The sequence below is a fragment of the Cyprinus carpio genome, chromosome B3 (genome assembly GCF_018340385.1).
Source record: "Cyprinus carpio isolate SPL01 chromosome B3, ASM1834038v1, whole genome shotgun sequence".
Taxonomy (NCBI): Eukaryota; Metazoa; Chordata; class Actinopteri; order Cypriniformes; family Cyprinidae; genus Cyprinus; species Cyprinus carpio.
This window is the reverse complement of record NC_056599.1, coordinates 36,301,455-36,589,812: the sequence shown is the minus strand read 5'-3', so window position 1 is coordinate 36,589,812 and position 288,358 is coordinate 36,301,455. Positions and strand designations below refer to the sequence as shown.

At 37.1% G+C, this 288,358-nt stretch overlaps 11 protein-coding genes across 21 annotated transcripts; 2 read left to right on the top strand and 9 right to left on the bottom strand.

Moving 5' to 3' along the window:
• Window positions 1–17,290: 17,290 nt before the first annotated feature.
• socs3a (suppressor of cytokine signaling 3a) lies at window positions 17,291–19,384 on the bottom strand. Its single transcript, XM_019077235.2, has 2 exons — window positions 19,232–19,384; window positions 17,291–18,820 (listed from the first exon to the last, which is right to left on the bottom strand). Exon 2 carries the CDS (start codon window positions 18,738–18,740, stop codon window positions 18,111–18,113), a length of 630 nt encoding a protein of 209 aa, XP_018932780.2. The 5' UTR covers window positions 18,741–18,820; window positions 19,232–19,384; the 3' UTR covers window positions 17,291–18,110.
• Window positions 19,385–41,167: 21,783 nt separating this feature from the next.
• LOC109067519 (cytohesin-1-like) lies at window positions 41,168–89,650 on the bottom strand. 4 transcript variants are annotated; one of them, XM_042720915.1, is made up of 13 exons: window positions 89,513–89,650; window positions 56,370–56,452; window positions 54,553–54,617; window positions 54,112–54,178; window positions 53,895–54,013; window positions 52,608–52,688; window positions 52,071–52,183; window positions 50,831–50,979; window positions 50,540–50,651; window positions 44,236–44,312; window positions 44,004–44,072; window positions 43,718–43,872; window positions 41,168–42,241 (listed from the first exon to the last, which is right to left on the bottom strand). In XM_042720915.1, exons 1-13 carry the CDS (start codon window positions 89,634–89,636, stop codon window positions 42,163–42,165), a joined length of 1,293 nt encoding a protein of 430 aa, XP_042576849.1. In that variant the 5' UTR covers window positions 89,637–89,650; the 3' UTR covers window positions 41,168–42,162. The 4 variants fall into 4 exon arrangements, with proteins under 4 accessions (XP_042576849.1, XP_042576851.1, XP_042576850.1 ...); XM_042720917.1 differs by lacking the exon at window positions 89,513–89,650 and adding an exon at window positions 82,023–82,113; XM_042720916.1 differs by lacking the exon at window positions 89,513–89,650 and adding an exon at window positions 68,432–68,624 and having other exon boundaries at window positions 44,236–44,314; window positions 50,539–50,651.
• A 16,257-nt stretch (window positions 89,651–105,907) lies between these two features.
• On the bottom strand, window positions 105,908–132,215 carry LOC109083721 (NACHT, LRR and PYD domains-containing protein 3-like). Of its 6 annotated transcripts, none has more exons than XM_042721297.1 (11): window positions 132,109–132,215; window positions 125,003–125,115; window positions 124,761–124,912; window positions 124,555–124,580; window positions 122,190–122,300; window positions 118,663–120,600; window positions 116,969–117,142; window positions 116,409–116,582; window positions 109,610–109,756; window positions 106,855–106,901; window positions 105,908–106,770 (listed from the first exon to the last, which is right to left on the bottom strand). In XM_042721297.1, the coding sequence occupies exons 1-11, from the start codon at window positions 132,114–132,116 to the stop codon at window positions 106,226–106,228; spliced, it is 3,435 nt and encodes a 1,144-aa protein (XP_042577231.1). In that variant the 5' UTR covers window positions 132,117–132,215; the 3' UTR covers window positions 105,908–106,225. The 6 variants fall into 6 exon arrangements, with proteins under 6 accessions (XP_042577231.1, XP_042577228.1, XP_042577226.1 ...); XM_042721294.1 differs by adding an exon at window positions 129,730–129,846 and having other exon boundaries at window positions 124,555–124,912; window positions 132,109–132,191; XM_042721292.1 differs by having other exon boundaries at window positions 124,555–124,912.
• Window positions 132,216–143,018: 10,803 nt separating this feature from the next.
• On the bottom strand, window positions 143,019–168,011 carry usp36 (ubiquitin specific peptidase 36). Its single transcript, XM_042721347.1, has 21 exons — window positions 167,860–168,011; window positions 163,457–163,718; window positions 161,602–161,823; window positions 161,118–161,228; window positions 160,742–160,844; window positions 160,587–160,654; window positions 157,688–157,758; window positions 157,513–157,595; window positions 157,235–157,346; window positions 157,008–157,154; window positions 155,971–156,071; window positions 155,750–155,885; window positions 154,788–155,141; window positions 150,249–150,455; window positions 149,655–149,773; window positions 146,533–147,150; window positions 146,095–146,303; window positions 145,274–145,459; window positions 144,742–144,857; window positions 144,508–144,642; window positions 143,019–143,841 (listed from the first exon to the last, which is right to left on the bottom strand). The coding sequence occupies exons 2-20, from the start codon at window positions 163,707–163,709 to the stop codon at window positions 144,511–144,513; spliced, it is 3,348 nt and encodes a 1,115-aa protein (XP_042577281.1). The 5' UTR covers window positions 163,710–163,718; window positions 167,860–168,011; the 3' UTR covers window positions 143,019–143,841; window positions 144,508–144,510.
• A 652-nt stretch (window positions 168,012–168,663) lies between these two features.
• timp2b (TIMP metallopeptidase inhibitor 2b) lies at window positions 168,664–176,436 on the bottom strand. Its single transcript, XM_019089516.2, has 5 exons — window positions 176,143–176,436; window positions 172,054–172,154; window positions 170,835–170,943; window positions 170,598–170,722; window positions 168,664–170,387 (listed from the first exon to the last, which is right to left on the bottom strand). The coding sequence occupies exons 1-5, from the start codon at window positions 176,261–176,263 to the stop codon at window positions 170,190–170,192; spliced, it is 654 nt and encodes a 217-aa protein (XP_018945061.1). The 5' UTR covers window positions 176,264–176,436; the 3' UTR covers window positions 168,664–170,189.
• A 21,944-nt stretch (window positions 176,437–198,380) lies between these two features.
• Window positions 198,381–204,331, bottom strand: LOC109109046 (galectin-3-binding protein A-like). The gene is made up of 5 exons (XM_042721306.1): window positions 204,108–204,331; window positions 203,453–203,656; window positions 203,230–203,361; window positions 200,300–200,561; window positions 198,381–199,646 (listed from the first exon to the last, which is right to left on the bottom strand). The coding sequence occupies exons 1-5, from the start codon at window positions 204,172–204,174 to the stop codon at window positions 198,611–198,613; spliced, it is 1,701 nt and encodes a 566-aa protein (XP_042577240.1). The 5' UTR covers window positions 204,175–204,331; the 3' UTR covers window positions 198,381–198,610.
• Window positions 204,332–212,180: 7,849 nt separating this feature from the next.
• Window positions 212,181–214,514, bottom strand: LOC109109045 (galectin-3-binding protein A-like). The gene is made up of 5 exons (XM_042721307.1): window positions 214,353–214,514; window positions 214,020–214,226; window positions 213,789–213,920; window positions 213,441–213,702; window positions 212,181–213,314 (listed from the first exon to the last, which is right to left on the bottom strand). The coding sequence occupies exons 1-5, from the start codon at window positions 214,411–214,413 to the stop codon at window positions 212,279–212,281; spliced, it is 1,698 nt and encodes a 565-aa protein (XP_042577241.1). The 5' UTR covers window positions 214,414–214,514; the 3' UTR covers window positions 212,181–212,278.
• A 6,731-nt stretch (window positions 214,515–221,245) lies between these two features.
• Window positions 221,246–228,102, bottom strand: LOC109109047 (soluble calcium-activated nucleotidase 1-like). The gene is made up of 4 exons (XM_019122160.2): window positions 227,836–228,102; window positions 225,912–226,573; window positions 224,007–224,210; window positions 221,246–223,827 (listed from the first exon to the last, which is right to left on the bottom strand). Exons 2-4 carry the CDS (start codon window positions 226,549–226,551, stop codon window positions 223,484–223,486), a joined length of 1,188 nt encoding a protein of 395 aa, XP_018977705.2. The 5' UTR covers window positions 226,552–226,573; window positions 227,836–228,102; the 3' UTR covers window positions 221,246–223,483.
• Window positions 228,103–233,466: 5,364 nt separating this feature from the next.
• On the bottom strand, window positions 233,467–237,841 carry syngr2a (synaptogyrin 2a). The gene is made up of 4 exons (XM_042721320.1): window positions 237,616–237,841; window positions 236,657–236,894; window positions 234,954–235,087; window positions 233,467–234,860 (listed from the first exon to the last, which is right to left on the bottom strand). The coding sequence occupies exons 1-4, from the start codon at window positions 237,712–237,714 to the stop codon at window positions 234,663–234,665; spliced, it is 669 nt and encodes a 222-aa protein (XP_042577254.1). The 5' UTR covers window positions 237,715–237,841; the 3' UTR covers window positions 233,467–234,662.
• Window positions 237,842–239,378: 1,537 nt separating this feature from the next.
• On the top strand, window positions 239,379–257,911 carry LOC109054831 (transmembrane channel-like protein 6). Of its 3 annotated transcripts, none has more exons than XM_042721304.1 (20): window positions 239,379–239,536; window positions 240,430–240,538; window positions 242,060–242,197; window positions 243,565–243,696; window positions 244,049–244,157; window positions 244,287–244,374; window positions 245,020–245,277; window positions 245,401–245,567; window positions 245,658–245,802; window positions 250,984–251,157; window positions 252,644–252,777; window positions 253,503–253,596; window positions 253,889–253,986; window positions 254,059–254,154; window positions 254,241–254,316; window positions 255,244–255,377; window positions 255,759–255,935; window positions 256,016–256,094; window positions 257,215–257,284; window positions 257,426–257,911. In XM_042721304.1, the coding sequence occupies exons 2-19, from the start codon at window positions 240,439–240,441 to the stop codon at window positions 257,281–257,283; spliced, it is 2,268 nt and encodes a 755-aa protein (XP_042577238.1). In that variant the 5' UTR covers window positions 239,379–239,536; window positions 240,430–240,438; the 3' UTR covers window position 257,284; window positions 257,426–257,911. The 3 variants fall into 3 exon arrangements, with proteins under 3 accessions (XP_042577238.1, XP_042577237.1, XP_042577236.1); XM_042721303.1 differs by having other exon boundaries at window positions 257,419–257,911; XM_042721302.1 differs by having other exon boundaries at window positions 257,401–257,911.
• A 4,151-nt stretch (window positions 257,912–262,062) lies between these two features.
• LOC109054832 (centromere protein X-like) lies at window positions 262,063–265,572 on the top strand. The gene is made up of 5 exons (XM_019072079.2): window positions 262,063–262,211; window positions 262,374–262,425; window positions 263,363–263,416; window positions 263,520–263,608; window positions 263,953–265,572. Exons 1-5 carry the CDS (start codon window positions 262,176–262,178, stop codon window positions 263,965–263,967), a joined length of 246 nt encoding a protein of 81 aa, XP_018927624.1. The 5' UTR covers window positions 262,063–262,175; the 3' UTR covers window positions 263,968–265,572.
• Window positions 265,573–288,358: the final 22,786 nt, after the last annotated feature.

Genomic DNA, 288,358 nt, shown 5'->3' with positions numbered 1-288,358 from the left:
AGCATGGCGGCGTGGGTATACTGTTCCCCATATTGACCCCTAGAGGACACAGTTTGAAGTTCCCTTGAAAGGGAACGTCTCAGGTTACGAATGTAACCATGGTTCCCTGAGAAGGGAATGAGACACTGCGTCCTCTAGCTCCCTGCCATGCTTCGGACGCCAGCTTCAGACGAAGAAGTGAATGACGTGTTCTCCCGGTGCCTGTTTATAGTGGCGCCGATAGTGACGCCAGAGGCTGTCGCCGGCCAACTTGTTGGTGTTTTTTCGATGTATGCTTCAGACACGGGTCATGACAAGGTGTTCCCCATAGCGACCCCTAGAGGACGCAGTGTCTCATTCCCTACTCAGGGAACCATGGTTACATTTGTAACCTGAGACGTTTCCTTGCCATGCTTCGGACGCAAGCTTCAGACGAAGAAGCAGATGACGTGTTCTCCCAGCGCCCCCTTTATACTGTGGTCACACCGGTAGTGATGTCATTGGCTGTCGCTGGCCAACGTGTTGGAGTTTTGAATGTATGCTACAGACACGGGTCACGCCGAGGCGTTCTCCTTAGCGACCCCAAGAGGACGCAGTGTCTCATTCCCTTATCATTGGAACCATGATACATACCATACATACGTAACCCGATGATACATGATACATACCATACATACGTAATATGAGACGTTAATTCTACACTGAAATTGGTTTGATGTATAAGTAGGCAAACATGTCTGACGTTCAATTTACATCAAATCCACGACATGTCAAGTTTTGATTTGCATATTTGAACTGTTTTTAACACCAATTTTTATATTAATTTGATTTATCATTCGCCACTGGACTTGATGCTGTCCTTGTTATTTTTACCTTTACTATATGTCAAAAATTGCAAATTTATTGTTCTTCTAGGGATTTTTTGACGAAACACCTGAGACATATGGGGCCTTATCATACACCCGGCGCAATGCGACGCAAGGCGCAGTGCAAGTGTGTTTGCTAGTTTCAGTCTGGCGCCATCCGAATTTTGTCGTCAAGATTATTTTAGTTTTATTAGAATGTGCATTTGCACCCATTTGTGTGTGTTTGGGCATGCTGGTCTAAAAAAGAGGTGTGTTCAGGCGCATTGCTATTTTAAGGAGCTGAAAATAGATTGTGCCATATACCAACTCAAACCTGGTCTAAAGTCTAAAGTCAATGGCGCAGTTTTTTTTGTTATTTAAAGAGCGCGTTGGTAGAAAATGCGCCTCTGGGCGGGTCCACAGTGCACGTTGACTTTGCTTATAACACACAGGGATACGCATCACACAAACATGCCAAATATTGAAAACAAAAGGATTACAGTGTAAAAGAATATTATTGTGTAGGCTACATAAATATAAAAATTTAATGATGGATAGTCATTGCGTGTATTAGAATTAGGCTACCTATTTGCAATTCAGCCTATTGCTAATAATTATAAATTAAATTGGCTAATTAATTGAACAATCGTGCCAATATACACACATATATATTAACTGACTCATCGCGCGGAGCTATTAGAAAGCCTGCATCCAACCCCATTTGCTAACAGGTAATTTCAAAATAACATGTCGCCTACAGTTTAATCAGTGTGTTTAATTTGTGAGTGATAATGGGTCGTATTTTCCAACATCCCTCAGCCAAAGTATTGATTGGAGGAGGCATAGGATCTACCCGAGGTCCACATATCTGTCCCTGTCTGAGGTGGAGTGTTGCCAGAAGCTTCGCCTATACATGCAGTAAAAGTCATATTCAATTGCGTTAAAATACTGTCGCGCTACATTTTTTTTTGCGAGTGGGCACAAATTTATTAAATTCCGTAAGTTCGGCCATACATGATCAACCATGATGCCTGCTACCCAAAATAGGGGTAAAGAGGAGTTTTTGACTAACTTTGGGTTCCCTGGAGTTTTGGGTGCGCTAGATTGTACGCGTGTGGCACTACGTGCCCTGTCAGAGAACGCTCTGATTTACGTTAATCATAAGGGAACCCATTCCATCAATATCTAGGTGATTTGTGATGCAACATGTAAGGTTACAAATGTATTCGCAAATTATCCTGGATCAAGCCATGACTCCTTTATTTTAACCAACTCTGTCATTCCTGCAGTCTTCCAGGGTGACCCGCCCCTGGACAGGTGGCTGTTAGGGGACAATGGCTAACTATTAAAGACATGGCTGATTACACCTTATATCATGCCTACAACAGTAAGGGAAGGTTTTTTTAATCATAAACACACTAAAGCGTGAGCTGTCATCGAGAGAATGTTTGGCATGATAAAAATGCACTTTAGGTGTTTGGATAAGTCAGGGGGGACATTGCAGTACAGCCCTCAGAAGGTCGGAGCATTCTTTGTGGCATGTTGTGTGTTGCTTAACATTGCCATACGCCATGGATGTCTCTTAGACATAAATGAGGACAGATTAGAGGACTTTAGAAGGCGTGAAAATGAACTGTGTGTGCCGATGCCAATTAACCAAAATCATCAAGCAGCAGCACGGGCGAGGAGAGAGCAACTGGCAGAAGAGCTGCTTCTAATGTAGCCTGGTAAGCTGAATTGTTTGCTAAAAATTGATTGCATTTATATATATATATATATATATATATATATATATATATATATATATATATATATACACATTTTTAATGCTAACCCATACTTATCACTCCATGACTTGGGGGGGGGGGCACTTTTAATGAGAACCAAAGCTATAATGAAAAATAAATCCATTTCTATTAATAATAAAAAACAACTATTTTATATTCTTCCTCTTCGGGCTCACAGGCGGGAAGCACCACGGTGGGACAGGCAACGGGAGGGTAAAGGGGCAGAAGAGCACAGCATGCACATGGATTGGGTGGACAGAGAAGATCCAGTAGAAGGAGGAGTTATTGCAGGAGATGTTGCAGGTGTAATGTGCTCAACTGCATCAGTGAGCCTTCCCACACTGTCTGCGATGTGTCCAAGGGGCAGTAGCAACATCTCCAAGCGGCTCAAGCGAGTGTTCACATGCCGCATACTCTGATGGAGTGTACCCAGTTCCCTCTCCAGCATATTGAAGCCGTCCTGCTGGAGTGTCAGGAATGGGTGGTCTTCGTGCCTGACATTCTCGCATCGTGCTCTGGGTCGCCTCGCCTCTCCCCTCAAACTAGATGGTTGTTCCACCGTTTCTTCTCCATCCGAAACGGCCCCCTCCTCCTGCCTATTGGGTCCGGCCGCACAATCTTCAGCCAGCGGAGCTGAATGAAATTTCATGTTTATATATTTGAAAGTGAAAGTGGCGTGACATACAGCCAAGTATGGTGACCCATACTCAGAATTCGTGCTCTGCTTTTAACACATCCAAAGTGCACACACACAGCAGTGAACACACACACCGTGAACACACACCCGGAGCAGTGGGCAGCCATTTATGCTGCGGCGCCCGGGGAGCCGTTGGGGGTTCGGTGCCTTGCTCAAGGGCACCTCAGTCGTGGTATTGAGGGTGGAGAGAGCGCTGTACATTCACTCCCCCCACCTACAATTCCTGCTGGCCCGAGACTCGAACTCGCAACCCTTGGAATTATAAATTCCAAGTGTTAAAGTCCAACGACTTCCCCATTTTATGACTATTGCTAAATAAAATATTTTTGTGCTTGAAAGTTTTGTACATATTTTCACATTATCATTGCATTACCTTGGACGCCCACCTCTAAGCCCGCAAACCCCTCAATGCTTTTAGCACTAAGGGTAGAGGCAGCGATGTCCTCTGCTGGCGTTAGGTCTGGGGTGGCTGTAGGTGGCCCTCCTCCCGTGCCACCTGCTGTTTTTTATTAGCAGCGAGCTTTTGTTTTCCCCGTCTCCTGACATCATTGTACCTTTTTCGGCATTGTACAGCTGTTCTCCTGATGCCTGATGAGTAGGTGTATTTTACTGTTTTTTGTTTTCACGCCTTCTTCACCTCGGGAAGCTTTGGTGGATTCCTGCTTGTCCCGTAGATGATCTGCTCGCATGCTTTAACTTCGCGCATGAGCAGATCGGTTTCTTCGCTTGAGAAGCATTCAGCTTTTTTCCGCCAACAAATTCCGCCATGTGAATAGCGATCCGCCATGGCGCGAGCGCAACTCGCTCTTAAAGGGAATGGGAGATGACACTCTGATTGGTTTATTGAACGTTACGCCCATTACTTATTAAGAGAACAGGGACAACCCATTCCAAAAATGTGCATGGACCGTCTTTCCGTCGGTAAAATAGCAAAAGTGGATTTGGACACACCCTGAGTGCACCTGCACCGTGCACTTTACACTTTGCGTTTAGATCATTAAAATAGGGCCCATGATGTTGAAAACAGAGAAATAAACCAACATATAGTCTCTGAAATGAATCTGGGATAGTTAAACATTCACCTTTAAATGAAACACAACCAATAACTCCATGAGTTATGAGTCTACTGATGAAAGCGCAACCTCTGAGTAATACAGTTTTCCTCTGGGTGTCTCTACCAACTGTACATTCTCACATGATTATGACTGTCTTCCTCTGAGATATCCTACTCTTTCATTCAATGCCCTTGTCCTCGCATGACCTCCTAATAGCCAGAGGCTGGGGTTAAAATACTGTATATCCCTTATCATTGCTCCCCAGCCATTTGTGGCTTTGTCCTTACCTGGCAGATCTCATGCAATTTGAGCTTGTTCTCCTCTGCTGAACTTCTGAACCATAGAAATGTGTAAACACCTGTTGCCTGGCTCGTTTCTGATTCCTGGAAAACCAGCAGGACGTTACAGTATATGAGGTCTCATAATGGCACTGAAAGATCTGCAGTAGTGGAAATACACACGCTCATAAGTTCACATACACTACAATGGAAAGAAACCTGACCACAGTAGTGGAAGAGATAAAGACTGAGAGTGTGTGCGGTCTGTAGTACAGTTCAGATCGAGGGTCTTTTTTGTTCTACTGATTGAGTCAAAGAGGTTGTGAAACCATTAAAGAGGGGCCAGGACCACTCAAGATATGCCTCTAAACAAGGTTTCCATGAGAGGAAATCTTAACGTTTGTTTACTGTAAATCACTGATGAGTGTGAGAAGACTTTACTCAGATGAATGTATGTTGTCTTACCATAATGCAAATGATGGAAAACATTTTGTATTTCTGATAACATAATGTAGATGACAGTAACTGTTTATCTAACTCATCTAAATAAGGACATACTATACTTATACAATAAAAAAAGGAAAAAAGTTAATAATGACTGCATTTTGTTGTTGTTTTCCAATATAAATATCAAAAAATCAAAATACATTTACTTGAGAAGCATAAATAAATAAGTGAATGAATGAATGAATGAAAGAATAAATAAACATTTCACAGGCATTTGATGAACAGAAATGGACTAACACTCTTTCTATGGACTATGGACTTCTTTCTTTTTCTTTCTTTCTTTCTTTCTTTCTTTCTATATATTTTTGCTTCTTAAGTAAATGTATCTTCATTTCAAATATTTGTACTGTAAAAGTTAGTTAGTTAAGCCCAAACTAGTTAAAACCAACTAAAACTAGTTAAGCCTCTGTTGTTTCAGTGGGACTTCCATCCTGCTCTTGAACATATTCAGGCAGTTCAACATCGAAGAGGAATGCAGGTACCCGTCCCGGGCATCTCGTAGCCAGTCTGAAACGGGATCTGAGTGTGTGCAACACCTATCTGCGTTCAGGCAGAGGGTGTGTGAGTAGTACATTTTACAGCACTCTCAAACCGCCACCGGAATGGTTTCTGGCAGTGAAAGGTGCCATCCACAATCCAGTGAGCTCATCATGCACCTCCGGAAAGAAAGGCACAGGGGTGGGGCCCTGAGTCACCGTGATTTTGCCAAGTAAGACATCTTTTGTTGATTATGGATTATTTTTTGTTTTGGGTGATTTATGATTATATCTGTCCCTACCCCAAAACCTAACCCTACCCATAATTTATTCCTAAAATCAGTGTGAAATGAAAGCTGATTAACAAAGGTTTGATAAGAAACAGATATTTCCTGAAAAGTTATCCCTCAATTCTGATTGGTTGATGGGAATATTGTTCCAGGATCAACAAGGATGTTGATCCAGGAACATGTTGTACTTGGTGAAAGATGATCACCTGGTGATTTGAAGTGATCTGAATACATAACTCGTGTTACTTGTAATGCATTACCTCCAACACTGAACTTTTGGAATTAAAATTGAGCAAAACTTGTAGTGAAGTGCTTTTATTGACGACTCTACTGGCCTGGTCCGCTATACAGTAACAGTTATTGATCAGGCATCACAAACAGCTGACCTTTGGGTTTCACATCAGTGGGAACTTACTGGAGGCACTAAAAAAGGCTGTGAAAGGCAGCGTGTGAGCGTGCCTACTTCTGTGGCGCAAAGGCCAGTTAGCATGCATCATGTACATAATTTCTGAGAAAGAGGAAGTGCCTGGCTGTTGACACAGCAGCTGATGTATGAGAACCTTGGGTTGTTCTTGTAACTACAATTATACTGCATTCCACAAAGTTAAACATAAGGGCCAGGACTTCCTGTGGTCTTTCAAATTAGAGCCAGTCAGTTTTTTTGTTTGTTTTAAAAAAACTAAAGCGTGAGATATATGGGGTGTTAAAACATGCTAAGAGTTCACATTTTTGAAACTGAGGTACTTGGAATTTGAATTTCACAGAAACAGCCTTTTACTTAATTCTCTACATATTAATGCATTGAGAAAAAAAAAAAGACTCAAATAATGATCAAGCTGCTCACCTTCTGCTGATTGGCAAACACTGTTACACCCGATATCTGATTTACTGAAAAAGTTTTGTTACAAATGTGTTGTAATTTTACTTGGTGTTATTTACTTTCTTCTGTGTGTAATTTCTTTTCAACATGTGCAAGAAGGTTATTAGTTAAAAAGTATTCTATGCACAAAACTATGTACAAACCCAGACACTTCTGTAGCTATGCACAAACTCGATTTCATGAGTCATTTTCATTCAAAGTGCAATTCATGTCAGAATGCATTTCATAATGTGTTTATATGTACTTGCTTAAAGAATGTTTCTGCCATTGGAATGCTGTGAACCTCAGCTGAGATAATTACTTTTATTTATGAATGATCTCATTGCTTTTCCTTATGTATTTATTTTCCCTGAGGTCAACGCTAGGCTAATGTTAGCCAAGATTTGTTTATGCCACATCACAGTTTTTTTTTCATGATCATGTCCACCCTTTTTCTTATCCTCTAACTGTTAAGATCAGACTGAAATGATCATGGACGCTGTTCACTGTAACTTCAGCTACACGCAGCCCATAGCAGAACATAGACAAAATAATGCATTATAAATTCCAAGTGTTAAAAAGAACAGCTTTCTGTCTTTACAGTATCTCTTTTTTATCATTACCCTTTTTCATTTCTAATGTACTGTTGATTGTTCAACATCACACTGCAGTGACACAATACCTTCACATGCTATGCAAGTCAACGTCTTCTCCACTTTTGTAATATTTGCCAACGCTTGGAGTATTCCACTGTTACAAGAGAACATATTAGCAGAATGCTGTTACTGTACTTTTGGGAAATCTTACAAATCTTACACATCCTGTATCTTGTCTTTTTTATTGGTTTCAGATGCAGATCTTTCAAGTATGTATGCATGTGTAGATCACCTAAAGCAAAATGAGCTCCGCTGCTTTGTGCCATGACTGTGTTGGGATTTGAATGTATTTGCTTTCACAGAAATTGTTCTATTCATGACAGAGACTTTAGGATAAATTTACAACAGAAGTTCACCTCAAAATCTTCTATTACTTAATGCTGGAATAGACTATACAACTTTTGCCCAGATTTTTGCCCTTATTTCTGGACAAATTGACGTTAGTTGCCGAAAGTCCGAGCCAGTCTGCAGATTTGCGTTGACCGTTTTAATGGAAAATCACGTAGTGTATGATGGTCATAGACTCCAGACTATGATTCCATCCAGTCTGAGGATATCAAATATTTTTGATGCAGTTTTACATCACATATTGTTTTTAACTGTCATGCATATCCTAGTAACAAGGCACGTGTTTCTGCCTGAATTTGTTGTGTTCTGAAACAACTTTAAGTTGACATATCATGAAAAACTGACTTTTTCATGTTTAAGTTCATTTGTTGTGTTCTGAAACAACTTTAAGTTGACATATCATGAAAAACTGACTTTTTCATGTTTAAGTTCAATAATCGGTTCCCCAGTGCATCTATACCAACCCAGGAAACATGGAAAAGTACAACCCAGTATTTTTTTTTGTGATGTTGTGATGTTACCCCCCCTTAATTAATCTGCAAGTTTCCACCCACGACCCAGCCATTGTGTTTTCACGAGTGACAATGGTGTTCCAGTTCTAACTCCATTGCTAAAATTTGAGCAAAGCATGCTAACTGTTCTGTCTTTGGCTGCACTGACGAGCACAGAACACTATTTAGAGTCCCAGTCTCAGAGGAGACAACCAGAGCAGTGGATTTATTTTTATTTCTTTTATATGTGGGTTTCAAGACAACAGCAACAATACAACAATATCAGATTTTTTGCAGGTGGGCAGCTCGTTTCCATGGATTCACCAAAGGCTGTGTTTGTACTGAGCTTTGTGCTGTGAGGTTTCCGTTGACGTCAGAATCTCTGGCTGTAATCTGGAATAGTCACCATGGTTGCAGTGTATTTTTATTTTTTTCTTCCTCTCTCTGGGAGTAGTTCCAAGTTAGTGCTTGTCTTTTCCAGTTAAAACAAACAGGCCCGTTTCTCTCTCTCTTTGACTTGATCATTTTTGTTTTGTTTTGTGGCGTTTTGTGGAGACTGACTCTGGGTCAGAGCTATAATTAGGTATTTTAGAGAAAATTTTAACATGAGAAGTAAAAAAAAAAAAAAAAACAAACAAACAAAAAAAAAAAAATTTAACTTTAAAATTGTTATGGTTTGGGTTTTAGTGATAGTTTAAATTTTGTGGCTGGATGATTAATTTGATTGTGTATCTTCTTTTGTGTGGTTATCAATGATAACATCATTCAATTGTTCCACATAAAAAAGAAAAAAAAAGGAAATTGCGAATGATAAAGATTCAATGTGATTCATGTTGTAACCTGTTCTTTGGAAGCGTCTTGGACGTTCATGGAGAGATGGCATTCCCCATCACTGTCTGGGAGTTAGACAGACCTTTGAAGAAGCTTTATAAAATAACTACACTACAAACATTTGAGAAGTGATGCAGTGGAGAGGAATTGCTCAAAGAAGTTATTGTGTGCTAAATGCACATGATGGCACAGTGCTTTCCTCTTTTATATATATATGAGTTTTATGTTTTTACCTGTATTGTTGAATTTTAATAAGTTGGGATTTGAAGCACAACCTTTTATGGTGCAAAATTAAATATTAATGCATATTGCAGGAAATGCTGAAAGGCTGTTTAATTATTCCATGTTTTTAATGAGCAATGTTGATAGAGTTACTATAAAATACATTATGTAATAGTTCTCACACTATACACCCTTTACATGAGAAGCATGACAGATGAATTATCATACATAAGATAGGGTATTCAATAAATCTTTGATCTTTGAGAATCACTATGAATCACCTTTTTACTCTTTTTCATCTTTTCTTTTTCACTTTCTACCTTAACCTCGTTGCTTTTCTTTAAGCACTTTTACGGTAAGCAAAAACTGCCCTCCCTGCCTGTTTTGAAAATGAAACAAAGGGCATGAAATATTTTGACCTTTTCTTTGTTTCTTCTGGTTTTATGAATGGCATTCATTGTGATGCCACATGCGCACATATGAGCATTCAGCCTTTTCTGTGGAACTAAAATAAATGGAAACATATGAGGTTTTCTGGTTGGAAATGATTAAACAATAGATAAATGAAGACAGAAACGTATTGTGACATTTATATTTATATATGAAGAACTGGCTTCATATATCCACTTAAAATCACTAAAACACTCGCAGATTTAAAGACATTGCAAAATATATTTTTTTTGTATTTTGCCTGGTCTTTTAGTATCTAAATATTCCTAAATCGAGATGAGAAGCAAAGTGACAGAGCAAAGTGAGGAAGTGATAAAAATAAAAATAAAAATTATGCCAATGAGGTGAGAAAAGTTATTTTAATTCAACAGGAAATATTATTTTTCTTGCCCCATTGGCAGAATCCTTGTTTTAAGCAAAAACTAACATCATTCATTCATTAATTTATTCATTCATTCATTCATTCATTCATTCATTCAAGCAATAAGCCCCAAGAAGCCGTGGTTTACAGTGAATTTATAACAGATAAGGGTGTTGTTAGGCATGACGCGAAGCGGACCCCCTTAGCTGTTATAAATTCACTGTAAACTATGGCTTCAAGGGTCTTATTGCATTTATAAAACAGTTATTCCATATACGTAATAAGGTTTCAGAAAATAAAACAGAGCAAACAAAGTGCAATCATAATAATAACATTATTCTTCCGCCAAACAATGTAGTTCCTCAGAAATGGTTGTGGTTGCAACAATTGGTTGCCGAGCAACACACAGATGCAAACAAAGGTGTATGTTTGTAGAGTAATTTACAACAGCTTTGAACGCGGCTCAACCAATCAGAATCAAGGACCAGAACTATTCATTTTATAATCATTCATTCATTCCAGAAAATGAGAGTAAATATCTTAAAGCATTTTGAGACAAAAATTCTAAGAAATGTCTTAGTTTTAATTGTTGCATGTTAAACATTTACATTGAACATTTAGTTTGTTTTAAATTCCATGAAATTATGTGAAATATGCGAATATTACATGTGTTTTGATCAATTAATAAATAAATAAAAAATAATAAATTTTTACGATTAGTAAACAAAAGCCATGTAAATACACAAAACAGTTTGACGGTTGTGAGGTGTGGTCTGCACATTACGTAAAGGCAATGCATGACTTAGTTCTAATAAAGAACTGAATGTCCTCATTTCTAATTTTGCCCTGTCTGAACACGTAATTTAACCACGTTTCCACGAGAACGCTAAATAGAATTTGTGGTTTTGAGAACATAACTATTATATTACTTCTGTGAAACACCTTCCATCCAAACCAGCTGATGCGGTTGTCTGCCTGAAGTTATAATTAGTTCTCTTATTATGAGTAGAAGTATTCTGTCCGATGAGGAAGGAATATATTGTGGCGGTTTCACTGGAGCGTCGGGGATTCCTGTGAGCTCTTTATCTCTGCCTCAAACCAAAACAGCAGAACAGAAGTACTAAAGCACCTCGGGCCTCTTGACTGGTCCGTCTGGTATTTTTACCATCATTCCCAGCGAATTTCGTCTGAATCAGGGCCTTTTGAGGGAAAACGCCGTTTAGATGTTTTCAATACAATTTGCCAAAATCTCAGACCAAATCTGCATTCAGACTTCCATGGAAATGTTTCACTGATAAAACATGTCACATAATTAAAGGCAACATGCTTATCTACCTGTTCTGAGGTATTAATAGCCTTTCCACTGTTTTATGAGTTATGCAAATTGTTCTTTATTTAGTGTAACAAAACCAAGGTCAGTTTGCGAATGATGGCATCAGCTTTCAGTGTTTCCATGAACTTTGCCATGCTGCTAGATGTTGCAATGCTCATTTGGGTCTTCATATTGAGCAATGCTGACAGATATGCACAGAGCTGTAATGTCATTTAAGCTGGTTAGTAATCAAGATTAGTAACTTCCTGTATGAGAGCATTTGCCCCATTTCACAGAAGCCCTCTTTGAAAAAGATTAGCTTACTTAGTACGGATTGCAGTAATCTTAAAGGGATACTCCACCCCAGAATGAAAATTTTGTCATTAATCACTTACCCCCATGTCGTTCCAAACCCCTAAAAGTTTTGTCCATCTTCGGAACACAATTTAAGATATTTTGGATGAAAACCGGGAGGCTTGTGACTGTCCCATAGACTGCCAAGTAAGTAACATTGTCAAGGTCCAGGAAAGTATGAAAAGCATTGTCAGAATAGTCCATCTGCCATCAGTGATTCAACCGTAACGTTGTGAAGCGACGAGAATACTTTTTGTACACGAAGAAAACAAAAATAACGACTTTATTCAACAATTCCTCTCCTCTGTGTCTCTCCAAATCAGTATAGCGTCACTTCAACAAATCTGAGCAGTACGCAGACTTCTGTATCAGCCGTGCTGCGCTGATGCACTGTTTGCTTTCAAACCAAAGCGTAAATACACATAAAAAACGTACCCGTGTGCAGGGCTGATAAAATTTTCATTTTTGGGGTGGAGTAACCCTTTAAGTTCAGTGAAACAAAAAAGGCATGTAAACTCGTCCCAAATCATTTGGCTTGCTGAGGATAGCAACTCTTAAGATTTTAGGCCAGCAGACAAGTATGGCTAAGAAAAAAAAAATCACTGAAGACGGGACCTGAGCCATATACAAAGAAGCCTAGCAACCACTAGGAGTTCCCCGTAAATATATACATAGATGCCTCATTAGCATATGTTTTTATGGGCCGCTATACGTAAGCTGTCAGCCATATTGGAAAGGTCAAAGCAGGTCCGTGAACACTTGAGAGCAAGTTAGAAACCATAGCTATACGTATATATGAATAGTAAACCATTTGTTTCATGTAGGGCTATGGGACAGGCAACCACACAAAACATAACTTAGGTGTCCAAGATTCAATGCTGGGTAGTAACTGATTATATGTAATCAGATTCCAGAAATTAAGTACTCGTAATTACAGTATATGACATTTTATGTGCTCATAAAACAGATTACAGTTACTTTTTATAGATTACATGATTACATAGTGTTCACACAAGGGCAGTAAATTCTTATTTTAAACAGGAAAACAGTGTGTCGATAATGCAAGAGGACAATAGTACACACTCAATTTTCCAGTTTTCTTTATTGATTCAGTGATCTCATCATCCAGCTCAGTTCAGTTCAAATAGTATCTGTGAAATCGAAGAAATCAAAGTAGTTATTTTTCATCATGTAATCTGTAATCAGTGACGGATTACAATTTGTAAGTAATCCACCCAGCACTGCCAATATTACACTTTTTTTCAGTTAATTGCATCATTTGGATATTATTTAGTCATAAAAAAACACTACTTACACACTATTTGTACTACAAAATGCAATTTAATAGTGCTTAATTAGGCTATGCAAGTTGGGACACAGCTATAGTTGTATTATTATGTAACTATTTTAATTTAAACATTAATCATTTTGCCTTGAATTTGCATCAAAAAGAAAATATCACAATTTTATTGTGTCATTGAGAGATCAGACTGCTATGAGATTCGATAATATTTCCTCACGCGCTTAGCGTCGTCATAAAAGACATATACTGTAAGCACAATGAGCATGATGTATATGTAGGTGTCTTTATGTCTGCGTCTAGTGCACTTGTATGAGTGGGAGTGAGACTTACCCTGCCTGACTCAATCTACAGATCCATTGACTGCTCTGTATCACGGATACATGCCAAACAAGCATTTGTGTTGGATTCTGAGTCTGTTTGTAACAGTGTGCTTTAAATTATACACCTTAGGGGAGTAACCAGTCACCGTGTTTAAACACAGAGAGCACTTTCGAAATGTTGATGAAAAGCCTCTCACAAAAGCATCTTCCCTGCATAGAGATTACATCATTTCCCTTTCGTCATACTGGAAAAGTGCAGCCACAGCTGCAAAATGAGAAGAATGACAATGAGGTGCTTGTAAGGGGCAGTCCCTTTGAACAAGACCGACGTCTTTCATTTTAGTACATATTTTCATGTCGTAAGCATTGGTTATCTTTAGAGTCCATAAAGGCGTCATTTTATTTTCATAGACATCTGAGATAAGTGTTCTGGGAAGTTATGACATCTGTTGTAAAGTCGGGTTGGAAGTTGATAACAAAAGTAATTCATATGAATATGTAAGCAGTTCTTTTTTCAGAGTAGTTTTAGGTAAATTCCTTAATATTTGACCTCAGTAGTGTCAATGAATCATTATAATGTCATACTTCCAAATAGCTGAGCTGAAATAATTTTAAGCATCATATATACTTCCTTCTCTCACTAGATCGACTTTCGTTCGTTTTTTCATTTCACTGTAGATCTACAACTTCCTTATTTCTAAAGAAAAGAATGCAGTCAAGGTGGCACTCGTTAAGCTCAGGTAAGACAAAAGCAGCGTGGCACATGCCATATGAAAGCAAAAAAAAGAATAAGCAAGAGAAGGCGTGAGGTATTTGTGACGGCGCGTTACTATTACAGCTCACTGGCTTGCACAATTACAAAGAAGTTCTGTGGAATCACATGATCATTCGCTCGGGTACTAGAGAATTTCACATTTGATTATGGAGTACACTGGAAAAGCTGGCAGCTGGCTTAGAACTGAAATGTGATATTAACCTTATTAGAACTGATGAAAGGAGCTTTTGTGTTTTACCACAGCAATCTAAAATAAAAATAAAAATGACTGCTACAGCTCACACACAGGGTTAAAGATTTGAACACAACCCTAACACTCAACAAAATAAATAAACAAATAATGCCATACATAAAACAAAGATTAGTACTTTTGTACAAGAAAGTGTTTTGGTTAAATTTTCAATTTTTATTTTATTTTATTTTATTTTATTTTATTTTATTTTATTTTATTTTATTTTATTTTATTTTATTTTATTTTATTTTATTTATTTTTTTGTTACCTGTTTCTTTGTGATTGTTGATTAAATTTACTAAAATTGTATTTAAACATGTTTAAAAGTCTCGGTATGTAAATATATTTCTAATCTAATATCAAAGGTCTTTGGGAGGCAGATTTATGATGACTATGACTTGACTCATACAAATGCATATTAGTTTTATAGTTTCATGTTTATTCTCGTCTATCCGGGTAAAAAAATATATATATATATTATTATTTTTTTTTATTTTTATTTTTTTAATGCAACATTATCAACGAGGATGTAGAAAACAAATACTACCAGACCAGAAAGAATTTGCACCTAAACAACAGACTGTCAGTGAATTCTGGTAAATGCAGAAAAATGAGTTGGTTCTGCACATGCATGCAGCAGCAGCTGGTTGCACGCCTTTGTGTGGCTGGTACGAAACTGTTTCCTGCTTTAGAGTCTTATAGTTCACGTGTTGTGAGAGAAGGAAGGTTTTTTTTTTGTTGTTTTTTTTTTCTCGTTTTACTGTAAACATCAGTATAGCAGGAAGAAGAAAAAGGCATAGGGTTTTTAGTACACAATGTGCCTGTTTGTCAGAAGCAACTAATTTCTCTGTGGTGAAACAGTTTTTCCCATGCGACCAAAACTCATTATTTCAAATTTGACATTTTGTTGACTCAATCCATGGGCCTGAACTGTGTATTATTGCCAAGCTCAGTAATATTTCTTGAAGGGTTGAATGAAATTTATAGCATTTTAAAGAAACTGGATGATTTGGTGCTGCATGCAAGCAAAGCTCAGGTTTGAGCTTGAACATGCATGGGCCACTGTAGTTATAATTCATAAACAGCAGCTTAACCTCTGGAGCAATTCGGCTATTTTTTATTTTTTTCATTGGAATAGTACAAATTCATTCCTTTGGCTTTGGCACTTGCTATGCGAACATGCACAAAAATAAATAAAAAACAAGGAGATGATTCAAAAAGATTAAATGGTCCTCATTTGTTGATATCAACCTCAAATTTGGAACATAACTTCTTTTGATGAATGGCTTTTATTTTCTCAGAGTAGCACACAAGTAGAACTGTTTGGGAATTTTTTTTGTGCACTTTTCACAACAATAAACTCTTATACTGCTTTTACGTTCACATTTTTTTTTTTTTACTTCAGCATTAATCTGCAAAGTGTCTTCAAAGTGTGACCAAACTTCAAAGCATTCATGATTTACCACAGTTTAAGTTGGGAATTTTATTTTCAGGTATATGCTTCAAAAATGGTTAACATGTGATACATAGGTTATAACCACTGCATAAATATAATTTAGTACCATAAAATAGCCTGAAAATACAAAATATCAAACTAGTACATTCATTTTATTGACGTAAACAAATAATAAAAAAAAAATTCTGTCATTTTTGACTGCCATGCGAGGAGCACTAGAGGGCTTAAACTTTAACTCTATCAAGGTCTGAACTCAGATATAAATTATAATTTTTTTCCTCATTGTGACAACATATTGATTCTGGTGATGTACCAACTGTCACATGCACATTGCCTTGCTCATATAAATACAGTCGCTCTCTATCACACATTCTCAGAAAAACTCACTCACACACACACACACACACACTCCCCAGCTGTGTGAAGTACATTCCAATCCTGTTAGGTATGCCACAACACAGTGTGACTTTAGAAACCTGATTGGTTTCCCAGAAGACTGAGTTCAAAAGAGTTGCAGCAGTCACACCTCTTCCCCTTTATCACAGTCTCTACCAAGTAAAGCTACACTTGTTTAAAGAGAGAGCGAGAGAGAGAGAGAGAGAGAGATCAGCTGTTTCTACTCTTACACTACCATTTAAAGGACTGAACATTTACTGCATTAATATTTAATATTTCCGATGGCTTCTGTTTAATTGAATTTTAATTTAATATAAACTGTCTTTGTGTATGAGTTTCTTTAATAAAATATTTTTAGCATTCATTTGATTTTTATTGATCTATTTTTTTTTTTTTTTTTTTTTGTGAAATGTGAAGAATCAAGTGTGTGGCATACATATGAACTCCCTCAATGCTGTTTAAAAAGTATGAAATGAAGTTGATTGAGAAGAAAATAAAACAACATCCATTTTAGTTAAAAATAGTAATAACTATGAACAAGTAGTTGTGTTTGAACCTTTGGCTAGTTGTATTATATTAAATATGTTTTGTAAATAGAATCTGATCACTTTATTATAGAAAATGTAACTTTATTATCATTCACAGAAACAATGAGTTATTTTTCTTCTCTTATGTAATCTGCTCATTTGTTCCTGCATGCAAGATATTAAGCCACATTTGTTCTCTTAAATACTGTTTAAAACATTAACTGTAATCCAGAGCTTCCTTATATCAGTCAAAGTCTTACTGGAAGAGCCTTGTCAGAGAAGGCGAAGGGTGGGGGAAACATTCCCGCTCACTAAAGTGAATATCTCTGAATCAACTTTAACCCTTCCAGGCGCGGCGCTCCGGGAATCTGAATCATAGGCGCCGGCAACGCTGATTCATCTACATTTTGATCTATTTCATACCTTTGCAGTGTGAATCTGAGGTAAAACACTGTGCGAAATGAAAAACCCAGAGACATGGAGTTCATTTTTACAAAAATATTGCTCTTTAATAAATTACTGAAATGTTTTCTTGTTTTTATAAATATAAATATGTAACATCAAAACATGGTTGAGATGTCTATACAAAAGATAACCGATCTAAAGTCATCTTCATGTTTGTAAACAGCATCATGTGTGACAAGGTGAAACATGGGTGATCTGTAGACACAAAACACTCATGTATGTTAATACATTCAATAACAAGCAGTCTGCTTTGAACTGCTCCTGACACAGACATTTTGTTCCAAAGTGTTTTTCAAGTACAAGTAGAATATCAACATTTGTCCATCTCAATCTGTGTTCAGTCCTGGAGTGTTTTATCGGAACCGCTTTGACTCCAGAAGGCATTTCTCAGTGGCATGTCTGCTATGCCTCAGTGCTGTGCTGTAACTGACTTCTTCCTTTTTCTGCTGAAAGGCAAAAATATTTACAGTACTTGGAAGAAGGCGGCAGCGGCTGATTTCTGTTAAATGGCTCGCTATCTCCCTGCTTGGTGGAGCTCACAGATTCGGGGCAGTGCAGAGGCAATGATTGGTGCCCACAGAGTGGGTTATGATACTGGCACTGGTACAGAAAACAGTACAAACGTCCATTCATCGAGACTGTCATGGCAAGAACGGTGCTTCAAGATCAGTCCCAAAAGAATGCATCAGTGAAAGTTCTCATGACCGCACACGGTTGACTGGCAAACTCCATGTACTCATGGACAGCTCAATACTTCTTGGTCCAACAAGCTTTACCTCGAGTTACACCTAGCTTTAGCTCTCTCACCACTTCTCATTTCTTCGCTAGGCAGAGCTCTTTAAATGGGAGCGTCATACTCTTGTAAGAAGTCTTTCAGCTGTTGAGGCAGCTGCTCTCTTTTGCTGGAAACGTCTATATGTCCATTGACAGTCTTCCTGCAGAGATGCTGCAGGGAGGACATTATGCAAGGAAGGGGTCTCAACAGCTCCAGAGGGATCTTCTCGCCCCCCGTGTAGATGTAGTATGAGTTCCTTGAGCTCCCGATGGACAGAGAGCTTCTGGACGAGGGCATGTAGTGATGGACGAGTTTCAGCACGCAGTCGAAGCGGGGCACGGACTGCATGCTCTTGGAGTCCGTCTGAAGGAAAAAGGACTTGTTGTCACACTGCACCCGCAGGTTCTTGGTGCCCGACTCGGTCTTGACGCTGAGCGTGAAGAAGTGCCGGTTGTCTGAGCTGTCTCGCACCAGAAAGGTCCCGCTGGGCTCCGAGTTCAACAGGTGATTGGCGTCTTTGCCGCTGATGGAGCCCCAGTAGAATCCGCTCTCCTGGAGCATCCTGACGGCGTGCTGCACCATCTGGAACTGCAGCTTTGAGCTGAAGGTCTTGTAATGGTGAGACGTCAGCCGCATGCTTGCATCAAACAGGCTGCTGCTCATTGCGTTGTCAAACTTGCTGTGGGTGACCATGGCGCTACGCACAAACCTCCAGCTGCCGGGAATACAACGCAGTGTGCAGCTCTTACGGCGAAAGAGTGAGCCTCTTAAAGCTGACAACAGATGAAAGATTTTAGATTAGTACCACAGAAAACGTACGTTCAGTAAAACTGAATTGGAGTAAATGTCTATATTAAAGTATCAGTTAAAGTAAGCCAGTTATCAAACTAAGACGTGATGCTGTATCATTGTAGACTGAAGTACATGTAGTAAAGTTACACTTAATCTAGTATAAAATTATTTTAATTTAAGCTTGATAAAATCATGATTTTTTGGCATTACTTTTTCTTAGTCCTTCATACATAGCCTACAGTAATAAACAAGATACATATGTAAGCTGTATGTGTTTAAATAAGTATATAAGGTAAGGCTTAATCCTAAAATTATATACAGATAAACTATACTGTATAAAGCACTTTATAAATACTCTAATTTCAAAAGAAGACTCTGAAAGTGTCTCTTACCTTTGAGTCTCTTTTGGTAGATGAGAACTTTTAGTAATATCCAAAGTAGTTTGTCTCTACTCCGGCTGGCTGAGCGAGCTGGTGTCTTGTTCAGAGAAGTTAGTGTTTCTTCACTCTGCAGTGCTGAAGTCCTCTGTTATTTGTAGTGGCATCCCAGTCATGTTCTAGTTTAGCTCCGCCCTCACTAGGGTTCCAGTAAGGGTAGGTTGTCAGTAATACTATTCCTGGTACTTCAAATGCTCTTCCCCTCCCCCTCTGTGCTCTTCCAGATCTGCCGCCTTACTGTAAACGTATTCCCTAACAAAACACCTCCCTATTGTTGATGAACAGATATTACCAAACTTATGTTATTTTATGGTATTTTGACATGTTTGTGCCCAGAAACATGACTATACTGAATAACATTCGAGTCGTAAGCTATGACACGATAGCTCTGACTTTCCTTTTAGTCACGATAATACACGTCTATCCACAAGAAGGCGCTAATGTTATCGGCTTAACTTTTACAAGCAGATAGGCTACTAAGTAGCAGTAAAATTTTATTTTAGCTCATAAACTTGAATTAAAAATTAAAATCGTTTACAACATGCATTTTAAACAAGACAGACATAATAATCCGATGCAGAAGGAGCTTGTGTGCACAAACACACAAGGAATTTGCTTTGGCTTTCAGGAACTCTGGGTACTTGCATATACATAAAATATTGACTTAAAAAGTAAGTAGAATAAAAAAATAAAAACAACAATAAGCAAGAATCAGAAGACCTGTATAGATGTGCACATGATTTACTGTGTATGGGCTGTAAGTAACAAAATATGTATTTACACATAATATGTATCTAAAAGGGTATATATATATATACACACACACAATAATTATAATAACAGATATAACCCTAATGGGTACTTTAATGCACACACACACACAGACACACACACACACAAAAAAAGGAAATTCAGTTGCCCTGTTTCTGAAGAAATCCGGTGTACATTTCATGACACTTTATATGAACACTTCCCAAAACTACCAAAATACCAATGGCCTATAATTATAAGCTTTTCATATAAGTACTCATTGCTAAATAAATGATAAATTAAGTCGTCTTGACTAATCCTTTTTCAAAAGTCAATAGTAAGAGAAAACAATATGGAATGGCATGTGAGCAGTGAAGCTTGTTTACTGAAAATGCTGACTCTATTTGTCATGATGTCTTCAGGCAGAAATGTAAGCTAAAATTACCATGAAAATAAGGGTAGTCTGACGGGATGAGAAAAAGGAACAGAAAGACGCATTGTGTATACAAAATATAGCTCTGTTACTGACTGCTGGTCAGTTTTCCATTAACACTCAGGGAAAACTGGCCTGGACTTTCCGCAGCTTTCTCAAGCAGATTGTTTTGCATAAAAAGGAAAGAAAAATGATGTCACAGTTCTTATTTAAAAGCATTGTTGAATACAACAGAAACACATTATCGGTGTCAGTATATCATCTTCATAAGAAGTTTTTCTGGCTTCAGTTTTCCTGCTAACCCTCATATACATACAAATGGCTTCAACAAACTTTTTTTATTTGGCTGCATCCTCTGTTGACACGGGAGAATGGCAGCTCATCACAGAACAAGTGACTAACTTGGGAATAATATGCTAATAAGTCAGTGCACTTACCAGATAGCATTTGCTCAGAGTAAACATGTAATGTTGATAATTGTTATAAGATCCAGGAAGAGTTTTTATTATATTTAAACAAGACTAGCTGGACTGAACCTGCTGCGGTTTATCAAGTTCATCTTGTAAAAGCACTCAGACAGTTGCAGAGTAAAGGAGATAAATGGGTTGGAAAAGATAAGAGTTGAATAAAAGGCTGGAATGAAAATTTTTTTGCTGGATATTGTTTACATTTGTGTGAAATGGTTTCGTCATTGCTAGGAATTTTGCATTAAGGAAGAAATGTCCCTATTCTGACTCTTAAGTATTTTCTGTTCTGCTTCCAGATTTCCCCCTCTGCAATTCCACAAATAAAGGGAGGTGGTATTGCTGTGCAGTTTGTAAACTATCCATAAATTATCCATAGACTGTTTCTATTCAAGTCAAGTCACCTTTATATATATACCGCTTTTAACAATACAGGTTGTGTCAAAGCAGCTTTACAGTATCAAATAGGAAAATAGTGTGTCAATAACACAAAAGGACAATAGAAAACACAAAGACAGTTCATCATTGAATTCAGTGATGTCATCATCCAGCTCGGTTCAGTTTAAATAGTATCTGTGCAATCAAGACAACAAAGTCGCTGGATATTATTAAGTGTCTCCAACTAAGCAAGCCAGAGGTGACAGCGGCAAGGAACCAAAACTCCATCGGTGACAGAATGGAGAAAAAACCTTGGGAGAAACCAGGCTCAGTCAGGGGGCCAGTTCTCCTCTGGCCAGACGAAACCAGCAGTTCAATTCCAGGCTGCAGCAAAGTCAGATTGTACAGAAAGAATCATCTGTTTCCTGTGGTCTTGTCCTGGTGGCCATCTGAGTCAAGGTCTTTACAGGGGATCTGTCTCTGGGGCTCTAGTTGTCCTGGTCTCCGCTGTCTTTCAGGGCTGTAGAGGTCCTTTCTAGGTGCTGGTCCACCATCTGGGCTGGATACGTACTGGATCCGGGTGACTGTAGTGACCATCTGACCTGGATACAGACTGGATCTGGTGGCTACGGTGACCTTGGAATAAGAGAGAAACAGACCAATAGTAGCATAGATGCCATTCTTCTAACGATGTAGCAAGTACATTGAGTGTTATGGGAAGTGTTCCCGGTTCCAGTCATCCTAATTAATGTTGCTGTCTGGGAATTCCCAGAGTTCTGAGAGTGCAGTGGCTAATACCTGGGTTTATGTTTGTTTTCTTCTAAAAGAGACGAAAAAAAAAGTAATCAGATCTAGCAGTTTTTAATGCTTTTCTGTAGGATAGGGTACTTTCCAGCTATGCAACACAAAATACCTCTTGTTTTGTTTTCCTCCAGCTGCTCTCTGTTTTATAGGGTGCTTTCTTTATGTTGAGAGTGTGATAATTATTGTTTTGTTTTAGTCTTTTTTCCTTAATCTTCCGTAAGTGTAAAGGAACAACCGTATCTAAAATGCTAGAAAAGAGAGAGTCCATAGTTTCTGTTACGTCATCAAGTTTTTCTGAGCTACAGTATTGGATATGCTAAAGAACTGAGATAAATCAGGAAGATTACTTACACAGCAGTCTTTTTTGGTAGAAGTGATGGTTCTACCATACTTGTTAAAAGGAGTAGAATTTATAGTTTTAGCTATATGAAGTTTGCACAAGACTAGATAATGATCTGAGATGTCATCGCTTTGCTGCAGAATTTCAACACCGTTAACATCAATTCCATGTGACAGTATTAAATCTAGAGTATGATTTTGAAAATAAGCAGGTCTTGACACATGTTGCCTAACCCTAAAAGGGTTCAGAATGTCTATGAATGCTGATCCCAATGCATCTTTTTCATTATCAACATGGATACTAAGATCACTAACAATTAAGACTTTATCTGCAACCAGCACTTACTCTGATATAAAATCAGCAAACTCTTTAATAAAGTCTGTATGGTGCCCTGGTGGCCTGTATACAGTAGGCAGTACAAACATCACAGGGGATTTACCATTAACGTGTTTTTCTGGATAATGTTATATGAAGCACCATTACTTCAAACAAGTTATACTTGAAGCCCGCTCTCTGAAAAATACTGAAAATATTGTTATAAATTGTAGCAACACCTCCCCCTTTACTGTTTTAAACATGAGCCGTGTCTAAAAGGTAATCTTGTGGGGTAGACTCATTTAAAATAATGTTATCATCTGGTTTAACCAGGTTTCTGTCAAACACAAAAACAAGTGTTTCTACAAAAATAAGAGCACAGTTTTGTCTAAAAATGTATAAGCATATGCTGTACTCAGACAATTATTCATATGAAGCTTCAGCAGTATCCTTACTGTAAAACAACCATGCTGCAGTCAAGTCTCATTGGTTTACTTCCTTCTGGAATATTACAGCTGTTACTCCTCTTCCCATCATTGTGTACTCGGTAATTACAATTTGGGAAGTGGTTTCCATATTCAAATTGTGCAGATACAAAAAATATGTAAATAAAAACATAAATAAAATATTATGTATTGATTGATTCTCATTTAAATGTGATCTGTTTTTTGTATTTGCTGTTTTGGTTTAAAATGTTTTGAAGTTTCACATGACAATTGTTTTGTAGTGGGCTACATTTGATAATCATTTTATTTTATTATTTTTTCAAATGATAAAAGAAAACAGTCTAATGCCATTTTCATCTCAACATATTATGAATTATTAACCAAAATATAAAAACATATGATGGCATATGCATAACAGCATGCAGTGACGTTTACCATAATATCTAAAGTGACTTTATACTAAAATTCCTCACAATGGTCACTGTTTGCTGGAATCAAATGAAAATATAAGACAATTCTAACCATAATCATTCAAGCAGAAGTATTCAATTAAATTAAACCTTTTAATGTGGAAAATAAATGCAGTCAGTTGTGACCATACTTTCACTGTGTGCAGAAAAAAAAACCCCTGCAATATCTGCCAATGTGGATTCCTGTTAGGATTTCTATATATAAAAATTAGGCTAATCCTCATTGTGTAATTATATTATAGCATTAACAGTATATATCTTTATGGCATACTGTAAAATGGATCAAATAAAGTCACTTATTTCCTTGTTATAGAAGTGTAGCCTGCTCCCTGCAGGCAAATGAGAATTCCCAGCAACGTTTGCTTCCTTAAGTATTGTGCACATTAATAACAAGTTATTCAGCCTTATAATCAAAATTAGTAAAATGTTATACAAGGGAATTTCTGTGTTGATAAGATCGCAGTGAAGTTTCCTGTAGGCCTATACCATCTGTGTTTCATCATGATTCATATCGAGGGGAAAACCTTTTCTATGGTATGGTGGTGAGGATTAAAGCTTCTTTTTAAAAGAAAAGAGCCTGATTCGTTTAAGCCATGTGATGTCTGATGATGCGATGCTTTCAGACATGCTGTACTGTGGATGCAAAAGAACAAAAGCTCACTGCAGACCGGCAGACACCTGGGCTGGAAAAGAAAACACACCTACACATAATCTCCTGTAATTGTCTAATGAAGGCACACTATTTGTTAACCAACGGACAGTTTTATTTGGACATGATAATGGTTGTCTTTTCTGTAAGGAAGTATGGCATGCAGAGAACGCTTATCAGTTTCCTTTTGGAAAAAGAGGAAGATGATTTCCTTTGGAAAATAATGTTTTAAATTCGTTTAGGCAAATTTGTTTAGCAAATTATTTTAAAGTTTAGTATAGCAAAAAGTAAGAAAAATGTAATCAATAAAACGTTAATAAATGATGACACACTGAGACAATTTTCATAATTTCGGCTCTGTAAGCCACCAGAATAGGATTCAAATGAAACAAGATGAAACTGAAGTGCAGACTTTAGGCTTTAATTCAAGGGGTTGAACAAAATTATAACAATAAAAGCTTAGAAATGACATCTATTTTTATACACAGTCCCCCCATTTTCAGGGGCTCAAATGTAATTGGACAAATAAATATAATCATAAACAAAATGCTCATTTTTAATATTTTGTTGAGAAAACTTTGCATGCAATGACTGCCTTAAGTCTGGAACTCATGGACATCACCAAAGACTGGTTTTCCTCCCTTGTGATGCTTTGCCAGGCCTTTGCTGCAGCTGACTTCAGTTGTTGTTTGTTTGAGGGTCTTTCTGCCTTTAATTTTGTCTTCAGCGAGTGAAATGCATGCTCAATCGGTTGAGATCAGGAGACTGACTTTATGACTGAGAATATTCCACTTGTTTACCTTCAAAAACTCCTGGGTTGCTTTTGCTGTATGTTTTGGGTCATTGTCCACTTGTACTATGAAGCGCTGCCCAATCAACTTTGCTGCATTTGACTGAATCTGGGCCAAATGTCCCCACGAGGATAGCAAAACCTGACGTTTTTGAAGCTGTGGAGACTGGAGAAGTCTGTGGAAAGTCCCCACAATTTACAGAAACCAACATGTGTGTGTGTGTGTGTGTGTGTGTGTGTGTGTGTTTGTGGTTGAGGTATTGTCTATGTTGTGGAGACCCCTACAAGGATAGTAATAATCACAATATTTTACCTTATGTGGCCCTGTTTTTGTTACCAGAAATTGTTTTTGTTGTTGTTTGTTTGTTTTTTAAATGCAAACAAATTTCTGTGGAGGGTTGTGTGTTTAGGAGTAGTTGATATACAGTTTGTACAATAAAAATAAATAAATTGTCTATGAAAACTCTGCACTTCAGTGTGTGTATGCTTGTGTGTGTACCTATTGAACCATATTTTGGGAACACATTTGTGCCCAGAAGTGAGCTTAACCTGACAAAACCTCCCAAGAACTCCTTTTGGGGAACATCCTCATTTAACATTATAAGAATTAAAAATGGTAAAAATGCATAGTGAATAATTTAATTATCAAGCAGTACTGCAGTGCTGCTTCAGTCTGATTTTTAGCACTCTGTAGCATTGAGCGGTGTTCATTTCCTCTGCTCATCTGGGCTGACCCATGTGGGGCCCTCATGGAAACTGAGGACAAAACTGACTGGGCCATAGTTAGGGTGCCACCCATCTGGGCCCCACATGAATTTGCTGGCTGGGTAAACAGAGATATTTTGATGGACTTCTAAGTAATTGCGTGTGCACATGTGTTTATATTGAGGCTTAACAAGCACTATTTGAAAGACACAGAGAGCAGACAGCATGGTAGAGCCTGGTGGTCTGAAACTCTCTGCTGCAGTTTCCTGCCTGGACTCTTAGATCTTCTCATTCTATGGTTTCTGGCAGCTGTCTGCACTTCCTCTATGCCTCTTTTTTTCAGCTCAGTGAGAACAGTAGAGCAGTGTTAAGCAAGAAGGCATTTGCCAGTTACCCACTTCAGCATGTGCTCACAGCAAACATATTCCCCTGCTGTCTGTGAACCTTTAGTACAAGCACAGCTCCTTTATTCTTATCAATATCTCTTGACTCCGAGTTCCAGAGAGCTGGAGCAGGCTGAGGCCTGTTATCTCGTGCCACTTCCTTGTTGATCCCTTCATTTGAAAGAGAGTTCCGGCCAACAGGAAGCTCCACTGGAAGCATGCCAAGACTCTCAGTCACAAGGGTTCAAGAGAAGCACAGAACAATCTGTTCCAACAATACCAACCTAAAACAATCTGCTCAACCTGTTCGTGACCTTTGATGCAGTTGAGAGAAAAAGCATTTGTTCAGTTTAAAGTACTAAAGGAATAGTTAAGTGTTTTTCCCCAAAAATTACACAATATAATATCAGATTTTGACTTTGACTGTTGTAGGAATTTCAGACTGCTGTGGTAGAGCTTCTATCTACTGTGAATCTCCACAAAAATGCTTTCATATTTTTACCAAGGTTAACCGGATTTACATGGTTAGAAGCTGAAAGAGATGACAGACAGACAGATATACAAATTTGTAAGATACATAAATCAAATGATAGTAAACCTCGTAATTTTTACATGACACAACCAGGCATACCAGAATGATGTGTAACTCTCTACAACTTTACAGAGAACATCATTTAAAAATAAAAATAATGAAATAATCTAATGTAAATGCTTAAAAAAGCTATATTTTATTGCCAGTAATGATCTCAACTGAACTGAAGCATTCACTGTAAAAAAATAAAAATAAATAAATAAAAAATGAAATAAAATGCTGCTGCAATTAGTTACTTCAACTTAGTTTAGTTTCAAATCCTTCAAAAGGTTTAGTTAAGTTGGGTCTTTAAAAGGGATAGTTCAACCACAAATGAAAATTACCCCATGATTACTCACCCACAAGGAATCCTAGGGCGGCGCCAGAGAATTTTGAACGCCAGTGCTGAGGGGTTACTAAATCATTGACAGGGGGAGCTGGGCAATTAATAGTTAATATGGCCAAAACAAGGTATTATTTTTTTTATATGAAAGATAAAATCGCTATATAGGCCCATTTCAAGTGTTTATGAGGAGTGTGGGAGTATCATCGTGCTTAATGTTGGCTATGACATGGAGGCACCCACGCAATCCCTTGCATTTTTTTTTGTTTGTTTTTTCCTGCTGAAAGAACTTAACACTTTTTGTGTTTGTATTGAGGTCGTCACAATGTTAATGGGGCTCATAGAAGTGATGAATGGGTTTAGGGTATTGAGAGATTGTATTGTGCACTATTAAACAAACAATTCAAATAAAAAACAATTCTTCTCTAATTATGTAGTCCATAGGTGCATTTCTCTATTAAATGCACACATGTGGAGATGTGACTCTGACACTGTGCATCTGACACTGACTGAGAGAGCACTAGTTAAGTAATAAATAATTAAAATGTCTTCTTTTTCCCTGATGCATCATAATCATTACTTTTGCCGGTGCTAGGCTGTAATACACCTAAATGCCTATATTAAAGTCAAGTAAAGTAAAGTCACCCTTATTTATATAGTGCTTTTAACAATACAGATTGTGTCAAAGCAACTTTAAAGTATTAAATAGGAAAATAGTGTCAATAATGCAAAAGGACAATAGTAAACACTCAATTTTCAGTTAAAGGCAGTTCATCATTTCAGTGATGTCATCATTCAGCTCGGTTCTGTTTAAATAGTATCTGTGCAATCAAGTCGACGATATCACTGAATATTATTAAGTGTCCCAAACTAAGCAAGCCAGAGGCGACAGTGGCAAGGAACCAAAACTCCATCGGTGACAGAATGCAGAAAAGACTTTGGGAGAAACCAGGCTCAGTCGGGGGCCAGTTCTCCTCTGACCAGACGAAACCAGCAGTTCAATTCCAGGCTGCAGCAAAGTCAGATTGTGCAGAGGACTCAACTAGTTCCAGGTGTAGGGCAGGTGTAGTAGGTTATTACATTAATCAAATTAATATAAACGTGTGACTAGTCGGGGGCAGGCCTAGTTGACACATGGTATGATCCATTTTCTAAATAAAATGCTATGACATTATCAAGTGTGTGACTGCAAATCACATCGATGTATTGCATTGCACAAGTTATGCATATGTATGCAATGAGTCAATTGTTTTTATTTTATTTCATATTTTTATGCATGGGGGTGCTATGGTATTTCTTAGGCGTGCTGCTAGCACCTGAATGGGGTTGATATTCAATAGTCCAATAGAAGTCCAATTAAAGTGCCCCCATCCATAATAAAAAGTGCTCTACATGGAGATGGTTCACCCAAATAAGAAAATTCTGTCATTAATTACTCACCCTCATGTCATTTTTTTGCACACAAAAAGTATTCTCGTTACTTGGACATTTTTACAATGTCCTTACTGCGTTTCGGGGCCGGGGAACATTTCAGTTGCTTTGCTGTCTACGGAGGATCAGAGAGCTCTCTGATTTCATTTTTGGAACAATGTGAGGGTGAGTAATTAATGACACAATTTGCAGTGAGTGAATTAACCCTTTAACAAAGGCCTTCTGAAGAGAATCTATATGTTTGAGTAAGAAAAATATCCATATTTACAACTTTATAAACCGTAATCTCCAGCTTCCACTAACTGTCATAAGCAAGTTCACAAGAGAGTGGTGTTCCAGCAGATGGGGGAGGATGTAGGCGTAGCATAAGCTCCAGGGAGAATTGATGAACATGGAATCACAGAGAAGAGAGCAAAACAAACATCAGTCTCTAATTAGAAGTACAAAATGAGGATTTGTAAAGAAAATGTTTCGATATAAATTTCGATATAAACCAAGAAGAGACTGGTTTTACTTTACTTTAAAAAAAAATTGATTTTCATGAGACTAGCATATTCTCACCAAAGATTACGCTACGCCTACATCCTCCGTCATCTGCTGGAACACCACTCTCTCGTGAATGTGCGTACAATAATTAGTGGAAGCTAGAGATTACGGTTTATAAAGTTTTAAACCACTCTGAGCATTTTGCTCAGTTGTTCAAGATCACAGAGTGATATATTACATTTTGGCTTTATGGGTTTTAATAGTTTTCCATTAAAGGGGTCATATGATGCGATTTCAATTTTTCCTTTCTCTTTGGAGTGTTACAAGCTCTTGGTGCATAAAGAAGATCTGTAAAGTTGCAAAGACTAAAGTCTCAAATCCAAAGAGATATTCTTTATAAAAGTTAAGAGTCAACCACGCCCTCCTAAAACGGCTCATTCTAGCACGCCCCCACATGTCTATGTCATGATGTGGGAAGATTTGCATAACACCGCCCAAATGTTCACACAAAGAAAGAAGGCGTAACTTTGATTCTCACTGTTGCCTCCGGCACCATGTTGTGGAGACACTGTGTGTTTCTTTGTGAAAGTGAAGCTACTTTGTTTGACCTTCCAAAAGAGGACACAACTAGAAATCAGTGGTTAAGTTGTATTTACAACACTTTTCCAGAACAGTTCAACCCAAATATTCAGATGTGTGCAGCGCATTTTACTGAGGACAAGGACTGTTTCCTGTGAGAGTGGCCTACAGTGCCAGTGTCTGTTTCTATAAAGTGGTGCAAATCCAGCTTTGCAAGGACAGTCTGGTGCTTCTGACTCACTCTGTAAGTATGTTTTCATATTTAAATAATTTGCTACTGATGATTCAAACAAGAGTTTTGAGCAGTGTAGAGTAGCACTTGTTGTTTGTTGGTTCTCCGATTACAAATGCAGACATGGTTTTATGTTTACGCAGTGGGATATGCAACGCAACATGTAAAAAGACAGTATAAGTCATAATAATCAGTAATTATGTCCCCACTGGATGCAACCAATGCCTTGTTTTTTTTCTCGTCACGCCGGGACACACAGCATCGGCCAATCACAATGAACTGGATAACTGGCCAATCAGCATACACCTCATGTTTCAGAAAGGCAGGGCATAGAGGAACAACAATAATGTATAGTATGTGGAAAATCGTGTTTTTTAACCTTAAGTCAAGTCAAGTCACCTTTATTTATATAGTGCTTTAAACAAAAAAGATTGCGTCAAAGCAACTGAACAACATTAATTAGGAAAACTCAATAATGTCAATAATGCAAAATGACAGTTAAAGGCAGTTCATCATTGAATTCAGTGATGTCATCATGCAGCTCAGTTCAGTTTAAATAGTATTTGTGCAATAATTTGCAATCAAGTCAACGATATCGCTGTAAATGAAGTGTCCCCAACTAAGCAAGCCAGAGGCGACAGCGGCAAGGAACCAAAACTCCATCGGTGATAGAATGGAGAAAAAAACCTTGGAAGAAACCAGGCTCAGTCGGGGTGCCAGTTCTCCTCTGGCCAGACGAAACCAGCAGTTCAATTCCAGGCTGCAGCAAAGTCAGATTGTGCAGAAGAATCATCTTTTTCCTATGGTCTTGTCCCGGTGGTCGTCTGAGACAAGGTCTTTACAGGGGATCTGTCTCTGGGGCTCTAGTTGTCCTGGTCTCCGCTGTCTTTCAGGGCTGTAGAGGTCCTTTCTAGATGCTGATCCACCATCTGGGCTGGATACATACTGGATCCTGGTGACTGCAGTGACCCTCTGACTTGGATACAGACTGGATCTGGTGGCTATGGTGACCCTGGAATAAGAGAGAAACAGACTAATATGAGCATAGATGCCATTCTTCTAACGATGTAACAAGTACATCGGGTGTTATGGGAAGTGTTCCCGGTTCCGGTTTACCGAATTTATGCAGCCTAAAAATCCTTTAACGGATTTGGATATTAGAAGTGTATTAGTATGTTATGTGTAAGCTAGGTTAAAGAGATAGGTCTTTAGTCTAGATTTAAACTGACAGAGTGTGTCTGCCTCCCGAACAATGTTAGGTAGGTTATTCCAGAGTTTGGGCGCTAAATATGAGAATGACAGTTGACTTAGATATTCTAAGTATTATCAAGTTGCCAGAGTTTTGAGAATGCAGCGGACATGGAGGACCATAATGTAACAAGAGCTCGTTCAAATACTGAGGTGCTAAACCATTCAGGGCTTTATAAATTATAAGCAAGATTTTAAAATCTATACGATGTTTCATAGGGAGCCAGTGCAGTGTTGACATGACCGGGCTAATATGGTCATACTTCCTGGTTCTAGTAAGAACTCTAGCTGCTGCATTTTGGACTAGTTGGAGTTTGTTTACTAAGCGTGCAGAACAACCACTCAATAAAGCATTACAATAATCTAACCTTGAGGTCATAAACGCATGGATTAACATTTCTGCATATGACATTGAGAGCATAGGCCGTAATTTAGATATATTTTTGAGATAGAAAAATGCAGTTTTACAAATGCTAGAAACGTGGCTTTCTAAGGAAAGGTTGCTATCAAATAACACACCTAGGTTTCTAACTGATGACGAAGAATTGACAGAGCAGCCATCAAATCTTAGACAGCGTTCTAGGTCATTACATGCAGAGCTTTTAGGTCCTATAATTAACACCTCTGTTTTTTTCAGAATTTAGCAGTAAGAAATTACTCGTCATCCAGTTTTTTATATGGACTATGCATCCCGTTAGTTTTTCAAATTGGTATGTTTCGCCGGGCCGCGAAGAAATATAGAGCTGAGTATCATCAGCATAACAGTGAAAGCTAACACCGTGTTTCCTGATGATATTTCCCAAGGGTAACATGTAAAGCGTGAATGGTAACGGCCCTAGTACTGAGCCTTGAGGTACTCCATACTGCACTTGTGAACGATATGATACCTCTTCATTCACTGCTACGAATTGATGGCGGTCATATAAGTACGATTTAAACCATGCTAATGCACTTCCATTAATGCCAACAAAGTGTTCTAGTCTATGCAAAAGAATGTTGTGGTCAATAGTGTTGAACGCTGCACTAAGATCCAACAGCACTAATAGAGAGATACAACCACGATCAGATGATAAGAGCAGGTCATTTGTAACTCTAAGGAGAGCAGTCTCAGTACTATGATACAGTCTAAATTCTGACTGGAAATCCTCACAGATGCCATTTTTCTCTAAGAAGGAATATAATTGTGAGGACACTACCTTTTCTAGTATCTTGGACAGAAAAGGGAGATTCGAGATCGGTCTATAATTAACTAGTTCTTTGGGGTCAAGTTGTGGTTTTTTGATGAGAGGCTTAATAACAGCCAGTTTGAAGGTTTTGGGGACATGTCCTAATAACAATGAGGAATTAATAATAGTCAGAAGAGGATATATGACTTCTGGAAGCACCTTAAACCACATAAACACATAAACCACATGCATCAAATACACAAAATTATATTATTTTTAGCAATGTCATATGACCCCTTTAACCTGCAGTTATATGTAGGTTTGTAGGTTAGGTGTATTTAATCAATAGTTAATGTAGGTCAAAACAGAGCAATATTTTTTGCCATTAAGCCATTTCTCATCATAAACATAATGTACAGGTGTCTGCAATAAGGAAGGAAGACGTCAATGAACTTTAACATTTAATTCCTTCTATGAAGCAGGAGTTCAAGGTTTGCCAGGCTGACCCCAAAAAGCATTGTATCGTATTTAATTATTTTATGGCACTGAGAAGTAAACATAACCTATATTTTGTTGAACGGGAATGCTAATGGCTAGCTTTATCCAGGTGTTGCTGACCTCCTTGGTGTGAACTCATGGCTTTGTGAACCATCTTTTTATGTCCTAGGTTTCCAAGAAACTCTAGCAGCTTCTTTATTGTTATTCCCACAATGAATCCAGTGTAGAATGAAACACAGCCACTCTTGTGAGTTCAGCCTACAATAATATCTCTACAGCAGTCTCTCTCTCTCTGTGTTTGTGTGTGTGTGTGTGTGTGTGTGAGATCCAGTGTTGCTGAATCAGGCAAAAGTGTGTGAGAGCGGGAGGAGCTCCTCTCTTCTGGGAAACAGGCTGTAGTTAATTGGTGGCCTGTGAGTTCGCACATGGATCTATTTAGGAGAGAGGACGAGGAATCCCGCAAGCTGACATATCTGTCCCCACTGCAGCATGAGACATGAAAAACATGCTCGTCTCGTAGCAGCGGCTGCCAAGCGGGCCTTTCTCGGCATTTCCAGGCTGCTGTTCAGTTTCCCATTCCTGTACAAGGAAACCCTCACACTGAGTTCGGGGGCCGATGATGCAGTTTAAAGTGGGCAGGATATACCGCATGTACTTGTTTTAAACCACCCTCCATTACTGCTGCTGCCTATTAAGTGAAGCATGACATGCATTAGTTAACATAAGCTTAAAACAAACACACACACATTTATATATATATATATATATATATATATATATATATATATATATATATATATGTATATATATATATATATGTTCTCATAAGCATGCATATACATTAAATACATATTGTTAACATATGGTTGCTACAAAATTCTAGCATAGAAAATGTATTATTAAATATATTATTGACATATGTACATATACAAATTATACTGGGTATTTTAATAAACATATCTTTGTATGTCCAGATCATCTGTCACTGGCAATATCACTCCATATATTATATTCCCGTATTGTATTATTCATCAAATCCTCAGTAAACACTGCATGTATGGTATATTTATGATGGCAACATTGTCTTAAACAGCAGTTTTCTCACAGATCATTCCAAGACATTTCAATTTGGAAGTGAACATAAGTGAATGTCAGAGTGAGTTAGTCTATTTTTACTAGTTTAACATGTTGCAAACCTGTTACAAACAATTTTGATGGTGATTATACCGCTGACAGAGTATGCAGCCAATAACAGCACACTAACAGCAATTTAAATAATTAATTTTTATTTTATTTTATTTTGGGAAACACCCATTTTAATCTTTTTAAATGATATAGTCACCTTTTTAAATCATCCCATAGCCAAATATAATATACATATATTACTGTACATCACCTATAAATCAAATCGCCTGTGAAAGTCGCTGTCATGAATGTCTACTGTCTAAATGTATTATGGATATGTACAGAATATATAGTTGTGTATGATTAGTTGTTTTTTTAAGACAGCTCAGCTTCCATGCCTTCTTGAAGGGAAACACCTGCTACACATTTCCTTCATAGTAATCATAACATCTGCACTGCAGAAGAATCACGATCTTGTCGCAGTTAAACATTTTGTTACAACAGATGGAGTTCTTGTATGTTTATCCATCTGGAGGTCAGTATGTTGCACAGATGCCTCCTCACAATATATCGGAGAAGACATCAAATACTGAACAGCAGATACACTTACACAATGAAAGAAAAAAGACTGACCGTTCTAGCACATCTATTGTTCAGTTGTCAGGTTTGTTAAAAGGCCCTTTACTGAGGACACACTGTGCTGTGTGTTTTCATGTGCTCACACTTCCCCAAATCTGCATGTAAAATTACCAAAACAAAACAGCATTTCTTCTGGTTTCCTTTCCATGCTGTACTCTCTCTCTCTGTTTCTCTCTCTCACACTTGTTCTGTATTCTTTCTGTTTCTGGAAAATGTCAAATTTCTACAAAGTGGATCAAACGCCCCTCTGTTCCTCAGGAGAGCTGACAAGACTGTGCAGATTTACAATAAAGAGGGTGTCATGAGGAAATGTCAATGTTGGGGGTATTGATAAGGAGTCCATAAAAGTCTTTAAATATATATGACACAGTTTTCTGAAGAGTGTGTTGCAATCGTTTTGAGGAAGAACTCCAAGGAAGTAATAGAGAACAAAGAAATGTGTCACAGATGCCCTTCCCAGACATCTTGTTTTTAATATGAGTGCTGTAACAATTAGCTCCCTTGCCAATGAATGTGTAAGTTTGTATTTAATCTAATTATAATGCAGTCTTTTCTTTTTTGGTTAATGTATCACTAACCAGCCTTTGCTGTTATTCCTCATGCAGCTGTGTGATTGTATTCACTGTAAACACATCTGTGTCATGGATTACCAACGAAAATAGTTTATCATCTAAAACAAAATATTACACTATGCTGAAAGTGTTTAAAAGCAGAAATGAGACGTGCTTATCCATATAAAATTAGCTGTTTGAGTGGTTCCTTTAAGGGTGAGATGACTATATAATGTTTGTTGAGTCACAGACATAATAATTATGGGTTGAGTTTTCCACACCAGTTCTTTACTCATTACTTTCTGGTATCCATGCGCATCGTACAAAAGTTACATGGTCATGGCAGATTGAAAGATTCAGTATAATCTTGCCCTGACCGCATTGGTATGTTTACCCAGCTAGTCTTACAGCAACATACAGTATCTAATGTTTTAGTCTTGTGGGTGCATTTATTTATTTATTTTGAATATTATTATAATTTTTTTTTTTTTTTTTTTTTTTGTGATGTTGTAATGTTCTATAGGGGTTTTATATATAGTGTTTTTTTTTGAAATACATTTTAAAATTTGAGCTATTCTATTATTAGTTTAAACAAATATATTCTAATATTAGTTTGGTAACATTTTAGGCAACATTTCTCACTATTAAGTAGTTGTTTATAAGCATGCAAATGACTAGCATTATGAAATTTAATTGAAATTAAATAAGCTCTCCATTGATGTATGGTTTATTAGAATAATATTGGAAAATATTTGGCCAAAATACAACTATTTGTACAAAATCTGGAATCTTAAGGGTGCAAAAAAATACAAATACAAATAAAATATAATTAAATAAATACATTAATATTGAGGAAATCACCTTTAAAATTGTCAAAATTAAGTTTTTAGCAAGGCATACTACTAATCAAAAATTAAGAATCTATATATTTACGGAAGGATATTTACAAAATATATACAGGTCCTTCTCAAAAAATTAGCATATTGTGATAAAAGTTCATTATTTTCCATAATGTAATGATAAAAATTAAACTTTCATATATTTTAGATTCATTGCACACCAACTGAAATATTTCAGGTCTTTTATTGTTTTAATACTGATGATTTTGGCATACAGCTCATGAAAACCCAAAATTTCTCAAAAAATTAGCATATCATGAAAAGGTTCTCTAAACGAGCTATTAACCTAATCATCTGAATCAACTAATTAACTCTAAACACCTGCAAAAGATTCCTGAGGCTTTTAAAAACTCCCAGCCTGGTTCATTACTCAAAACCGCAATCATGGGTAAGACTGCCGACCTGACTGCTGTCCAGAAGGCCATCATTGACACCCTCAAGCGAGAGGGTAAGACACAGAAAGACATTTCTGAACGAATAGGCTGTTCCCAGAGTGCTGTATCAAGGCACCTCAGTGGGAAGTCTGTGGGAAGGAAAAAGTGTGGCAAAAAAAAACGCTACACAACGAGAAGAGGTGACCGGACCCTGAGGAAGATTGTGGAGAAGGACCGATTCCAGACCTTGGGGGACCTGCGGAAGCAGTGGACTGAGTCTGGAGTAGAAACATCTAGAGCCACCGTGCACAGGCGTGTGCTTTTGAACCAGAAACAGCGGCAGAAGCGCCTGACCTGGGCTACAGAGAAGCAGCACTGGACTGTTGCTCAGTGGTCCAAAGTACTTTTTTCGGATGAAAGCAAATTTTGCATGTCATTCGGAAATCAAGGTGCCAGAGTCTGGAGGAAGACTGGGGAGAAGGAAATGCCAAAATGACTGAAGTCCAGTGTCAAGTACCCACCGTCAGTGATGGTCTGGGGTGCCATGTCAGCTGCTGGTGTTGGTCCACTGTGTTTTATCAAGGGCAGGGTCAATGCAGCTAGCTATCAGGAGATTTTGGAGCACTTCATGCTTCCATCTGCTGAAAACTTTATGGAGATGAAGATTTTGTTTTTCAGCGCGACATGGCACCTGCTCACAGTGCCAAAACCACTGGTAAATGGTTTACTGACCATGGTATTACTGTGCTCAATTGGCCTGCCAACTCTCCTGACCTGAACCCCATAGAGAATCTGTGGGATATTGTGAAGAGAAACTTGAGAGACGCAAGATCCAACACTCTGGATGAGCTTAAGGCTGCTATCGAAGCATCCTGGGCCTCCATAACACCTCAGCAGTGCCACAGGCTGATTGCCTCCATGCCACGCCGCATTGAAGCAGTCATTTCTGCAAAAGGATTCCCGACCAAGTATTGAGTGCATAACTGAACATAATTATTTGAAGGTTGACTTTTTTTGTATTAAAAACACTTTTCTTTTATTGGTCGGATGAAATATGCAAATTTTTTGAGATAGGAATTTTGGGTTTTCATGAGCTGTATGCCAAAATCATCAGTATTAAAACAATAAAAGACCTGAAATATTTCAGTTGGTGTGCAATGAATCTAAAATATATGAAAGTTTAATTTTATCATTACATTATGGAAAATAATGAACTTTTATCACAATATGCTAATTTTTTGAGAAGGACCTGTACATGGAAAATGATCTTTACTTAATATCCTGATTTTTTGTAAAAGAAAAATGGATAATTTTGACACATACAATATATTGTTGTCTATTGCTACAAATATACCCATGTGTCACGATCTGCCTATTGTGTAGGAGCACGAAGAGAAGAAGCAAGGAGACGCGGAGACATGGGAGAATCTTCGAAGAGTTTTTAATAAACAAAACCAGGGTTACACACAAATAGGACATGGAGATGATGTTTAATACTGGATGCAGGACTCAGGAAAACACAGGGCTTAAATACATGAACTAAATGGGGAACACCTGGAATCAATGAACACAGGAAAAACTGGGTCATGGGGAGCAAAACACAAGACACAGAACACAGGGGCAGTCCAAGGGACGTGACATTACCTCCCCCTCCTGGAAGGCGCGTCTACACGCCTCTTGACGTCAAACGAGGAGTTGGGGGGTGCCCTGGAGGCCTCTAAGGACTGGCCTACACAAGAAGGACAGCCTCCAGGGTGGTACCCATTCCGGGACCCATGGCGGAGCAGACAGTCCAGGCAGCCATGGCGGAGCAGGCAGACTAGGAAGCCATGGTAGAGCAGACAGTTTAGGAGGCCACGGTGGAGCAGACAGTTCAGGGGGTCAGGTGGGAGCAGACAGTTCAGGGGGCACTCAGCACTCAGCCCAGCCTCTACGTGGGAACAGGAGCCCTATCTGGCCTGGACGTGAGAACAGGAGCCCTCTCTGGGCTTAACAGGGGAACAGGAGCCCTCTTTGGGTTTAACTTGGGAACAGGAGCCTTCTCTGGGCTTGATGTGGGAACTGGAGCCCTCCTTGGGTTGGACGTGGGAACTGGAGCCCTTTCTGGGACGGACTCAGGGGCTGAAGCTGACACTGGAGGGGACTCATGGGCTCCAGCTAACATCTTTTCCTCCTCAGATTCCTCCTTTGGTTTGAGGTGAGGGAGACTTGGGAGTGAATTGGCCGGCGGGATTGACTGTGGAGCAGCCGATGGACTTGACAATCGAACGGCTGCGGCTTGAGAGTGCAGCGGCCTTGACTTCTGAGTGGCTTGATGGCGGGCTGGTACTGAATCGAGGCCAGACACTCTCCAGACACCGGAGGATACCTTCTCTCCAGCTCAGTCCAGTGGTGTCTGGGAGGTCCACGGGGCGATGGTAGTTGGCTCCGATCCAGAACAGTGAATTCAGTGTTGCGTCATTCAAAGCTGTGATCACCGCGAGTACGCAGAATTCCCGGGCGAATTCCACAAAGGGTAGGTCCTTCCGGGCTAGGGCGGCGAATCTTGCAGCGCTTTCCTCGGAGGAAACAGCTGCTTCACATTTCCTTCATAGTAATCATAACATCTGCACTGCAGAAGAATCACAACCTTGTCACAGTTTAACATTTTGTTACAACAGATGGAGTTCTTGTATGTTTATCCATCTGGAGGTCAGTATGTTGCACAGATGCCTCCTCACAATATATCGGAGAAGACATCAAATACTGAACAGCAGATACACTTACACAACGAAAGAAAAAAGACTGACCGTTCTAGCACATCTATTTTTCAGTTGTCAGGTTTGTTAAAAGGCCCTTTACTGAGGACACACTGTGCTGTGTGTTTTCATGAGCTCACACTTCCCCAAATCTGTGTGTAAAATTACCAAAACAAAACAGCATTTCTTCTGGTTTCCTTTCCATGCTGTACTCTCTCTCTCTGTTTCTCTCTCTCACACTTGTTCTGTATTCTTTCTGTTTCTGGAAAATGTCAAATTTCTACAAAGTGGATCAAACGCCCCTCTGTTCCTCAGGAGAGCTGACAAGACTGTGCAGATTTACAATAAAGAGGGTGTCATGAGGAAATGTCAACGTTGGGGGTATTGATAAGGAGTCCATAAAAGTCTTTAAATATATATGACACAGTTTTTTGTGGAGTGTGTTGCAATTGTTTTGAGACCGATGTGGCAAGGAAGTAATTGAGAACAAAGAAATATGTCACAGATGCCCTTCCCAGACATCTTGTTTTTAAAATGAGTGCTGTAACAATTAGATCCCTTGCCAATGAATTAGGATTTCATCCAATTATAATGTAGTTTTTCAATTTTGGTTAATGTATCACTAACCAGCATTTGCTGTTATTCCTCATGCAGCTGTGTGATTGTATTCACTGTAAACACATCTGTGGCATGGATTACCAATGAAAATAGTTTATTATCTAAAACAAATAGTATTATACTATGCAGCAAGTGTTTAAAAGCAGAAATGAGACGTGCTTATCCATATAAAATTAGCTGTTTGAGATATAAGTGGTTCCTTTAAGGGTGAGATGACTAATGTTTGTTGAGTCATAGACATAATAATTATGGGTTGAGTTTTCCACACCAGTTCTTTACTCATTATTTTCTGGTATCCATGCGCATCGTACAAAAGTTACATGGTCATGGCAGATTGAAAGATTCAGTATAATCTTGCCCTGACCGCATTGGTATGTTTACCCAGCTAGTCTTATAGCAACATACAGTATCTAATGTTTTAGTCTTGTGGGTGCAGTTAACAGTAAGAATTGGTCCTTAAACTAAATTGTTTATCAGTGTTGGGGTAACACATTACAAGTAATGCGAGTTACCTAATCAGAATTACAATGAAATATCTCAAGTTACTTTTTTCCATTTATTAACTGACTTCCTTTCCTATGCAGAGGCAGAGGACTTTATTTCAGATTTCAGCTTATTAATTTAACTTTTGGTGTAAAAGTGTCTTTATTGCTTTAATAATAATAATAATAATAATAATAATAAATCAAGCCCAGCCTAGGTGACAAAAAGTTATGCAAAAGTATTTTTAATAGAGTAACAAAATATTCTAATCCATTACTTTTAAAAGTAACTTTCCCCAACTCTTTTTCATTATTATTGTATAATACATAAAAAACATCCACAACATGAACAAATTCGTTCAACAAATTATTAAATAATAATGACATGGGTTCACCTTTATTAATACAGTGTCATTCTATACAGTATAGAGTGAAATGCACAAACAAGTTTTTAAGTCAGAATTTCTTGTTTTGTTGTATATACATACAAATGAAAAAGAGGACGAAAACCCTACATCTTTACCTCTGTATTATTAGCGGGAACTCTAGCAAAAATGTCGGTATGCTGCCACCTACCGGTATACCTCAGATGTTGCGTACAGATTGTATACAGAAATCTGCTCAGTTTTGTGCTTTTCCTTTCTTTTTAGTCAGTAATTGGCACTCATTTTGAGGAGATAAAAACAGCTGTTCTAAGCTTATATGTGACTGAATCAGATAAAGTCAAAAAGCAACACACGACCACAGCTGCGATAATATGTTTATTTCAGCATGATCTGGCCACCACTACAATGGTATCGACCTCCAGAACACAAAAATCAAATAGAAAGAAAGTGAATGGCGATTGGTTAGTTAATTATTGATACATTAAGTACATGTATGTATGGAATGGAATATTATATTTTCTATAAAGTATATACATCTTTGATAAATTAAACCAATACTGCTTAGATTTAATATTGCGCTTGAAGAATAACTGCTAGACCGATGGAAACCTAAGAACGGAAGGTGACTGGAGAAACGCAAGCAGGCACTGGAGCATCTTCTGATTGAACTGCCATTGACAGTCTTCACTGAAACTGAACTTTTATTGTTATTAGGCACGTTTATACATTTTATCAAAAGCATTTTATGTGAAAGTCCAAACACTCACGTAAAATTTAAAAAGAAAACATTACAATATGCTAATTACGTCTTGTCTGTCTGAGAGGTAGTACCAATGCATGATTTCCAGGAAATGGTGATATCCCATAATCCCTAGCTGGCCACCATCCAGGCTTTCTGCTCATGTGTTACACTGCAAACCCAGCTGCCAAGCATTGCAGAAGCTTCTCACAACATGCTAAATACGCATGTCGCATCTTAAGAAAATAAACAAATGCCTATTTACCGTAAAAGGCAAATTAATCTACCAACCATATAGGGTGATTTTCCACCGTCCCTACAAAGTTAGATTTCCTTTGCAAATTATAGAAGTCTCTTGGAAAATGTTTTTACAATTAAATACACAAATAAATCTCTGAGGACTAAGCAGCTTGTGCACGGTTAAAAAAGTTTAAAAATACACTTATTGCCTGTACATATCCTCGGCACGAATTGTGTGTAGGAGCTTTCGTTTGGTTTTCCACATTCTGTCAGACCTGCTGATTTCAGATAATGCAAGAGTGTGTGCGTGTGCAAGAGACGAGAGGCATAGAAAGAGGACAAAGCGTATTTTGGTTAAGTGTGAGGAAAAATGTTCTCTTTGGGGGTTTCAAGGAAGCAGCAGCAAGTAAAAAGCCCACTTCCTTCCTTCCAACACACACACACACACACTAGAGCTGAGCAAGAAGATGTTTAGAAAGAGATACTTTTCCGCTGATCCGGTCTGGTTTCTTTCTGAATCTGGGGTTGTTTTTCTCTGTGCGCAGCTCACTGTCTCCACAAGGGGGAGCAGTTCCAGTAGCCCTGAATCTGTAACTCCAGCGTCCTGAGCAGCTCTAGTGTCTCTTCATAGAGGAGACCTTCTTCTTCCTCGCTGCCAGCATCTCGTAGAAAGGATCTCTACTGATGGCCGCCCTGGAGATGAAGAGAAGGAATATTATGAGAACTAATGTTAGAGATAAAGATTGCTCAGTTGTGGTTAAATAACACTTAATACTTTCGAATATTATCGATTTGATTGATATTATTGGATGAAAACACAATTTAGGGGCCAGATTTACTAAACAGGGCAAATATTAGCATTAGAGAACAGTTCCGTAAAAGCGCAGATGGGAGGGGCTTTCTGTGTGTGATTTACTAACGATGCGCACATTAAAGAACTCAGATGCCGCCATATACAATTTCAAAAATTACCAACGCAATCTAGCAAGAGCAGCGCAAATTACCGCCTGCTTTAAGACATGCCTTTTTTTGGCCGTTAAATGCAATTTAACTTAAATAAATGTAATTTAATTTAAATGCCGCCAGGATACGTTTTCTACGTTTATTTACGCTTTGATTCGAAAGAAAACAGCACATCAGTGGAGCGTCGCTGACACAGAAGAGCTTAAGCTGCCTACGTACTGCTCAGATTCCCTAAATGGCGCTACGCTGATGTGGAGTGACACAGAGAAGACAAATTGTTAAATAAAGTCGTTATTTTTGTTTTTTTCACGTACAAAAAGTATTGTTGTCGATTCATAATGTTACGGTTGAACCACTGATGGCAGATGAACTATTCTGACGATGCCTTTCATACTCTTCTGGGCCTTGACAGTGTATTTTACTTGGCAGTCTATGGGACAGTCACAAGCCTCCCGGTTTTCATCCAAAATATCTTAAATTGTGCTCCGAAGACGAATTAAGCTTTTACGGGTTTGGAACGACATGGGGGTAAGTGATTAATGACAAAATTTTCAGTTTGGGTTGGAGTATCCCTTTAATTTATGTTCTGAAGATGAACAGAGGTCTTACGTGTTTGAAACGACATGAGGGTGAGTAATTAATGACAATTTTCATTTTTGGGTGAACCATCCCTTTAAAGGGACAGTAAAACCTGCCATGCTCCTACCCTTAACTCTTCTTTTTTACTCCACTTTTTGAATATTCCCTCCATTTTTACTAAAAATAAACACCTTTCCATTATGATATGTGATTGGAAAAGAGTGAAGAAAGAGAGAGGAACGAGTTCGGCAAAAGGCTAATTCAAACTCGGGTCTTTTGTCTATCCCAGCCACACATTTGTGGACGGAGATAATGTAAATAGCCTCTTTCAACAAGATGGGCTATTTGCGCTTAGTGTAAAAAAACACACTGAAACATACATTAAATTTACATTAAATATTGACTTATTCCATTACGTCTGAACAAAGTGAAAGTGGACTCATATAAGAGAAAAAAAACTAGCCCAGCTATGTAGGAAATCACTTGATCAGTTATACATTGTGTCATTATAGAAAAATACCTGACACCAGAGTGGAAATTATCTGGATCTGACCACAAATGAATATTCCGGTAACATAAACTGTATTTGCTGTATTTAAACCAGAATATGCCTTGAGTAGCACTCACTTAATGCTGTTCATCCATTCGTCTTTCTCCTCGGTGGTGGGAGCGGAGATCCGGTAGAAGGTGTGATTTCCTTCTACGACCCGTCCGTCCGCCTCGGTCTTACACGCCTTGATCACCTGGTCCTTATTGTCAGGGATGAAGAGCTCAAAGCAGTTCTGAGAAGCAAACCCATGCAGACAATCACATATCTGACCACGAGGGGGAGACACGGTGTCAAACTGTCCCGAGATAATCAGGAAAAGATCCTGTCTCTGCAGTTTAAAAATAGCAGAGAAGGATGTTTTACCGGCTTCTTGTCCTCCACTTCACGGATGCTGAGGTTTTCCAGAGGGATGATGCCTCTTGGTTCTTTATCCTACATGAAAAAGAGACACGTTTCCATTTATTACAATTCACCATCATCTATTGCTGGTCAAAAACGAAGAAGACAAAAACGGTTTTGCATGTCAGATATCATACACACAAAAAAAAACCCATAAACCTCTCGCATGACAAGTTCTTTTTTCTTCAGTACTTACAGTAGTGTACTCAAAGTAGTAAAGGCAGTTATCTGTGAGAATGAACCACCGTCTTTTCCAGGTTTTGACGCGTCCCCCTGAGGAACAAAAGCTGAGAGTTAGTTTTCCGTGTGATGAAATCCGTGCAGCTGAAGAGTTGAGCGGCAAAAGAGCAGACAGACAGATGAACAGACAACGAGAGCTCTTCTACAGCGACTCCATATCCAATAAGGCCCAAGCACAGCATTCCTTACCAGCAGCAGCACACCATGCTCAAACCAGCCACCGTCCAACACACTCCACGAGTCCACCTTCACAACTATCAGACATCACCTGAGTGTTGCCATTCCTCTTAACCCCCTGCTCAAAAACTCTGCTTACCTCCGAAAGGATCAGCCAAAGGTAAAACGTGTTTAAACAGAGCAATATCCTCTAGAACTATTTGATGTTCGCTTTCCAGAAACATGTGAAATACACACAGGTTATCATTTACCTAAACTGTCTTCTCCTCATTATTTCTTGTCCTCTCTTTTATATTCTTAATAATATAATTGGCAAAACTGTCCAAATATTAATAAAATGTAGGCTTGAATGACAATTCCTAAAACTTGTTACATTTAAAAAACAAAACTAAACTAAGAACAAGAATCAAGAGTGCAGCAGAGATGACATTTTTGCAGAACAAAACCCTGAAACGAGATCAAAATCCGCTTGTTTTAAAATGGGTTTTGTGGCTGAAATAAGGTCTATGGTTAACACAAGCTAAGGATATGCTTACATTTTATTTGAAGACATAAAATACATCAATAAAACCCCCTTGTGACTTTTTAAAAAAAGCTATTACTAGTCTTAAGTCCTGTTCACACCAAGAACAATAACTATAAAGATAACGATATTAGCGTCCACACCAGCGAATGATATCATCTGTTTATTCAAAGCACACACACGTCACTTATCGTTCGAGCAGGATGGATTCTGATTGGCTGTCAATGTTTGTATCGTTCATCACCTGGAAAAAATCGTTCTGAAAATGATCCCAACTTTATCGTTTCTCTGTGCCTTTATCATTATAGTTGTGGTGTGGATTCAACAACACTGAGAACAATTTTTAGAACTATATCTTTAAGGTTATCTTTTATATTAATCGTGCTTGGTGTGAATGGGCCTTTAAAAAAGCCAAACAAGCTTTGATTTTGAAAACCGAACAGATAAAGTCATGGTGTAGTTCACTTATGGCCTACTTTTAGCTTTTTACTTCTGGCGAGTGTATTTAAGCTTTGAAATGTTGTTCATTTGTGACGGTTACCTTATTTTCTTCAATAATCCGAAAGCTTATTGAAAACACTAACTGGCTTTTTGTCACCATAACCAGGGTGATGCAAACTGGACTGGCCTACAAAAATACGTCAACACTGCAGCGCTCTGTTTGGGGATAATAAATTTAACCACCTAATTAACTTACAGACTGACTTAGTAATCTGCTGTGACAAACTCTGACGGCGGGTCAGTGCAGTACATTCTGAAGCTCACATTCTTGAGACATTTTCCCACATCCCTCTCTATGTAACACAGCGCTCAGTGATCCGAGGATGACCTCTGACCTGCACCACCCTCGTTTCCTCTGCAGGGAAACCTGATGACCTGGCAAAGCAGATGCAACCAAACTGCAACCAAAACCACTTTCAACTGTGTTTAAGTGTGCTTGATGTCTGTAGACACCTTTAAGTCATTTAAAACAAAATAGTCTATTTCTGCTTGTTCAGAATTATATCTCAAATTTGATTTTGGCTGATTCTGCAGTGGATTTTCAAATGTGCTGTATCAAATATCATATGAAGCCTCTCAGTGATTATGAACTCATAAAACCTGCATGCATAAAGATTATAAAATCAGTAGCAAAATGTTGTTTAGGCCTGTCGCAATTACTGATTAATCACCTGATCACGGTTCTTTTATCTAATCACCAATATTTGAGATAACCATGATACTACTGCAGTTTTTTCATTTAAATAATGTAAATAATGTACATTTTAATGCAGAAGTTTATTATAAAGGATTAATCTGTGTAATGGTCGAAAAATGCTTTGGTTTTACTGTTATTCTACTTCCTTGTCACGCTAAACAGAAGATGAGTCGCTCATTTTATTTATGAAAATAATAAAACTGCTGTAAAGTATACAAAGGCACTTCTTCAGTTCTTTATTCATAGAAAATATAGTCTTGTAGGTTCCCTCTATTATATTATATTATATTATATTATATTATATTATATTATATTATATTATATTATATTATACAAAAGTTTGGAATAGTTTAGATTTTTTTATGTTTTTTTAAAGTCTCGTGTTCACTGTGATTACATTCATTTGATTAAAAACATTATTGTGAAATATTACAATTTAATGTATATATTAGCAGCAATAATAATTGATAATAACTGAGAAGCAGATCTGCATATTATAATTTTTTTTGAAGGATCATGTGACACTGAAGACTGCAGTAATGATGCAGAAAATTCAGCTTTGACATCACAAGAATAAATTGCATTTTAAAATATATTCAAATACAGAACCAATTTTAAATTGTAATAATATTTCACAATATTGTATAATATTATACTGTACAAAACATTACACAATATTTTACTGTATTTTATATATTAAATTCTATTATATAGATGCACACACAAAAAAAATTTAACTTTTAAAATATTATTTTTTTACAGCAGTAAAAAAAAAAAAAATCATATTGGCCTATAATTACATGTTTTCCTGTGAAAAATAAAAAAATCAGCTTCAGCACAAAATTCATGATCGTGACAGGCCTAGTACTGTTCAATTAGTTTTCTACACAATACAGCACTGCACACAAGCAGGTCATGTCAAGCACCCTAAAGCATTTCAAGCATTTCTGCTAAACAGGAAATGATCCTTCTGCACTACAGACTGCCATTGTGTTCTAATACTGGCATGAGCGACAAACAAAACAAACACGAATCAGAGCACTACAGCAGGTGAGAGGTTTCTGAGCAAGCTGATTGGCTGATTGAGTTATCGGCTGTGATTAATGATCACTCCAGCTGTGGGTGTACAGCAGAAACCCCGTCCAGAAATGCCTCAGAGAGGGAGGAGATTTGTGGAGGGGGGCATGAGGAGCCTTGCTGGGCAGCAGAGGCGGCAGACTGATTGATTGATTGACATTGATACAGGGCTGGGTGAGCATTGGGTGTTCCTAGTCAGGTCTCTGATGTGACAACAGAAAGTCTTTTATTATACTAATGTAGGTGCTTATCTCGTATTCTTGACTTGAGAGTGAATCAGAACACTTCAGATTATGATTTGATTTCGATTTCAGTGATTCACAAAACCCACCCTCACCCAGCATCCTAGTGGTGAGTCCGATCTGACCAAGCATACACACACACACACGCACACACACACATTTTCCTCAGCGCTGCAATCCAGCATCACACACACACACACACACACACACATCTATACTTTACATACAGCATGAAGAACAGCAGTCTTTGGTCCAGATGCAGTTTTCTGACTCAGTCTAACCAGACCAAACACCACATCCTGTGCAGACATTTAACCATTAATGATTGAATATCATTTTAAAAGAAACAGTTCACAGAGAAATGAACATTCTGTCATCATTTTGTTCCAAATCCATATGAATTCCTTCTTCAACTGAACACAAAGGACAATGTTTAGAAGAATGCCCAAGCTGCTCTTTTCCAAAATCTTATATAACCAAAATCTTAAGTGCAACTTTATTTCATGATAACAATATTATTTTTGCTAAAAAAAGTTATTTTTGCCTAAATTATGTTTGTCCTGACATCATTAGATTTTCTATTTATTTATATTTACAAATTTCACAATTCTTGCACTGCAAAAATGAATACTAAAAAATACTAGCTTAACTAATACAAGTAAAAGCTCAAAAGTAAACAGACAGTAAGAAAATATGAACAATGAAAATAATTCAGGTCTATCTTTTTCACATCCATCTAAAAAAAAAATAAACAGACAGTAAGAAAAACCATCTAAAAAAAAAAACCCAAAACAAAATGAAGTAATCAAATGTTAAAAACTGCATGGTCTTTTATTCATGCATTAAATATACATTGATTCTTATTAAATCTTACTCATTCAAGAGCAGTAAGTAATTTTCTCTTTGTCTTGTGTTGTTTAATTATCATTACACAGACAGTAGCAGGGGTGTTAGGCTGCTGTCACTTTAAGACCTAATGCACAAATCTAATATACTGTACTGATACACGATTTTCTACCAACTGAGAAATAACCAGCTGTGTTTTATGTATTTGCCCATTTAAGCACAACAGGATGCAAACGTTTGCATCTGAGAGGTGGCTTTCTGTTCACGTGCTTTGGGTTTGTTTACACAGAAACTTCTCTTCGACATTACGTAAGTACTGAATTGAGTTCTCTTTTGAGGTTTATAGTGCTTGAATGGTTTAAAATCACTTGATTTATATATTTTTGTAATTGGTATGGCTTAACTGCAAAGATACAATAATCCAAAATCTGTATCAGTTGACAAATTCATACCAATTTATTGCAGTGTGTTGCTCACTCCTACATAAAATGAATCTGAATGGGGACAGATGGCGTGTTCCTCAGGAGAAAATCATACGAGTTTGGAACAACATAAGGGCGATGACAGAATTTTCATTTTTGGGTGAACAATCCCTTTAAACTTCTTTTTTTGTTGTTTTCATTGGTGTTTGTTGGGCTCCGTTCAGACTGAGAGGAAGCAGAAAAATACTGCAGCTCCCAAAGTGGAAATGACACAGAGAGAATGTTTCGAACACCACAGCAAACAGAGAGAGGTGCTCTTCAATACGGTGGTCACAAAATCAAAATCCAAGCACCCGCCACCTCGCAGAGACAGGGCGGCACATGGACAAAAATCGCTGATTCAATGAATAAAACGAGCGATCAGACAAACATGTAAAAACTAGAGCAAAAACTCATGGAAAGACAAACCCCATGGAAAAAAAATTAACCTAGAGCGACTAATAACAGAAAGAGGGGACAGGAAGCAAGGCTGATCACCAAAAGCACCTGAGAGCGAGAGATGAGCGATTGTTTGGGAAGAACAGGTGTACATACCTCCTGAGGGAAAGACAACAGCCAAAATCATGGGAACAAACAAACAAACGAGGAAGAAAAGGAAACAAAAAAAATGAAATTAAATAGGAAATCATACTCTCCACAAGCTGATCAAAGGAAGAACTTGTGCATTTCCTGTTGCTGTGAATTACGGAGAACCATTCCAAAATAAAACAGGGGATAAAAGTACAAATATACACTGGGAAGCATTCAATTTACAAAGTTTAACACAGCTTTCCTGTTCATATTAATGAAAAGGGAAAATGTCTCTGGGTGCAGTTTTGTTTTGAAGGGTCTTTAACCGTTTTCAGACCATTTTAAACATGGTTTATAATAATATGCTATAGTAAAATACTAATGAATTTACTTTGTTTTGATGCTTATACTGAAAAGCTGTATCACTGATGTATCTGTATGAATCATATTTGTGTAAAATACATGTTATTTTACTTAATTACAATATGGGAGAGACACTGGTCAACTTTGGTGACCGACTTTTGACGATAAATATTATATGTTTTAGTGCTGTCAAATGATTAATCGCAATTAATTGCATCCAAAATAAAAGTTTTTTTTTTTTTACATAATATATTTGTGTTTACTCTGTACATTTATTATTTCTATATAAATACACACACATACATTATACATTTTGAAACTATTTACATGTATTTTTTTGTTTTTTTTTTTTTTATTATTATTTTTTTTATTATTATAGATAGTGTTATTTATTAAATGTTAATAGTTAATATATAAACATAACATATTTTTCTTAAATATATACATGCATGTGTGTGTATTTATATATAATAAATATACACAGCACACACATGTTAACAAAAACTTTTATTTTGGATGCGATTAATCGCAATTAATCATTTGACAGCACTAGTATTTTTGTTGCATATTGTCATTTCAAACAATAATTGGTGGGCTCTCTGTGAAACCCTCATTGAAGTCTATGAAGTCTCTTTAATGCTCTGAAGCTGTGAGTCTCAACCAGGTGGCTTTGAAGAAATATAAAAGTGTGATTTCTAGACCTGGAAAGTGTTGTGAAGATCATAGAAATGGGCTTTCTGGAAGTGTGTGTAAATGTGTTCGATCAGGACATCTCTTATTCAAGTGTAAGTGCATGTGAAGGTAAAAATGAATCCATATTTTACTCTTATAGTCCCACTCACCCAGTTTGAGCAGCCAGCCCTCTCTGTCTGGGTTGAAGAAAGTGTGTGTCAGGTCATTGCCGTCATCTTCGGGGATTTTGAAGGGCTCGTTCTTGATGCTGTCATATAGATTCTGCATAATTCAAAGCAAAAGACTATGAAGTTCAAAAGATAAACAAGCCCATGCTCTCCAACTACAGAACAGCCACAAATATCATTATATGGTGAAACAGAATGCATTCAAAAAAAAAATACAACAACAATATAAATACATCCTCAGACATAAAAAGAAGTGAGAGCGAGGAAACTGACCCTGAGCAGTTCTTCTGGCAGGTCTCCTCCATCATTAATGCCTCTGTTCATGGAGATGAAACGCTCCACTGTGGGCTTGTCCTTAACGTTTGGGTTGTGAAGGCTGGTGTTTAACATGATGACGGCGAAGGACAAAATGTAGCATGTGTCTGCAAAAAAAACACGCTGTTCGTCACAACCATTTACAATGACATTCAGCATCTTTCCATCACTGTCATTTAAATATTTCATGTTCATACTGTACGTAAAATGAATACGAAAGCCCGTTTCCGCCACTGAATAAAAAAAATAAAAAAAGGTTATTGCGACTTTTTATCTTACACTTCTGACTTTTTTTTCACAGAATTGTGAGATAAAAACTCGCAATTACGAGTTATGAAGTCAGAATTGTATTTCTCACAAAAAAAAAAAAGTCAGAATTGGGGGGGGGGCTGATATGTTCTCAGAATTGTGTGACAAACTCACAATTGCGTGTTATAAAGTCAGAATTGTGAGATATAAACTCACATCTCTGAGAAAAAAAGTCAGAATTGCAAGTTTATATCTCAAAATTCTGACTTTATTTCTCAGAATTGCAACTTTATGATCAGAATTGCAAGTTTATATCTCAAATGATTTCTCAGAATTGAACTTTTGATCAGAATTGGCAAGTTTATATCTCCAAAATTCTGACTTTATTTCTCAGAATGCGATTATTCTCAGAATATATGTCATTACAATTACACGCAATTCTGAGAAAAAAAAATCAGAATTGTGAGATAAAAAGTCACAATAACCTTTTTTTCTTTTTTATTCAGTGGTGGAAACGGGCTTCCATAAATGAATGCTAAGAAGTAGTAGTATGATTGTGAAGTCACTGAGGGTGAACATGACATGAACATCCAGGAAGAATGTCTAATACATACACAGCAAACAGACCAAAGACAGAACTTAAAGGGGGTGCAGGTTAGCAAGGTGTAAATATGTGTGTGAGGGCATTTAACAACTTGCTAGCATTTACACACACAAAAAAAAATATATAATGCCATGGAAATTTCTTTTAACTGTATTGGAAATATAGTCTACTGTTAAATCTAATTTATTTAGAGAAGGATGCATCTGTCCAATTCAATATTTCAAACTCTCAATTTGTGAGCTTTACTGTGGAAAACAGTATTGGTAAAACACAGCTCATTTCTTGGAAATGCTATGAATGCAGGATTGAACACAGAACACAGACTAAAATGTAAAGCAGAGCCACCTGTGGACTGAAAGACTCCCGGGTTGCACTGGCAGTAGCGCTGGGCAAATGCCTCCATCATTCTGTCAATCTTCTGGGCCTCACCAGGAAGTCTGAAACTCCAGAGAAACTGCCTGTGTGGAGACAAATATCATAATGATATTTAAAACACATTATATACCCGGACATTCAAATGAGATTAAATTACACATGCTTCTTGTAAAATCCACTGGTTATATACTGCTTTTATACAGTAGTTACAGTAATCATATAGTAGTATTTTTGGTAAATATTTCAAACAGCAGCTGTTGGCACATTATAATCTCATTATGTTGCATACTTGGTGGTCTGATGTCACTGATATCACATCTGATATACTGGGATACTGTACCCAATGAACTGTGTTGTTTGCATACTGCACACAGTGGCAAATATAGCAGGTCTTTCATAATACATACTGCATATTATTTTCTAATAAAAAGAAGGAGGTAGTATGTCATTTGGAACATACTAATAGAAACTAATTGAACCCACACTGGATTCTACAGACAGTTTTACCTGAGAGCCTGAACCAGGTTCAAATCTGTGAACTCGTGCAGCTCCACAAAAGCATGAAGGACTTGGATATTGAAGTCATCCCTGTTGAACAAAGCGAAAATGAGAGCAAGTAGTAAGTTACATTCAACAGACAATTTCATCCAAAGCAACCTATAGTACACGTAATAGTTTTAGGGATAGTTCACTCAAAAGAAAATTCTGTTATTCCAGACCTATAATATTTCTTATGCTTACCATATATTTAAGTGTTCTTAGCATTGCTAATTGTTTATATGTGAATGAAAGACTAAATTAAAACTGTTGTATCATATACGAATTATTTCTCTCTTCAAATGATTTGAATTAAACTGCTTGATTCATATGCACTACTTTTATGATGTCCTTATAAACGTTTTGATGCTTGAAAGTTTTAGTGGAATTCATTTTCAATGAAGAAACAAAAATCACTCAGGTTTAATTAAAAAAAATATGCATTCATTTGTGTTTCAAAGGTGAGTCTTAAGGGTTTATAATGTCATGAGGATGAGAAAATGACAGAATTTTCAATTTTGGGTGAACTATCCCTTTAAAGGGTGACTCACCCACAAATAAATATCCTGTCATTTTTAATACCACTCATGCTGTTTCAAACCAGTATGACATACTGTACTGAAATGTACTGGCTGCTCATTTCCATGCAATAAGGATAAGCAAATTTGTCTAATTATGTGTGGATAAAAGTTTATACTTCAGTCTCTTGAACAAGACTTATTCAAGTCAAAGTGGATGTGGGATCATTTAACACTGCACCATTTTTCAAAGCCTTGCCATTTAACCTCTACAAGCAGAGGATGCGATATCCCTCATGGGGATGATGGCGATCTTGATCTGGTGACAGTGCACTCACTGAACCAAGCGCCGCAGCCCCCCCCCCCACTAGAGGAGCTGAAGTGCTCAGAGATACAATCTGATCTGCTGTCTTAGAGAGCCCTGCTTTCCACTTCCTGACTACTTCAGCAGCCTCACACAGACTGAAGCAATAGAGAAAACAAGGAAGCGGTGGGAACGAAATCCAAGATGAGACAAAGAAGGAAAAAAAGGAATTCTTGCACAGATGCAACCCAGTCATTAGGTGTTGCCAGTGAACTAGAATAACACGGCTCTTTGAATTACTGAATTTTAGTCCTGTTTGAGTCAACATTCCTTCGATATGAAGAGTCAAATGAGCTTAGAGTCAGGATAAAAGACTAATCAGAGAAATTTTACTTTCTATTGAGAATGGACATGCACTTATATCCACACACTCACCTCTCTCCCAGGTAGTCTCCTATTGCAGTCTTGTTAAGACCTTCACCCTTGTAGAGGAAGCGTGCGATGTCTTCACTGGTGTTCTTCACAAGGTCATTTTCAATGAGGAACTGGATCCCCTACAATAAACACATGTATTGAAGTTGTTTAGCCTTAAAAAAAGACAAATGATACAAAATACATTCAGTGAATATGCTTTAAAGGACTGCTTAATCACCTTTTTGGGGTCCATGTTGAATTTCTTGCGGCCCATTCCCACTTGTTTGTTCCTCTGCATGTTTTTCCTGCAGCGACAATAATGACTTATGATGTTCATAAATGTTTTTTATGCCCTTTTACAAAAGGATCCAAAAGTGAAACTGAATTGAAATGTGGTTCTCATTTTAAATCAGTTCCATTTGTTTTAGTTTTTTGTTTGTTTGTTTGTTTTTTAAAAAGAGTACTGGAATCATTTTTGAATCTCAGTATTCTTTCACAGACAGAAATACGCTGACAGTTCTCTGGAAATTCTCTATGGTGCTTCAGTTTGCAGAGTAGTAGATTTTGTAGCCAGATGCTAAGATGCTAATCAGATCTGACCTCACGAATGACTCACAAAGTGAGCACATCAGTGGAAGTGAAGTGTGTGTGAGTAGTCTGTCAGGGGATGCCCACTCACCTCTCCTCTGTGGAACCCAGGTTCTCGATCTCACTAGTCACTTCGGCTATCTCATCTTTCAGACGCTGTGGTGAGAGGACAAGAGACGGTTCAAATCAAACAAGACTTCAGGGATAACAATAACACTACTATAGTGGTTGATAAAGACGAGAAATGGAACAAAAAGACATGCACATTCTGTTTGGAGTTGTGTTGCGAGTAAAGCAACCGCGTTTGCTTTCACAGTAACCATGTCCTACAAAGGAGCGATGAAATTTTCGGTCTTCAAAGAAAGCAAAATTCAACATGAAGCAAAAAAATCAACCAGTCGAGGTTGGCTGTTTGAACACACACTTATCTGCGCATGATTATAGGACAATGTGTAAAGGTCTACTAGAAGAGAGTACTGTGGCTGTCCCACCTCACCGAGGTCTGACATTAACAGCTCAAATCTAATTCCAGCGAATGAATCGTTTGCTCTAGACTGCTCTGTTTGATATAAATGTCATTAAAGGAGGACAACTGGAGAATGGCCTCAGAGTAAAGACTAGAGACATCAAAATTGGATTATTTTACCATGTGTTTGAAGAGATTAACGGAGTTAGGATATAAACCCGTCTCTTCTGCCAAGAGTTTAGTGACGGTCTGGAGCCAGACCGGTCCTGAGGTCACACAATGAAGAGCTTTCCCTCCTCGTATTCATTTTTCCCATTTAACCACCAACTGTATGGTGGTGAAATTCGCTCAAGTGTTTGTTCTTGTCTGTTTATATGTTTAAAACATTCACTAGCAAAGGAAAGGCTGTCTTGGATTTCCCAGACGTCTGTCTTCCCAAAGGAAGAAGGAAAAAATTATGTCAGCAGACCTTAAAGTGTGGGTGTTTGTTTTGGTGTGGGCAGGGAAGTTTTCTTAAATTTGTTAAGCTGTAAGAAATTAAACATTCCCATGGAAAAGGTCATTTGAAGCAAGTCTGTTGTATATTGAAGGTCAGTGCCGTGACAGATTGAATTGATTTGACTGTGTCATAGTAGTAAAGCTGAAAATGATCAGCATTTGGCTTATGTATGAGTGTCCTTTCCTAAACAATTCCGCCCTGTTCCTGTCAGCTTGAGTATTAGTGTCCTTTCCTAAACAATTCCGCCCTGTTCCTGTCAGCTTGACTCATCACACTTTCATGGTCCGTTATCAAAATTCCGACAGTCGCCCTGTTCCTGTCAGCTTGACTCATTTCCTATTTGGACAAATTGTGTTCATATTTAGTGAATTACTGGTCACATTCTGAATTGTCAGCTGTTAATTAAGATTATATTTTAGTTTAATTAATGCCTTCAATTGATTTATTTAAGCAACTTGGCACATTAACAAAGCACTGCATGCTACACATTTAATAAAAGATCAGAAGGTATTCAGCTAAACTGAGTGGAGGACAAATGCAGAGAAAAACTGAAACATTCGGCCACTTTATTTTAATTTTTGATTATTTATTTTATTGTTTATTTTGTTTAAGTAATTTACTATTTTTTGTTGATTAATTAATAGTTTGTTGGTTATTTGTGGTTTTTAGCTACTGGGTAGGATTAGGGATGTAGAATATTGTCATGCATTAATATGTGCTTTATAAGTACTAATAAACAGCCAATATGTTAAAAATAGGCATGCTAATAAGCAATAAGTTAATAGTGACAATTGGTCCCTATATGAAAGTGTTACCAAACATTACATTTTTAATAATAAGACAAATAAAAAAAACAAAGAGCCTCTACTACACATGCAGCTAAAACATTTAGCTCATATCAGAGCTGGAGCTGAATGAATGATTCACCCCAGTTCTTCAGTACCTGAATGTCGTCCAGCAGCTCCTGCTTTCGCCGGCGGATGTTTTCCAGTTCTTTCTGCTCCTCAGGAGTGAGGTCGTCAGGCACTGAGGACAAGAAAAAAGAAAACATGAAAAGCCAAACAACTTAACCTGTACCTAGTGCTGATATTACAAGCTAACAGGGGTGATATGGTAAATCAACACAGCAGCGACATACACATTACTGTAAAGGCCTGGTTTCTTTCCACGGTTCAGCATTGTGATGCATTATGATATTGCAATTGGATAAAGAGGAGGTTGAGTAGTTAAAGCTGTTCCAAACATGCAACAGTGGCACAAAAGAGTAAATAAATAGATCCGCAAATACCTGCAGATGTCCTCAAGAGGCTCAAACTGATCCAAATGACAATGCACAAATCAATAAAAACTCTCCTGTGTCACCAGCAAACTTGTCTAAATCATGTCTTCAGCATCACAGAAACGCGCTTATTGCTCTCTAGCCAGACGCCACAGTGTCCTCACAAACTTTAATTCGCCATGTGACTGCTAGATCTCACTCACAGTATCCTCCTGTAGCCATGGCAATCCCTCACTGTTTCAAACCCCATCTGTGAGGGTGCCGAAAACTCAGTGGGCAAAACCACTCATCTCACAGCAGATTATCATCTGAAACATTCAGTTACAATCGAAGCTATAGGGATTATACAGTGAAACTGATTAAAACTCAGAGCTTTCAGCACAGGCCATTAAAATTATTGCATAAAACTTAACTGCTAAATAATTCTATGATGGTAATAAATAACATGGTTATAAATCACAACTGTAAGACAGATTACTACATTTATTCAACCTGATTTTCTAAAGGAATTCAAAGTACTGAAACATAGCTACAGATCTATAGGAAGTACATATTTGCACAAATTAAAAAGAAAAAAAATCTGTTCATACTGGGTCGACACATTCTAAAAACCTCTGAAACATTGGAATAATGGCCCTAAAAACACCATCACCAACTATGCACAAATACTGCACAGAATGAATGAAAGCTGATTTGAAAAGAAACTTAATTTACGCATGTAAAAACCCTTGTAATTCTTGTGAGTCTGAGGGAAAGACATGGTGAACCGCTTCACATACACACTGCTGTATTCTGTCTCCTGTACTGACGCAGTTTGATGATGGAAAACCCCTCAAAATCATGCAAGTTACAAACACAGAAATGTCACAGTTCTGCATTCTTCAGCAATGAACAATGAAACGTGGTGAAGAGAGAGCTCAGTGTTTGCTTTGCTCAAAAAAACCCACATGAGGAGCATGGATTCACTGTAATGCCACAGGAGGACGGGTTTCCCACACTGGTTCTTTCCCTCCACTGCCTAAACATCATCTGGAGTTTTTGCCTCGGCACAACCGCCTCTGACGATGTACAGTAAATGCATGATTTCCTGTAAAGATGCCTTTAAAAATTAAAGTACTTAACATTAATTCAGACCGATGTAGCATAACTACAAAACTGATAAACGAAGCAATCTCAAATTTTAGGGCTGCAGGATCAGTTCAGGTCTCAAATGGAGTAATTTCACAGTCAGGCTGTTAATCAGAATCACCCACGCATGCTACAACAACCCCCCCACACACACAGCTAAAGTGTCAAGAGCCAAAAACAAAAGCAGTCATTTCAAGCTTTCTGTCCCTTATCCATCTTATTTTGCAAACCAAAAGTACACCGTTTTCTGTCAATGTGCAAGACATTCAAATGATTAGCCACTATAGGTAAATAACTAGAAAAACAAATATTATTATCCAATATAAAGCAGCCAGCTAAGTTACAAACAGCTGCTGTGTGTCTATATTGCCTAGAATTATTTTCTTGACTAAGCATTTTCCGATGTTGAAGACTAATACAGGGTAATTATTCGATTATGGCAACCATATTTTTTCAAGTAGTGCTGGAAAGTATTTATATTTAGACCTTTAATTTCAATAAATTGTTTAAAAAGTGTTTTTATGTTATTGTTTAAATTGACATTTTATTTTTATTTTTTGTGTGCATTGCTGCATTTATATGTTAGCATCCTTATTATTTTGGTAGCCAATGATTTTAAGTTTTATTAGATAAGATAAATATCGGTCTGTTTTAGGAAAACATGGAATATGATGAAAAGAAACATTATTGCATAAAATAAGCCTAAAAGCATTTTCATTAGTGGTCCCAGATTTTTGGAACCCACTGTAGCATATATTCTCAGACGTGCTCTAAATAGTGGTTGCGTATGAATTTAAAACATATAAAACATAGTCCAACTAAACAAGACAACAGAAACTGAAGATTCAAAGTGCCAAAACCAGCATCTTTCGTCTCGCGTCTCACACGCCCATGTTCTGGATTTGTGAAACACAGCTCAGCTTGGTTTGATCAGGGTATTATCCAGAACATGCTCTTCTGCTTATTCATTGACCTGGTTTAGCATGGGCTTTTCGCTGACATATTTAGTGTGCATGCTCACATCTCTCCTCTGAGTTCTGCTGCTGACAGCAGCAGGAGTTTTTATTGACCTGCTTGTGTGGTCTATTTAAGGCCTGAACAGTGAAGACTGTTTTGCTCTGATTAGTCACTAAAGCAGCTCTACAGTTGTTCAGAGTGAATGGAAGGGTGGAGACCTTCCTAATGGGTAGAGGCACCATAACCCAGCAAAGAAAACCACAATTACCGAGAGCCTCTTGACATAAACAAGCCCTTGAAGACCCAGCCCAATTTCCATCTTGTCAGAATTGGCACACACTTATTTTCCATCCAGAACCACTCTAGAACTCTTCTCTCAAGTCAGGAAATTAATTGTCGAGGATCTCCTCTCTTGGATCTAACCCAGTTTAGCATGTGCCTATGGGAGCCCGAGGCTCTACGGTAAAAAAAAGCCCATAAATCAGCTCAAGTGCTCTGACTTTATTATGTAATGAATGAGCTGCAGAAACTGCAGAGACATACAACCTCTCCAAGTGATCCTGGTTTTATTTCTGATCATTGTAGGAACCTGCAGTAACAGTAACAGAATTACATTGTTAAGGCAACAGACATCAATTCCAACAGCTGGATAATGCAAGTAGATGCTGACAGACATTTGTCTCAGGGATTGGAGCAAGGACAGTGGAACAATCCACCAAGAAGTTTAGAAGCTCAGGACCAGAGTGTAGAAGGTTCCAGAAGGTTCTTCTCCAAAGATCAGGACACAAGCTTTTAGTACCTCATCACTTAAGGGAGACTATGCCTACAAGTGTGCAGTAGATCACTTTTGAAAGAATGTGGTGAATGACAGCATGGTGGCTTAGTGGGGAGAATTGTAACATCACAGCAATGTCCCTCGTTCGAATCCCTACTGTGTGAAGTTTCAATGGGTTTTTTTTCAAGGTGCTTTGGTTTCCCCCATAATCCAAAGACATTTTAACCCTGTGATGGACCGGCTGTGCATCCAGGGTGTTTCCCTTCTTGAAAGCATCCCTGCAACCCTATATAGTACAAGTGGTTTGGAAAACGAATGGAAGGAATGAGGTAAATGTCTATTTACTTGCTGGCTAAGTGGAATACTGAAGTAATGGCTTATGGCTCACTCCTTGTAGGGACAAAAAGAGCTCAACCTTCACCACCACACCTCAGCTTGCTCCATTGTTGTTAAAGGGATAGTGCACCCCAAAAATAATTACAGAATTTTATTTATTACTCAACCTTGCGTCGTTTCAAACCCGTAAGACCTTCGTTCATCTTTGTAACACAATTTAAGATATTTTGAATGAAATCCGAGAGCTTTCTGACCCTCCATAGACAGCAACACAAACTACCACGTTCAAGGTCCAGAAAAGTAATAAGGACATCGTTAAAATAGTCCATGTGACATCAGTGGTTTAAACGTAATTTTATGAAGCTACAAGAATACTTTTTGTGGGAAAAGAAGAAAAATAATGACTTTATTCAACAATTTGTTCTCTTCCATGTCAGTCTTCAATGCACATTCACGAGAGTACCACGTCACATGCATGTCATTATGTTATTATCATTATTTTTTACTTTTTTTTTTTGCACACAAAAAGTATTCTCGTAGCTTCATGAAATTAAGATTGAACAAATGTCACATGAACTATTTTAACAATGTCCTTACTACCTTTCTGGGCACTGAACATGGTAGTTCAAGGTCAGAAAGCTCTCTGATTTCATCAAAAATATCTTATTGTTTGTGTTCCGAAGATAAACGAAGGTCTAACGGTTTGGAACAACATGAGGATGAGTAACTAAGGACAGAATTTTTGGGTAAACTATCCTTTTAAAATGTCTCCGCATTCATCCACCATTGTCCTTATTTCTCAAATACAGCTGATTCCCTGCATAGTGTCTTCAGTAGAACCTTCCTTTATCTCTTTGGTTTTACTTCCAAAGCATAACACATAGAATGGCCCTTGCAAAGATACTGACACAAACCTGACCCCTGGTAGCATGACTCTAAAGCCTCTTTCACACAGAAATTCTGGAAAATACACAAATAATGTGTCCCGGGATTTGTCCCGTTTGATTGTGGTTCATTCACACTGCCAGTGATTTTCCAGAATCTGTGTGCGTTCACACCTTCACACACATCCCGTAAAGACTAGGGATGTAACGATTACTGGTTTGACAATAAATAATGATAAAATTCCCCACGGATAGTATTACCGTTTCATCTTTTAATTATCATTAAATTCCTATTAGATTACCGCGATTTGAACAACTCGTGATAAATAAATACTGTCCAGCATAAAGCACAGTTTTCAGTAACAGTCTCATGTGCACACAGCACGCAGAGTAGTTTCGTTTTGAGTCAAAACAGGGCGGAAAAGCTGGGAGGTTTTAAAAGAGGGCTAAGGGAATTATTCAAATGAATATATGAATGAATTAATTATAGGAATGTACCTCTGAAGATTCTGACTGTCTTCGGAAACGATTCAATGGCATTTTGTTTTCATCTTTGCTCTATGTAATAGCTTACCTAAAGGAAGTGTTCTTAATAGCAATGCTGTTTTTTGGTTATGGGAAACAGCTGTAATTCAGCTTTTCCATAAGCGCTACCTGCTGTCAGAGAGTGGATTTATGCAGCTTCTGTCTGGCCAAAAACGGACTGAATTTGCATGCCCTGCTGTAAATTTTGACCAGTTAATGAAAAACAAGTTTATGTGGATTCTACACATTTAAACAATTCAGATAAGTTATCTAGAATTACTTACGGAGCAGATAAAATACATATAATCATTTATTAAGCAATTATCATTTTGACTTATATCTTGTCTTTATTTAAAGGCTGAAAGGTGAGGTTTACCTTTTTATTAACCTTTTTCAAAGCTTTATTTGAACATTTACATTAGATATCTCAACTGTTGTCAGTCAAGTTGTCATTTAAAATCTGGACATCATTGGTAATGTTATTGTTTTAGTGATTATGCAAACAAAAAGTCCTTTTATTTGTTGTTTGTTGATTTTTAAATATAAAACTTGGTTAAGTGATTTATGTGTCTGTAATTTTGTAACATCTCCAGCACATTTTGACAATACTGTGATAATACTGATAACCGTGATAATTTTGGTCACTACAATCGTGATAAGAAATTTTCATACCGTTACATCCCTAGTAAAGACACGTGACATTACGAAGTGACGTGTAACGTGACGCGTTATGTTTCACTTAATCTGGCGAAACGTCACAACTTCAGCGCGGATAGTGAGGAACTACCTGATATCCATTTCATTACAGTTTGCACATGTTTTTTCATCGCGGTATACACTCCTTATCGGAGTTCCACAATAAGGTGCATCATCTCTACAACACACCGTTTACGGCATTGGTTCTGGCTTTTGTTCACACAGAACTTGTTCTGGGACTGAACCCGGCAATGTTGCTAGATCCCCAACCAGGGATCGATCCCGGAATCAATCCCGGGACGTGTTTGCACTCACACAGAAGGCACTGCGGCAATTTTCTGGGACCAACGTGGAGTGTGAAAGGGGCTTAAGAGACTGAAATACTGGGAAACACATGCACTGCATGTAAAGGGGCATTGTTCAAGGCACTGGCCTCACTTTAATGGAGCAGGGGACCAGTTCTAACCTGCTGAAAAATACAGAATCCAGCATTTCCAAGGGCCGCGTGGGACTGCTTGGCAGACAAACACAGAAGCAGTGGGCAGATCATTGATCACTGAACTCCATAAAGCCACCACTGCAACTGTCCTCTGGATAAATGAGACGATACCTTTCTTCACAGTGCTTTTCTGCCTGAGTTTCGCTACCTGGAATCAAATACAGTTTGACAGCGTATCACAGAAACATCCTCGGCTCTAGCCGACCACATATTTTCTGTTCTTACATTCTTCATCTGAACATGAACAAGTGTAATTAGTGCTCATACAACTCCTCACAGACATGCAATGACTCTTGTAGATGGATGATATGAAGCTGATGGTTGGCCAGTGACTGCTAGACATAGCAGGAATGGAACAGAAGATAAGCCACGTGCCTCTAACCTCACATGCTCAATAGACACTAATAACCACTGAGAGTTTACTCAAGTCCACAAATGATCCTTCTGAATGCCATCAAGCCACACGATATGTAAGACAGCAAAGAAAATGTAACATGTCATACCTGAAACATTACAAAGTCTCAACATTTCCAAAAACCCAGCCATGTACAGCCATATAATTATTAAAGCAAACTGACCTGTTTCTGCAATTTTTAGTGAAATCAGTCTGTCGTTCTGATACCCTTCCACTTCTGTTTGCTCATCAAAACTCTCTCTTCTTCTTCATTTTCCAAGTTAGAGACACAACCACAGATAAACTCAACCCAGACTACATATACAGGTAAGAAGTGGCAGTCGAGTGTTTAGAATGCCAGAGAGAGCAAACCGAGGAAAAAGAAGACACATTTCACATACTGCTGAAAGTCAATGTGTAGACACTCCTCTCCATCCCACACTCTGTCTATCTCTCTCTCTCTCCTCCCTCCTCTCTCAGACATAATGCCATCACAAACAAGGAAGCCCCATCTAGTGGTCATTCTCAAGTCTTCATTGCAGACGTTCACTCCTAATTTGTTGTTCACCCCATTTTTTTCTAGATCAAGCAGATACACCGTCCACAGGAGGGATCCAGTTACTTGGACCAAGTTATATCAGTGCCAGCCAAAGGACAAAGAGAACGATACTTTTTTAATTATGTTTAATTTATAATTTAGTCTCATATTGTCATTCTGGTCCACATTACACATTCAACTCTCAGGACATACAATCTGACCAACCACAGTTTGCATGATTTAGGTGTACCTTGTGTACTTGATATTAAAGTCTCTTGAATATTCATGAATATTTTGCAAAGCTGCATTATATTAGAGCCACATTACCTCAGTGTGTGAAGGGCAAGCAGGGGAGGAAATGTCATCGGTCTCACTCAGGCCAATGAGTCACATTCACGTCACTCACACAGAATATTTGTAGTGTAAATGTTAAGCTGACGTAGTTCAAGCAGAGCATGGCACTATCAATGTATAGGTCATGAGTTTCATTTCTATGCAAGGTCCTACAAATGTATTTGGACACTAAAATCGATCATAATAACTCTACAGTAAACAAAAACAAAAAAACTGTTAATTGGTTAATGGTAAGTTCCCTTACTCTATTCACAGTGAAAAACTATAATATATCAAATGGAACATTCCATTTAATTTTACAGTAAAAATACTGGTACATTTACAGTTTTTGAAAGCGTAGGTTTCTTATTAAGTGTCTAAGTTTCTTAATAGTTATGCACTTTTATGTAACATCTTATGTTACATTAATGTTTATTGCATTATTTTTTGTTTCATATTTGTGTATTTGACACAGAGCACCTTTTATAAACCCATCTGTGTTTTAAGGTAGGTGCTAATGTTAGTATATTATAAAAGTAAAAAAACAGATTTCAGTAATATGGTATATTAAGAAATGAATCAGTATGAGTTATGTACCAGATTTTTTACAGTAAAGTTCTGGTAACTACAGCTGCTGTGTTTTTTTAACTTCAAATATATATTTTTATAGTACAAATGTAAAATGTGTTCATGTCAACATCATTAATTTCTTAAAGTTTTCTCTTTATATCTTTACAGTTGTGGGCCCACTGTATGCAGCTCATCTATGCTGATAAACTTAATAAGAGCATGATCAACATGACAGCTCATCAAGGCCTGAGATCATCTTTAAATGTGTTTTCCTGGAATCCGTCAGCTTCAGTGCGTCCTGAGAGCGTCTTAAATAAGTCAAGGGCAGAACTCCAGAGAGATGACACATCTCTGTGTCATACACACTCTTATTCAATATCACACGACTCACGTGAGCGAGTGAAAGCCAGGGAATCAGTGCAGCAGACATAAGCCAAAAATAACACAAACAACAATAACAGAGTGCTTCAAGCTGTGTATGAGGAATGCAGACTAACTTATTTTTATCATTAGCCTAGCTAAACAATCACGGGGCACCGGAGCAGACGGGCCGCTTTGCTGAGCAAACATCATGAAGCTCTGCAGAGTAAACATCCTGACGTTTATGTGAACAAATGAAAGCGTACAGGAGAAATCTGATGAGTAAACACCACATATGACTATAGACCCAGAATGAGACCGTGATCCTTTCGATCTCACAGTGACAATTATCATGGGAAATGTTAGCAATTATTCACAACATATTCTACATTCCTAATCCTACCCAAACTTAACAACTACCTTACTAACTATTAATAAGCAGCAAATTAGCAGTTTATTGAGGAAAAAGCCTCAGCTAATGGTTTGTTAATAGAAAGAACTGGACCTTAAAATACAGAGGAATTTAGCCTCCGGTTTTCAAACCAGGTCTAAAGAGAATGAAAATTATTTCAAACAGAATGTCCAAAATATACACTTTGATTGTATTGAAGAAAAGCAGCATGAACATTCAGTGAAAGTGAACCGGTTTCAGGTCTGGCCTTTATGTAAGCCGGTTAAACTGGTAATGCAGCACCTGCACTAACTAACAAAACAGCTCAACTGTTGTCTGACATAAGCATGAATTTAATTCAGTACCCTACCCAAACTGACCCATTTAACAAAAACCACCATCCAAAAGTTTTGGAGGGCTCCAGCGCCGCTATTACATGCATCATAATCACACACTTAAATCCGAAACGCATAAAAGGTGATATTAAATAATATAAACAATGAACATTATTTGATATTTAAACCCGCAGTTCCTGGGACAGGGGTAATGTCACGTGAGAATAGAAAAGTGTCATCCTCATACTGTTGAGTTCACAGTTAAGCTCTATAAAGCATGCTGTCAAGCTTCAGCTTATAAAAACAAGCAAATATTGTGTAAAGGGTAAAGCATAGGCCTATACAATGAAAGTCTGGGGCAAAAAAAAAATGTGAAGCTTGAATTGTTTTAAAGTACCATAGATAATAAAGTCATTGACTAGCCTACGTTTACATGCACCCTCATAATGCAATTATAATGAGATTTGGGCAATATCATGATTAAATGTAACCTAATGTTAATACAATAATTTAATCATGCTAACGTTATTAAGCTAATAAGTGTATTAACCATAATCATAATAACACGTGTGTTCTATGCTGATTTTAATCACAATGAGCAGGCATATAAACACCTTAAATTGCATTACTATATTATTCACACAATATCAAGAATGAACTTTGTGACATTCTGAACTTTTCCATCACTGTGCTGTGACGGCACAAATGGCAGTAAAAATAACCACGCTTACCAAATTTAAAACAGCTTAAAAATTGCCTGTTAAACGGGAGTGACGATGTTTGCTCATGTCATATAAACATCTTGCCACAAAGTCTGATTAACACAGACTTCTACTGCTAAACTGCAAACGCCACTTTTACTTGATTTTATAAACTGAAGGATGGATGGATTCATTTATTTAAAGTGACAGTCAAGAGCATATCACAGATGCTTGCTGTCCATGTACCACTATAAACATCTATGTCCTGTATATCTATTGATGATAACAGCACAGAAACACAGTCAACATCCCACATGCCCTTCACTTGCTTAACACAGTGCCTAACGCACACATGACAGGAAGTCACGTGACCACAGCGGTCACAAACAGAGCACAGACAGGAAACTGAGCAGAGCTGAGCTGAGAAAATAAAAATCAATACCACTGCAGCTCAACTAACTCAAGTCAAACACTAATAATATTAATCAGCACTGCATTTCCCACGATCCTTAGCTGCAGTAAGTTTTAAAGGGCAGTGAGATGAAGGCTTTTTCCTGCCAGGGTTCAGTTTAAGTTGACATTTCCTGTCAAGTCTCTTTCTCAAGTGGCGCTTTAGACAGCCCACACCCTTACTATGGGAACGAGCTCCAGCTCCAGACATACTTTTAAACACCCACCCATGTTGCAATATGTAATTACAAGTATAAAAATGTATGCAAATATGTTGTTCAAAATTTATAATCAGAAAAATCTGGATATACAAAAAACGATGATCTGTTAACCAATATATTTCAAACAGACAATATCAACACCAATCAATATTTAATGTATATTTATTTAAATTAAAAAGTATAGGTGGGAAAAAGTACAGTCAGTCCTGCCGCGAGTTACATTTACATTTATTCATTTAGCAGTAATTATAATTAAATATTAGTAATAATAACATAATAATTATAATTATATATCAATAATTATACCCTACATGCTTTGGGATCAAACATAATTTTATAAGAGCTTAAGAAACTGAACACATTCATGTTTGTACAGGTTTATACAAATATGTATGCGTCTAAAGAAGTTTTTGCACATGGATATGATAAAGGCTCAATCTTCTTGTAGCACGTACACAAGAAATACTCAAGCAAAGTTGCATGCTGTGCTTGAGCCAAAATGTATTCTGTTGAAATTCTTCCTTCGTGGATGGTTATTGAAACACTTGCAAAGTGAAAAAATATATATTTTTACGCTGATACTTAATATTCAAAAGTCTGGCTATGTGAGATTGAGATATCAGCATTCAGCATTCTCCTAAAAACATCCCAACCCCCTTCACCGAACCCAGACAGCTGAGCCACATTCCTCACCATCAGACAACAAGTGTTACAAACACACTCGACTGCAGCACGTTACAATAAACTGCTAAACCTTCAGGAAACATGCTGCTTATAAAGCAGGGAATTCAAAGAGAAATGCTGCTCATGTATTCAGTGATATGCTGGATATTGTCTCAGACTTCAGGAGTCTGGACAAGTTGCAGCCTGTCTGAGTCACACTAGGAAGACAGACAAATTAAACATTACAGGTAAATATGCACAAAACAGAATAGAACGGAGTCAGAATTAGTAGAAGTGAGGACATAGTTGTCAAAAAAGGTTTAACACCCATGCAAAAACACAAACTTTCTACAGCAATAAAGCACAAGTAACAAAGCACATCTGCATTTGCACACAGGGTGTTTTTAAATAAGTATCATGAAGGAACAACAAAACACATTACTCGACAAAACCAGCGAGGCCTTTGATTCACGATGAATAATTCACAACATAACTGCATACTCAACTAAGAAAAGATGATGGACAGTTCACGTGAGGGGAGTTTTGTTGTCTATAACAACCCTGAGCTACAGTAGGACAGCATTACACTCGTTCGGCATAATAGCCCACAAATAGTTTTTGACTGCCGTCAAACTACGATTTTGGTGTTTAGATATGATGAGCACTAAAAATGTGTTTGTTTGCCATGTTTTGTCAGAACATAGGCTATCGCTTGAGAACCGTGAAATAAGACCATCATATTTGTTTAAAGTGAACTAAATCAAAATAAAAACATTCTGGACATTAAACGTTTCATACAAGAAAAAAACACGTCAACTTCTAAATGAGTTAAAGAACTGAATAGTGAATCAAATGTCAACTTATTTTAATTGATCTCAAAAGTCACGCTTGGCACGAGCAAACACAGGCGCGTGTTTTAATGAAGAATAAGTTCGGCAAAAGTAACAGCTGCCGATCGTCAGTCACTCACCGACACCGTCCTCGGATTTCAGCACCATCGCTCTGAGTCTGCAGTCACACGATACCGTCAATAAAATATCTCGCTTTACAACAACAACTCAACTTTACCGTCAACTTTCGAGAACAGAAGCGGGGGTTTTACATAACAGTCGAGAGCGGAAGGATTGCGGTCAAGGAAGGGTGTTCATCCGTGAACTGGGGAGTGTCTTTAACCGTAACCGGCCAATCCCGAGCGCGTACCGAGACCGAGAGGACAAGCGAGTGATTCTACCCCGCTTCCGACACGGGCCGTGTCTCAAATCCCGGATCACTCACTACTGTGTGGCTATAATTTTCAGATTCTGTTAGATTACCAACAAACGCTAAAATTCGAGCATGTATGCATCTGAAATTAAGCTTGTTTTTGTAAATAAGTTTTAACACCAGCAGCTTGTGTGATCCTTGAGAAAATTCATCCACCCTTCCTCCACAGCCTGTGAAACTTCCAAGAGGGCAGCAAGAGAACTCAAATAAATTAAGTTATATAAGAAATAGGCCTATTCTCATAATTAAAATGCAGTGTTGTGCAAGTTACTTCCAAACTGTAATGCATTATAGATTACTTGTTACTGTTATTTAAAAGTAATTCCTTACCTTACAATATTACTGTCTCAGAATTGTAATGCGTTACACGACTCCTGTATTACTCTTGAGTTACTTTCACCAAAATAGCTACAGAAGTACAACGTAAAGGGTTAGTTTACCCAAAAATGAAAACTGGCTTGTGTTTTATTTACCCTCGAAGCATCCTAGGTGTATATGACTTTCTTCTTTCAGACGAATCCAGTCAGAGTTATATTAGAAATCGTCCTGGCTATTCAAAGCTCTACCATTGCAGTCAGTGGGTGTTGCAGTTTAACAGTCCACAAGTCGTCAAATAAAGTGTGCACATCCATAATAAACGTGCTTCACACGGGGGTGAATAAAGGCCTCCCGTAGCAAATCCATGTGTTTTTGTAAGAAAAAATATCCATATTACAAACGTAATAAACACTTTTCTATCACTTCCGCCGTCTGTCATACGCGGAAGCCGTGCCGGCGGATGACGCAGCACGTATGCGTAGCGTGATTAGTGACAAACACAGAGAGAGAACTAAACAAAACCTCGGTCATGAATTAGAAGTACAAACCGAAGATATGCAAAGACAAATGTTGGAGGATTTTGATATAAGCCAAGAGTAGACTGGTTTTCCTTTGCTAAAGTAAGGAAACTTTGCTTCCTTTGTGCCTATAAACAAACTAGCATTACATACAAGCTGCGTCATCCGCCGTTCTGCCTATGACAGATACCAGAAGTGAGAGAAAAGTGTTTATTACGTTTGAAACATGGATATTTTTCTTACAAAAACACATGGACTTGCTATGGGAGGCCTTTATTCACCCCCAGAGCGGTGTGAGGCATGTTTTATTATGGATGTGCGCACTTTATTTGACGACTTGTGGACTGTTCAACTGAAACAACCGCTGACTGCAATGATAGAGCTTGGAATAGCCAGGACAATTTTTAATATAACTCTGACTGGGTTTGTCTGAAGGAAGAAATTCATATACACCTAGGATGCTTTGAGGGTGAATAAAACACAGGCTAATTTTCATTTTTGGGTGAACTAACCTTTGTACTGCAGAGCATTTTACATCCAGTAAAGGGCGATATGGTGTAGCATAATGACTGTGGGCTATCCAGGATACTAACAATATAGCTTTTAATTGGCAAAGTGAAGACTCAAGAGAATTTAAGAAAGGATGACAGCCAGAATCACAAACAATCCAAGTCTGTTAAAAGTATGGTAGAGTGATTATCAGCCAATATCTGTGAATAGCTTTGGTCTATTCATATTAGACACAACAGGACTATATGTAAACTCTAATGCCATGACAAGATGCACATACTTCCATCTCGCACACGTACAATCTCCTGCCATCTTCACCCATCAGCCGCTTTTCCTCTGGCCAGTGCGACCCGGGGCTTACAGCGAGCCAGGTGGGGCTAATAGCCTCGGACCTTGAGCACAGAGGCCGAAATCATGCCGTGTTTCCATTCTCCGTCCAGTAGCCTCGTGGCACTCCTGTAAAACCCGCCCTAAACACGCCTTCACTGGACGACGTCACACAATTCAAAGTTCCACCAGCGAGAGGGAGATGAATGAAATAATAAATCGCTAAACAAATATTTCAGAAGTTGTCATTTAGTCTTTATTTACAAACTTGGACACCACATGCAGATATTGACTGACCACGAACAGGAAATAGAACTTACTTGCGGCATTTTTTATTCTTGTGGTCTTACTGTTTTTTCTTCTTTTTTTTCTTTGAAACAGTTACATTTTGGGCTAAAAGTGTGGATACAGAACATGTACCGAGTAAAATATTACTGAAAAATAATTAGTAATGCCTTACACAGCAAAAAGTAATCTGTTACTGTAATGCATTACTTTTGTAACGCGTTAAGGCCCGTTCACACTAAGGACAATAACTATAAAGATAACAATAAAGATATAGTTCTAAAAATCATTTTCAGTATTAAAGAAGTATTAGAGTCCACACCACAACTATAACGATAAAGACAAAGAAAAAGATATCGTTGGAATCACTTTCAAAACGAATTTTTTTCCAGCTGATGAACGATAAAAAATTGACAGCCAATCAGAATCCATCCTGCTGTAACGAGCTCGATAATTTAAAGCGCCAGACGAGCGTGCGCTTCGATTAAAAAAAAGATATCTTTCGCTGGAATGGACGCTAATATCGTTATCTTTATAGTTATCTTTATAGTTATCGTTCTTGGTGTGAACAGGCCTTTACTCCCAACACTGTTAAAATGTTCGATCACAAACTGACCTCATGTTTTACAGCTATTTTTTACAGAAACCAAATCTTTGTTATGGTTATTATCACTATATCAATCATCACATTTTGGGAGTGACTCCTTTATTAGCACACCCAAAGCAATAATTTAGGAGATTCGCTACAGACTGTCACTCCCATAATTTTGCAGTGTGCACTGTATATCACCACTGATAGCCATTTATGTGTGTCACACCTACAGCAGTCCTCATAAACTGCTCTAAATTACTCTCATGTCTGATTTGGACGTATGTAATTAACAAGCTCTTACTTTAATAAGCACAAAAATACAGTGGATGGTTTGAGATGTTAACATTGGGAGCTTGCCTAAAATGCTGTCTAAGTAGGCAGCTTACTAGGGATTGAGACAAAGCCACAGTATTGAGTTTCGCTTCCACACCCTGTGCTGCTGTGAGGAGTGTGTGTGTAGGTGGGGGCAGGGAGACTGAATGACGAACGCAGACAGAGAACGGCCCTGAATGTGTGTTTGTGTGGGTGTGTGCGGCCCTGAGCCGAGAGCAGCATAAAACAGATAACACCTGATCGGCTACTAAAACAAGTGTACAAGGTACACTGTGCAGAATGATCCCTTGTTATATCTGTTGTATAGGTGTACTTGTATGTAGCGTAAGATTTGCACATGGCCATACAATTGCACATTTCTACCAATAAGCTAAACTGAACAAAGGTCAAATTAATTTAATTCATCGTGCTAATAAAAAAAGGGTGTGCACAACAAAACTAGAAGATTTGGTATACAGTGAAAACGGTTTCTTTTATTATGTAAGATTTAAGTCACAAAACACTTGATGTTCAGGAGAAACGCACCACACCTGTTGCATTATCTATTGGATATATAATTGGAAACGTGTGATATTTGTTCTTGTTTATTGTAATATAGTTTCATACTTCTAGCCATTGTGATGAGTACATAGATTAGTGTACTAAATAATCAAGTTGCCACGGCCCATTTGAGATCAAATCTAAAGTCTCACTCATGCATGTTGAGGTGAGAGGAGTATTATGTTTCACAATAAATAAAGAAGTGACCATAATGGAGGGCAGCTCTTTAGCCAAAGTGCTTTCAGGAACAGAAACTGTAAAATAAATAAATAAATAAAGGAAGAGGAAAAGCCTGAGTTTTAGTGAGTACTCACCTGTAAAAAAGAAGTACACTTTAGCGTGATTACTCATTATGGAAATAATATATTTTAAAAGAATAAATTCAAGATGAGTGTTAATTGCAATTAAATGAAAATATATTATAGTTACATTTATGTTAAATGCATTTAGTTGAACTTAAGAGTGCCTATTTTGACCCTCTTTAGTAGGACTTCCTTAAGTGAAAAATAAATGTCCTAAAATGTATTTGAAATTCATTTATTTCATGCTAAGTATACTACAAATACATTTACATATTTATGTACTTAAACAATACCCTGCTATTGTACTTTTAGTATATACTTAACTGATATACTTAAAGTGGGCTAATTTGGAACAACTAATTTTATACTAAATGCTCTTTAACTGTGCAAAAGTAGTGCTGAAGTGCAACTCAAGATATACTGAAGTATATTTGATTGTGTTAAAATGGATCTATTCCAAGTATACTTCAGGTAGTCTTTAAATATATTGCATTTAAAGACCGATATTATTCAAAGATCATAAAATTCTCATCAATTAAAACACATTTTAGGCTTAATATTTAGAAATGTGCATTGTGCACAAGTACTACACCAAATAAAGTTTAATTACAGTTTTTATATCAGTAAGTCTCAAGCGATTTGTCAGCAAATATGTTATACTTAGTAAAAAAAAAATGTACAGTATTTCAAATATATTACTTTTTCACTAGGGTTAAGAACGTCTTTATATGTAATTTCTTTTGTTGTCACTGAAAAATGCTAAAACTGTTGAATGTGCTAATAAGCATTTATGGTAAACTAATATGTACTTTAATGTAATTTCTATGGAAACTTGTATTTCACGTACTATATTTGTAATTCCACATTTTAAATGAAGTTGCAATTTAGCACATTTAAAATATATTACATTTAATTCAGTTAAATTATAATCAAGTATTTTACATGTGCTTTAGGATGTTAGTCAACGCATCAAATCAAGTGTAGTTTTTCAAATCACACCCAAAGATTATTAAAATATTATTATTTAAAATGTAGACTGGTATAATAATTTAAAATAAAATTAAACTGTACTTTAAAGTACAGTACAAGTGCACATTTTGATACAATCAAGCACACTTCTTTTACACAAGGGCTAGAGAGCATTCGTGTCTAGGTTAACAAATATCACGGCTGTGTAACAATGCGTCCTCTGTCCAGCGGTGCTGTACTGCATATGAAGAATGTCTTCTGAGTCCGAGTGCGTCAACTGACATACATACGTCAATTATACAGTACAAGAAATCCTTGTTTTCGGATGTCTGGTGAGTTTTACAATAAGTGGACCTTCAGGCTATTATGGAATATAGAAGTATGCAGTCCATTCAGCATACAAATTAGATGTCTAGATGTGTGGGCTGGAAATCTGATTTATGTAAATATTATGTAAAAGTCAAATTGACATGATTTGTTGGTTTCCATGCCTACATTTATTGTGTAAAATCCATGTGCTGTAAATACCAGTGTCTGCATAAAATTCCAGATTATACATGGTCCGAAGAAAATGGGAAAATGGAACCATCTGTAAGATGCCTTCACCCACAAAGTGAATATTGTATATATGAACTCTTAGCTAAGTCTAGTACACCTCTCCTCAATAAGCCGCATGATCGTGAGTTATGAGTCAAGTTAATTCTTAGATTAAAGGTTTGTGCAAATGCTAGCAAACTATTTTATAAAACAAAACAGGTCTGTATGTTCCGAAATCTGCAGGATTATTCAACGTGTTCTCAAACTGCTTTGTAAATGTGATTGTTGGCTTGTTATCATAGCAGCACAAACGTAGCTATTTGTGGAATGTTGTTTTTCCTTGTATTGTTTCTCAAGGCAGTGTCGGGAACACTGGAATGTGGCTGTGGGAACGAGGGCCAGCTAGGTCGTGAACACTCTGACACAGATTGAATCCAGCATCTACCTGCTGCATGTGCCAGCAATCAGACAACCATTAGAAAGCACACAGATAAACAGGCCCTACTACCAAACAGCTGACGGTAGCTATTGACTTCCATACAATTTTTTTTTCCATACTATGGAAGTCAGTGGCTCCCGTCAACTGTTTGGTTTCCAACATTCTTCAAAATGTCTTCTTTTGAGCTCACCTTATCTTGAACATAAAACCTTCCATATTAAGCATGTAAATATTTTCAGTTGTCAATTTTGATTTCATGTTGACAAGGACAAACGCTTCGGTGAATCCCATTTGACATTAAAGCTTGCAAAGACACTGTGATCACAGGCCAAAATCTGCTTGAAGAGAAATGCACTGAGTGACCTCTGCTGGCTCTTACTGGAAACTTACAGCACAGCACATAACATCAGATCCAGCCTCAAAAAACACCAAAAGGCTTTAAAATGGTATGAAATAATAATAAAAATATCTCCAGTTTATTACCACTGTTTTGCAGCTGACGGTAGCTATTGAAAAAAAAAAAAAAAAAAAAAAAAAAAAAAAAAAATATAATATATATAAATAAATATATATATATATATTTTTTTTTTTTTTTTTTAGATTAAATAATCCAAAGGAAGACTTTAAGTATATAGATTTAAAGAAAGAAAAATTCAAGGAGAACATGTATCAAAGACTATCATTTATGCCATATTTCATTAGCATACAGTGAATTTCATAACTGATGTTCTGATAGGAAATCAATAGGAATTGTGTTTATTTTGTGGCCATAAGAGCCTCAGTAATCCACTAAATCCTGGATTTGGCTCTCCAGCTGGTTCCTCTCAGTTTCTGACCTTGCTAGAGAGATTAAAGCAGTGGACATTTCCTGACAAAGGCCCCACAGCAGACAGCCGCAGTGTCCCATGCACTTTAGGACATAGACCCCACATACATATTACATTGTATGTCTACTGTCAGAAAAGCTTCCTCCGTTTCTGACCTGATAAGACAAGGTTTGATTCTATTTTTTAATTGGTGGTCTTTAAACAAATGCAGGTGGATGTTCCAGTATCTAGTGGAAAACCTTCCTAGAAGAGTTTGCTTCTGTTATACAGCAGCAGCAACTGCTTTTTCTCCTCATACCACTGAAATTAAATGTTCATCAAGTCACAAGAGGTCAGGCTCTGATGGTAATTGATGATGATGGGGTCTGGCTCACTGTTCCAGTTCATCCTAAAGGTGTTCAGTGGGGCAGACGGCCAACATGGCAGATCTTCAAGCACTGTTTATCACTAAAGAGACCAGGCTCACCAGAAGAGTGCATATTTATCATACAGTTGTGAAAAAGAAGTGAGTTAATCTGCACTTGTAATGTAGTTCAACATTTTCAAGTATATTTTAAAAAGCTGGACTTGAAATACAATGAAAAATATACTAAATACAGGTGCTGGTCGTATAATTAGAATATCATCAAAAAGTTGATTTATTTCACTAATTCCATTCAAAAAGTGAAACTTGTATATTATATTCATTCATTACACACAGACTGATATATTTCAAATGTTTATTTCTTTTAATTTTGATGATTATAACTGACAACTAAGGAAAATCCCAAATTCAGTATCTCAGAAAATTAGAATATTGTGAAAAGGTTCAATATTGAAGACACCTGGTGCCACACTCTAATCAGCTAATTAACTCAAAACACCTGCAAAAGCCTTTAAATGGTCTCTCAGTCTAGTTCTGTAGACTACACAATCACGGGGAAGACTGCTGACTTGACAGTTGTCCAAAAGACGACCATTGACACCTTGCACAAGGAGGGCAAGACACAAAAGGTCATTGATAAAGAGGCTGGCTGTTCACAGAGCGCTGTGTCCAAGCACATTAATAGAGAGGCGAAGGGAAGGGAAAGATGTGGTAGAAAAAAATGTACAAGCAATAGGGATAACTGCACCCTGGAGAGGATTGTGAAACAAAATCCAGAAGTTACCAAAAGCTTTTGGTAACTTTTTAATCAGCATGGTCTGATGATCTGAGACATGATCTGGTATTGATGTTCTCAGAATGATCCAAGGAATATATCAAGACCATAAAAACATTTCGTTATATATTTTGAACAGAAGGCGGCGCTGTTCCGTTCGTTTTTATTTAAAAACCATTCAGAAGTTATCAGCAAAAAAATATATATTTGTTTTAATCCCTTGACCAGTAGGTGGCACAATGCCAAAACACTGCATGTAGTCTCAGGTGATGCTTATGATCATAGATATACATAATAAAGCCTTTATTATGTATATCTATGCTTATGATGACGTACCAAATTTGGTCAGAATATGTAAAAGCATTTTGGAGATATAGCCTCACGTCCATTTTGGCGTACTCTTTTTCGAATTGGTTTGCACGTTATCCGAGAACAGATGGATCTATCAAAAATATTTTAATCACTTTTAGTCGGAATGGTCTGAAGCAAATTTTGGAAAAAAAATATATTTAGTCACCTTTATTTATATAGCGCTTTAAACTAAACAGATTGTGTCAAAGCAACTGAACAACATTAATTAGGAAAACAGTGTGTCAATAATGCAAAATTTCAGTTTAAAGGCAGTTCATCATTGAATTCAGTGATGTCATCATGCAGCTCAGTTCAGTTTAAATAGTATCTGTGCAATAATTTGCAATCAAAGTCATCGATATCGCTGTAAATGAAGTGTACCCAACTAAGCAAACCAGAGGCGACAGCGGCAAGGAACCAAAACTCCATCAGTGACAGAATGGAGAAAAAACCTTGGGAGAAACCAGGCTCAGTTGGGGGGCCAGTTCTCCTCTGACCAGACGAAACCAGCAGTTCAATTCCAGGCCGCAGCAAAGTCACATTGTGCAGAGGACTCAACTGGTTCCTGTGGTCTTGTCCCGGTGTTCGTCTGAGACAAGGTCTTTACCTTATATATATATATATACACACACACACCCATAGATAGATAGATAGATAGATAGATAGATAGATAGATAGATAGATAAACTGTCTAGGATGATTTTGAAAAAAAAAAAAGATAGATAGATAGATAGATAGAAGATAAATAGATCCAAAAAATCTTGACCTGTAGAAATGTAAGTTTTGGTGTGCATTTGCATCCAAAAAATCTTGACCTGTAGTTTTGGTGTGCATTTGCCTCAGCATAAAAAAAAAAAAAAAAACATACAATTTTATACAACTTTATGGTTCAAAAGTTATTAGCATAAACATAAGTGCAACTTTGAGATGTTGGTGGTGCTAGAGGGTTTAAGTTAGAGACGACAAATTTGCTGTGGTTAATGTTGAGACTGTCCTCTATCTGTGTGCCAAACTTCACAACTTTCTGTTTCTAGAAAGTGGTTCTATGGGCTGCCATAGTCTCAAGAGTGGAATATGAAGAAGAAGAAGAAGAAGAACAAGAAGTGGAAGTGGAAATGAAAAGTGGTAGTAGAAGAAGAAGAAGAAGAATTTTTATTAAAAGAAGAAGATGATGATGATGATGATGATGATGATGATGAAATGGATACGAGAGGTACCTGCGGTGCTTAGCACCTGAAACTGAAGGCTACTTAAGTGTACTTACTGTATAGACAGTGTACTTAGATGTTTATTAGACTTTGTACACTTAAGCCCACTTTTATTGCACCTTGTAAATAATGTCAAAAATAAATGTTTTACTTCAAAATACATTTTAAATCACTTTTAGTATTCCTTTGTCATGTTTTTAAGAAGTGTGGACTAATATACAAAACCATGCTAAAGTTAATATATTTTAATTACAACTTCATTATGTGTAATTACAAAATATTTAAATACACAACATAGAAATCACATAAATCTCTTTTAGTTAACCAAAAATGCTTGTCAGTACATTCAGAAGCATGTTTCAAACATAATAAAACTAATTAAGAAATTACATGTAATGCTAATGTTTTAATGTACTTAAATCCTACTTAAGTGGTTAAAATCACATAGATTCATATTAGTTTAATATTGCATTTAATATAATATATTTTCATATATAAATATATATATAGCAATCGTGTTTTTGCAAACATTAGATTTAGTTTGCACTTAAGTATGTTTATTTAAAGTATATTATTTCCATAACAAGTCTCTTTTTAAAAGTGTACTAAATTGTACTTCTTTTTTGACAATAGTATGTATATTTATCTGATTTTACAAAATCTGTAGCACACATTTATTCTCTCTCCCTCTAACAGACTTAGTCTATCATATGTTAAGTGTTGATACTCATCTCTAGTGAGCACAGTGTGACAAAATCTAAAGCAGCTATGACAAATGCAACAACAAGTATTGAATCATGCATCTTAAATCTAGAATCTCCACCTCTTCCACAACCCTCTGTGTTTTTCCAGCAGTCAGAGTAATGAGCCCTTGTCTTCATCTGTTCCCAGAGTTTAGAGCCGCCTCCAGCTGTCTCCAACCAAAAATCAAAATGTAAGGAACAATTTCCATGTCACAAAGTGGACGGTAGCTATAATTTCAAAGCACCTGCTCTGAACTGAAATACACAGGGATTTAATTAGAGTGATATCAATCTCCCAATTATCATCAATACCATTGGACTGGATGAGAGGCAAAATTAAGGCCTTGTCAATTGTTAACTTTTAAATGGACAAGTATATTCAGTTTAGCAATGATAAGGACGAACACTTTATTTTAACCAGTTACATCGATAATTCAGCTATGACTAAGTGTATGAAATTGTGATTCAGCCATTAGATGAGTCATGCGAGTCTCTCCGACAGCATTCACACATTAGTTCAAACTCACTGCCGTCATTTGTTTAAGTTGGGACGGTGTTAAAGCTGATGGAGTCACAGAGTTTAGCAACATGACCTCACATGAACGGTAACACCACCAGATGACAATATTTACGAACAAAGCTCCATTTCCCAACATGACAGGAACAAATCCCCTGTGGTCCTCTGTACATTTACAGTACATCACACCAGCTCAAGCTACAAACCGGAGTATTCAGGTTCAGAAATTCCTTTCCCATCACTACCCTCTTCCTGGACACAGTCTTTCTTCTGACTCAACATAGTGACAAAATCCTACAATCTCTTCCTTAATCTGGCAGCCTAGAGAACATGCTAACCCTGGACCAATGCCAGCCCACCTACTGCACGCAATAAATGTGCACCTTTAGAAGAACACTGTTTTTCTTTACCACTGTGAATCCACTGTGAGTTCCTGGTGAGGTACTACAACATAACCCACAATCCTGAAGCTGAGTTCCACATTAACTAATTTGAGACATAGAAAAGGGAACTGCAAGGCTAAAATTACCAGGTGACATTTCTAATCTTACAGAAAAGCGGAAGAGCTAGTGTTGGTATTTTCTGATAAGCATTTAACATACATTAAAGAGACACACTGTAAACATCCAGTCAGATGTGTTTACATCATTACAGTGAACTGAGTCTTCATAAGTACACGCTTGCTTTTTCATCATCATGATGCACTTTTTAATGTTTAATGCTTTGAATCATCTTAGGGCTTGTTGGTTTGGTTAATGGCTTAGAACTTGTTGTTTTTGTATTGTTTTTCTTCTGAAATGCCTAACATAGTAATGAAAAATGCATTCAGAATCAAGACCACTTACAGTATGAAGTAGGCTGTCTATAGCAATAAAAAAAAATATCTAAAAATCACACTGACTTGTGGCTTCGGCAGGAGAATAAAGCATTGCTTATCAGTTTTGAAGCTTGTCATGAGTTTATCTTGTTGACTAACATTAGCATTGGTGTTGGTGAACTTGAGACAGCTTAATCAATCTGACTCTGCAGCAGCCTAAATTTAAACAGCTGGTTTTGTCTGGCCAGAGGAGACCGACACACTATTTTGACACACTATTGCCCCGTTTAATACTGTAAAGCTGCTTTGACTATTTGCATTGTAAATGCACTATAGTGACTTGACTTGACTAGACTTGACTTGACTTAAGTAAAGACCATCTCTTAAGACTTAGACCAAGAAAAGACTCAAGACCTATGGTGAGTTCAAGTTAAGTTGAACGCACATTAAGGCCACCACAAAGTCGTTATTATGAGAGGGACACTCAAAATTTTCTGAATTTTAAATTGTGAGAAAAAAGTGAGAAAGCATGTCGGATGCAATGGATGCAGCAAATGACTATAGATATGCAGCATCTGTACTGATGGTAAATTTGTTGAAATTAAAAAAAAAATAAATAAATAAATAAATTGTCATGTACAATAAAACTATATGTTGCATATACAACATATATCATTGTACAATTACTAAATTGATTCAGTTATATCACAATAATAAATTGAATAAAAATGGGAAAAAAGCAAAAACACAACGATACAATTGTGTATAATTGTCATTGTGTATTAAAAACACAATGACACAATGATTCAGTTGTACATTCAACTATTTTTTTTAACTCTACATCTACAAAATGATGAATAAAGAATGTGCATATTTAGTTGGACTTCAGCATTACTTCTGCACAATTAAAAAGTCCATTAAGTACAGAATTAGTTGTTCCAGTTTAGCAGACTTTAAGTATACAAGTTTAGTATATACTAAAAGGACAATTGCAAGGTATTTTTATTAAGTACATAAATATGTAAATGTATTTGTAGTATACTTAGCATAAAATAAATGTATTTCAAATATTATATTTATTTTTTACTAGGGTGCTAATAAATTGTATTTTGTGTGTATATATATATACTCTTTAAAATTTGAACTACACTACAAGTGTGCATTCATTACTGTTAAGTACACTTTGAACAAGTGGGGGCTGAATCTTTTGAGGTTTAAAAAGGAAAGCAAAAGCACTATAGAATCAACAAGTTATCATAACTGTATGATCATGTTATTGGAGTCGCTTCAACCCACGGACATGAATAACAAATCGTGGCAACAGTGTTAAAGTAGCCCAATTCCAAGGGAAAACTGCAGACTTGGCAACACTGTCCGTACTTTTGAGTGGAACAGACCAGTTATTCTTCAAAATATCTGCCTTTCTGTTCATTTTTGGATGTACTGTTACTGTAAATTGAAAGACAGAGACAAAAACACTAAGTAATAAGACTTAAACAAACACTGTTTGTGATCTTGAGGCTTTTGGTGAAGACTCTTGAGCACTGGGTCTGAGGGATTACATCTGCCTATAGTCCTTAATGACATTAACTGATCTCTTCCCTCAGCTCCTGCCTGCGAGACTAAAGATCATGTAAGCTGACCATAAAGATTCATTAGGCAGAAACAAATTCCAAACAAATAAAAATACTGTTGCACTCCACATGATGGCTTCTCAAAGTGATGTAAATAATGGGTGACTATAAAACCTATGCCTTAACAATGCTGCTTATTGGTTCAGGTAAAAAGAGCCCACCTCCAAGTCTGTATGATATTCTGGTCTCATATGTCCCTTCTTCTGTGCAAGACAGCTGGAATTGTCTCATTTTATCATTCACCAGTCAATTTATTATTATTTGGTTGCATAAAGTAACAGCACAATGCTGAGCAGTAGTAATCATGATAAGCAATGGCTCTGCTAACCAGAGAATCAACAGAAAATATATTGGTTAAGATTACAATGCCTCAAAGATCAGACAGCTCTTACCTGAAAGACTCCTTGGTAACGATGGACACAAGAAGGCTTGAAAACTGGACACACACAATTCACTAACACTCCCCATGATCTCAGGACAAATGTTTTTTTGCTCTCTGTTTGCTGTTATTCTCCCTTCCCTAATTTCAGCGTGCGGGTCAAGCTACACACACACAAACCAGCCGCCTGTCATGTCTCAGTGTCTCACAGCGTTTGCTCTGTAGTCCACATGTCTCGTCCTCTTCCTTATTAAGTCGTCATATTTGTGTGTGTGTTTTTGCCTTGCTTGATAATCTTAACTTCTCTTTGACACTTTCAGTACTTCTCAATGCGATTTGGGGGTTGTTTCCTCTTTCTCAACTTGCCGTAAGAACTGCAACGCTTCTGTTCCCCTCTCACTGCTAATAATGTCTCGCTCCACTTCTCTGCTCCTAATCTGCCTCTTTCTCTCACACACACTGACTCTTAGATCGTTTGAAGTCTGCACAGACACAAAAGAAAAAAAGGAAAAGGACAAAAAAAAAACAAGGTAAAATTAGGTCTGTTTTTCTAAATCAAGATTTTTTTAAATTAGAATTTATCACAGGTACATTCTAGACATGTACATTCCAGTCATCCTATGAATAATTAATACTGAACAACTCATTAATGAACAACACTTTTCTAGGTCATGTGGGCTACTGGATAATCATAACTAATAGATAAATTGCCATTTGCTTTAGCAAAATCCAAATTTCAGTTATGAATCTCTAGATGGCGCAGCCCGATAGGCCAAACTCATTCTGGCACAATGACATCATCACATGAAGCAGCTGATTGGTTCTTTCTGTATCAGCAGCCAATGAGCTCGCTGCTCAATATTCAAATACTTGTCTAGTGCTTGTCTAGTGCTTGCCATAAGATTTGGAGCACACTTTGGAAACCCTCCTCCTTCCCCAGCTCCACCTGTATAGATATGCTAAAGGATGATTCATGTATGTCATATATGGAGATGACATGCTTTTAGGTCCGGCTCCAGTTTGATTGGCAATGCCTATTTTTGCCACCCAATCATTTCTCAATATAAATGTCCCGCCCCACATTTCTTCTTCATTTTAAATATCCTAGAAATACATCATATTATCAAAGTACAATGTCTTTTTTCAATTTTACATTATTTAATGTTTACTGTTGTAACATATGTTGTACACATGTTCTGTTTCTTTCTGTTAAATGTATAACATTGTGCACATTCAGTTGTCTTTTCCAACTATATCATGTCTGAGGTTGACATTGTGATCTTATATTATGTGAACAAAACAACTCACTTACCCACAGCTGCAATTTACTCCTCCAAAGACATTTTAACAACTTTATGTCTTGTTAAACCTCTGAATACTATCAACTATACTGTTGCTTGGCAACATGTGGCAGAAATACCGTGGTACTGGGTGGTAATCAGTAAACTGCTGGTTTGTTGTTTTATCTAATATTTCACTTTGGAAAACACATATGGAAACAGCTATTGCACATTTGTCTGCCAGAGCTATTTCCTCCCTTTCATTTTTTTTAAGCAATACATGCACTGAAATGTGACGTGTAACAAATGGCTCACTGAAAGAGACACTGTTCTCACATATCTAAAACATTACATGCCTCAGTAGAAATCATGAGTACAGAGAGCATGAGAGAGACACTGGGGGACAAAAGTCATGCGTGAGCTGCATAGTCAGGGACTGAAAATGCTGCAGCTGCACGTTAAACACATCACAGGACAGCACAGCCCTTTCTGTCAACTCAGCACCGCTCCTCACATCTGGGAACACACAGACTCCCAGGGAACACACATAGTGGTAAAAAAATAAAATAAACAAAAAATGTATAGCCTAATGCACTGTAAGTCGCTTCGGAAAAAAGCGTCTGCTAAATGCATAAATGTAAATGTAAATCTGACTGTCACTTTCCTTTGAGCTGCCATTTATTCTGCATCTCTGAAGACATGCAAACAATCAGGCAAAAGAAGATTCATAAACAGCTCTGAAAGTCTGAAGCAGCTCTTTAGAGGTCAAACAAAGCTCCCACATCTGATCAATGAACTCATGAATTTCCACCGTGTATTATTATTATTAATATTTTTATGTCACTATGAAAATGGAATTGAGCATGCAGTGTAGGCTATTTTGTCACTCTCCATCTCTTTGTGAAATTTCACCCATACAACGCATTTGTAAAGACGCATTGTTTTTTGTTTCTCCCATTTTGGAATATTCCACATGTGTGTGATTTTCAATGCGTTAAAGTCGATAGAATAAATGACAGAAGTTTTCTTTAACAGCCTGTTTGTCTGTGTTTTTATTTGAATCACTTGTGTCACGTACATGAGCAAAGGTCTGACTATCATTTTCACAATTCAACTAAATCTTACTGACCGAACTTTCCAGTAAAGTTACTAACCATAGCCAATTTTTACTTCTAACTAAAAATAAGTTGCAATTACTGTAGAATTGTCTGTGCTTTCCCATAAAATTTTATCTGTATACAATTTGTATAATCTGTACAATTTATTTGTGCATCTGTGCAAATAAACTTCTTAAAGAAGGAACTACTTCTTGGACTAGAATATTATATGCAATACATTATTTGATTTTGCATAGATTTAAAGATGGCAGAGCCCTGAATATCATTGATTTATTTATAATTCCAGGGCTGTCAAATGATTAATCACATCCAAAATAAAGTTTTGTTTTACATAATATATGTGCAAATATACTGTGTAAAGAAGGAACTATGTATACTAGAATACACACACATGCATGTATATTTAAGAAGAATATGTTATGTTTATATAATATATATTATATATATAATATAAATATATAAGAATATAAATATATATTTTCTAAATACATAATTTATGTGTGTGGCAAATATACCCTGTACACACATACATATCAATGTAAACAAAACTTTTATTTTGGATGTGATTAATCGTGATTAATCATTTGACAGCCCTATATAATTCACATTGAAAAATACACACGCACCATGCACATTTAGATCTTATCCTGAGTCATCTCAAAAATAATCATAACATTAATGTCTATGCAGTAATGAGTTTTCCCCTGTTACTTTTAGTATTCTAAAATGCTGATGAAATGCAAAACAGGATACTTCAATTATGCTACAATGTCGCCCCTCAAAGGCCATCAAATGTAATAACATCAAACATGTGCTGAGAATAAATAACAGATAATTTTTTTTTTTTCTTCTTCCAAAACATTTGTCCTGTACTCAACTTCACGTTCAAGCCTCTTCTTAGAGATGCAAGGCTGATACAGCAGAACTATGATTTCAGTAACTTATTATTTAAATCAGGCGTCTTCAACCATGCTCCTGGAGACCAGTTTAGCTCATTAAGGTACTTAAGATCATGAGAAAAGCATGTTGGAGCAGGTTGGAAATAAACTTTGTGGTACCGTGGATATCTGGAGCAGGAATAAAGACCCCTGATTTCAATATTTTAGTGAAAACCTATGCCCAATCCTTGAAATGATCCAAGCCCCTTTTCATGAGCTGAGCAGAGGTAGGGTACAATGTGAATTAGATTACATTAGAATATTTTCAGGTCCCAAAGAATAGAATAGAATAGAATAGAATAGAATAGAATAGAATAGAATAGAATAGAATAAAATAAAATAAAAATTGTTTGAATAGTAGTTTTTATTTATTTATTTTTGAAATCATACATATTATTTAGAGAATGAATATCAATATTCTCTTACTTCCTCCTTTGTCAACATTAGTGTTTTTGGGGCACCTTTAATGATTTTTACCCCAAATATTATTCTTATAGTCTTTTATCTCACAATGTATTTGGTAATTTCAGATTTTTTAATTAGCAACACTAATCTCTATTGGCCAGCATTTTAACCACAGATAATTATAATCTAATAGTTCTGGAAAAGCCGTACTGTCAGACTCATGGACCTGTTCTGTTGTGTTTTCTTCCCTCATGTGCCTGTGACCTAGTTTTCCCTCGTGTTTGTTTGTATCATTATGTTCAGGTGTGTCGTGTCAATTATCATTTGCCCTCCTATTTAAAGTGTAGTCTGTCCTGTCTTCTTTCGTCCGGTATTGTTGATGTGTATGTTGTGTTGTGTGTGCGCTTCTGCCTTCTGTGGATGTACCTTACTTTTGGATTTATTAAAGACTGTTTGAATTCATCTTCTTCTTCCTGTGTTCACTGTACGCCGCACCCCGTGACAAATACGTTGTATGATAGCATTAAGATTAATTCATATTGAAAAATTGAATTAAACCATTAAAACTATACTTCAAGCAGACTCTGTTTTCTACTTCATTAAATTAATTTAAACTATAATCCAGCATCCTGTTTTCTGCCTCAATTTAAATTCAAGAACTGGACTGAAATTTCAGAGTTATTCTGTATATAAATACATAAACTGGTAGGAAAGCAGTGCTAAAGAACCTCCTACGCAGCCTCCTGTCCTCCTCACACACAGATCTGTCAACACAGAAAGAACAGCTCAAACTGCACACAATCTCACATTCTGCCATGCTTTAATCAATCTTTAATTCTAGATTTTATTTAATGAATATTTAATTCTGGATTTTATTTATTTTTTTGTTTTTCTTTAATCAATCTTTAATTCTAGATTCCTTAATTCTAGATTTTATTTATTTATTTATTTTTTCACTTTTATATTTTCATAAATAAGTAGTTAGTATATATTTATTGCAGTTTTGGTGTTACTTTAGTTTTTAGATGTTTCTGTGGTTTTTCGTTTTTTTTTTGTGTGCATTCAAGAGAAGAGCTGATCTACAGTCAGGTTCAACACTGAGAGTTGATCTGAGATTGTGACCTCTAGTATTGAGTTACAACACTGACCTCACAACAGACGTTACCTGACCAGACAAAAACACACTGTTCCTCACCAGTTTGCTTCAGACATTTATTCATGTTTCCCATGTTTTTATTTTACATTATGAATCTCAACAAACAGGTTTGGTGTTTTGAGAATTTATGAAATGACACAAATATGACTTATGAATAACGTTTGTATGCCAAAACAAAACAAAAAAAGTAAATGAACAAATCTCATTCTTGACTTGCAGGTAACAAGATGCCTCAAATTTGAAACTCAGAAACATACAAAGTGCATTTAGGTCTAGTGAGTTCAGGTCATTCAAAACATTGAAGGTCATAAACATATAGCCAAGTCGCTGAGTTCAATTTAATTTGATTTTTAAATTTCCTGAAGAAAAGTGTACTTTCTCATTCAAAAGTTATTGTCACAATTCTAGGATTTGTGGGTGGTTGTCAGGATGTTTATATGTGGTTGCTGTGGTCTCTTTCTGTTTAAGTCTACTGGATTTTTTCTAGAGTTTTCCATGGATTTATCATACTAACTAGATTGTCTCAGTGAACTATCAATCAAACTAACTGCAATTAACCATGTGATTTCCATGAAGACGCTACATCAGATGGCATCCTGTACAAAGGCACTTGCCACAACTTTTCTATTTTGGGATGCATTCTGCTCTCAGCAAACTGAGCAATGAATAATTCAGAAGAGTCTTTCCATCACATGAACATCATAAAACAGCACACGCTATCCTGAAGAAGAGCATTTTGAAGCTTGTCAGTCTCGTCATGATCAACACACTCCATGTTTACACAAAGTAGGTTAATGTTTTTATTGTTGATTTGTTTTCATTTTTATTCAGAAGTTACTGAAGTTAGAACTCTGAGTAAATAGTATCATTGTATTGGCATCCTGTTTTCGTCAACAAAGTTGTACTGTGAGTTTATGTGAGCTTTGTGGAAATTTTACATTTTTTATTCTTTTTTTTTATATAGGTGAGACAGAGGCTACAAGGACTTTGTAAAGTTTTGCACCAAAATTCCCATAAAACAAATGTGACCCTTGACCACAAAACTAAAGCAGCGAGAAGTAGCACAGGGTATATTTGTAGCAATAGCAATACATTGTATGGGTCAAAATGATTGATTTTTCTTTTATGCCAAAAATCATTAAGATATTAATTAAAGATCATGTTCCATGAAGATATTTTGTAAATATATTAAAAACATCACTCCTGATTAGTAATGTGCATTGCTAAGAACTTCATTTGGACAACTTTAAAGTTGTATCTCAGCCAAATATTGTCCAATACTAACAAACCATACATCAATGAAAAGTTTATTTATTAAGCTTTCAGTATGACTGGTTTTGTGGTCCAGGGTCACAAATGCTTGTTATCTATAGCAGTGGTCTGTTAAATATATGGTTGTAAAAAAATAAATGAATTGTCAATTCTGTCAAACTAAAATTTCAATATATATTCCTGTAATAGCTGGTGTTTAAAGTGAACACAATAAAAACATGCTGACATATATTGTGATAGCCTAATGGTTTAACTATTTAATGAAAGTACTGTAGCTTTTAACTGAAAAAAAAGAAGTGTGCTTATGCTTATGTACTGAATGTAAATGCATAATGTATGTCAAAAATTTAAAAAGTATGTTAAAAAAAAACTGTACATACAGATAATAGCCTATTATGAAATTAAAGGCCACTTAAAGGGATAGTTCTCCCAAAAATGAAAATTCTGTCATTAATTACTCACCCTCATGTCGTTCCAAACCCATAAGACCTTCGTTTTCGTAGCCTCATAAATTTACGGTTGAACCACTGAACACAAAAATAACTTAATTTACGTTTCAAAGATGAACAAAGATCTTATGGGTTTGGAACAGCATGAGTAATTAATGAAAGAATTAACTATCTCTTTAAGTGTACACTCCACTTAAGAGAGCACACTTTCATCAGTATGTTTCATAACACACTCAAGTACTCCTTTAAAAGAAATCCACTTTGCAACAATATCAAATTAAAAGCTTTACTTTAAAGTACATTTTAAATTGTTGTATTTTAATAATCTTTTGTTGTGATTTAAAGTAGTTAATTTTTAATGTGTTGACTAACATACTAAAGCACATGTAAAGTACTTGATTATAATTTGAACTATAGTGTGTGATTTGATATTACATTTAAAGTTAGTATATTTTATGTACTAAGTTGGAACTTATTACAATGTGTAATTTAATATATACTGTAATAAAATAGCCTATATTTAAATAGGCCTATATAACATATTAAAATTACAAATGTTCACCTAAGTATAAAGCTACCTCGTTCTACCCTACATCTCTTATGTTTAATATTCTTAAAGGCTATAAGGAAATGAGCTTGAAGCTCTTCAATATTTCAGGATCCACGGTACATCTAAAGGACCTGTTTGAAACATGACCAAAACTTAAAACATCCGAATCCTCAGAGATATCAAACATGTTTCCCAAGCAAATAAAGCATGTGAAATCAACATCCCAGCACTGCGAAACGAAACCAGAAACATACAGCATGTACAGTATGTCCTCCATGCAGTAAAATCACAGCCCTGCAAAGCCAGTGAAGCAGACACTGAAGCGCGTGTCCTACCGTAACTCTCCTCATCCATCTCCAGTGAACTGACACTGACGCAGGAGTAGTGAAGGTGCGTCTCTGAGCGCCTGTCAACAGTAACATCGAGATCCACCTGCTCTCTTCTGCCCAGCTCATGCATTCTCTCTCTCTCTCTCTCTCAATTCAATTCAATTCAATTCAATATGCGCTTTATTGGCATGACAATTGTTACAATGTATTGCCAAAGCTACATTGAATCTATATACATGCATGTATATACATTTAAAAAGTAGAACAAATAACATTTTAAAATTCTTCAAACAATTTATAATTCAATGTGGTGTGCGTGTGTGGTGTATGTTTGTGTGTTTGTGTGTGTGTGTGTGTGTGTGTGTAGGCGCATCACTGATTTGTTGACTCCTCCCTCTTTTTGTGACAGGCATCAATGTATCTTGCTGCTAGTAAGATACAGTCTTGTTTTTTCACCTAATAAATACTGAAGTTGTGTTTTCTTGTTCAACATTTTGAAGTCAGGGTAAAGTATTTCAAATTTGGGATAAAATTTATTTCTAATTTCTTCATAGTTAGAGCAGCTGGTGAGGAAGTGTTGCTCTGTCTCCACTTCCCCATGATTACAGTAAGGGCAGATACGGCTCTCTCTGGGCAGCCAGTGTTGTCGATATCTGCCCGTCTCTATAGTCAGAGTATGACTGCTCAGTCTGTACCTCGTCATCTGTCTTTCTTAATTTACAGTCTTTCACTGTACTCAGATATTCTGCAATTGCGTAATCTCTATTTAGGACCAAATAACATTCAAGTTTACTTAGATTTTCTGTTGTTTCAGTTTAATAAGTTAGATAATGTTCTTTTTGTGCTTTTATTATTTGGTTGGGCCAAATTGTGTGGATGGATATTTCAGAGTCCTGATGCTGATCGTGTTAGTTTGCTTCTGCAGCTTCAGGATCATCTGAATCAGGGGACTTTTTTCAGGGTTCACTTCATGGGTTTTAAGGGCTTTAAAATGGTAAGAGTTGGGGGTCGCTCATTTTTAGGTGTTTCCAAAATTTGATGGCTCGTTTTTCAATGTGCATTAGTAGAGGGTATTGGCCTAATTCTGCCCTGAATGCGTTGTTCGTAGTGTTCCTCTGGACTCTGAGGAGACTCTTACAGAACTCAGCATGCAGGGCTTCAATCGGATTTTTGGTCCCATTTTTCAAATTCGTGATTCAGGAGAGGACCCCACACTTCACTGCCATATAATGCAATAGGTTCAATGACTGATTCGAATATTTTTGAGCCAGATTCGAATTGGTATTTCAATTTGGATAGATTTTTTGATGGCATAAAAGGCCCTTCTCGCTTTCTCTTTCAGTTCATTCACAGCCAAATTTAGTTTACCAGTTGCACTCATCTTCAGCCCGAGGTGTGTGTAGTTTGTGGCATGTTCTATTTTGGTCATACCAAGAGTGAAGCTGTGTCTCTTTCCCTGAACTCTGGGTCTCTTCTGGAATGTTAGTACTTTAGTTTTGTTGGGATTAATGGTCAGGGCCCAGGTCTGACAGAACGTGTGCAGGACGTCTAGGTTCTGCTGTAGACCCTCTTCTGTTGGAGACAGCAGAACCAGATCATCTGCAAACAGCAAGAGCTTTATGTCGGAGTCATGTAGTGTGAGGCCAGGTGCTGCTGATTGTTCTAGGACTGTCGCTAATTCATTAATGTAGATATTGAAGAGGGTCGGTGATAGTGGACAGCCCTGCCTCACACCCCGCCCTTGAGTGAAGAATTCTGTTCGTTTATTTCCAATTTTAATTGCGCATTGATTCTTTGAATACATTGTTTTTATAATATTGTATGTTTTACCCCCAATACCTGATTCTAGAAGTTTTGACAGCAGACCTTTCATGCCAAATTGAATCAAAGGCCTTCTGGAAATCTACAAAGCAAGCAAATATTTTGGATTTGTTTTGGTTAATGTATTTGTCGATCAAGGTGTGTAGGGTGAAGATGTGGTCTGATGTTCTATAATTTGGTAAGAATCCAATCTGACTTTTGCTGAGGACATTGTGCTCGGTGAGGAAGTGTACGAGTCTTGTGTTGATGATATTACAGAACAGCTTCCCCAGATTACTGCTCACACCAGATGCCTCTGTAGTTGTTTGGGTCTGATTTGTCTCCACTCTTGAATATGGGCGTTATGAGTCCTTGATTCCAGGCTTCAGGGAAATGACCAACACTCAGAACCAAGTTGAACAGTTTTAGTAGAGCCGATCTTAATTTGTGCTCTGTGTTCTTGAGCATTTCATTGAGGATGCCATCTGGTCCACTTGCTTTTTTGTTTTTTAGGGCCTGGATTTTATCAATCAGTTTGTTTTCTGTAATGGGTTAGTCTAATGGGTTTTGATATTTACCTATTGTATGTTCCATATGAATCATTTTTTCATATTTTTGGGTTTGTTCTGGGTTTATTGTAATTTCACTATAAAGTTGTTCAAAGTGATTTTTCCAGGTGTCTCCATTTTTTTGTATGGCTGCTTGTTCATGATGTTTTTTATGCAAGTGATTCCAGTTGTCCCAGAAATTGTTAGAATTTACGGATTCTTCAATAGTTTTGAGTTGATTTTGGATGTACTGTTCTCTCTTTTTTCTGAGTGTACTTTTATATTGTTTGAGTTCTTCACAATATTGATGGCGTAAATCTGCATTGTTTGGATGTCGGTGTTTTTGATTTGACAATTGTCTTAATTTTTTCCTCATGGTTTTACAGCCTAAATCAAACCATTTTTCATTTTTCTTGTGTTGTTTTATGGATTTTCTTAGAGAATGTGAGGTTAGATAAATTGGCCAAATATGTAAATATATAATTTATGTTCTCCACAGCCAGATGGACACCATCTCGATTATGAGGATAAATTCTGCCTTAAAAAATTGTCTATAAGTGAACACACTTTTGGATGGCCAATTGCTGTCACATATTTTTCTGTGCTGTTTTGTGCCCATCTGTAATTCTCTATAATGTTGTACAGCTTACTGGGTTGTGAATGTATGTCCGTATTTGTTGTCCTCTTTATGTAAACAGTAACTTGACTGTGGTCTGATAGGGGTGTTAGTTGGTTTGACTGTGAATGCTCTGAAAGAGAATGGATCTAAATCTGTGATCATGTAATCTACTGTTGAGCAACCATGAAATGAACTGTAGGTGTACCTTCCAAGAGAGTCTCCTCTCACCCTGCCATTGACCAGGTACAGACCGAGGCTTCGACAGAGCTCCATCAGAAGCTTCCCGTTTTTATTCACTTGGTCATCAGTGTTATTTCTTGGGAAGTTTACAATATTTTGTGGGAAGCTCTGTCCAAAAATATGGTTATTCCCATTATCTGTGGTGTAGTCAGGAAGAGACCCTGTCCTGGCATTTAGATCTCCACAGATCACACACTTCCCTGGGCCTGGAAGTGGTTTATTTGACTGTGGAGAGATTCAAAGATGTCCTCATTATAGTATGGAGATTCAGAGGGAGGAATATAGAGAGCGCATAAGAAAACATCTTTAGTGGTTTGGGTAAGGTGCTTGTTGATTTTGAGCCAGATATGTGATTCTTCTTTTTTAATTGTTTGGATGTATTTGTCAATTTCTTGTTTGTGCCAGATTATGATGCCCCCTGAATCTCTTCCACGTGTGATTTTTTTCATGTTTTATAGAGGATAAAAATATTTCACAGTATCCTGGAGGACAAAGAGTGACTTCATCAGTTTTGCGCCATGTTTCCTGTAATATTATTATGTCCATGTCTGAAATGTTTTTTCTAAAATCTGAGGTTTTAGTTTTGTAGCCAAAACTGGATGAATTAATGCCTTGTATATTCCACATTGTAATAGTTAATGATCTCATTTTGTCAACAAATGTAAAAAAAATTCAATTCAACAAATCTTAATATTGCTCTAGAGTGATACAAACCCAAGTCCAACACAGTATCAAGGATCAAAGAGTATGTGTATACATTGAATGTGTTTTTTTTTTTTTTTTTTTTTTTTTTTTTATACAGTACATATATTGTGTGTATGTCTGTTACTCACTACTACTGTTCCAGCCGTGTGTATATAAGTCTGAGCAGGTCCTTAATCTCTAGCAGGTTGGTGTGGTTTGGCTCTTTTAGGGCTGCAGCATAGCTCCTCTGCTCCTGCTGTTCGGGCCGGTGTGGGTGTGGACCGGGTTGCTGCTCTGATGAGATGATGTCGTTCCTCGCTGGAGCTGCTCTGGGTCTTTTGTGGTTGTGTTGATGTTGGTCCCAGGAGAGAGGGCCCTGTGGTGCAAGGTACTGTTGGGGTCTCAGCTGCTGTGGTGTAGGCTGATGGTAGTAGAGAGCAGGTTGTGAAGGTTGAGGTCCAGGTACAGGTCCAGGACGAGGCTGAGGACGAGGTCCAGGACGAGGCTGAGGACGAGGTACAGGTCCAGGGCGGTGGGGTGGGGTGGGGTCATAGTGGTAGGGTTTGTACAGTACTGCTTAGCCGAGCCTGGAGAGATGATGTTCTGTGGTGCTGCTGGGGGAAAGCTTCTCACTGGCTGAAGGGCAGTGGTTGCTCTGGCACTCTTTGGGGGGCTGCCAAGGGTTCGGCCCAGGGCCGCGTCTTTAAGTTTTTGGCAAACACACAAACACTGACTTTACGGAGGTGGACATGGTCGTAGAGGTGGCCGAGGTCCAGTGTAGGATGATGTGCCAGAAGAACATTTGGCATTCCAGCACATCTACGTGAGATGTCTGCATTTACTCTTTGTATGGTGCGTGGATGGAAGTCTGATCTGGGGAGGATGGTGGAGATAACTACTCTTGAGGTAGGGAAGGTTTGTGTTGCTTTCATGGCCACCCGTGTCACTGAATCTGCCACTCGCTCTTGTTGTGCCCGCAGGTCATTCGTGCCAACATGGATGATGATGTGGCTGGGTTCACCCAGGTTCTCCTTGTTCAGTTGTTGTAGGGCAATATCTGTTTTTGGGCACCAGAGTTTTAATGTTTTGTGGCCAGGAAAGAGCTGTTTCTCATTGATGAATTTGCCATTTGAATCAATTAAAATGATGACTTCTGCTTTCTGTGGGTGACTTCCTTGCTCTTGGGGGCCCTCGGGGGGCTCTGCCTGTGGTGGCTGTTGGAGTGCTGGACTCCGGTGTTGGAGTGTGGGCTGCTGCTGTCTGGGTGCTGGGAGAGCTGGGCCGCTGCTTACAGATACGGCTGAGGCTCTCTGTCTGTTCTCTCAGGCTTTGTATTTCTCCTTCTCTGAGCAGCAGCTCCTGCCTGACTGTTTCCAGTTCTTTATTCAGGGCATTTCTGTCTTGCTGTAGTTTGCATACTTCTCTTTTGAGCTCCTCAACACTAGTTTCAAAGTCTCGTGTGAGGTGATTGAGTTTATTTTCCAGGTGTTGTAGGCGTTCACTGGATACTGCATGGGAGAGTGTTAGTTCCCGGAGCTCCACCAGCTCTACCTCTTGTAGGGAGAGGCTGTTTCTGATCTGACTGACAGACTGCTCCAGCTGAGGGTTGTGTTCATCAGGCTTCAGCTCCATCTCCTCGAGCCTCTCCCTTGAGCTCTGGGGGTCACAGTCTCCTGCAGCGTCACTGTTTGCTCCTTGTGCTTGTTTCTCAGCCTCTGCCAGAGCTTTTAGGATGGTTGAAGTTTGCCTGGACAGAGCTGAGACATGCTTCAGTCCCCTGGAACATTATGGTTCCATTATGGTAAATATTTACAGTTAGAAATGCCCTGTTAGTGTCATTTTTCTTCATAAATTTGGATTTGTCTGCCGTTACAGATGCCTAGTTTTCTATAACTTTTGTAGTGTTTACAGATGACAGTGTGCCAAAGATTGCAGTCTGTTGTGTAGAGGAGCAGATTAGTGAAGATGGATCTGTCCCCTTTTTGAGAAACGTCTGCCATCAGGGTCTCTGGGTTGTTCTTCAGCAGACTGTATTTATAGGTTTTCTTGTCTTTTGCGCTCCTGATAGTCTGTGGGTAAGTGATGCAGTGGGGGAGGGGCTCTCCTGCAATGGCTTACATTGTTGTTGTTTGTTTGTTTTTTCTGTAACTGTCACTTTTTAACTGTCACTCTCAGACTGCTGCTAGTTATCTATACTTTACTATATTTCAATGGTACTAAAATAAATTTAGTCCTCCCTCACTGATTTGTAATAGTCTTTTAAAATGCAGTAGATGGAGATTCAGTCTTGCCTGTTATTTGGATGTGAACTGATCTTCTGTATCCAGTATCTTCTGCTTTATCCAGTTTTCCTCCTGATTGCTCTGCTTCAGTGCTCTTTAGCTGTCTTGTTGAAGAAGTAGCAAAAAAAAATTCACAGCTATCACGGTCACCTTAATATTCCTCTCACTTTTTCTTCGGTTTGATATATGTTTTGTTAGGCCCGCTTCACTCTAGAGATAAAAGATTGTAAAAAATTTAGGAGCTCAAGTGGATCATGACTTTCCAGTTCATGGAACTCTCTCTCTCTCTCTCTTTCTTTCTCTCTCTCTCTCTCTCTCTCTCTCTCTGCTCTCTCTGTCACTCAGGGCCCATTGTTTAGCAGCAAACAGTCATATTTTGTTGAACATCTGCTGATGGTGGAATGAATTTAATTGTTTGTTTAACCGATGTAAATTAAGGGTTTGTTGTTTATTTACTTACCCTCAGTACTTTTTGTCTTAGTTTAATTATATTCAGTAATTTTTTAGCTTTGTTTCATTATATTTAGTTGTATTTTAGCTGTTTTTAATTAACATTATAGTTAAATATAATTATTGCATTTAAATAATTTTCATCATAAAATATTGTCCTATTTATATCTTACACCAAGCATTTTCTCATGTCCCTGAGGCACTTCACTGAATTTGTTCTTAGAAAGTTATTGACAAAATGTGCACAGTGTCTAATAATGTAAGCATTTATTTGTGTTCATTTCTTGTGGAAAAAACTACTAGTTAAAAATCAAATACACTGCTGTACAATAAACAATATTTTGTATTCTAAAATTTATATTTTTCTAAATTTTCCTATATTTTTTGAATGGTTTATACTATAATGTTTTTCCATTTTATCACAGAAAATACATTTTATAGTTTCTGTTGGCTACTGTAATAAACAGTGTTGGGGAGTAACTAGTTGTTACGTAACATAATTGTAATTAAATTACGGCGTTACGTAATTTAATTACATAATAAATGTAACTGTAATCAGTTACAGTTACTAAGAAAAAAATGTGTAATTAAATTAAAGTTGCTTATAAAAATGTTTACGATTACAAAGGGGATTAAATTTGAATATTTACACACATCCACATACAGATTTAGTTGATTTATTTCCCAAATTGCACTGACTTCTCTGAGACATAGCCTACAGTATACGGCCCATAATTTCCGCGATGCGGAAAACACAGTCTGGTTCGTAGAATCCAGTCATAAAAACGGGATTCAGCCTAACGTGGACGCAATATGCCACATTTTGGATGAATAAAACACTTTAATCACAATGCGATATGGACTAGTGTCTGTGAATATTAAGCCGCAAATAGACAATGTATGAATCCTGCACGTTCTTCGTGTCTGTGTCAGACTGGCCATCGGGAGAACCGGGACAATATTTAAGGGAACCGTAAAGTGACAAATATGGCTGGGACATACTTTATCAATGTTTGCTCTAAAAAGATCTTTGTTTTTTTTTTTGCTTTTTTTTGTGTGGATATTATTAGCCTAAATAAGCTGACTAAATACACAATTACTGTAACTGTGAACGGTTATGGTAGCTGGCTAACTTACTTTTATAAAACTTACCTTACAAAAACTAAAAAGAGCCTATGGTTTTACTATTGAAAATAATAATTAATAAATACATTTATTATATAAAAAAAAAGCAAACAAAAAAGCTGGTTACTGTAATTATGCACAAATTAACCATGGATTTATTACTCTAACCATAGTTTAACCACGGTATTTGTACAACTGTGGTTATACAAATTGTATTCAATACGCCAAGAATTTAATTTTCGTTTTGTTGGGGTAATTTTGTTTGTGTTGAGTATTTGCAGCTCGTTTCTGTATTTGTTTGTGTTGTGAGCATTTGAAGCTTGTTTTTGTATTTCATTGTGTTGTGAGCATTTGCAGCACGTGTGCTGTCAAACTGATGAAGATGTTTTCTTAATTTTCTGGTGCTTTTTCTATTTGAACGTGTTTTGTGAAGTTGCAGCACGTTGAGCTCTCTCGGCCATCGTGCCTCGCCCCTATTTTGAAATCTTTGCCCCACACGTACATACGCAACCATGGCAACGACGATCACCGAAACAAGTGAAGATGACACATAAGCATATTAAAACAAAAGCCAACATGGATAAGTTGTGTGAAACAAAGCAAAATCAACGTTACTCACCTATCAAAAAGAAACAAAGCAACCTCGGCGTCCGATTCGAGCCCTTCCCAATCCTTTAGTTTCTCTCCACCGCTGGAAAGCTGCTCCGATATTTACGCGGATTCTGCCTCTTGCCTGATTATAACCCTTCTTTTTAATGTTTTGTTTCTCAGATATTTTCCGCTTTTTTATCTGCCATCTCTCTCAATCTACCTACAGTCGATCTGCTAATATTTTTTTATCATTTTTTTTCCTCTGCTAATGTTAAACTGTAATGAATATGCGTCCTGTGCACTCAAATTGAGCGCTCTCTTCTCGCTATCAGGACAAGACACACACCCTTACTGCTGATTGGCTACAAGTGTTGTTTTGGGACTTTGTCAGACACTGCGGTCCAAAAGCGTGTTTCCAAAATCGCTTAGTAAATGTTTAAGGAATGGCGGGCAGTTCGCCACTACTTAGGCTAGTGTACGTAGCGGAAACCCTGATTAATCCTCGGTTTACCAATAGAGCCTTTCATTGAGACAATGAGGCAGGACCGATCGGGTTACTATGAATCTGGGGGGGGTCATGCCCCCCCCCCCCCGTCCCTAGTGCCATCTGCGCGCCTGACTTAACCCCCAGTTGCTCCCCGGGCGCTGGATATAGCTGCCCACTGCTCTGGGTGTGTGTTCCTGGTGTGTTCACTTCTCACTGCTATGTGTGTACACTTGGAGGGGTTAAATGCAGAGCACCAGTTCCGAGTATGGGTTACCATACTTGGCAAATGTCACGACTTTCACTTTCATGATCATCTATTTTAGCGTTACAGTAGTATTTTTTAAGGTTTAGGGGCGGGAGCTAGGGCAGACAACAACACAACCCTTAACAAAAATTAACGATGATTTTACTATAAATCCAAAGACAATGGTTACTATTGTTAAACTATGTTAACCACAAATTAAACATGTTTTTTGCTACACTAACCATAGTTTAACCATCCATTTTTTTCCCTGTCCGCCCCTCGAGGAAATTAATGGCGCAGACATGCAGTTTCATTTACTACACATAGGCCTACTGAAGCTCGCTGTGTTTTCCGCCTCAAAATGAATACATGAACACATAAACATAATCTCTAGATCTGCTCTGAGCCACTTCATGGGAATTTTACTTATTTTGAGAAAACTATCAGAGACAGCAATGTTTCAGGAGTTTAGTACACAGAATAGGACAAATGCTTATTAGTTAACCGTATTTGAGTTGATGTATATGCTTTTATTTATTAATATTTTTTAATTAACTTTTTTCCCCCATACCATTGTTAGGTGCAGTGTTTCTGTTTAGTTATGCAAAGGATTGGTTTCAAAAAAAAGTATCAGTAAAACTATTTTCTTATGATTTTAAAATCTGCAAGAAACTTCAGATCAATCTCAAAGTAAAAGGCAGTACTAAAGTCTGATTTTGTGGTCGATCGGTGGTTCAAATGTGAACATTCCATGTGTTTGTTGGGAATCAATCAAAAAAACATTTTCTGATTTTTATTCAGCTGGAGGTCCATATTAGGGATTTCCTGCATGTCACAAGTTTATTACTTCTATGGAGTCGTTTGGACTTCTTGTGAGAGCGCCCTCTGGCTTCGAGTATGAATGAAACATACACTACATGAGAGTCTTTAGCGATCCATAATGTTTACATCGCCTCATTTTGGATACGAATATAGGTCATGCATAGATTATCTTGTCTCTTTGCATTGTAATCTACATTTATTCACACTTGCCCGAAAAAAAGTGTGGGGGGCTAATTTGCATTTTATTGAAAGTGGGCGGGACACGTCCCCCACATGGATTCTACGCCCATGTCCTCAGTCTAAAATCAAACTAACCCCATGATAATTACGATTCCACCCACATGTGACATCATTCACCAGAAATGACATAATTCAGGTCTCTTTAAAGAGAGTTCCAAATTATGGTAAATTTGTATTGTTTTAGAAAATGACCAATCGTTAGCTGCTGATCAGGACCATATGTTCATTGGCTGGGATGACATTCAAACCGTTGGCCACCAATGAATTCCACCATTATATGGAGAAAAATCCTGGAATTTTTTCCTCAAAAACCTTGATTTCTTTTCGACTGAAGAAAAGAAGGATGTTGGTTGGAATGTGGCTGAGTAAATGATCAGGAGATCTTTACTCTGAAATGAACTTCTCCTTTAATAATGGTACAGAAAGATGGTTAGTATTGTACTTTTTTTTTTACTCCGGTGGCGCCGCAAAATGGCGGCCAAGACACTCGAGCTCCGCAATTCTTCTGTTGTTTTTGTTTGTTTGTTCTGTTTTTTGTCATTCTTCTTCTATTAGTTTTACCAGAGACAAACTCCTTAACATTAGGCAACACATCCCAGACAATATTTTTCAGTTTTTTTGATTATTTGGACGTTTTGTTGGACATTCTAGTCGGAGATACAGCTGTGTTGTTCAAACGTACGTATAGACGCAGAAGAGGAAACGTGGCTGGCGCCCTGGTGAAGCTCCCGCACGCGTGGCTTTCGGACTACCGCTTCCAAGCATTCATCTCTCAAATGTCCGTTCCCTTCCATAACAAAACGGATGAACTTCTTCTCCTCACCCACAGCAATAAGGACTTTTTCAAACTTCTGCTGCACTGTGCTTCCTGATGAAACCTGGCGGTGAAGCTATTCCAGACAATGCGCTTCATCTGCCGGGCTATCAGCTGTTCAGAGCGGATCTCATCGCGGAATTAATGGGGAAAACGAGAGGTGGTGGATTGTGTTTCTACATCAACGAAAGTTGGTGTTCCAGATGTAATATAACGCTGAAAAAGGTATGTTGTCCTAACTTTAGGAGGCACTCCATCAGACAAACTGCAAACCTTTCTACTCACCGCGGGAGGGGTTTCCTCTTTCATTCTGTGTGAATGTCGTATGTGCCTCCCGGACCCAAACGTGTGCGTGGCTGTTGCGTGATGCAACAGCTGGCCCAAACAAATAACTGAAATGATGCAAACCAGAACCCCAGACTCTATTTAATCATTCTTGGAGATTTTAACAAATCAGATCTCTCACGTGAACTGCCAAAATATACAAGCAGCACATCACATGTCCCACCAGAGACAGTAATATATTGCCGGTCACTGTTACACAGCAATAAAAGCAAGCATATCACTCTGTTCCCCACCCCATCCCACCATTCAACCTGTGCTTAAGGTCTGTGTAGAGGAAAAGCTTCAGGCCTAGATGGTGTTTCACCTACCTGTTTAAAAGTCTGTGCTGACCAACTGGCCCCCATCTTCACACAGATCTTCGCTAACTGTCATTGGAGCTGCGTGAAGTTCTCCCTGCTGCTTCAAACACTCCACCATCAATCCGGTTCCCAAAAATGCCAAAATCACTGGACTTACTAATATGGTCCTGCTCGGCTCCTACCCATGTCTGTGGTCATGTGAAGTCACTTGAGAGACTGGTGCTGGACTACCTGAAGGACATCACTAGACCCTTTCTGGATCCTCTTCAGTTTGCTCCAGGTTCGTGGATGATGCAGTGTAACATGAGACTGCATCATCATGCCTGCAACAGGTCACAGACCTGGGAATTATGCAAGGAGTCCTATTTGGCCAGACTTCAGGTTGACCCCTTTAATAATACCATCATACCTGACCTCTTCTCTGACAAACTCACACACAGCTCTCCTCAGGCTCACTTCCATCTGTCAGTGGATCACCAGCTTCCTGACAGATTACAGGCAGCAGCTTGTGAGAATGAACTAAACTCACATTCAGCACAGTCACCATCAGCACTGGCTTCCCCAGGATATGTTCTCTGCCATACTGCTCTTATATATCTGCGCGGGCGCTGCACTTCAAAGGACCCCTCTGTCAAGCTCCTGGAAGTTTGCAGACGGCACTACAGTCATCCCGGCCTAATGGGGCTTGCAGGCAGAAGTCTGCTTACAGACAAAGAGGAGTTGGAGCAGCTGGCTGTCTGGTGCAGCCTGCTCTTTCCCCCCTGCACCCCCATAATGAACAGAACTGTGACTGCAGTGGAGTCATTCCAGGTTCCTGGGAACCACCATCTCTCAGGGCCTGGTGTTGTACAAACCACATTGACTCCATAGTAAGAATAAAAAGCCTAGCAGAGGGTTGTACTACCTTCGCCAGCTGAGTGGAAATTCAACCTGCACAGGAACTGCTGGTACAGTTAAACAAAAAAATATTATGGCACAAAATCTCCTCAAAATTATAAATAATAAACAAGAAATATTATTGAACAAAAATATATTGCATTGATTTTTTTTAACAGTAGAGTGTAATCTATTTTTTTAATGGGGAAAATAGCTCATAAAAAGTGTTTAGATATTACATAATATCACAAAATCTCCTGAAAATTCTGAATAATAAACAAAAATATTATTGAACAAATATATATTGCATTGATTTTCAAAAAAAAAAGAAAAAAAAGAAAAGAAATAAAAAAGAAAAAGAAAAGAAAAGAAAGAAAGAAAAGAAAAAAAAGAAGAGTCTCAGAGTGTAATATATTTTAATGGGGAAAATAGCTCATAAAAAGTGTATAGATATTACATAATATCACAAAATCTCCTCAAAATTATGAATAATAAACAAAAAATATTATTGAACAAAAATATATTGCATTGATTTTCAAAAAAAAAAAAAAGAATAATTTTGTTTAATAGAAGAAAAATATTATTTAATAAAAATAAATGGCTTAGATTTCTAATAATAAGTGTATAGATATTACATAATATCACAAAATCTCCTGAAAATTCTGAAAAATAAACAAAAAATATGATTAATCGAAAAAATATTGCATTGATTTTCAAAAAAAAAAAAAAAGACAGAAAAGAAAAAAAGAAGAGTCTCAGAGTTTAGTATATTTTAATGGAAAAAAATAGCTCATAAATAGTGTATAGATATTACATAATATCACAAAATCTCCTCAACATTCTGATTATTAAACAAAAAATATTATTGAACAAAAATATATTGCATTGATTTTTTTTTTTTTTAAAGAAAAGAAAAAAAGAAGCGTCTCAGAGTGTAATATATTTTAATGGAAAAAAAGAAAAAAAGAAGTCATAAAAATTGTATAGAGATATTAACATAATATCACAAATCTCCTGAAAATTATGAAAATAAAGAAAAATACGTATTGAACAAAAAAAGATATTGCATTGATCTTTCAAAAAAAAAAAAAAAAAAGACAGAAAAGACAAAGAAGAGTCTCAGAGTGTAATATATTTTAAAGGGAAAAATAGCTCATAAATGTGTATAGATATTACAAAATATCACAAAATCTCCTCAAAATTCTGAATAATAAACAGTGGGACCTTATTGAACAAAAATAAATTGTTGTTGTCCCTTGATTCAAAAAAAAAAATGGAAAAAAAAGTAAAGGGAAATAAAAAAGAAGCAGAGCTCAGAGTGTAATCATTTTAATGAGAAAAATTAGCTCATCAAAAAGTGTGTAAAGATCTTATTACAGAATCTTCACAACAAATCTCCTGAAAATTCTGAATAAGAACAAAAAAATATTATCTTGAACAAACATATATTGCATGAGTATTGAAAAAAAAAAAAAAAAAAGAAGAGAAAAAGGGGAAAAGAAATTAAAGAAAAATCAAAGGATTTGATGTCTCCCAGTGGTGTAATTGTTGGTTTGACGCCCTAAATAATATCTCATAGAAAAGTGTATTTTTTTCATATCAAATATCAACAAAATAACATGAAAAATATGATACATAAACGCTTAAATTTTTATACCAGTTTTAGAGTAAAATATGTTAGTAAAAAATTTAGATAAATAAAATTAAATAAAATTAATATAGCAGAGTTTAATTTAGTAGATTTAAACTTCTAAACTTTTTGATACTTTAAAGTGTATAGAAAATACATAATATCACAAAATCTCCTGAAAATTCTGAATAAAAAACGATGAAACCACCTTAGGTTGAACAAAAATATATTGCATTGAGATTTACAAAAAAGAAAGTTTGAAAGTAGGCTCAGAGTCTTAGATAACTGTCACCCCCCTTTTTGACTAATCAAACATAGATATTAAAGTACATAAATCAAATCAAAAATTGTAAATAATTGTAAAAAATGTTTGAATATATTTCAAAGGCTTGGTCTCTTTTTTAAAGAAGAAGATATATCAAGGCAATTATGACCAAAAATGAAGGAGGTTTTTAAAAAAACTGTCAACCCGTACCACCTGTTATACGCTTGGCGCTCTTTTTTGTTTTGAAATGTACTGTACTCTTATAAAATCTTTTAGTAATCATAATATTTTATAAAATATCATCCAAAAAGCTATAGAATTTAAAAGATTCATATGTGTGAAAACCATGTTTGAAATCGGACCTTGCGTTATACCATGGAAATTAGGTACTTTAAAAATCTTATGGCGGTTCTCCACAAACAGCCCCGGGGCAGTGTCAAGTGTCCATATTTACAAAATGCATTACTGTCTTTTATGTATCAAAACTTCTTTATAATCTGTGGCAACAAAATATCATTGGAAAGGAATCTGAGTCTCAGACCTTTCCATATTTGGTGGTTATTTTCAAGTATGAAGTAAGTTTTGACAGAAAAATCTATCGGGATAAATTTCATTTGACACAAAAAATTCAAAGGGGTTTTGAAGGCTCCTAAAAGGCTTTTGGGGTACGACGCCATAAATAAAATCCTCACAGAAACCTCAAATTTTTTTCAGGATCAACTTCAAAATTTGGAAGCATAACTTATTGAGACACAAGGCTTAAATTGCTAAACCAGTTTTAGAGTAAAACCTGTTATGTAAAAAAGATTTTAATAAAATAAAGGTAATAAAATTAATATAGTATGTTAATATAGCGCATAGATTTAAACTTCTATAACTTTTTGATACTTTAATTTTTAGAAAAAATTCCACTTTTGTCAAAATCTGCTAATTGTCTTCTTTAAAACGAGACCAACCTTAGGTCTATATTCCAAAGTGTTCATAAAATACAACAATTTAAGTTTGGATAGTGCACTTTAAAGCTCCAGTATGTGACTTTTGTAATTGACCACAAGAGGGCGCTTTTCCAACAATAACAAAGGCGAAGGTTGATGACGCTATGAAGCATGTGACGATGGGAGACGTCGTTTTTAATGCGTTTTCACCATAGCAATGTATCTAAATTGGATAAACGAATCATGATCACGGATGAGGTCATTTATTCGTTTTTGTATTACCTGTAATTGATTTGCTTACCTGTCTATCAATACACTCGCGAGAGCAGAGTCTCTGTCAAGTCCAAGATTTTCGCGCAGCTCTCTCCATCTCGTAAACGCCTGGCCGATATTTATCCTGGTTTTATTCCTCCGTTTGTCACACAGTCTGCGTGTATCCGAATATGGATGCTTACGTTTTACTGGCACTTCAATACTCGCCAAAGAGTTATCGTGATCCATAACAACGACAACCAAACCATACGCGCGGCTATAACATAACCACCACTTCCGCATTTGACCATGTGATATTCCGGTGTGGTGGAACATTGCGTCACTGAGAGGCGACATATTTTTTCCGGGACGGCCAGTTATTTAAAATCGGAATTTCTCTGAAATAAAAAAATCTTTGGAGACTTTTGAGATATTGTAAGTACACAACTGGAGGAAATATATTACACTGTGCAAGTTATTTTCGGAAATTTTATTACAAAATTCCTACATATTGGAGCTTTAATGCCTATTTTAAAAAATGGGGGGTGACAGTTAAGGGGTTAAAGGGTTAATAATGTTTGTGCTTCAGGAGTCAAAACTAATTCAAATACAGTCTAAAGTTCAGTTAAACTCTTTTCTCCAGAAGTGCTTCTGAAAGATGATTTCAAACATGTGACAAGAAGAAGAAGAAGAAGAGGAGGAGGAAGAGGAAGAGGAAGAAGAAGGGGAAGAAGAAGAAGATGATGAAGAAGAACAAAAAGAAGATGATGAAGAACAAGAAGATGATGAAGAAGAACAACAAGAAGAAGAAGAAGATGAAGAAGAAGAGGAAGAAGAACAAGAACAAGCAGAATGATGACGATGCAGTAATTTTATTCTGAACTCTATTACACTAGAATCACATGAACTCCTGAAAATACAGCCTGTGAAATATGACACAGCAGAGTAAATATGATTTGTCACTATATAATATTCAATATATTTGTCTGTGTGTGTGTGTGTGTGATTGAAACACAGTCTCTGAAACATCTTCATCCTGATGATCTGAAACAGGAAACTGATATTCAACTTCCTGAATTCAGATTAAAACACACACTTTCACATCATTACACATTCAACCTATGTGTACTAATGTGTGTGTGTGAGTGTGTGTGTGTGTGTGTGTGTGTGTTTAATGTTTAATGTGACACAGAGACACTGAAGAGTTTGAATAATGAAGTCTAAATCCAGCGAGTAGAGGTTGAGTGAATGTGTGTGTGAATGTGTGTAAGTGTGTGAGTGTGTGTGTGTCAGAGAATGTGTGTGTATGTGTGTGAGAGCCCTCCTCGTCCAGAAACACTGCTACTCTCTTACAGGAGTCTGGAGCAGCAGAGATCTCTGTGTCTTTATGATTGTGACGAGCAGTGAATCTGTGATCAGAGCATTCAAGACTCCAGGAGTTCACATTACATCCAAACAAACAGTCATTACTCCATCCTTTCCTCTTGATTTCTTTATAAGACACTGATATTTCAGCTCCAGCTCCACTCCATTCAGTCTCCCAGTAACAGCGTCCAGTCAGACTCTCTGAACACAGAACCTGATGATACTGATCAAATCTGTCCGGATGATCAGGATATGACTGTCGCTCAGAGACACGCGTCACCTTTCTGTTCTCCTCAGACAGAACGAGGAGAGTGTGTGCTGTGTTTGGATCCAGTGTGAGATCACAGGCGACTGAACACAACACACACATTACAACACACACATCTACAACTAAACTACAAAACAAGAAAACTGTGTGTCTGTGTGTGGACTTACATTTCTGAGGTCCTGCTGTGATCCTGAACTCTCCTCCATGATCCACACTAGAAACACACACGTGATATTTCACTATAAAAGTGTCCTCATAAATACACTTATACACATACTGTTACATGCTGTGTTTCACGAAGTGTGTGTTGTTTTGTGATTGCTGCTGTGTTTCTGAGTGTGTGTGTGTATCCAGGAGAAGATGTGGTCTGTGATCAACAGAGATCTGATCCTGATTGGTTCAGTTCTGTCTCTGCTTACAGTAATAAACACCAAACACACGAATGTTACATACTGGGCTTGTTTGTCTGTTATTTTGGTCTGGTTCACTCCTGAAGTCCGTCCCTTCATTTCTGGATTTCTTTGTTGACATAAACTCTTTTGTTCATCAGTCACTGTGGCTAGTGGTTTTCCAAATTTACTCGCCACTCAGCGTTTTCACTGGCCACAATTTTGTTGTTGGGAAATTAAGTTTTATATGACTCAGTTTTTTTTCAACTGCTTACACACACAATCTTTCCTTGTCACACAGTTTCTGAAAGCTGACACTCAAACAGCAGAAGCACTCACCAAATCTGCAAAACCATACATTCATTCTCAGCCTTCGACTCAGTTTTCAATCTCATAAAACATTTTTTTGCAAAACACAACACACAATTCTCTGTGTAACACATATAACAGAAATTAATATTATGGCAAAGGTGTTTGTGAATGTTTGCTTTTGAGATGTGTTTGTGATATTTTGAACGCAGTGCTTCATTTTGCAAGAGATGTGAGGCATTTTACATTTTGTGTGTGCAATTATTAGATTTGTGTAGAACATTATGAAAAAAAGAGGCAAAGTTTTGAAAATGTGTTGAAAAAAAAACAAGCAGTTGGAAAATACTGTAATAGTGCATACAAAACTTTATTTAAAATGATTTCCAGGACATTTGTGGCCTATTTAAAGCCCCCCCCCCCAACCGTATTAAATGCATGCATCATCTTACATATTAAATTCTTACAATTTGTTAATTTCACTTAATATAATAAGATAATATAGGGCTATTAATTATTAATATTAACTATGAATTATTGGAAAAAATGCAAAGCTAAGCTACTATGAAAGTTAGCACCACATTGAGACGCAGGGCCGGTCTTAATGAATCGACCACTGAATCATTGACTCAAATGATTCAAAAACGTGAATCATTCAGTAACGAAACAATGCTGTGTCTGGCTCAGATGCGCGATTGTTCTGCTGTGATCTTTGTTTGGAACTATTTTCATTAACCAAATCGAGCAAAAATATTCAATGTTAGCAAATTATTAAATATTTGACTCATTCATTAAAATCACTGAATCATTTACAAATGAAAGTGGACTTTTCGTCTTTCACTTAAGCCTATATTTGTTTACAAATACTGATTAATTACTAAACGAAACACCACTAATTATTATATCTATAATTATACTTACTATATAGATTACAGTATTAATGACTTACACTTTACTGCAGTAATTAATACAGAGACAGGCGTTTGGGCAAATAGCACTAATGACTTGTTTTGGACTTGAAGCTTAAAGTTGAGGATTTGCAGCTCAACTTGGACTTGTCTGTCTGGACTCGGGACTTGACTCAAGACTTGAATGCAAAGACTTGAGACTTACTTGTGTCTTGCAAAACAATGACTTGGTCCCACCTCTGGAAATTTGCGCCTAAGCAACATTGCTCAAAAAAAGTTTCCCTGTGTATCAACAGCCTTGCTGCCTACCTGCTTTAAAGGAGACAAATTATTCCCCTTTTTACAAGATGTAATATAAGTCTCATGTATCCCAAGAATGAGTCTGTGAAGTTTCAGCTCAAAATGCCCCACAGATAATTAATTATCATTTTGAAAATGCCTATTCTGAGGGGAAGCAGAAACAGGCTGTTTTCGTGCATGTCTCTTTAAATGCAAATGAGCTGTTGCTTCCCGCCCCCTTTTCCAGAATAGAGCTTGTATCTCAGATATTCTGCCAAAAACACTTGTTTGGTTTTGATTATCATGTCTATCACGCTGAAATCATGCGTTTTAAATCCATATCAGTTTATACTTATGATACAGAGCGGCTGCCTCACGGCATGTGAGTACTAAACTAAGTTTTCTTTCACACACAAGTTTATGTTAAAAACACACACAAGTTACAAAAACACAGTTGGTTATGACTGTGAAGGTAAACAGCTGGTAAAGATATTACATGTTTATATTAGATCGGTGTATTAAGTGACAGCAGCATAATATTCAGTACCTAAACTGATGTCTATGCTGATAATATGACCCAAACAATAAAATAAAAGCAGAAAACCGCTCACTGCTCTCGACTGAACAACTTCTATAGCTGTAATAAGAAGACATTTCTTACTTGAACGCTGCCTTTAAATGCTCTAGCATGAAGATAAACATGATGAATTGTGTTCGGTTCACTCACGACGGGGTCTCTGCTAATACAGCAGTGTCTGTCAACAGTCGTGGGCGGGGCTTGTAAAATGTGATGTCACACTTTACAGATTCTGTGATCGGCTTGCTCTGAGACACTGCTTATGATTTACGGAGATTAAAAAAGAAAGGAGCGGGTGTATTTTTATCATTATAGGGTGGATGTGTACACACACTGCCAACACACATTTGTGTCCAAACATCATGTAAAAGTGAATTTTGCATAATAGGTGGCCTTTAAAGGAATCTGTTGTAGAATCCCACTTCATTGAAACATGGCTTCAGTGGGTTACTTCTCAACTTACTTGAGTTTTTCCAGATGTTTGAGTGTATCAGCTGAATCTCCTGGGTGATTGTAGCTCAGGTCCAGCTCTCTCAGGTGCGAGGGGTTTGAACTCAGAGCTGATGCCAGAGCAGCACAACCTTCTGCTGTCACCATACAGCCAGATAATCTACAACAACAGTAGTTTCATGTTAGTATGCTCCATTTTTAGAGATATACAATTTATTAAACAACAAACCTCTTCTACTGGTGGCCTTTGATTTTAATGAAATCACTTTGCTGCATGACACACAGTACACACACAGTACACATAAGAGTACACTCAAGAGTACACTCATAGAGTCCCAAAGCCATTTTTGCATTGTCTCAGCTGTGTGCTTAGTATCACTGGGTCTCATCACTAAGTATGCGTAGGCACAAATCATCCAGGTCACCACACACAGTATTAAAGGGATACTCCACCCAAAAATGAAAAGTTTGTCATTAATCACTTACCCCCATGTCGTTCCAAACCCATAAAAGCTCAATTCATCTTCGGAACACAATTTAAGATATTTTGGATGAAAACCGGGAGGCCTGTGACTGTCCCATAGACTGCCAAATAAATAACAGTGTCAAGGTCCAGAAAAGGTCCAAAAATATCACAGTATGAATCTTCTGTATCATCTGTCCCACAAGGATACGCTGTTTCTACGTGTATTTAGCTTTGATTTGAAAGAAATCCCAAGTGCTCTGAAGACGAATGACGCTTTTACGGGTTTGGAACAACATGGGGGTAAGTGATTATTAAACAAAATTTTCATTTTGGGGTGGAGTAGTGTGATATAAATGTGAAATTGAATATTATTTATAGGAATTTCTGGGGGGGGGGGGGGGGCACATGACCCACATGAGGGCGCAGAGTTTTAAGCATTGGTCTCCCATATAGCATACATTTAAATCATGATAAACAGTTAAAACCACACATATAGCACCTCGATACCATGGTAAAAATATAACTGTATGGTTTTTAGGTAGCCTATTTGTATGAAAAACAGTAGCCTAAAAAACATTCAGTATAAATGCACACATACTATAGCTTAATCACAAATACATACTACAATTATATACCATTACTCCTTTAATAAAATTCAGTGTGAATATCCTAAATTTCCACCACAATACCATGGTGCAGCGAGTGTTACTACAGTAAATCCATGGTAAATGATGGTGATTTGTAGATTGAAAAGCCCTCGTTGCACACAGTGTTTCTCCTGTTTGGCTTCAAACTAGTTTAAATCAGCGAATCATTTGTGTTCATCGCTGAATTCAAGCGCTTCACTGGATCTCACAGCGCTGCTTAATGCTCACGTGACTGAGTAAACACACATCTGCTCTAGTGAGCTCATGCCAAGCAGCAGTTTGAACTGTGATCCGATCAGATAAACGGTCCGTGTGACGGGATTCAAATGAGTCCCAATTTCGTTACGCTTTTGGCGAATAAACATTATATCTAACATTTATCGAACTCTTCATATCGTTTTATCGAGGAAAATTATAATGCCCAGCCCTAGAGGTGGGCGATATGAGCTAAAATTCATATCACAATATTTTACCCTGTCCAGGCGATATCGATATTATATTGCGATATAAGAAAGAAAATTACAGTAAAAATATTTTAACCTTATATAACTAGAAAAAGTGAGGGATTGGACATAGGAATTCAATACAATTAAATTAATAATATTAAATTAAATTTGTGTGTTTGAGTTGGCCAGTGGTTCCCAAACTTTTTCTGCCGGGCCCCTGTTTTGTAGGGAAAAATATTTTCAAGGCCCCCACCCCCTCTTTTTTGTTGTTGTTGTTTTTTGGAAAGTCTCTTATGCTCACCAAGGCTACATTTATTTATTAAAAATACAGTAAACACTGTAATATTGTGAAATATTGTCAGTTTAAATTATCTATTTGAATGTTTTAACATATAGGTTACGGTATTCCTATGATCAAAGCTGAATTATCAGCATCATTACTCCAGTCTTCAGTGTCACATGATCTTCAGAAATCATTCTAATATGCTGATTTGCTGCTCAGTAATAATTTCTGATCATTATCAATGTTGTAAACGGTTGTGCTGCTTGATATTTTTGAGCAAACTATTTTTTCATGATTCTCTTATGAATATTTGAAATGGTCCTTTGTGTCAGTTATTTAACTCAATATAACTCTGATTCATCAATCGCAGCATCCAGTGGTGTGTTGTTGATACAACCACAACTGCTACAACTGATAACAGCGTGCTCAAGCGGGTACTGCTAGTCATGTTGAGGTAATTAAAATATGTCAAATTAATATTTTGCATTCAATTATTTACTTATCAGGCAAGTGGCTGCATGATAATCGGGACAGTTATGCAGTGTAGTGCCCTGCGAAGTGGACATCACAGGATATTCCGCCATGATTCCAGATCGAAGCTAACGTATATATTCCATTCAAAGTGCACTGGAGTGTGTGAGATGTAAATTTGTAAATTTAAATTGTATTTATTTACAGAGGTATATGATGTCACACTTATCCGTGTGTGAAGACGCTGCGCAGCGCAAATCCGCGAATGAATGTTCCGAAGTGAGGTAAACTTCCATAGATTTCCCCTGCTCAGGGAGTAGGGAGCAATGAACACTATAGGGTCAGTGGGAACACAGTTCATGCATGGAGCTCACTTCTAACGAGCTGGTTATCTGAATCAGGTGTGTTAACATATATATATATGAATAGTGTGTGGAGGTGGGGTTGTGAGGACTGGAATTAAGAACCGCTGGCTTAATGTGAGCTATATATGAATATTTAAGGCCTTACATTAAGTTTCACACAAACTCTTTTCTCTGCTGTGTCTGTAAGCCTTTAAACCCTGGTCGCGTTCGGTTACGACAGTCAGCTCAGTAAAGCTCTCTCCAAGATCATTCTGTGTTCCCATTATTATACTTGATTTGTGAATACATGTCTATGAATTTGCAAAAAGGACTTGATCTTCTTGACGAGTTAAATGTTGTTTTGTTACTTGCTACCGGGTGTCTGTGAGAACAAAACACGTGCGTAGAAAAGACTATAAATTATTTTTAATGTGCACAGTAACTGAAATTTAGAATTGTTAAAAGAGAGGCTCTATAACTGTTAAACATATATAAAACACTACATCAATGTCTCTTCTCTTTGTGCTTTGCACTTTTTAACACAAAGCGCTTACAATATGCACATCCGGTGTGCAGAATGATGCGCTTGAAGCAACATGGTGTCGGTTCTGACGAAGTGTTTGTTGAAGTGTTTCTTTATGCGCATCTTTTTGGAAAATTGTTGGGGATTTTTTATGCACTGCTGCATTTGTTTTGTGCTATCTTATCTATCATATGTTGTTGCCTTATTAAAAAATGTTACACATTTAAAAGAAATGTATTTTTATTTTATATTATATATTTATATTTTTATAGTTTATTTTTTGTTTTAATTAGTTTAATTTTTTTTTTATTGAATTGGTTTTGTGTAACATTTGACCATATTTAGTTTTTACTTTTACTTTTATTTGTTCCCCACAAAATAGTTTTTTCACTAAATTTTTGAATTTCTAAAATTATTGTGCACTGATTTTTCTAGAATATCTTTTGCTGCCGAATTATCCACTAACCTAGTTTATGATGCATTTTTGTCATAGGTTATGAATATGCATAGGCCTATATTTTTCCATATTTATTGTTTATTTTTTTCTTTATAATGAAATAGTCTATATCTAGTAGATTGTGAAAAAAATATGATCAGTTCCGCACACAGAGAGATATAAATTCTACATTTATTTAAATGGGTGGGGGGGGGGTTTCATTGGTATCGGATCGGTATCTGTATCGGCCGACACTGAACCCTAGATATCGGAATCAGTATCGGAGGTAAAAAAAAAAACGTATCGGGGCATCCCTAAACAAAATACCGGTATAGTCACTTCCATACCGGTATAGCGCCCACCCCTACCCTTAATCAGGGCTTGAAAACTAAAAAAAAAAATTCAATCGGTTCACTCCGAGCAGAATCGTATGGAGCCCGGGAGGTCACCTGTAGAAGAAAACAAAAAAACAATCCATGGCAACGGTTTTGCAATCCGTCCCCTCAGTTTATAAACCATACTCACGTATTCTTAAACTGTTCCCTCGGTTTTACAAATCGTGCCCACGGATTAATAAACCGTACCCACGAATTCCAATCTGTGCCCTCAGATTTTGTAAACCGTACCTTCGGTTTTTGAATTCGTACCCACAAATTCATAATCTGTGCGCATGCTTTCGCAAACCGTTCCCTCGAGTTTGTAAACTGTACTCACGGATTCATGCAGCACGCTCCTAGGTAGCCTACGTGTTAACATACTGTTTTATTGAATATTATTATGTGGAAAAGACCTAAAGCAAAGTGATTCTCTATCAATTGTAGTACGAGGTGGAATACAACGATTTAATAAGAAAGATGTGCATCAAAATCTTGTTTAATTTGTGATAATCTTAGCACTTGATTATTATTGTATAATAAACCTGCCATTGTGACTGACTCTGGAGTAATCTGTTCCTCTTTTGTAAGACATTTTGGATAAAAGTTTCTTATGCATAACCTGTAAAATAATATATAATAATAATAATAATAATAATAATAATAATAAATAAGATTTTTATTATTATTATTTTAATTTATTGGCTAAATAAATAAGTGCACTTAAGACAGTAAAAAATGTTTGTCATAAAATAATTAATGAATGCTTTATTTTTAAATAACCTTTTACAGTTTTGGAAATGTTTGTGTACTATTCTTTCTTAACATGAAGACTTATTTTGGTGATTTTATTATACTAAGCTTCTTCCCCCAGAGTTAGATGCATGCTTCGCTAAACGCTAAAAAGAAGACTTTTGTGAGTGCGGATCATGGTCTCATAGGATACTATGAAAAATAATGTTTAATAAACAGAAATGAATCTGCCGGTGGGGGCGGGGCCACAAATCCATGAGTTTACAAATCCCAGGGAACTGATTGCGAAAGCGTGCGCACGGATTATGAATTTGTGGGTACGGATTCAAAAACAAAAGGTACGGTTTACAAAATCTGAGCGCATGGATAGGAAATTCGTGGGTACGGTTTATTAATCCGTGGGTACGATTTGTAACAACAGATTGCAAAACCGTCGCCACGGATTGTTTTTTTTTCTCCTACAGTTGACCTCCCAGGCTCCGTAGAATCGATATTTTAACGTTTCTGTTCCTGCGTTCCTCTGATATTATTACCGTTCCGAAACCGGTTTGGGTGGAAGAAATACCGGTTGATAACATTTTTTTAAAAACTATTTTCTTTGCCTATAATTTGCCTAATAATAATAATAATAATAATAATAATAACAATAACAATAATACTACTAATAATAATAAACTACAGCGTTTTCTTTACTCAAAAAGAAAAGGAAAAAAGAGAGATCTGGTAATGTTAGCCAATAACCCGCTGAGCTTAGTCACAGCCAATACAGCATCATCTTTTCTAGATTTTGGCCAAATGTAGACTAGGCTACTAAAAAAAAAATAATAATCTATCAACACTTTAAAGACAAAGTATTTTTAAGATATTTAAAAATGTTTGCTGCATTGTAAAAAACAAAACAAAAAAAAAACACTTGTATAAGATTGCGTTTTGAGAGTGAAAAAAAAACAAAAGCCGTGGCTCACGTCGCATTTTATTAGCCCTATTACTTTCCGAAATAATGAAGGCTAAAATGCCTGTAGGCTAAAGCAAAATGTTCACAAACATTATAAAAACAGTTATTAGTTTCTCTCTGAAACAAATCCTCTAAAGTTTAGGCTATAAAAACGTAAATCCAAAAACAAATACATTTAAGGTGAAGCTAATGCCTACCTCTCTAATTCGGCACGAATCCAAATTTTTTCATGTTCCCGACGTATCTGGATGCTAAAATATTATTTATTATATAATGTTTGTACTTTCATGGACATAAAACATCATCCTTCACGTCGGCTTTATCAGCACAGTGAGGCGCGGTCACACTGAACACAACAAATTTTGTACAACGGAGCAGTGTAACTTTGTATTTGTTTCTTTAACTGTATTTTATTTTGATAATGAACAGGCTTCAATATAGCAAAATTATGCTGTGTGCGCATAAGGCGTCGGCGTGATGGTCATACCAACGCTGGTTGGTTATATACAGAAGCAAGACATTCAAAGCTGTCAAGCTTTTGCAAAATAAAGAAAACTACTCTCTTCTGTTTCGTTTTCCTTTCCGAAAACTTTGGAACGTGTCACAATGAACCGTAATTTAGCACATTTTTTGTTTCGTTTTGTTAATCTGTCAATATAATTTAAGTGAAATATATTTAGTGTATATGCCTATATTTCTTTTTATGTAAGCCTATAGTTTTTCTGCTTTCTCCATTCACAGAAGCGCTGCAGGTGCGTGTGATCTGTTGAATTCATCTTACACTATCCTCAGATAAACTCTAAGGGCGGTGCATTGCCATTGCGACTTACCTATGATGAGTTCACAGCTGAGCGGACATTTCACTCGTTGGCTTCAGCGTCACATTTGCATAGACAGTACTACTGAAATTAGTGATTGGTTGACAGCAAATTTCAAAGATTAAATGGAACAATAAAATAACGTTATTAAACGGTTAATAGCCATTTCAAATTTTCGATTCTGTTTGGAACTATAAAATTTGAGTTAGTTTCTGGTTCTGTTCCTGTCAAAATTTCATTCATTTCTGGTTTTCGTTTTCATTCCTTGAACCGGTTCAGAGCCTGCCCTTAAGTACCTCAGTTTGTTGAGTTGACAGTTTGGACTTTTCAGACCAGCACAGAGCTGCTTCACTCCTGAATCTCGCAGGTCATTGTGACTCAGGTCCAGCTCTCTCAGAGAAGAGTTTGATGACTGTAGAGCTGAAGCCATGATTTCACAGTGTTGATCAGAGAGATGACAGCCTGCCAATCTAAACAGGATCATGAGAATCAGTCCATTACGTACACACTGTATACATACAAAATTAAACTGTATACATTGTCTCATGTTTTTAAGAAGAAAGTGTCCGCATCCCATTGTGATGTTCACAGTTATCTTGTATAAAGTTAATGACAACATCAGATATGGATTAACTAACGATGGATAATTGATAATGGCGACATTATCATTATGTTTTCATTCAATATATGTATAGATAATAAAGCATTTACGATCAGAGTAACTAATTACAGGTGAAAGTGCACTTATAAAAGTGTAGGATGAAAAAAAAAAAACATGAATCTAAAAGTATAATATATATTGTATTTACTCACACATTATTACCAACATATTAATTAATCATTGTGAAAGTCAAACCTCAGTTTGTTGAGTTGACAGTTTGGACTCTTCAGACCAGCACAGAGCTGCTTTCCTCCTGAACCTCGCAGGTCATTGTGACTCAGGTCCAGCTCTCTCAGAGAAGAGTTTGATGACTGTAGAGCTGAAGCTATGATTTCACAGTGCTGATCAGAGAGATTACAGTCCGCCAATCTGAAAAAAGAGAGGGCGCAGATATAAGGCATGCTGGTGTACACCAGATTGCAAGACTTATGAGGTTCACTCAGCTTCAACATAAGATATTGATTTTTTCACGGTCTTTACAGGAAAACCCAGTAATTAAAATAAATATATGTTTAAAAGTAGGGCTGATAATTTAACACGTTAATTAGTTTAATTAATTACGGTGAAAAATAATGCGCTAAAATTATTAATGCATTTAACGCACTTGACCCCAGACCTATGCGGGTCATCTGACATTTCATAAAGTAGATTGATGACAAATATGAGGCAGGGCAATAACTCACTGCGTGATGGAGCCTAGAGAACGTAGTTTGACTTGTAATTTAAATTAAATTTATGGTGCAAATATGGATGGATACCCCGTTTGACTTTTTGTCTCATACATCATAGTTAAGCAATATCACATATAACTTAGAATGTCCCCACACGAGTGCAAATGTGATACTGATCTTATACAACAGTTCAGTAAGTAAGAAGTTAATATTGTTTTATTTTAGACAATGTTGACTGTTTTGCTCAATTTTGCCAACTAAAATATAAAGACAAAGCAGAACTGTTCGTCTCTGTCTCCGAACAACACACAGCGGTATTTAATTTCTTAATCCACGTTGTGAACTAATTGGGTGAATCATTTGGGGGTTGAACCATTGGCTATAGGCGTGTTGGATTTTAAGTGGATTCAAAAGCATAAGGAGCTGTCTGCTCTCTATAGCTCTAGTGGTACTTTGATGTCACACACCGGTCGGTCTGATGGTGATGATCCACTTCAAGTCGAACAAGACTAATGATTCAATGAACCATTCATAAAGAACCATTTGCTTCACTCCTGAATGAATCCGCAATTTAAACAAAACGAATGAATAAATGACTCAATGACTTGGTCAAAGACATTTACCACCACCTACTAACAGTTTTAGTTTATTATTTAGAGTATCATTTAATTAAAGAAATAATTTCATATTTCCATAGTAATAATAATAAAATTTATAAAATAAATTATTAAAGGTATAGTTCACCCACCCAAAAATGACAATTGTCTCATCATTTACTCACCCTCACGGTCCAAAAAGAGTATTTGTAATAAATTTTATCAAACTAAATATTTCTTGTTGAAGCTACTTTTTGTAATGTCTGTTTGATGCTTTACACAACAATGACTTTAAATTATCTTTTGGGAGTAATTTCTCAGCCAAATTTGAGTGAATTCAGTGTGATTCATTTGTGATTAATTAGATTAATTAATCGCCTCATCATGTAATTCATTAGATTTTTTGGGTTTATTTTTTAAGAGAAATTTTTAAAAGTAATATTTTATTAACATTATGTGCATGATATTTCAACACTCTTCTTTCTTCTAATTTATACATAACTTAATTGTGGAAAAACCTTATTAGTTGAATATTTTCATTTCACTTTTATCAATAAGTGTTTTCTTCATAGTCTAGTATAATTATATTCATATTATAACATTATAAAATTTTTACACTCACAGAGATTTTCTGCAGTTCCCCACAGCAGGTACCAGTCTCCATCGACCCGCTTTTGATTTGATATTGTACTTTTTTAGGTCTAACTCATCCAGCACCTCCTCTGACATCAGGATCATGATTGCCAAAGTTGAGCATTGTGCAAGAGAAAGATTTTTACTTTTTGCTTTAGATTTTAAAAGCGCCTGCACTTTTTCAACAAGAGAATTATCTTTCATCTCAATCAAGCAGTGTGTCAGATTCATCCATCTTTCAGGACTGACGTTGTTTTTCTGACCTCGTTTGAGGTTTTGGGTTATTTTCTTGATGCTCTCTGGGTTGTTCTCTGTGTGTATCAGTACATCATGTAAGAGTCTCTGATTTGACTCCAGTGAGACGCCATGAAGAAATCGAAGGAAGAGATCCAGGTGTCCATTTTCACTGCTCAAGGCTTTATTCATTGCTTCCTTCAGAAACACATCCAGAGGAACATCCTCACACTGAGTTCTGGATTTTCCTGTCAGGAACATTTTCAGAACCTCACTGTTTTTGTGTAAATAGCAGAAAAACACATACAGTGCTGCAAAAAACTCTTGAAAGCTCAGATGTACAAAGCTGTAAACCTTCCTGTGATAAATCACAGATTCCTCTCTAAAGATCTCAGTGCAGATCCCAGAATACACTGAGGCGTCAGTGACGTCTATACCGCTCTCTCTCAGGTCCTCCTCATAAAACATCACATTGCCCTTCATCAGCTGATTGAAAGCCAGTTCAGCAAGTTTCACAATCACTTCTCTGCTGGACTGCAGGAGTTTCTCTGGATCTCTCTCTTCATACTTCTGGTTCCTCATATTTGTTTGAATGAGCAGGAAGTAGATGTACATTTCAGTCAGTGTTTGAGGGATTTCTGCACTGAGATCTTGTTTCAGGATGTTTTGAAGCACAGTGGATGAGATCCAGCAGAAGACGGGTATGTGACACATGATGTGGAGGCTTCTTGCTCTTCTGATGTGTGAGATGATTCTGCTGGCTTGATGCTCGTCACTGATTCTCTTCCTGAAATATTCCTCCTTCTGAGGGTCATTGAATCCCTGAATCTCTGTCACACGGTTGATGTAGTTAGAGGGGATCTGATTGGCTGCTGCTGGTCTGGTGGTGATCCAGATGAGAGCAGAGGGAAGCAGATCTCCTTTCAGGAGGTTTGACATCAACAGACCCACTGATGAAATCTCAGTCACATCAGAAACTTTCTGACTGTCTGAAAACATCAGTGAAATTCTGCTTTCATCCAGACCATCAAAGATGAACACAACTTTACATTCATCATAAATCTTTGAGTCCAGATCTTGAAGTTCAGGATGAAAGTCAAGCAGAAGTCTGTGAAGACTGTACTGATGATCTTTAATCAAGTTCATCTCTCGAAATGTAAGTACAAACATGAAATCTACATCTTGATTGGCTTTTTCCTCGGCCCAGTCCAGAATAAACTTCTGCACAGAGACGGTTTTTCCAATTCCAGCAATGCCTTTAGTAAGAACAGTCTTTATTTTGTCTTTACTCTCTCTTCTCTTCTCCTCATATCCTGGTTCAGGTAAAGGGTTAAAGATGTCATTGCAGTTGATTGGAGTGTCTTGGAGTGTTCTGTAACTTTTCTCCATCTGTAGCACCTCATGTTCTTCATTCACTCCTTCACTCTCTCCCTCTATGATGTACAGCTGTGTGTAAATCCTGTTCAGGAGGGTTTGATTCTCTTGTAGTTTGAATCCCTCAAACAAGGTCTCATACTTGTTCCTCATGCTGGTTTTGTGCTGGTCTTTCACTCTCTGCAGATCATTAAGAAGTGGTTGGTGAGAATGGAGCTGCAGGTCTGTTTCTGTATCATGATGACTGATGTGGTTCTGATAGCAGGAGGATGTACTGGTCTGTGAAGACACATGTCTGATCTGGTCAGCTCTCCAACCACTGAAAACACACCAAAACAAACAACCTGTATATTTAAAGGATTCCGTCAATGTGACATTAAATCATCTAACCCATGTGACATATGTGAAATAATTTCTGTGTAAACAGACAGCTAACAGAGAAATATCAGAAAGAAGCATAGAAGCATAAAACACTAGAGACGTAACAGAGTGGAAGCAGCACAGAAGCTGCATGTATGCAGAGCAGAATTGTGCTTTCCCACAACATTGTTTCCAACTTATACCCCTGGTTTCACAGACAAGGTTTAAGCTAGTCCCAGACTAAAATGCATGTATGAGCTGTCTCAACTGAAAATATTTTGCTCTGACAGATCTCAAAATATGTCAGTGTCATTGTTCTGTGTCAAGATGCACACCTGTAATGTTTTCTAACCAAGGCATTTTTGTAAAAGTTGCTTAAATATTAATTTAACTAAGGCTGTGAAACCTGGCCATAAAGTTTAGTTGGAAAAACTTTAAAGTAAAAGTATAAAACTTAAAAACTTAAAAGATGGACTCACTTTACTTTTCCAGCAACAAAGTTCATGTTCACTCAGATTTTTTTTTGTTATCTTTTTACATTGTCTCAGTTAGGTTGTATTTATTTAGAATATTAAGTATTTTCAACTTGGCAAATTTAGTTATTTGAAAGTTTAGTTGGAATATCTTTATGAAAGTAAGGTGAACTTACTTAAAATTACCCAAATCAGGTTAAATGAACATGAGTTTTGGTATTGAAAACTTAGTTCAACCAAATAAATATAGGTTTTATTTTGATTGCTCTTTTATTTCTCTCTCTCTCTCTATACTGTATATATATATATATTTTATTTCAAATGTTTCAGTCAATTTTCGGTTGACAACATTTTTCATTCCCATTTAAATTAATTTCTCCTGCGATTAAACTCGTAACATAAATGCATTAATATTCTAAGTGAGCGGAGACACTTGCACTGTGGTTCTGATAAGTTCCATTCAGCTCTGGATATTTAGATGTGTGTTGTTTTTTGTTTGATATTCAGATGTTTTCTTGTTTTTGTTTTTTCGCTAGGCCAACATCCCGGGACTATTGTGTTTCATCAGACTACCAAAATCTATCACTTAAAATCTTAAAACAGGGTTCCTGTATGTACAAAAAAAAAAGACAGATGGCTATTACTCTGACTAATAATAGATTACTACCTGATTGTTCCATTTTTCGTGAAGGTGCTTTAAAACAATATGTACTGAAAAAAGCACTATACAATTAAAGTTGAATTAAATCTCTTTCTGGTATTAAGAGCCATTATTGGTGATCCAATCACAAGGGGTCAACGCCAAAAACAGGTGGAAAAGCAATTTAAAACATTTTGCTATCAGATCACTGAAACCACATGTGGAGGTGGTCAAAACACATGGGACCACATCACATGTAAACAACATCCATTCTGAATGTGTCCCTGACAGCAATAAAACACCACCTATTCACCACCAACTCATTTAACATCCTGAATTATAATCAAAATCACAGATGCTTTCCATAATCTTTTCATTCACCTCATTTTCCATTCACTCATAATATGACATTATCAGCTTCATGATCATACATACTTAACAGGGTGAAAGGGCACTGCACTGTTACTGAACATGTGTGGGTTGCTTTTCATGGACACATTGTTGGATAATGGAGACGCTTCTCTCTTTCTCTTCCTGCTGATGAGACTGAGAAAAAGACAGAAAAAGAAAAAAACACCGTTTTCCTCCCTCTGAAGTACGGAAGTCTTCTAAGCGGCCATCCATTATAAATTTTTTTTCTTTTTGTTTTCCCTCGTTATAACGACTTAATTTTCTCGTTATCTCGACATAACGAAGGTCGTTTCCCCCCCCCTCATTGATATAACGACTTAATTTTCTCGTTATCTCGACATAACGAAGGTCGTTTTTTTTCGCTTTCTCGTTATATAACGACTTAATTTTTCTCGTTATCGACATAACGAAGTTCGTTTTTCCTCGTTAAAAATCTTAATTTTCTCTAATAAATTACAAAACTGCGCCAGGTGGCACTATAGACCTGAATATAACTGATGGGGTGTTGTATACTATCCACTTTACTGTACGCGGACCTTCCTCGGGATCGCTATAATTTGTGCAGTTTGTTTTATTACTGACATTTAATTAATTCAGAAATGTTAAATGCTTGAATCAATATGAATATTTTGTGTATTAAGTTCCTGCTAGATGCATGAGTTTTCACCAACGCATTCTGTGTTTCATCAATAACTGCTTATCAAAAACCAAGGTTGACATCACTGTATTCTGTTTGCACCAATATATATTATATTTGTGCTTCTTTTAGGCTCATGATTCAGTTTAAATTTAATTTTAATTTAATGATTAGGTAGTTAATAAGCGGAGATGTTCTGTGGTATCTACAGTAGGACGGGATTTAACGATGTAGGCTGATGTGCTTCTTTCCTTATTACTAATCTTTATTGTTAACCATATTGATGAGAAATGTGATGTATATGTAAAATCCATAGGCTAATTTAATTCAGTTTTGTTCTGTAATGTTGTGAATGTTTGGTTTTTTTCTACACACACACATACACTACACGTACACATGAACGCTCTTTTCAAACAGAAGCTTGTAACACACATGATATCTGCCACTAATGACTACTAAATTAACATTATATATTTTATTTCATATAAAGGGAAAATTAAAAGTGAGTTTAATCCAAGCAGCTCTAATGGGCGCGGTGTTGCCATTTAAAAACATGTTAATTACAAAAACAAAACGTTCGTTGTACTGTCCTCTGGAAAAAATCAACAGTGATTGATCACCTTTATTTATACAGTATTGTAGACGTTATTATTATAGGCAGCAAAATTTTGAAATAGGAGGCTACAGTAAGCCGCCTGCGGGCTGTCCATCAGATGCCTGTCAAAGTTGCAGTTACTATAGCAACAGTAAAACTTTCATGTCGTTTAACGAGGAAAACAAACTTTTGTTATGTCGAGATAACGAGAAAATTAAGTCGTTATAACGAGAAAAAACTTTCGTTATGTTCGAGATAACGAGAAAATAAGTCGTTATAATGGAGAAAACAAAAAGGAAAAAAATTATAATGGATGGCCGCTTAGAACTTCCGTACTGAAGATTATCTATCTGCTCCAGTAAATTAACATTATGCACCATACTATCATTTAGTAAAAATGGCACTACCATCTTGTATTGATGGTATATCAGCTTGAAGCAGGCACAAGATGGTAGTGCTACAGTTTTTACTAAATTATATTATGGTGCAAAAAGTGATTATTCTTACTTGTGATATAAGAGCTGAAGTCAGCCACAGATGAGAGGCAGATAATAAAACATGAGGGGTATTGCGATTAAGTTGTATTGAGATACTTCAGCTGGTAATAGTACCTTAAAAATGAAGCTATCATGACCACATGAGTCCCTCTAACCTGCTATTATACCTTAAAATCTCTGTGACTGAGCATCTGTCAGGACGCCTGATAGATCAACTCCATGTTTCAGTGTAGCAAGCTTGTGAGATATATTTTTTTATGAGGTCCAACAGCCTGCAGTTCAGAATCATTCTGACCCCTCAATGAAAATAACATAAGTGGGAAAGTTTATGAATTAACGATATATGTTTAAAGCATAAGGGATTCAATAATGCTGTTTTATGAGGTTCAAGGGATTCTGAGCTTAGAGGCCTGAAACACTTCATTTTGATAGTCCAATTTAGACATTTTATTTTACAAAGTTACTGTACAACTACATATCAACATTTTCTACAAACCCTAACCCATGTCTGTGGAGATTTTCAAACAGCAACATTTTGATACAACTTTTTTTTCTTTACAATGTGATTTACTAATGTCCACATTTCAGAGAAAGTTTCTTTCATGAATGATTCATCATGTTATAATTTCACATCCGCAGCAGATAGTGAATAATACTCACACAGGGTCAGAGGTCACAGCAGGCCCATCACCGAGAACAGGAGCAATAATCATGGAGTTGTTACTCTTCATTGACACACAGCTGAATCCTGGAAATGCTGCTCTTTGAGCGTCAACATCACTGAGATTATGGGGAATAATCATGGAGTTGTTACTCTTCATCGACACACAGCTGAATCCTGGAGACGATGCTCTCTGAGCGTCAACATCACTGAGAACAGGAGGAATAATCATGGAGTTGTTACTCTTGATTGACACACAGCTGAATCCTGAAGACCCTGCTCTTTGAGCGTCAACATCACTGAGAACAGGAGGAATAATCATGGAGTTGTTACTCTTCATAGACACACAGGTGAATCCTGGAGATGCTGCTCTTTGTTATTATCGTCAACTTAGAACAGGGGGAATGATGATTGATTTTTTAGTTTTTATCGACACACAGCTGAATCCTGGAGATGCTGCTCTCTGAGTGTGATCAGGAGCCTCCTGCTCTCTCTCCTCATACACACTCATTTCAGAGTTCATCTTTTCTTCCTCTTTAATGTGAAACTTGATTTCAGGTCTGTATGTGAAAACAGAGAACATAATGAATTTGACATGCTGAAGTAAATAAAAAAATTAAATTAGATTTTACCCAATCTGTAAATACAACATTTAATATACAGCAGTCCGTCTGTATGTGCAGTTTCATCCCACCAGAGATCATTTCAAAAGTAAAAAAATGAATTTAGAAATCGTGCACGCTCAAATCGTGATTTTTATGACGATTTCGATTAATCGCACAGCCCTAATAAAAACTGGACTCGATTAAGAGCTGTTTGTGTGCAAAATAGAGCTGCATGATTCTGGATAAATTGAGATTTTTTTTTTTTTTATTGGAGGTTATGATTCTCTCACAATTCTGAAGAAAAAATACATTAGACAACTAAACAAAACATAAATTATGAATGAATGATTCAATGACTCACTCAAGATTTACTTATTTCATTTTTATTTATTAGATACTAGTATTATTTCAGCTGTGATTATTTAATTATACTTAAAATTAGAACTAGTTTTTTTTTTTTTTTTTTTTTTTTTTTAAATAACTATATATATTTTTGTTTTTTTATAGTTACAAGTAACTTTTTGGACCAAAGATATCCTGAACTTAACAGATGCTAAAACTTTTTAAATTTGCATTTATGGTCAGTATGCTAATAGTATGTTGAATATTAATAAACCAAGAGAATAAGAGAATGATTAGAAAGGAAACTGAAAGAAGAATATTATGAGAAGGAAGGAGAAACCCACATACAAAAGGTAAACATTTTTGTCAGTAATGTCAACACTAATTTTGTTAAAATAGTAGCATTTTGTAAAAACACAGTAATCTGTTTGTTGGTCATTGTACGAGTGGCCTCTTGTGGCAGGATGCAGATAAGACACCTATTTTTATTATGTATTATTTTCCTCTGTGCCATTATATTTCACTGTCTGGCAGTTTTCATGTTTCTTTAATGTTAGAGTTCATTCATTAGAATTGTTGTCCCAGTGATTCATCACAGTCTGTATTAGAGATACTGCCCCTAGACTCCTCTCACCCTAACCATAGACTGTTTAATCTCCTGCCCTCCGGGAGGCGCTTCAGGAGCCTCCGGACAAGGACCAGCAGACTCAGGAACAGCTTTTTCCCTACAGCTATCTCCTTACTGAACTCTGCCCTCTGACACCCTCCAACACCCCCCACACCACACACACAGACTCCTCACCCCTCCTCATCACTACATCTGATTTACAAACAAGCAAAAAACAGTAACTTGTTACTAGTGTAAATGATGTTCATAGTTTCTTCTTATAGTGTACATACACTTATTACATAATCCATCTGTATAGTATGTTCATAGTACACCTATCTGTATATCATGCTGATAGTATTTAAAATCTGTAAATTATGTCCTTAAGTACTGCCTTATTTGTATATTTATTGTATATTTGTAACATATTGTAGACACTGTATATTCTGTACTTACTGCTTACTGCACTTCTGGTTAGATGCTAATGGCATTTCGTTGCCTTGTACCTTACATGTGCAATGACAATAAAGTTGAATCTAATCTAATCTTTAAAAAAAAAAAAAAAAAAAAAAAAAAAAATTGCCCTCAACTGTAAAATTTTCACATTGAAAAAACTTCAAACTTTCAGGCTATACTTTCTCGAGCCAAGCCAACTTTGACATTGTTTATTTTTTTAGTTTATGTTAATGCTGGTTATAAATTAAATCTCAAAGCACAATAACACTTTTTCTAACACCATCCTATAATATATTTAAAAATACATTTAAAATCTTTTCCTTGTATGGCTCTTCTGCCTTTCTTCAAAATGATTTAATATTGCTTTAATATCGTTTGTTCTTTTATGTAAATTAGGTGATGTGAACTGAAGTGCATTTACTGCACAATACAACCTGAGTTCCAGGTTGCAACTTATACTTATTGCAAATAGTGGCAAGTATCTGCACCTCAGTATTGTAGTACATTATAAAACAGTATGCAATAATAACTTATTGAGTGTAAATGATAATTTTAATTCAAATTATTAAATATATATAGTGAAAGTGAAAGTGACGTGACATACAGCCAAGTATGGTGACCCATACTCGGAATTCGTGCTCTGCTTTTAACCCATTCAAAGTGCACACACACAGCAGTCCCTTGACAACACACACCAACACCGTGAACACACACCCGGAGCAGTGGGCAGCCATTTATGCTGCGGCGCCCGGGGAGCAGTTGGGGGTTGGGTGCCTTGCTCAAGGGCACCTCAGTCGTGGTATTGAAGGTAGAGAGCGCTGTACATTCACTCCCCCCACCTACAATTCCTGCCGGCTCGAGACTCGAACTCGCAACCCTTGGATTGCAAGTCCAACACTCTAACCGTTAGGCCACGACTTTCCCCAATGGATGCCACCTTATTGGGACAATAAAGCCCTCCCTCACAACTTTTTGATTATTTCCTTCATTTTTATTGAAAATACATGCTTTTCTGATGTGATTTGAAAAAAAGGAGAAAAAAAAAACTTAGTCAAAAGGCAGACTCAAACCCGGGTCGATTGCATCAAATTGTAATCAACACACATTTTATCATCTGCACCACTAGAGCTGAAGACTGATTTTCATCTGTTTTACTCTTAAATAGCTCAATAAGACATATACAGGTCCTTCTCAAAAAATTAGCATATTGTGAAAAAGTTCATTATTTTCCATAATGTAATGATAAAAATTAAACTTTCATATATTTTAGATTCATTGCACACCAACTGAAATATTTCAGGTCTTTTATTGTTTTAATACTGATGATTTTGGCATACAGCTCATGAAAACCCAAAATCTCAAAAAATTAGCATATTTCATCCGACCAATAAAAGAAGTGTTTTTAATACAAAAAAAGTCAACCTTTAAATAATTATGTTCAGTTATGCACTCAATACTTGGTCGGGAATCCTTTTGCAGAAATGACTGCTTCAATGCGGCGTGGCATGGAGGCAATCAGCCTGTGGCACTGCTGAGGTGTTATGGAGGCCCAGGATGCTTCGATAGTGGCCTTAAGCTCATCCAGAGTGTTGGGTCTTGCGTCTCTCAACTTTCTCTTCACAATATCCCACAGATTCTCTATGGGGTTCAGGTCAGGAGAGTTGGCAGGCCAATTGAGCACAGTAATACCATGGTCAGTAAAACCATTTACCAGTGGTTTTGGCACTGTGAGCAGGTGCCAGGTCGTGCTGAAAAACGAAATCTTCATCTCCATAAAGCTTTTCAGCAGATGGAAGCATGAAGTGCTCCAAAATCTCCTGATAGCTAGCTGCATTGACCCTGCCCTTGATAAAACACAGTGGACCAACACCAGCAGCTGACATGGCACCCCAGACCATCACTGACTGTGGGTACTTGACACTGGACTTCAGGCATTTTGGCATTTCCTTCTCCCCAGTCTTCCTCCAGACTCTGGCACCTTGATTTCCGAATGACATGCAAAATTTTCTTTCATCCGAAAAAAGTACTTTGGACCACTGAGCAACAGTCCAGTGCTGCTCCTCTGTAGCCCAGGTCAGGCGCTTCTGCCGCTGTTTCTGGTTCAAAAGCACACGCCTGTGCACGGTGGCTCTGGATGTTTCTACTCCAGACTCAGTCCACTGCTTCCGCAGGTCCCCCAAGGTCTGGAATCGGTCCTTCTCCACAATCTTCCTCAGGGTCCGGTCACCTCTTCTCGTTGTGCAGCGTTTTTTGCCACACTTTTTCCTTCCCACAGACTTCCCACTGAGGTGCCTTGATACAGCACTCGGGAACAGCCTATTCGTTCAGAAATTTCTTTCTGTGTCTTACCCTCTCGCTTGAGGGTGTCAATGATGGCCTTCTGGACAGCAGTCAGGTCGGCAGTCTTACCCATGATTGCGGTTTTTAAGTAATGAACCAGGCTGGGAGTTTTTAAAAGCCTCAGGAATCTTTTGCAGGTGTTTAGAGTTAATTAGTTGATTCAGATGATTAGGTTAATAGCTCGTTTAGAGAACCTTTTCATGATATGCTAATTTTTTTAGATAGGAATTCTGGGTTTTCATGAGCTGTATGCCAAAATCATCAGTATTAAAACAATAAAAGACCTGAAATATTTCAGTTGGTGTGCAATGAATCTAAAATATATGAAAGTTTAATTTTTATCATTACATTATGGAAAATAATTAACTTTTTCACAATATGCTAATTTTTTTAGAAGGACCTGTATAAGGTGCCATTAAAGTGTAATATTATAATACAGACAGTGAATTCAAGTGCAACATAATGTTAATATATTGTAAATAAAATACTACACAGATATTACAGAATAAACTCTGTAATTCCGTATAATTTAACCTCTGTATCATGGATATGTGGATATGTGCTGCTTGCTGTATTATATTTTTACTGTGCTGTTTGCTGTTTATCTTTTTTTTTTACTACTTATGTTCTTTAATACTTTAACATTTTATTCGAGTGTTCTGTTAAGTATGTGCGTGTGTTTTAATGCATGCATGACACGAAAACAACTAACGTCATCACGCAATGCAAATTACACACGCATGTGCTGTCACCACGTTAATGATAAAGCATGCGTGTTATAGATATACCTTACGTCACTTTGCGCATGCACGGTAAACACATACCTGACGTACGTACGTGACGTCACCGCGCTACAGTCTGCAGCGAGGGGTGTCTCGACGATAAACTGCCAACAAGCAGTGACGCCACTGGAAGTGTTCGATCCACCATCTTATTAATCCCTACCGGCAGAGAGCACCATTGAGTCACATGCAAACCGCTGACCTAAAATCACCCGATTTGAAGCGAATCAGTCAAACGGGAATAGTTTTTATGTGTACGTAAATTCATTTTTACTTCAGATGTTATTTGCAGGGTTTATGGTCTTTTTGGGCAGGATAAGCGATATATTTAAACAGTGTAGGTGGATGTGTCTGCTGCTCGTTGACGACACAAGTAACTAATCCAACACAATATATAGCCTATTTCTTTATGTATGTAATTATTTTAGAATTATTAAACATGAACCTATTAGTATCAGAAATTGATTTGAATATACAATGAATAATATAGCCTCTGTTACTGTATTGCTCTATACTGAAATGAAACGCTTAACTTACCATCTTGAAATAAAGCTTCATGTACTGTATGTAGTCAGTTATTTCTCTAAATAAATTATGATGTGTATATTTTTAATGTCCTGATTGAGCAACCTTTATTTCAGACTCTTAAGATTGTGCAAATATGTTTACTAGCATTACAGTTTGCATGTAAAATGTTTTTAATGCTAAATTAATAATTTAACCAGCGTTGAAATCATTACCTGCTTTAAAATGAATGCTGTTAACGAAATTATTGTTGAAACATTTTTCAGTTAGCGCCTACTGTACGAATAAAAACACTATAACTAAATTATATAAACAATGAAACACTGGCGAATGTGTATACAAAGCATACATCTTTCTTCAGATTTCAGAATGAGCACTTTGTCATTTGTTATATATATGTTGAGGTCGTGTCCGTCTGATGTTTATCATGTTCGCTACTGTAATGAACGTAGCTTTTTAATAAGTAAAGGAAATTCCCCACATTTAAAAAATTAACCGTTTACATGCCTTGGGTGTTTGCATTGTAATAATGTACAGAGATACTTCAGATTTAAATTCGTATGATTTCCTATTAATTCAATGGAATGTATGGGATACTAGGGATTACCAATACGGCGGCGCGGCGGCTTCACTTTCATCACGTCATGAGCGATCCAGTTCTCTGTTATAGATCAGTGGTCACACCCCTAGCGGTTACTGAAACCACGCCTTCTTTCTTTGCGTGAATGTTTGGGCGGCATTATGCAAATATTTCCACATCGTGACGTAGAGATGTGTTTGAATGAGCTGTTTTAGTCTTAACTTTGATAAAGAATATCTCTTTGGTTTTGAGACTTTAGTCTTTGCATCTTCAGGGATCTTATCTATGCACCAAGAGCTTGTTACACTCCAAAGAGAAAGAAAAACTTGAAATCGCATCATATGACCCCTTTAATAAGAATTTCAATAAAAAAAAATAGTTAGCATTTTATTTCTGTATGGTGTTATATGTTTATGTTAGTAAGTGGTGTTAAAATTGCTCTGTGCATAATGAGCTGTCTGCTGGGTTTGTGGAGTGGTGTGTTGCAGACCCCAGTCCTCCCCTGATTATACCTACTTGGGTTTGATAAATGCCAAAGCTTCAGTGTTTGTTAAGGGCACTGATTAACATAAACAAAAGTGCAGTGATCAGTATGTATTTTACTAAAATGTTTGCAACTGCTTTTTATAACTTAATTAGAAGCACCTCAATTAATAAACCGTCTTGATACACAGGAACGATCAGAATAGACATAATATTTGTTTTACAATTTAAATGAACAAGAATCTAAATGTGTAAACAAAGCACTGTAAAAATGTTACTTTCTTCACAACACAATGTTGTGTGTGTCCCATCAAGTAATGAAAAGCTCTACACACACCTGCTGTCTGTTTGAACACTTTGTCCAAATACAGGAAATATGTAATGTGAACAAATGCGTCACATACAAAAGTGTGGTTACTGGGAGAGGACAGGGCCTCATTACTTGATTAATATTTATTTATTTATTTATTTATTTTTAAATAGATTACCTATTTTCGTCATTAGTTGTATCTCGCATTAATGTACAACTAATATAATGTTTAAAGCTAATTTATACTATAGGCCTTTAATTTACTCAAATATTTCTTTTACGGATTAACAAAATATTCACATATTATCCACACACTGCATCAAATAAGACCAACAATAACATAAATTAACATAAATAACAAAAACTATGCTTTAAAAATGATTAGTTCAAGCGTCGTATGACGTGTTAGTTTACTCGAAGTAAATAACAATCATCTCGTGTTTGATCAAACTGTGAAGTGTTTGAGTTCGTATCAGGTCTGTTTAGACGGAAATGAAAATTTTGAAACGTTTTACAAGCTTACCGTAACATGAGAAGACATTTCTGATCTGGAATCTTCTAAAATGGCGTCTGGTTGTCTGTTACTGCAACTTAGCTTTCGGTTTCACTGAAGAGTTTTGGTCTGGTGTGTTCTAAAATGGCGTCTGGTTGTCTGTTACTGCAGAGTTGATAGTTTACTCTTGTTTGCAGATCGAGGCGGGGCTGCACGTGTAGCCCCGCCCCATACCTACTCTGATTGGTTCGATCGTCTTTCATAGACATACATGATAGGAAATGTGTGCGTAGCTGGTGTAGGATGGAGTATGTTGTTTAAAAAGCTAAAAACTGTGCAGTTTTACAAAGCCTTCATTATAATGCACAGACTAAGAAAAAAAAAAAAAAAACATTAGCCTGTAACTTGCCATGTCCCTGAAATGATTGTTTTGTTAAACTGATCCTTAGGCTAACAGACGAACAACCAACTACATTTACATTTACATTTTAGTCATTTAGCAGACGCTTTTATCCAAAGCGACTTACAAATGAGGACAATGGAAGCAATCAAAAACAACAAAAGAGCAATGATATATAAGTGCTATAACAAGTCTCAGTTAGCTTAAATGCAGTACTTAAAAAACGAGGTTTTTTAAGTACGGTCGAACCAATCAGAGTAGGTATGGGGCGGGGCGACACGTGCAGCCCCGCCCCAGATGCAGCTAAACTGTGAACACTAGGTGGATACGTTAGCCGAGTGCTAACGTGACTAACTGATTAAACAATACGGTTTGTAAACCAAAATATGTCTACTGTAATGTCTGAAGAACGACAGACTTTTAATCAGATCGCATTAACCCTGTAACTGCCAGTGCAGCACAATAAACAGCAGTTTCACAATTATTATAAAGTCTGTGTGCTACACTACATTCTTTATTATTAAACAATAGTAATTAGAACAACGTCAGTCTACAATAATTGACATATTCTTAGGTTCACTGCGAATTTTTAGAACTACTTCAGTAAGACAGTAATATCGTGCTTTACCTGGAAACCTAAAGCTGCACTAGGTATACATCACATATTGGCACAAAAAAAATTATATTTTGAGCACTCAATTGAAAATGTACACCTAACGTATCAATCGTACTACTTACAGGTCCTGGTTCAGATAGCTTTTTAGTCCAAATTAGAAGATTAGAAGCCAACGAAGAATAAAAAAGCCCAGATTTAGAGAAGCAGTTCTTGATAAAATGACAAGCACACAACAAAAGGCTCGAATTGTATTTCTGTGGTATCCTTGAACACCACGTCTTCTCAACATGATGTAAACGCACTAATAGCAAAAGTGTTTGTGGGCAGATCAGACTCTGTTCGTATTTCGCGGGCAGGCGATTGGATTGGCAAGATGGCGGAGTGAATAGCCGCAACGTTACGAGCTCTCGGCATCAAAATGGTTTTAAAGCACATATTGACGCCAGCCTCTGCAAATGCAGCTGAAATAATTTACAAGAAAAGATTAACACAAACTCTCAGTGAAAGACTAAACGAACACAATTATAATGCCTAGAAAGTCCGGACAGAATTGCGTCCTAACGACTCCATGTCCAACGAGGAGGGGGCTAGCTGCTTAGCTAGCGACCACGAGTATACCAACGACGGAATGGATTGCAACCAGCAAACATGCCTCGAAGAAGAATTTCCGCCCTTGCCCATAACGCCAAGTAAGCCTCCGCTTCATAAGAAACCAACTTTTACTAGAGAAGCCGGGTTCGGCTCAGACGATGCAGTGCGCTCCTTGGCTGATCTTATTAACAACAGGAGCGACACCCTCGAAAAAATGGTGGAATCTGTACGCGGCGACATTAAAGTCTTAAATGCAAAGGTGGTTTACATTGAAAAGAGGGTGCAAAGGAACGAGGATTCTGCTTTGAAAACCATGAACCGGGTTAGTGAGCTGGAGCGATACAGCCGCCGGTGGAACCTGCGGCTCCAAGGGCTGACAGAGGACAGGGAGGAGGATGTGCGGGCTCGAGTAACCAGTGTTTGTCAGGCGATTCTACCGGAGGTAAAGGAAAGCCTCCCTGCTGCTATAGACGTCGCGCACCGGTCGGGAAAACTTCGGCAAGAGCAGACGAAACCTAGAGGCGGTTGTCATGAGATTTATCTCTCGAAGATACAGGGATGCAGTTTGGAAAGCAGCAAAAAACAACTCTTATCTCCAAAACAACGGTTCTTCGCTTCTCAGAGGACTTAACCCCAAGAGGACAGAGAGAACAGACACAAAAACTGTGGTTTTGTAAATCGTGGAAAATTCATGTTGTTCCCCCCCACCCCCCCGCAGCACATAGCCCATAAAGAAAGCTCGGGATGGGGGTGGGAAAGGAAAAAACGGGCCTATTTCGTGGGAGGAAAAGGATTCGTGAACGGTTCGGATTTCGTGGAAACGGTTCATCTGTGATCTGTCAAGCTTAGTTCAGAAGGTTTGTCTAAGATGGTGCCTCGTGTTCAGGTCGTTCCAGGATAATTACTCTGAATTGTTTTATCTCAGGGTAAAATTTTGTGTTACTTAGATAGCAGGTGAAGTTCCTGCTGGTTCAAAAAAAAAAAAAAAAAAGAAAAAAAAGAAAAGGGGGTAACGCTATAATCATTATACGTCTCTTACTTATACAGTATATATCATATTGAACATTATTCTTTTTTTACGTGAGTGATGTTAAGGTTATATTATGGTGCTGATGCTGAGTTATAATGCTAAATATGGTGCCGATCTCGACAGCCCACTGTTACTTATCATCACTAGTAGTAAGCTATTTAACCAAGGCTTTTCTAAGGTTAAGTTCTTTATCTTTCATAGTTCTTATTTTTGTCCTTATTAATGTTGTCATTTATCTCACTAAATGCCAGGGGTCTTTGTAATAGTGTTAAGAGAAAAGCATTATTTTTGTTCGCAAAACAATTCAAGTCAGACTTTGTTTATTTTCAAGAATCTCACTCTAATGAGAACGATTCTAACTTTTGGAGGTCTCAATGGGGAAATACTATATGGCTCTCCCACGGAACAGAGCGGTCAGCTGGGGTAGCCTCTTTAAATAACAGGTTTAATGGAAATGTCTTGACCACACAATGTGACCTAGACGGTCACTTTATTTGCCAAGTTATTGAACACAATGACTCAACCTACTTAGTTTCTAATATCTATGGGTACAATACCAAGAAAGAAAATGTGAACCTTTTGTTGTCAATTGAAAATATTTGTACAGGTTGGTTGGTTAGATTCCCAAATGCGTTTATATTGTTAGGAGGTGATTTTAACATTATTCTAGACGGTTCTATAGATAAAAGTCCACCCTCTCAGCGTTACAATTCAGACTCATACTTGACTGACTTTATAAGAAGATTTAAACTGATAGATGTATGGAGAGAGAAGAATCCTAATAGCAGATTGTATACCTGGAGTAATAAATCAGGCTCTAGGCAATCACGACTGGACTATTGGCTTATATCTGACAGTTTTTTAAACAAGGATTATGTTGATATTAGCATCTGCCCTACTCCCTTAACTGATCATAAAGCTATTTGCATATCTCTTAATATCTCAGCTGGTTCTACACTTACCACACACTCAAGTTATTGGAAGCTTAACTGTTCTGCACTGCAAAATGGGATAGTCCAATATAAGATTAAGGATATGATTTCACTTTATTGGTCTAAAGCAAACAAAGAAAACTGTTTCGGGCTCAACTGGGACCTGCTCAAATATGAGATAGGAAAATATTTAAGAAAGTTTGGTGCTGAAACAGTCAAAGCCAGGAAAGCAGAGGAGTTAAAAATTGTCTCTAATATAACAAATTTATCCTGCAGAGATTTTGACTCCCTAACAAAGGAGGAAAAAGAAGGGTTATCTTACTCACAAATCAAACTTGATGAAATGTATCGGCAAAAAGCAAAGGGTGCCTTTATCAGGTCTCGCTCTAAGTGGTTAGAAGAAGGTGAACAAAACTCTCGTTATTTCTTTAGTCTAGAGAAATATCGTTCCACCAACAACAGTATCAGTAAGTTAAATGTTAATGCAGCTATTACTGAAGATCATCGTAAAATATCTGAGTTTTGTTCAAAATTTTATAAAGACTTGTATAGCTCTCAATATAGCCCAACTGCGTCTGATAATTTTTTAAACTCCCTTTCAGTGAAGATGATAAGCGAAGTGGATAGAGAGCTCTGTGACATGCCTATATCACTTGAAGAAGTACAGCAAGCTATAAACCAACTAAAAAATAACAAATCGCCTGGGTGTGACGGGCTATCCTCTGAATTTTATAAATCTTTTATCGCTGAACTGTCCCCTTTTCTATTGAAAGTCTTCATAGAATCCATTGAAAACGAATGCCTCGCCTCCTATCTGACCCAAGGAATAACAGTCCTAATTCCTAAACCAAACAAGGACAAATTATTTTTAGATAATTGGCGCCCAATTTGTCTTCTTAATAACGATTATAAAATATTAGCTCTCTTATTGGCTAGAAGATTACGGTCTGTTCTGGACTCCATCATAGACGAAACACAATCAGGCTTCATGAACAAAAGGCATATAGGAAATAACATTAGGCTCATTTCTGTATATTTTAGATTACCCAGAAATGGTAGAGGAAGGTGGGCTCATGCTGTGTGTAGATTTCTACAAAGCTTTTGACACCGTTGAGCATCCGTTCATTCTACAGTGCCTTAAAAAATTCGGTTTTGGTGAGTTTTTTTCCTCAGCTATTAAAAGTCTTTATAACAATAGTAATAGCTCAATTAGACTACCAGGTGGTATGTCTCCCAGGTTCAATGTCTCTAGAGGCATCCGACAAGGGTGCCCGGCTTCGCCTTACCTCTTCCTATTGGTAGCCAAGCTTTTGTCTGTTCATATTAAATCAAGTGAGATAAACGGCATCAATATATGTGGTATGAGAGCTTATTATATCTCAACTGGCGGACGATACCACTGTCTTTCTTAGAGATGAAAATCAAGTCTCTGGTGCAATAAATACCATAGAAAAATTTTCCATGGCCTCTGGCTTAAGGTTGAATATCAATAAGTGTGAAATCATGTCTATTAAGGACTGCATGAAATCTTCCATCTGTAGTATCCCAGTCAAGAGTGAACTTGTTCATTTAGGTATCACAATTACCAAGGACCAACAAAAAAGGTCTTTATTGAACTTCAACCCTATTATTCAAAGAACCAGAAAAAAGCTGAACCAGTGGCTGTTGCGGGATCTCTCCCTCAGAGGCAGAACCCTACTGTCTAAGACAGAAGGTTTATCACGGTTAACATATCCAGCTCTATCTTTGTATGTGGACAAAAAACATATTACTGAGATTGACAATCTACTTTTTAATTTCTTATTGAAAAATAGAACTCATCATGTGAAGAAGTCTGTTCCTAACAAATGACTATGAAATGGGTGGATTAAACTTTATCGATTTCTGTACTCTTAATAATACTTTTTAAAGTAAATTGGTTTGAAACATTTCTTTAAAAATCCTAATTCTATTTGGAATGATCATACCATGTCATATTCTGTCAAAACTGGGTGGGTTGAGCTATTTCTTAACCTGAAATTATAATATTGATAAAGTCCCGATAAAAATGTCATCCTTTCACCGCCAGGCCTTCCTTTCATGGTCTCTTATTTTCAAACACAACTTTTCAACCAACAAAAATTACATATGGAACAACAAAGACATACTGTTTAAACACAAATCTTTATTTATTGATTACTGGTTTAATAATAACATTATTTTTGTTGACCAATTATTTAATAGGGATGGTCGTCTTTACTCTTATAATGAGTTTCTAGAAGAATACAAAATTCCTGTGTCTCCTGGAGATTATGCCGAAGTCTTTGGAGCAATTTCCTCTGGTGTCTGCATGTTATATAGAGCTCAACCAAGATTGGACTCACAACAACTAACTTTGTTATCGCTGACTGATACTTCAGTTGGTAAGATTTGTTTTTCTTGTAACAATGGTAAGAACAATAAACTAATTAGATCCCTGTTCAAAACAGATATTATCACAGTCCCATATGTGGTTCCATACTGGAACCAATATTTGCTGACCAACAAAATTAGAGAAATATCATTTAAAATAATTCATAAGTTTTACCCGTCTAATGATCATATTGTTAAAAAATTTAAAAAAGACATTGATGTAATGTGCACTTTCTGCTCTATGAGTATTGAAACAGTTACCCATTTGTTTTGGCACTGCCCTTTTGTCCAGAGTTTCTGGTCTGACATTTGTAATTTTATTGCAGAAAAAATTGAGAAAGATTTCAAGTTGTTTTGGAAGGATGTTCTTTTTGGCCTTTATGACCTCAACAGAACTAAGACTAGGCCTAATGAAACTTTCATTATTAATCTCATTATTCTCTTGGCAAAATTTTACATTCATAAATGTAAGTTTGCGCATTCCAAAACATCTTTTATTGCCTTTAACATTGAGGTCAAGCAATATGTCAACACGATTAAGTATTCTCTTAATCAAAAGGCAACAAAAACTGTGAAGGTGTGTAAACAATTTGATATATTTTTGTAAGTCCGCACTTCCCCTGGCAAAATGTGATGATGTGAGTCTTTTGTTTATTTTTTGTTTATGTTAAAATACTTGCAGTGTTGGAAACTGCACAATGTGTTATTTTTATAATGGAGATGAACGCTCATGTAAACTGTGCAATTGTTGAATAAAAAATAAAAATAAAAAAAAATTCGCCGGCAGGCAGGGATTATGCAAATGTGTACCCAGTGACGTACAAGCAAACAGGCAAAAGAGTCGAAAATATAACGACTTGTTTACGGCGATTCAGAACCGACTCTCTCTTTTGAGAGACAATATCTTTATTTATCATGCACTTTTTTGATTAACAACTTTGCAGATTGTTTTCATTTAAGGATAGCTACGTTATAAACTGCAAAAGAGAGATTTTTCAAAAACCCATCTGACCTGCTCTTTAATGAGAGCTCTGCTTTATTTCCTTTTGAGCCTTTTACAGTAGGCCTGTTTTTTTTCTTTACAATGTCATATCATCATTGCTTTTCTAAATAATAAACATGAGTGTGGTTCAGCTTAAAATAATTTATTGTCCTAGTTTTGATCACTCTCTTTAAGATTTACACTTAATTTCTTAAGAATTGTTATGTTCTGTTATTGTACGTTTTCCCTGTTTTATAATCCTATATCTCAAACAGTGTATGATATTAACAAAACATGAATAAGATAGGTTCAGCACCCATGAATATGCCAGAACTGATCAAATGTATACCTTGAATGTGGCGTAAGTCACTTTGGATAAAAAAGTCTTCCAAACAAAAATATTTTTAGAAGCACATTAACAGCATAATTACACACCACCTGGATCAGAGGAAATCAAACTACATTTGGATGATGCTGTTTGTGGATTACAGCTCCCCTTTTAACACCATTGTCCCCTCACACCTCTTCAAAGAGACTGGACACATCCAGGAGGTCAGAAAGAGAAATCACACACACTCACACACACACACACACAGCTCCAACACAGATGTGTTTAGAGGAAGCAGACCTTCTCACCACATGGTGTCACATTAACAATCTCTCCCCGAATGTCACCGAAATAGAGATGATCTTTTATATTGGAGAAAGCAGGCGATGAACTTCAACCCCTGATGATCAACAGCCTCAGTGGAGAAGGTGAGCAGCTTCAGATATCTTGAGTCCATCTCACAGAACAGAAGATCTCACACAGCTTGATAAGGGCACATCAGCATCTCTGTCACTTACGAAACCTGACAGGATCAAGGTCTCTCACAGAGCGCTGCTGAAGGCTTCTACACTGAGGAGAGTCTGCTCACAGGATTCAGAGGCACCACGGGACAGAACTAAAATCTTGAGTGAGGAGCACACCTGAGGACTTCTCTGACATGATCTACACTCAGTGACGCAGGACCAGGAGGAGGATTATATAATTTCTTTTGGAAGCATGGACACATGTTTTCTCTTGCTCCCATCATCAACACTGAAAATAGAGGACCATTAAAGACTTTCACCATGTACCTGCCACTGAACTGGAGAAATGATGCTGGTCAATCACAGAGACTTCCAAAAAAATCAGATATGCCAAATTTAAAAATTTTTTTTCTTCTGTATTTTATTATCAACTATTACACGAGTGTAAGAGAATTCCAAAACATTTTCAAAACTTTGTAATGGTATTAAACTAATTTTTTTTCTGTATTTATTATCAAATATTTACAGTTAGTTAGGCTATTCAAGAGAAGTGAGTGATTTAAGCTTTTTTTTTCTCTCTTGGTAATATTAATTTACACATTTTTCAAATGTACCAGCCAGTTGTTTGATAAAAACATGTTCAGTTCACAAATAAACTGCTAACTTCTGATCACAGTGTATCTCTGATGTTGAAAATGCCCCTGATGCAGGTTCAACCCATTTTGCTGCATTAGGTAAGATTATTTACGATTATTCATGTTGTTGTGCCAATGGGTGAAAACCTGCAGCTTTCAAATTAAGGGCTGATGAATAGAATTTACAATTTTATTTTGTCTTATTATTTTTCAACAAGCTTTGCAATGCACACTTCAACCAGTAGGTGGCGAAAATTCACCATACGTTGGTTTTACAAGTCATGAAACACCACAAGAAGAAAAAGAAATCTCTCATGACATCTGACCATACGTTACCCGTAGATTCCTGAAGAGCGTTTTTGAAGCTCAAAGTGGGCAGAGTGGGACAGTTTTAGTCACTTCCTTGTAGGCTTCAGAAAGAGAGTGGGAGGTTTCCGCTTGCATCCGACATACATATCCATATTAATTCCATATCAACAGTGGAATTGACGCACTTGTAGTGTTTTATAAATCTGCGAGCTGACATTCACCACAATAAATGATGTGACAGAGACAGGCATCCAAACAAGAGCAACTCCAGGTGAAAACAACTAAAATCTGTGATGTACTATTGAAAATATGTTTTTTTTTTTTAATGAAGGAGAGTGAAGACACGAGCTGTCCAGATCATAGTACGGAAAATGAAAATTTGATGTTTATCTGCTTACCCCCGGGGCATCCAAGATGTAGATGACTTTGCTTCTTCAGTAGAACACAAACAAAGATTTTTAACTCATACAGTTGCAGTCTGTCAGTCATATAATGGAAGTGGATGGGAATCACGGCTTTGAGAGTTTAAAAAAACAAAAAAAAACAAAACCAAATTAAATCCTGCAGCTCGTGATGATACATTGATGTGTAAAAACACGATACGATCGGTCGGTTTTATATTGTTAAATATCAGACAGGTTTATTATTGCGATTTCGAAGCCTGGAAAAGTTATAGAACCTGTTCAAAAAAATGATCCAAATGATTCTGAATCCAAAAGATTTAAAAATATCCAGGAAGCACAAATTCATTTCTTTAAAATTAGAGGAAATAGGCTTACAATAGTGACAACTCGCACTCTACTCAGAGGTTTAATTTGCATGAAAATGTGCCAGGCACTTTGATAAGATACCTGCATTCTAAACAATTTTTTTTTTTAGTTCTAAAGGACTAAATTACACTTATGTTGATGTTTAAGAAATCAGCTTATGAAATAATTACTAAAAGGTCATACATCTATTGCGCAACAGTGTTGTAGCACTCGAGTCTGGACAAGAGTTGAACTCAAATCTGAATTCAAGACCATATTTGCTCTGACTAATTGAGACCAGTTTGAGATTAATGGTCCTGATAGTCTTAAAAAGACAGATTTAAAACTAGTCTCAGACTCCAGTCCATCTCAAGATCATATTTTTAGGACTAGACGAGACCAGCTCATTCAAGTTCAAGCCGAATGAAAATACTCTTGAAAATATGATCTTGGATCACAATTTATGTATTTATTATTATTTTATTTATTTTTTTTAGGCTGGTCAACCTCAGCGGTCAAACTGAAGTTAAAAAAAAAAATTAAAGGTAAGATATAGGCTAGCTTAACATTTAATATAAGCACATCAACGGTTTTATGATAGGAATATTAAACGATCTTCAGTTATCTAGTGACAACCTACTTGACTTTTTGTCAATTAAAACTTTCAAAACAATACAATACTTTTATATTAAAAACAAATCCAAAGTCAGATTTTCTGCTATTGGATTGAAAACCAAGAAACCAAGCTTTTCACAAAAAAGAAAAAAAAAGAAAAAAAAAAAAATCACAACTTTATTGCACCAGTATATCTATATTTATGTATTTGCAATACTGAATGACTTCATGTTTTCAGAAAAGGCATTAGGTACATAACTATCAATTCAAATATAACAAAGACACTCTTGTGTTCTTTAGCTTTCAGTCTCTGAAAATAACCTCATCTCGTTTCTAAGAGAATACAGACACATCCTTGTGTCTGGGTCCAGAACAAGACTTCAGAGCAGCCTTCCAGACACACATCTACTGGTTAATAAAATTTCCCATGTACGATTCCACAAACCTTAAATCCATTAGGCTTCCATTTAGCATTAAGTATAATTTGCAATATGTTCTATTCAATTTAAAAAAAAAAATAACCAAGGCAACTTTTCTAAAACCCAAGGATTCATGAAAGGATGACAGGAGGAGGGCACAGAGAGAGAGCACAAGGTAGACTGTACAATGTCCTAAATAGGAAAACGTCAACATTGGTTTACTCCTATGACGGCTCTTCAGTGGATAAGCATGTACATCATTCTGACCCAATGTATAACAGCACTGCTAACGGACAGATGACATTTGGACCAGCTTTTGTCGAGTTTTTCCCCTGGACTGAACCCTTCACAGGGCATCCGAGGGATTGCTGTAGTTGCATAGAGAGTAGGAAAGAGATACAGGATGAGACGCTAAACCAAAGACAAAGGGATACTCCACAGAAACACAGTGGTTTGTGTTAAGGCCCATGTTTTTTATGTTTTAGCTCACATGGATGAAATGTATTGCATTGTTGTATGCAGTCCTGTGCATAAAAGACCACGTCGTCTGACTGGAAATGGTGGAAGAAGTCTTATAGAAACTGCGGAAATTGTCACAAGAGACTCATTTCCCTTTAAAAGTATGAGAAAATCAAACACTGCAAAGGGGAGTTGGAGGAGGAGGATGGGCTAGTATTCAAGCAGGTATTGTATTGAATGTATTGCCATGCAAGACAGCAGGGCTGTGTGTCTGTGGCCACACTACTTCCTCCAACAGATGATCCATTCAGGCAAACAACTGCCTAATAACATCTGGCCCAAATATGAAAAAGCTAAACAATTTAGCGAACAAAGTTCCATGAAGGGAATAATGATATTTGTTGAGTCATTTGAGGGAGGGGCTACATTTTCCCATTTTTAGAAAGTGTGAGGGTTTTCTTTTCAATAAAAGACCCCAGATCAGGTCGTTTTCGTCACTGGCCATCACTGTCTGAATGCTCTAAATAATCCAGCCCTGGTAAACATTTGCTCTCATTACAATAAGAATACTTCAGATCATTAAAGGTTAACAGGGTGCAAAATCTCTGGTTTGTCTTATTTCCTATGATCCTAAGATCATAATGGCACTGTTAGTGATTTGTTTAGTTTGGATTTCCGATGGTGACTAAAGCCTCAGGAGATGACCTCAGCCTCATGGCTTGATGTCACAGTACTGCTGCACTCTTGTGTTCATCAGAAGAACCTCAGACAGATCCGACTGCTGCTGATCCAATAAGACAACTGGTCTGGTCAGGGCACACGGCTGGGATCCGCATTTCAGAACTGCAGCAAGACAGTAAAACAGCTGGTTATAGATATTATCCAAGTTTGAATATATATTAAAAAAAATATATAAAAAAAAACATCTGCCTATTGAGTGTTTTAAATGGAGTGATAAAATAAAATTAAGGATGCGACAATTCATTTCAAGCTGATGGATACTGTTCTTCACAAAACAGAATTCTAAAGGAAAAAGATACTTCATGTTCACTTAATTTTAATAAAAGTCTTCACATTCGAACAGCAGCGTGTGAATGGAATTTTAAAATGCAAACAACGCTAATGTATCACAAACTATATAATAATTGCGATAGGCCATTTGCAAGACGTTTTAATTATAACCCATCTTATATAACCTACACATTATTTTACTGATGGATGCTTTATTTTGGAGCACAAACCTTTTCTTGCTAGAGCTAGTGTGAAGACTTGACCTGTGTTTTTAGCATCACCAAAAGGACATTGCTTTATGTGACTGGCCATTTTCAGTAAAAAAAAATAAAATAAAATAAAAACCTACTTAGGAAAACCAACGTAAGCCTTACAAATTACAAATTCTTCAATGTATAATAGAAAGAATTGATAATTGTTTAGTATTTTTGTAGCTTGCAAAGGAAAATAATTTATTGCTAGAAAGGAGTAGAAAAAACAACAACAAAAAAAGTGTACCTTTCAACGTCGAAACCCCAGACTGCTCCGTCTGCCTCCCGGAGTGACTGACCACATGTTACGATGCTCTTGGATCTTCTGGAAGACATTACCATTCCTCCTCTTCTCCTTTTTGTATTTTTTCATTTTCTTTACCTATTCAAGAGGAAAGAGATTAAATGACTTAATATTTAGATCTAACACTAAAATCTACACTATATACACTTTATATTTTTTATACTTTATAGTCCTCACTTTTCCACTGTCAAACTCCCTGTCCCACTCGTCAATGACGGTCTCATTTTGGGCATAGCGTGCATCCTCTGCAGCATCTCTGCTAATGGCCGACGGATCTCCTTCCCAACTGAGAACTGTTGAGTGAATTCATTCCAGATGCTGTCATTATTTCAGGTCATGGTAATAATTCAAGCATAGGTCTGGTTGAGAACTTTAAGAGCTTTTGAAGTCCAGTGCTTAATCTTAATTCACTTTTCCTGTGCTTCACATAAGAATAAACAGGAAGTAAAAATAAAATTTAAAATGTAAGAATTCAACTACCAATTGTTTTCTGTTTTTCCATCATTCATTTTCCCCCAGTATAGTTCTGAACACAAAAACAGGCCATTTAAAATGAATCACAACAGAAACAGAAATTGTCTGGTTTCATTTGAATGCCTAACAAAGACGTTTAAGAACTGCTTGTAACTGAATTTTAACTTCTCCAATTCTCAGGGAAACGGAGAGATTGCGCGCACAAGGTTTAGTTGACATATGACTGAAAGCTCACCCTCAGTTCCATAAGCTTTATCGGAGGAGTTCTTGAGGAGCTCCTCGACTACGTCGCAGCTTTTCTTGCCATCCCAGCCCATAGGAGCAGAGCATGGGCCTTTTCTCGACGTGCCCTCTGCTTCTCGATGGTTCTGGTTGCGCTTGTAGCCATCTTGAACCTGGCTGTCCCAAACGATCACGGCAGCTGTATCAGAAAATGGCAGAAGTGTAACTCTTCTATTTTAAGTTTAAGAATAGTTATGGATAGGGATGCACCGATACCACTTTTTCCAGTACTCGCCCCTATACCTATAATTTTATTTTTGGTACTTGCCGATACCGTATTTTTATTGCATTTGTAAATTGTAAATGTATAATGTTAGCTGGTTAACTTCATTTATTAAAGAGATAGTAAAACCAAAATTTATTTAGACACCTTCCACATTTCTTACATTATCACAGTTTATTCTCTATAGTTTAGAAGGTGGTAATAAAATATGACAAGAACTCAGAGTTAAACTGTGTCAGAACAAATTCAGCTTGATAATGTTAGATAACTTTGATAGAAAAGTATGTAATGGATTATAATCAAGCAAAAATTATTCAGACAGTTGTTAGTATGACAGTATTTACACAACTTTCAATACTTAGTCGGGAAACACTTAGCCTTAATGACAGCCTGAAACAAACTCAATTCCTGGAGGGCCACAGCTCAAATCACAGCTGCTTGTAAGCTTGTGGCCCTCCAGGAATTGAGTTTGAGACCAATGTACTAATAAAAAAACAAACAAAAATAAAAAACATGTCTATGTAGTCTACAACAGAATATTATAACACCACCTGTGCTAGGATTACCAGATTTCTGCTTGCCCACATTGCCCATCTGACTAGAAGACTCTACTCCATTGGTCTCTTGAAGCTCCACGTGAAGTTTTTCTTTATCCCTCGGTCTCTCCTCCTCCTCTCTGAAATCTTTTTGCCTTCTCTTTTTCTTCTTGGTCTCTCCTAGGTATTCTGTGTTTGCACCACTAACCTCTTTTACATCAGTACTGAAAGACAAGAATAAGGCAGTTTTGATCATTAAAGTGAATGAAGTTGTGCAGTAACATTATGCATTTAAAGATATGTTGCAACCATTGTAATTTTTTAAATATTGGTGTTGACTTTATGCATCAAAATATACTTTGGGCTCCAAGTACACAACCCTAGTGTATGTGTTAAAAAAAACAAAAACCAAACAAAAAAGCTATATATTAAAGATTTCAGTAACCAACTTACCACTTTGAAGCCACGGCTCCATTGCTGATCTCTTTAAGCTGCTCTTTGTGTTTGTGCTTCTTTTTCTTCTTCGGGACGGGGTCTGTCTCTGGCTGAGGTTTGGTTTCTCGGTTTTCTGCCACTTTAGATGTCTCAAACTCCTTTTCTATGGCTTCTGAGACGATGCCCCAAGTTTCTCCAAGACACCAGTCCTCATCCTGATGGGGCTCGAGATGGGACTGCACACATTCCCTCTGTCCTTCAAGACCATTTGCCTCCTGTTCCCTTTTCCTCTTTTTCTTTTTCTTCTTCTTCCTGTTTTCAGTACTTGGCTTTGGTTCTTCTGGGGGCGAGGCTTTAGGGGCATCCTGATCTACTTCTGAATGTCGTCGTTTTAGTTTCTTTTTCTTCTTTTTTAGAGTGGGACTGGCGAGTACCTGGGGTGACCCTGTAGCTGAGGCTGATGGGTTTTGGCTCTGAATTGGTCTGGGTTTACTGGGCTTAACACCATTGGTCTGTGGAGAGAGAGCATGAGCGGGTGGCTCCAGAGTGGAGGAGGGCCGTTTAAGGGTACTTTTAAATTCTTTAGGATGGTAAGTTGAAGGTGGAGATTGCAGGTTGAGTGAATGAGTTGAAAATCTGCGCAAAATACACAACGATTTTAATTATTAAGAGCAGAGATATCCTTTTACACCAAGTTGATAGTAAAATGAGAATAGATATAACAATACATCTCTCTTTAGTCCTGGCACTACCAACCATTTTATAAATTTTATACAAAAAAGCAGCAGTGTATTGATATTACTCAAATATTTTTTAGGGGTTTATCAAGGTAGTAAATAGATGGTTCACTCAAAATACCTGAACATTTTAATAATCATTAACTAATGTCTTTCCAAACCTGTACGATTTTGCCTCTTGAAAAGAAATGAGGGTTACAGCAATTTTACTCTTAAAATTGCTTAAATATCAGGTTGTATAAATCAAAGCAATGGCTTTTAAGTGTGGCGTTAAAGAGTGTCACTATGTACTGCCACTGCACTGAATTTACCCATATTCACAGATGTTTATTAACACAAATCACATGGATTTGAAACAACATGAGGGTGAGCAAATAATGACAATTTTCATTTTTGTGTGAACTATTCCATTAAAATATTTAACTTCTGTAATTACTGTAACTTCGATCGAACACTGCATGCAGACTCCAAACAAACATTGTTTTATAGATAATTTCAGTTATTTTCGAATTTTGTTTTGGTCACACTTTTCGGTCTAATTCACACTATTAACACCAACTTATCTCACTAACTATTAACTACTCATAATTTGCTTCTTATGAATAATTAAAGTAGTTAAGTATGGGGTAGAGTAAGGGGATCTAAAATATGGTCATGCAGAATAAGTCATCAATATGTGCTTTGTAAGTACTAATAAACAGTCAGTATACTAGTAATATCCATTCTAATAAGAAATAGTGAGAATTGGACCCTAAACTAAAGCATTACCATTATTTTTTCCGTTATTTGTAAAAAAAAAAAAAAAAAAAAAAAAAACACAATTAAAGTCAGCATGAAATGAAAATACACACTTTGATCTTATTGTGAACAATTCATCCATGCACGTTTATTTATTTTTTAACCTCAATTGATCAAAACGTCATAATACTTTGATAATCTGTTACAATCTAATGTACCAATAATCACAATCTGGTAGAAAAGATCTGTCGCTACGTCTATTGCATTATGACTTTAATGAGAGTTAATGAGAGTTTTTCAGGCTTTCATTTTAAAGTCAGCATGAAATGGAAGTTGTAACCTACTTTTCTTCTCCAGTGTGATGTATAGCAGAGTGAAATTTTTGGGTGATCTATCCCTTTAATATTTTTGACTAAAGATTATAGTGATGTGCATGAATAAACTAATTCCTAACTAGGGCTGGGCGATATATCGAATATTAGCGATAATATCGGAATAATTTTGACAACGATGTAAAATGTAAAAATATCATGAATATCGAATATTTCAAATCCAAGCATATATTTCCCAAAAGAACGCGCTGAACGTCCAAAAAAGGAACATGCTCTACACGCCTCTACTACGAGAGTGGTTGCATGATAACAACAGTTTAAATTGCCGAATCAGAGCTTCGCTGTTACAAGTATACATTCTGCCCGGTGTTTGCTTATTTTAAGCGATCTGGCAACCATGCACACATGCTCACTCCTCAATGTGGAAGCGCCGCCGTCGATGATCTGAAAACACTAACAAGCTGGAGTTTAGCGATCTAATGAAAGCGTCGTTCAGACACTCTGTGTTCTGTCATGAGATCTAAACTGTATTGCTTGCGATTGTGATCGCTGAATAAATGCACTTACTCGACCACTGATGTCTGAATAGAGAAACATAGGCTATGGCCATTTGGAATTACTATTAGGGAATTTCACTGTTATATTTTTCATAATATAGACAGAGAGAGTGCAAAAGTCTTTGGTATTCATATATATTATATTATACACACACACACTACTACTACAGTTACATACAGGCCTAGATGTGTTCATTTAATAAAAAGCAGTAAGTGATCACTTGGTCTAGATTTTTTTTTAACTGCTTAAATTAGCTTTTCAATCTAAATTGTTTTTTTTTTAATGGGGCAAAAGAAAACAACTTTCCACAATTTTGGGGTTTTCTTGTCAGTGAAAGACAATCATTGCTGCCTTTGAATTCAGCAAAATATTTTAAGAGCTGCCCACCTTCTGCAACAGCCTTTGCTGCATTAAAACAGAACCTCAGCTCACTAGATTTTTTTAGCAGGGAAACATGGGATGTGCACAGTTCAAAGCAAGCAAGATGTGTGCTGAGTGTCATGACAACAGCGAAGCAGCTCTGATGCAGCACACCGACCCAAAGCCTAAACTTAAATTTATCATTAATAACAAAGTTTTGTTTGTGTAATAGACTAGACTAGACCCCTATTCCTAACAGCCTTCAGTCACATCAAATCAAATATAAATATCAAATATGTTCCATTGGAATCGACTGGATTGTGAAAATATCTAGTTTTGAGGCTTGATGATTTCACCCGAAAAGGAAAGTTAAAATTCAACCAAATCTGCTTTCACTTTCAGAGCGAGGGAGTACCTGTGGTGCAGGTGGGTGGAGTCCCGGCTGAGAAGGTGTGAGGGGTCACTGGACAGATGATGAGATGAAGGGGGCGGAGCCTCAGTGCTGCTGCTGCTCAGGCTCTGCCGGGGACTGGCCTGCAGTTATTGACATAAATAAAAACTTTGTGGTCTAAAAGAATATAAAATAAAAAAAAACAGCCATGAAACGTGACAATGACAAAGGGACCCATATGGGGAAGAAATCATTGAGACCAAACAAAAAGAAAAAGAAAAAAGTAGGAAGGGGGAAGGAAAAAAAGAAAGTGTAGCAGAGAAGAATTAGAAGTTGTTAGAAAAAAAATTAAATAAAAAAAATAATTTTTTAAAAAGGACTGCAGTGCAGACTGCGAACCCACAAGACAGATATAAGCTGAAAGACGTAAACGTATTATTATTGTATTATTACTGGCCAGAGTGAGCAACATGTCAAGGCTCCAGATTTTAAGAAAATACTCTTTCAACACCCGTACATCGACGAGGAATGAAGTGGACAAATATGGGAAGGCAAACACAAACGGTCTTAAAAACCACCAGCAGATGAAACAAGGGTGGATGGAGATGGTAGACTGACCTTCTTGGAGGACAGGGCGAGTCGTTTGGCGGGCGGGGGGGACATGGTGCTGACGGGCTCTGAGGAGACATTTGTGAGGGCCTGGGGTTTGAGTTTGACCATCTTCTGCTCCTCTGAGTTCACACGCTCTGTGCTCTTAGCTGGAGATGCTGGACTGTTCACACTAGACATGTTGCCAACAGGTGCGCTCCTCGTGCCAATAGACTCCTGAGAGAAACAAAAAAAGAATCTGAGATGAACATCAAACTAGGGCTGGACGATTTGGCCAAACATATTTAATCACAGTGTTTATCAGGCTATATTATATTGATATTTATCACAATATTTGTGTACCATTAATGGGGTTAGGAAATGCTTCCCACATGTTTGTTAAACCTTGAGAATGAATATAAATATAACTCATTTGTTCACAATTAAACTCCATGGAGTAGCTACCTTTTAATTTAGGACCCCATGAAATCCATTTTATTTTTCCCTAAATTCTGTATTTTCCATTTTATTTCTTCCTAGATTCTGTGTTTTATGATCAAAAGTGGCGTATTATTAAAATAATTTTTTTTATGTTGTAATCTGATGAAAGCATTCCATTTTAATTTTAATTTATTTGTTTCAAATAAGACACTACACAACAGAACTGAATTAACAGAATTAAAACATGGATGAAAAATTTTCTTTGGTTATATGATATTCCTTAAAATATTATTATTACTTTGAGAAATACATCATAGCATAAAAGAGTTGTCTTTGATTAACAGTCATCAGAGCAACTGGTTATTAGGTTGTTTTGGCTGCTATTTCTTTAAGAGCTGCCGCTGCTGAACGTGATGCGGATCTGACACTACGGATGCTCTGATCCACCTTTTTCGCCTCCGATACCGATTCTAATACCTAGGGTTCGGTATTGCCCAATACCGATCTGATACCAGTTGAGTTTTTTTTTTTTTTTTTTTTTCTATTTAAATGTAGAATTTATATTTTATATATATATATATATATATATATATATATATATATATATATATATATATAAATATATATATATAGATATTATATATATATATATTATTATATATATATATTTAAATGTAGAATTTATATTTATACTGATAATCATTTTCACAATCTACTAGATACAGATTACTTCATATAAAGAAAAATAAAATAAATATAAAACAAATATAGGCCTATGCGTATTCATAATCTATGACAAAAATGCATCATAAACTAGGTTAGTGGATAATTCGGCAGCAAAAGGTATTCTAGAAAATTCAGTGGACAATAGTTTTAGAAATCTAAACATTTAGTGAAAAAACAATATTTTGTGGGGAACATATAAAAGTGTTGCACTACATATGGTAAAATATTATACACTGCTGTTTGTATTATAAAATCCATTCATTAAAAATATTTCTGGATGTATTTATATGCAAGTATATACTATAAAACGAAAATAGATTTCATTTAAATGTATAGCATATTTTTTTAATAAGGCAATAACATATGATAGATACGATAGAACAAAAATACAGTGCAGCATGACGCGCTTACAAAGTGCACAACCGCTGTGCAGAATGATGCGCTTGAAGCAACACGCTTCAATACACGTTGTGTATTATATATGTGCAACAGTTATTGAGCCTTTCTTTTAACAGTTTTAAATTTCAGTTACTGTGCATGTTAAAAACAATTTATAGTCTTTTCTACACCCGTGTTTTGTTCTCACAGACACCCGGTAGCAAGTAGCAAAACATTATTAAACTCCGACAATAAGTCCTTTTTGCTAATTCATAGACATGTATTTACACATCTAGTATAATAATGGGAACATAGAACGATCTTGGAGAGAGCTTTACTGAGCTGACTGTCGTAACCGAACGCGACCAGGGTTTAAAGGCTGAACGAATCACTGACAGACACAGCAGAGAAAAGAGTTTGTGTGAAACTTAATGTAAGGACTTAAATATTCATATATAGCTCACATTAAGCCAGCGGTTCTCAATTCCAGTCCTCACGCCCCCAGCTCGTTAGAAGTGAGCTCCGTGCATGAACTGTGTTCGCATTGACACGGTCCCTACACAGTGTTCATTGCTCCCTACTCCCTGAGCAGGGGAAATCTGTTGAAGTATACCTCCCTTCGGAACATTTATTCACGGATTTGCGCTGCACAACGTCTCCACACACAGACAAGTGTGACATCATATACCTCTGTAAATAAATACAATTTAAATTCACATCTCACACACTTCAATGCACTTTGAATGGAATATATATGTTAGCTTCGATCTGGAATCATGGCAGAATATCCTGTGATGTCCACTTTGCAGGGCAATTACGTTCGAATAGAACAAACGTCTGAAGCGATAAGAGAAACGTACAAAATGTGCAGAGCAGGGGGGCGCGAGGACTGGAATTGAGAACCACTGCATTAAGCTATCGTATGGCTTCAGAAGTAACACAGAATAATTCGTACAATCGAAAAAAAATCTCTGAAAAATACCCGATCCGAGAAAAATGGCAGTATCGGAGCCGATACCCGATATGAATATCAGATCGGTGCATCCCTATCTGACACGCATAGTGGCCCATTTTCTCTCATTTTGCAGTATCTTTTCTGACCCACTTCAGCTCTTAAAGTCTCAATTAATGAACTGACGAGTTGAATCAGGCATGTTAGATGAGGGATACAGCGCCGGGCTTCTCAAGAATAGTTCTTAAAATATAACTTACATAACATATTACATGCATGCACAGTTTTAAGGCAGCTTTAATTGCCTTTTTGGTAACTTCATTTCTGCGCTCGTTTGACTTGCACCCGGTGCTGAGACTAAGTGGAGTGTGCAATGCACTACATTGATAAAAATGCATTTTTCTCAGTTTTTGTTTTTTCAAAATGTATTTCTGATAAAACTTATCTGCATTCAAGTGGTTATAAAATATGAACACATGAAGATAGAATAATTTTTTTGTTTTGTTTAAAAGCAGAGGCTCAATTCTAATTTTGATGTGTGTTTAAATATTAATAGAAGAAAATATTCTGAAAGCCGTCAAATTTAGGTGAAAATCATCAAAAATGCTGGTGGTGGCTGGCAACTTTTTAAAAAAAAATACAAATAAAAATAAAAAACCCGCAGGCAGGGAAAGAGTAAAAATGGAACCCAGAAAATTAATGGAAAACAATGTTAAAAATAAAACTGAATTTGAAGAAATAAAACATTTCATAGGGCCTGTTGCTGTTTAATATCGTACGTTTTCATTTCAATTAAATAGATGTGCTTTTTGATGAATAACATTTAATTTTAATTAAAAAAGAAACCAGAAAACTTAAAACGAAAAAAAAAGGGGATTAAAATTCTAATGGAAAAATATGGAATTTCACAGATTTTATAGGACCCTATTCATAATGTGAATATGCAATGAATATTTATTGTTAAAGGGGTCATATGAAGTTGCTAATAAGAACATTATTTTGTGTATTTGGTGTAATGCAATGCGTTTATGCGGTTTAAGGTTTAAAAAAAAACATCATTTTCCATATAATGTACATTATTGTTGCTCCTCTATGGCCTGCCTTTCTGAAAAACATTGATTTTTTACAAAGCTCATCGTTCTGAAAAGCGAGGTATATGCTGATTGTCCAGCTATCCAGTGCGTTGTGATTGGCCGAGTACATCAAGCGTGACAAATGTTATGCCCCTTACCATACTGTGATGCCGTCTCCTAGCACAATGAGATAAAAAAAAACAATAAAACCCACTACAAACGAAACATTTGTTGCATCAAGTGGGGGCATAATTACTGATTATAATGACTTCTACTGACTTTTTAACGTGTTGCATCGCGCCACGTAAACGTGCATTTCTGATTGGAGAAACAACAAACAAGCTCTACTCTACACTGCTCAAAACTCGCGTTTGAATCATCAGTGGCAAATTCTTTAAATATTAAAACGTACTTACAGGCTGTGAGTCAGAAGCGCCAGACTGTCATTGCAAAGTTGGAATTGCCCCACTTTATAAAAACAGCCTTTGTGCACAGAAGTATTGTAGGCTACTGGTTCAGGAAACAGTCCTCATCCTCCATAAAATATGCTGCGCACATCTGAATATTTGGGTTGAACTGTTCTGGAACAGTGTTGAAATACAACTTAACCACTGATTTCTAGTTGTGTCCTCTTTTGGAAGACCAAACAAAGTAGTTTCACTTTCACAATGAAACACAGCGTCTCCACAACATGGCGGTGACAGCAACAGTGAGAATAAAAGTTATGCCTTCTTTCTTTGCTTTAACATTTGGGCAGCAATATGCAAATCTTCCCACATCATGACGTAGACATGTGGGGCTTGTTATAACGAGCTGTTTTAGGAGGCTGTGGACGAGTCTAAACTTTTATAAAGAATATCTCTTTGGGTTTGAGACTTTAGTCTTTGCAACTTTACAGATCTTCTTTATGCACCAAGAGCTTGTAACAGCCCAAAGAGAAAGGAAAACTTGAAATCACATCATGACCCTTTTAACTAAAAGGGAAACACTAAGACTTACTTTAGACTCAGAGGATGTGTCTGCTGAGGAGCTATCAGACAGGGATTTGAGTGAGGTAGATGATGGCAGGCCGCGGCCCTCGCTGTTGCTCCTCTTGTCAGTGTCAGGTTTGGGGAGGCCGTTGGATGGAGCAGGAGTGCTTCTGTGGGACTGAGGCTGAGGTATGGGCTTCTTCACTTTCTTAAAGGGCTCCTCGATCAGTGTGGGTCCACTGGGCAGCTTGGGCGGGGCATGGGAGTTCCCCGTACCATTAGACATCTTCGGCGATTGGACCCCTGAATAGTTTCTGGCTACTGGAATACCAAGACCCCCATCCACTGACTGGATTTTTCTCAGCTGAGCAGGATCAAGCTTCTGAAAAGGACAAATAAGAGGTTTTGAAAATATGAGATGCTATGCAGGGGTAGCCTCTTTTGACTCTTTAACCCACTAGACATAATTATGATATAATTTCTAGAATACAAGTCTGAAATGTGCTGTGACTTCTATTCTAAAGAGACTTTGCATCGCATGGGAGAGATACATGAGCCCACAAGTTTGCATTAAGCCATATATTGGGTTTGCATTGTTTTGGGAGCTGTCCACCTAATAATTTCACAATTTAAATGCTTTCCTACGATGGTAGCCCACATTGAATTTCTTATTTCTCTTCCCAAATCCTCTCTCACATCTCACCCTCAGACTCTGCAGGTGGTTTATTTATACAAATGTTTATTTACCATCTTTCTATCCCTTTTAATCCCTATATTCACATCTTTTAATGTGGTAAAGTAAAAAAAAACACTGCATATCAGACATATGTGTGTGTGTGTGTCAAATTAACAGAAATAATGTTTTTCAAATATTGTTTGTATGAATTAGAAAATAATGATCTGTGTAAAACATTTTTGTATGATTATCTCATGGGTTTCAGATTTGAACTCTCCTCACATTTCACATTTAACACTTTCAAACATTCCTACCTTTGTAACCTGCGGTGAAGACAAAGGTCCATTGAGTGCGCTCTTCTTCAGCTGCTCCGGTGTCATATTAGTTCTCCCAGAGTGCACTATGTTCTGCTTTGTATTTGAAGCATCTGTATTCTTCTTTTCAGGGATCCTGCCACAGAAAAGATGTGATTGTAAAAATGAGGCATCTCTACTATATACTGCAATATGAAGAGTAGACGAAAGAACATGATTACCTCAGGTAAAAGAGGACATAGGCCTGCTGATTAAGGACAACCTTGATGTTACTGGAATGCACCATCGAGTCATTCATCTGGTACCACTGTCCATTACTGGCCTACGAAAGCATATTTGCACCAGAATATTAGCCATAGTAATTAAGCTTGAAAAAGACAACATCAAGTAAAAACTTTTTTCCAACAATGCTCCTTTAAAGTTCTCTCATCAAGCCGATAGGTTTCTCACTGGTTCATTGATCTTTGGATCTTTTTTGCGTTTACTTGGAACTTCTGAGATTACAGCCATCTATCAAAGGTTTTTATGCTCACCATATTAAAATATCAACAATCTGTAACAGAGGTTTTGAGTCACATTATCTACATTGAGCTTTTCTAATTTGCGTTGGTGGGGAAAGAAACATTTGGAAAAGAAATGGTGGCAAGTTGCCACAGACAATAGTGAAATTATAATTTATAAGAAATTATAAGACTTAAGAGCTCAATACTGTGATTGGCCAATCAGAATCAAGTATTCCAGAGAGCAGTGACCAATTAGAGAGTTACGTGGTAGATGGTTCTCATCAGAAATTCTGCTGTTTAACACCATTATCTAAAAAAAATTAAAAAAAATCTTGACAAAATGCAAACTGGCGGCTTCAACAAATGCATATACCTTCGATCAACAACCTATGAGCTTACAGAAGGTCTGTCTGTAATGGTTCATAAGTTATCACTGAACTGGATTTTTACTTTCAGAACTGAATGTTGCACTCTATAATCAACAGACTTTTCCTCTGTTTTACCACAAAATAAAATAATTGTGGTTTTCATGGTTTTTGAGACACGTAGCAAAAAAAAATGTGGTTTTCATGGTTTTTGAGACAGGATGGTAAACCAATGGAATACACTGCCTCACTAAACCACAGTACTCGCAGGAAATCTCAATGAATAGTCTCCTCTTACAATATTTTCCGCTAAACACTTTTTTTATTGGGTATATTGTTCTGATAATGATTTATTAATTGGTTTTTTTTTTTTAAGAGGTGTCATGTGGCTCTCATTTTGGTGTAGGTGTTGTTGTGTAGAGTGTGGGATGTGTACTGTGTGTGCACAAGGACAGCATAGAGGCCATACATCACCGGATCACCTGTGCTCTGGGACATGTACGGGCGAATGTTCAGGAACTCTGGGTAGCCAACATCCTAACAGAAAACCATCAGTCAGCAGGTTGATCACAGAAAAAAGGCCAGTTTGCGTGAAATTGGCATGTATAGGATGAAACCTTGGTAATTTTTCCTCCACTGAAGTTGGCGAACCGTTTAAGTGACAGCGTCAGCACATTTGATGTTCTGTGGACTGTGAACCTCTTAGTCGCTGGAACCTTCTTTTTACATCTAAAGCAAGAAAAGAACATGATGAACATCTGTGGCTCTTGATATTCTAACACGCTTCTGAGTGGTTGCTTACTGAATCAAGAACTCGAGTGGCCTGCATAAATACGTTTTGATGCTATTGATTAAACTTGTAAGAAAGACCCATGCTTATGGTTGTACAACTCACTTGGCACACATGTAGGCATTCTCACCACTCAAAACATCAGGCTTGACAAATAGTTCCAGAGCACGAACGATGTTGACCGCTTGCTGAAGAGGAATGGGGAGAGGAGATTTCAGTCTGGGACAAAACACATTCATCATCCTGACGTGACTGAACCACAGGGCTTTCAGAAACTCACCCGAATCTCCAGAGCGATGTCCAGGTATGGGTCATACGTATCCGACACGCTTTTACAAATAGAGCACTTCACTTTAAAAACAAAGAAAACAGCATAAAGATAAAGATTCATGCATTGTATGCTATATGGGTCAGTAAAATTTGTTTTTGTTAAAGGGATACTCCATCCCAAAATGAAAATTTTGTCATTAATCACTTACACCCATGTCGTTTCAAACCCTTAAAACCTCTGTTTTTCCTCGGAGGTCCATAAAAGGTATGAAAGTCGTCATCAGAATACTCCATCTGCCATGCGACGTGCAAATTGGATTATATGAAGCGGCGGGAACACTTTTTGTTAGCGAAGAAAAAAATAATGGCAGATGGAGTATTCTGACGACGACTTTCATACCTTTTATGGACCTTGACACTGTTATTTACTTGGAAGTCTATGGGACAGTCACAGGCCTCCCGGTTTTCATCCAAAATATCTTAAATTGTGTTCCGAGGACAAACGGAGCCTTTACGGGTTTGGAACGACATGGGGGTAAGTGATTAATGACAAAATTTTCATTCTGGGAAGGAGTATCCCTTTTAACTGCATTCTTTTATTCTCCAAGAATGCATTCAATTTATCAAGAACTGACAGTAAAGACATTTATAGTGTCAAAAGATTTTGAACTTTCTGTTCATGGTTTCCGCAAAACATGAAGCAGCAACTGTTTTCAACATTGATAATAATGAGAAATGTTTCTTGGGCAGGAAATAGGCATATTAGAATGATTTCTGAAGGATCATGTGATACTAATGATGCTGGAAATTCAGTTTTGCATCACAGTAATAAAACAAATGTATTCAAATTAGAGGTCGACCGATATTGGATTTTGCCGATACCAATAGCTAGGTTGGACCACACTGGCCGATACTGATTAATTAACCAATAATTTTTAAAATGGATACTAAACAAAAACTAAAATAGTGCTTTCCGTACAAAATTTATTTAAAAAAAAAAAAAAAAAAAAAAAACCCCGGTACTGAGCCATACTAATAGTAGTAGTAGTAATAATAAAAGTAATAATAATAATAATAATATCAATAACAGTAATAGTAAATGTTGAAATTACCACAGTCTAATAGGGCCCTATGAAATAAGTTAAATTTTTTCCTAAATTCCATTTTATTTATTTCCAAATTCCGTTATTTAATTTTTCTGGATTCTGTTTTTTTTTTCCATTTTACCCCTAGTCGATTTTTTTTTAATAGTTAAATGAAAGTTTATTAATCATAAAGCAAGTCTAATTAATTAAAATCATGAAACTTATACATTTTCAAATCAATTTAATGAAAGTTTAACAAAAATTACATGATTAGGGTCCTATGAAAAGTTTTATTTTTTCTCAACATATTTTTTTATTGTCACCAAATTCTGTTTTAGCGTGTTTAATTATTTTAACACATAAAACAACTTTGTTTATTTTTCTTAAAGAAGCCTAATGATTTTTTCCCCTCAAAAATTCTGTGTATTTACATTTTTATTGTTATCGATTTTATTTGTCTTTTAATTAATGAAAATTAAGCAAACTTTTTTTTTTGGCAAACAAAGGGGATTTACTATTAAAATTAAAACATGGATGAAATGTTGTGTGATTATTCCTTAAAAAATAATGTTTGTTTCATTTTAGTAGTAGTAGGCTATGTACATTCTACTGAAAAATAGACTTCAAACCCGGAGTTTTATTTTGACGGGTTGCCGTGAATATCTTCTGTGCATGTGATATGATGCTTTTGCTCAAATCAAACGGTCAAATGCTCATGAAGTGACTCTCAGAGCAGTTTTGGAGATGTTGTTCATGTGTTTTCATCCTCATTTAGTGAGAGAGCAGACGCTGAAATCACCGCGAGCGTCATGCGCGTTAAACTGTGAATTTCGTTTTTATGAATGGATTCCGTGATTCCGTCCGCGTTTTCTGCATCGCAGAAAACATAGGGCCCTACAATTATACCAGCACAATGTATACTCTTGCGCTTTAACTGCTTCTGTTATTGAACACTCAAGTGATTATCTAATCAAAATAAAAGAGCAGCTGAGTCTAGGAGAACTCACCGGTATCACACACATCCGGACGCATCGCGTTCAACTCGAGCAGCCGTCTAAAACTGTTTATTTATTCACCAAACGGACACAAGTTTACTTCAAGAATGAACAATGAGTCAAATATAAGTTTGAAGTTCAGTGTTTAAGAAACAGAAAGACAAACGTTTCGATGAAAATGCTCAATATACAATTCATTATGTACATTAAGAATGAATCGGGACGAATATAATGTAATTTAATGGAAAACTATGTGAATGGCGCTCTGAGGCGTGGCAGGATTTTCTGTCTGAAGCTTTTCGCTCTGTTCAGTTCTCAGCCGCTCCAGTAACGGACCCAACCCCGGAAACTATCAGCCGCTCCAGCAAAGGACGAAACGCGGAAAACTATCGGCATGGATTTTGCCGATAACCGATTGTTCCAGCAATCAACTATTGGTGATACATCGGTCGACCTCTAATTCAAATAGAACACAGGCATTTTAAATTGCATTATTTTTGAACAAATAAAAACAAGCCTTGGTAGGCATAAGACACTTCTATTTACTTTTCAATGGAAGTGCATCTATTACTGTATTTTTCAACGATTTATATACACATATAAAGCTGGGTAATATAGCTAATATCTCTATCATAACCTCAGGCAAAAGTAAGAATATAACAATTGTGAAAACATGATTATCACACTGTCTAATACTTTTTATTAGTACAAGTGTAAATAATACTATTTCCTATAGACAACAAAATAATCACACTTTTATGACATTACACACTCTTGGATCTCAATGTATCATGTTTACCTTAGAAATTGCCGTGATGTCTGTGCTTACCTCTAGACCTCAAATAACCCCCAAATATCTGGTGGACCAGTGTGGTGGCCTGTGTTTGTCTGTCCAGTCTGTGAACAGAAGGGCTCATTATTCCTCTGATCCAATAAAACAAACTTTTAATTTCTGCAGTGACTTAGTTACGGTAGTAGTCTTACTTGGGATATCCGTTCAAACAAGCTTTCTGCATGGCGTCAATGGTGTAACGCAGAAACTCATGAGCATCCTCTTGACTCCCAAACCGAAAATGGCGAGCAATTTCTGAAGGATTTGAAAACAAGTCAAGTTATGTCAGAGGATAACAGAGGAAAGGGATAGAGAAAAGGAAAAGTGATGTGCTAATGAACAGAAACGACACTCCCAAGAGTATCGGGAACACAATCTCATGACTCAACACTTAGTCACACTACCACAGTAGTCATCAGCAGCACTTCCTGTAACTAGTGCGTCATCTCTTTTAGCTTCCAAAGCCATTTGGAAGTGATGCACTTTTCCTTGAACAAACTTAGTTTAGCTATTAGAGGAATTTCTTACTTTTCAGATCTCGGATGAACGATACAGGTTTGATGGAATTGCCTGTGTTGGCAAAGGCTTGGATGATATGGTTCTGCATTACACAAATCATGCAGAATCCAGATTGGTGGCCTGAAGGAGACAAAAGGGAGATCAGCATTCATAATGAATTCCACACATGAAATGGCACAAACCAGCTACCTCTACAAAAGTTAGCAGTTTTTAAATCATGTATACTCTAAACCAGTGGTGAGGGTGAGACACTAGGAGTTCTCAGAAAAGTTCAAAGAAGAATGGCTTCAGATTTTATAAAATAACACAAAATAAGCTTTAAAATAAGCCACAATAGCTATAAATCAGGACATGTATCAATTTAATTAGCTGTTCTTTAAAATAGCAGTCACTTTTATTTAACACCAAAGCCTTCCCACAAGTCCTTGGAAAACAAGTTATTGTATATGAGAGTGTAGAGCACTAAGTTTTATTCACTGAAGCTCTTGCTCACAGGATCGGCTGTGCTCCTTTGAGAGCAGGTAGTTTGCCAGCGGTGGGGTGTAGGTGAGACACTGCACAGTAGAGTTGAGGAAGCAGGTGTTGCCCAGGTTGTGGAGGCCGGCTCCAACCCGATACACCCGTTCCCACTTCATGGACAGCTTGTTTCCAGCAAAGAGCATCTTCTGTGGAGCAGGGATCCCATCGCTGTGCCCAACGCTCAAGCTCTCGGAGACTGTCGCATGCAGGATAGAGCATGTTATGTGGAGCAGGGATCCCATCGCAGTTTGCGCCGTTGGGATTAGTTTTTGATTATTGAAATTTAGTTTATTGTGGCAATTTTCGAGTTCAATATCATTATAAATATTTATAACCCATATCGGCATTATAAATCATTTAAAGACTGAATATCAAAATTATGCGCACAAGAATTTTTCTGTAGCATGTCAGATTCGCATCACATCCAGCAGCGGCACCTCTTAAAGTTACAGCAGCCAAATAACCTATTAATAACCCAGCTGCTGTGATGTCTGTTCTTCAAAGAACAAAATTCACAGCATATGCTATTCTGTGTCAGCTGCGTCACGCGGATACATTGTTTTTGTTCAAATCAAAGCGTAAACAACAGAAAACGTATTCGCGTGGCACAGCTCCAAAATGGCGTCAGGGTAACGTGGAGGAAAAAATTGTTGAATAAAGTTGTTATTTTTGTCTTCTTTGCATACAAAAAGTATTCTCGTAGCTTTGTAAAATTCCGGTTGAACCACTGATGTCAGCATGGGTTATTTTACCGATCTCCTTGCAACATTTTTAGGATCTTGATCGTGGTAATGAAATTGCTGACTATGGAGGGTCTGAGAACTCTTAGAATTCATAAAAAAAATCTTAATTTGTGTTCTGAAAATTAAGAGAGGTCTTACGGGTTTGTAACAATATGAGGGTGAGTAATTAATGACAGAACTTTCATTTTTGGGTGAACTATCCCTTTAAGGATTCATCTATATTTAATTCAAAAATTAGTTTTGATAAGTTTAATCAATTTCTGTATTTCCTATTTGCTAAAGGGCACAGGTTAATATAACATTTATTATAATGGTTTTATGTAATTTTTATTTTTAGTTAATTTTAATTTTGATTTGTTTTTTTTTTAATTCTATTTGGTGTTGATATTGTTGGTTGTCTTTTATTATTAGAAAAAAAGATGCCATTAAACATATTAAAAATATACTGTCTTTATGTTGGTGCTACATTAATTTGATTGCAATATAAAAGTGTATTTATTTTTTGCTGTTCGATTGACAGCACTAGTAGTAACATTTCCCATTGTTCAGCAAATTTTTACAGGTGACATCCAATCATTTCAATAGGAATCCATTTGATCGGGAATTTCACACAACTAACAACCAAAGGAACTTCACCAAATTACAATAGCATTAACTGTTAGCCTGAAGCTGCGAAAATTGATTTCAGTCAAAAAAAAAAAAAAAAAAAAAAAAAAAAAGTACAGTTAAATATTACTACCGTTGTAAGAATAAATTAAACCTGAACATTTAAAAACAGAATTTGGTTTTGGCAATTTTGAAAGCAGCAAAACATATTTTAGCCAGATTTTCCCCTAAAATTCTAAAACTTGATTAAAAATATTTTCAAGGGTTTTAAAAGAATACAAGTATTTTTCCAAAGGAGCAGTAATACTAGAATCTAATAACATGTTTTTAGCTTAAATCTAATGATTGCTAAAACCTCTCTGTTAATTTAATGATGTTTATGAAAATACAACTCCTTATTAACAATTATAAACAAAATGAAAAACATCCCTGCGAAATGTATTGAAACAGTGGGCCCGAGGTCAGTGTTGGTGATCTTACTTTGTCTCTTGATCTGAGCAGGTTCAGTCGGTCTCTGCGCCGCAGCTCCATCATTCTTGGGATTCAGGATCACATATTTTGTCTTGAGGGTCTCCAGCTGGTAGCTGAAGCCTTTGCTGGCAGGTTCAAACTCGATCTTCTGCAGAAGCACTTTCTTGGCGGATGAAGCCAGCAACTTGTTCAGGTCGCCCTCGTCGCTGGAGTCCTTGCGGCCCGGCTTCAGGGCCTCTTTGAGCTTGTCCACTATCGGCATTGTGTGTCACTGAATAAAAACAGATTGAAGAACAAATATGAGAAACTGCTCCATTATTAAAGCTCTCAGAAATTCTGATTTTCAAACACTGAAGTTTTAGTATCACTTTTCAGTTCTTCAAAACAAACCTACAGTTAATCAAGAACTACAAATCTGACATTCAACCCGCTCATTCAAGTTTATACCAATATATCATGAAACTCATCTGGCAAACTGTGCAAGACGCAATAGAAAAACAGGAGCCTGTACATCCGCTCAAACCAATCAAGACACCAGGAACTACAGAAAGTGTCAATCAGCCACAAACCACAGAGCTTTCGCATGCCTTGACAGATAATAACTTGCACAAAGCTGCATGAAATGTAACATCCAAGCACTGCGTCTGAACTGAATCCAATCGGTGAACAGTTAGGACATGGAAGTTGTGTTACATAACTGCTACAGCACTGCTACTAGGGAAGAGTGCACACCTATCAGGTGTGGCTGTGAGGATAAACAGAATTTGATGCAACCGAAACAAACAGGCCATACAAATAGTTTAGAATGTTACTTAATACCACAGCAATAAATACAATATATAGCAGTTTAAATTAAATACAACTGCATAGGCACACATTTTTTGTTTTTTATTTGAATGCATATCCAGGTTCAAGCAATTATAGAAATCACTACATTGTTTAAATCACTTAGTACTGAACTAAACCACGAAAGAGAATCAATCACCTCATTATCTTACAAAAGCAAATAAAAGACATATATACTCTTAAAAAATCACTTTACAGCAGATTTACTGTATTATTACAGCTGCACTTGAGCTGCTGACGACAAAGCAACTGTCTGCAAGATCATTCCCAATTTGAGATGCTTTCTTCAAGCCAGCGGAGATCTGGTCTACAAGCATATGTTTTTATGGTAGCATTTTACAAAAAAGATCCAATTTTTAATATTAGTTGGCTGCATACGTTACATGAACTAGGAATGAACAATACTTTTTTCAGCATTTATTAGTTTTAAAATTGATTTCAGCATTTACTAAGACATTATTAAAATCTGATGAAGAAAAACATCTACATATTGGATGGCCTGATGGTGAGTAAACTTTCAGCAAATTTTCATTGTAGGGTGAACGATTTCTTTAAAAGAGAACTGACAACATATAAAAAAAAAAAAAAAAAGCTCTGTGCTTCAGAATATCAATAATAAAAAGTTTCTTTAGAAAAAAGTCACAAAGCATCTTCGTTTAGATCTTCAGAAAAAAAAAATATAATATGCACACTTTGGTGCGTTCAGGACTGAGGGAACAGTAAAGCTGAGTTGGGTCCTGCATGGGCTTACTCATCAGGTCTAGTGCTGACGTACAGAGCTGAGCAGCAGCAAGCAGGCTGCACATGCATCAGAGCCCCAAGGGCAGACTAACCTTCATGTGCGCTTGCGATTACTGGTGACACAGCCGTGCACAAGCTGTGGTCAGCCAAAAGCAGCGACGTAACAACCTGCGCCTGTGTGCACCAAGACATTCATCTCTTCACTCTACTGCCAATATATTCAACAGCAGGTTAATTACACAGAGCACAAACACAGATTTTATTAATATTACACACATTTATTCAATTGGGCTTGAGGAAACTATAGAGAAACCTCGATTCCAGAGAGAAATTATACATTTCAGGTTTCAATGCTAGAATGGTTGATAACTTACAAGAGTATAATTAAAAACAACATGAAGAACACTAACATACAACTGGACAATTAACGAGTATATGTCAAGAACATCAAGAGAATGAGGAGAATCAATGCAATTAAAATGTAATAATGTAGCTTGTAAATCATTCGGGATTTAAAGGGGTCATAAGATGCGATTTAAATTTTTCCTTTTTCTTTGGAGTGTTACAAGCACTTGGTGCATAAAGAAAATCTGTAAAGTTGCAAAGACTAAAGTCTCAAATCCAAAGAGATATTCTTTAAGAGTCAACCACGGCCTCCTAAAACGCCTCATTCTAACACGCCCCCACGTCTACGTCACAATGTGGGAAGATTTGCATAACACCGCCCAAATGTTCATATAAAGAAAGAAGGCATAACTTTTATTCTCACTGTTGCTGCCGACGCCATGTTGTGGAGACGCTGTGTTTCATTGTGAAAGTGAAACTACTTTGTTTGGTCTTCCAAAAGAGGACACAACTAGAAATCAGTGGTTAGGTTGTATTTCAACACTGTTCCAGAACAGTTCAACCCAAATATTCAGATGTGTGCAGTGCATTTTGCGGAGGACGAGGACTGTTTCCTGAACCAGTAGCCTACAATGCTTCTGTGCACAAAGGCTGTTTTTATAAAGTGGGGTCAATTCCAATTTGCAAGGACAGTCTTGCGCTTCTGACTCACAGCCTGTAAGTACATTTTCATATTTAAAGAATTTGCCACTGATGATCCAAACACGAGTTTTGAGCAGTGTAGAGTACCCCCTATTTTGCTAATATTATTAATATTTGGACAATAATTAAATATCCATCCCTGCAGTAGGGAGTCCTTCACAATCTGTATGAACAAAAAAAAGCCACTTTAATTGCTGACAAATGATATTAGACATCTGAAAGCCGTGTTTCCTAAAATGGGCTCATTTTCTGTTTTATGAAGCATCCTGTTACTATTTTGGTGCGAGAAACCACTGCAAACAATCCAGTGCATGAACGAACCGTCTGAATCGATCAAACTGAACCCAGGTACAAATTAGGACCTTTTTACAATCGGTTTTACATTGAGAATAATTTGGCACCACTAGCTCAGATACAAAACAGCTGATAGCAAACATACAACACGATTGTTTAAATATTCTCAAGTCAGCATACAGATATCTATTATTAGACAAATATTTATTAGTTACATTTGACAGGGGGTATTCCCTGGTAAAGAGGACTAGAGATGCCCTTGCTCCAAACTCTATACTATACACCACAACTAACCTACTGACTGATTACTACCATAATTCATGTTTTGCAAAGGCAGTTAAGCCACGATTGTCTTAAACACAATAAACTATCATTGACACCCACGGATCTACATTTGAAAGTGTATTTATATGTATTAATTTATTTAGCCCAAACTAGTTTACAAAGGTTTGACAGGAAACAGTATTCTGCTGAGGTGTTAATGTCTTAAAGAGTACTTCCGGCTGAAAACACGTGTCCAGTTAGGACTCATGTCATGTGCTTTATAACTAGTACACACTAACCACTATCACTACTTAGCTGTCGGGCTTCCAGCTTCTAGTTTATTAAAATGTGCTTACTGTTTCTCTGTGTGTTTATATTTTCTCTAATCGTGTTTCAGTAACTTCCACAGCGGGTTGGTCATTACATGCACGTGCAGCACGCGCCAAACGAAGCCTCAAAGTGCTCTAGGAGGGCAGCTAGATTTTGAGACACGGCCTGAAAAATGTATCACCTACCATTACGCCGCACAACATCCACACGTTTATAAAACGCGAAGTTTAATTATAAAGTGAATAAGATATTACAAAAAGCACCTCCGTCACCCTTTGTGTAAACTAACGTTGTAGCTCGGGTTGGATGCCATCAGCAAATCACAATTGACACATAATATACAACATCTGCTGTAGCTTTACAGTGCGTTTATTAGAGATTGTTACAATGCAGCTATTAGAAACTCGGTGCATTCAGAAACATGTGATGATCAAGGACATCATGATCACAGCTTATGAATAACCCTAGCGCGATGTTGGGTTGAACCTACAAGCTTTCGGTTAACAGCTCGGAGTGTTTAACACAAGACTGCACATTTACTGTGGATGTACAGACGGTGTTTTGCGCGGTTACGCTAGTCACAAGCTAACAAGCTAATGTTACTTTAGCACCCGCTTTACCGTAAACACTGCTGTTTTCATCGACAGCGTTCACCGTTTCTGCACATTTGGGCATTCAACGTGAAATGTAGAAACAATGATCGCTGTCGGCTACATGTTTAAGGCAGATATAACAGACTGACTTCTTGAGCTGAGTCTCACAAAGCGAACGTGGCGTTCATATACTGCTGCAATGTGCTGCTAACCCTCAAACAGCCGTTTTCTGAAGAAACAACACAAATTCTTCCGTCACTCGCCTCCTAACGCGTGCTAATAACATCATATACGTACCCATCCGTGATTAACCGCGAATCGTTTGATCTGTTCTGATGTTAAGGCTATATTCCGCTACGAAGCCTCAATTTGGTACGTTCTCTGCCCCATGCTGCATTATAAAAGGGCGTGTGTACACGCGTGATTGACGTGACGGAGCGGCCAATCAGCTTTGAGGACGGCTCTCCCATTCATTGCTCCAGTGTCCAATCAGAGGAGGCAAGGCTAACTTTTAACATGGACCCCCGTCGATTCATGCGCTGTTCACTCGCGGAGTGTGCGGACTGCTGGCAGAGATTTATCAACTGGGGTCCGTGGACACTGAAGGGGTCGCTAGAGGGCACATTAAAAATGTTTCTTTTCGGGTTTATATAGCTATAATAATTTATAGAAAAGCTGTAAAATGTACAGAGTAGACACGAAACATACAAGTTAATAAGTTCATTATGCTCTTGTATAATTGCAGCGTATAAACAAATAATTTCGCAAACGTACTTATGACTTCCCTTTGACTGTATTTTATGCATATTTTAAGATGATCATCATATGAGAGGGTCTTTGTAAAAAAAAGATTTAAAATATATATATATATATCAAATATAATCTATCTATCTATATATATATATATATATATATATATATATATATATATATATATATATATATATATATATATATATATATCTATATATCTATCTATCTATCTATATATATATATATATATATATATATATATAATGTTATAATATTATAAAATAAATAAATAAGGCACATTTGAAAGAATACAGCTGTATATATTACTGAACAGACAATGAAAAATAATAATTTTTCAGTGGACATTTCTGCTCCTTTATTCATGAGTAGTATAACAGTTCTAACAATGAGTATCAATGAACTTTAAAAGGCATGCAAAGGCTAGCTGTCAACAAGTCTTCCCAATGGTTCCAGCACTGGAAATCTCACACTACTTCAAAAAGTTGACGAAGGACTAAGGGAAGGAACACAAATGTACAAAAAAATATCATGGGTAAAAAAACAAAACAATTTCTACACCTTACTAGACATAACTCAATAAATGCAGTTTGCTGTGAAGAATGCAGAGTCTAGAGCATTCACTAATTTAACCACTTCAACTCATGAAAAAAAAAAAAAAAATTTGCATATATTTTCTGGACACATTCAAAGCAGATAAGTTTGATATAAATTAGAAAATCCTGTATATATTACAAAATACATACATCATTGCCAGATCTATGTATGTTGCTACATGTACAATATATAATTTTCATCTTACTTATGATTTACATTCCTTACACACCCATGAATTCAATTCACTTTCTGGTGTACACTATCAAGCAAAGGTCTGGACACACCAACTGATTCTGACTATTAGGCTTACTTGTTCTACTTGTAGAACTATGTTCTATTTGAGTGTGTGTGTGTTTGTGTTAAAAAGTAATTTAATTTAAACAGAGAAACACAAGTGTGTCCAAAGTTTTGACTGGTAGTGTATCTCAAATTATAAAAGAGCATTTTTTAATTTACTTTTTTATGATGACCATTTCAACAGAATTTTGACATAAACTAGCCTGTCCGCAAAGCCTTCTTTAATCATCGTTGCCATAAATCATTCAAGGCACAGTTACTTCAGTCTTTCTGTTTTGCATTGTAAGAATAATAATGACAACACATAAGATCGAGAACTCTTTACTCAAGCTGTGCCTGAGGAAGTGAAATACAATGTTGTAACCAATTTCCTCTTTATTGGGGAGCAAAAAAAAAAATATTACAAAAACACTTCACAACGTTCTCAAAGTGCTTAGGACTTAAATGCCTGTCGTAAAAAAATACACTAGAGGTCAGATTTACTTGATGTAATAACATGCAACCAAATGTATGCATCCTGTCATGCTACAGAATTACTTCATCATAATTCACCCTAAAATCAAAAGAAAAATATACAACATTATATTTCCAGCATAATAATTGTAGAGTGTTCGGATGTGTTACTTATTAGTTTGTTTGTAATTCTCTATGATCTAAACACTGTAATACAATAATGAGAATATTTATTTGTTATATTATAATAATAAAAATAAAAAAAATCCGGAGGACAGGCATTTTTATATTCTTTTATGCAAAATATTCATTATTTCTTTTAATTCATTCATACAAAAATATTACCATCTATATTATCTTTTTCTTTTGAATTTGGGGTGATCCAAACATGTTCTTGACAGGTTTCATGAGTTCGTGAATGCATTTTGCAGAGTGAAGGTGTGAGTTTAAGGTCGCGTAAGCTGTGTTGTGGGGGATATTCTGAATGAGTGATCGAGCTGAGGACTTGCTTATGGGTCCTCAATGTCCATGAACTCTTTTGTAGGAGGGGCAGATCCACGGTACCAGGCACAGCTGCTGTCACTCCTCTTAATGCAGGTGTAGTGCTGAGCCTGGGTCCCCTGAACTGTTTCCTCCAGCACCCAGTCAGTCCAAAGACACTCTGTGGGGTCGTTAATGGAACAGGGAATCATGGGACAATGGACAACCTGCACAAAGACAAGAGGAGAAGAACCGTGAGAACGTGAAGATAGAAGATGGATGGATGGATGGATGGATGGATGGATGGATAGATAGATAGATAGATAGATAGATAGATAGATAGATAGATAGATAGATAGATAGATAGATAGATAGATAGATAGATAGATAGATAGATAGATAGATAGATAGATAGATAGATAGATAGATAGTAATACCCTGCATTCACAGCCCATCTGGTAGTGCTGACCAAAGATCTTCTTCTGTGTCATACTCAGAGACTCCCAAGATTCAACGTAGTCGCAAAGATTTATCCGCAATGTGCCATCTGAATCCATTTTACCTGTGCAGATTAATGAAATGGTATTGGTATAAAGCTACCACTTCTACAGTTTACAGAAGCAAATGCTGTTTCTTGAACACTATTCTTTCACAACATAGTAATTCACTCTTACCAGTAATCAGGTATTCCTTTTTGCCATTGCTCTCGAGATTGACCCCACACAAAGATGAGGTGGGGCCCGTGAAGATGGTATCAATCTCTCCATCAGGGCCCTTAAACATCTAGGGAAAGAAGATGGCACAAAGCAGTCAAGAGACAGAGTCTTGGCTTTCTCTTTTGGTTTATCATTGTAAACATGCTGCACTCATGTGTCGGGATTACTGTCATTGAAATATTACGATTTGTAAAAACAATTAAAGTCTTTGTGCCGCTAATATTTAAAAAATTCGATTTGGTATGCCTACTTTGTTTCTCAATATTTTGCAAAGAAAATAATTAAGTGAATTTAAACTATATAGATGGGAAATATGAATAATATATGTAGCTATTAAGTTTTTTAAAGTCATTAGCAACAAAGTCGATCATAGATTCATTAAAAAAAGCGCCTGTGGCAAAATGATATTAGGTTGCTTATTGCGAATTTCGTTACACTTTCAAAGTAATATGTCTAGCGAGTAGTGCTAAAAGCATATTTAATTTTATCCGAAATGGATGAGCTTGAATCTGGCAGTGTTTCATTACAATGGTTGTTGTATGTGTCACAGAAGTTCGGAAATGAAATGTCCGGTGAGTGGCGCTAATCGCGTTTGTAAATATCATACCACCTAAACTAAAACTAACTGTTGTTAACCAAAACAAACACATTTGCTGAAGCAACCATGCTATTTTAGCTTGCTTCTACAAGTCTTTAAGGTTTTTTTTTTATTGTAACTCAGGTCCATTCCTAAGTGCTTTCTTAAGTGCAGTGCTGTACCAGGTGAGCTTTCAAGCAAGTTTACCATGCCAGAAAAGCCACACATGAGGAGATGGTGTTGCAAATGTCAAAATGTATTAGTTTACAAATTTCTTTCTGGGGTCATTACATAGTATTGTGCAAGGAACTGTGCAAAAATAAGTCTTTATTAATCAATAAACTTCCCTGTTATCATAATTTCTTTGAAAATGAATGAAAGTTGTTAGAGTTTTACTGCTACTAGGGTTAATTTTAGCCAGAAACTGCATTCAATTATATTTATAAGTATGTTTTTGGAGTTTTGGAGAAATGTTTTTCTAATGAGGCTATGTTGTAACTGTACACGTCATAATTAAGGTAATTCATTGTTTTGTGTTAAGCTTCCTGAAAATAAAATCAGTGTAGGATTTAAACAACAAAACAAATATACTCCACTAACCTTTATCTGTTTGATGTCATATTGGATCATTTTGATTGGATAGCCATAGGAATCATTGCCGGTGACCACCTCCTTTCGTCCGACTACTTTGGCTTTGATCACTGCAATAACAAAGAGAGAAAACCCCATTTAAATATAAACCATTTAACTTGAAATGTTTCTTGCACATTTTACCCCACTGTAGGCCTAAATGGGTGTTATCCTTCAATTACAGAGTAAGATGATTTATCTAGCTGCTGTTATTCTGCTCTGTACTACAGGTGCTGAGTGTTGTGTGTATAGAGACACATGAGTATTTGATTAGCAGAGGGCAGTGCGAGGAATGTGCTCCCAGCCTGATATTCAGGAAGCCAGTCAGCAGTCTGACTTTAGCAGGCAGTTTGCCCCCCGCTCGCCCTGCTGCTTTAATCTCCACCCTCACCCTGCCTGTTCCCCATAGAGCTGCTGACATACAAATACCAAATGCTCAGTCCAAATTCATCTCTCCATCAATAAGCAAACTCAGGATCACATGCTTTTAGCAAAACAGACATTGAAAGACTTGACTTTTCCATGAGCGCTGCTTACTCCGCATCGCTAAGGTGGTTGCTAGAGCATTGCTGGGTGGTTCCCATGGTGTTCTGTGCCTCGCTAAGGCATTGCTTTGCCTTAGAAAGGTTGTTAGCATGTATTTAATCTCACTGCTGACATTTGTCGGTCAAATTTAACCATACAAATAAGCAAAAATTACTTTAGTTAAACATCACATTTGTGTGTGTGTGTGCGTTTTAAATAACAGCATGATTTTTATTATTTATTTTTCATTAGCAAGTCCAACCTAGGTGAGAAAAAGTAATGCAAAACTAATGTAACACCATAAAAAGTAACTATGTACCACTATTAGTTATTTTTTTTAGAGAGTAATGCAATATTGTAATGCATTACTTTTAAAAGTAACTTTCCCCAAAGTTTGGGTCAGTAAGATTTAAAAAAAAAAAAAAAAAAAAAAACTTTTATTCACCTGGATGCATTAAATTGATCAAAAATCACAGTAAAGACATTTATAAATGTTACAAAACATTTCTATTTCAAACTAACTCTGTTCTTTTGAACTTTCTATTAATCAAAGAATCCTGGAAAAAAAAAAGAATGGTGACACTTTAGAATAGGGAACACATATTTACTATTAACTATTAAAGAGTTTTCCCCTGAACAAACTCTTAAATTGCTGTTTATTAATAGTTAATAAGGCAGTAGTTAACTTTAGGTATGGGGTAAATCTTCAGGGATCTTTTATCATTATAATTACTAGCAAACAGACAATATGCTAGTAATATGCATGTTAATAAGCAAGTAGTTAAGAGTGAGAATTGGCCTTTAAAATGAAGTGTTACCAAAATAATTATCATGGCCTACCACAAAAATATGAAGCAGCACAACTGTTTTAATATTGATAATTATAAGAAATGTTTCTTGAGCAGCAAATCTGACTGGAATAATGATGCTGAAAATTCATCATATAGGGATAAGTTACATTTTCAAATATATTCAAATAGAAAACTGCTATTTTCACTTGTAATATACCAATATTTGTGTTTTCACAGTATTTTTGAACATTTAAATGTATTTTTGTTAAAATTGATAGAGTTTTTTTAAAAAAGGTAGAATTTTTTGTAGAAGCCAAACTTTTAAATGGTAGTGTATAGGAATAAGAAAGATAAAATATCCCTATAAAACACTTCCCTGTTATATACTGGAGTCTTCAGAGAACCCATACATACCGTCCGCGTATTTAGGCCCAAACACAGAGCGTCTTTTCTATTGGCCACACACTCAGAATGCCAAATACACCCACAGGATCCCAGTCTCAAGTGAGGCATGCCTCTCTCATCAGTAACTATACACACATACAGGGTTTATGCTGATTTAATCACAGCCTCCCTTTTCCACACATTCGTTCCACACCGAGGCGGAAGATACACACACAGTGTGGGTGCTGTTTTCAGCTCCAGGTATGTGAGGGGAAACGAGAGCCCTCCACATTATTTATTTACAGGCTCTGAAGGTCACGTGGGACATTGTACACATGTAAAGGGGAACCTACAAGTCACCTCTAACCATCTATTGCAGGAAAAGTTAAAACGGCACATTTAACAACTCGCAACTTTTTTCTGAGAGTCATTGTGTGTGGTGTCATTACATGTTCTACACAGTTATTAAACTGAACTGAATCAACACTGAGCTGAATAATGACACCATTGCCTTGTAGAGCTCCTTTACTGCTGACCTGAACTTTTTTCTTTATAATGGATGAACTTTACAACATTGACACTGTTATTGAAACTAAACTGAACCCACATTGAATTAAATTAAGCTGAAAGTTCCATAGAAGAACCTTTTTGTCCAAATGATTCCATAAAGAACCTTTAACATCTGAAGAACCTTTCTGTTTCACAAAAGGTGCTTTGTGGCGAAAGAAGGTTCTTCAGATTCTAAAAAGGTAAGAAAGAGATGGTTCTTTAAAGAACCTTTGACTGAATGGTTCTTTGTGGGACCAAAAATGGTTCTTCTATGGCATCACTGTGAAGAATCTTTTAAGCACCTTTATTTTTAAGAGTGTAGGTTGAATTTTCCAAACCATCAGGGCAAGGTCATGTAGGAGTTTCAAACAGTCAGCATCATGGTGCTGCTTACATGAATGAGATTGCCAATTCCTGTGGTGGGCACCAGATGTTGTTTTTTTAGCAAATCACTAAACGCATAGGTGGGTGTGTGGTTTTGGGGTGCACCGTGACCGTGACTGACTCCAGTAACCCAAGTCTCACCATCGCAAGTCATGTAATGACCATCTAACTAAAGTCAAAGGCACACCACAATATGTTGCTAGCATGTGGCAATACTTTCTCAATTTTTGAAGCTGTAATCAGCATGTGGCAATACTTTTCTTAACTACAACTACAAACAATGGAAAATGCACAGGTCATGTAATGGCAGGGTACTGAAGGGACACTGAAGGTCAGAGCATCCAAGGCAGCTTAAACACAGTGACGCAATAAAGGTAAAATTAGGTTTAAGATTCTCTCCCATCACTTCCAACATTATTATGTTTCCAAGTATGAAAAGTGGTGCATATTTGCACAGCTATCAGTGGACAAGACAGCTTAATATCATTTACATTTTAGAGTGATGACTATAAAGGGAATAACGCAAACATAAAGAGTATGATGTGTGTGTTAAGACTTAGCAGAGCTTGTTATTAGACATAGTATGAAGGCTAGTTTTTGTGGTTATTTATTAATGTCACACCTTGAAGTACTGTTACATAGAACTGAACAGGTTTGTTAAATTATTTTCTAATGACTTATGGATGTGACTCATCAAATCAGAGCTTAACGCCTTTTTAAATCATGTTAGTTCATTGTATCCTTTTGAGTCTTTTGTTTATAACTCACTTATTATATAATGTAAGACCCATCAGTTATTTGTTATGAATAGTCATATCCTTTAGTTTTTGCCCATGAAGCTCCAAAAAAAAGAGAGAGAGAGAGAGAAAATAATCGAATTAGATATAAAACACATTTCTATGGTTCTTTCTTTCTAGTAACATGAACACAGGAACTATATTGTGAGTTTATGCCATTAATTAACAACATGTGCTTATTAAAGGGTTAGTTGTAAGTAATTATGGATAATTTACTGTAGCCTATAGCCTATGTATCGAGTCACAAGGACTTAGTCAAGAAAAATCAAAGCTAAAATGCTACACTGTTTTCAAGATGGAAAACATGTTGTGTTCTTTTGAGAGCCCTGTTATATTAATAACAGCATAGCACATAAACATTTGTAACATTCTGACCCTAGAGGTCTCTACATCTGTGGTTCTGTCTATGAATGAAATCTTATATAAATGCGAAAATTGCTGGTTCCCTTTGGCATTTGAAACGAAACAGTATTGAATGCAGTCCAAATGAAACTCACTTTAAAGTTTACCATATTTTTTAGAATAAAAGAAGCTGTATAACATAGTTAGACATGCTGAAATACGCACCCGACATTGTATTGATATAATACAGACATGGATATGAAACGGTTAAAAGCGTGGTATCTTACCGACATCCGCATTGCAATACGCCTGCTGAGGATGTTCAGGAGAGCAGCTGCAGGCTTCGGCAAACTCTGCGGCTCCGCAGAGCACTAACAGCAGCAGAGCAACACAGCGCGAGCGGCTCATCTTCAGCGGCGCGAGGAAGGAGCTAGAAACAGACGCGTACTGGATGTCCCGAATCAAGATGCTTCCAAAGACCAGCTGCCTTTGAAACGCGGACTTCACAAAAGGGTGAGACGAAAACCTGTCAGGAGAGAAAGTGCTAACTTGATGAGAAGGCTCTAGTGTCAGGACAGTGTGCGCTCAGTCTTTTATTCGCTTCTGAGCTCCGCCCAGTGTAGTCTGCGTATGACTTTTTGCCCCGATTTAGTCATCATGCCCTCGTTGATTAGGTCGTTTATTGATATTTTGTCATTGTCTTTACGTTAGCAGAGTAAAAACATGAGTAATATTGTGAATTAATGAAAGCATTGCAGAAAGAGAATAAGGCAATGCTGAGCCTCTGACGTCTGGTGCCCCTTTCCTCACAATGACCACTGACTTCCCTGGATTGAACCAGTTACTAATGTCTGGCATAATTACTGAGGACATTCTAAAATAATAATAATAATAATAAATAATAATAAAAGGTTGAGCCACCTCTTGTTTCTAACCTTGAACAAAAATAGTGATTGAAGTTTTCTTTCCATGCATTTGTCTGAACAATTACAGACAAATTTGGAAAAATATCACACGTGTTTGTGCTTTATATAATACTGTAAGCATGAAGTTAGCTTTAATCTTCTGGATGATACAAGTTTGTTAGAATGGTAGAAGTGGGGTAGTTACCTAACCCTAACCCTAACCAAAGGTCATTGGGTAAGTTGAGCCAGTGCCTTGCCCCTTCTTATCAACATAAAGTATTATTTTACTGTAATCCTACATTATGTTTCATGGAATTTAGACCAAACATTTTGGATTTTGTTCTTTGTTTTTTAATTGGATTTTGTTCTGAAACTTTTAAATGAAATTGTATTTCCCTGCAACATTTAAAAGTGGGAAAATGAGTCTTAGCCCAGTTCTGTGATCAATTGCAGTCTTTTTATATAATTTTATTAAAATATATTTAATAAATAAAAAAAAAATGCCTTCAAAGTTGTAAACTGTACCTTTAAATCCATACATCCATTCTATTATCCAAGTTGGGGGCAAGTTGGGCCAAGAGACCACTTTCTATTTTTTATTTTTTGGAAACCCACAATTTAATTTCATTATTAATATTATTATTATTTTTTTACTGTCAAGTGCTAATTTTAAAGTGTGTGTGTGTGTGTGTGTGTGTGTGTGGTGTATATATATATATATATATATATATATATATATATATATATATATATGTGTGTGTGTGTGTGTGTGTGTGTATGTGCGTTATTTTTTTATTTATCGTACGTGCGTGTGCGTGTGTGCACATGCAACGCTCTCATGCAACAATTTAATAAACACCAACTGCCAATTGAATAAGACATTTGTATAAAACTTGTCGCTAGTCTATAAATCTACGTCTGTCCGTTGTTTGACACACGCGCATGATTGACGTTGGCGCGTGAGGTCACACAAGTTCATCAGATCGTGGCGCAAGAGGATCTGGATTTTGTGTCCATCCATCAGAATTTCCCAGACTTCCCGTATTAGGGTGAACCTATGTCACAGTTGCTAGCTGTCGCATAGTCATATTTTGTCATGTCCTTGACGTAGAAATGTGCTCCGTTTTTTTGTCACGACTCACTTATTTTTTCTGTTGCTTTTAATTTTTTTTATTTATGATTAATTTAATAGCTTTAAGATGTGATTTGGTGACCTTTAAATTAGTTGAACGATATTCCCCATATCTCTGTGTTTGAAATGTTAAGTTTGAATTTTGAGGAAGAAAAATGTCCTTCAGTGTTTAAGGATAATGTGTATCAGTTTAATTTAATTCAGTGAGAGAAATAATGCACTCATTTGGACATGGAACAAAAGAATAATGTCTGTCAGGACTGCATTGTTATTTCATTGTTAGTTCTATATGTAAAGAGAAATAAGGAACTCAGAACAGCTGGAAGATAATAAAGAATGTCCGTCTTGCATGATTCTCTGTTGAAATCACAAGCAGATCCAGGGAAACATTCTGCATCTTCTGGTCATTTAATCGCCCACCCACACCTTCTTTCTCTCTTTTTCTCCTGATGACTTTCTTTAATGGTGCATGCCTTAGCAATTAACACTAATATAGAGTAAATATGGTGCTTTCAGACATATTACGAAATCACTGCATGCTTAACCACTTGAAGTTCTGTCTGGCCCTACCATCATTTAGGGAGTGGGGCCCTCTTAGTCCTAATATGAGCTCTAGGTCATTTATTGCAACAGTTGTAATAAAGGGGAATCTTCAAATTGTAATTCTGTGTAATTTCCCCTTAAATCTATTAAAACAAAATGTGAGTGAAACAATCCCTTGCCCTCATAATGTGTTATTGTGTGTTGACCCGTCATTTATTAGTTTGAGAAGTCATTGGGTCTTTAATGACAAATGTTTGTAAAGGGTTCCAGGGAACAGAATGTTAGCTTTTATGATTTTGGTGGCTGCTCATTTACACTGTAGTGTAACAAAATGGTCATTGCTCATTGTCTAAGTGGATATTTTGGCTGGAATACCAGATTTACACCCATACGCTTAATGTAAATTAAATTTTTACATTTTTTTTATATATATAAAAAAAGCTAAATTTGCTTTCACATTGCTAGGGTGTCATTATCTATTTCCAGCATGTTATTATGCAGTGGCTAGGAAATTACTAGGTGGCTGCCCACCAACTCTCTATTACATTTGGTTTCTTGATATAAATGTGGCATAAATGTAAGTCTATGGGATTTTTTTTCACCTCTGCTATCATTTAACATCATCCATAAGATTTGAGGCAGACTGAAAATAAATAAATAATAATAAATAAATAAATTGCAGAATGCGTCATTTAAAGTGCAAAAATCTTGGTTTTTTGCTAACTTTACTACTTACTCTCTGGAGGCCCCTCAGGGTAGTTTAAGGTGAGAAGGTCTTGAGAGTGGTACCCGTTCCAGGACCCATGGCAGATTAGGCAGTTCAGGGCGCCATGGCGGAGCAGGCAGACTGGGAAGCCAAGGCGAATTAGTGAGCTCAGGGGGCCATGGTGGGGCAGACAGTTCAGGAGGTCATGGAGGAGCAGACCTAACCCCTACAACCGGCCCTCTACCAAAAGATCCTTGGGGAGAATGTCGGTTTCAGAGGCCCTCTGTAGGGTTAACTCGGGAACTGTGGCCCTCTCTGGGCTTGACTTGGAGACTGGAGCACTCCTTGGGCTGGATATGGGGACTTGAGCCCTCCATGGACTGGACATGGGAACTGGAGCACTTTCTGGCCCAGACTTGGAGACAGGAGCCCTCTCTGGGCTAAACTCTGGAACTGGAACCCTCTCTGGGCTTAACTCGGGGACTGGGGGACTGTATGGGTTTATGTGGTGGACTCGGGACTGGAACCCTCTCTGGTCTAAACTCAGGACTGGAACCCTCTCTGGGCTAAACTCAGGGACTGGAACCCTCTCTGGGCTAAACTCGGGGACTGGAACCCTCTCTGGGCTAAACTCTGGGACTGGGACCCTCTCTGGGCTAAACTCAGGGACTGGAGCCCTCTCTGGGCTAAACTTGGAGACTGGAACCCTCTCAGGGCTAAACTCGGGTATTGGAGCCCTCTCTGGAGCGAGCTCTGGGGCTGGAGCCAACACTGGAGCGAGCTCTGTGGCTGACACTTGAACTGACTCAGGGGCTAGGATGAGGGCTTACAACAGTCTTTTCCTCCTTACTAACCAAGTATTTGAATGCTGAGCAGCAAGCTCTTTGGCTGCTGATTGAAAAGAACCAATCAGCTGTGCCATCTAGAGTTTAATGACAGAACTTGAATAAAGCATTGCTATCCATAAAGTGTGGCCTCTGGTTTCCTTCCATGTGTACCACAGCTAAATGCTTTTCTGCTTTGATGCTTCTTTGTATATATTTTACAATTTGTAAATTGTAATTCATACGAATGACCACACCTAACCCTGCCTCTAAACGTACCCTTAAAAAAATCAAGCAAAATCGTGATTTACAATGTATATACATGTTATGAGCACGTGCATTCTCTAGGATCAAACCCATGATAACACGATTGCATACTGTCATATAGCACAATGCACTACCAACTGGACTATACGAAACCCAAACTATGGTGCAGATAAAAGAGTACAAAGCATTAATGTGAAAGTGTCCTGATGCCGATGGGGCGCATTTGTAGTCTATGCTCTGATGGGTCGTATTTCAGGGATTTGAACAAATACAGGCGTATTGGTTGGAGGACATGTTGGTGAAACTAGTTGAAACTAGAAACTATCCCCCAACTGCATTTTATATTGCATCACTTTATAACAGTATTTTTACTTGAATGTTTTTTAAAGTACTTTCATTATTAATAATAGCTAATTTAGCTTTTGTTTATGGTGAAATTGCAGTGTAAAAAGACATACAAATAAATTATGCAACATTTTGGCTTATGTTTAAAGAAAATATATTGACTAAGTATGGTATGGTTTTCATAATAAATAACCATTTTACTTGAATGTTTTTTTTTTCTTTAGAAAAATAAATATTTTTGATTAATATTAAATGAAAAACTGAAGGTTTTCTACCAAATCAATAATATAATAAAAAAAATTGCAGTCAAAAATACTGTTTCTTTTTTTTTTTTTTAAGTTTCTTTGTTTTTTTATTCAGTGTATCATTCATGTGCGTACATAAACGTGGGATGAGTTACTCCAAAGTTAATATATGGTTAGGGGTTTGTGGAGATCCTCAATCCTAAGCATGTGTAATAGTAATAATGATTGTGCACTTGGTTTTATAAAATACCTCTAACAATAATCTCCACGTCATGTTGGAATAAACACCACAAACCTACGTAAACCACTGTATGAGGCCAATACAGACTTCTAAAGACACCCATACACAAAGGTTTTTGGGTTAAATGCCTATAGACTGTGGCGTGTGGGGGCGTCAAACATAATCGGTTCAAGCTGACCACTTATCCTTCAACTGAAGCTGCCCACATCTGGTTTCCTTACTGGTGACATCAAGTCATGCCGGCTGCTCATATAAATAGTGTAGATACAATGTAAGGTATGTGTGCTAGGGAAAGTATCCCATATGAATGAGTCACAGCAAAGGAAATCAGTGAAAGGACTGTACAGCCATTAGGAGAATACTGAGTAATGTTTATAGCATGAGCAGGTTTACTGTATGTGTCATGAGCAGAATATCTTACATCACTGTTCGCCTCAGTCCCTCTGCTCTCTGTAACTACATCAGAAGTTTCCACTATTTCTTAATCCTTTCTGTCGTAAACATTTGAAGTAGACATTATTTTGTACAATTTATTTCTTATTTCCAAATCATATACTTTGGGGTCCTACTCCAGATAAGCAGCTGGCAGTTAGGTCTAAACTTTATTTGGAGCCTGAAAATAGGAACTTTTAAAAAATGGTTACAAAGTGCCAGTTTTTGAAAATAAAACTACAAAAATGTGAATTTGTGAAAATGGTGATATCATGCACATCTGTATTAAGTGTTCCTTTAGTGTTTCTTTATAAAGTGACATTCCAGCGACTGGACTGGCATGCCCGCATGCATTATGCAGCATTTTTATTAGTTTTCACCAATACTTGTGATTGGGGAATGTTTTATCTACAGTGTTTGCAAATAACGTTTTTTGTTTGTTTGTTTGTTTGTTGTTTTTTGCAGTTGTCTGATGTCAGTTAATTGTCATTTGATAGGTAAACATAAAATATTTAATCTTTTTAGTAAGTGTCTTATTTTGTTTGTTTTTACTTTTAAATATTTATTTTAATATGACATTTTTACGCCATTCGAATCTGTTGTATCACTTCAGAAGTGGACTAATCCACTGGAGTTGCTTAGATTACTTTTATGCTACCTTTATGTCCTTTTTTTGGAGCCACAAACATATGGTCCTCATTGACTTTCACTGTATGGACAAAAACGGATGCAAACCAGCTCAAATATCTTTTCTCAACAGAAGAAAGCAGATGAGTTTGGAATGACATGAGAGTAAGTAAATGATGGCAGAATGAAAAAACTTTGGTTAAACTTCTCTTCTAATGTAGACAAAGGATGAAAAATAAAGTTGTTTCAAAGTTTTGACTTTTTTATTTAAACATTTAGGAAAAAGTATTAAAGAGTAGGTGTTTCTTTTGACTGGTGGTGATATAAATGAATACCAAAAGGATGATACCTTTGAATAAAAACTGTACAGCTCAATGTCTGACAGATTGCATATCTCAATGAATAAACAGTGAAAAAATAGAATAAACAGTGACCTCTACTGAGGAATCACCTTGTATGGTAGATTTCATTCTTACTTGCTTAAGACCCCTGAGAAAAGTGTGGGCTTGAATGAAACGAGGGTGTGGAGCTGGACTTGGCAATTAAAAGCATGACTGGAAATGACGCACTCGAGATGAAATGAGCAGAAATCCTTGCCTCAATTCCTCATGGCACACCACAGCCTGAGGAGAAAAACAGAGATGTCTACATCTGAGGACAGTCATACGCCCCTTTCTCAAACAGCTCATCTGTCTGAGATGCGGCTGGGATGTTTTTTTTTTTGTTTTTTTTTCTTCAGGGTCCTCACCTAACTGCAGAACTCTGGGGTTCCAGGATGTAATCTATTTCAGGACTTACAGGTCATATTGTTCCTGTTACATGTCCGTAGTTTTCTGTCTCTGTGTTTCCCATGTGACCTAGTTTTCCCTAGTCTGTTTAATTAGTCATTCTGTTCAACTGGTGCTTTGTTAAATATCCCATTAGTTCCCTTTGTCCGGTTCAAGTTTATAAGCCCTCAGTTTGTTCATCCGTTCTTGTCAATGTTAAGTTGGTTTCCGTAACTGTTCTCCTGGATTTATCCTATTAAAAGACTTTTTGTTGATCTTTTACGTGGTTGTGCTGTTTGTATCACCAACACGTGACAGTTCCAGTACTGGAAATTTTTATTTTTATTATTGGAGATTTAAAAATAAATTAGATGGCTCTCTAATTGGGACAGGAAGTTTTATAGAAATATAGAAAACATATGAAACGGCATAAAAGTTATGTAACTATAAATTCAAGATGAGCTCTTTTAGCCCTCTATAAGATTATTTTTTGCTATTTTTTGTTTTTGCATCAGATGGCAGGTACTTAATGTTATGTGAGTATATAAAATGTACATAAAATTTAAATATGTAGTGTATATATTGTGGCGGGGTGGAAGGAACACGCAACAGCAAACTCAAGTGCAAAGCCCCGGAGGGTGGATTTTATTATACAGTGCAGGGATACGGGGGTGATGGCAGTGGTCTAGCGTGCGGTGGTGCTCTCACTAATACCTCTCACTGGTACCACTAATAAAGTTTTCTCCTCCCCGCTTTGCTGTGCGACACAGTAGAGCAGGCCATTTTGGACGATAAAATGCGGGAGAGGATGGGGTCCCGGTTTCAGCTCTTTACCGTCCACCACGCGCACTTGGGCCCAGCAATGTTTTAGGCGATCATCCTCACGTTGTTCTTGGGCAAACGAGCCGCCTTCATTCACCTGCTGGAACAGATCATGATAGAGGTTAGTTTCAGGGGCTGGGGACTCACCATCTCTCCCGCTGTCTGTGGCCAGTAGGGCCGGCCGCTGACGGGCCCCTCTCGCCAGCCTTTTCTTGTGGCGGCTCCCCTTCATGGTGGTGGGCTGTACGGCGGCGGCCAGGAGGCGGTCAAACCCCGGCCAGTCTCGGCCAAGAAGGAGGGGGACTGGCAGATCCTTCAGCATGCCCACTTCAAGGGGCCAGGCGCCCGGGAAGGTGGAGATCGTCACTCTCCGGGTCGGGACATGGCGTGTGTCTCCATGCACGCAGGTGATGGGGCAGGTAGCTTTGGTTTCTCCGTGTGGCGTGAGGAGGCGAGATTGCACTAAGCTAACCGCACTGCCGGAGTCTGGGAGGGCTTGGACTGGACGGCCATTGATTTTCAGTTCCGCCTCCGGCGCCCCCTGGGGCAAGTCGCGGTGTACAATACAGCCCACCAGCCATGTCCGTGCGGGAGATGCAGGGTCCACTGTGGGCATCGGTTCGTCCTTCGGCGAGGGAGCTGCCGGCCTGGCTACTGGTCGCAAGGTGCCCTCCAGCGCGCGTCACTCCTGAACCACCCTCCGGGGAAACGGCCTCAACTCCTGTCTTTTTAAATAACTCTTGAATAGGCTGCCGGCCTGGCTACTGGTCGCAAGGTGCCCTCCAGCGTGTGGTTCGAATCTTCTTGCTTGAAACGTTTTCTGACCATGCGTTATTTGGGAAATGTATCATCGGTCCACGACGAATCATGTCCAACTTGGGCAGCCCTGCAAGAGCGGGATAATTCAGCCGACTGGGCTCGGGCTTGATAAGATAACATTTATTTTCCCATTCGTGGGACAAACATGGGCAACACACCGAGAAAAGACAAGCCCTAACCGGGTCAGGATTTCCCTTTTGAGGTCGCCGCCAAATTTGCCAGTTTCCGTCAGCAGGCGAAGAAATCAAATTTGGGCTTTTAGCTTTGAGGAGAGGGGCGAGCCAACTGCTACCAGTCATGCCGGCTTCCCAGCTTTGCTGGGTAGTTTAAGCTTTTTCTCATGCTTCTGGAGATCAGGCTTTTTAGCGTTCTTTGAGCAGCTGTTCCATCTTGCTTCAGTAGTTTGCACACTTGCACTACGCAGCCACGGGCAGAAGAAACACCACCTAGTCTGTTCTTTTACTTTACTTCTTTTCTTTTCCGCTTGAGAGTTTCATGTTCTGAGTTAAGTTTTGTAACGCCGTGTCTCCAGTCTGATTCGAGTTGCGTTCAACTTCTGACCTCCGTTAACCGCATTGGAGGCCTTTGCCCAACCTGGAGGCTTCCCAAGACGTCACTTCGGCTGCCTACTGAACTTCCAACCAATCAAAAAAAAAAGGAAACCCCCCTTTGCAGCGAGACAAAGGGAACTTTCCCAGTTACACAGGCATCCACCAGTAACGTGGAACACTCCAGACTCTGATCTGTACTGGTGTTATCTAATTAACGGTGCAACCTAATTGATGAACTCAATGCGAGGGTTAATTAAGTGATTGATGGTTGTTAATGTCTATGCAATTTCTCGGGTGCTGTAAACTTGGATTTCACATTTTCATTCTCTTAAACTCATTCTTTCGGGTCAACGTTCTATCCTCCTGAGAACTTGTGTGAATGTGTGAGTGTGTGTGCTTCGTGTTAGATTAGTTTATCCCCCTTAGATTTATCTAATAAAGCCTTATTATATTGAAAAGAGAAGTATCTTGTGTTTTGTGCTCACAAGTTAATGTCTCAAACTGCCGATCTTGACTGTGCTTAATAGTGTTCGTCACTATACTTTGGATATTAATATCCAGCGCAGATAAAGTTAATAACGGCTCGTTCAGTGAATCTCTGGCCGTTTCAGTGATCAAATGAAACACAGCCGTGAAACAGTGATTCTGTTCAAATTCCCTTTAAAATCTTAAATGATTCCCTTTGAGCTAAATTGACTTGTTTCCCTTACACTATCTACGCCATGACTTTAGTTTTCTACTGTTTAAGATATTAATATCTTGTATCTAACAAATTAGATATATTTTTTAAACATTATGTAAAACTATGATGCAACAACATTAGAGAGAAACTGAATCTTTATGTAGGAGCCCTGAAAAGAGAAGTGATACTAACTAATGGTAGCTGTGTTAGTTGTTGGTGACGCTTTTATAGTGAACTTTTAAACCAAATGTAGGAACTGAACCACTGAAATATTATTATTTAATTTTTTAGAGGAGATATTGTGGAACTTTTTAATGTGAACACGTTTTTTTGAATGTTGTGTGGAGAGAAATCTGTGTATAATGTGTGTGTATTGTTTTTTTATTTTAATTTTTTATTTTGAAAATGTGATTTTTTTTTTACAGTATCCAATTTGTAAGAAATTATAGCCTGCCTCAACCCAGCTTCCACTCCACAATATGTTTGATCATGCTCATTTGCCAAAATGGCTTAATTATTATAGAGAAGAAAAAGATCTTTTGGTATGATCACATCCTGAGCAAATGGTGACCAATTGTAGAATGGGACAGGTGTGGGACACTGAGAACCACCTCAGACAAAGGGTCATAACTTAATTTACATACAGACTACAGCTGTTACAACAAGAGCAACCTTATTTACATGAAGGGTAGTAAACTGAATATGTATAAAAGGTTTGAACTTAGGATGTTCTGGGTTCATTCCGACTCCGTTGAACCCAAGGTACTACATGTACTTTGTCACTGCTATGCTGCAATAAACATCTTCATCAAGATCTTCAATGATCTTCAAGATCTTCAATGATTTTGAACATCTTCATCAAAATCACTTTTTCTTACATTAGCGAGCCACCCAGTGAGGGAATTCCCAAAAAAGCAGGCTAAGGTAAGAAAAGCGGTTTCTTTCTTCTATGTTGTTTTTGTCAGGGAACCCCCTTGTTTAAAAAAAAAAAAAAATCTAGAAATAAAAAATTAAGGGCAGATGAGAATTTGGTCTAGTCAGTATTGGCAGGAGGAGTTCTTAAGCCTATTCTGTACAAATTCTGTTTAAGATTCTAATGGAACTGAATCAGCCCGACGCACTGTGGTAGCAGAGTTGTATTGGAATCGTTGTTTCTAAAATAACTGAAGCAAATTGCTTAATTTTAAAGTTTCTAAAGTAACTGAAATGTGTTGTTGGACTGTTATAATTCTGTTAAGATTCTAAAGTAATTGAATCAGCCCGACGTAGTGTGGTAGCAGAGTTGTATTAAACCTATTGTTTCTAAAGTAACTGAAACAGAGTTGTAAGTTTCTAATGAGTTAGTTGTTGTGATAATTCTGATGAAATTCTAAAGTAACCGAATCGACCCGACGCAGTGTGGTCACAGAATTATTTCACTGTGTGTTACAGTGTATTGATTCCGATACACAATGACTCTGTGAAGTTTAAAGCCTGAAGCAGTGTGATTTTGCCCAACATACTGTGGCTAAGTAAACTGTTTTAAAAATATAACATAAAACCCAAAGTTGTGTGGTTTTGTCCGACGTACTGTGACAGTGTTACATTTTTAACAGTTTAGTGTAGTGACATTAAAGGCCTGAAGGAGTACGACCGTGTCCGGAGAAGAGAAAAATTTGGTTTAGAAGCCAGATGTAGTGTGGCTGTTTTATTCATTTGCATCCAAAGCACAGGAGCTGTGAATAATTAGACTAACAGGTATCTTAAAGTAACTAGATAATATTCAGTCAGTGAAGGAAAAGAAGCCTACTGAATTGCTGAACACAGTTCTATAAGATTGTGAAAATGGAAGAGTTGATAGTTAAATACATTGCTAAGCATGGCTCAGTAGGAATGTTTGATGGATTAGAGAAGGCATATGACCTCTACGAGTGGGCTATGTTTCAATTCAGAAATGGTCCCAAAATGCCAAAAAAAAGAGGGAAAAGTTGCTAATGCACTTCAAGCTCTTTTTACCTCATACAAGATAACTAAGCAAAGATTAGAAGAAATGAAAACAGAAAACAAGTTGCTAAATTCTCAAGTCAGCAGCTGTAATATCATTAAGAAATTGTGAGGCTGAAGAGATCATTTTGAAGGAACAGATAGTGAAATTGAGAAAAGGTAGTCCGAAACAGAGAGGGAAACATTTAGATTTGTATGAGGGGACAGCTAGACCGTTGGTACATGCCCAATCCAATTCTGAATATGACGAAAATAACTGCAAGGAAGCCTTAGTCAATGACATGATAATTCTTCAGATGATTCTGTGAGGTTCCCAATAGCACCAGTGTGAACAAGACAGACTGGAAATGAGAGAGTTCTTGATCAAAGAAATAAAAATGGACAAGTTATACAACTGTCTTATATATACTTTCAAAGTCTTGTTACAGCAGTGGGTACTTTTGATCCTGATAACATGGATTCTGTAGAGATTTTGTCAAAACTAGAGAAGGTAGTGGATGTTTATAGTGTGTCAGATGAAGGTGTTTGTAGACTTCTTATGATCTGCATTCCTTGCTCATAAACTAGTGCTCTCTAACCGGATGTTCGTGACAAAAGAGCAGACAAAGGTGCAAGGAGAGATTCTCTACTTAAACTTGCTGGGACTAATTTGGTTAACTTGAGAAAGATAACTGAGGCGACAATGCAAATTGGAGAGCATCCTCTAGCATTTGCATCCAGGTTGTGGGAAATGTTCAGCTGTTACAGTGGTTTGCCAAATGCAACTAAACAAAACCTCATGTTTAAGTCTGCATTAATTGCATTATGTAGTTCACGCATGCGAGAAGCCATTGCTATGCATGTAGAATGCATTTCCAAAATGACATAGCATTTCAATGCAAGAAGTCAAATGAAAGCTTCAGAATCTAGACATCCAGTTGCTGCCTTTGGCAGGAGAGAATGTTCTAGATTATCTAATGGTTTCCATCAGAGAACAAAGAGATTAGAAAGAGTAAATTCAGAAGGTGTTACTCTCTGTTATGAATGTGGAAAAGCTGGTCACATTGCTAAACATTGTCAAGACAATGAGAGAATGAGAAGCTTTGTGTGTCATGCATGCCCATACCAAAAAGTAGTATACTTCAAGTTTATTTTATTAAGTATACTTAAGTAAATTCAAGTATATTTTTTTAAGTATACTTTATGTAGCAAGTATACAAATATCAGTGTTCTATTAGTATACTTGTAAGTGTACTGTTTCAGTACTCCTTGGGACTAAACTGGCCCACTTTCTAGTATATAAAAGTATACTTTTAAGTATACTTTAAGTATAACAGTAGCAAATGTTGAGTACACCACTAATTTACTTCTATGTTTGTAGTTTGTACTGCAATTAAACTAAAAGTGAACGTATAGGTATACTGATAGTTTACTAATTAAATACTTTGTTCATTTTGAAGTATACTCTCAGTAAACTACTAGTTTAGTAGTTTTATACTGCAAGTATACTCATAAGTTTTCTTTAAGTGAACTTTACATCATACTTTAAGTATACTACTACGTCCCTGTTTAGGTTTTAATTTGTATATATTTTGTTATATGAATATCTGAACACACAAAACATCCAAAGAAAGAACAGGGTATCTGCTTGTAAACAAAAACATATTATTTAAGCTTCATGCATTCTTTAATGTGGGTAAGTTTCATAAAAAATAAAGAAATAACATTTTGAACAAAAAGCTGAAAAAAGACTATGAATTGGATTCAGAATGATAATCAAAACGTAGATGGAGTTGATCAACACCCCAAAGCTTGACTGTAATTATTACCTCTTCATCGGTTGACAATTTATTCCATAACATTACAGTTTTGATGCTGTTTCATTTGATGCTGCTGAGCACGCAGTACAACGCAAACCGACAGACAGGGGGCTCACCCTGCGACCGAAGGGAGCTGCGGCACTGCTACACCGGAAACGAGAGCCCCGTCTGATGCTGAAAAGGCAAAGAGATTTGAAACGATGGCTGGAAGGCTTTAACTGTGACCAAAGGAGCGGTGACTTACTGCATTGGGAAGGAGAGCCTCTGATTAACGAGTGAACAGCATGATTTAAAATTGCTGTAATTTTATTTTTATTTTTATAACTGATTAGGGCTACATGGGCTGCTTTTATGTGGAGTTAATTATACCTGATGTAACTTTTAAAAGTGTCTGATTACCATCGACCGAGGGCCTGTATCTGATTCTGTGAAAGGCCCCTTTGAGCTGCTGTAGTTGCTGTCCCGATGCAAACTGAGTGGCTGGAAAAATTTTCTTCGGGTAAGCCTGATTGAGCAAGGATCAGTTTTAAGTGTTTTTGGAACCAAAAACATGTGACGGGATGGTTAGAGTCGTCAACAAAGAGAGGGTCCAGTGCGGATTTAGATTAAGCGTTCCTGAATTGGACATAGGAAAAGAGAGTCTGATAAGGTTGAATTGGAGATGGGAGATTAAAAATGTATATGTTGTGGTCTTTTCTTTCTTGTTCCGTCTTACTTTGTTTAATGAAGTAAGCGATAGTTTCGCTATCAAGTATGGACATATCAGAAATTGTCGGGTGGAGTTTGGGGTTGAATTTAAAGATTTTTGCAATTTCTGAGCATCTCAGAAAACTGAAAAAAGGCAATAAAAACATGGCATCGATGGTATGAGCATTATGGATCGAATGGTACCCTGTACGGAGATTTTAGATGCATTTTGTAAGGATGTCCAGAGTTATAGGTTGTCTGGAATCTAGGTTTGATGGTCGAGAGCGGTGAATTCCTTTGATTAGAAGAGACATTTCTATAGCTTTGATGTTTTGAATGTGAAAATATTTTTGTGGGGGAAAGGGGGGGCAACCTCTTCTTCAGAATCAGAATCAGAAAGAGCTTTATTGCCAAGTATGCTTGCGCATACAAGGATTTTTTTTTAGTGACATAAGCTTCCAGTACACAGACACAACAACAACACACACAGAGAAAATAAAAAAAAAAAAAAAAAAAGATTACAAAATAATTTAAAAAAATAATTTGTATGACCAGTTGTTCTATAGATGATAATGGAATAGAATAGAGTGAGATGCAGGTATGTACCAGGATGGAGGGGTAGCAAATAAATATAAGGATATTGGACATTTTTATTGCATAAGTGGGGAACATTTAACTGTTCATGAAGAATCATGAGGTTCATTCTTTTTGATCTCGTTTCAGGTATAAGCATTGAGATGTTTGCTTGAAATGTGTACCCTCCTGGAGAAAGATGATCCGGTCATCTTAAGGACAAGAAGGCCAGCAAAACCAGTGGAGTCAGGGGACTTCCAGAAGAAAAAGGACATCAAGAAGGCCAGTGGGGCCAGTGGAGCCTGGGGACTTCCACAAGAGAAAGGTCTTCTTAAAGAACAGAGTGATCATCAGAATCAGAAATTGAGAGATCCAGAACTACAAGATCCAGAACTCCAAGCCTAAAAGATCTAGAAACCCTGAGACCCACAATGGCATGGATGAACCTGATAGAACTTCACAAACTGCAACAACAGCTAGAAGGACTTTTCCAAATTGAAATGACTGGACAATGGAAAAGAGAAACAAATAGATCAAACCAATTTCAGAGACTGTGGACAGCAGTCTTATCACGGGGATGGAAAACAAGAAATGAGAAATGCACAAAGACAGACTCTCTGCACATGACACCAGAAAGAGACAAACATATGCATACTCTAATGCAGAACATTCAATTCAATTCAAGTTTTCAATTCAAGTTTATTTGTATAGTACTTTTTACGATACAAATCATTACAAAGCAACTTTACAGAAAATTAAGTTTCTACAATATTTAGTAGTAGCTTATCAGTGGTGACTGTCAGTTTTTGTGCATACGGCAGAAATGTTCATAAAAATCTATAAAAGACGTAAACAAACACGATTAACACTATTTACAGCAATTTTGCAATCAAACTTATAGCAAAATGTGGTAGTTCTGTATGTTGTCTCTGGGTTAGCATCATCTGAGGTCCTCTGAGGGGTTGGCATCATCTCTTCTCAGTTGTTCTGGATCCGGACTGGAGCTTGTGTAAATCCCGTGGCAAAACAGAGAAACAAATAGAGACATAATTAGCGTAGCTGCTGTTCCAGCCAAGTAAAATTAATTAGTTTAACCCAAGCTAAAGAATAATAATGCGCATTTGATCAGATATAGCTGCGGTCCAAAATTATGAGATGCATTATTTGAATGCTTGGACAAAGAGGTGTGTTTTTAATCTAGATTTAAACAGAGGAAGTGTGTCTGAACCCCGAACATTATCAGGAAGGCTATTCCAGAGTTCTGGGAGCCAAATGCGAAAAAGCTCTACCTCCTTTAGTGGACTTTGCTATCCTAGATACTATCAAAAGTCCAGCGTTTTGTGACCTTAGGGAGTGTGATGGGTTGTAGCGTGATAGAAGACTAGTTAGGTACGCAGGAGCTAAACCATTAAGGGCCTTATAAGTAAGTAATAATATTTTGTAACTGATACGGAACTTAATAGGTAGCCAGTGCAGAGACTGTAAAATTGGGATAATATGATAATATTTTCTTGACCTGGTAAGGACTCTAGCCGCTGCATTTTGGACTACCTGTAGCTTATTTATTGAGGATGCAGGACAACCACCTAGCAGTGCATTACAATAGTCCAGTCTAGAGGTCATGAATTCATGAACTAGCTTTTCTGCATCAGAAACAGGTAACATGTTTCGTAGCTTGGCAATGTTTCTAAGATGGAAGAATGCTGTTTTTGTAACATGGGAAATATGATTTTTCAAAAGACAAGTTACTGTCTAATATAACACCCATTTTTTTTACAGTAGAGGAAGTAACAGTATATCCGTTTAATTGAAAATTGTAATCTACAAGATTCTGTGTAATGTTTTCTGGTCCAATAAGTAATATCTCTGTCTTATCTGAATTTAATAGGAGAAAATTATCGGTCATCCAATCTTTTACATTTTTAACACACTCTGTTAGCTTAGATAATTTAGAAATTTCACCTGGTTTCGTTGAGATATATAGTTGAGTAACATCAGCATAACAGTGGAAACTTATCCCTTATTTTCTAATGATATTACCAAGGGGCAACATGTATATTGAAAATAGCAGAGGACCTAGGTCAGATCCTACTGGACATTGTCTACTGAATGCACCCATGTGGACAAAGGATGTCCACACTGAGAGAATGGACACAATGCAAGTGACAAAATGAAAACACAAACACACACACACACACACACACACACGAAAAAATGCAAGTGAAAAAACACACACACACACACACACTGTGTTGCCTGTTGATTGATGTTTTTGCTCCTTTGGCTTTTGGCTATGTTTCTACTGTCATAATGTTTAGTACATTTAGAAAATCACTTTTGCTGTCATGGGTCTCAAGTGCTCCTCTCCCAAATGAAAAAAATATTTGTATGTCATTGTTCCAAATTTGAGAAAAGTCTCTATGATAAATTTTGCTAAATTGGATGGAGCGTGTGCATGAGGTGATGACCCATTGACGGGTAAGATATTCCTTTGGCCAGAGGGGGGCAACCTAATGCAGGGCTTCATTGCCACTGGGCACCGGCCCAGGAAGGGAGGTGTGATCTGTGTAAGGGAGTGGATGTGATGCTTCTTTTGGGCCAAGAGCATCAAAGAGGGGACTGCAAGAAATTATAGTCTGTCTCGACTCAGCTTCTACTCCACAATATGTTTGATCATGCTCATTTCCCAAAATGGCTTAATTATTATAGAGAAGAAGAAAGTCAACAGTTATGTTGTTTGTAGACCATTTGGGATGATCGTATCCTGAGCAAATGGTGACCAATTGTAGAATGGGACAGGTGTGGGACACTGAGAATCACCTCAGACAAAGGGTCAGAACTTAATTTACATACAGACTACAGCTGTTACAACAAGAGCAACTTCATTTACATGTTCACTGAATATGTATAAAAGGTTTGAACTTAGGATGTTCTGGGTTCATTCAGACTCCATGGAACCCAAGGTACTACATGTACTTTGTAACTGCTATGCTGCAATAAACATTAAGATCTATTGTCCTCATCACTTTTTCTTACAAATTCAGTATAAATTCAGTATCCAATCCTTCAAAGTATCATAAAGCTCTGAAGTGCCTCAGGGTTCAGTTATTGGCCCGCTCTTCTTCTAATCATTCATAGCTTTTCCTACCACTGCTGCATTGATTACTTGCAGCTCTATACCTGTTGTTCCAATCTAACATACACACAGTAGGGCTGTTCGGATTCCACAATTTGTGATTCCGAATTCTGGAATCGATGGGAATCGATTTCCAAGAAGCAGCACCTCCAACTTAGATTAAGGAACCTAATCTCATCATCATAGGTCGTATAATGTATATATATTGAAGCTGAAAAAATTTGTAAAAAAAATGATGATATGAAAAGTTTTGTTTTTTAGCTTTGTATAGTCATTGCACAATATTAATAAACATGTCTCTAAAAGAAATGTGGCACTTAAATGATGAAAATAACCACAAACTGTACATTAAAATAAATACATCGCCCAGCCCTACTGATAGAGCTCATGGTTTATCTGTCAATCAGATGCGCTCTCGGCCACTGATCTATGCTCGTGACGTGTTCTTTTATAATTATCATTGGCTGATAGAAATGTTTTTTAAAAAATAGTATTTTAGATGGTAATAAGATCAAGACCCTCATTGACGTCATGATCTATTCTGTCATGAACCGCTCAAAATTGTTGACAAACCAGTTCTAACCGTAATATAACCTCTGAATCGTTTATATATATATAATAATCTTTTATATCTCACAACTGTTGTAATTATGGCTTTGGTGAATTGTGCTTCTGAAACGGAAGGCTAGCCTACATCCTAAAATTCAATTGATCAGCTACCGACTCGTTTTCTTTCTGGTTTTTTTTCTTTTCTTTTTTCGTGAATTTAAATGTGTGCAGCTTTTGTTGGATGTAGCCTTCCGTTTGAGAGACTCCCATTGATAAGCTTTGTTGAACTGAAAAAGACTCTGAATGAGGAGTCGACTCCCCTTGATGGAATCGATTCCAATCTTTGGAATCGACTCTCGATTCTCAACGCCCCGGAATCGAGGAATCGATTCTTTTTGGAATCGACTCCCAGCCCTATATACAGGTGCTGGTCATATAATTAGAATATCATCAAAAAGTTGATTCATTTCACTAATTCCATTCAAAAAGTGAAACTTGTATATTATATTCATTCATTACACACAGACTGATATATTTCAAATGTTTATTTCTTTTAATTTTGATGTCTATAACTGACAACTAAGGAAAATCCCAAATTCAGTATCTCAGAAAATTAGAATATTACTTAAGACCAATAAAAAAGAAAGGAGTTTTAGAAATCTTGGCCAACTGAAAAGTATGAACATGAAAAGTATGAGCATGTACAGCACTCAATACTTAGTTGGGGCTCCTTTTGCCTGAACTACTGCAGCAATGCGACGTGGCATGGAGTTGATCAGTCTGTGGCACTGCTCAGGTGTTATGAGAGCCCAGGTTGCTCTGATAGTGGCCTTCAGCTCTTCTGCATCTTCCTCTTCACAATACCCCATAGATTTTCTATGGGGTTAAGGTCAGGCGAGTTTGCTGGCCAATTAAGAACAGGGATACCATGGTCCTTAAACCAGGTACTGGTAGCTTAGCAACTGTGTGCAGGTGCCAAGTCCTGTTGGAAAATGAAATCTGCATCTCCATTAAGTTGGTCAGCAGCAGGAAGCATGAAGTGCTCTTAAACTTCCAGGTATACGACTGCGTTGACCTTGGAGCTCAGAAAACACAGTGGACCAACACCAGCAGATGACATGGCACCCCAAACCATCACTGACTTTACACTGGACCTCAAGCAACGTGGATTGTGTGCCTCTCTTCTCTTCCTCCAGACTCTGGGACCCTGATTTCCAAAGAAAATGCAAAATTTACTTTCATCAGAGAACATAAATTTAGACCACTCAGCAGCAGTCCAGTCCTTTTTGAAGCGAGACACTTCTGATTCTGTCTGTTGTTCAAGAGTGGCATACGTCTGTCAATGTCTTGCATATGTCTGTGCGTAGTGGTTCTTGAAGCACTGACTCCAGCTGCAGTCCACTCTTTGTGAATCTCCCCCACACTTTTGAATGGGTTTTGTTTTACAATCCTCTCCAGGGTGCGGTTATCCCTATTGCTTGTACACTTTTTACTACCTTTCCCATCTTTCCCTTCCCTTCGCCTCTCTATTAATGTGCTTGGACACAGAGCTCTGTGAACAGCCAGCCTCTTTATCAATGACCTTTTGTGTCTTGCCCTCCTCGTGCAAGGTCAATGATCAGTGGTCAACTTTTGGACAACTGTCAAGTCAGCAGTCTTCCCAATGATTGTGTAGCCTACAGAACTAGACTGAGAGACCATTAAAAGGCCTTTGCGGGTGTTTTGAGTTTAATTAGCTGATTAGAGAGTGTGGCGTGAGGTGTCTTCAATATTGAACCTTTTTACAATATTCTAATTTTCTGAGATACTGAATTTGGGATTTTCCTTAGTTATAATCATCAAAATTAAAAGAAATAAACATTTTAAAAAAATATCGGTCTGTGTGTAATGAATGAATATAATATACAAGTTTCACTTTTTGAATGGAATTAGTGAAATAAATACAGTTTTCTAATTAATAATTCTAATTATATGACCAGCACCATATATATATATATATATATATATATATATATATATATATATATATATATATATATATATATATATATTAAAATTATTATTATTTATTATTTTTGTTGTTGTTGTGGCAATAAAACCTGTACATAAAATATTTTTTGAAAAATAGCAAAAATAAACAATGAATGTATGGTAAAACATTATTAGTCCAAGTATTAATGTTTTAATTAATTAAAATAATAATAATAATAAATTCCTGTGTATAGTGATTTTAAAGTTTAGCTGTCAACAGGTTGTTATAAATTAAGAACAAAGTGCTATTTTATCCAGACAACAATAGTTCTCACCAAGGAAAGAACAGAATTTTGCAACTCTAATGTGAGTGTGGTTTTTTAATGTCTCATAGTTTAAACATTTAAACATCTCATAGTATTTCAAGAGCCTGGCGAGACACAGAACAAGTTCTAACACAATAACTAGTTACTTAATGTATTTCTCAGACCAACCTCATCAAAACAACATTACTCATTGTAATGGTAACACTTTTGTTTTTTAAACTCTCAACAAAACCTCCTTTAAATCTTAAAATGTATTCACATTTCCTCTGAATCTTATCTACCTCTTATCTACAACTTCATGCTTCATGCCGACATTTAATTACTTTTAACTCTGTGGCCTGCTACAGGAAATCTTGCTTAGTCACTAGACTGGTAAAATACAAAATATGCTGCTCAATTTTAAACTAGCATGAACTAGTTCAGATTTTCAGAAGAACTCTATCAGACATGTTTACAAGACTTGAATACGTGTTTTTTATGGTAAGAGGGAAAATGTTTTCGGAATTTCCTTTTTTTTTTACACTATTCAAAAGCTATTCTCAAACGTGTTATGAATGAGAGGTTTCATCAAATCTATTCTGCTTTCTTACTGGACAGAGATTTTTTTAGATACATCTGAATGCAATCATCATAACAAATTACAAAGGGGTACAGCATTTTTAGACCAACAGGAAAAAAAAAAAAAAATCACTGCCTGCTTTGTTTTGGTAAATGGACGGGTGAATGTGAATATAGAAAATATGGAGTATGTTCTTCTTCAGAAAGTCTGTGCATCGCCATGAAATGAAGATTTGTCTCTCAGTTGATGTCTTGATATTATTATTATTTTTTTTTATATTCTTCTTCTTCTTTTTATAGAATTTTAATTTGCGTAAACAAGATTAATATGCAGGAAAATACTATGTGACTGACATTGTTGGGGAAAGTTACTTTTAAAAGTAATGCATTACAATATTGCGTTACTCCCTTAAAAGGTAACTGATTGTTTTATTAATATTTTATGGAAAGTAATTTGTTACGATACGTTTGCATTACTTTTTCTCATCTGGGCTTGGCTTACTTGTTTTTTTTTTATATATAAAAAGTTATATTTTTTGGAAAATGTTAAAGTCCTTTCACACTGAAGTGAAATGAACAAGCTTCAGACTGAAGGACATGCAAATTCATGTCTGTACAGTAGAGGGCACAGCTCAAACAAACCAGCTGTGCTCAGATTCTGGACACAGTAAAAGAAGGTTCAACATTCTTCAGAAATAATAATAAAATAAAATAATAATAATTATAATAAGTTAAACACTAATGTTATATTTAGCAGAAGTCATTTTTGCTCAGTATTGCTGAATTGCATCATTGTACAGTAGGTCCGCATCTATTTTATTTTTTCATACTTTTTCATTTTACTTAGAATATGACAAAACATTATAAAAGTATAGAAAGTTTGTATCATCCTGTACTGGCATAGGATGGTTTTACAATTAATTGTTTTAGAGATGTTAATATGTGCACAGTAAGAGGTGATTGAGTTTAAACAAATTCACAATTTCTTACAAACTTACCAACAGGATAGCATGAAAAAATGAGAAAATTACAAAATAAATTATGAAAATGTTTTATTTTTTATTTTTCATTTGTATGATTTTAAGTGCATCTTTAAACAATCAAACATGTTAATGTCTATCAATCTGATCATAACATGAAATAATCATAAACTGACATTAAACATTATAAATGAAGGTTAATCATTATTTTAATTTGATTAAACTGAATAAGCAGACCTAAACTTTACCACTGCTAGAAAATGCAATGATGTTAACAGCTTTCATTCAGATATACTCTGGACGCACTACAAATCTGAAACTGTAGTCATCAGGACAGGGGTTAGGCAGACCCATACTGCTGTTATTTGAAACCACTGCCATGCTGTTTTTGAAATCTTGGACATGAAAGACATTGTTTTCATTCTTACAGCTGAGGATCAACCTATTGCTGTAGCGAATGGTGCTAGTGTACATGTTCTGATTACCATTTGCGAGAAACCTTGCAACAGGAAAAGATGTACATGAAATACCATTGTTAGAGCATTCCTGAGCACTAAGAAACACCTGGGCTTGCCAATAGACCTTTTGTTCTCTGTAAAGAGCACTAGGGTGTGCTGGAGTGAGGAAATTTTGTATTCTGTTATTTTGGCCATAGTAGTAGTTATGGTATTGGTAATTGATGGTTGTGTCATTGATAAATTGACTCCAGTCATCTCCAGTGTAGATTCTGGGTAGATACTCACTACTCATGTTATCCATTTGATTCTTGATCTTAGAGAAAGGCAGAGCATTGAACTGAAAACCTCTGAGCAGACCAGTTAGGTACAGTTTCTCATGATTCTGATGGAAAACGCCTGAGGAAAACTGCATTTCATACAGTTTATCCACTGGGATCAAGAGGAAGCGGATGTGATTCAGGAGACTGGCCTGCTGATCTGAACTAATCTCATCACCTTTGTCTTGGATCAATGTCTCCAGACCTTCAAGAAGAAAAGCTTCATCATTCACAACCAGGTCTGAGCGCCGCAGCAGAGCGTCCATCATGTGAAAGGAGATGGTGCTCCACACTGGAGAGCTTATGAGGAACTCGCAGTTCCAGGAAAGATACTGAAGGACGTTCTCCTGCAGAACAAGGTCACCTGTGCGGACGCCGTACTCGTACATGGATACCTGTGTACGGAAGGTGTTGTCTTCAGGAAGGAGTAAAGTTAAGGCCCTGCCAACATCCTCCATAAGCTTCTTCACTCCAAAGATGAACGCCAGCTGATGCACACATTGAGCCGATGTAATGGAAACATCAATCTGACGTGTGTACAAATACCTGAGCAAAAACAGATACTGTTAATGTCTATATTTAGTTCTGACAGGAGTCATTCTCACGAAATGGTGTCATTTGTGGTTGTAACTCATGGCTACAATAACTTGTAAAATAATCAATTTAAAGGCTTGGATACACGACATAAAAAACCTTGTCTATCTGCATTCTACACTATGCACTTATACACCTCATTGTTAAGAGATGCATGACAAACTGCTAAGAGCATTGATTTCAAGTTTCACAAAACTAACCACATTACAGCTGTTTCTTTGCTATCAAAGGCTTCCATTCAGCTTGCCCAACAAACAGCAAGAAATAGAGGTTGAGTGATCAAATGGAATTCAAACGTATTTCGGGCAAACCACTGGAAGCAAACCAATATCAGCTAAAGCTCAGTTGATCCTTCACTCCACCTATTTTAAATTATATAAGGTCTTTTAAACTCATGTTCCTTTATCTGTCACACAGGTATATGCACCCTTTCCCTCTTAGCATCTTAAGAATAGAGCAATTGGATATCTGCTTAAGAAAACTGTTTTGACTGGACTGCTGATGATAGCAATTGCCTTGCTATGAAAAAAGAAATACTATGGAAGTCAATGGCTACCATTCAACTGAGAGGAATAAAAACAAAGAAGTGGTCTTTAGAAAGTTACCTGAGAAAAGCAGAGACATGAGGATGGCAAGTCTGGCTGACATCAACTGTGAGGTTTCTGGAATCATTTGTTATGTTTAGTTCTGGATAAATCATGAGGATCATACGGTGCACACAGAATGTCAGTTCTTCCTCCTCACTGGTGTCTTGTACATTAATTCTGAAATCACAACCATCTCCACTGTCAAACAGAAGCCCAAGATCATCAGACAAACCCAGGCTGTTATCCAGAAAGAACTGACGATTGCTGGTTATGTTTGTACCTGCAAAGATAAGGTGATAAAATTGATTAAAATCCCAGTGGGATTATAACCAAAAATGTTGATTTTCATAGAAACACCCTTGTTGTAATCAGTGTTGTGTAATCAGTGTTTACATGTTTTAATCAGTGTTGGGGAAAGTTGTGTTACTTGGTTACTCTTTATGGAAAGTAATGCATTACATTACTTACATTTACATTTATTTATTTAGCAGACGCTTTTATCCAAAGTGACTTACAAATGAGGACAATGGAAGCAATCAAAATCAACAAAAGATCAATGATATACAAGTGCTATAACAAGTCTCAATTAGCTTAAAGCAGTACACGTAGCAACTGGAAAACAGCAACCACATCTTCCAGAGGGAGGAGCTTGCCATAACACTTCTCCTCAGCGGGGTCAAAGGAGGTCCTCCTCAGAGCATGCCCACTCCTCTGCATCCAAAGCTGTCAATGACATGGAGTCATTGATCACAGCTTCCTTCTCCCATCTGCTGAAAGCTGCTTGCTGCAGACACAACACCACAATGGAAATTGGTCTAAGGAAATGCTCTTTGAGATTGCTGGATGGCCCCAGGGAAAGCACTGATGAGAGATGTCCTTCCTCTACCAGGGATCTTCTATGGTGAGTAGCAGGCTTCTTTCTTCTTCTTTAGAGTCCTGTGAGGAGATGATCCTGGAATAAATTCTGATAAAATGGCGCTCAGAGTCGATGTATATAGTGGTCGCCTCCACCCCTTTCAGTGGGTTGAAGATTGATTTGTTTGTGCAGCTACACAAACGTGAACAAATCAGCCTTCAGTATCAGAGTAAACAAAAGTTTCCCCATAAGCACTTACACTACAATAGAACTACTAGAACTACAGTAACCATCATCTTTACTCAGCAAACACAACACCTCTGCACTTCCCATTTCTCTCATCATGGAAAGAAGATAAATAAAAGGAAAACAAAGCAATTTGTGTTACTTATTTAAAAAAGTAGCTCAGATATTTTGTTGTAAACTTAAAAGTAACATTTTAATTTACACACAAATTATTCAGAATTTACTCATAGCATGAAAGTTCTGTGAGTGAGGCCCATCCTTTAAATATATTTCCAAATTCACAATGATTAAGCCATTTGCGACTGAAATAAATACCTGGTGAAAATTAAATAGATATTAAATAATAAAAAGCAACTTGCCTTTTATGATTTATTATAATAGGCATGTACTACTTAGTTTCACAGATTTAAAGGGGTCATAGGATGCGATTTCAAGTTTTCCTTTCTCTTTGGGCTGTTACAAGCTCTTGGTGAATAAAGAAGATCTGTGAAGTTGCAAAGACTAAAGTCTCAAACCCAAAGAGATATTCTTTATAAAAGTTTAGACTCGTCCACAGCCTCCTAAAACACCTCGTTTAAACACATCCCCACATGTCTACATCACGATGTGGGAAGATTTGCATAACGCCGCCAAAATGTTCACGCAAAGAAAGAAGGCGTAACCTTTGATTCTCACTGTTGATGCCGGTGCCATGTTGTGGAGACGCTGTTTCGTTGTGAAAGCAAAAATACTTTGTTTGGCCGTTCAAAAGAGGACACAACTAGAAATCAGTGGTTAAGTTGTGTTTACAACACTGTTGCGGAACAGTTCAACCAAAATATTCAGATGTGTGCAGCACATTTTATGGAGGACTGTTTCTTGATCCTGGGAGAGTAGACTACAATGCCGGCGCTTCTGACTCACAGTCTGTAAGTACGTTTACATATTTAAAGGATTTGCCACCGATGATTCAAACACGCGTTTTGAGCAGTGTAGACAGTTGCACTTGTTGTTTGTCATTTTTCCGATCAAAAATGCAGACATGTTTTTATGTTTATGTGGCGCGATGCAACGCAATGTGTAAAAACACAGTATAAGTCATTATAATCCATAATTATGTCCCCACTGGATGCAACAAATGCCTTGTTTGTAATGTGTTTTATTTTTTTTTCTTCTCTGCGCCAGTTTTCTGACCGGGACACCCATCACAGTACAGCAAGGGGCGTAACATTTCTATCACATGCTTGAGGCATTCGGCCAATCACAATGCACTGGATAGCTGGCCAATCAGAGCACACCTCACATTTCAGACTGATGAGCTTTGTAAAAAATGACATGTTTCAGAAAGGCAGGGCATACAGGAGAGACAATAATGTACAGTATGTAGAAAATTGTTTTTTGTTTTTTTAACCTTAAACCCGTAAACACATTTCATTACACCAAATACACAAAATAATGTTCTTTTTAGCAACATAAATCATATGACCCCTTTTAAATGTTGAAAACTGGTTGGAAATCAAATGTATAACAGCGACACCTAGCGGCGGATAGATGTTGTGTAGCCTAGTGGGTGACATCTGGGACCATTTTAGTTTCTGCACTTTGCCACACAGATACGGAGAGCAACACTCATTAATTTTTCAATTTAACGGACAATCAATACGCTTTTTTAAATGACACTGAACATTTGCCTATGCTTGCTTTCATAGAAGAAATGTCATAGTAATAAAACATCTGAAGAAAAATAAGACAATATTAATAAAAGAAAAAAAAAATGAATAGAATTAGGTAATAGAGAATTACAGGGCCTAAATCTATTCCCACAAGCAAGCATTGCAATTTCAGCATGATCCAGTAGATGTCTTACCAGTCTCACAGACCACTCCTGCATCCTCTTTATGTGAGCAGTCAGTAACACCCCAACCTTTGAAGCTGCAATCTGACAATGAGCTCTCAGAGCCTTTACAGTTCATGTCATCCAGCCAGATTGGACCAGAGCCTAAAAAGTACACGGGTCAAAAATAAGACTGTTGTTATCACAGCACGTTTAAATATAACATTTAAACATTTAAATTATCTTGTGTTTATACCTTCTCCATATTGTCCTCCAGGCGTAACTGATATCGCTCCAGGAAAACCCAGCTGACGACACACCACTTGTGCTTCAGCCAGTTCCCATCCATCATCACAAACTGTACCCCACTGTCCATCATGGTAGACCTCCACACGACCAGATGAAGGCAGATCCCCTACCAGTCGCACTCTGCTCTCACGTTTAGGCTTTGACTCGCCATCTGTTGCAAACAATAAGCTTGTTTATTTAAAGGGTTCATGAACATTAAAAAGAAAGTCCATGTCTAACAATCTGCGAAACAATGAAGGCTACATTTAAGATAAACAGCTTTGCCAAGATTTAATGGCGGTAGTACATGCCAACATGTCTTGCAGAGCCACAGTCTTGCAGAATTTTGCTTCAACCTTGATAAAAACACACTTGCCTGTAGCTTTTTGGAAGCCTTTAGACCTTTATTAGCTTTTTTAGGTATGTTTGATTATGGTCGGTGCTGAAGTCTGTGGGACTGTGGCTCTCCAGGACTGGCCAATGACGGTCCTGAAGAGCCACACTGAGGTAGTAGTATAGTCTTATATTTGTAGACTCATGCATTTTTGTGTTATATTTATAAAGAAAGTGCAAATGCAAATGACATTATGTAATTTTAAAACAGTTGTAAATAGGCTACTAACCAAACAGAGTCCAACGCTGTGCTGACACATGGAAAAAGAGCAATGTCCATAAAATATACATGATCATTTTCTGACTGGAAACTCTTTAAAACAACAAAGCAGAATGAACACAATTCTTGAAGGTTTTTACTGAAGACTTACAAACCGTCTTGCTTTCATTTAAATATCTGCTGAACGAGGTCAAGCATTGTGAAATCACAAGCACTGTCCAATCACATTTAAAGTCTACCTCAAGTTTCATTTCACGAGAAAGCAAAGTCAGGAAACCTGAATAAGTGTGCATGTTCAAACAAATCTTGGCTGTTTGAGTTTGCTACAAAAACCTATCACACAAAGCAAAGAGGAGGTTCTCAAGCCATTTCTCAGCACTGGTGTATGTACATAAAAAGTCTATGCTCAAATAACCCTGGGCCCTTATTCACAAAACATCTTAAGGCAAGTCAAGGCAAGGCAAGGCAAGTTTATTTATATAGCACATTTCGTACACAATGGTAATTCAAAGTGCGTTACATAAAAGAAAGTAAAATAATCATGAAGAAATAATAATAAATAAAAAAAAAAACAAAAAAAAAAAACAAGCAATTTTAAAACATTGAAAATGATTTAAAAATTGACTTATTTAAAATAAGTTTAAAACATTTAAAAATAAAAAATGATTTTACATAAAATACAGTGAATACTTAAAATACAGTGCAATCAGTTTGGACATCGCACAGTGCTCATTCAATAAATGCACAGTTAAACAGATGAGTTTTGAGTCTAGATTTAAATGTGACTAATGTTTTAGCACATCTGATCTCTTCTGGAAGCTGCTTCCAACTGCGGGGCGGCATAATAACTAAAGGGCGGACTCCCCTTGTTTTGTGTGAACCCATGGTATTTCTAATTGACTTGATCCTAATGATCTGAGTGGTCTGTTAGGTTTATATTCAGTGAACATATCTGCAATATATTTTGGTCCTAGATCATTGAGTGATTTATAAACGGGTAAAAGTACTTTAAAATCAATCGTAAATGTAACTGGAAGCCAGTGTAAGGACCTGAGGACTGGTGTGATATGCTCAGATTTTTCTGGTTCTAGTCAGAATCCTGGCAGCAGCGTTCTGGATGAGCTGCAGCTGTCTAATGGTCTTCTTGTGAATGCCGGTGAGGAGACCATTACAATAGTCCACCCTGCTGGTGATAAAGGCATGAACAACTTTCTCTAAGTCTTTACTGGAAACAAAACATCTAATTCTTGCAATGTTTTTTAGATGATAGTATGCTGATTTAGTTACTGCTTTGACATGACTACTGAAACTAAGGTCTGTCTCCAGAGTCAAACCAAGATTCCTGACATGATTTTTAGTTGTTTGACCCCTAGAGTCAAGGTATGCATTCACCTTGAAAACTTCATCTTTGTTTTCAAATGCAATGACTTCAGTTTTTACTTGTTTAACTGAAGAAAGTTCTGGCACATCCAACTATTAATTTCATCAATTAATTTGACAGAGGGAGTCAATGGGGCTATAGTCATTTGGCGATAAGGCTAGGTAAATCTGTGTATCATCAGCATAGCTGTGATAGGCAATTTGGTTCTTTCTCATTATTTGACTTAGTGGGAGCATATACAGGCTGAACAAGAGCGGTGCAAGAATTGAGCCTTGTGGGACTCTGCATGTCATGGACGTCCACTTAGACTTCTGCTCTCCTAGACTCACATAATAACCTCTCCTTTCTAAGTATGACCTGAACCATTTGAGTACCGTCCCAGAAAGCGCGATCCAGTTTTCCAGTCTCTCTAGTAGTATGTTATGATCAACAGTGTCAAACGCAGCACTGAGATGTAGCAATACCAGCACTGATATTTTGCCAGAGTCAGAATTTAAGTGAATATAATTTATTATCTTAATGAGTGTTGTCTCTGTGCTGTGAAGCAGTCGGAAACCAGATTAAAATGGTCCAGGTATCCATTTGAGTTTAAGTATTTGTTCAGCTAATTAAGAACTACCTTTTCTATAATTTTGCCTATAAAAGGAAGATTTGATATTGGTCTTTAATTGCTCCAAAATGGTGTTATCAAGATTGCTCTTTTTCAGGAGGGGCTTAACAACTGCAATTTTCAGGGAGTTTGGAAATGTCCCAGAAAGAAGTGAGGCGTTCACCACTTCTAAGAGATCTGCTTCTAAACAGTTAAGCACACTTTTGAAAAAAGATGTGGGAAGTGTGTCAAGATAGCAGGTTGACAATTTTAGGTGCTGCACTATTTCTTCCAAAATTTTGCTATTAGTTGCTTCAAAAATAGACATAGTATCTTTTTGATATTGCGGCCAAATCTGTCTGACCTCGGCATTACTTGAGGATGTGCTAATCTCCTTCCTGATATTGATGATCTTCTCAGAAAAGAAGAAAGCAAACTCATTGCATTTGCTGTCTGAGAGCATTTAACTGGGAATCTGACTTGGGGGGTTTGTCAGTCTCTCAACAGTGGCAAAAAGAGTACGAGTGTTGTTTAAGTTACTGTTTATAAGGTTTGAGAAGAAATTCTGTCTAGCTGTGGCTAGTTTCACATTAAAAGCATGAAGGCTGTCTTTATAGATGTTATAGTGAATTTCAAGTCACAGTATATATGAGCTAAAAGTAGCTCATAACTCGCCGATTTAGGAGAAAATCTTAAAAAAAAATGGGCGTGTCAGTCATAAATTTAGGACTCCAAAATTTTTGTTCTAAGACTATTTCACAAAGTGTTTTAGCACAAAACTACTCCTAAATCTGTGAAACGTTAGGAGTAGTGAAGAGGACTCCTAAGTCACTAAGACCAAATCTAAACTATCCTAAAATGGCTGTTGCCGGCAATCTGCCTCGGGTATATAAACATATTAGAAACATTTGACGAAAATAAACTTTTAAAAATGTATCAGCTTTGGTTTGGAGTTTATCTCAACTCCAAATGTTTGATTATATCCTTAATATATATATATTAGAAACATTTGACGAAAATAAACTTTTAAAAATGTATCAGATTATATATTTACACACACACACACACACACACACACGAAAGTATTCAGACCCCCTTAAATTTTTCACTCTTTGTTATATTGCAGCCATTTGCTAAAATCATTTAAGTTCATTTTTTTCCCTAATTAATGTACACACAGCACCCCATAGTGACAGAAAAACACAGAATTGTTGACATTTTTGCAATTTATTTAAAAAGAAAAACTGAAATATCACATGGTCCTAAGTATTCAGACCCTTTGCTGTGACACTCATATATTTAACTCAGGTGCTGTCCATTTCTTCTGATCATCCTTGAGATGGTTCTACACCTTCATTTGAGTTCAGCTGTGTTGATTATACTGATTGGACTTGATTAGGAAAGCCACACACCTGTCTATATAAGACCTTACAGCTCACAGTGCATGTCAGAGCAAATGAGTATCATGAGGTCAAAGGAACTGCCTGAAGAGCTCAGAGACAGAGTTGTGGCAAGGCACAGATCTGGCCATGGTTACAAAAAAATTTCTGCTGCACTTAAGGTTCCTAAGAGCACAGTGGCCTCCATAATCCTTAAATGGAAGATGTTTGAGATGACCAGAACCCTTCCTAGAGCTGGCCGTCCGGCCAAACTGAGCTATCGGGGGAGAAGAGCCTTGGTGATAGAGGTAAAGAAAAACCCAAAGATCACTGTGGCTGAGCTCCAGAGATGCAGTCGGGAGATGGGAGAGAAAAGTTGTAGAAAGTCAACCATCACTGCAGCCCTCCACCAGTCGGGGTCATTTATGGCAGAGTGGCCCGACGGAAGCCTCTCCTCAGTGCAAGACACATGAAAAAACACCTGAAGGACTCCAAGATGGTGAGAAATAAGATTCTCTGGTCTGATGAGACCAAGATATAACTTTTTGGCCTTAATTCTAAGTGGTATGTGTGGGAAAAAACCAGGCACTGCTCATCACCTGTCCAATACAGTCCCAACAGTGAAGCATGGTGGTGGCAGCATCATGCTGTGGGGGTGTTTTTCAGCTGCAGGGACAGGACGACTGGTTGCAATCGAGGGAAAGATGAATGCGGCCAAGTACAGGGATATCCTGGACGAAAACCTTCTCCAGAGTGCTCAGGACCTCAGACTGGGACGAAGGTTCACCTTCCAACAAGACAATGACCCTAAGCACACAGCTAAAATAACCAAGGAGTGGCTTCACAACAACTCCGTGACTGTTCTTGAATGGCCCAGCCAGAGCCCTGACTTAAACCCAATTGAGCATCTCTGGAGAGACCTGAAAATGGCTGTCCAACAACGTTTACCATCCAACCTGACAGAACTGGAGAGGATCTGCAAGGAGGAATGTCAGAGGATCCCCAAATCCAGGTGTGAAAAACTTGTTGCATCTTTCCCAAAAAGACTCATGGCTGTATTAGATCAAAGGGTGTGCTTCTACTAAATACTGAGCAAAGGTTTGAATACTTAGGACCATGTGATATTTCAGTTTTTCTTTTTTAATAAATGTGCAAAAATGTCAACAATTCTGTGTTTTTCTGTCAATATGGGGTGCAGTGTGTACATTGAGGAAAAAAAAAAGAACTTAAATGATTTTAGCAAATGGGTGCAATATAACAAAGAGGGAAAAATTTTAGGGGGTCTGAATGCTTTCCGTACCCACTGTATATATATATTATATATATATATATATATATATATATATATATATATATAATATATATATCTATATATTATATATATATATGTATATATATATATATATATACTGTATAGCTGTTCTTGCGTCCAGTTTGGTTTTCTTTTGTCATGTTTGCACGTCTTACTATCAGCCATGATTATTCTACTCTGCTAATTAAAAGGCTGTTTATATGCATATTACCCATTAGTCACTTAGTCGCAGAGAAAAAAAAAAAATCCACATAAAGTGGCAAAATCACACAGTCTGTGACGGACAAATCGTTAACAACTGGTCTGGTAATATAGTACATTGGGCAGGACATCCATATGCTCACCTAACATTCATTGACCTCTAATATGGCTTATCATCTGAAATATGTATGTAGTAGCAACTTAACATGGCAGCTCAGTCTAATGTTAGCCTAAAAAAAGTGCACTGTTCATGTGTCTGTGCGGAGTGTGGAAGCTGAACAGTAGCTTCCAGTAGCAAAACTTCTTAATTTTTGGTCATACAGATAAGAGTAATGCAACTTTTGCATCTGTAAAGACTATACGCTTATTCGTGTGCACTCAGAATAACAACAAAACGTTGTGCTTTTGTAAAATTATGAACGCAAACAGGATGCACTTTCTGCCGTCTCGGACTCTGTAAACTTGAGCGCGTCACTTCGAAACTCTGTGTATGCTTGCCTTAAATAGAAAACAAATATTCTCAAAATATGTAATCCGTATGAAACATGCATACAGGCGCATACTGCGGAGATGACGAGGTCAGTGTCTCTGACTTCGTCTCTAAAACCGAAAACGGAAAGCACTAGTGTAACAATAAATTATTAAAACATTAATGCAGTGTACTTGCTGTTTTTCCCTAACACATTTATAATTATTAGATTTGCCGGTGCGGTGTGGCAAGCCTTTTTTGTGTGCGCTTGAACGCTTATTTGGCTATGTAGGCAATTAAAGGCTCATTTTTATGATTTATATAGTTTATTAATAAAAGTGCGACTAATAGTTGACTCATGCTTAAAATGAACGACTACTAGTCGACCAGAAAAATCTTCAGTCGAGGGCAGCCCTAATGCATATTGACTAATTGTTTACGATAAGAATACATATAAGAGGCTGACAATATAAATATACAAGCTAAATATATAGCCTACTTGTTTAATTAGTGACACTTAGCCAGCATTTTAAAATCTTTATTTGAATGTGGCAATTACCATTTTTATTTTAAAACCTTTATTTGAATATGGCAACATATTATTGCGCTCTACAATATTTCTGTGAATAAATCTCTGACTTAGACTATCAGCCAATCACTGTGTGCATAGTTAATAAGTATGCTGACATCATTCATAGCAACGAGGGTCAACCCCGCCCATACTCTTAGCTTAAGACTTCTCTCTAGTCCTTAGTAAAAGTTTGTCTCAGCAGCTTTGTGAACAGGTTTTAAGAGATAACTCTTAGCTAAAATCTTTTACTGCTATTTAGGAGAACTCTTAGTTGTAAGATAAAATGTTTTATGAATACGGGCCCTGACTGTTTTCTGTTTTATTTTGTTCCTTTCCACAAGACCTTTTGAATCAGGGTGTTGGCATTCCAGTGACTTCTGTGACCGGACCTGGCTTTGAAACGGATGTGAGCATGACGCAGCTGAAACACTCATGATTGCTGCAGATTATTGACACGTATATTATTATACATTGGCTTTTATGTACTGATAACTGTAAATTTAGAATCTGAACAGAAATTCAAGAGTTACAGTACAACAAAAGTTTAATAAAGAATTCAAGTCTTTTACAAGAAAAGCTATTGCAAAATGAATTAATGTTAATGTAATAACTTTTTATGGTTCACCCTTTTGACAAACCGTTTATGCTCCACTGTTGTTTTTTACTAAGAGGACAAAGCAACAGCTGTTGCAAGACATCATTTTAATTAATTTATAGAGTGAATTCAGGTAAAATGGGACATTTAAGACGGATTGTACTGTGCTCAAATGATTTATACTTTCAGAGCATAGCAATGGTCTTTTATCAAAGGGAATAAGAAAACTGTTTTGGCTGATGCTATATGACACTGGTGGGTGTGAACACATCTCAAAGGAGAACTCATTAAATGTAAGCTCTTTGACATTCAGATCTTTAGTTCAAACTTACAGTTCCTCGCCAAAAGCAAATATTATTGTGACAGTACTTGTGTTATTTGTTAACACGAATTAAAGCACAAAGGGTTTGCTAAAAATTGTTGGTTTTTATTGTAAGGTGTATATTGCTGGCATACTTTGGCTGAACGTGCTAGATAAAGTGGGCCACTTTGAACTAATTCACATTCATTAAATAAACTGACATTCACCAATTATTTTCATTTACATTTAGGCATTTAGCAGACACTTTTATCCAAAGCGACTTACAAATGACAATAGAAGCAATCCAAACCAAAAAAGGGCAATGCCTAATATGTAAGTGCTGTGATAAGTGTCAGTTAGCCAAACGCAGTACACGTAGCCAGGTTTATTTTTATTTATTTATTTATTTTTTTTGTCATGTAGAATTGACGTTCAGAAAACAGAAGTGTGCAGATAGGAAATTCAAGTCAGAGATGGAAGTAAGGAAAGTGAGAGCATAAGATAAGGTGAGACATGAAGCTGAAACTGTGGAGTGAAGAAAGAAATGAAGTAAAAGAAAATGTAGATGCAGAGTATACCTATTCAAATTATGTTTACAATTAAAATTCAGGGATTAGAGAAAATTATATGAATGTCAACATGATATGTGCAACGTGATATCAGGTGTTTTGAATTTTATGCATGAACTGAGTGAACTTATGAATTTTACTCCTATAGCTTTAACTTACTCCTGTAGCCAAGGCTATGTGTTGTTGAGTTTGCAAAATATGTTTGCTTGATAATATATATTAATAGTAGTTGTAAATTAGACACATTGACTCAAAAAAAGTATCCAATAGTTAATGCCTAATGAATGATATCATTCTCATATATAGATTTATTAAACAATTACCTCTTGTGCAAATGTGTCGTGTCAAAATAAAACCTAATGTCTTAAGTGACCACTGTTTCTTCCTATGACTTACTATTCTTTCAAAATGAGACACAACCGCCACCATTTCTGTTAAAGGCTATAACAAGTTAATTGTTGTAAATTATTAATTGATAATTTAATACATTTTGATGAGGCTGGTTATATTTAATAAATAAATACATTTAAATAAACAAATCTTAACAATTCACACTGATCAGTCAAAAAGGAATCAAACTGATAGAGGTAATGTAAGAAATATTTTTATTTTATTTTTTGAAGTGCACTTTCAAAATGAACCATTTTAATCGATACAGTATTTAAACGAAAAGTTTAAAATCAGCTGAAACATTTAACAGAAATCACTGCAAAAAAAAAAAAACTTGACTGATTTTAATAGATTTGATTCAACTAGATTTGAATATACAGAAATGACTGTAGGAAACTAGCTGAAGCCAAATATAACTGTGCATTCAGATATACTCTGGACGCACTACAAATCTGAAACTGTAGTCATCAGGACAGGGGTTAGGCAGACCCATACTGCTGTTATTTGGAACCACTGCCATGCTGTTTTTGAAATCTTGGACATGAAAGACATTTTTTTCATTCTTACAGCTGAGAATCAACCTGTTGCTGTAGCGAATGGTGCTAGCGTATCTTTCCTGATTGTTATATCCAACAAACCTTGCAACAGGAAAAGATGTACATAAAATACCATTGTTAGAGCATTCCTGAGCACTAAGGAAAACCTGGGCTTGCCACTGGACCTTTTGTTCTCTGTAAAGAGCACTAGGGTGTGCTGGAGTGAGGAAATTTTGTATTCTGTTATTTTGGCCATAGTAGTAGTTATGGTATTGGTAATTGATGGTTGTGTCATTGATAAATTGACTCCAGTCATCTCCAGTGTAGATTCTGGGTAGATACTCACTACTCATGTTATCCATTTGATTCCTGATCTTAGAGAAAGGCAGAGCATTGAACTGAAAACCTCTGAGCAGACCAGTTAGGTACAGTTTCTCATGATTCTGACGGAGAACGCTTGAGGAAAACTGCATTTCATACAGTTTATCCACTGGGATCAAGAGGAAGCGGATGTGATTCAGGAGACTGGCCTGCTGATCTGAACTAATCTCATCACCTTTGTCTTGGATCCATGTCTCCAGACCTTCAAGAAGAAAAGCTTCATCATTCACAACCAGGTCTGAGCGCCGCAGCAGAGCGTCCATCATGTGAAAGGAGATGGTGCTCCACACTGGAGAGCTTATGAGGAACTCGCAGTTCCAGGAAAGATACTGAAGGACGTTCTCCTGCAGAACAAGGTCACCTGTGCGGACGCCGTACTCGTACATGGATACCTGTGTACGGAAGGTGTTGTCTTCAGGAAGGAGTAAAGTGAAGGCCCTGCCAACATCCTCCATAAGCTTCTTCACTCCAAAGATGAACGCCAGCTGATGCAGACATTGAGCCGATGTGATGGAAACATCAATCTGACGTGTGTACAAATACCTGAGCAAAAACAGATACTGTAAGTGTCTAACACAGATAATATAATCAGTTCTCATCTGCACAATTGAAATTCTCAAAGAGACAGTTGGTTTGAGTTATGAAGTAGTGTGGTCTTCAGAAAGTTACCTGAGAAAAGCAGAGACATGAGGATGGCAAGTCTGGCTGACATTAACGGTGAGGTTTCTGGAATCATTTTTTATGTTTAGTTCTGGATAAATCATGAGGATCGTACGGTGCACGCGGAATGTCAATTCTGACTCTTCATTGACGTCTTGTATGTTAATTCTGAAATCACAACCATTTCCATTGTCAAACAGAAGACCAAGATCATCAGACAAACCCAGGCTGTTATCCACAGAGAACTGACGATTGCTGCTTATGTTTTTACCTGCAAAGAAAATGTAATGAAATGCATGAAATAATAAAAATAACAGAAATACACATGCAAATATATGTAGTTGCTGAATTTCTTACCAGTCTCACAGACCACTCCTGCATCTTCTTTATGTGAGCAGTCAGTAACACCCCAGCCTTTGAAGCTGCAATCTGACAATGAGCTCTCCGAGCCTTTACAGTTCATGTCATCCAGCCAGATTGGACCAGAGCCTAAAAAAAGAAGAAAAAAAAGAATTTGGATTCAAAATATAAGAAAATTATATTTTAATCACAGTGTGTGACAAATAAACTGTGCTGTGGAGCTTATACCTTCTCCATATTGTCCTCCAGGCTTAACTGATATAGCTCCAGGAAAACCCAGCTGACGACACACCACTTGTGCTTCAGCCAGTTCCCATCCGTCATCACAAACTGTACCCCACTGTCCATCATGGTAGACCTCCACACGACCAGATGAAGGCAGATCCCCTACCAGTCGCACTCTACCCTCCTGCTTTGGCTGCTTTAGTCTGTCATCTTCAGCCAGAAGATTAAGAAGAAGACATTAATTTAGATATATTTGTGACATGCAGTAATTTTTTTGAAACTTGAGAAAATTCTCCAAATGCAAATCATTTTAAAAGCAAGGTTTTATTTACTAACCAAACACGGTCAGACGCTGTGCTGAAACGTGTAGAAACAGTAGAGCCCATAGAAGGTACATGATTCTTCTTTTGCTGGAAATATTGCAAACAGCAGCGACAGGAACACAATTCTCAAATGAGTGAGTTACAAAACATCTTGCTTTTCCTTTAAATAACGACCAAATCAAGTGAACTGTTATGAAACTTACATGAAATGCTGTGTAATCACATTTGAAGGGGTACCAAAAGTTTCATTTCATGAAAATGCTGAATATGGGAAGTTTCATTACTGCAACATACGCATTTAAAAAAAAGAACTGTCTGTCAGCATGTCTAGTCTAAGTTTAGCAATGCAGTGTAAATGAAATCTGTCGGACCAAATTCACACAATACAGAAATAAAGTGATTAGTTAATTTCATACGTGTTCTCCCTTTCACAGTCAAGAAGACAGTTCCCCAGCTGCTATCGCCTGTAATCATGGATAAGAAGGCCACCAACCAGCTCTTTGTTGACAAGCTAATTCTGTCAGAAGGCCTGGTCACTGTAACCAAGGGTGGTTGAGTCTGATGCTGTTTTCCCAGGGTCCCTACTACAGCCTGCCATCCCAGCGGCTGCTGCCATACCATTCCTTTCCCATCTGCTTCACTTAGTCCTGCCAGAGTTTTTTCTCTGCCCAGACTAAAACATCTTTCTGACTGGGTGCCACATTCCTTCTGTCTTTTTATCATTGTGACCTTGCCCTCTATGGCCTCCCTGTAATGTTGATCTGCTCTGGGCACTATCAGGATTTTGCTCTCTCCTTATTCTCATTTGTTCATGTTTTCTGTGTTTGTTCCAGAACCAGGATTGACCAGAGATGGGCAGCTCTGGTCCTGGATGGCCACTGTCTTGCAGTTTAGCCCAATCCCTAATCCAGGGGTGTCAAACTCCACTGTTCTGCAGAATTTAGCTCCAAGCCTAATTAAACACAGCTGATCCAGCTATTCAAAGTCTTTGGGAGTGCCAGAAACTTTCAGGCGGGTATGTTGGAGCTGCACTCTCCAGGACAGTGGCCCTCCTGCAGTTTGACACATGTGCCTTAATCAAACATTACTGAAAAATTTTACCCATGTCTCCAGGATTGTTTGAAAATGCAAGAAGGGAAAATGGATGGATTGATGATTCAGCCTAAGGCCCAGTGGTGGTGACACCCTGCCTTAGGTTGCCCTCCTCATTTTAAAGTACTCATGTCTTTTCAGTAATAGCCCCTAGATTGTTAAGTATTTAGCAATCTCTTATTCCTTAAATGCATTGGGCAGTTGAAACCAATTGCTCTCTTAATGCATACAATTTGAAATGTAGATTTTCTGAACTCCTTGTAGCATGTCCTTTAACATCCCAGGGTCTATGATTTTCAACTGAAACACCGTGTTTTGCTATAAATAATTTATCACTTATGACACAGACTCAGTAACAGCATTTAACTGACTTTGAATGATAGAGAGAACTCTGAGGGATTCAGGACTGGTAGCAAAGCATTTTCATTAACTTTTAACATAATTCCATTGTACTATCGTTTTACTGTAGCCCAGCTTTAAACTTATCAGAACTGACATGCATTTTCAGATAAACATCTCTATTTTTGTATTTTTACTTTATTTTTGCAACTCAAAGGTTCCTTCAAAGTTATTTCTTTTGCAGTCCTTGTCAGAAAATTTACATCAACTTGTATTTATCCATTCATTAAATTTTGCCCATGACTTTGGAATTTCAACAGTGGTTTTAAATCTGTCAGGGGTTATCTGTGCTAGCTGTGCTTTCTTCAAATTAACTTTGAAACCCCTGTTTATGTTACTTGTTTACAACATTATCATCTAATATGCAAACAATCATTTTTCACTGGAAATTGGCATTTGGCTCTGATGCTGAGTGACTACATTTTTCTAAAATTACTCTTTTGCCCAAACATCAGTAAATATAGAAATTACACATTTTTACTCAGAACACGTCTCTGTTACTTTTACAGCTTATACCAGAGTCATGGCAGGGGCCAGCATGAGATAAAATTTTTTCATTGTAGTCAAATGCAATCTTATCTTCTAAAGCAAAACATAAGCTTGTAAGTTTTTTCCTAAATTCTACAGCCAATGTTTGTCCCCTCACAGTCTTTGCATCAACCGAGAATTCTGTTCAGTATATTATTTAGAGTTGCAACAACTATAGAGGGACTGGAACAGATGGGAACTTTATCAACACAAATTGTAGTGCACACCTCTCAAATCCAAGTCTACTTCTAAAACCTATAAGTGTGCCCACGTACACCCTACCACACACAAAAAGTAACTTAACGTTATTGGTGTACTTCAAACTATGTCACCAGTTTACCAAAACAAATTCACACAAAGTCTGGTGTCTGGTGAGTGAGTCTCTATATCACTCTCCCTTCTCTCACCCCTTCCGCCACAGACAGTCCCTAATCAGAAATAATTTTTAAAATCTTCCTACCTTGTTTTGTTGATTGATCAGGGATATCACCGAAGAATGATTGCTAGCATTCTCCACCATTAACTGTAGGGGAATTTACAGTTAACCCCAAGGAGCAGATAGGATGAACAAGACCAGGAGTCAGAGATGCAGTCTAATGAAGAAAAATTACAGAAGAAAATAGTTTGCAGTTTCATCAGCAGAAGCCAGCTTCAATACTCGTGATGGAGTTCGTAGTGTTCGTATGTTTGAGACACCAGCAATTATACTCTAACAGAGGTCACTAATTACAAAAATACATAGATAAACTTGAAAAAACTCGAAGCATATATTCTAGTGATTATTTTGGTGACAAGTGATCAGAGGTCAGACGTGATAGGTCTCTCCAGAGACGTATATCTGTCACCTTGGACATCAGTGACGGCAAATGACGGTTTCACCCTGGGGCTGTCTCAGCATTTAGCTGCAAAGACATACACTCTCACACATATGCAGAGAACACTTATCTGTACTTCAAGGTTGCCGGGCTCTGCCCTGAATCTTATCAAATATGGTTCACTACACACACACAAAGAGAGCAGCTTTTTAGAGAGTAAAAAGGCAGACTAAAGCTATATTCAACTTATTTTCTAACATAGATAAATGTTCTAATCACACATTGGTCACGTAGATGGGGAGGTCCGATGACCTCTGTGACATGGCAATCATGACCCTGAGAGGAAAAGACAGAACTCAGCATGTAAAAGCTTACTGTTATACATTCCAACTCCTCAACTACAAGGAAGAAAGATATTCAGATACATACATTTTATGTCTAACTACTAATATATAATAACTAATAACTTCATTCAATATTAATAACTTTGATAAAAGGGGTCATATGATGCTGCTAAAAAGAACATTATTTTGTGTATTTGGTGTAATGAAACCAAATACAACGCCCCGCCTTCTGAAACGCATCGATTTTTACAAAGCTCATCGCTCTGAAAAGCGAGGTGTGTTGTGATTGGCTAGCTATCCAGTGCATTGTGATTGGCCGAATGCCTCAAGGGTGTGATGGAAATGTTACGCCCCTTGACATATTGTGATGCCTTGTCCGTCCGGAGCAATGAGACATAAACATAAAACACATTATAAACATGATATAAACATAATTTCTAGTCGTGTCTTCTTTTGGAAGGCAAAAACAAAGTAGTTTCGCTTTCTCAACGAAACAGCATCACACACCGTGGCCTTGAGGGAGCAGAGGCCAGATCCACAGTGCAAAGTTAATGTATTTTCTCAGCGACCAGCCCCAGGCATGACGAAGCGGATATCATCCTCTTTTGTACGGCCAAACAAATTAATTTCGCTTTCACAGTGAAACACACAATGCCTATATGACAACAATACTACAAACCCGATTCCAAAAAAGTTGGGACACTTTACAAATTGTGAATAAAAACAGAATGCAATGATGTGGAAGTTTCAAATTTCAATATTTTATTCAGAATATAAAATAGATGACATATCAAATGTTTAAACTGAGAAAATTTATCATTTTAAGGGAAAAATAAGTTGATTTTAAATTTCATGGCATCAACACACCTCAAAAAAGTTGGGACAAGGCCATGTTTACCACTGTGTGGCATCCCCTCTTCTTTTTATAACAGTCTGCAAACGTCTGGGGACTGAGGAGACAAGTTGCTCAAGTTTAGGAATAGGAATGTTGTCCCATTCTTGTCTAATACAGGCTTCTACTAGCTCAACTGTCTTAGGTCTTCTTTGTCACATCTTCCTCTTTATGATGCGCCAAATGTTTTCTATGGGTGAAAGATCTGGACTGCAGGCTGGCCATTTCAGTACCTTCTTCTACGCAGCCTTGATGTTGTAATTGATACAGTATGTGGTCTGGCATTGTGGTGTTGGAAAATGCAAGGTCTTCCCTGAAAGAGACGACGTCTGGATGGGAGCATATGTTGTTCTAGAACTTGGATATACCTTTCAGAATTGATAGTCCCTTTCCAGATGTGTAAGCTGCACATGCCACACGCACTCATGCAACCCCATACCATCAGAGATGCAGGCTTCTGAACTGAGTGCTGATAACAACTTGGGTTGTCCTTGTCCTCTTTAGTCTGGATGACATGGTATCCCAGATTTCCAAAAGGAACTTCAAATTTTGATTTGTCTGACCACAGAACAGTTTTCCACTTTGCCACAGTCCATTTTAATTGAGCCTTGTCCCAGAGAAAACGCCTGCACTTCTGGATCATGTTTAGATGTGGCATCTTTTTTGACCTATAGAGTTTTAGCCGGCAACGGTGAATGGCACGGTGGATTGTGTTCACCGACAATGTATTCTGGAAGTATTTCTGAGCCCATGTTGTGATTTCCATTACAGTAGCATTCCTGTATGTGATGAAGTGCCGTCTAACGGCCCGAAGATCACAGGCATTCAGTATGGTTTTCCGGCCTTGACCTTTACGCACAGAGATTGTTCTAGATTTTCTGAATCTTTGGATGATATTATGCACTGCAGATGGTGATAACTTCAAACTCTTTGCAATTTTTCTCTGAGAAACTCATTTCTGATATTGCTTCACTATTTTTCGCCGCAGCATTGGGGGAATTGGTGATCCTCTGCCCATCTTGACTTCTGAGAGACACTGCCACTCTGAGAGGCTCTTTTTATACCCAATCATGTTGCCAATTGACCTAATAAGTTGCATATTGGTCCTTCAGCTGTTCCTTATATGTACATTTAACTTTTCCAGCCTCTTATTGCTACCTGTCCCAACTTTTTTGGAATGTGTAGCTCTCATGAAATCCAAAATGAGCCAATATTTGGCATGACATTTTAAAATGTCTCACTTTCAACATTTGATATGTTATCTATATTCTATTGTGAATAAAATATAAGTTTATGAGATTTGTAAATTATTCCATTCCCTTTTTACTCACAATTTGTACAGTGTCCCAACTTTTTTGGAATCGGGTTTGTACAACGAGAATAAAAGGTACCCCTTCTTTCTTTGCGTGAACATCTGGGCGGCGTTATGCAAATCTTCCCACATACTGACGTAGAGATGTGGGGGCGTGAAAGGAAAATTTGAAATCCCATCATATGACCCCTTTAATAATTATTCAAGAAGTAACAAATCTTAGTAAGTAAAGTAAGTAAACAAAACATATATTATGAAGGTTGCGATATCTCCAGAATTCCACTCCTTCAGGGGTTACAGCAGCCAAACAAAATCTAATATTTGTATGGTCCACGCACTTGGCCCAAGGAAGGTATACAGTGGTGGCTGAAGGTTTCTTGTGTGTTTGTTCTTTTCAGCTTGCAAAGTTATTAAATTTAAGTTAAATTGTAATCTGACTCCATTTTATTATGACCTCGAATTTAGATTGAAAGGGAAATTAGTTGTTTGTCTGTCTCTAATTATTATTATTATTATTCTGACATTTGATTATTCTAGTTAACTCTTTACTTTATATTTACTCATTCATTAGGAATCTATGTTGCTCAGGGTGTATCATGCTGGCCAATGTACGTGTACCCCAAGATCACAAACTCTCAGAACTATTCAACTTAGAGTGTAAAATGCTGGTGTCCTTTTACCGCTCTACCATAGAGAGTGTGTTAGTGTACTGCATTTCAGTGTGGTACTCCAGCTGCACTGCAGCAGACAAAAAAGGCCTACAAAGAATAATCAACACAGCCCAAACAATCACTGGCTGTTCACTACCCCCCCGGAAAGCATTGCTCACTCCCATTATCTCTCAAGGGCCAAAAACATCATCAAGGACACATCCCATCCAGGACACCACCTGTTCTGCCCTCAGGCAGGTGGTATAGGTCCTTAAGAGGAAAAAGCACTCGCTTACAGAACAGTTTCTTCCCAGTTGCTATCAGGACTTTAAACTCATAAATGCACTAATGCCAAATACTATTCCAACCACGTTATTCTTTTAACTACAGTCACTTTTTTCAGTTAAATCTCTTCTGTCTATACTGCTGCTATACAACATGCAATATATAATATATACAGTGTTGTAGAATATGCAGTATGTCAATCTGCAATACCACTGTCTGTACGCTTTATTTATCAAAACTTCAAAAAAATGCACTAAATAATGTCACCTGAAATTACCATATCTGGGTACTAAATGTGAAAAACTATATCTGCAGTAAGGTGCAATAATACATGTGCAATAATATACACTATATGTTAATTGTGCAATACTATATCTAGTCACTAAATCTCTACAGGTACTCATTCCATTTAAATTGTACCTTTGTATAGACATACTGTGCATATCAATGTGAAGGGCAACGTGCAATACTATAAATGGTCACTTTACTCAGATGTGAATATCATGACGCAGTCACTTGTTGTATTTATTTGTAAAATTGTACTGTACAGTCTTATAGTCTAATTTATTGTCTGTGGTTATATGTTTGTTTTTCTAACACCAGTCAGGAGCAGTGCTCCTAATTTCGTTGTATGCAGAAAAATACAATGACAATAAAGGCGTTCAATTCAATTCAATTCACTTTTCACTTTAACCTGAGATTTAGTATGTACTAAACCTAGACGCAGATTTGCGGTGTATGTTACACCTTTACTTAATCTACTTGAGAAAATAATTTCAGAGTAGGTCAGAATAAAATCAAATGTAACAATTTATTATCAATCAGGTAAATATGTATTATGCCAGTTACATAGCCAATTCAAAGATATCAAATCAATACAAGACATCAAATTCTCAAAGATGAATCTAAGAGTAAAATATGCATAACTGACCTTAGAAAATACATAGTATGGAGTGCAGAGACACACACCACCCTACGGGCCTTTTTGGCTACAGAATCACCCCGACCCTTTTGCTGCAATCCTTGAAATACACAACCAAGATAAGGTCCCAAATTCCCAGACCTGGGTGGTTTACACCTCAGTGGCAACGGAAGGTAATTTCCATGGAATTACACACCCTCTACATTAATCAAAATATCTCTTGACTCTTATAATGGTCATAATCTTACAAAGGACGCCTAAAGATAATACAAAGGTATTATCTTTTAGTGTGCTTTTGTAAGATTATGACCATTGTACCACTCGCCCTGCGACTATTAAATTGATACCAAACACGACTGGTAATATTACTTGCATTCAAGTAGAAAATTATACTATTGACCAATATGAATGAACCAAGTGGCAAGAGGATGGGTAAGGGGAAGGAAGGGGATGAAAAGGAACTGATGCATATGTGAGAGAGGCGTTTCCTGCACCTCCACTCTGTGGGGTGTCTCGAAGATGCCTGTGTATGTTTGTATCGTCTGTTTCTCAGGTATCGGAGTTTCTTTCATCCTTACATATTAAAAAGCCAAGAGTCAAGAGTCCAACTAAAGTAAACAAAACACTGACCACCATAATGGTGACTATTTCCTTCACTGATTCTGCCTGTTACAGTTAGTTGTCTTCACTAATGGTAAGTCATCACTCAATTAATCACTTAATTATCTAATTAACTGCAACACTGCTTCAGTGTTACTTTTAATACTCTTGAGTGTGGACTCAAACTCAGAGGAGAGCTCTTATTACTATATTATAAGTTGGTACAATTGCTTTCTTAAAACAAAACAATGCTCTCTCAGAAAAGAGCACTGCTGGTACTTCTCTTCACTGGTCCTTTCTCACAGGCAGATCCTTCAAGGTTGGAGCAGAGGGGTGTCTATCACATAGGCTAACCACTGGGGGGTCTCAGGGAGTGCAAAAATGCTTATGGGAAAAAGTTCTGAGTGCTTGCTTACTGGCTCAATTTGAAATTCCAAATCTCTAAGAAAAACCCAAATATTTAATTTAGCCATTTAGTGATTATGAATAAATAAATTCAAAACGTTCTACAACCACAGAATGTCCTGTGCATTCAAATCAAATGTGATTAATTTTGTTTATTTTTTTTAACAAAATCCCTAAAACCATATAAACAGACTAATTCAAACAACTGGATAAAAAATGAGGTACACTAAACTCTTTCTTAAAAACCTTCAATCTGTTGTTTTCAAAAAAACAAAAAACAAACAAACAAAAAAACAGCAACAACAAATAAATAGCTCTGGTGCATCAATGAAAAGTAAAGTTGATTTTGTGACAGTTCAATTTTTTTTAGTTATTTTTAAAAGTAGCTGATCTGACTGTAGCTGAAGACACTGATCAAGAATGTAAAAAACAAACAAAAATAAACTATTTAAAAAAGACTTTCAACAAAACTACATGGCAACTGCAATAATCTGTGTACAGTAAACTATTTTATGCATGTACTACAGTCTATCATTTCACTTCATTCATTCTGTTACATTCATTACACAGTAAGTACAGTACTGGCGTGAAACCACTAATGGTCATTGTTGAAAATGGCAATAAAAAATAAAAATGATGAAGGCTCTGTTAAATCTTTTAAAATAAAGGTTCAACGTGTACTAGTTCCTTTAGTCTCTATAACCACAATCACATTTGAGGCAATGGCTGCCAATAGCCAGTTGGCATTATTTGAACATCATTCAACTATTTCAACATAAAGACACCTCAATGTCCACATCTAGATGTACATCATCTAGAAGAAGGTATTTAACAGTCCTTGGCATATATTTACCTTCATGCAATTCCTTTGACACTAAATGAATTCAAGTCCCTCATACTTCACGTCGCCAATCTTAGTTTCAGAAAGCAGGATTCGGCCATCCAGGGTGAACACCACAATGTAAGTGGCAATTTCCCTGCATCCTCCTCAGACTTTAGAGCAACAATAATCTGATCATCTGTGTCGGGGACAAACTTAAAGGATGAAAAGCCATGCGTAGGGTTCAGGGGCCCAACGTTTCTCACTTTAATGTCCTGGAAGTCTGGCGAGCAGCTGAGCATTAGATTGGTGCCCCGTCGCTCATCTGCTGTCTCATCGTATCGATCGCTGCTAGCACGTCGTGGCAGGAAGAACCAGCGTTGTAATGTGTCACTCCAAGCTGCAGACTCGTGTATGAGGTACCCTGAGATGACAATAGAAAGGAAATGAACAGAGACTGGAAATTAAGCATTCATTCTTAGCTACGGAATGGAACTTGAGTGTTAACACTACAAGAGCTCTTGACATAAAAGTTCTTGTAATACCAATGCCACTTTTAAAATACAAATGCACACTGCATGTAAGTGAAAGGCTGCTGCTTACCGGGTGGGCTGATGCCTGCAGCGCTGCGGAGAGCGCTATACTTAGGAACCCAGTTCTGGTGCTGTACATCTCCATGGAATCCCACAACTTTTACCCACTCAGGATTGTCATTCAGCACTTCTCCGTTGGTGGTGGTCCACTCCTTCCCCAAACCCCCCACATACAGGTGCTCATCCTTTACTGCAAGCCACTCGGCCTTAAACCCTAGAGAATGTCAGAAAAACAAAATCAGATATCATGTTTGAATTGATTGCTTTGTATTTCATCATTATACATTTATTTTAATAGTTTCTGACTGTTACCGTGTAGTCAGCCCATGTTGAAATGCGAAATTAAATTATTTCGAATGTAAAATGAGGTCCTTAAAACTTAAAGTCCTTAAAATGTGTTTTTCAGGGCTGAAAATTAAAGGGGGCTGAATGTACCCTAAAGTGACACCTTTGTACCTTCTTTACCCCTAAAGGGTGCATAGTACATACTACCTTAAGGTTACATACTATTACTCTAAGCTTCTAATATGCACCCTTTAGGGATAAAGAAAGTACAAAGTTGCCCATCTGGGGGAACTGCCCCAGTGACAAACTTTTGTACCCCTAAAGGTACAAAGTGTGCATTTTGTGCACACATTTGGCCCTCTAGCGGCTGAAGCTTAAAACTACAAGTTGTCAGTTAACAACAGCTCTGTGTAGTAATAGCTGCTCTATGTGAAATCACGCACCTGATGGAATTTACCACTGATTAGAGAACCAGCTTTACTGACGAGATGCGTATTAATTATCGACCGATATTTATCATGCATTGTTATCAAGCATTGTTTTGGTAATTACAGCAGTTGTGCTTCGGCTCCGTTATTCTGCAAAGATTAATCTAATGGTATGAGGTGCACTGCATTGCTCACGGTTACAGGTGATCGCCATATCAGTGTGAAGGTCACTAATAACATCAAAACTCTCCCAACATGAGCTAATGAGCAGGTAGATCATATACTGCTGTTGGTTTGACTTGCTGAAAAAAAAAGTTGCTGCAAAAGTTGGCAATCTTGACATTAGACATAATGATTACTATTTATATCAACTAATGGAGGAGAATATAACTTGGTATGGCTATTTATAGGCAAATAGACCAAAACAGTAACTGGTTAAGAGATTGGTATTACTGGCATATGATCCTTTCCATTCTCTTGCAAACTCTTTTTGGCTTTAAGTTACTTCCACTGCTTATAGATGTAGCCTGACCTTCATTCCTTTCTATACACAGATATGACGTAAACACACACAGACAAGAGATGAAAGTATGCAGTTTTCTTGGAAAGCTGTCCCAATGACTCAAACTATAAATAATTTTTACAGGTTAATCACAGTGATTTAGAGTAAGGCAAAACACCGTTTGGAAAATGGTTTTATGTTGTACTTGCTCAAAATTTAAATTTATTATGTTGTATTAAGTATTCAGTTCCCTTATCACTTGACCCTCAAGTCTTGATGAAATCTTTGAGAGGTACTGGTACTGGCACCATTTGTGGCCATTGGGGCAGTTGTGGCATAATGGTTAGAGAGTCGGATTTGTAATCCGAAGGTTACAGTTTTGATTCTCAATACTGGCAGGAAATATAGGTGGAGGGGTGAACAGCGCTCTCTTCCACCCTCAGTACCCATGACTGGAGTGTCCTTGAGCAAAGCATCTTATTGCTCTCTGGGCACTGTAGCAAAAATGGCTGCCCAGTGCTCCAGGTGTGCACTCATGGTGTATGCGTTCAATACTCACTGCTCCTAACGTGTGTGTGCACTTACTTGGAGGGGTTAAATTCTGAGGGTTATGGGTTACTATACTTGGCCTACACATCACTTTAAAAACATTTGGGCTTTTTTTATTTTGGTGCAAAAAGGGTACTTTAGCAAAACTAACCTTTTGAAACTGAGCCATCCCCATCTGGCAGTATGACCCAGGGAACTGCCTTAAGTCCATCTATATTATATACAACACCCGTACGATCATCCACGCTGTACAGTTTGCCATTAAACACCACTAATTCGGAGAGCTCCATGCCCCGACCCTTCTCTGCCAGGTGACTTTCCAAGATCACCCTGTCCTGATCCCATTCGACTGCCACTGTATCCCCACTCTCCGACACCAGGAGGTGACCCTTCAGCATGTAGCTGAACCAGGTCAGCTTCTTGTCACTGAGTGAGTTCGTGTCCAGGTCCGCGATGACCCCTATTCGGTAGCGTGTGCCCTGCGCCGTGCGCTCTGGTGGACTGAGGGGGTATGTGTCATTGTAGCGGCCCTCTGTTCTCACCTCCTGATGGTTTAACCTCAAACCATATTTGCCTCTGGGTTGGGGGTGAAAGGCCAAAAACTGCATGTAGATGAGGAGGGCAAGGGTTAGTGCTGACGCTACCACCACAATGGCTTTCCATTTGATGCGGAAGCGGGGGTCTGTGGTGTTGGTCATAGAAGCCAGCATTGGGAGCCCTCCAACAGAGATGCGTAGAGAGTTCATAGGCTCATTTTGCTTAAGACGTGCATAGCCTGGAGAAACAGGCATTAGGGAGGGACAGCAGCCACACCTACGCAGGGAACAGAAACATATTTAGGTCAACCTGACACATTTACAAACATCCCACCTCTCCCAGACATCCCAGGAGCCTTCTGCATTCTGATAGAAGCTCCTTGATGGCCGCATATTACATGCAATATCCCGGAAATCGAGCAAGTGGGAAGCCCTGTTCCCAACTTGTATTTGACCACTTAAGTTTGTTTTTTATCGAGATACTATATTTTATTTCATTACACTCTACAAATGATTCACTGGAGTGCCGAGAGTGGTGCATGATCATCACTTATGAGCAAGCAGGAGGGGAAGTGAATAAACTCTACTCTTTCCCTATCAGTCAATGTTATCATCAGCACAACCTGCTTATCCTGATCACAACCTTTTTTATTCTTATGAGAGATACTGAATCCACCCAAACAGGTACTGTAACAGGGCCAGTTAAAAACCAAAATTAAGCACTGTGAATACAACCAACAGTGAGTTGGCGACCCCCAGTGTTAAATTAACTTCATGTGTTGATGCCTGATTACACATCCAAATGAACTTCTCCATTCTGGCTACACTCAATGTGCCTTAGTTGAAAAGAAAGAAAGAAAAAAAAATAAAATAAAAAAAACTCATGATATACCAATATAACAATCTTGCTTTTACAAGTCTCAATTGTGTTATTTCTGTGCACTAGAAACACCAAATGGAACTGCAATAACGTTCTTCAAATCTGGAACAGTTTTCCAATCTACTATTGGTCAGACAAACCAATAGCTCCACCCCAAACTCACAACACTGGCTGAGCTAAAGTGTTGGGCTGATTTTGATGTGCAAACAAATTCAGAGCAATGATCTGATAACCCCAGTGTTGATTCTCTTTAGGGATATCAACTTAACAAATTACCTGGCTTTGCATGCTAACCTGGAGTAGGAGAATTATTTTTTTAATGTCAAACCACTTTTAACCCTTTTTTCATAGGGGACAAACCCATTTAGGGACCTTGTTTATCATTTACTTTACAGTCAATCATTCAATGATATAAACAGGTGCAAAGGTTACAAATTTCCAGACATCGATTTTCATTTCTCCAGCATGACCTCTACGTTTATGAACAACAAATATAATCAAGTAGATTATCCAATAACCAATTCTTTTACACTTTAATGATTAAAAAAACCCTTCAAATTAGATGCTTTCATCACTAACAACAATTACAAGCAAGTGTTAGAACACTCTTGTGCTACAAAAGACATGATTTAGTTAGACCCAAGACACCAAACACTTACCAGCTTCTCCAGCTAAGACAGGATATACTGATGCCACAGCAACACTTTGTGTAGGAAATGAGTAATGTTGACGTGGAGGTAAGGAGTGGCTTTGTGAAAGGACGGAAGACACACAGGGTGAAAACAGGTACGGCTGGATATTACAGCTATGAAGTGACACAAGTTAACCCGTTTAAAATGTTTAGCAAAATTCTCACATTTAAAGGGGTCATGTAATGTTTTCCTTTCTCTTTGGAGTGTTACAAGCTCTTAGTGCATAAAGAAGATCTGTAAAGTTGCAAAGACTAAAGTCTCAAATCCAAAGAGATATTCTTTATAAAAAAAGTTAAGAGTCAACCACTCCTACCTAAAACAACTCATTCTAGCACATCCCCACATGTCTACGTCACGATGTGGGAAGATTTGCATAACGCCACCCAAATGTTCACACAAAGAAAGAAGACGTATCTTTTATGCTCGCTGTTGCCACCGCCGCCATGTTGTGGAGACGCTGTGTGTTTTGTTGTGAAAGCGAAACTACTTTGTTTTGCCTTCCAAAAGAGGACACAACTAGAAATCAGTGGTTAAGTTGTATTTACAATACTGTTCCCGAACAGTTCAACCCAAATATTCAGATGTGTGCAGCATATTTTATGGAGGACGAGGACTGTTTCCTGGAACAGTAGCCTACAATGCTGTTTCTTTAAAGTGGTGCAATTTCAACTTTGCAATGACAGTCTGGCGCTTCTGACTTACAGCCTGTAAGTATGTTTACATATTTAAAGAATTTGCCACTGATGATTCAAACACGAGTTTTAAGCAGTGTAGAGTAGTTCTTGTTGTTTGTCATTTCTCCGATCACAAATGCAGACATGGGTTTTATATTTATGCGACGCAATGCACAACGCGTAAAAAGATAGAATAAGTCATTATAATCATTAATTATGTCCCCACTGGATGCAAGAAATGCCTTGTTTGTAATGGGTTTTATAGTTTTTGTCTTGTCGCGCTGGGACACATGGCATCACAGTATGGTAAGGGGCATAACATTTCCGTTTAACGCTCGAGGAATTTGGTTGTAATGGGTTTTATGGTTGGCTGGCCAATCAGAGCACACCTCGCTTTTCAGATCGATGAGCTTTTTAAAAATCAATGTTCAGCGTTTCAGAAAGGCGGGGCATAGAGGAGCAACAATAATGTACAGTACGCGGAAAATAATGTGTTTTTTTAACCTTAAAATGCATAAACACATTGCATTACACCAAATACACAAAATAATGTTCTTTTTAGCAACGTCACATGACCCCTTTAAATCATTGTTAGCAGCAGCCCTGGTCTTGTTTACAAGAATGTAATGCTCATTACTCCAACTTTTAGACTCTGTATGTACTGAACCACAACATGCCCTAAGGGACTATACCAGTGGAATTTAGTTGGTTAATAATTTTGTTTATCTGAAATGTAAATATTTAACACAGCTGAAAGCCTAAAAAAATGCCATCTCTGAATCTACATGGACAAAAGAAAGGCTGTAAATCATATGGATAATTGTTAAATGGTATAATATTATGGCATCCCTTAAACACTTAAGCCCTATTCGCACAGGATTAGTATTATCTGGGGACCTTGTGTGATTTAGAAAATCCCCCCCTCCACATCTGAATTTCGTGTGGCACTTTCGCACGGGATAAGTGAAGCCTGTGATTTTACTCAAATTTACTGACTTATCTCCCGGATATGAATGTTCCTTATGGCATGCTGCTATATGTCAACCATCTCCATCTTATCATTCTTTTTGTTTTCGCTCTTCTTTCATTCAGCTTTCTCTATCTGCAAATTGTGTATAGGTGTATTGGTGTATAGCGACAGGTACAGTTCTAAACCCTTTTAAGTGGGCTTCAGCCCCCTATCTCTTGTCTCAGCCCCCTAAAACTATGTGAACGATCAGGCCAGTGCTGCTTCCTCAGTTTTAAGGCTTTTCAGTTTAAACATATAAGTGATGTTAAGCTATTCAAGCGCAAGACAGCACGAAAGAGATCTCACGCTGTCATAGATCATTTCTGCGTGCACACACACCTAAAGCGCACACACAATTAATCCATCTGAATGGAGTACTTTTTCACGTTTTGAGCAAATTGGCACAACATTTTATGTCTTAAGTAAACGTAAATTGTCAAGAAAATATCAGATGTGCATTAATATAACGGACCTGTGCATTTCTTATAAGGCTATGTTAATAATGTTAATCAAACAATCAAAGAAAAAGAGAGAATTTACTCGATGCTCTTAACTAACTGTAGCTTTAATGGATATTTGTGTATATTTACTTAATACAATTTAGGAAATTTGTTTCTTTGTATCTAATGGTCTGTCTGAAGGCTCAGTCAGAAATCCAAGAACTGCCAAAAAACTATCAAAACACACCAACGCAGACTCCATTCTTCACGAAAGATGGATAAAAAGGTGCACAGGAAACAAAAACCTTGAAGAAATGATATACGTCCCTGGTAAATCCAGGCAAATCACAGAGATGCCGATTTCTCATGGGACTAATATAATCACCTCTCATAAGGACATCTGTGTTCAGCGAAATATGGTAGGTCATTTGCGGGGGAATTTTTACTTTGCAAATTACAGACATGGCCGATTCGCACAGGAATAAGATCACAGACGACCAGGTAATACAGGTAATACTAATCCCGTTCGAATAGGGCTTTAGACAGGCTTCAAACTGGATGTACCCATTTACAGCAGAGCCTGTGTTCAGCTGCTTATAACCTTCATGCTGAATAAAACTAAAGGATTATCTAACTAACGACTTATCCAATCCCATCATGGTCAGAAGGTTCTTGTTTTCCCCCTCCAAATCAGGGCCTTAAGGCAAAACAGAGCTTTGTTTTGATCAGTTTTAAGGCTTCTCAAGGACATTTCACAAAAAAAAAAAAAAAAAAAAAAAAAAAAAAATACTCAACTAGTCACTTTGTCCCTCAAATTTCCCTCAGGTTTGGGCTTTAAGCAGTGTAATTCATACTACATTTAAACTGTGGAGCTGGTGTAAATTATGATAGTGTTGCACAAGTTTTTAGTAAAGAACAGGTCTATCAATGTTTTTTTTCTGGTTTAGGAGTTGCTTTGTGGCATTTCCACAGGCACTGAAAACTAGATGGGGAACTGGAACCACAAGCACTTCATCTTGGCTAGTTTACAGCAGGAGTGAAATGGACTATTGGTGCCATCTTTGGCACATCAATCTTCATTTTCAACAATTCCATATTCATGATATGTTGGAATTTTATTTTGGAATTACACCCTGCATGAACAGATTTTGATCTAAATATTTTCAATGGCAACTGAAATGGGAAAAATCTACAAATGCAGAGAGGGCAAATGAAAATGACATTAAAATTTGAATTGCTACTTCACTGTACTCTCCATGTATGGCAAAATGCCGCAGCTACACCAACACTGGAACTGAGGAAATGGCTTTAAAGGTATTACATTACATTTTGATTGACGTGATATGAATTTCCAAACTACATTTTCACTTAATGGTCAATGTGTAATCAGGAAGAGTATAAACTGTATTTATGCTCAGTATTTTTCTTTTTTCTTTTAATGCATCACATTAGACTTTCGCGGTTTTGAAAAACATCAGTTGCCCTTTTGTAAATTCACTTGTGTGAAAACTTTGAAATTACTGTGTAAAGCTTATATAGTGCAACAAATTCACCAATAAACTACACATTACTACTTTTCCTTTAATAATGGGCTACGCATTGATAAAAATTATTATTATTATTATATTTTTTTTTTTTTTTTTTTTTACACACACATTACAAGTAATTTAGGGCATTTGTAAATCTTTGTAAATGTTTAGATATTTATTATGAATAATAGGATTTTATATGATTGTTTGTTGTTTATTTGTATTGCATTATGTTTCCGGTTATTTGATCACTTGAACAACTGTTAACTGTCAATATGATGTGGCCTCTGTTCGTAAATATCGATATATTTATTTAACAAGCAAATCAAGTCTTAGTCAATTAACTCATATATGCACCATTTATGGATTCAATATTAAGCAATTCTATAGGGCAGCTGAACTAACTTGCAAAATCTTTCATCACGTGATGTAAACATTCACTGCTGGACCAATCAGAGAGCTTCCTACCTATTCAATCATAGATGTGTTACACAAAGATATTAAACACGTTGTTACAATGTTACTTATATTTCTAATATTACAGTAGGCTATATTTCACAAGAGTTCATCTCCAACTGACATCAACATCGCACATATCCTGTTATGAAAAGATCGCACACAAACAAACGGGTATAAAACGGTATTTTCGGTGAAGGTATTTCCCTCAGTGAGTTTCTGCATGAACCCAGTGATGGTTGTTTTTAGTGGAGTATTGTATTTACTGTAGGTTTTTTTAAAAGGGTAATGTTGTTTCGGTAGTGTTGAAGACAAAGCTGAGAATTGTTAGGTATTGTTGATCACGGATCCATTCAGGCAGCTCTGCACATCCTTCACTTCCGCAGGCGGGGACGTGATCGAAGCAGGGCGCGCAGAACCAGCGCTTTCCGCTCGCACTTGCGTGCATTTTTGAGCTACGACTGCAACAGTGTTGCCACGTCCGCGGTCTTGGTCTACTAGCACTGTTGCCGCGGGTTTAAGCGACCCCAATAACGTGATATTTAGCACCTTAAATGCGAATTTTAACAGGGGAACCCAACCAAAAACGTGTATTTTACCCCACCGGAATGCGATTTTTTTACCGGGGGATCCCCCTCGAAACGTGACAGGCCTAGTTTTGAGTAGCGATTGGGCGGGTTTTGTTGCAAAAACCTGGCAACCCTGGGCAGCAATGAAAACATTTCATTGTACAGCATGTTTTAAACAAGATAGCGGACCAAAACCATAACCAATGGAGAGCATGGCTATTATAATAGTGCCAGCAACATTGCAAACCAGCCAACACTTGGTTCTAACTATCTAAACTTAAAATATAGTATAGTAGTTACCTAGAGCAATTTCAGTTTGTGATATATGCATATTAGCATAAATCTATAGTCTTTGATGTAAAGCTTTAAAGTAAAGCACAAAAATAATGCATGTTACATTTTTTGTAATTTTTAGAGCCATGCAATACGTTGTACGTTCGTAACATTTGCACAATATCCCACAGACTCTGTGAGATATTATCTGACCAATACTAAGCACAATAAATAGTTGACTCGCAATATTACACAGACATTATAATGTCAATTATATTATCCAGGTATATCAGCACCAGTGGCCTATATTACTGATAAAAAATAAATAAATAGATAAAATAAAAACCTAAGTACTATAAGCTTAGCGGTGTTACAATCATGGTGTAACATTAACAAATCTAGTGTAGAATAATTCACCCCAAAAATTAAAAACCCTGGAACATTCACTGGCTTTTGTTGAATTATACAGATTCAAACATACAGAAAATAACATAAATTTATCTTTGTGTTTGTGAGTGTATGTGTTTTGCTGTAGAAAGAAAATCAAAATAGTTCGTAATGGTTGGGTGTGTAAATTCTGTAAATGTGAACTACCCCCCAATTTATTAGATTTCAAACAGACAGGATTCAACAAGATTTTGACATCTGTTAACATTGGAAAGAATCAAGTGTTTATTGTGCAGCATTTCCTTACAAAAACGATGAATGTTGCAATACCTGCTGTTACAAAAAAATGTTGCAAAGTAAATGAACCGAAGGACACAATGATTATGTGTTATAACAGAACTGTGTAAAAGACATTTCCCTACCTTCAAAAAAAAAAAAAAAAAAAAAAAAAAACATAACCATATTGAAAAGAGTTTCTATTTAGTGGCCAACTTAGATTAATATTTATTCTATCTTTTCTTCTTCTTTTTTTTCATTTTAGGGAAATGAAGAAAACAGTAAAAGTGGTCTAAAATAGTCAAAGCAGAAATACATTAATAGAAATTCACTGAAATCAATTTCAATTCCTAGATATTAATTTCAAAATAAGGCACAATTTCAATAGTAAGAGGTAGAAATCTTGCAGTGAATTTGGCCTGACATAAAAGAACACATTCGTCAACAACATTACATTATATGATTGTTTACCACTTCAAAACTCAGGTGCTTAAAGTTCACAAAAATAAGGCTTATTATCCACACAAAGCCTATTGCCTGTCACAAATTAAATTAAGGCACGTTTACAGTAGTTCATTTCTTACCTCACAATCTCAATCGGAACTATTCATCAGTTATCTATTCTAACCTCAACAAGACTAAAGTTAGCAGTTAATAAAGCCATTTGGCTATAGATTTAGTGCACACTTTCCAAAAATGTGATATATGGCAATGCAATGCTTTTAAAGAATTACTCAATTGTGGTAATGTATTTGGCACAGAGAGTTTGTTCACTTTCTATTGTCTGCATATGAGGAATTTAGTTTTCGATTCTATTTTTAGGCACATCAGTTCTGTAGATTTTCCTACATTATGTGACTGTGCATTCAAGACATGGAATAAAGTAAATTCCATCCGTTTCGTAAATGTAAAAACCGCAGCTGGTGTGGAATCTGGTTTTCCGAATCTAATTTGGAGAAATTAGAATTATGATTCTGCAGATGTGCAAGGGACTTTTACACTTAGGGTTATGCTTAGAATTCGCATCCAAAGAAAATAAAAATAAATAACTTCTTTTTTTCTTTTTCAAACATTGAAAAAAAAAACACACCAGCATAGCACACCAATCCCAGGTCACAATTTCAACTGTTATGGAAAAGGAAAAAGTGGAGCTTATGAAACGCGTTAAAATGCCTTCACGCTCAGTACGCGGGAGGCTGATACCCTCCCTGTGCCGCAGCACTGGCAGTGAATGGGGACTGCTGGTAACCCTCTGGAGCACCAGCATATGCTGAAGGGTACGGGGAAGTGTGGTCACTGGATGAAGGATCATTGTAGCCTAGGCCAACCTCGTCCACCCCTTGACGGTATCGTTGAAATGCGAACGTGGTAAGAATGGCCTTGAGAGAAAAAAAAAAAGCATGATACTTGTTTCAGTTTATCAAATATACAAGGAGACCGTCAGGCAGAAACAGGAAGTGAGATGTGCTCACCCAGGTGGCAGTGGAGAAGAAGGAAAAGGTCACCACAGCTCGAGCTGCATCAGCTAGGACGACTGTCTGAGTAGTGTGAGACCACTGATTGGCTAGGACGCAGAAACACACAAACCACAGGAACGTCCACACACCTGATGAGAAAGCAGAGAGGAACGTGAAAGGTTTGTTCACCCAAAAGTGAAAATTCTGTCATCATTAACTCAACTCCAAACAACTTTTGTTCATCTTCAAAAACATAACTCAAGATATTTTTAACGGAACGCTATTCTGTCATCATTACTCAACTCCAAACAACTTTTGTTGTTTTTTTTAATGATTGATGGATGTTTATGTGATACCATATTTGTTGCGCTCTATGCACACGTGTTGATCATAAAAAGTCAAATAAACCCCTTAACTTTAACGGATCAAACCGCAGATTTATAAAGATTTGTTTTAAGATGCCTGTATGATCTTTTTGGATCTGCAAAGTTTTGGTTGTGCACACGTTCAAAGGATGGAAGCCTCTCATCACATAAAAGTTGGTAAATAATGACAGAATTTTTATTTTTGGGTAAACTAGCCCATTATGAATAGGAGTACATGAGTAACAAAAGGTATGGCTCTGTTTCAAACCATTATGAGCATTTAAATTCATCATAAGTGTGCTTCAGACATGAAGCTGGCAACCTTGCTTTGTCCACTAAGACATCACTGTATGTATCCTTCACAGAGAAGGAAATGAGCTCCATTAAAAAAAAAAAAAAAAAAAAAAAAAACAAGTTATCCAGTTAGATAGTTATAAATATACTTGCATTTCATTACACTGAAAGTATTGATAAAAAATAAGAACACTTTTTGTCCTACAACAGTATGTTCTAATTATCATATGGTTTTGGATAAATAAGCCAGCATTTATAGAGGGGTCTCTATATGTGTTTTTAAGTTGAACTTGTATTAAATTGTACTTGTACATAAAAAAAAAAGAAAAATCCTGGGTTGGGTTAGGGAAAATGTGTCCTGACTCCTGACCTTAGTTTTAAGGTTTACTTAATGTATGTTACCAGGCCATTGAACTTGGAAACATATTACCCTTTTTTAATGTTCATTGTGTGCCATAAATATCTGGAAAACATTGGACCCTGGGAGCGTAGGTACAGTATGCTTCGACAGTATCATGTTGTTAGCTTAGCAACATGCTAACATCATGGAAACTCAGCTGGAACTGACTGCAACTTTTTACTTCCTACTTAGATATTATTCCACATCACCCAGTTGTGAAGTTCCATGACAAACATGATGCCAACATGTTTGCCTTTGCCTGCCTAGTAGACCTTTTTAAATCTGGCTGCCCTAATAAAAGTTACGAACGCCTCAACTGTGCTAAACACAACCAAACCCAATTAGAACTTGTACTCTGATTTCTCGAGCTCTACCATCTTTACTGTGAGATGTCATAATACTTCTCACAACTTTTGACGTGTCTCTGGAGATGTCCACATATCGTTGGCAAAAGTCATGGATGCCAGCTTTCAATGAACGTAGATTTAGGTCGCTTTGTTGTTGCATTCGCTGGCAGTGTGAACGGAGCTTTCAAGGTTTCAGATCACTAAGTTTCAGATCCAAGCAAATACGTGGCTTTTAGACACTGTACTAATAAATGCATTCTGCAATTAAATGTCAAGTGATTGATAAAAACAAAAACCTGGAATAATTCTTACCAGAGAAACAAAGATCACCCAACACAATGTACTTTCTCTCGTTGGCATTGCTGATCTGGGGGAAGTAGGCATCCAGCACAATGAAGACAACACAGGCCAGGAAAGCTAAAATCCCAACACCAACTCCATAGCTGCAAGCACTATCATTCTGATTGAACATGCATTTAGTGGTTTCTTCATGGTTTTCATTCATGTAGCCTTCAGAAACTATGGTGGCAAACACCACTATGGCGAAGAGCTGTGATGGAAAGAAACAGAATTAGTGACAACAGCAGAATCTCTTTAATAATGCATCATCACAGTTGTAATCACACACGCCAAAGTAACTACTACTGAGAGCGTTTACAGGGTACAACGATGTCATGTTTGAATGGGAGGCGTGACGCTCTCACAAGATGTCTACTTTGGTTATCAAAAAACCAACAAAAAAAAAAAAACTATATATTTACACAGCAAAAGAATTAGGTCAGTGATACATTCATTTAGGCCCCTACATCTGCTTAAAAATGCTCTGTCAAAAGATTTATCATTTAAAATGCAATATTTTTTGTACCTTAAAATGTGTGCTTACATTCTCTTTCTTAAAAACATTTATTTGCAGTAGAAGAAATAAAAAAAAGAATGGCCAGTGTAATAACAGGTGATGAATACTGTTGTTGTAAATGGTTTAGAAAAGAAAGAAAGAAAAACACGCAAACTAGCTGCATAAAACTAAGTGTTTAAGAGCTATGCTGACACATCTTGAGTTTACAAGTCACATGATGCAGACCTCAACAACAAACTCCCAAACTACTGCTGCTGCCATATGGTCAGTGTTTTGCAACTTGTGACAGCAGAATTGAGATTTGCGCTTGACTTGAGTTAAACTAACACAGTTTGAGGCCAGCGGCAATACTACAAACTTTCACGGAGTAGGAGCACTAGCTCGGTTAGCTAACGATGACTTTGATCTAGCTCACCCAACTGAACAGCCTGGTGATAGTCTGCGGACGCTTTAGAAAGCTCCAGAAATCAAAGGCTCCACCGGCCAGAGATGCACCGTAAGCACTCGTCTCCATGTCCGCGTTCGTGACACTCTAGCCCCTCTTAATCTGTCAGCGCTTCGGCAGGCTGTCCGGCTTGTTCTCACGCTGTTTACTTTCACAACTGTTTCCTGAAAGTACCGCACCACCCTTCAAGGAAGTACACGTCACGTCAGAACGACCATTGCTACAGTTAAATATTTGAAACGCCCCTCTATTGATATAGCTATTTGACATCTGGACATGCTTAATAATTTATGAGTGTAAAGACGTTTCCAGTGCTGTGCTGTTTGTTTGGGTGTAGTCCTGATGTTTAATCACTTTGCACACAAGGGTTTGCCCAGCAAGAGTTTACACAGCTCTATAATCTGACTGCAGAAGCTGACCACGTGGCCTCAGTTTTTGGGGACTCATTCACAGTGTGTATACAGTCTATGGTTTGTTTACGTCTTTTTATTGATTTTTCTGAACATTTCTGCCATATGCACATGAACTGACAGTCACCACTGATAAGCTACTACTAAATATTGTAGAAACTTAATTTTCTGTAAAGTTGCTTTGTAATGATTTGTATCGTAAAAAGCGCTATACAAATAAACTTGAATTGAATTGAATTGAATATGGTACCCACACACACTTTAAACACAGAAATACTTTATGCATGCTGTTTGCTGTGCTTTTAATGATTCTTTGTGAACTGCAGTAGTACCCATGAACATAGTCCTCTAGGTGGCGCTATTAATCTACTTTTATTATAAATGCTCACCTAAAAATGAATGTATAGTCTTCATAGTTCGAGGTGTTCCAAAGCTGTAGTGAAATGCATCAGAATAATTTCACTATATGGCGTGTGTGTGTGTGTGTGTGTGTGTGTGTGTTCCATATAGAAGAAAGTACGTCATACAGGTTTGGAATGGTATAGCTGATGATTTTTCGGTGGAACTATAAACTATCTATAATTACTTCAATACAGTGGGACCCAAAAAGTATTTGAACACGTAAGCCACAATTTAAAAAGCTTTTTTTTTTTTTTTTTTTTTTTTTTTTTTGTAGCCTGTATAGTGAAAAAAGTGCCATTTAAAAAAATAAAATAAAATAAATATAGCATAAGCACACTTTTCAATCCAAACATCCCACAAAATGAAGTTTGTTAATATGATTCAATAAGAAACAGATGCACAAAAGTGCGAGTGAATGGCTGCTTTTTCAGAACTTGGTGCATCTTTGCAGTGTAGAGTGGGATGCTCTTGGACACACACTGAGGATCTCATTCAGTAGAAAATTATTTAAGATACATGTTTTAAATCAGCCTTATTGCAGATGTTACAATAATGGAAGCTACAGTTGCCTTTATAAAATACATTTACAATACATTATCAAACTCACATTCGAATCCATGCTGTTTATGACTATCTAATGTGTTTATCAAAAGGTGTGGTGAAAACATGACAGGGTCGTGAGGTGTGCAACATATGAGTCTGTTAAAATGATGTTTTCAGATGAAGACTGAGCAGTCTGTACCATGCTAAGGCCTCTGTTTATAATTTCACATACCACACTGTAATGTAAAATACCTGTCTCCTTATATACAGTGTTGTTTGTGATAATAGTACCAAACCAAATAATAATGAAAAAAAATAAAATGGTAAGACGTCAGCTCGTTCTTGTTTCTTCCTCTCTGTACGTTGCCTGTGGTTTGTCACTTTGTATGCAGTCTGTCAACTGTGAAAATGTTTCTGCTTATTCGCAGAATGGGTGCTGCTGAAGTACCAGTCACTTTTTATGCGTATGAATACTTTGACCAGTGTATTTTCTTCTTAGACTGTGCTGGAAACTTCGCTTAGCAGCAGCTGTTTAGGTGAGTATCGCAATTGGTGGTACTTTATCATAACAGCTGAGACATCTGCTTTTTCTGTTTAGGATAAGTGTTGTTGAATGAACCGCTAAATTGGGGTGATAGAAAAACTAAAATTAGATCTAATGTGATAGTATACTTTAGCGTGCTTTTTAAAAGAGTATGTACTATGAAAATAATATACTTTAAATGAATATACTAAATCTTGAAATGAATGTAATGTTTGCAGACAATTTTTTTTTTTTGCATGTTAACTTCAATTAAATGAAAATGTATTATAGTTTAAATTTATATTAAAGGCAGGTAATTTAATACAAAGGCATTTGCGCTAAGCTATAACATTCTTTAGACTTTAATTCTTTAATAATAAAATAAAACACTACAGTTACATTATAATCAAGTACTTTTACTATGTAAGGCAACACATCAGAATAAGTGTACTTCTTTAAAGCATGACAAAATATTCCTAAAACAGTGATTTCAAATGTGTTTTAAAGTAAAACGTATAATTTGACATTATTACAGAGTGGACTTTAGTCACATGGTCATAAAAGCACACTTTTATTGCATTAATATTATAGTATCTGTAAGTACGTTTTTTTATATATACTTTTAAAAGTTAACTACAATTAAGTGCACTTCTTTTTTTTTTTACAAGAGTAGTTTGGAATGGACAAGTATTTAAAATATATTTTTAGAGAATGTTTATTATGTTATGGCATCTTATGGTGTTGATTTTGACATAAATGAAGGACACGCTTTTTGTTTTTATTGTAGATTTATGGGGTTTATATAAGTAAAAATGCTCTGAAAAATAAATACCTGGCAAATATTGCCTTTTAATATGAATATTCATTTCTGATATGGCTTATCACCTATTGCTTACACGGCTCTAGACAGTCTGGATGGCTGCATCCCAGATCATGGAGTTGACTTCCAGTGAAGATGAAGACCAAGACCAGATTGAGCTCGAGGCTATTAGGAGACCACACAGAGCAGTGAAATGTGAGTACTACCAGGGGCGTTGCACAAGATCCTGGGCCCTATGCATAGGCAGTCCTGATGGGCCCCCATGCCCCCCCCCTCCTTGAAAATATCCAGGTTTAATAAAATATATTCCAGACTTTTCAAGGGCCCTCTCTTCCTTTGGGGCCCTGGTAAACAGTACCGGTTTTACCCCCAGTCCGACGCCCCCGAGTACTACACATCATATAGGCAGCCTGATGTTAATCCCCTAGGGAAGAAATAACTTATTTTAAAAACCAAACATTATTTTGTATATTTGGTGTAATGCAATGTTTATGTGGTTTTAGGTTCAAAAAACATTATTTTCCATGTACTGTACATTAGGGATGTCAATTTTCAATCATTTCCATGATCGATCATCGTATAAATTAACGATCAATTAATCGATTAATCATTAATCTTAATGCTGCAAAATGCTCTATTGCAACCATGCAGTCACCGGCATGACAGGATGTGCAAAAGCCACACACACAAACACGCCTTCTCACTTGAATTAAAGGGGTTTAAGTCTGAATAAAATGCTAGTAGCAGGATTATAAAATGAATAGATGTGATTAAGATCATTTGATAAAATGAAGAGAGTGCGCCATACGTATGATGTCATTTTACTTTGTTGACTGTTTCCTATCCCACACAGAGACCGCTGAACGTGCCTCTTTAAATGGTTTTTTGGTGCTCGTTGTTGTATTTTAAAACACAATTGCAATGTTTTCAACTGACATTATGGCATTTAAAATAAAATTATCCCCAACGTAACTATGAAATACGGTCTTTTAAACTGACTAGTGTAACCTTTTAAATGTTTGGTTGACTGTATTTTATTTCGATATTTTTATCGAAACAGCTGAGACATAAAATAAATAATAATTAAAAAAAACCTTTCCGCAAAAGTGTTTACTTTCATTTGTGCACACTTACAATAAAAACAGAAGATTTGTGCTCATGTAAAATAAAGCAAACAAACAGAATGCGCGTTGTCATCCTTTTCTTTCCGTGAACTTGTGGAGCGCCACCACACTTCTGTTTTAAACCAGTTATCTTAATTATTTAAGTCAGATATATTTCGCATATAAAAAAATAATAATAATAATAATATATATATATATATATATATATATATATATATATGAAAACAAATTGTTATTTTTATGTTAGGCATATTACTTATGTAGGCTATACATTTTCCTTAAAGCATCCCATTTTGTCCCAGGGCTTGAAAACCTGTGGTCCATGCATTACGCCTTCTTTCTTTGCGTGAACATTTGGGCACATCATGACGTAGACATGTGGGGGCGTGCTAGAATGAGCCATTTTAGGAGGGTATGGTTGACTCTTAACTTTTATAAATAATATCTCTTTGGATTTGAGACTTTAGTCTTTGCAACTTCACAGATCTTCTTTATGCACCTAGAGCTTGTAACACTCCAAAGAAAAAAGAAAAATTGAAGTTGCATCACATGACCCCTTTAACTCTAACTTCTAACTTTTCTCTGTTTGTAGTTGATATGAAACATGCAAATCAAGAAGACTTAGAAGCTCAGCATCACCATGAGCCCAAACACACGAATGCCCTGCACAGGAACAACTGGTCCTCTTCAACTCAGAGGGTTCTGTCCTCCATGCCTAGCCGCTCTATCAGTAAGAAAATGATTTGATGTTGTTTTTTTTCATATAGATTTGCACATTTAATAAAATCATAGCTGTTTCACTAAAATTTGCTCTAGTCGCTGTAACACTGGGCCCAAACAAAAATATAAGAATTTTATTGCTTTAGACAACAAAATAATAGTATATGCAAACAAACCCTTATGAAAAAGAGCATACTTTTAGCATACCTTTAAATAGAGTGTTGATTCCGGAAATAATAGGCTTTAAAAGAATGCAAGTGTATTAACACTTAAGTGTGACCTGAATGTAATGTTTTTGGACTCTTAGTTGCAAGTTATTTACAATTCTATGAAAATGTGTTATAGTTTAAAATTATATTAAATGCATTTAGTTAAACTAAAAAGTACTTTTGGACCCACTTAAGTAGGACTTAAGTACATCTTTATATGTGACCCCGGACCACAAAACCAGTCTTAAGTCGCACGGGAATATTTGTAGCAATAGCCAAAAATACACTGTATGGGTCAAAATGATAGATTTTCTTTTATGCCAAAAATGATTAGGATATTAAGTAAAGATCATGTTCCATGAAAATATTTTGTAAATTTTCTACCGTAAATATATCAAAGCTTCATTTTTGATTAGTAATATGCATTGCGAAGGACTTTTTCTCAATGTTTGGATTTATTTGCATCCTCAGATTCCAGATTTTCAAATAGTTGTATCTCAGCCAAATATTGTCCTATCCTAACAAACCATACATCAACGGAAAGCGTATTTACATATTTATAATTATTATGTCTGTTGTGTATAGTTCTGTCTTTGAAATTTTTTATGGTCAACTAAAATATTATTTAATGTAATTTCTACTCAATTTTGTTACTTTAAATACATTTATAATTACACAATATTATATAATCTGCAAGTTTTTTTTTTTTAATTAAATATATACTTGTAGCATTTGAAGTACACTACAACAGGTGCACATTCAATACAATTATGCACACTTATTTTTTATTTTTTTTACAAGAGTAGTGTAACATAAGTACAAGTTCTCATTCAATACAATTAAGTTCTAGAAATGTCCTCTGAACTGTTTTTTTTTTTTTTACAGTTTTTATTTTTTTCAACTGCTTACAAAATCTTTACTTGTCACACGATTTCTGAAACCTGAAACTCAAACACCAGAAGCACACACCAATTTTTTTTTTTTTTTTTTTCAAATGCAATTCCAATTGCACATTATATTTTACAGTACTTGTAGTTAGTTGTAATATAGCTATTGCACCTTGAGATACATAAGAGTAGAGACTTCTCCACTAACAATGTATTTATTAACTCTGGTTTCTAGTGCACAATGTCAATTTATGATGCTTTTTTGCTTTGCCTTTTCTCAGGATTTAATCAGTCGACTGCACTCTCCCGATCCACCAAGACGCGAAGAAGACGACCTCTTAGCATTGTGTCCACCTCTTACTGCGCTACAGAGCAGGAAGTCTTCAGAGGGCAGGAGGACTGCGTGGATGATGGTTTGCAGCAGTAAAACACTCACAATGCCAACTATTTAAAGCAAATATGACTCATATCATGAGGAATCCAATTTTTCTTGATCTTTAAAGATAAGAGCATTTGATGTACTGTGAAACATATTGTAACTTTTAGAACTTCCTCCTCAGTGACAAAGAAAGTTTACTGAAACTAGACTGCAACAACCACTTGTTGTATACTTCTCTAATTTAATTTCACACTTATTTACATAAAAGTCTTAAAGGTACAGCTGTTTGCTTGAAACAGGCGCTTTACAGAAGGATATGGAGAAAACAATCTTTATTAAGATTAAAAGTGGACCTCTAACACTTTGTTTTTATGTTCTGATTCTAGTGACCCAAAATGAAGACCTGCTAAACAAATTACAAGGTTTATCTGCTGCTGAATGTGTTCGGGTGTTGCGTGAAATGCCCCTTAGTGTCTCAGAGAAGCGCAAGATCAGGTACAGAATGCAGTGTAATACTCACTTATAGGCAGTGCTATTACATCTTTAAAAAAGTGCAATAATTAATTTGTTCTTTGTGTCTAAATGGTTCATTTCTTTGTATCCTATCTAAATGTGTCTTTTTAGAGCTTGGTTTGACTTTTGGGATGCTGGACAGCCTCTCTCTGCTAACAGAGCCCGGTGCTGCCATCAGTTTAAAGCTTGGTTCTTGAAGGTGAATGTCTTTTCTTGTACAGTAACATGAAGATCAACATTAACAAATTTATTTACATTTGGCAGTTTTCATGAATAGTCCTCAAAAGGACTTGCTTTTCAGCAAAGTATCAGTAAAATAAGTTGCTTAACTATCAAGCAATGCTCCTCAGATCAAAGTATTTTTTATTGTATGTTCTGTTTTATTTGATATTTATTTTATACAAGGATGCAACACTCTTACCAAAACTTGGGACAGATGTGAATACAGTTTTAAACCCTAACATGCGTTACTCAATTTTTTTCAATAATAGATATTGAATAAACATACAAATTAAACAAATTTATAAATGAAACCAAAGGGTAAAGTTCTTGAATGGTCAGTTTTTCAAAATGGTGGGAAATCACGTTTATTTATTTTAATTTATTTTTATTTTTTTGCAATGAATTAAATATTAGATCAATGTTTTCTGTCAATGATCAATCAGTTTTCTATCAAGGGTGATTTTATTCCTTCATTGCTTTAACAAAGTGGGGGACACCAGTTTGTACCTTATTCATACAAATAAATATTAAAGGTGGCATTTTTGAATATTTCATATTTTAATACAGAAATCAACAGTTCTTAATTACTTAACCTGTATGCACACTTGTTTTTGCTGCATAGGTTTTGTGTGGTGGCTGCTCCGGTAGAGTCTCCCAGCAGAAATCAATACAGATCTGGCAGGGAGTGCTTAAAAAAATCAGCGCTCACTTTGGCACTGGGATTCTATCCTATTTCATCTTCCTCAGAAGACTGTTACATTACAACATCCTCCTCTTCTTCATCACCAGCCTTTTCCTGGTCCTACCACAAATCTCAAATCCTCCATCATCAAAAAACAAATCCGAAGCCACAGCTGAACTCTGGATGCTTACTGGCATGGTAATATTTGTATATTGTAAAAAGTTGTTGCTTTATATAAGGTTTCCAGTCCCTGGAAATTTAAGATGGCCCACATTTATATTACTTGGACTCTGAATGCTATGTTTTTTTGTTCCTCAACAGGGCATTCTCACAGACTCTGTGATGTTTTATGGCCACTATGGCAAATCCACCAATGAAAGCTGCAAACCAGAAATAAAACTGTGTCCAGAAAGTTACAACATACCACTGGCGTATATTTTTACGATTGGAGCAGGCATGTTTATTACATGTGTGATGCTTGTTTACAGGTTTGTCTGCTTTCCTTATACATTGTGTTAATTCAATTTCACATCATTAGCTTGCTCTGTGATTAAGTGAGATTTTGTTTATCCTTTCAGTATATCTAAATCATTTGGAAAGAGTTTCCGCATATTCAAGACTACCGGTAACTTAGCTTTAAAGGTTTTCTGCTCTTGGGATTTTAAAGTCAGCAAAAAGCAGTCTGTTAAGCTGCAGTCTGTGAACATCTGCATTCAGCTGAAGGTTTGTGTCAATATGATTCTTCATGTTAAAACTAATTTATGCTCCAGAGAAGTAATATTTGCATTGAAAAATGCCATACACAAGCATGTTGGTATATTTGAATAGATGTTTGCACAGTAAAGTCAGATAAAATGTTCTAGTTAAGGCCAACATAGTGATATGAATAAAAAATGTGGGTTTAGCATATGAAACTAAAACAAAGTTAAAGTGTTTTTTATTTTATTTATTTATTTATTTTTTTTGGCTGCAGACAAAAAAAAAGTTAGGGGTGGATAATTTTATCATTTGTTTATTATTCATGCAACAATACTTGCAACATTAATAAGCATTGTTATATAGATACTTTGTCTAGTGCTCTTATGAATGGTTTTAGCCTGACTTTGTGAAAGTTTAACTTAATATTTCTTATAGATAATATCATGATTTTGGTCTGTTTGCCTTACTGAATGTGGTATCCGGCCCTGTCAGCAATAACTTGTCAATGGGCTTTGTTTGGTTACTGTCAGTTTTGTGCTGACTGGTGCAGTTCTGCAAGATATTGCTATGAAATAAATAAATAAATAAACCAATTTTGGTCAAATCTTTTGTAAATAAGATAAGATAAAGATATTGCTAACCCTAAACTGCAACTTCCATTTAATTAACTTTCTAAAGTTTCAAAAAGACAAGGCCAAATAAGCTTATAATAGCTGGATTTGTGCCTGTGCCCTCTCTCACAACTCTCTGAAGTATTATTTAGTCCGTCAGTGTCTCGCAGACACAGTTCTTCGATTTCACACCACGATGGACACTAAGAATTCTAGCAAACTGTCTAAATTAAATAAGCTATACATGCACAAATTCATACAAGGAGTTTTAAACTGCAAGTTGGTCATTCAGTAAACAGATTTTATTTTTGTAACTGTTCTCAAACCAGGCTCAGACAGGCCGGTCAACCACTTTAACCACCCAGAAAACCAACCTGAGTGTTGTAAAAACCAGCAACAATCTTATTCTGGTTTTAATGATGTGTGTCATTTGCAAACACTTTAGAATACTGTTCTGTAATTATTAACTAGGAACAAATGGGGTGCACAATTTACACACTAACATTGTAGTTACCGATTTCGACAATAAATGCTGATTAATGAATTAAAGCACATAACTGATTGCGGTAATTCTCTGTTAGCTCACAATTTTTTTAACTATTTTTTTTTCCATTCCTCCCAGAGAACTACTAAGAAACGAGTTTTATATGTTTTATAAACTATGATAGTTTCATCTAATCAATTACGTCTTAGGCTATGTATGTAACCATGGTTCCCTGAGAAGGGAACTTTGAACTCTGTCCTCTAGTGGTCACATTGGGAAATGCCTTCATTTTGACCAATGTCTGAAGCATACATCTAAACACAACAATAACATTTGCTCGCGACAGCCTGTTACGTCATCACCCAGTGCGACCAGTATAAAAGGACACTGGGAGAACACCTCATCAGCTTCTTCATCTGAAGCTTATGTCCAAAGCATGGCAAGGGAACTAGAGGACGCAGTGTCTTTTGTGACATATGTAACCTGAGTCGTTCCCTTTCGAGGTAACTTTGAACAGTGTCCTCTAGGGGTCGCATTGGGGAATGGTATACCCACACTGCCATGCTGAGGGGAGTGCATGCCAGAAACCTCGCACTAAGTACCAACTCTACAATAGCCATGGGAGTTTCTCCAAAGGACGTCTTGATAGATGTGTGACATTATTCCCTTCGGCCAAGGGTCTGAGCTGCATACCCTAAAAGAACTTACCTGTTAAGGGCTGGGCTAGGAAGCCCAAGCCTAGGACAGAGCTTAAAGCTTGGAATCAGAAGAAAGGGATTCCTTCAAGGGGATATGGACAGGTGTCTAAAAACCAAACCAGACCCTGGCCTGTGACCAAGGGGGGCTACTACTGGTTCTGAATAAACCTGCTCAAAGAACTGACTCAGCAGATCTTTGGTAGCAACACCCTGCTCAGAAATGTATCAACAGAGATACATAAGTTAAGTGGAGCCCAAGGCGAGAACCAGGGCCTAAGCCAACTCAGAGAAAGGGAACAAGGCTGACAGCGCATACAGGATTTTACAGCGCAGAAATCTTAGCATGCACACTTACCACAATGTGGATTTTAGAAAGAGCACAGAAGCTCAGCGTGTGCTCTTACCATAGCATGGTTTAAGATACACCATTGCTTAAGAGGTAACCAAGGCTGTATTAAGCCAGCCTAGGAGCCCTATGTGACTGTGGCACGCTTACAGAACAGATTCTGAAGCATCTGCTCACAGATGCCTGGGAGGGAGTGGCCTGCTTGCAAGAGGCCCTTCATGGTGAAGGGAGCATAGCTACAGTAGCTTACTTAACAAGCAGTCTGCCAGGGAGGCAGGAGATGGCCCAGCCACCTGGCATGATTGCTATACGGAAATCAAAAGAGGCCCAAATTCAAAAATAGAAGGTGGACTCGAACACTCAGATTGAGAGGGCCGTGCTCATATTAACCCCCAAGGGCATTGCTAAGCTCGACCCAAGGAGAGCGGCTCAACAGAGAGGCAGAGAGAGGCATAACAACATGAGGCCGTGACTCAATGGAACTCAAACAAGTGATGGACTCAAAGAAAGATGTCCACAAATGCTCAGTCGAAGCGACAGGCTGAAAGACAACCTTTGAGGTGAGGGGAGGATTGCCTGACTTGACCCAAATAGAGGCAGCTTATCAGGGAAGCAGCAACCGGCCCAACTACCTGATGTCACTTCCACGTATCTCAAGAGCGGAGGGTTCAACCCCTAACGAGGAGAGAGAGCTTGACCGAAGTGACCGAACTTGACCGAGCTCTGTCCCCAGCTTGACCGAAGTGACCAATAGCCCACCATCTTAACGGAAGTGCCGAACAGCTCAGAAGGGGAAACTGGCGTATCAAGAAGAAAGCCCTTCTCTTTCGACCCAATATTCGCCAGATTCACCCACAGATGTCTCTCTTTAACCACCATGGCCAACTTGGATCTGCCAATGGCAGTGGTGGCCTGATTAGTGGCACAGAGAGCAAGATCAGTGGTGCAACACAACTCAAGCCACCTCATCAGGGGATAGACCCTGGCCTTTATCCAGGTCTTTCAACAGATCAGGCTGATAAGCCTGAAGCACCACCATGGTGTACAACGATGCTGTAGCTGACCTGCTGCCGCGTATGCCCTGCCAATCAAATGTTTCCTGGAGGGGTTTGGACGGCAGGGAGAGAGCCTTAAGAGAAGATGTCTCTCCCATAGAGAGATACCAGGCCAGCATCTCATCAACAGGGGGCATCTTCTCATAACCATTCTCATGCATCCCCTAGATGTTGCATAATTAGTATGCTTGAATCTGTGGATGCAGGACGAGAGTGAATTTTTCCAAGCCTTCTCCATCTCCACATGGAGATCAGGAAGGAATGGAAGGTTCACCTGAGCTGGAGGGCTATGGCTATAAATAAAATGCTCATGAAAGTGGCCTTGAGGCGTCACTCTCTTTGCCCACTTCCATGGCAAGTCATGCCTCGCCATAGTGTGATCCATAACCTCAAGCAGCTCATCATACGTGGGGCATGAGGATTGGGAGGACTCAGTCTCGACTTCTTCATTCTCATTTGAATCTCCTGCTCATCCTGGCTTTGATCCAGCAGAGCACTAGCTGCTGGATCAGACTATGTGAGAGGGATAGCATCATCGTCCAGCAGCTCATTCTCGTCCGTGACTGATGAGTGCAAAAGGGAAAGACCCTTTTCAACTGATTAGACAGGTCAATCTGTGATCCCCACAAGCTCATTTTCCTCCATACCTCAGCAGCAGAGGGTCCTGATCCATGGGGAGCCGATGGCTGTCCCTCTTTCCTCAAAAATAGAGACAAACGAGGGGAGAGCTTTTTCATAGAAAAAAAGCTCACAGTGCACGCAAGCTGCCCCCTCGAGGACATCACGTGGTGCTCTTCGCCCAAACAAAAGACGCAAAGATCATATATGTCATCAGGTGTCAAAAAACAAGGACACAGAGTCACACACTTCTTAAACGCCTTACTAGTGCTAGCCATGGTTTATACAAATCATTGCAAAGCAACTTTACAGAAAACTAAGTTTCTACAATATTTATTAGTAGCTTATCAGTGATGACTGTCAAGTTTATGTGCATACAGCAGAAATGTTCAGGAAAAATCAATTAAAGACGTAAACAAACAGACGATGAACACTATTAACAGCAATTATTATGATGATGCAATCAAACTTATAACAGGAGAGGATGACGTGTTCTTCTGGTGCCCTTTTATACTGAGGTCGTGCCGGCTAAAGACGTCACAGGCTGTCGCTGGCCAAGGTTATTGCCGTGTTTAGATGTATGCTTCAGACACCGGTAATGCTGAAGGTGTTCCACAATGTGACCCCTAGAGGACGCAGTTCGAAGTTCCCTCAGAGGGGAACTAACTACTGCAGAAAAAATTGACCTCTGATGAATGAGAAAGTAACCAAAAAAGAAAGAAATCGCACGTCAAAGAAAGTTTGCTTTGGTGAGCTGTTTCGAACTGCTGAAACGAACTCAAAACAATGATTCTCACTGAATCACGAGAGCATCACAGAGACTGTAACATTTTGTGTTGTGAGCCAAACGCGAAATGCCAAAACATTGTAACTTATAATTATTATTTTTTGGATGTACCTCACTGAAATGTATGGTTCTATATGTCTCCTACCACAGTTTTCTTTAGTATATCTCTCCTAACCATTATGAATGATGAGAAGATTCTGTACTTTATGATTATGTTTTTTAAGTATCATAGTACTACATCCTTCTAAAGGAATGAATAGCTATTTAGAACAGTATTCTAAAGTCAATATCATGGTAATAATGACTCAAGTGTTACCAAATCCATCAGAAGGAATTACTTTCCAAAACCTTGTTTCTTGTCAGTTTATAGCCATTAGAATGTTAATACTGCATTACTCATTTGTTCCTGTGTTGTTCATTAATGACGGAATAGCATTCTAATGTTAAAATACTTCCTCCAAACCCACTGCATAAGTCATAATTCTGTTTGATGACAATAAGGGAGCTAAAATGTCACTTATTTGACAATTATATGTAACATTGCATGTATATTTTGTTGTCTTTTACAAAGACGCTTAGATTTGAGTGATTCAATTTTTGTTTTAGGAGATGCTGTCTGAGCTCAGCTGCAAAAAACAGAAGAGGAACTTGTATTCAACTTTTGGCTGGTTGAGTCTACACTTTCTTGTATGGTCCATTTGCCTGCTTTGCATAGCTGCCTGCATGCTGGCTGTTTACTACTTACACCCTTACATTGAACAGGACAATCACAAGTTAACGGTTTGTTCATAATGTTGAATAGACAACAGGATGCTTAACACTGAAGAAATCACAAAGTTCATGATAGAAAATACCAGTCACATCCTGTTCAGTTCACACACCAGTTATTTTTGCTGCCTCATTACAATTAATGCAGACAGCTTTATTTTCAACAACCGCATTTTATGGTTGACTGTTTTCTTCCGATTTCATCAGGACACAGTAGACTCCACATCTTGAAAATACTGCCTTTTGGACTGTTGCCTTACTCATATAGAACTATGATTCTGTTGTCATTGTGTTTTAGTTTTCAGGGCCCATATTCACAAAACATTTTATCTAACCACAAAGTGTTCTCCTAAACAGAAGTAAAAGTTTTTAGCTAAGAGTTTTCTTTTAAAACCTATTCACAAAGCTGCTGAGACAAACTTTTAATAAGGAATAAAGAGAAGTCTTAAGCTAAGAGTAAGGGTGGGTTGGATGATGTCAGCATGCTTGCTTACTATGCACACAGTGATTGGCTGATGGGGAGAGGTCTCTGTCAGAGATTTATTCATAGAAATATTCTAGAGTGTGATATTATGTTGCCATATTCAAATAAAACGCAGGCTTAGTGTCACTAATTAAACAATATAATATATGTATATGTTCAGCTAATTGTCAGCCTGTATGCTAAAAAGTTTGTGAATATGCATATAAACAGCCTTTTAAGTAGAATAATCATGGCTGATAGTAAGACATGCAAATGAAAAAGTAAACCAAACTGGATGCAAGAACAGCTGTTACTTCTTGCCCGATTGATTAATGAAAACAAGCATATAATCAAAGTAAAATTTGAAGTTGGGATAACCTCCAAAACCAAAGTCGATACCTTTTTAAAAGCACTGTATCATCAAATATTTCTAAAATGTTTACATTTACGAGGCAGATTGCCGGCAACAGCCATTTTAGGAATAGTTTGTGGTTTGGTCTTAGTGACTACTCCTAATGTTTCACAGATGTAGGAGCTAGTTTTAGTGCTAAAACGCTTTGTGAAATACTCTTGGAGCATAAAATTTAGGAGTCCTAAATTAAGAACTGACACGCCCATTATTTTTACGATTGTCTCCTAAATTGGAGAGTTTTGAGCTACTTTTAGCCTTAAGATGTTTTGTGAATATGGGCCCAGATCTCTGTGAGGAGCACTGGTTGTTGTCAGACACCTCCTAAATCTCACTGGACTATTACAATTAATGGCAAAATGAGTGTTTGTGTAAACTGACATTTCCTACTGACACACTACAGCAAAAGATATAAAAAACTGACTTAAAACCATTTTTTAGCTGGTGAAAATACTAGTCTTCTAATAATTTTGGCCACTACTGTATGTTTTTTTTTTTTTTTCTAGAATTCTTTATGCATTTCTGAAAGTTCTTGTTTCTTTGTCCTTCCATTAGAATTAAGATAGAATACATTATTTGATATATTGTGTGTTTATGTCTTTATCATATGTGGGCGAACTGTTCAGAAAGCTATTGATTGGCTGAAACTGCCTTTGATCGTGTCTTGCATCAGTCATCTACTGCCTGGTTTCTTCGACATGCTATCCAGGGCGGAGCATTACGGCTCCCCAAGCACTCAGATTTATGTGTCCATTGTAAGGTCAGCGAAGCTATCACTTTATTTTTTCTCACCATCTGTTCACTTATTTATTCACTTCCTGTTTAATTCTGCTGTGAGCGAAGCTCTGTTTCCTTTCAGCACAGCAGGAAGCAAGTTTAACATGCTTCATTTGATTGCCTTTGAATGCTTTGAATATTTCCTGCTCACAAGTGTGACATATTAATTTAGCATGACTCTAATCTTGAGAACTACCCCAAACCTTCAGAGATATTGTTTGTCTGTTTTAATAGCATGCAGCTTATCCAACAGAACCATTATATTTCATCATTTAATAAATTTGTGGAAATATATCACAAGCAGCATGGTTTCCATTGACTTCCAATAGTAGGAAAATAAATACTATGGAAGTCAATGGGAACCACCAACAGTTGGATTACCAGCAATCTTCAAAATATCTTCTTTTATGTTCAACATAAGAAAGCAACTCATACAGGTTTGGAATGACATGAGGTTGAGTAAATGATGGCAGAATTTTCAATTTTGCCAAGACGATAATTTTCATCTTTTAGCACATTCTTGTTTTCCATTTAAATATGTATCACTAATAACAAATAACATGTCTGTCCATTTCCTAGTTTTAGTTTAGAAATACCCATGAATTTCCTGTTAAGTTCGTTTTAACATAAAACAGTTTGTTATCAAAAGAATCACATTTCCAAGTCACTGAGTGTACATTAAAGACCTTTCGGTTTCTTCATTCACAGGAACCTGTTGTTGAAGGGTTGCATTTTTGGTGTGTTGTGTTACTACTGGCTCAAGAAAATTTCTGTCAGGAAGAATGAACCAAATACATCGCAGGTGACCAAAAACATGAAACCTGATCTAAATATATATATATATATATATATATATATATATATATATATATATATATATAAATGCATAGACTGTATGTTATTACATTGACACAATAACAACAAAACAATGTTAAGCACCCAATCCTTAAAGGTTGTTGATTGGTTGTATAAGAATAATATTACTTAATTACCAATAATTAAATAATACTCCTCTAAAAAGAAATATCATGTATATGTTTATTAGTTGAATATGAAATGAAAGCAGGCTTGTTTTCAATTGTGCTTACTTGCAGTGTTGGGAGACATTGGTTGGTCAAGAGCTTTACCGTTTTGTTTTAATGGATTTGCTATTTGCGATGTCATACATCATCTTGGCAGAGTTTCTGTGGGGGTAAGTTCTCACGTTTCCATATGATAGCAGTGATGTTTAGCAGGGATATGTTGACTCTTTCTGCACCTTCAGGCTGTGTATAAGAAACATAACATTAAGAAGAAGGAAACTAGAGTTTGACATCGCACGAGATGTTCTGGAGCTCATCTACGGTCAAACGCTTGTGTGGTACTGTCATTTCCTCCTCATGAAGACATATTACTTTGTGTTCTGACAGTGTCTCACTAACAGTATTTTCTGTTTTCTTTTTGTAGGTTTGGTGTGCTGTTTTCACCACTGTTGCCTGCAGTTCAAATTGGGAAACTGTTTCTACTGTTCTACTTCAAAAAGGTCAAGATCTTCATAGTGCTTTTTTAGGCTTCATTGGGTTGAAGGTGCATGGAGGATAGAAGATTGAGTTTAATGCTTTAAATGTAAAAGTGTAGTTCCCCCAAAAATGAAATTCTGTCACCATTTACTTACCATAATGCTGTTCTTAGAGCACAAAAAGAAGAAGATATTTGCTGAATGTATGTGCTTAGGATAGCGAATAAGAATTCTGGAATACTGCCAAGCACCAAAAAGACTAAAAGTGGATTATGTATTTCAGGTTATCATGTATTTCAGTTCATCACATTTTTCAAACTTGTTATGCCATAATTGTTCACATGACATTTAAGTATCAATCAGTGACATCAAACCTGGTGCAACACATTTAAAGGTAGTTTACTACTATTTTTGAATTAGACCACCAGTGGATGGGGAAATTTTAAGTGAATGAATTTAATTTTAATCTGTTCCTCACACAAATCTATTGTATGGCTCCAAAGACTCGGAATATAGCAAGTTATATGAGCTTCCTTTATAGTGTTTTTGTAAACTTTGAGAAAAAATGTGCAAAAAATTTTACCTTTAGAGTAACAGCATTGACTATTTTGTACCGTATCTACCCTTAAATGGTTCATAAGGGTACATATTACTATATTACAACTTTAGTGTACTAATAATATGCACCTTTTAGGGTTGAATAAGTTACAAAGTTGTCCATCCAAGGGTGATCTGGGAGAGTATACCTTTTCTTAACCTTTCATCATCCAGTTTGGAATAATACAGGGTTGTAATGATGTGGTGATTTGGGAGTGTGTGAATTTTTATTTTTGCTGCAATGTACTGTAGACAAAATAAATTGTCTTTAACTGTATAATGATTCATTACAGATGTTAATTTTTATTATAAAAGGTCAATTACCTACATATGTTTGTCACCCCCCTTTTATAGACGAGTCTGATGATGAACTTTCAACCACCCAGGAAACACTGGAGGGCCACTCAGATGAGTGCATTCTTCATTAAACTCCTGTTTTTCCCCTCCTTCACTGGGGCCCTTGCATGTGTCATTTATACAATGTGGAGGTTTGTCTCTTCATACACATTCACATTCTCCAGAATACTGCAGATGGAGGACCAAATCTGGCAAAATCAGAAATAAATAATGTATTAATACACACCCCAGAGCTTCCTCTCTACAAGGTGGTCTATCACACTAGTAAAAAAAGTCAATTTGATGGGATAGTTAGAGAAACAGCTGTCTCAAAAATAATTCTAATATTGTTCCAAATTTTTTCTTCTTTTTTTTTTTGAGTGGAACACAAAAGATGTTTCATCAGGTTTTGTCCTCATTGTGGTCCTCCATAGGACATTTCACATGCACACACACTCATACTGCATGTTTGTCTTGACAAAGCAGATTATGTCAATTATAGTCATTACAGTGCAAGTGTGTTGTTCTTTTAGGGTCAAGCCCTCATCCGATTGTGGGCCCTTCAGTAACCTCGCCAGCATGCTTCTCTTAGGCAAGAAGTGGATAAAGGGCCTGGGCAAGTCGAAACCCAGTATGTTGTGGCTCAGCTGGGCTTATAATAACCTGGTGGACAACCCTTTGTTCCTCTTCATCACTGCAGGCCTGTTCCTGTGAGTACTCCTCGCCCGTGGGTTTCTTGGGTGCAGTATGGATATGAGTCATTTTAACAATCATCTCTGTCTCTTTCCAGCGGCATTATATACATTCACATGCAAGTTTTGGATGGCCAAAAGATGATCATTTCTAAATTACAAGAACAAATAGACAATGTGAGTATTGTAAGCCTTGTGGAAAAGTACACTACCATATTTACAGAGAGTACATATTACTTTAAAAGAATGTACTTAAGTGTGAACTTTAAGTGATAGTTCACCCAAATATGAAAATGACCCCTTAATTTACTCACCCTCAAGCCATTTTAAGCACTATTCGCACGGGATTAGTATTACCTGGTGACCTCCAGTCATTGTCTCTGATCTTAATCCTGTGCAAATCGGCCACGTCTGTAATTTGTAAAGTAAAAATTCCCCCGCAAATGACCTACCATATTTCGCCAAACACTGAGGTCCTGGGGGGGCTTGATTTCAAAATCACACAAGGTCCCCAGATAATACTAATCCCGTGCAAATAGAGATTTAGTTGTATATGACTTTCCTCTCTCAGATGAATGCAGTCGGAGTTATGTTAAAAAATGTCCTGGCTCCTCCAAGCTTTGTAATAGCAGTGATGGTGGTTGAGATTTTGAAGGCCAAAAAGTGCATCCATCCATCATAAAAATTACTCCACACAGCTCCGGGGAGTTAATGTAGGCTCCCTGAAGCAAAGTGATGCATTTGTGTTAGAAAAATATCCATAATATATAAAAAAAATTATAAACTGTAAGCTCCTGCTTCCACTTACTGTATTTTGGGTTCACAAGAGAGTAGCGTTTCAGCAGATGACGTAGAATGTAGGCCAGGCGAAAATATTGTTTTGCCCATATAATAAACATAATGTGGTTGATTCAGCTAAGAATAGCATCCCAACTAGATTTTACATTTTGGCAGAAAAAGTGACACAGACACACACACACACCAACCTACCCACATATGTGGTTCAAGGAAACTCTCCATGTGTAATAGTTTTTATTCCGAGCATATCCAATTTTCTATCCCCTAATGGAAAAACTTTGTCAGTTTTAGAATTTCAAAAAAACACTTTTTAGTATGTTTTTAAGCCATTTGGTTTACGAGGACACGCTCTTCTCAGCAAGCCTTGTGATTTGAGGTGTCATCAAGTCTCTAACACACATATTTTGGAATCATTAATACCTTCAAAAGCATGACAAATTACAGTATCTGGTTTTGACAGCCTATTGATTTCTTGCTATCATGTCATCTGGCTTCTTAGGAGGGTGAAGATAAGAAGTTCCTTATAGCTAAACTGCAGGCCCTCAATGAGGCAGGTGCTCAGCAGTAAGGTCAGCTTTCAGTCTGTCACTTTAACTAAAAATACTTTACTTTCTTTTGTGGATTCAGGATGTTTGATGTTCAGATAAATGAATGTTTGACAAATTCCACACCTTTCAACTTGCAGTGGTTGATTTCCTTCTAGTGAACAGGGCTGTGTTTCCGTGACCTTGTCACCTGCTGATTACTGGTTTTATCCAGGAAGGCTGAATTCTACAGAAATGAATTTGGACGAATGCATTGTGGTAACCCCTTCAAAAATCCTACCTGAGAAACCGGTGCATCTTATATAGAACTCAAACAACAGCTGCTTTTTTGGAAACAAATGACACTGATATTCAGTAGTGTTACTGTCATTTAGTCATATAAAATGTTTTAAATGTAAATGAAAAGGTTTATTTTTGCTTATGGAAATGTTTTTTATCTGTCAGTTCTTTATTGGAACTGCTAAAGAGCTATATTTGTGTATGGTTGAGGATGTGATGATAATTTTAAATATTTAGAGATCAGTTGTATAGTGCAGTTGTATAGTGTTTCTTGCGACATGTTTATGATGAGATTGACTTCAGTTTATCTATCTGCTGTGGTTTGATCATTTGAAATCATTCAATAAATGCAACATATATGTGTTACAAGAATGCTCTGTGTGGTCTGACCTAGTTTTTCGCAGTCTGCTTAATTAGTCAACTGTTGTCGGATTATCTCATTAGTTATTTCTGAATAACTGCTGTTATTTTTAATAGCTGTTCTTGATATCACGCACAATGTGTGTGTGAAATACCTGTCTGATTTGTCAAATGCAGCATTCTATGATCATGTTTTTTTAATACACTGTATAATCTTTCCACAGTGCTAATGTCTTTTGGATGATTGTTAAATCAATTTTGTGATAGACATCAACTGATTGAACGTAATTCCTTATTTTTATTAGTGTAGGGTTATATCCATTGGACAAAGATTGCTAAGGTCACTTGATAGGACATTGTAATGTACAATATGTGGTATGTAGGGCTACAGATTTTATCTGAACCTGTCAGACTGAAATCTGAAGGTTTGTGGTCACATGCTGCTGACCAGAGCTCAGAATCCAATGACGTTATGCATTCTGTGGGAGGAGTTTCTTTTATCTGTCTGACATCTTCCTTATAAAAGAAGCTGTAAGAAGCAACTTTGGCTCATTTGGCTCCCAACATCACATCATATCAACTGCAACAGTCATTCAGTCACCTGAGGAAGGTATGAGCACTGCAGTGTGTTTCTTTTCTTCTTGTACTTTAGCCATATATATATATATATATATATTTTCCCCCTACATCTGTTAATCATTAAATGAACTGTTTAATTATGTTGGTTTTGTATAATTGCTTGTTTAATGGTTCTTTATAATCCTAGAATGGCTGGTCCAGTCATTTTATATTCTACTCAATTGTATAGGCCCTTTAAAAATTATAATTATTATTATAAAATGAAATTATTTTAGTCTTTATACTTTAAAATGACACATTTAATACAATGTGTAACTTGTCTCTTAGTAATTGTTTGTGAAATGTACTAGTGAAAATCCTGCCATTTATTTTTCCCAATGTAGAGTTTATTCAACAATGGAATCCTCACAACCTATATACATCCACCTACCAGATGAATATAAAGAATTTCAATCATCTGGTGAATGGGTAAGCTGACTAATTGTTGCACTGTTACAATGTCAGAAATTAACTTTCCTGCCATGCAGGAATTGATTTTTCAGGGTCATTTAATACCAAATACATAAATATAATTAATTCTTAATTCGAATGGCTGTTAGTTATAAAATTAAATCAACAGAAGAAAACTGGGTATAAATATTCCATCATAATAGAGTAAAACAAAACATATCACAGCTTGAATGTGCAAAATGACTGACAGATAGGAAGAGGCGCAAAGTCATTTGATTGGCTTGTCAAAGAAATAAACCACAATCCCATTTGTTTTGCAGTTGCCAGAAGCTTTAGACAGGTTTAAAAAAAAATTTAGGACAACAAAATCAGTAGGTAATATTATCTGAGTCACTTGCAGCGCCTTTAATTGCCACTGGCTTTCAATCTGCTTTAGACACAGACTGAGTTTTTGGTTTTGCCCAAGATGCTGCGATAGGCTCCAGAATCCCTGTGAAGCTAGATTTACAGAAGGTTTTTTGGGGTTTGAATTTTTTGGATGTGATTTTTATTTGTTTACTTGACATACCACAAGTGATTTGGAGAATGATGGGATTGCTGTTAGTGATTTGAATCCATGTTTGGAAGAGCGTGAATTTCACACCTACTTTGAAAAATTTGGGACAGTTACAGAATGTGTAGTAAGTGCTTTTATAATTAAAAACTTTTAAGAGGGCAGATATATGTTATATGGAATGTTAATGCTGACTCTAAATCAACTTCTGTCTCATTTAGATAGTTGGTGGGATGATTTATGTTGTTTTAGTAAAACAGACCAAATCAATTGTCCGGCTTGTAACCTTTTCTTTAGCAAATTTAAAAATAGTTGAGTTTAAAAAAAAAACAAAAAAAAACATCTAAGTATGTTAGGTCAAACATTTAACCCAGTCAACCTAGCGCTGAGTTTGTCCATTTTTAACCCAGTGCTGGGTTGCCAAAATGACCCACATTGGGTTGTTTTCAACCCAAAGTTTTGTCTGTAGTGTATTTACTGTAGTTGACCTCATATTTTTGATGAACTTTACTGTTAACTTTTATTCCTCTTGTAATCTGATAACTTTTCTCAATGAACAGTTCAAAATCGATAAGTCATCACAATGGCCAAAGGGTGTGGGCTTTGTGAAATACTCATCTGCAGAGGAGGCTAAAGCAGCAGAAGCCGGGCCACACTGCCTTGGAGGTTTTCAAATAAAGATCAAAAACTTTGTTACACCAAAAGTGAGTCAATCTGTTGTTTTAGATATCAAAAACTTTGTTGCATAGATATTTAGTTTATGTGTTGTTTAATGGTCCATTTGATTAATCTGTGGTGTGTTTTCCAAGAGCAGCTATGGTTGCATGTTTTGTCTTTACCAATAGAGTTCAATGGAACTTAGGTGGCTAACGATACTTTGGGGAAACGCACCCCAGGTTGACCAAAGGAAGCTTGCAATTGATTGAAGGTGTGGTCACATTTACTGTTGCCCTGTGAAATTTTGCATGTGAGTTTCACCCATATTCGGCTTGGTCACAAGAATCCACTGTTAAACCTGCTTGTTTTGAAAGTGGCTTCTGTGTGAGCTGAGCTGTGCCTTTTACATCTCGACACTATTGAGAAGAACCAGTGGACCTTTCATTGCATGCAAAAGTTCGCTGCAACTTTGCTAATGTGATCGCACCCTACAAGGCCTGGTAGGGACAACAGCATCCCATGCCAAGGACCAGCATCCAAAACACAACATACACTGATGACTAACAGGGCTGGTCTTTTCAACAGGATTCCTCTAGAAATCTGTTCAATAACGTCCATTTATTTTGATATGACAGTTGCTTGGTTTGGGACTTTTGTTTACATTCTTGTACTACACACCTTATTTTATGCTTTGGAATGGAGCAGCACACCATAAACCCATTTACATCTCTCTCTTTCTCTCTTTTAGATGTCTTCCCAGAACAGATCTGACAATCAGTTAAATAGTCTTCCATGCCAATCCTTTCAAACAGACCTGTGTGTGAATTAGAAGGAGCACCGACAGTTACTGGCTGGTCTGATTTACACTAAACCTCATCCTACCACAATGTGAACATTTTTTTTTTCATGATAATCCAGTGTTTATTGTTACATTGTCTTTCTTTATATTGTTTGTTTTAATGTGACATCAAAACCTTGTTTGAATTGTTGTCTGTATCCCTACTGTGAATGATCACTTTTATATGTATACCCTGAAATGTTGAATAAATTTATTCTAAGAGCAACTCTTATTGGTGTTTATTGCAAGTTTTCTTTTTAAGGATTATCTTCAGCTTTTACAACAGAGAGCTTAAGTAGAACTGAACTGACATTTTAGGCTCAGCTAATCTGAACTGATTTACAGCTTTATACAGCAGCCTAATAATGAGAATGCTTGGGGAATATTATTATTATAATTATTACTTTAATATGGAGTGTTGTGTTCCTGTGGAAAAAATCCTAGATTTTTATGCTTATATACTCTGAATTGTTTACACTTTGTTTTAAGGTCCAATTCCGGCTATTAACAAACCATTATGACTTTTGTTTCAGTAAACTCCTAATTTGCTGCTTTTTAATAGTCAGTAAGGTATTGTTAAATTTAGGTATCGAGCAGATTAGGGATGTAGAATATGGTCATGCAGAATATGCACTTTATAAGCACTAATAAACAGCCGATATGTTAATAATAGGCATGCTAATAAGCAACTAGTTAATTTTGAGAACTGGTCCCTGTACTTGTTACCTCTAAATTTGTAAACATTAAAATTAGAAATACTGTAGGCATACACTTAAATTAGTTATTGCATAACTAAACTCTTTATTCTGCACATATCAGTCAATAATATCTCTATTAAAACTAAAATACCATGCTATTCGCATTCAAACTACGTGAAATCAGCATGTTTTCATGATCAGCAATCTATTACTATGATTACAAACGCCAACTACAAATATGCATCACATTTGTTCTCAAGAAGGCTTATATGTGGACCAAGGAGCTCTAAAATATATGTAGACAATAAAAGATGTCAACATTCTAAACTTAAATAACATTAACATATTTTGGCGCTTAAAAGTACGCGAAATTTTAAACGCCTCTCAGCCGTTCGTGTTGTCGTTGTGTATTAGTTCGCTAGAGGGCAGCAGCAGCCGTCTGTCCGATATGCCATTCAGCAAACGAAGAAGCCGATTCTGTCTGGAGCCCAGTGTGTCAGAATGGAGAACGCGGGAAATGAAGTCGTGTTTAAAAAGGTATGTTTCAATACGTTTAACTGTTTACGTCTTCAACTCTTTTACAAGCAGTTCGTATTAAGATATCATGCTGAACGTATTAGAAGGATCATTAGCGTTTTCATGATACGACGGCGTTACATCGTTCCCATTTTTAAAGATAAAAATTCTTATGTTTTTAAGGAAACTGTTGCCAAACTTTTGGCACGCTCCTTCAAAGAGGACAAAACCAAAGGTGAGACAGTTATTTTCGGGAAATAGTCACTTGTTGCTTCACTTGTCAGTGTGTGGTTAAACAGAGAGTGAGAGAGACGTTATTGCTCAAGAAACTTGTGCTTTTGAATTAAGTTTTTTTTTTTTTTAGTCAAATCATGCAGCGTCATATCCAGTCAGTCTAATGGTTACCTGTCATAATGTCAAAACACAACATGATCTTGTTCTTCTTTTTGTGGTTAGGACTAGGAGTGTGTTGCTACTTACACATACTATCAAAAATAAATTAATAAATAAATAAATCCTTTGTATTCCCAGCTAAACGTCTGGTGGTGATCTTTGCATTTATGTAAAAACACTGAGTTTAGAGATGTTACTGAGTGTATTGCTGGGTTAAATTATACATTTGAAGGGGTAAAAATGTGTCACATTTGTGCAGACAGGAAACTCAGCAAGTGAGATTATCTGTAGCCCGTATTTTACAGACTTAAACAAGTATGTAGTCTTATGGGTGTTTGTGGAACAACAACAATTTAAAGCAGTATTACACTTATTGTTTTTATGCTTAAACCCTTTCTTTAAGCCCAGAGTTTCAGATTTTTGTTTAGTAAATGTTTTATTGTTGAAGGTATGTTTTTTTATTTTTATTTTTTCATTCACAACAAACCTTTCCAAGCTGCATGTACGTGAAAGAATTTGCAACAATTTAATTTACAGCACCTTTATAAATGTAATAAAAACATTACAAAATAGAAACACGGATGCATATTCTTGAATCTTCTTTAGCTTTTCCATTCACTTTAACTCAACTGAGTTTGATTCATTTAAAGTGTTTTATAAACCACCCTTACAATATCGATCAGTACATGTGTGAAGACAGAAACATAATTATTAAGAAAAGACGGTCAGCGAGATCAGGCAGCTAAGCAGCATTCAAGACTGAAGTTTTTCTTCCTCAGTCAGCAGTGATGCTGTCATGCTTGTAGCAGAGATGTTGAAAGTGTTTGTTGAAGGTAAGGCAAACTTTACATATGCAGTCATTTTGTGCTTTGTTACAGTACAGTGTAACATAATTTCCTTCAATATTATTATGTCTGTGTTGTCTGTATGCTACAGAGGCGACACGCAGAGCTGTAAAACAGGCCGACAGTGAGGACTGTGACACTGTTGATATTGAACACTTTGAAAAGATTCTGCCGCAACTGGTGAGTTTTATGTTTATGCATGTGCTTGATGTATCTAGTTTTTTTTTGTGAGTTTTATTTTTTTGATTTGCTAAGAATTAATCTACTCAAACCGACTATCTAAATAGTTTTTTATATATGTATAAACATTTATATATTTATATTTCTAGAAATTGATGTATATTTTTTTTTTATCATAGATTTTTTTTTTTTAAAGATAAAGGATTTTGAAATGTTACACAATTCTGTGCTCCTTTGTCAGTTTTCTTTGTGCTTTTAATAAATCGTAAAATATGTGCTCCTTTGTCAGTTTTCTTTTTTATTTTAATAAATTACAGTGTATTAATATGAAATTTCCTTTGCAGCTTCTTGACTTTTAATTTTGCTGAGGAGCCAGGAGATGGCGACATAACCTAGTTCTGCTGAACATGTACATCCTGGACTTCACTTTGAATATTCGCACATGCTTCAATCTGTAGATATTGTATTGAATTGTATTAAAGTGTATTAGATGTATGACTGATTTAATAAAAAAATGCTATTTTATTAACAGGTTTTTTTTTTTACATGTCAGCCAGTTCTCATCAATCGTTTTCTCTTAAACTGTCATATTGTTTAGCATTTTAACAACGCGCCGCCAGCAGTTTTCTGTGACGATGGGCCGATTTGAATGCCTGCTGGGTAACAGCGCTGTTATTGCCTCCTGGTAACGAGGTCTTGAGTCTCACCCCGTGGCTCTGTAGGCCACCTGTGCTCTGCTCAGCGGCAGGTGCTTCCAGCATGCTATGCCCCGCTCCCCCATCAAAGCCTCTTGAAGCAGTTGGAATTGATTAAAGTAATAAGGGAGGCAGCAAAGACCCTTAGATGATGACAAGTGGCAGGAAAAAGAAGCACCCCCCTCCAGCCACTTTGAAGTTCTCCCCTTCCCCTCGCTGTCCTGCAATGTGGTATAGTTGAAGGTGTCACGGAGGTGAGAGGGCACAGGGCGGAATGTGTGTGTGAGTCTCTGTGTGAGTGTGTGCGCGTAGAGAGTGTCAGCCTGTTAAAATTATTGCGACCACACGCATAGTTGTTCAGTTTTAGTGGAAGCATAACAAAACAAATTGGAACCAAAGAACATGACACAGGAAGAGAGGGGTGTAATTTTGAGTGTAAATAAACAAGACGTTGAGTCGCTCAAGGGGGCTCCCGGCCTTTCATCAAGGCAGAGAGAAAGCTTTTTGCTCTGATAATTGCACTCTTGGAGTAAGTCGAACCTGCCGCCAGTGAGTTTCCAGTTGTGATGTTAAGGGCTTTGCTTGAATGGGTTTGTTATTAGATAAGCAAAGGAAAAGGAAAGATCAACATGTTGTGTTTTGTTAGATCCTGTAGTTAAGGACAATAGCAACAATGATAGTATTGCTTGTATGTTGGAAACAAAAGCTTATTTGCTTAATTTTTTTTTTTCAGGTCTGGAAAATTAATTTAACCCTAGGAGTTTCTGTTGTGTGTGTGTGTAACGTTCAGCTTTAAACATTTCATAGGAAATTGCAATAACACTTTGCCTGAATTCTATTTGTATAATGCATTATAAATGTATTCATAATGTGTGTTATAATGCAATGCAGTTAAAATTCATTATAAAATTTTAAGATTTTTTTTTTTAATGCATTAAAAGTTTTTAAGTGTGACAATGAATAAATTATAATGTATTATAACCGTGGTTACAATTATTCATGAGATTATATAATGCATTATAAGGTGCTTTACAAGGCATAAGTAATTCATTAAAACTTTTTTAATGCATTATATAACGACTTTAAGCAAAGTGTTATCGAAATCCAAATTTCATTTATCCATATGAAAATCATGGATGTCTGGTCAAAATGTGGGTATCCTGTTCGATATTATTGTACTTTTTATTGAACATATCTGCTTTATAAAATCATACACCTTTGAAGTTCACTGCAAACTTTGTAATTAAACTTTACTAGGCAAATAATGAATGCTTTGTGTCCACTGTAATTATTTTTTCTTTAAAGCTGTTTTTGCATATGAATTCATTTTCATTTAAAAAAATTCCTCCTTCACAATCACCCATATTTTATTATCTGTTACACGTTTATTACAGTGAACATAGAAGATTTTGACCCTTTTTTCTGTCTTTTGAGAAGGCTTGTCCAATTGTCAGAATGGAGGAGTTTTTACCCGATGCAAACTCCTTAGGTTGGAAACCATTAACGGGGTCCGTCAGTATATACTTGGCATATTTACCATTTGTGAAAAGTCAATTTAATAGCAAAACATCTTTGTTTAATTACTTTGGGTGGTTCTGTCTTTCAAGAACAGCTTTGCTTGTTTATATGAATCATTGGGAGTTATTTCAAACAACTGATTATTGTAAAAGTCTTAGTGTTAATTATGCAGAATTAAAAACAAATTTCTGATTGCTTTACAGATTTTTGTTTAGCACCACTCATCATCTACAGCCATTTCATGCAGTCTTGATAATGATTATTGTTTAATGTTAATGTTAATTGTTGTGAGAATATATTTCTAGGCTGTCAATTTTAGTTTTCTGTTTGGCATATATGATCATTGTAACTCCTTGTGCATCTTAGTGGAACAAATTACCACTGAAGGCAGCAATATTAAACATTTGAAAGTAGTTAAGACAAGAATGGAGGAGTGGGTTGAAAAGAGTAATGCGTTAAAGCTTTTCTTGATCCTACATTAAAGACTGGGACTGTCAACAACCATTCCAGACGCTTTGGAGAAGCTCTGGAGCGCTGAGCACTTTCCCTGTGAGACAGAGACTGATCCGTCTCCAATTCGGCAGTAGAGCTTGGATTGGTCTACACATAAGTCATAAGTTGTGAGTAGGGCAATGAATTAGATATGATGTTATGAAGGCAGGAGTTACTACGGCGTGGCATTCCGACTAGTAAGGAGATCAATCTTCTACAGTAGCTCCATGGGATTTCACCCCCAAAATTTCCTTTGATGTATTAGTAAATCTCATTAAAGGGAACATCTTTATCTCTTTGTCATTTCTGCCAAAAACATTAACTCCTGGAATAGTTCTGAAATGAATGTTCCAGATGCAATAAAAGTAAAGTTTTTTTTGTGGTGGAGAAGAAAAAGATGTAAATTGGGCTTGTTAATGAATTGTTTACAATGAAATCATCCATCTTAAGGGGTAACTACTTATTTATGCAGGATTGTGTTCAATGGTTAACTTGCCTTGTTTACCCACTTAACATGACCACATCAGTAAAGCTGAAAGATTGGAAGTAACTGCACTGACAGGGGTCTCATTCACTATTAAGTTGTATGCATACTGTACAAAAAAGGAACAGATGCAATTTGTCAAAGAGGTGAACAGATTAGTTAGAGAACCGGAGAGGTGTGGGTATATTTCTTCTGAAAGAATATAGCATATACGTTTTCTGGAACGCTTTGAAATGTAGTTTTTTTTTTCATCCTTTCTAAAGCTTGAAAGAATCAGTCCATATTCAGTGTCATTGTTGTCTTTTAGAATTTCTCTTTGTATGTTCCACAAAAGAAAAAAAGTCGAAAGTTTCTGGCATGAGATGACTGTTAGCAAATGATGACAATTTTCATTTCTGAACTGTTATTTTAACGTCTAACTTCTTGTTTTAATTCCGGTCAGAATCAGACATAAGTCTGTCTAGAGTCTGAGTTCAAGGCTGTATTTTCATGGTCTTGTTCTTGTCATGGACTCTTGTGTGTGTTGCGGGGGTTTGTGTGACAATCACATTCATCCCAAATGAAATTGTATTTACACTGTTTAATTAATTCAGACATTCTGGAGGTCTCTGTCTTTACTTGGACTTGGTCTAGACTACAACTTTAACTAACACTACTGAACGATAATTGTAATTTGAGACCTCACTTCTAATAAGACGGTATTATTTATACCCCTTATTTTGAAATTGCACTCAAGTTTGTAAAGAGCTTTAGTTTGTTCTTTGTTGCTGAATGATGCCGCACTGGAAAGCAGTCACCATGAGATTGATGTCATGAGTTATTTATTTCTTTACTTTTCCGAGCTCTACATTATTAGGCCACTTGTCTAAGTCATAAAATATACTTCAATCCAACAATTGTTGTCTTCATATTGAACTGGACACATGAGCTGCCAAACATTTCAAAGAGAATGTAAAATAAGTCTGGCAGTTGAGGTTCTCCATAAAACTTGCAGCATATACATAAAACAAGACACAGTTTGAGGTCAAATTTCTAGTGGTTGTAGAAATAGTCAATCAAACTGAAGAACACTCAGTATGGTCAAAGATAAGAGCGACTGAGCGTCATAGTCTTTAAAGATGAATTTGGAAAGAGCTACATAAATTGTTACAAGGTAACACCCGGAGAGAAGCTCACTGTTTGCCTTTGTGACCTCAGCGGGGGCCATAAGCGGCCTGGCCTGGCCTCTGAGGGGCCTTCCTCCAAAGACTGGTTCAGCTTCAACGGGGAGCCTCGGGCTCCATGTTTGTGCTGATAAGAACATACCTGGCAGCTTCAGACAGTAGGGCACTTTGCTGGGATCACTCCTAAGTGCTTTTGGCGCTTGGCTGTTTGTCTGGGGCTGAGGTCGGACCTCTGCTGTGCTCTACCTATTGGCTGGTGCTCTCGAAGCCATTGGGGGCGGAAAAGATTCTTCCGGAACAAGCGAGGTGGATGATGAGGTCAGCGACCTTGGCTTGCAGCTGAGGAGGGGAAAAAGTGCACAAGAGATGAACAATTAGGCTGTAGACTGGGCTATTTCTGGAGTCACTCTGCCCTTTCTTTTGCTAGTAACCACTGTGCAAGTCCTATTAGATGGCCAAGGCGCATGCAGTAAAAAGAAGGTAATCCCCTTACATAACACCAGCCTGTAAGTGCCTGTCCTTCAATTAGTTTTGGGGAGGCCTCTAAAAATAAAGAGCTGCACTGACTTGTGTGACGTCAGAAGGTTAGGAGTGACTGGGGCGATGGGTAACCCAAATTAGAAGTGACTTTTCTGGAGGTTAGCAGAGCACTCTATTTTTAGGTCTTTCAAAGGTTGAAAATACCACTGCAGAGGCCCTGTATGTACTTGTCCAAACCTTAGTAGACCTAGTGCATCATAATGTCATGTGCTCCAGATCATGAAAGGGCAATGGCCTGGTGATATTTGAAAAGGAGCAACTAATGACTGAAATCTCTTTAGGAGTCTGCAGGGCGCTTGTGGTGAACACAGTATGGCGTCACACCATAGTTAGGCCTCATCCATTAGAATGTAGGTTGGCGGGGCATTGTTTGAGAAAGTGTTGGATTGTAACCCATCACTCTTTCCAGCATTCATATATCAGAATGTAGTTAAATGATGGGTTATCACATCTATGCTAAATGTGGAATTGTAAAGGAAAAGTCTATAAGATAAAGACAAAAGTATCATAAAAGTACTAGAACTTTGCTTTGCGTAAATAACAGACCAAAATTTAAGCAAAATTTAAATTTATGAGATAAGTTTCAGTGGAACAGATGTGAAAGTTATGAAAGATTTTTTACATGATGCATTTGGCAGATGCTTTTAACCAAACTGACTTATTACACATTCAGGGTATATATTTTGTCAGTTCTTATGATTGCTGCAAAATATTATGTTGCTGCTTGCACGTTTTGTGACACTTAAAGTGAAATGCCCTTTGAGTGGTGGTAAAAGTGCAGTTATTTATTATGTAGTTATATCTGAAACAGATGGGTGTGAACCTGGCAACATTGAATTACTTTACATCGCTTCTTCACGTTTTGCAACACTTTCCAGGGAGTGGTTCTAAAAAGGTTAATATACCACCTACACTAATCCCTTCTCTAAACCTAATCAATAGTGTTAAAAAAGCAAACATGAGATAAAACCACATTTGCTGAAGCAGCTATGTCATTTTAGCTTGCTTCTACAAGCCTTTGAGCTTTTTTATTGTGACTTGTGTTTCACGGGTCTCGTACCTGAAGCATTTCAAGGGATGTACTGTACCTTGTGTGCTACCAAGCAAGTTTACTGTGTTAAAAGAAAAACAGTACATATGGAGCTGGTTATGTGGCATAAACACTAAACACACTCTGTATCATTTCTTCTGCCATAGCTCTGAAACAGAAGGGCTTAAAGGGTAGGACCAAATGCCACTGGTTCTTGTCACCAGACTTCATAATTTGATTTGAGAATTGTGAGAGAGTGCATTCCAAAAAAACTATTTTTGGTCTCCTACACCCCACATCCCTTCAAAATACTGACTCTCGAGGGTAAACCCTTCGAAGGGATTAGAACATACATAGGGATGAAATCTTCAGTGGAATGCACAAAAGAGTTGGAATATTTGGAATGATCACATAAATTTGAGTAACTGGGAAATGGGCCTTGCTGCTTTTACTAGACCACTCACATATGGATTATATATGAGGAGATTTTCCTTGTGATCCATTTATCTACCTGCTGAATTGAAGTGGCACTCCCGCCAAATTACTAATATATATACCCTCATCGGCCACTTTATTAGGCACACCTATTCAATTGCTTGGTAACACAAATTGCTAATCAGCCAATCACATGGCAGCAACTCAATGCATTTAGGCATCTAGATGTGGTGAAGATGACTTGCTGAAGTTCAAACCGATTTAAGTGACTTTGAACGTGGAATGATTGTTGGTGCTAGACGGGCTGGTCTGAGTATTTCAAAAACTGCTGATCTACTGGGATTTTCACACACACAACCATTTCTAGGGTTTACAGAGAATGGTCCGAAAAAGAGAAAATATTGAGTGAGCAGCAGTTGTGTGGACGAAAATGCCTTAATGTCAGAGGTCAGAGGAGAATGGGCAGACTGGTTAGAGATGATAGAAAGGCAACAGTTACTTAACCACTCGTTACAACTAAGGTATGCAGAATACCATCTCTGAACACACAACACGTCGAACCCTGAACCAGATGGGCTACAGCAGCAGAAGACCATACCGGGTGCCACTCCTGTCAGCTAAGCACAGGAAATGGAAGCTACAATTTGCACAGGCTCACCAAAATTGGACAACAGAAGATTGGAAAAACGTTGCCTGGTCTGATGGGTCTTGATTTCTGCTGCGACATTCAGATGGTAGGTTCAGAATTTGGTGTAAAGAACATTAAAGCATGGATCCATCCTGACTTGTCTCAATAGTTCAGGCTGGTGGTGGTGGTGTAATGGTGTGGGGGATATTTTCTTGGCACACTTTACCAATTGAGCATTGTTTAAACGCCACAGCCTACCTGAGTATTGTTGCTGACCATGTCCATCCCTTTAAGACTACAGTGTACCTATCTTCTGATGGCCACTTCCAGCAGGATAATGCACCATGTCACAAAGCTCAAATAATCTCAGACTGGTATCTTGAACATGACAATGAGTTCACTTTAATCAAATGGCCTCCACAGTTACCAGATCTCAATTCAATAGAGCAGCTTTGGGATGTGGTGGAACGGGAGATTCGCATCATGGATGTGCAGCTGATAAATATGCAGCAACTGCGTGATGCTATCATGTCAATATGGACCAAAATTTCTGAGGAATGTTTCCAACACCTTGTTGAATCTATGGCACAAATAATTTAGGCAGTTCTGTAGGCAAAAGGGGGTCCAACTCGGTATTAGCAAGGTGTACCTAATAAAGTGGCCTGTGAGTGAGTGTGTATGTGTATGTGTATATATTATATTATATTATATTATATTATATTAGTGACTAATGTTTTGCCTTAATGTGGTTAGTAAGTGCACCTGTTCTGTAATTGAATTATATTGGATATAAAGATTTTTATTATTATAGTAACACATAAAACCTCAAAAGAATCTGAAGGTTGAGTTAAGAAGGAAAAATTGAGGTGCTTAAGAGCAAGGCCTCTTTTTTTGCTTGTGGCAAGAAACCAAGGAGACGCTGTTCAAACCACTTTTGCGTCTCTGTGGCAGGAAATCTAATAAAACAAAGAGTGAGCAGCTGAGGTGATTTACCAACCTGTCTTGACATCAGAGCTGAAATAAAGCAGAGCTGTTGGAAATAGATTGGTTTGAGGGAGTAAGAGGGTAGAGCTGTTACTCACGACACATTCAAATGGTCCGCAGAGTGGATCAACACATGACCATCCATGAAGATATTTATTGTGAGACAGCAGAAATGTCCCAACCGCAGTTAGATGTGTTTGCATTTCTTTAGACAGACTGCTTCACAGTCTGCAGATGAACTTGTTATTATGGGGCACAATTAATACACTGTACACGGGGGGAAAAGGCACAGGGAATTTTATCAGCATGATTAAGTTATATATTAGGTAATAATATTGCTATTATTGAATACATGTTGGGGTGTGATTTTTCAATGAAAACAGTCAAAACAGTTTTATTAACATTACACTATTTAAACATTTATGAGCACATAACCCAACCCCTCCCCCCAAACCTACCATTTGTAAATAAAACACAAGATATAACAACTACCATCAACATTTATAAATACACACACACACACACACACACATATATATATATATATATATATATATATATATATATATATATATATATACACACACACACACACACACACACACACACACACACACATTTAATGTAATGTTTTTTTTTTTTTTTCATTGAAATAACTGTCTTCTTAGTTTTTTCTTATCAGCTGTGTACATTGGGGTTTTATCTTATATCTAATGTTGTTAAATTAATGTTTATTGCATTATTTCAGTATCACTTATATATATATATCATATATATAAATATATATTAGTATATCCCTTCCCAGCTTGTGTAAGAGCTGTTTGTGATGAGCTTTGATTCATCATGTGACTTTCTCATAACCACCTGCTTTTGGTAGTTATCAGTATTACAATGGTTCAAAACAGATATTAGTACTTCAATATGCTGGTTTATTAACATTACATCAATTAATAAAATAAGTTTTTTATTGTGATCTTAAGTTAAGTCTGTAAAGCCTAAAATGTTGCTACCATATTTTTAATGGTGAAATTCTGGCAACCACAGCTGCCGGTATTTTACCTTAAATGTCAGGTTTTTTTTTTTTTTTTTTTTTTTTTTTTTTTTTTTTTACAGTGTATGTGAAAGGAAATAGTTAAATGCACCAATAACTTCTGTATACAGCCCACGTCCTCCCTCATACTCAGGGTCCTCCTTGATCTGAGTGTTCTACTCCTTCCCAGACATGAAAAGTAAACCCACTCCAAAAACAGCACCAGTGCAGATCCAATCTCAATGAGCTGTAATTTAAAAAACAGCCTGCTGGAAAAACAGCAATAAATTTGCAAAGCCTTCAAAGGAGCCGCCTGTGCGTTCACCTTTTTGTACATAAAACAAAAAGACTTTAGCTATTGGCTATGAAAAACCTTTCACAGCATGCTGGGACAGATAGCAGGACAGAGAGACTATGGACTGGCAAAAGTGGGGTGTTGTCTCGGGAGCTGTCAAGCACACAGCCAGATGTTAGTCAGGCATGCATCCATGAATGCCGCTAAGAAATTAAGAGGTAACCATAATTGTAAAAAAGTAGCTTAGCTTAAAGCCCAAAGTTTTCTTAAATGTTGATGCCAATTTAAACCTTTAAACTAGAGGTGCGCGTAACCTTAACCCCAAGCGTTCCTCAACATGAGTGTCTGTTGTTGTTGCTGTAAGGGTTGCCAGGTCTTTATTGTTACAAAATGCAATATTGGAAACATTTCTGTTTTAAACCATGAAGGCGAGCCAGTGATATCATACAAGCAACGTGCAAATTTTGTGCAAGACTTATGCCAGTGAACGTCTTTCACCATGAAAATGAAAGTAAAAACTGATGGCGCTTTGATGGCTATTCTCTTAGAGATGACGAGAGATGAACCTCCTACTTAATATAACTGTTGTAACTTATTTCGTTAATCTTTCTCTTGTGGCCCGAACATAGTAAAAACAATGCGAAAAAACTTATTTTGTGTTGAACAGGTTGTTTTTAGAAAGTCTGTGCTTAAAATAAATCGGCTTAAGTTTCAATGAATACTGACGTGTTAACAATTTTATTTAGGCTATAAGCCTATAATTCATTAGAGGGTATAACAGTCCTGTTTTAAAATACATTTTTTAAACATTTTCAATGAGAAGTAGCCTAAGCTAATAGCCTAATCTTTGATTATCCTCACAGTGCATCAGTTATGCGGTGATGCACTATAAAATTATTGTGGAGCAAATTAATTGTAATATTCATTTAATAATAAAAGTAATAATAGCCAGATTGTAACAGGCATACATTGATTGGAAATGCCAAATACTCTTAATAATGACAATATTTAATGCTTTTGACAATATCTCTGCTATCATCGATATATGATCATCATCTTTCAGTGCACCCCATCGTCTTATCAATTATGATTAAGACTGCAAAACACTACAAATGAGTTTGAGCTGTGTGATTATTACCTCAGCTAAATACAATACAATGAGAAAGAAAAAAAAAGATGAATTTTGTTACTGGAAACACTATGGTAGCGGTTCTTAATCCTGGTCCTCACGATCCCCCCCCCTGTACATTTTGTACTGTTTGTTTCTCTTACTGCTTCAGGTTGTTGTTCCATTTGACCGTAAGTGCCGTGTGCGAAGTGGACATCACAGGATATTCTGCTATGATTCCAGTTCGAAAGAAGCGTATATGTTCCATTCAAAGGGTATTAAAGTGCATGAGATGTGACTTCTATGCAGATCTCATGATTGTGGTTAAATAACCCTTCACACTTCTGAATTAAGTTTTGTTTGTGTGTAAAGACACTGCAGACAATGGTGTAGCGCAAATCTGCATTTTTAAGTGAAGTAAACTTCAGCCGATTTCCCGTGTGCAGGGAGTAGAGAGCTGTGAACACTATGTAGGGAACATGTCAATCAAAACACAGTTCATTCATGGAGCTCTCTTCTAACGAGCTGGCTATCTAAATCAGGTGTGTTAAACAAGAGAGACATGTAAAATATGCAGAGCGGGGGGTCGTGAGGACAAGGATCAAGAACCACTGCACTATGGTATTTTAAACGCATATGAGATACTCTTAAGCTACTAAAAAATGTAGTTAAGTTTTGAGTTTTGTCTCTTATTTTAATTAGTTACTCAACACTCTTGTCTGTCCTACACTGAGGTGAAACTGACTGTGATCTAGATAGCAAATCAAAGTGCTTGAACATTAGCATGGACAGGAGATGAGGATATTTAAACAAGCCTGCATTTTTCCCCATAGAACAAAACAAAGTAGTTGCCCCAGTCAACCACGTCATGGTTGTGTTTTGAAGGTTCCCTTGGAAATGAGTGTAATGTATCTGGTGAACCCTCCTACTCTCCTGGAAATGAGTGTTTCTTCACCTTTGTTTGGCAAGAAGCTTCTGAGAGGATATCAATAGGAGTACAATTTCCTGAATGTATGACCGACTGCCCGGAAAGAAAGGGCCAAATTTTCCCCCTACATCAGTGCCCCTGTCGTCCAGTGAGCTATGACCCTGGCACAGGAACTCAGAGCACTGAGCTGTGGAGACTGAGCCATTCCATCAAACCATGGTCCTTTCATGCCAGTCCAGATTGTGGGGTTTAATGTTCAGAACACTACAATACCAACAGTTACCCAAACTGGTGGGGATGAATGAAGAATGAAGTATTCCAGAACACAGTTTTTTTTTTTTTTTTTTTTTTTTTATTTACTTGTTTAATCAGGAAGGTCCCATTGAGATACAATATCTCTTCTACCAGGGAGTCCTTGTCAAGATAGGCAGAAAAGGACAAAGTTACAAAGAAATGCATATCACCACACAGTGAACAAACATAAAAAACAATTTTCTAAAAACAATACAAATCCTAATCAGTTATTAAAACATGTACACTGTTCTATGTAAACAGACTTTAAAATATTTTTAAACATAGCGAGAGATGGTACAGATTCCATATGTAATGTACCTTGAAGCTCATTCTATATATACAGAGCATAATTAGAAAAAGCAAGGCAATCTTAAAGGGGTCATGTGGCTAAAAAGAACATTATTTTGTGTATTTGGTGTAATTAAATGTCTTTATGTGGTTTAAGGTTCAAAAAACATTATTTTCCACATACTATACATTATTGTTTCTCCTCTATGCCCTGCCTTTCTGAAACGTGTTTTTTTTTTTTACAAAGCTCATCGGTCTGAAAAGTGAGGTGTGCGCTGATTGGCCAGCTATCCAGTGCTTTGTGATTGGCTGAATGTCTCAAGCGTGTGACGGAAATGTTACGCCCCTTGTCATACTGTGATGCATGTCCCGGTCAGAACACAGACGAGACAAGACAAAAACAATAAAACCTATTACAAACGAGCCATTTGTTGTATCCAGTGGGGACATAATTACAGATTATAATGACTTATACTGTCTTTTTACGTACTGTGTTGCATCGTGCCATGCATTGCAACATTTGTTGCATCCAGTGGGGACATAATCACAGATTATAATGACTTGTGTTTTTGTCTACACCAGTGGTTCTCAATTCCAGTCCTCGTGCCCCCCAGTTCTGCATATTTTGCACATCTCTCTTTGTTAACACACCTGATTCAGATAACCAGCTCATTAGTGAGCGCCGTGCATGAACTGTGTTCGCATTGACACGGTCCCTACACAGTGTTCAATGCTCCCTACTCCCTGAGCAGGGGAAAACTGTTGAAGTTTACTTCACTTCGGAACATTCATTCGCAGATTTGTGCTGCGCAACGTCTTCACACACGGATAAGTGTGATTTCATATACCTCTGTAAATAAATACAATTTAAAATCACATCTTGCACATTTCAGTGCACTTTGAATGGAACATATATGTTTGCTTCAAACTGGAATCATGGCGGAATATCCTGTGATGTCCACTTCACAGGGCACTTACGTTCGAATAGAACAAATGTCTGAAGCGATAAGAGAGACATACAAAATGTGCAGAGCAGGGTGGTGCGAGGACTGGAATTGAGAACCGCTGCTCTATACTGCTCAAAACTCGCGTTCGAATCATTTCAGTGGAAAATCCTTTACATATGTAAACGTACTTACAGACTGTGAGTTAGAACAGCTGGCATTGTAGTCTTCTAACCCAGGATCAGTAAACAGTCCTCCATAAAATGTGCTGCACGCTAAATACTTGAGTTGAACTGTTCTAGAATAGTGTTGTAAATACAACTTAACCACTGATTTCTAGTCCTGACCTCTTTTGGAAGGTCAAACAAAGTATTTTCACAATGAAACCGCTTCTCCATGACATGGCGCTGGCGGCAACAGTGAGAATCAAATGTTACGCCTTCTTTCTTTGCGTGAACATTTGGGCGGTGTTATGCAAATCTTCCTACATCTTCCCCTTAGACATGTGGGGGTGTGTTAGAACGAGCCGTTCTAGGGGTGTGTGGTTGACTCTTAGCTTTTATAAAGAATATATCTTTGGGTTTGAGACTTTAGTCTTTGCAACTTTACAGATCTTCTTTATGCACCAAGAGCTTGTTACACTCCAAAGAGAAAGGAAAACTTGAAATCGCATCATATAACCCCTTTAAGTAAGAGTTTATCTGTTGATCTGGTATTATAAATATTTGTGCAATGTCAACAAATTAGATATATACTGTGGTAATTTACCCACCAAAGGTTTTAAAATAAAAAATAACATGTTTTTTCTTATTTTTTTCTCCTTGAGCGCAATGAAGTCCATTTTTCATTTCATGTAAATTACAGTGATGTGTGCAGACACTTTACCAGATGTACATGCATATAAATTATATCACCATAGTCCAATACTGATAGAAAAGTACTTTCTACTAAACGTTTTTGAGCAACGAAGGAGAAACATTTTTTAAACAAAAATGTAAACATTGGTCTCAATTTCTTTAAAAGACTATCAATATGAGAACTATAATTCAGTTTATCATCTAGCCAGATACCAAGATATTTGTAAGATGTAACCCTTTCAATTTGTGTACCATTTAAAGTTTGAATCATAAAATAATTTAATGATAATCTGGATTGTGTAAAAATCATGTATTTAGTATTATTACATTTTTTTAAAGCATTTAACACTAATTTTAAGTTACCAAGAGAAGTCTGAAATGAATTAAAAACATTCTGTAGAGAGTCCATTGCCACTTTTAAAGATGGAGCCATAGTGTAGATCGGGGTAGGCAACGTCGGTCCTGGAGTGCCGACGTCCTGCAGAGTTTAGCTCCAACCCTGAAAAAATCCTCTCACTTGTCTGTAGCCTTAGAAATCCTGAAGACTTTGATTAGCTTGTTCAGGTGTGTTTGATTAGAGTTAGAGCTAAACTCTGCAGGACAGCGGCACTCCAGGACCGATGTTGCCTATCCCTGGTGTAGATGATAGTATCATCTGCCTAAAAGTGTACATTTGCTGGCTTAACTCCTTTACCAAGTTCATTTATATAGATAGAGAATAAAATTGGCCCCAAAACTGATCGTTGAGGAACACCTGTCTTTACTATTAAAGGAGCAGAAACATAATTTTCTATGGACACACATTGAGTCCTTCCAGTCAAATAATCAGAGAACCACTTCAACACTACATCACTAAAACCTACACATTTAAGCTTTTGCAACAAAAGATCATGATTCACAGAATCAAATGCTTTCGATAAATCAATAAAAAGTGCAGCATGTGATTTTTTTATCATCCAACTCAGTTATTATATCATTAGTGACTGACATTGCAGCAGTTATAGTACTATGTCCTTGTCTAAAACCTGATTGAGTTTGACAAAATATTATTAGCTGACAAATAGTACTTTAACTGTTGATTTACCATAGATTCAAACACTTTAGCTGTAACAGACAATCTTGAAATAGGCCGATAATTATCCAATACAGTGGAATCTCCACCCTTCAGTAATGGCCGAATAATTGCTGACTTCCAAGAACTTGGTATCATAATACTGTTTGAACTTAAATTAAAAATAGAAGCAATAGGTCTCGCTATTAAGTCTGCAGATATTTTTAAAAAGTAAGGCTCTATTTGATCAGGGCCAGCAGACTTTTTACAATCAAGACTTATCAAGGCTTTATAAACCTGAGACGGGGAAAAAGGTATAAAATGAAAAACATTACTTATAGAACTTGAAGCGATGGCCATATTATCTTTACCATCTGCATCTACAGAGAAACCAGATGAAGTGATTGAACTTATATAAGTGAAATGCGTATTAAAAGCTTCTGCTATATTATATTTATCCTTAATTTCTTCATTATTTACCTTCAGTAAATTGGGAACATGTTTTTCAACATACCTTACTAATAAGTAAACAGAAAACCTCTAATTTTGGTTCCAAAAAACTGAGGTAACTTTAAGTAAGCATTGTTGTGGAAAGTTACTTTTAAAACTAATGCATTACACTATTGTTACTCCATAAAAATAACTTATTGTGTTTTATGGAAAGTAATATATTGCTACTTTTGTGTTACTTTTTGTCACCTGGGCTGGGCTGGCTTATTTGTTTTTTAATAATGAAAAACCCAAAGGTTATATTTTTGGCAACTGTAAAGGCCCTTTTTTACACCATAATTAAAATTAATGAGTCTTAGGCTGAGGTAGGAGAGGTAACGTACAGTGTATATTTAAAAAAGTAACTCATATTTTATTTTGAATTTAAAAGCATTACTTTAAAGACACACACACACACACACAAAAGTTAAGTGATCTGATTATGTAACTTGTGTTACATGTTGTAATGTGTTTGGACATTACCTGCTCAGAAGCTGGTAATGTTCTACGGTTAATTTACATGAGTTATTCGTGCATATATGCTCTATTGATGAGGCTCCAGTGGGTGTGACAGATTTTTGTTTTGCCAACTTTAATCTTTACTCAAAGAGAGCAGTGTTGCTGCAAGACACACACAGATACATGTACATCCATTCTAAGAATAAGAGTAGCTGCTGACTTGGTGGCTTTATATCATCTGACTTGATCTCCTCTGATTGTGGAAATATTGCTGCAATATTAAAAGGAAGTCAAGGCCCCTTAAAACAATGTTAAAACAAAACCATCTAAGAAGTCCTGCCCTTCTATGCATCTGTGATATTCAACAGAGAAACAAGACCTGTCCACCTACAGCTGAATAAACTACTTAAGTCGATCATATATAGAGAAAGGGATGATCTCAGTGATGGGAAAACCAAAAATGTGGTAACAGAAGAAGAGATAGATAAACATTGTATTAGTGTTTGAAGTCTCATGGATCATAAAAGCTTATAACAAAGTTTGGTTTTTGTACAAACCGATGACCTCACTTTGATATAATCTTTTGACAGCATACTGCAGTTACCAAACACAGTGTCTTGTTTTCATAGTGTTTTTTTTTTCAGTCACATCTTTACTGATATACTTTACATACAAAAAAAAAAAAAAAAAAACACTAAAATGTATAGCCTGAGTGTACTGTAAGTCACTTTGGATAAAAGCGTCTGTTAAATGCATAAATGTAGATGTACTGTCAGTTGCAGAAACTGTTTAGTCTTCAAGGCTAGTTATCTAATTTCTGCAATTAATCATTTTCTCAAGTTTTTTTGTTAAATGGGGGACAACGACAACAACAACAAAAACAACAGCATATATCTGTTTTTGTTATGTTTGGGGATTGACAGCCAGATACTTTGTTTTAATTTATGATGTAAAATACACCGTACGCATTAAAAATCAGCAAAAAATGGCAAAGGTACTAATTATTTTCTGCCAGGACACTGTTAATTAAAATGTAAAGTTTATGGACATAACCTTAAAACACAGCACAATGCAATGCGTAATTTAAACCATGGATAAAACACATGTGAAAAATTAATACAGAAGATTTCTGTATTAAAACAGCACATTGGGCTTCTGTTAGAGTGTAGCTTTAGTGTAACATCACCTTGTGTGTTTTTTGAAAAAAAAAAAAGAAAAAAAAAATGCTACGTTGAAACAATGACAAATTTGAGCTTATTGAACTGACTATTTCTTAAGATATGAAGTGAGCAGTTTCCTCTTTGTCAACTGTTAATACATCCTGATAATCTCTTAGTGGCTACACAGGCAAATATCCTGAATGGAATGGACTGTTTACTCTTTGCACTTGTGTGCCCATGTTTAATGGACAAGACAGTGCACTCTTCAGTATGTGGAGAAGCAGATACATGTACTAGAACATGCTGAGTGGAATGCAGAGGAACGTCATACTTTGATCTGCTAATTATTGTGGAAAATTACCTGGTAAACCGCAGGTGTTTTTTATCTACCTGCATTAGCAGACTTTTCTACTTTAAAAGGGTATTAATTGAACCATAAATCTGTAAAAGCACTGTTAGTGGTACAGGGTTGTGTACTGTTGAAGTGCCAAATGATTAGTCATTTTTATGTAAACGCAATTGTATGCACACCTCAGAAGACAATGTGCCTTTTTTTGTTTCATATGAAGAGGATTAGGTTTGTCAAACCTTACCTCTATGTAATTTGCAGTTATTTTTTTAATGGATAGTGTTGATATTACATCTATTGTTGAGTTTAATCTTTCTTTTTAACACAGTTCAAAAGAATGTTTAACTGTCATCTGTATCTGGCTTTGAAGTTCTCCATAAAAGGTCATATCTGCACCTTGGTGATGACTTTAATTACCATTCAACACCGAGTAACTACAACCATGAATGGCTCCAGGTTTAATGAGGTTGTTCCTAAAGTAACTGCCATGCCAGCTCTGCCAAAGACTTTCTAAATCCAACTTCCCAGGCAAGAAGGATCCTAGGAGCACCAGCACCTCTCAAATTGCCATCTGCTGTGCTTTCACATCACCTGCTTTTCTGTAGGAATGCATCTGTGTATATTACGCCTACATATATAAACACAACTCGCTCCCACTCACATACAAAGACAAGCCGCCAACAAAGAGCGTAAAATAACAAAGGCATCATGCGAGCCCCTTGTCAGATTTAAGATGGGACACATAGTTTAGTTTCACACAGAGTCCTCCGCCCCCCAAGGCCTGTTGGTATTGCTTTGATTCTTTATTTCGCACTGTGTCCTCTCTTGTCTTTTAACCAGCTCCCCCTGCCCTTAAGTCCAGCTGATGGCAGACTCTTTTGTCCAGTAGCACCCAGGCAACGACATCAAAGGATCCAGGGTACAGCTAAAGAGTTCCTCTAAAACAAAACAAATTAAAATCTAAAATAGAGTTCTCAAAGAGGTTGCTGGAAAGGAGACAAGCTACGAGTAAAAAAAAATCTCAATTTGGGTTCCATGGAAGAAATTAATATGTGTTTGGAACAAAGTATGAGTAAATGATGACAGAATTTAAATTTTTTGAGTGCATGGGGTTCCTTTAAAGACAATCCCCAGATTATCAACTATAAATGGAGATCTTAAAATCTTTGAGATTAGTTTTTTCATTGATCTCTCAGGGAAGACTCTACTGTAGCATGCATCCTTGTAAAAGGCATCCATGTCTGTTGTCCGCCCATAGGGCTGGTTTCCCGCTCTAATGTTGGCACCAGGTTGCCAACCGAAGTTGTGCAAGCCCTCTATTCATTCCGACGACAGAGATGCTCCGCCATCCGGGCCCAGCTTGTAATTAAAAGTCCAGACCTCAAAGAGCACAACATTTCAATCTTAATGGTAGGCTTCTTTCCAAGGCCCTAGTTTAATACTAACACAGCACCCATAAACCAGTGATGTGGACAGAAAGGAAGAAAGATATTAAGACTACAAAGTGCTTGTGTCCCATCTCGGATTAGAGGTTCACTGTCCCTTTGTAGTACTAAGTGGTAGATGCACACAATGAAAAATAATAACTTAATTTGAGTCTCCCTTATTGTCTTGTCCCTCGCTCTATATTAAGACTGCACAACAATGTTCAAAAGCAGCGACAGGAAAATGTCTGGCAGAAAATTAATGCATTTCATGTTTAGAGAGCGTGTTGTGCGATTAAAGGAAGCCCACATCAAATGGTGCGGCTTCAGAAAACCACCACTTAAAAAACAAGGCGCTTCTTCTTTGTGGAGCTGTGGAGAAAAGAGGAGGTGTTGTTTTTAGAGAGGACCAAGCCCATGTTAACAGTTTCCTGGAGCGATATGAGTCAGGAGACATACAAAACAGAGACTTGTTGAATAAAGAGCAGGCGTGCAAATTTGCTCAAAGAGTTAAGCAAGTGTAATGAAGCCGTCAGCAACCTCAAACAACATGAAGAGATCTCAAAGCTTCAACCAACTGTCCAGCATGCCGGCGCGTAAATATAAATAAGACCATAAATTTGACACATAATGTTATAAAATGTATTCTGGAACCACTGACAGCAGTTTTTGACATTGTACGATGTGAGATTTCGTCTTTGTCTACATATGCGTGGCAAGGTGAGGACAGGTCCTTAATCTCTTATTCTCTCAATATTGTAGCCACATGTGTAAGGTTGTTTACTTTGTTTTTGACTGGTGGAATTTCATGAATCAGACCACAACTTAAAAGTCTAAATTATTAGCATGTTGTTTTTCTCCTCCACAACTGCACACACTTTCCTATTGAATAAATGGGCTAATACACATGTACACACTTATAGTGGGCCCCCGACAAGCCTTTAGGTGAGGGGATGGCAAGTTTATTTTTAGAGGCCTAATCATGGAAATCTACTCATTAGACATTAAAGTTCGGGATCACGTCAACCACATCAGAAGAGAACCTAGGTCAGGAATGGTCACACGGAAGCTTTGGATAATGATCAAGCTCGAAGAAAGAGAGGTGGGTGTGGAAAGAGATTGTAAAAAGGGAAAGGGTAGGGGAGAATGGGAAAGATACGGCTTGAGAGAGGAGGAGTTTGAACTACCGAGGTTTGGAGAAACTGGCCTTCTGATTGCATCCTTGAACAAATAAACAACCACTTAATGGTCTCTTCAGAATAAAGCTGTGGTGTAGAGAGAGAGGCTTTTCTTTTGGAAAATGCTAATTTTATCTATAGGGGGTATTACTTGATGTGAGAGAGAATTAGGACAAAACAGACCACTTTTATTTGAAAATTCAATTTGGTGCACTCTCTTTAAAAGGCTACACATGGTCAAGTAAGCTGCTTTCTTTGGCAGAAACTCAGATGTTTCAAACAGTTTCTTTGAAGTTAAATGGGATACAGAAAACAGTGTTTGATTTTATGTATGCATGTATGTGTGTGTGTGTATGTATATATAATATACACATATGAAGAGTTCCAATATATATGTGTGTGTGTATACATATAGACAAATTACTTATGGTCCCTTGAAAAAGGGGGGAGGTACATATTAAAGAGCTGTAATTCCTTAACCTTTCCTCCAATTTTGATGAGCTCTAATTAAAGCTCAGAGTGTGCACTTTAAGCCCATATTTATTATATAACTGTAAATTGAATATGTTTTGGTCAGCAGCTAAAATAATAAAAATTGTTGGTGTTTTAGGAAAAAAAAAAAAAAAAAAAAAAAAATATATATATATATATATATATATATATATATATATATATATATATATATATATATATATATAAAAAATATATATATATATATAAGCAATAAAAAATATATATATATATATAAGCAATAAGTTGTTGAAGGATGTTGTTAGGCACGACACAAAAGCGCCATTTTTTTGGCTGAAGGTGCATATTTGATTATTCTGACCATCAAACAAATTTTTATATTACACAAAGATAACCGAGTAAATACAAAATGCAGTTTTGAAATAATGATTTCATTTATTAAGGGAAAAAAGCTGTGCTAACCTGCCTGGCACTACATGAAAATATATAATATATTAATAATAACTATATAATATATAATAACTGGTTGTGCCACCCTTGGCAGCAACTACTACAATCAAGTGTTCGCGATAACTGGCAATGAGTCTTACACATCACTGTGGAGGAATTTTGGCCCACTATTCTTTGCAGAATTGTTTTAATTCAGCCACATTGGAGAGTTTTCAAGCATGAATGGACTGTATAAGATCATGCCACAGCATCTCAATCGGATTTAAGTTTGGATTTTGATTTGGCCACTCCAAAACCTTAATTTTGTTTTTCTTGAGCCATTAAGAGGTGGACTTGGTGGTGTGTTTCGGATCATTGTCCTGCTGCATAACCCAAGTGCGTTTGAGCTTGAGGTCACAAACTGATGGCCGGACATTCTCCTTCAGGATTTTTTGATAGAGTGCAGAATTTGTTGTTTCATCGATTATGGCAAGTCATCCAGGTCCTGACGCTGCAAAGCAGCCCCAGACCATCACACTACCACCACGTTTGACTGTTGGTATGATGTTCTTTTTTTGAAATGCTGTGTTGGTTTTATGTCAAATGTAATGGGAGACATACCTTCCAAAAAGTTCAACTTTTGTCTCATCAGTCCACAGAATATTTGCCCAAAAGTCTTGGATAATCAAGATATTTTTTGGCAAATGTGAGACAAGCCTTGGGCTCTTTTTGGTCAGCAGTGGCTTTTGCCTTGGAACTCTCCCATGGATGCCGTTTTTGCCCAGTCTCTTTCTTATTGTTGAATCATGAATGCTGACCCTAATTGAGGCAAGTGAGGCCTGCAGTTCTTTAGATGTTGTTCTGGGTTCTTTTATGACTTCCTGGATGCGTCGTCGTTGAACTCTTGGAGTAATTTTGGTAGGCTGGCCACTGTTTTCTGTTCCACGTTTTCTCCATTTGTGGATAATGGCTCTGACCATGGTTCGCTGGAGTCCCAAAGCCTTAGAAATGGCTTTATAACCCTTTCCAGACTGATACATGTCAACTATTTTGTTTCTCATCTGTTCTTGAATTTCTTTATATTGTGGCATGATGTGTTGCTCATTAAGCATGCTTCACTTTGTCAGACAGGTTCTATTTAAGGGATTTCTTGATTCAACAGGTCTGGCAGTAATCAGGCCTGGGTGTGGATAGTGAAATTTAACTCCGCTTTCTTGAAAATATCTTGAGGTTTTGTGGTGTATTATTTATGTGTGTCACAGAATAATTTATGTTTTGGTGTTTTAGGTGATGTTGTGTTTTTTTTTGTGTTTTGGGATATTGTGACGGTCAGGGATCCACTTTGAAGAGAGTAATTATTCTTGTGGTCCAGCTGAATGGTGAAAGATAAGCTTGAACGGAGAAACAAAACAAGGCCATAGTTCTTCTGGCCACATCTGTGAATGTCTTTCATTCACCTTTTTCAACTTTGTCCTGTATTTATCTCACTCACACATCAACACTGCCCAAAGCATGAAGTAGGCCCTCATTGGACAAACCAGATAAGTGAGTTCTATTTTTGGCCAAGTTGATCAAAGCTCTCTCAGTTGTCCAACTCTCCAATATCAAACGCTGATGAGGTCACGGGCATCGGAAATGAGCATGAATGATCCACATTTCCTTAGAGTAGCTCACGGTAAGAGGGCATCCGTAAGGTTTCAGACCTATTTAGAGTTAACTTTCCTGGCATCCTGAGATGTGGATGCTTCATCTCAGGGGAGATTCCAGTGCTCAGGATTAGACGAGACAGATGTGCACCTGCTTATTGAACTGTAGTAAAGACAATTTCCTGTGAGTAACCTCTGCTCTTTCTGCTGTACATTTGTCAATCCCTCTTTTAACACACCTTTTCGATTTGAAGTATGTTCCTGTAATCTTTTTACTACTATCTACTGATTTCATAGGATTTCATGGAAACACATATTTGAACCTTTTTAAAGAAAAAAACTAAATTCTAAATTATATGGACAATTGAAAAGTGTTTTGCATGCATCTCTCACCATCAAATTTAAACTTTGTAGATGAATGGCATCTTACATCTCATGCACAGAATACAATGAATGTTCACAGAGGAATGAAATACGCTCTCATGAAGACCACCCACATAGAGAGCAGCAACTTGACACTGACAGCCTGCTATGGCCTATACAGAGACACTCAAGAGATTGAAGGGGTTTTGTCCATGGCTTTGATGTCTCCACAATTTGTATATGTCCAATGCAACCTTGCGGTGCAGGATGAGAAAACAACCTTTACATCCATTTACTGGCTCACATGTCCATATGCAGCAGATTCCATTCTTTGTATTATTCATGTGGAAGACTTGCACATGTCCGTAAAGACAGACAGTTGCAAGCAAAGAGGCGAATTCTGGCATCTAATGATCCTGATAATGACAAGAAAACAGACCTAGAGCTAAAAATAGCAACAAAACCTTTTCCATCCGTGTTCCCTATCCCATGCTCCAAGAGGTAAACAGAGCTGGCAAAGTTTATAGAGGCATGTTGTGGTGGAAAATAAAGTCCCTTTCCACTCATCATTGCAGTTTCAGGTGGTCTATGCATACAACAAATGTGCGCTAACTGAAACGCTTTCTTTCCATATACCCATGGAACTGACCAATTGAAAGTATATGTTCTGCAAGTTTCACTCCTTTTTATTATTCTGCATAATACCAATTTCAGTAGAAAGGATTTGGTGCAAGTGGTTGTAAGAACTTCTACTTAAATCTTTTTAGAATGTAAAAAAAAATAATAATAATAAAGTGCCATAGATTATTGAGGGGGACAATGACAGGGTACTTTTCTATACTGTCAAATTACTGATTTCTGTTATTAATTATACATCATAAGGTCCTTTGAAGATGTATGAACATCACTCCTCGTTAGGAAGACAAGATGTCTAGTGGGTGAAAAAAGGATGCATTAGCCCAGAGAAAATCTGTTGTTCTTAGAAAATCAGTGGGCTCTGTCCTATTGTATCATTATTATTTTTCTGCTTCGTTTTTCAAGCAAAACATCAGGTCCTGACGTCAGTGTATCATTGTCATTTCAAACGTACCCTTGGAAGCAGCACACAAGCTGTGATTGAACTCAGAAAGCTGCCCCGGAGCACTACTTTGAGGGAGAAACCACGGAACCACAGCTAATGCCTTGCAGTCCCCTGGTCTGAACTACTGTCAACAGATTTTCACAGAATATGAGTGTCATTCCAAATTCTCTGTCAGCAGAAGCCTCGGCACTACTGACAAATGAGATGAGATTAAAGCAACAACTGCAGAAACAAATGTGAGCTCAACTGTTTGCTTGACAACAAGCAAAGACACAGGGAGAGTCTGAAAAGAGCTGCTTTAACATAAGAACAAACACTGCTTTTGCCGTGAAGCAAAATAATATCTTTGCACAACATAAAGTTGTTCTAGGATTTGCTCTGCCATTACCTCCAAGAATGTGGAGTCAGCTGGGTTCTCTTTGGAGAAGTCTCTTTGTTGTCTCTCTTCATAAACTGTTACATGACACGAGTGGCAAGGGTAAAAGAATAGAGCTGGATGGACTTTTCTGGAGATTCTCCTTTCATCCCTCACCACAAGCTGAAGAGACATATAAAAAAAGGTTCCTGTCAAAGTTGCAATAGTTGTTTTTAATTCAACCAAAACCAATGTGAAAGGTCTAATTACAGAAGAGTGAGCAACCCAGCCCTTTTTTCAAATGGCTGTACAGTAAGTTTGATGTTTTGTGTCCTTCATCCTGTTTTGTTTCTTTTTCTTTCCTTCATCTTGTGTGTATAAAAAATGCCATTGACTCACTTGTGGTTTACATTTAGTCAAAGAGTGTGTCTCCTTCTGCACCCTCGTGTTTCCACCCTTTTCCTGGCTTTGATCATCATGGAGACTAAACTGTCTGTTCCGTGGACTCATGCACCATGTCTCCGCTCAGTACCGATGTAACTTGCACTTGCTCTGAGTAATGTGCATTGCATTTGCATGTTT

Excerpts from the sequence above, each read along its gene's own strand:
- socs3a (XM_019077235.2), bottom strand. The coding sequence starts at position 18,740 with ATGGTCACCCACAGCAAGTTTGACAACGCAATGAGCAGCAGCCTGTTT.
- LOC109067519 (XM_042720915.1), bottom strand. The coding sequence starts at position 89,636 with ATGCATGAGCTGGGCAGAAGAGAGCAGGTGGATCTCGATGTTACTGTT. Across the intron at positions 54,014-54,111 it reads TCAACATGGACCCCAAAAAG|GGGATCCAGTTCCTCATTGA; the intron begins GTGATTAAGCAG and ends TGTTTATTGTAG. Across the intron at positions 52,184-52,607 it reads AACCTGGTTCAGGCTCTCAG|GCAGTTTCTCTGGAGTTTCA; the intron begins GTAAAACTGTCT and ends GTCTCCACACAG.
- LOC109083721 (XM_042721292.1), bottom strand. Across the intron at positions 120,601-122,189 it reads GTGCCCTTTCACCCTGTTAA|TGGTTGGAGAGCTGACCAGA; the intron begins GTATGTATGATC and ends GTGTGTTTTCAG. Across the intron at positions 116,583-116,968 it reads TGTCAACTCAACAAACTGAG|ATTGGCAGGCTGTCATCTCT; the intron begins GTTTGACTTTCA and ends GATCCTGTTTAG.
- usp36 (XM_042721347.1), bottom strand. The coding sequence starts at position 163,709 with ATGCCGATAGTGGACAAGCTCAAAGAGGCCCTGAAGCCGGGCCGCAAG. Across the intron at positions 156,072-157,007 it reads ACACCTACACCAAAATGAGA|GCCAGTAATGGACAGTGGTA; the intron begins GCCACATGACAC and ends ATGCTTTCGTAG. Across the intron at positions 145,460-146,094 it reads ATCTGGTAATCCTAGCACAG|CTGCCGTGATCGTTTGGGAC; the intron begins GTGGTGTTATAA and ends TTTCTGATACAG.
- timp2b (XM_019089516.2), bottom strand. The coding sequence starts at position 176,263 with ATGAGCCGCTCGCGCTGTGTTGCTCTGCTGCTGTTAGTGCTCTGCGGA. Across the intron at positions 172,155-176,142 it reads GTATTGCAATGCGGATGTCG|TGATCAAAGCCAAAGTAGTC; the intron begins GTAAGATACCAC and ends TTGTTATTGCAG. Across the intron at positions 170,388-170,597 it reads AGATGGGCTGTGAATGCAGG|GTTGTCCATTGTCCCATGAT; the intron begins GTATTACTATCT and ends GTCTTTGTGCAG.
- LOC109109046 (XM_042721306.1), bottom strand. The coding sequence starts at position 204,174 with ATGATCATGTATATTTTATGGACATTGCTCTTTTTCCATGTGTCAGCA. Across the intron at positions 203,362-203,452 it reads TGGAGGACAATATGGAGAAG|GCTCTGGTCCAATCTGGCTG; the intron begins GTATAAACACAA and ends TGTACTTTTTAG. Across the intron at positions 200,562-203,229 it reads AGGAGTGGTCTGTGAGACTG|GTACAAACATAACCAGCAAT; the intron begins GTAAGACATCTA and ends TTATCTTTGCAG.
- LOC109109045 (XM_042721307.1), bottom strand. The coding sequence starts at position 214,413 with ATGTACCTTCTATGGGCTCTACTGTTTCTACACGTTTCAGCACAGCGT. Across the intron at positions 213,921-214,019 it reads TGGAGGACAATATGGAGAAG|GCTCTGGTCCAATCTGGCTG; the intron begins GTATAAGCTCCA and ends TTCTTTTTTTAG. Across the intron at positions 213,703-213,788 it reads AGGAGTGGTCTGTGAGACTG|GTAAAAACATAAGCAGCAAT; the intron begins GTAAGAAATTCA and ends TTTTCTTTGCAG.
- LOC109109047 (XM_019122160.2), bottom strand. The coding sequence starts at position 226,551 with ATGCCTGTTTCTCCAGGCTATGCACGTCTTAAGCAAAATGAGCCTATG. Across the intron at positions 224,211-225,911 it reads GGATGGCTCAGTTTCAAAAG|GGTTTAAGGCCGAGTGGCTT; the intron begins GTTAGTTTTGCT and ends GACATTCTCTAG. Across the intron at positions 223,828-224,006 it reads TGCAGGCATCAGCCCACCCG|GGTACCTCATACACGAGTCT; the intron begins GTAAGCAGCAGC and ends TTGTCATCTCAG.
- syngr2a (XM_042721320.1), bottom strand. The coding sequence starts at position 237,714 with ATGGAGACGAGTGCTTACGGTGCATCTCTGGCCGGTGGAGCCTTTGAT. Across the intron at positions 236,895-237,615 it reads TCACCAGGCTGTTCAGTTGG|CTCTTCGCCATAGTGGTGTT; the intron begins GTGAGCTAGATC and ends TTTCCATCACAG. Across the intron at positions 234,861-234,953 it reads TCTTCTCCACTGCCACCTGG|GCCATTCTTACCACGTTCGC; the intron begins GTGAGCACATCT and ends TTTTCTCTCAAG.
- LOC109054831 (XM_042721304.1), top strand. The coding sequence starts at position 240,439 with ATGGCTGCATCCCAGATCATGGAGTTGACTTCCAGTGAAGATGAAGAC. Across the intron at positions 243,697-244,048 it reads GGAGGACTGCGTGGATGATG|TGACCCAAAATGAAGACCTG; the intron begins GTTTGCAGCAGT and ends TTCTGATTCTAG. Across the intron at positions 256,095-257,214 it reads TACAAGAACAAATAGACAAT|GAGGGTGAAGATAAGAAGTT; the intron begins GTGAGTATTGTA and ends CTGGCTTCTTAG.
- LOC109054832 (XM_019072079.2), top strand. The coding sequence starts at position 262,176 with ATGGAGAACGCGGGAAATGAAGTCGTGTTTAAAAAG. Across the intron at positions 262,426-263,362 it reads CAAAGAGGACAAAACCAAAG|TCAGCAGTGATGCTGTCATG; the intron begins GTGAGACAGTTA and ends TTTCTTCCTCAG. Across the intron at positions 263,417-263,519 it reads GTTGAAAGTGTTTGTTGAAG|AGGCGACACGCAGAGCTGTA; the intron begins GTAAGGCAAACT and ends TGTATGCTACAG.